Genomic DNA, 288,358 nt, shown 5'->3' on the forward strand with positions numbered 1-288,358 from the left:
GTCAACGGTCACTTGAGAAGCGTATACTTCAAAACTTGGCAAAGTTAGTCAGCGCCTCAAGCTGCTAGGATACCAAACTTACTCACCAAAAGCAATCTCCGCTATAACGGAATACTTCTCTGCTGCTTAAATGTGCGGGCATCAAAGAGGTCATTAACTTACAGTAATTAACTTACAGTACAGTAATACTTACAGTATTACAGTTTATTGATCGTTGAAGCTCTCCACTTTTCTTTTAACAAGCGAATACGGTCTTTTTGCTCTGAAAGTAAGCGACTTCAAAAAAAATTAAAACAGATGCGTATACCAGTTATGCATAGCCATTCAGCTTTAGTATCTCAGAATTACCTTGACTCTCTTAAAGGTAGATAAGTCTCTAAGGGCCTCTTCATATGATCCCGGTTGACCGGGCTGGCCCAGTTACCGAGATCTCGGCTCACTCCTATTTTCTTGTAAAATTTTGGATGTGTTCATATGAGAAGATGGGCCAGCCCGGTTACCGATATCTCGGTTTCTGCAACCGAGATCTCGACAACCGGGAAGAATATTTTCCCATATGAACGCTCCAGCCCGGTCGCCGGGACGCAACTTTTTTTGAGAAAATAGCTTCCCTTTCGTAATTTGGCGGTCCAAATGGTTTAATTTTGCCTTGTATCTATTTCCACTTCAGAAATATGCGAATTAGCTTTATTAATAAAGTTACATGGGTCAATAAAGCTACGATAGTTGCGAAAGATGCAACTTTATGTGTCGCCATTTTGCCTTCGTTTCTTGAATTTTATCCCCGTCAACCGGGCTAAAATTTTTCATATGAACAGAGGTCAAAATCCGTCCTGGTAACGGGCTCATGTGAAGAGGCCCTAAGACGGGCAATTATCTCGCAACTGCAATTGACTGTAACCACCTATCTATCCTTCCACACTCGACATTCGATGACTTCAATTTGTTGCCTGCTGCCACCCCACCCTCTTCCTCAACCAATACACTCTTTTTTTTTATAAGAATACAGTTTTTCCGACCCAGGCTGAATATTCTTATTTTTCTGCCGATTTTAGGCTGAAAATATTCTTATGAACATTCTTAGAAAATACCGTTTGACATTTCCATTTTAGCAAGTACATTGGGTAATCAATTACAAGTGTTTGGTGTCCAGATCTATATCGTGTTACATTGTACACAAATTTCATCGCTTTTCGTTGCAGCCAGCAAGATCAAGATGTCGCGTCAGATAACACTTGAAATAAAATAAAATAAATCAACTTTGTTTTACGAGGGTTGCACGTAACAGTCTTCGACTGACAAACCTGTGGCCCTCGGATTCCCGATCGAATTGGAATTTAGAAGTGTTGGTTTTTGTGGAGGGAGGAAAACCGGAGAACCCGGAGAAAAACCCTCGGAGCAAGGACGAGAACCAACAACAAACTCAACCCACATATGGTACCTGGCCGGAATCGAACCCGGACCACATTGGTGGGAGGCGAGCGCTCTCACCACTGCGCCATCCCTGCTCCCCCACGCCATCCCTGCTCCCCCCTTGGTCGTTTGGCTTTAAATAAAGCATTCCTCGCAGAGATACAATGATACAATGAAGGAAATGAAAACACCTGCATGATTTTGTGTTTACTAAAAATATAATAAATTGTATTGTATTTACAAATTTTCAACTCAAAATTATATTCTTTTCAAAATCTCAGCCTTGGGTTCATTCTTAAGATATTCTTAAAAAATCGCAAATTTCAGCCTCGACATTCTTAAAGACTAGATTCTTATAAAAAAAAGAGTGTAGGCAAAAACAAACTAAAATTGTTTTAAAATAAACCCGTGCAAAATTTGATCATGATAAATCATGACTCGTCATGACTCCTAGTCATGACGAGTCATGACAAAAATTAGCATTTTTTAAAATGGTAATGAGGTTGGCCTGTCATGACATGTCATGACAAGTCATGATAAGCAGTGTTTACTATTAAGGATGAGATGTCATGAACTGCTCAACACCTAAGTCATGACTTATCATGTTCTGTCATGACTAATCATGACTGCCAACTTGCAACTTCTAGTCATGACCTTAACATGTAGAACAGCTTGTCATGACATTAGATCATAAAGTTTGAATGTCATGACATCAACCCTGTCATGACAATGTGTCATGACAGCGGATTTAAGATGACTTAAGGTCAGCATTTTAACCAGAGAATTAATAAGGCTTTTACAGCACTGAACAACAATGAGAAACAAATTTCAATTTGCAATTCAAAACATTTTTATTTTTGATCATCTTGATTATGAATGACTGTTCAGATTACAGACTTAACAAATTCTTTTCTAGTAAAATTAAAAAAAAAATGGTCTAAAATACATTTATTTGCTATGAACAACACATTATTATTCTTTGAGAATTTAGAGAAATGAGAGCAAAAAGCTCTATTACACTAATTAAACATTATCAACATTTTTACTCCAATAATCTAAATGTCAAAGTTGAATAGACCAAGAGGGTGATTGAGAATTACATAACATTCAGGGCTCAAAATAATATCAGCCGGTCAACGAGCAATGTTTGGTCAAAGTTTGGTTTGCCAGTTAATTGACTGGTATTGTACAGTATAATAATGGATTTTAAAATGATCACTGCTGAACAGAAATATAAATAACATTTTTGACACCAGCTTATATTTAAACCATTTAAACTTCAATTCTAACGGGTTGATCTTAATTTAAGAAATTACAGCCAAAACAGTTGCAAACAAAGACGACATAATAAAAAGCAGAAATGAGTGGTAGCTTTCAAATATTATTTTCGATATTTTGACTGGTTACAAACAACATGTGGCAGAGTTAAATCTGTTTAAATTATTTTGAGCCCTGACATTTGTGCCAAAAAACAAGTTGGCCAGTTTTACAACATAATCCCATTGGGATCGGTACACATGCACTTATTTATAACTGTAACTTCAGTAAATGCATATTGGTGAACAATTTCTTGAAAATTTGTTTTTAAATTAATGGAAAGAGAAGTGTCCAATGCATGAAAAATTCTAATCTGATGTAACTTCTTAAGATAAAAAGCAAAAAAAAAGGCAAACAAAAAATAGTTCAATTCTTTTCCCTCCCTGGCATGTTTCTTAATATTTGGTTCATTTTGTAAACTACATCGGCACCTTGGCCAAACTTCTCTTTCACAGCATCTGAAAGAAGAGAATAAAATAATTATTGATAATGAACATGAACTTCACTGGCTATTTAATTAAGGTCATTCCCCAGTATTGCATAGAGCATCCATACTGTGCATTAAATTCCGAGCATAATTAGTGGGCACGCTTAAAAATGGTGGCTTTGCTACAGCTGTTTTGAATCAGGTAGTAACTTTTTTCTGTAAAGTAAATATAGACCAATTCTCAGGGTAGAATAAGAAATAATCGTCCGAAACATTAATTTAGCAAGTCATGGTGATCTCATAAGGATTAATTGGGTTTAAGTAAGGTGCTGTTGCTCCTAAACGAGCATGGGCACCCCTGTTATTATTTCAAAATTTAAGTTCCTATGACATAAACAATCAATAGGCAAAGTTTGACAAAAATCTCAGTGCAGGTTCTATTTCAGTGGAATGCTTTCACACAAAATAGTTACATTTGTGTACACTTAAATGTTAAACGTCATCGTTATTCATCCTCATAACTAAGTAAAAGTCAGGAAACAAATTCTGGATTACTTAGCTATGGTACAGGGATTGTTGCTAAATAGGTAAATAAGCAATCCTTACTTTTTAAGTGCATCATACGGTGTACAAAAAAGAAAACACCTTAAACTTTTATTTTAAATTGTGTTACAAAAAGGTAAATGTTATTTTATATGAAATTGCAGGTCATTTGGAATGTTTGCATTCAACGACGGATGTCCAGTCTTGCATCAAGTGATGATTTGAACTCTTCTGGATTTAATGAGAAAGTGCAGAAATTTATTCTCAAAATGGTGTCAAGTCACTCAAGGTGCAGTGTTACAAGTGTTATAACTCATGTTACTCCAAATATATTTTTATAATAATAATTATTGTTTCTTGGAAGGCATGGTTTAAAACTGATGGTCATAATTTATCGAGGGATACTGTACCTCTGAGGCTCACTTGAGTCTTATTGTAGCATTTAAAATAAGGGAAGGGACTGGTAACCGGCTTTTATTGAAACCTCGCATGACATACATGTATGTACCTGTCTTGGTCTGCCTTTTCTAACTGCTATCAACTAAATTATTCTTATAAACATTATTTTGTTTGAATAAAATTGTTTAGGTCTCCCAAAGTTACTGCTGTGACAGCTGATTGCAAACTTCATGGCCGACCATCTCAGATACAAGTATCTGGAGATTTACTTCGTCTTTTCCAGACAATAAGTGTGAGATGCATGGGGCAAAAGGCAGAGAAGTTTCTTAGAGCAAGTATTGGAGATGAGCTCTACACCAGCAGGAGTTACACAGCGATGGCAAAGAGGAATTGTTACACAGTTTTGTTCAACGATAAAGCTGGTGAAACACGTATTGGAGTGATTGAATATTTCATTACCTTGGCCAATCATGGTTATGCTCTTGTGTCAGTCCTTGCACCACTACCAAGGAACCCATTGCCTCCATTTGTTGGTCACTTGTCTGCCGTAGAACCACGGTAAGTGTTTACATTGAAAAGCAACATGTACATGACTCTTCATGAAGGAAAATAAAAAACATTTTTGGAAAGTAACATTTCCTTCTGGAACTTAAGGAATCTGGGTTTTTCCTTTTCAAAAAGGCTGGTTTAAAAGAATTTTAAGCAAACAACTACACTTAAGCAAATGCACACTTTGCACGGTGCTACTGCGTCTGCGGGATTGTCTACTGTCTCTAGTATTGTTGCCATAACTCGGTATTGCATTGCTAGGATGCGGTCAGAAGTTTCTAGAGCTTCATTTTTAAAGGCGTCTGTTGCTCTTCTGCGAGAGTCTTCGAATCTCTTCTTTGCACTTGAAAGCACTCTCTCAGCTGATTTATTCAGGTCGAGTTCCATGTTTCGAGCGAGAGAAAATGCTTCAGCACGAACTGCTTGTGTTGTTTCCGCGCCGCGCTCGCTTCTGGGCCTTGTTTTTTCAAACACTTCGTATAACAGCTCAATTCCTTCCTCAAAGAAGCTGATGCTTGCTAGCAAATCTTTCCTTGATAATCCATTTAACTTAGACTTGATATCGTCGATTTCACGCACGATCAATCCACGAAATTTTTGATCAGTTACATCGCCATCTTTCAGCTTTTCCGCTGCCTTATCTCTTCCTTTATTCACGAGCAAGCCAATGGTGGACTTAAACACCGCTGTTATAAACGAAGACATCGTAAAGAGGACAACAGAGATAGACGAACCTTTTACAAAAGAGTCAACTGGTCTCTTCGCTCACAACAAATGTTGTCATTCTTTGCATTCCATCACGTATTCCCACAGAACTGGAACCGGAACGTTTTATTTATGGCTTAGCAGAGGTCAGAGTTAAAAACTCTGTATTTCAATAAGTCATCTTGTATGATGTAAACAAACGCAGCCGACCAAGGCGAATCCTACGGCGTAGCAAGGGGGCTGGGGTGTCCGTTGTCAGAAAGTCAGAAGACCATACCGGTCACTGAACATAACACCAAAACACAAGTTAATTTCTACACAAACGCTCTCATTGTGAATATCGATATAATCTTAACGTGTACCAATACAAATACATTATTGTGTTACCAAGTCAGTCATTTTATTTCGAAGGCTTTTCCGGATTGGATAACTAACTCAAAATACTCTGCACAAACTGAAAAAAATCACGTTTACAAACAGTTTACTGAAAATAGCTTACTTAGCTTTATGAATTAAAAATAAACAAATTACAGCAACACATTACAGATAAGCTGTGACCCGCTTGTTTTCCTAACTTTTACAATCCGTTCGTCGCACTTTGTATGAAGTAATCTATACATATTCAGGGAACTTTATCGCACTTCATTTTTCTGACCGGCGACATCCCTTATAAAAAAATTACGTACTACTACTACCTTTATGGATAAGTATAAAAAATTCAAAATAAAAAAGTTTCTTACTTGACTAGCGTTCATGCATGCTTATAAATGTAGAAAGACGAATTTGAAAACATAAACGTATTTTGCTGCAAAAAAAATATCCAGAAAAAAACACTAGAGCAGCTCAAGCTCAAAAGCAAGCTCCTTTTTTGCTTCACATGCGAACAGAAAACCTGCGAAAACTACTCCCATGGATAGGATAAATTGGTATGCGTCGCGGGATAGGGTATGGTTTTTGGGGTGCTCAGTTCTTAAAAGGGGTGTGCTTTTTGCCTTTTCACAAATTGTTGACTTATCACAAATATAATATTTTGTTGTGCACTACGTAATCCTTTCGAAGAAAAATGAATTGTAATTGTTACCATACAGTACTTTCTCGAGTAAATATTTTATTCCTTTCCTTTTACGATAACAAATGTTCAGTTCTGACGCCAAAACTTATGTTTTTCACAAAACAAGTATTTTGTAGCTGTGGGAATCTCGAAGCACTATAGCAATGCCTCCCTCCATAGTCATTGTAATCCCTCGCAGGTATTCAATTCCGTCTTCATGGATTTGAGTGCTGCGCACAAACTCGCCATCTTTGGTGTACAATTCCAAATGCAGGCATTGTTTCCCTGGGTCTGCATAAGCGATGACGACATGTTCACTTGCTCGGTGAAATGCAATTTCAGGAAAGCGATAGGATCCGTGGCGTTTAAACTTGTTGAGATGGTCGCCGTCTTCATTAAAAATGTGAACAAAGGAATCGTCTTTATCCACGACCATAACACGACCATCATTAGCAGCAGTCATGTTGAAAGCAAACTTGAAGGTTTCTTCTCCAAAAGTACGAACAAACTGTCCATCAGTCTCGTACACATCAACCACATTAGCACCCCTCAGTACCAGTACTTTGCCACTGTCGGTGACTATCACTCTGTACCATTTCCACTCCCCTCCCTTCACAGGAAATTTGTGATGCAGATCACCTGTGTTGCTGAATTTGTAAACAGCAGCGGGCTCAGGTAGCACAGCACCACGCTTCTTGAATTCGACCAGCACGTAAATGTCGTCGTTCATGTCTGTTGCTACACCATGAATATATAACTTTGTGTCTACGTCGTCCTTAGGAAAACTAAAATGTTTAATGAATTTGCCACTGCTGTCAAACATCTTTACGTTACGATCCTGACGGTCTGCTACAATGAATTGCCCGCTGGAGTTTGTAGCGATACCCACTGGCTCCTTCAGCTTGTGCTCCACTGTACCCTCCTGACCAAATGACCACGTGACACAACAGTGCTCCATGCCCCGCTTATGCAGTACTCTTGCCAATCTTTGGTCACGCAATGGATCAACTTTGTCTTTTCCGGTATCAACAGCAGGCCAGATCCATGGATCCATGTCTTTACAGGCTGTTTGCGTGACATCGAAGATGACACGATTCACGTGACAGACACTGGCAATGATTTGCCTTCGCTCGGCCTTTCCGAACCAACGCTTAAATGCCTTGCTCTTCTCGAGGTGAACACCAAAACTATTCTGAACCGCTGACAAAGAGTTTAGTTCTTCAATACACACCCTACACGGTGCCACTGCGTCCGTAGGATTGTCTACCGTCTCTAGTATTGTCGCCATGACTCGATATTCCATTGCTTGAATGCGATCATACGTTTCTAAAGCTTCGTTATTAAAGGCTTCTGTTGCTTTTCTACGAGAATCTTCAAATCTCTTCTTTGCGTTGGAAAGCGCCCTCGCAGCTGACTCATCCAAGCCAGTAAGCTCGAGTTTGTTCACTCCTTCAGCGATAGCAAATGCCTCAGCACAAGCTGCTTGTGTTGTTTCCGCGCCACGCTCGCCTTTGGACCTTGCTTTATCAAACACTTCATATAGCAGCTCAATTCCTTCCTCAAAGAAACTGATGCTTGATAGCAAATCTTTCCTTGATAATCCATCCAACTTAGACTTGACATCGTCGATTTCACGCACGATCAATCCACGAAATTTTTGATCTGTTACATCGCCATCTTTCAGGCTGTCCGCTGCCTTATCTCTTCCCTTATTCACAAGCAAGCCAATGGTGGCTTTAAACACCGCTGTAACAATCATAGACATGGTAAAGAAGATAACAGAAATTGTTGCGTGTTTCGTACTGATCTAGCTGTGTTGAGACGTGCAAAATAGATCAGTATGCTATATTGAGGTCAGCATGGGTGGCATAAACAAATAATAAATCCGACTTGATTTGGACTGGACTCTTCAAATCTTGGACTAAAAGGCGTAAGCTCATCTCTTATTATTGTTTTGAGTTTTTAACGTTCACTAGAGGTAATAGTCAAGTTAAGACCAATATAATAAAAAATTTATCGGTTAGTAAGACATTTTAGAAGGGGTCGTGCCTTTGACTGATTTTCGGTATTTGTTATAGTATAAAGTCCAATTTTTTGCAGTTCAGTCCTTTCCAGTTCTAAATTTATACCACGTGTGTTACATGTCACCAAGACCGATCTGTGTTGACGTACATGACGTAAACAGGGCATATATATTCCCAAGGTAAAACGTGCACTTTCTAATGTCCCTCCTTTAAGATTAAAATCTTTTGTTAATTCTCGACATAGCTACCATTGTTAAGATTCTGTTAACGGGCCAGTGATCTTACTTGTAGTTTGTAACAACATAAGCCCATAATTGAGGTAAACAAAGCCAAAAGATTTGCATTGTGTTTAAATCCAAATATCGACTAATATTTCAGTATCTTTTATCCTATATGCATAGTAATAACATTTTTTTCTGTCTTTAGTGCTGACTTACGTCTTCAAGGGGTTAAGAACCACAATAGGTGCGGATACTTTTGTCTCAAGTACGAAAGAATAGCAAAATTGAAAGTAATAGTAGCAAAATACTTTCGATTAAAGATCTCTTGCCCGTCAATGTAATCTTTGCAGAAATATTGAACGTGCGAACAGGCAGCAAACACTGCGGACAATCACTTGAAACTAAGGTTTGCCGCTGATTTTAAAAATACATTTAACTATGCAAACAGACAAATCCTTAAAATCCATGAAAGAGTCGGTTGCAAAGTTGAAGCTGTCGTCTGTTTCCCTAGCCTTAACACCTCCCTCCATTTGCTTTAAACTATGCGATGCTATGGCCTGTAAGAGTGTAGACCACGGAAAAATATGGTCGATTTAGTTTATAAATTAATCATCTACCGGCAGATTAGACAAAACAATCAGCGCCAAGTCGCGCGCGCGTGACAGCTCAGGTGTTAACTTGGCCATAGGTTAGTCAAGACATGTCAGGTAAACCATGGAAGCCGTAGTCTCCTTCGCAGCCGTTAATAGGAATGTCACGCAACGCTCCCCCTTTTTGGGGGAGCGTTGATGACATCCCAAATAACGGCTGCGAAAGAGACTATGGAAGCGGCCCTGATTGTACGCCGTCATATTATATATTCTTTAATGAAAATAGTTTCCTGTACAGCGCATCTCCGTTGTAACGTTTAGTTGCCTTGGTATATCTCTTACTGGGGTCTTCAAATCATGGACAAAGTAACGATCCTTGAAAACTACAGAAGGGTTTCTGTGAAGGTGAAAACGCTGGTGCATTTTTGCATTGCGCAGCTTACAGAAATGTTAAAGATAGCGGCTGAAATAAACGGGCCCTCCCACTTTGAAAATGTTAACAAAACAGGCGGACACTTTTGACACTTTTGCTTGGTGGCAATGAACAAACTTAGCCATCAAATCTGTCAGATAAAATCTCAACAATAGGCTTTTGTATTCGAACGATACCAGTATTTATTTCAAACATACTGAGATTTACAGTTTGAATTGATCTGTTGAAAACACGGTTCGGAAATTCTCGCGGCCAATGACAACGGCGAAACGACTTTCTCACACGTGAGAAACCCGTTTTGTCCAATCAGAAAGCGGCTGTCAAAACGCATCAACATTTTCAATGAACGTGGTAGCTTTGTCGATGGCGCTAGCTTTTACAGAGCAGGAAAACAAAAACACTCGAGCAAAAACGCAGCGGGATGTGAAGCTGCTTTCTACATTTCTGCTGGAGAAAAACGAACAAAAAAAATTGAAGAAATCCAACCAGAAGAACTCAGCCGTTACCTTAGTGAATTCATTCTTAGTGTGAAAAGAAAAGATGGCCAAGACTATGAACCATCGAGCCTTCGAGGGTTGTTCTCAAGTTTTAATCGGTATTTAAGAGAACGCAAATACTCAGCGAGTATTATCGAAGACACTGTGTTTGATCAAGCAAGAAAATGTCTGGAAGCCCGCAGCAAACAACTGAAAAAAGAAGGCAAAGGGAACAAACCCAACGCAGCCAAAGCTTTGACTGATGTGGAGGAAAACATTCTTTTCGAAAAGAATTTATTAAAATGAACCAAATTGAAAAGCAATTTGAGATTCCCAGTAAATAATCTCACGAAATGTCTTTTTTCAACGATTTTGTTGTTACTATCATTTTGTAAATTAGGGTACTTTCATTTTGTGTGCTTGTACCGGGGTATTATAACAATAAAAAAAAAAACAGTTCAGCGTGGAAAAATCTCTGTATTTATAAAATAAACAAATTACAGCATGGAAAGTGCTTTGTACGGTGTTTACGCACTCGTTGTTTTGTATCAGAAATCGAACGAGTGAGCGGAGCTCACTCGTTCGATTTCTGATACGTCAACAACTCGTGCGTAAACACCGTACGCGCGCACTCTCCATGAAGTAATCTATATGTATGATACATCATGGCCTGGGACGGCTTCGTGAATCTGGTCAATCTGGCCACGAGAAGTATGAGCCTGTCTAACAAGAAAGTAAGAACAGATGGGAAAGTAAAAGAGAACGAATTTGGAGATGTAGAGATCTTAAAGAAACTGAAAGTAAGCGAACATGTAAACTATTCCCTCCACAGACTCAGTTTGTGCTGACTTTGCTAAGTAATAACTGCAAAGGAAGTACCAATTAAGCGAAAATCCCCATACAAAAGGCTTTCAGTTTTACACAAAAAACTTTATTTTATTCATTTTACTTACATTACAAAACAGCTAAGCTTCGACATGCGCTGAGTCGTCAAACCGACAAAATCTGAGAATCTCCCTGCCCGGTATTAACAAGAAAAAATGTTTTGCTGACCTAGCGTAACAGAGAGAAACCTCCTGTCCTGTAAAACGGGCCTTCCCAGCTAAAGTGACCCAGACGCATGATCATAACCTACGGGGGGGGAGGGACTGTCATATGAAAGTGACAGGAATGCTCGACGGGAAAATGTGAATTTTTTTTTTTTGAGATCTTGCTCCTGTATATTTCCAGTTTATTTTGAAACGAACTCTAAGCTTAAGCGTTTTCATAATATGTAATAGATGTCAAAATTTGAAATGGATCATCACAAGCAGTACTGAAGATGATTTCAGCCCCTAAAATGTACGATGGGCATCGACGACGAACATCCCTGTTGTCCCCGCCCTAGGATAGTAATAGGCAAGAAAAATATTCAAATAAAGCCTAAAGTTAAACCAAAATGCCGTAGGCTTAAAATAATTTTAAACTAGGTAACACCTTCTTGTTATAGGTTCTAGATCACTAGTAAAGCTTTCATTTAGCCTGGTGGTCATTCGTATTGTCAAGCCAGTCAAGGAATTTAATATGGACCTCAAGCACCCACGACGGCGACGGCAAGGAAAACGTCACAAAACAATATGTTTTAATAAGCAGTACAATGGCTCTGTTAGTGTGTAACACATTTTGGTACATTTAATTCTTTGCTGTTCTCTGGAAAACAACTAAGTCAACGAAACATATTCAAGGTTTACGGAGAACGTGAACACACGGTGATGATTTTTTTCCTCTTTCTGGACTTGAACGTTGCCTGCAATGTCAGTCGTCTTTCGCCCTCAGGCCATCATCGAGAGACGCCTGAAATCTGAGCACGATTATTCTGTCCTGTAAAATCACGTACTCTTGTGAAAATGGTAACCAAATTTTATTGGTTTTTAGTGTGCGCAAGATTGATTGAATTTTCCTTTTTGGTTTAAAACAGGAAATGAAATGGTTGTCAGATTACTTTGGTTGTTGGCGGCAAAGCTATTAATGCGGTGTGAGGAACAATGCTTTGCACGTTTCCTGAGGTTAGAGTGTTCAGATAAAAAATTTTCTCCAATTTCCATGTCAAGCTGGAGGAAAAAGTAACGTAGACCTTTCTAAATCAAATGATATGGTTATGTAGCAAGCCAAAATTATTAAAAGTAATACTATACACAATTTTGCCGAGGTTCACACTGTTAACCTCTAGTAATCATGGCATAATCATGAAATAGTTTATTGAACGTGTATATTTTTTAAGTGACGTTTCCGTTGTTGTTGGCGTGGTGGTTGCTACTATCCTGGTACCTACATACAAAAGACAATCGTACGCGTCCCTGCTGTGGTTCAACGCACTTCGACCACCACCATTTGATGTTTAACAAAGCTATATGTATTTAAATCCCAGGGTAGGGAGCTTAGGAATTAAAAATGTCTTAGCATTTTATAGAAACTTTCAAAGAACAGTTAAAATTCTACTTTGATATATCTTCTCGTGTTGTTATTATTTATAATTTTTTTTGCAAAATAAACTTACTAATTGTTGAAAATGGTGAAAACTTAATAAGCGTCCAGCCTCGAATAAACGACCACCTCGAATAAGCGCCCACTCAGCTCTCAAGGTCCAAAACTTAATAAGCGCCCAGTGCGTTTAAACGAATAAATACGGTATTAAAAGTTTTTACGTATGTCAGCGTACATGTTTGCCGCTGAAGCCGCTGGCAACAAACACTGATGATGGCTTAGTTGTCGACACCTGCCTCACAGACTGGGAAAAACTAGTTTTCAAATTTTTTTGGCCATCGACAGCTAAAAAAGTTCTCTTTTTGAAAAGGGAAACTGTGTTTGCTATCGGTAATCTTTTTTTTTTACCGTTTGTTATTAATTACTTGCTTCATAACACTGGTTTTCTATTCACTTACAACTAACTAGAAAATTGTCGACAACGAGCTTTCTCGCGGACTTAACACGTGGAAATATTAAACATACTAGCTAACTTAACTTACCTTATAAATTTCATACAATATTGAAATACGTATTATATGGAAAAATAACAAGATTAAAATAATAAAAGAGTACTAATGTAAAGATATTTAACTTGGAAGCCCTATATCGTCCACAAAAAATCATTATACACTTTTTATCATCCATGGCACGTTAAACAGCTAATACTAGAAGTTCTTGTATAGCTCAACGTTAACATGCCACATGAACAAAGTCAAGTAGTATTCTATTCAAAACAGTTAATTTTACACGCAAACTGCAACAAAAGAAGTTTGGCATTTTTACTTCGCTGACCTTCGCTGTTTATTTTGCATAATTACCTATAATCATGCAACCTAAATTTACGTTGCTTTTTTCCACCACAAATGCAAAGCTCTTTCAAAAACCAAAACTGATTGCATTATATCTATTCTAAACTAAAATAGATTAGCAAGTTAGACAGCCACAATTTGCAGGGATTTGGTTCTCGACACAGTACAACAGTTTTTTTTTTACAAAGCGACGTTCCTATCTATTTGAGCCTAAGATTACGTTAAGTAAATATAGGATCAATCCGAGTAAGTGCATTGTGCCTAGCATGCAATTCGCCACAACACCGTAATAACTGACAGTGATGACAATTAGAATCTCCTTCTGTACAAAGAAGCTTATCACATCAAGTGTCTTGCACCATCGCTGAACAATGGCATCAAAGCCTGCAGAGATTTATGCCTTTTCTCTTGATTTCCCCTTTTGTTTCTTTCTTTTTCTCAAGTGCATGTATATGCTAATAGAGGGATTAAGCTTGAAGTTATACGGCAAACGGCAAACGCAAGCTTGCCTTTCATTTTGCTACCTTTTTATCAAATTCTAAAAATTAATCCCTCATAAAAATAGGTAAAAAATTCCACATTCACAACAAACAAAAAACTTCTCATTTCCGCCTACGAACGCCAAACGGCAGACGACAGAAGTTGAATTTTTGCCGAATTGAATTGAATTACCAACCTTCTATTGAAACCTCGCGCTCTGTATGTTCATTTTGTAGTGTGAAGATGGTATAGAGTAATACCGAAAAATAACATCATAAGTTCCTTTTGTATTTGTTGTCTATATATCTACAATAGGCACAATGCACTTACTTGGAGTGACCTTTATTCTATATTACATTTAAGTGTTTGTTCCTTACAGCATGTCAGCCACTACAGGGAACTCGCAATCCACTAAACAGTCATACAACTCTCCCACACAAGTTATGTACCGTTGGTTTAGACTAAAAACCAGGGCGACGTCTAATGGGTTCACAACTCGTTTGTCAAGGAATCGGATCTCCGCTGTTGTCAGGCCCAGACCTTCTGCGACGGGCTTCCACTCATCTCCACCTAAAACACGAACAAAATCTTTTTTTTGTCTGTTTTTGCTTTGTTTACCAGTTAATAATAAACTCCTATTGTATCTCCAAGCCAAAATTTCATACAAGCATGTATACGGTCATATTTTTTGTCGTTTTATATTGTACAAAATATGTGTCTTTATCCCATGGCCATGCCTTGGTAAATACAACTAATGAGAAGGCTTGAAAGCCGTTGCAAGTTCAACAGTATTCCACGGACCGTAATATTCTGTACACTCTTTTTATAAGAACGCGTAAAATTTGGCTGAGCCTAAGGATGTTCTTATTTTAGCCAATAGATTTTCTTAAATTTTGGGGCAAATCTCAGCCTCAACGTTCTTATATAAGATGGTTCTTATAAAAAAAGAGTGTAGGTCCTATTCCTACTTTGGTTTCCCGGTGCTCGTCGGCGCTCGTCTTCGTGAAAGCGCGCTACAGGCATTTTCATTTAGCTAAGTTGAGATTTCACGAAAACAAGTTCAAGTAATATATCAAAAACGAGAGGCAGTGTTTCGTCGGGATATCTAAACACTGAGAAGAGAGTTGAAAATACGACGCGCAGTCGTGACTTAATTTTCCATTGTATAAGGTCTTTAGGCTCTTGCTAACGCCATAATACTATAACACTCGGATAAGTATACAGGAATACTTCACACTACAGGGGCGGATCTAGTGGGAGGGTGCAGGGGGTACTCTTTTAGATGACAGGAATTAACCAATCACAAACGGGCGCAGTAGCTCGGTTATTATATAAATAGCTTTAGATTGCAGAAGTTTGTCACGTACATGAAAAAAAAATGCCATGAACAAGTCTTTCAAATTCTTGTTCATGGAATTTTTTTTTTCATGTACGTGACAAACATCTTGCAATCTAAAGCTATTTATACGCACTCTCCCCTGAGATGACCTGCGGCTTTCTAATACAGGCGCGTAGGAGGGGGGGTTCGAGGGGTTCGAACGAACCCCCTTTGGAGGTCAATAATAGAGGACTGAAAACACAAACTGTTGATTTTCAGCTTTTAGCAAAAGTGGGGGAATGGAAAACAAACTTTGAGGTCTTTGAGTGTTGCAGCTTTTAAAGAAAACGCTAAAAGTATCGGGAAAGTATTAAATTGTTAGGAGAATGGGCTCTCCTCACTGGCACTCAATTTCGGGGGAACCAGGTGATACGTCCATATTTAGTGCATATTGACGCTTTGACGCTTCTTTTAGTACATTTTCCCACGCAGTCGTTCTTAGGGGCGATCGTGTTGATCGCCCCTAAGAAGGACTGCGTGGGAGGCTAGGGAGTGGGGCTTAAGCATTAACCCTAAGATGTAGTTTACTAAGCCGGTATGTATGTATGAATGTATCAAGTTAACAAAATGCCGGAAATTTTGTTGTTATGACTAAAAATACCTGTTATTTTGAACTCCATCGAGTTTGAAATATTGACGTGCACAATGCTGAAAATAGCATTTCCGGGCCTCTACATTTCAAATGATTCTGGGGGACATGCCCCCAGACCCCCATAGAGGCTCGCGCCTTCGGCGCTCGTATTTAATAACCCCCAAATAAATATTCCTGTCAATACGAACACCCTTCCAAAAACCTCAGCTACGCGCCTGTAATACAACTGGTATTCTTAAAAAAACTATGTGGTTTATTGGGCACCCTCTCCTAAGAAAAATCCTGGATCCGCCCCTGCACTACAAAGTTCAGTAAGATATCTTGATTCTTTGAAGTCTACACATTAACTCTTACCGCACAAATAGATCGTGAGGTCGTATCTCTGACGAAAAGGAATATTTTTAACATCGAGGGTTTCAGGCAACATTGGACCTTGGTGAAAAAAAAAATAGAAAATTAACAGCAGAATAAAAAAGACATATTTCGCTACATAACAACTAGCAAATCTGGATAAGGTAGCTAGCGTTTAGCGACAAGAAATATTCTTATACTCTTCACTGTTGATTGTATTCTCCGGAAGTCAATATTAAATTTCTAATATTACCCCCCCCCCCCCTCCCCCCACAATGTAAAAAGATACAGTTTAGATTCCGTTGTTCGATATTGTAAAAAATATATATATATATATATATAAAAGAAAATAAAGTTTCCCCAAACAAAACACTGCCACACATTTGTAGCGAAATCTCCATGGCGAGCCAAGTATTACACCGAAGAAGACATCATAAGAACACTGGCTCGGCTCAAAGTAACATACTTACTCACTTAGACCTCTTTACGCCGCGTGAAGTATAAGCACACACAGTACCTACTTGGTTAATATATATCGAAAAAAGAGAACCCTACCTGTTGTACCAGCAGGTACAATTTCCCTTAGTTTCTCAACAACATCACGTCTGTTTGCAGATTTAGCTTCCTTGCAAAGGCAGCGAATTTTCTGCTTTGTCTCTGGGTCTGGCTTTTCCAGTGATGCTTGTTCCAGGAGAAGACTTTCTTGCATTCGAGCCACGACATCATTTGCATTACACGTCTGCGAATGAAGGGACTCAAGCACTCCACTGGGGAGAACAACGCCGCCTATAGAAAAGATTTTACCATAAAAGAAAAGATTAGATTATTTTCAGTTACTTAATTTCGTAATTAGCATGCGTTATCTACATGCCCTATGTTTTCTTATATGGAGTCAGCGTAAAAAAAAATAGAAAAAACTGTTTGAGTTAACTATGGAAATAAAAGATGGTATACTTTTTCTAGCAGTTCGCGGGAAATTTGCCACATTTGAACCTGATTGTATGGCCTAGCTCCCACGAGTCTCCTGTAGTTTAGTTGGTCGGTTTATGACGATATGTTCAGCGCGCTGGGCGGTGAATATCGCATTTCAAGGGTACGTTACTCGTAACAAAGTGATGATGATGATGATGATGCTGATGATGATGATGATGATGATGAAATTAAATGAAAATTAAATTCCCTTCTGACCGGAGCTACTCGTTTCAAGATGATAAGCACAATTGTTCATAAGTCTCCGGACAAAGATACCAGATGATTGTTTTTTCTATGTGTTTCTTTAGTTCCGTTTAAATATTCACCAATATTCGCTTCGCCTTCTGCGAATACTTGTTAAATATACACCAACCATAAAGAAGAGTTTAAGAAAACAAAAACATTACTTTAACGTTTCAGATATTGCGTCATTGGCTTTTTATATATCTTATTAAGAAGAACACAATCATCGGTCGGCAACCCATCATCACGATACTAATTAGATACATTGTCAAGTTTACTTTTCGGGTCGTAAAATAAAACTCTCTGTTCGTACGAATAGACAGTGCAATTTTACGGGTGTTGACAAGTTCTTCATCCGTACGAAATGAAATTTCTCTTTTTCTAGTCGTATTAGGTCGACAATATTCGACATCCCTCACTGGAGTAAAACATTTCCGACTGTAGGTTTGTGTTGAACTAGCCCATAGAGGTCGGAGTAGAATGACCAAAAGATTAGTTATACGTAATCACCAACAACTGAAAAATGGTTTGAAGGAGACATAATACACAAGCTTACCTTCAATATAAGGCAAATGTCTTCCGCGACGTCCATGAACAGCTCTCTGTTTGAAAAGAAAAAGAAACGTCCATGTTATCATATTACCAGGTACGTTCTCTGAGCATACTTCTAATGAGGTAAAATCCAAAATCTGAAAAGTTACATCTTCCTTCAAGAGCTATTTTACAATAAGACTACAAGCCCAAGTTTTCCTTGAGCGAATAGTCAAAAAGTCGCAGGCGAGTTGACGCTTTCCGACTGTTATTCCTTACTGTTGAGAGTCAGTGCATCTAATGCTCTTTGCAACTATTTGAAAAGCACCTGCTTAGGGACGATTTACACTGTACAACTTCGTCACATGCGACAAGCTAACGACGTATTTTGTGACAAATCTTTACTGAGTAGGGGAGGAATGTCGAGTTTCTTTGGTCAAAATGGTGGACGAAATTGTCACTGTTGGCAAGCCACCTTCGGGTGACACAAAAGCATTAATAACTTTTAGTGAAGAGAAAACTGAAAAATTGATATCCCAGTGGAATGAAAAAAGTGCTTTTCAATCGCGGCGCAATCTGTCCTCCTCCGAAGCAGTTTCTTTTCCTACACTTTCTTCGTCTTTCTTTTCCTCTTTCTGCGCTTACAAATCATACAAACAATGACCGCGGCCGAAAATTGTCGGACATCAGCCATTTTGTTTGTTGTTTTCCACATTCCTCAGGAATGAAATTGTATGCCATTTTGGCATGTCGTAAGTGAAAATGTCGTGCGCTGTCGTGTGCTTGTAAATAGTCCTAAGTCATGACGTGGGTTCTTCGTAAGCTTGTCGCATGTGACAAAGTCGTACCGTGTAAATCAAAAATGTTAGTTACTAATATTAATTATATTAGCTATAAGCTACTCTAAATTCGAGAGAAAATAAAGTGTTATATTATTTAATCGGACCTAATGACACTTTAATACGACGTATCTGTATTTTACCTGTTCATCTACAGATTTGAACCAGTATCCAAAGATATTGACCCTGTAATTTTTAGCAACACCAGACTTGGTGCATGGGATGGGTTTTTGGCTATCGCACAGCTGAGACTCTGGACAGAAATGCAGGCATTCTTCTTTCTTGCAACCAAGTACATTATGAATTGGACAAAGATAGTTAAGGGACCCTTGTTCACAACAGACTGGACAGTAGACTGCCATCTCATACGCCATGTTCTTTAACCATGGAAACTCTTTGCGCATGCGTTCAAGAATCAGTCCCAGTTGTCGACACACGGTATGTGCGATCTCTACTGGAAATGCGTCATAACTGGATTCTGATGATACATTCATGCCTGCCATCCATGCCTGCTCAATTGGGGGTTTCTCAGCGGCACATTCTTTCTTGTGGACAACAGCCTCGATGAAAGAGGAATGGCAAAGGAGGATTAAAGAACAGTCTTCGGCAGGGTGGGTGTAGAACCTTGCAAACTTATGATGCAATGTAGGGGGTGACTTGCAATCCCATTTCTCGATGCACCACTGAAAGACCATCAGTACTAGGCGAGGGAACAAACCAAGAGGAACATGGCCAGAAATAAACCTCACGACAAGCGATGGCATCCCTGAAGATGCAATAAGCTCAGCGACATCCTGTTCTGGTTGTGACTTCAACATTGATGGTACTAGATAACTGGGACGCTCGCTCTTAGACGATGATGGCCAAGGACACAACAAGCAGAATTTTTCCATCATGAGAATAAGGCTGTCACGGGTTTCCCTGTCTTTATATAAGGCGCCCCATACATGCTTTAGCAGCTTCTCCTCCAAAAATCCCGTTCTCTCAAGCTTGAGCCATGCGTCTTGGAACTTTGGCTTTCTTACTTTTGATTCATACGGCGTAATAGTAATTATCTTCTTGAAAACATCTACCAACCACTGAGGATCCAAGATCACCAGTTGGTTTAACTGTGGAGTGTCATCAAAATGAATCAAAATTCTCTGGTCATGTAAGAAGTTCAATAATGCGAGAAACTGTTCGTCACTCGAAATTCCGCAAACGTCAAGTGCAATCTTTTTGGCATCGACAAGAGAAATCCACTTCTTGCCATCTTCTAGCAATGCTCTAATAGCCTTTTCATACTTTAGCCATTTAATTGGAATAACTTCTTTCATCTGCGGCAACTCCTTAGCAACATTAAGTACTTTCTCTCTCAGACGGACAACTCCTTGGCATTCCTGTTCACTTCCTGACTTTGTGTTGTCAACAACAGAGAAGTCGACTAAATGTTTTCCATAACATTTTGACTGTAATGAACCAAATATCTTACGAGCTAGCTCTTCAGGACGCGTGTCTTGATAAGGTTTGTCAGCGTGAGTGCAAACAAAGAACACTGGGGGTAACCTCTCTGGTAGGATGTCGTCATCAGATGCATCATCATCATCATCATCATCATCATCATCATCATCATCAGATGCAGATGCAGATGTCTTTTGAGGCTGTTCATCTTGTGCAACCAAACTTGAAACTGAGGACATCCAAAAATCGAGATAATCCATTTCACTCATTTTGCAGAAAACGTCTTCAACTTTCTCGAAGAACCCTTCCTTCTTTGGAGGACTGACTTTCTCGTCTGGATTTCGGCTTAAATTGTGCACCAAAAAGTAAATTGCTCTTGGTGTGAGGAACAGCGGATGAGTGGTGTAATAAACTGATTGGCCACCAAAATCCCACAAAACTGAGTAAATGTCTTCTCCATCTTCTTCATTGCCAAGAACTTGTTGCAACCTTTCAATCCATCCTGCTATCTCTTCTGGCACTTCACGCAACTCTGGCACATTTGGTACTTCTGGTACAGTAGGAGAAGTGTCACGGGGCTCATCGTGAAAGTCAGGAGAACTTTCTTTGTAATTTACAGTCGACGCATCACCATCATCCACAATCACTTTGTCGTACGTCACATGACTTGACGCGGGTTCTTTTCTTTCTTTCTTTCTTTCTTTCTTTTTTTCCTTCCTCAAGGTTACTTAAATATACTGCGCTGTGCGCTGCTCATATGAAATCGGCACTCGATCTGAATTTGCTTCTTCAGTCTTCTCCCCTAATTTCCAATCCTCCCTCGACACTTTGCAGTAGGAAGGATCCATCTCCATCATTTCAGTACGTTTTTCTTCTGGGTCAAACCGCTCTCCTTTCAGTGACCTCTTAAGACTGGTTTTTCCTGACTGACCTTGTCCAATCAACATTATTGGAACTCTCATTACTCTGGTTTCTCCCTCGGATAGGGCTTTCTGATAGGCTTGGATTGCCGAGGGTCCTCTTGCAAGAATCTCCCGAGGAGCTGCATTGGGGAATGAAAGTGAGTGAGGAATACATCAAGCTATCCCAAAATACATGTCAAGAATATTTATTTCTAGCCCAGAAAATCATCCTAACGTATTCTGAGAAACGTCGCAGGTAAGGTATCGCGATCGTTACTCGTTCTCGATCTTTCTCATCTTGCTCCTGTGTACTATCTACTTCCTTTGTCCTGTCTTTCATACATCCCTTAACGCGCTCTCTGTATTGTATCCGTGTGCCTCAAAAACATTTCCTATGTTCTTTGAATTCACATAGTGCTCGCCTTTTGTCTGCAAAGCCTTTGATTATTCTTTTCTTCATGTTTTCAGAATGGTTAAACCGTTCTTTAGTATTGATATTAGTATCAATCTTTTTGTAATGTACGGCACATTCGATGTATGCTTCCTTTCCGGGGTGGGGGGGACGGTGGGGGGGAGGGGGCCTTGCATGCCTTTGTGACCCGGGTAGAGGTCAATGGGTAGAGGCCTGACGAGCAGGATTACCTCGCCCTGAGGCTAAAGGGGTTTAGCATAGGGCTAACAACTCTATCCATAAAAAAATGACGCGGTGCAGTAAAAGCCGTCCGGAAGCTGTATTGCCGACTCCCCTTTTATCACCCAAGAGGATTAGCAAGATAGCCACCTGCTATCCAAGGATGTATATCGAGCACTCATCAGCTGGGAAGCAGTCAGTCCACGGATCGTTACGGCCAGATTTACCACCAAAAAGAAAAACATCAGTATTAACATTATAAACTGCACCTACGAATGACGCTGAGGATTGGTAGAAAGAGGAATTCTATGACCAACTACAGAGTGTAGCCAACAAACAAAATGATAAGGACATCACCATACACTTCGAAGGTCTAATGCAAAGTCAGGAGCTAACAACACAGGGTATGAGCAAGTCATAGGGTGGAAGTTGTGGAAAGATTATCCAGGCATGGGAGTGGAAGGATGAACGAAAACGGAAAACGGTTTGCACATAACAATCAGGTCATTCGGGGCAGTATTTTCGAACACAGGTGCATCCATAACGCAACATGGAGATCACCCGACCACGTGACAGAAAATCAGATCCGCCATGTGTGTATATGTAGAAGGATCAGGCGATCTTTACAGGATGCGAGAGTAAAAAGAAGAGCAGAAGCATCGTAAGACCATCTTTTGGTTTAAGCAACTCTCAAGCCTTAAGGTGGCTCCATAGGGTTTCTTGACCGCGCGAAGAATGGGTACGAAAGGGCGAGCTTGAAATGCCGGCAAATCAAAACAAACATGGCGGCTTTACGCGAGCGTGAAATTTTCGGCGAGAAAACGCGAGACTTGCTTCCTGCCAATGAAATAACACTTGTGCTTTCCTGTGTTGAGCAGATTAAAGAGTTTACAACACCCTAAAAAGGTTTTTACAACGTCCGCGGTGCTTCTGGCCGCTTTTGTGAAGTTCGTACGATCGAAAGCAAAAGACAAAATAAAAAATAGTCTCTGCGATTGTGAGATACTTCGAGCAGAATTTCAGAGATTCTGCTACATAAAGGATTAGGGTATGTCTCTAACTAGCCTTGGGGTTAACAGATATTCGCACAAAGACCGACAACAACGGGTAACGCTCGTCTTTACACATCAACTCGTATGGTTCGAAAGTTCGCGCATGCTCAAATAGCGATCTTGGACAATTTCTATTCTGATGACGTAATTGTTATTCGGGCGAAAATAGAAATTTTCCCCTTGTAATTACTAGAGTTTCCTTCGGTGAAATTCCTTAAAATTTGGCATAGATGTGATACCTTTTTAACTGCCCCTTTTGCCGTTTTTTTAAAAAAATTTGTAAGCCAGTTTTTTTGCTAAGTCAAAAAAAACACAAAATAACCAAAAACGCAAAAACGACCTGGACAACTCCTACTTTTTTTGTTTTTAAAAGTTACTTCTCATCAGATTCAATCCGTTGGGAGAATTTAAAAAATTTTCACCGAAGAAAATTAAAGAAATTTAAGATCAAAGCCATAAAAACACCAAAAAATAGGACTTTTTGAGTAGATGTAGCTCAAAAACAAAGGCCGTTATTTTCAAAAAGAATAATGCACAACATATTTTAGTCCTTGTTTTTAATATTTCGGCAGCTTTTATTTAACTAGTTTAAAAAATAACGCGAAAATGATCTCTTGATGGGTATCACTTGCGCGCGCGCCGTAATATCTTAAAACCCTATGGAGCCACCTTAAGCGCCAACTACTACCACTAGAAAGAGCTCTACAACACTACTAAGAAGCTCGCAGCGAGATACCAACTGACGGACAAGCCAATCAAAGAAAAGTGGGGAAAACATTGACATCAACAAAGGAACAGCTAAACAGAGGGGTGGAACATTTCAGTGAGTTCCTGAATAGACCTGCTACAGAAGATCCCCCAGATATACCACCAGCAGAGACAGAGCTACCCGTAAATTGTGAGATACTAACTTGCCAAGAGATTGGAAAAGCAATCCAGACATTGAAGAATGGTTAGGCCGCTGGGCCAGACGATGTCCCCGCCGAAGCCTTCAAAGTGGACTACAAATTCTCTAAATTCGAGAACAACGGGAAAGAGGAAGAGATTCCAAAGGACTGGAAAGAAGGACTTCTCATTAAACTACCAAAGAAATTAAAGGAGAGTTGACGGTCTGCAGTAACTACAGGGGAATCATACTCCTATCAATTCCAGGCAAAGTCCTAAACAGAATTATTTTAGAACGAATAAAATCAGCAGTTGACTATCGATTACGAGAAAAGCAAGCTGGCTTTAGACAGGAAAGGTCATGCACAGACCAGATTGCCACGTACCCTTCGCATTATAGTAGATCAATCCTCGGAGTGGAACTTGTCTCTTTACTTACTACTTACTTACTTACTACTTATCCTCATCGGGCCCATGAGGACTCTTGAGGCCGAGCTTGTCTCTTTAAATCAACTTTATTTATTGACTATGAAAAGGCCTTTGATAGTGCGGATAGAGAAACATTATGGAAGCTACTTAAACACTATGGCACACCTGAAAAGATCATAACGCTCATTTAGCAAACTTATGAGAAGTACACATGCAAAGACCAGCTTTCAGATTACTTCCATGTCAGGACTCGCGTTCGACAAGGATGCTTACTATCACCTTCATGTTTCTTCTTGTTATAAACTGGATTATGAGAATCACTACAGAGTGATCGAAAGATGAATGGAATTCCGTGGACCCCTTGTACGCGGCACCCAAGACGGAAATCGCCCAAACCAAAAAAATTCTGTTTGATGGTGTTCCTGAAACCTCCAGGGCTAGTCAATCAAAGAGGAACCATGGGCCAACTGAGGTGTTCATGTTTCAGGCCCTTGCGGTATAGTACTTTAATTGGTAACCTGCTAATGGCTGGGACTTCTAAATGATAATCCTGCATATGAAGAATGTTCCTTTAATTAACTGCAAAAAGAGTTCAGTAAAATTACAGAGATGCCTCGGGACTCGGTTACATTGCCTATAGCAGCTTTGCAATGGACCCCTCAGCCTTGCCTGCCAGTCAGCACACTTTTAGGCGCATGCCAGCAGCCTTCCGGAGTGAAGACAAAACCGAGCTTGGTGATTTAGAGATGAATGGGATAATCAAGAAGGAAACATCTCTAACAGCGTGGATACTTCACATGTCAGTGGTGGACAAACCTGGAAAAATTAATATTCGGCTAGACCGACCTACAGGAGCTAAACAAAGTCATTCGGGTCCCAAATCATGATATTAAATGCCTAGCCTCGAAGACCTGTTTCAAAAGCTATGCAAAGTTAAGCTGTTCAGCAAACTGGATGCCAAGGATGGCTTCTATCAAATCAGACTCGATAAAGCGAACAGTAAATGCCAACATTTTCGTCGCCTTTCAGTCAATATCATTACGCCAGAATGCCGTTTGGAATCATTCTGGCTCCTAAAGAGATTGAAACTAAAAGGTAATCGACAAGTAAAACCTAGCAGACTTAGAACGAGTTGAAGACTTCAGAGACAGCATCTTAGTCATGGATTTCGGTGACCCGGAAGAACAAGCAGTCAGAAATCAAGATGAGGACCTGATCAAATTACCAGAAAGAGCACGAAATGTCAATCTTCGCCTCAGCAGTAATAAGATGAAGCTCAAGGGGTTAGAACTAAGAACGCAAGATCATAGGTCACTCAGTAAGCAAGGGTGGCTTAAAACCAGACCCGAAGAAGGTCAAAGCTGTTGAAGATATTCCCCAAAGTACTTATCCTGCTTAGTCTTTCAATTACCTCTCAAAGTTCTTACCAAAACGCGCAGACGTGGTGCGACCCCTAAGAGATATGAGAACCAAAGATGCCAAGGTCACATGGGCGAAGGAGCATACCACAGTCTTCAATCGAGCGAAGAAACTACCGAAAAAAACTTCCTGACTAAATTGACCTCACATCTGAGAATTAGGCAGATTTACTTAATTCTAAGGAAATCGGTTTCCATCGTGTATATCGTGCCTTAATACCAGACGATCTTTATTTTGTTTTACTTGTTCTCGATGCTAGCCTCCTACCTAGGTTTGGAATATAACGAATCATTCATTTCTCTAAATCATTTTGATAAAAATATTATGATATGGACAAATCAATATTATGAATCTCTCTTAAAAAACATTATTTTTGCATAATTTAATGAAACCCATGCTTACCATAATTCAAAATGAATAAAGATCATGGCACCATGAATAATTTTCTGATAACATGCAAAACGTCGAATATTTGCCTTTTTCTTTAATGGTCACGTGATCATGGACGTGGCTCGATGACGTCATATTTGTTTTCTGGACTGAGCATGGGTCCAAAACTATACGTCAGTGGGCCATTAAAGTAGCGTGAAATTTTACAAAACGGAAAGTGCGAAGCCCTTGAGCTATAGAAAATTGCAGCAACAAAACTGCAGCTAGGAGAAATTATCAAATAAATAGCCTGATAACAAGAATTGCCCGATTAAAATATAACTGAATATAAAAATATCAAAGCACAGAAGCGAAGACGCGAAAAGTCCATTTGAAACTTGTCCATATCCAGGGTGACATCGAAGGAGTACGAGTTGCAGTCAACGAACTACTTCATTGCTCTTAACCATCACTGTGTTCTTTCTCGTCAGTCGAGTCTTCTTTATAATCATTTCTTGCAATTTAGAACTCTTAAAAATTGTGATTGAATGTAAAACGGAAAATTATCGTCTTGAAAATTTAGAAGTTGGACCACATCATCATCCACCATGTTTGTCGTGATCATGATACGACAAAACAATTCCTTTCTACTACCCCGCAAGACACAATAGGGAACCAAGAGACCTTTCGGGGGTGAGAAAGGGACACTGTCTCAGTCTAAAATTCTCAAAGGGCCAATTGTCTCACCTATCCCTCGACGGAGTTTACACCCTGCTTTACCCACCCCTACACGTGGTCTAACAAAGTATTCAAAGGATTTTCATCCTCTTTTTCATATTATATTTATATATTATATTTTCTTTTTTTCATATTGTGTCCGGCATGATAGAAATATTAACATCTGACGCCCTAAATTTTGATCAGGAAATAACATCTGATTTTACTTACTCGAAGTACCTTGCATGCCCTGTTTTATCCTGAATAGTTCTTCGCTCTATGGACTTCTCATTAAAAACCGGAATCCGACACTTTTGTAGCCTGTGTAGGCTAATACTTTTGATACCAAGAAGTCATTCCTCTGTTTTGGGCTTCATGGTTCATCGCATTATTTAAAAGGATCACGGATGACCGGGTCGGGACATAATTTTCCAATTTCTATTTTCTTATCAACGGGCTTTGTTTTTTTTTCCTTGAAAGAAGTAGGTTTTGACAAAATGGTGACGGATTTACTGCGTAACAAACACGTCGTTTCTTTGGTAAAATGAATTCGTATTGAAATTCACCTGATAGATTGATAAATATATATGATTTAAGGTGGCTCGATCGGATTTTTGAGTGACGATACCTTTCAACTTTGAGCAACTTGTACGCCACCGTAAACAATCCGACTGAAAATCGATCAGTACAGCTGTACTAAAGAAAGATGACAGTTTCGAATGACATAAGTTTTATCGAAATCGGAGTAACCATAGCAACATAATGACTTCACCACCCATTTTACACGAGACCGATTTTCTTGTAATTTAGGGATAATTTTGAAAAAAGGCTTCTAGATCTTGGACTTGACATAGTTTTCTCAACGTCTGCGAAATTTGAAGAATTTCTATGAGAGCGTTTTCGAGAAAATTTTAGATGAAGTTTTCAGGTGCTTAAATACAACAAAAACAAAGCAGTCTTAAAACATTCTTGAGAAAACGTTCACAAGGCCCGATCGAGTACATTTTGGCCTGAAGTGAATCTTGTACTATCTAATTACCTTGGAAGAAAATCTTAGAGAAATCGTTTCATTTGATTTCTTGAAACATCGGCTTGAATATGAACTGGTATGAAGTGTTATTTCGCTCTTTTATCGAAAAAGGGCCTTCGCTTACTAAAATGATCGCAAAATAAAAAGCACTCGATAGAATTTTTTTAAACTTGGCAGTCAAAAAGAAGAATAAGTATGTAATGAAATGTCTGATTTTCAAAATAATTGAAACATTTTAAGGCAGTTAATTTAAAGCCTTAATTCAGGTAAACATTGCGCTGTTTTTCACCTACATCGGATCGCTGCCTCATTATCTGTCTCCATTGTCTCACGGTGGCGTACAAGTTGGTCAAAGTTGAAAGGTATCGTCGCTCAAAAATCCGATCGAGCCACCTTAATATTATGCAAGCCACATTTGAACCGGTGGAATTTGACAAGTCTTGACACGAAACTACGTAAGTTGAGGCTTTCTTTTCAAACAAACAAAATACTTTTTCTTTGTTTTTCTGGCTTTTCAGATCTTGCAGTGTAAACAAAGATTTGACATTCAAAGTGAACTCCCGCGTCAGACTTTTATGACACAAGATGTATTCAGGACAAAAAATAAATTTACTAGCGCTGCAGTCAAGGAAAAAGTATGTTGAGACATTACATTCGTGATAGTTCAAATAAATTAACCACTTCATGTCCTTCGACGATAAAAGGATTTGATTTTGTTATTTCATGTTGAATTGTGACGGCAAATTCTGATGCAATAAAGCCGGTAAGTTTCTAGGAATTGTAATTAATCAAACCTTTACGTGCAAGAAACACATTCTCGCCGTCTGACTAAAAAGGTTTATAAGAACTTAAGCGGCGTTAGTTGTGGTGAGTAACAGGTCTGCTATGCAGTTAAAAAAAATGTTACAATAGCTTAATTTTTTTCGTATATCCGTCAGAGTAGAAATATATCCCAAAGAATTAGAACCTTCTTGTCATACACAGTACCATCTCTTTCAATTTTTTCTTTTCCTATTGGTGGAAAAAAGATACTTACCTTGAAACTTAATGCCAAATTTACTGAGAACGTTTAAAACTCTTTCATCACTCAAAGGGTCAACGTCCTCCTTTCCGATAGAAATGGGCGGCAGTTGGACCTCTAAACCCAGTATTTGCAAGACGTCGTATACACAGCGGTTTGTTGTACAGACAGCGACAATAACTCCTCTCCGTTCATTATTACCAAACCAAGCCCGAAGCCCTTTTGTTAACTCGACTCTAAAACACTGTTGAACTGCTAACAGAGAGTTTAGTTCTTCAATGCACACCCTACATGGTGCTACTGCGTCTTCGGGATTGTATAATGTCTCTAGTATTGTCGCCATGACTCGATATTGCTTTGCTAGGATGCGGTCAGATGTTTGTAGCGATTCATTTTTAAAGGCTTGCGTTGCTTTTCTACGAGAATCTCGGAATCTCTTCTTTGCGTTGGAAAGCACCCTCGCAGATGACTCGTCCAGGTCGGCGAGCTCCAGGTCTCTCATTCCATCCGCGAGAGAAAATGTTTTAGTACAAGCTGCTTGTGTAGTTACCGCGCCTTTTTCGCTTCTGGGCCTTGCCTTATCAAACACTTCATAGAGCAGCTCTATTCCTTCTTCAAAGAAGCTGATGCTTGCCAACAAATCTTTCCTTGCTAATCCATCCAACTTGGACTTGATATCGTCGATTTCACGCACGATCAATCCACGAAATTTTTCATCTGTTACATCGCCATCTTTCAGCTTCTCCGCTGCCTTATCTCTTCCTTTATTCACCAGCAAGCCAATGGTTACTTTAAACACGGCTGTTACAATCGAAGACATCTTAAAGAAGTCAACAGATATTGTTGCGTGTTCGTACAGAACTAGTAGCTATGACCACAGGCTTCCCAAGCTCAAAATTCGTCTTTTTGATGTGTTTTTGAGCCTTTCGGGCGGCCGACTCTACATACGTGGTGTATGCGACAGCTTGTGTATATAGAGAAATGTATGGGAAAATCACGGGTTCTCTAAAATCGGGTAAATAAATATATATTTTGAAATAAAGTTTACCTACCTCAAATGTGTTGCTTACTTGTGTCTTGTGCCGAATTTGGAGTCATTCCGACGCCATTTAGCGAAGTTATTCGAAGTCGTTGTCTCTCCTACTAAAAAGAAGGAAAGGCAGACCACTCCATCGATCGCTGGCCAGAGCTCACTCCACAAATCGCTCTCTCCTCAAAAGGAAAAGTCCCGAATCGCAATAAAACCAGCAGTTCCATAAAGCCCAATAAATTTCACTCCACATACGTGTGCTTCGGCGGTCGAAAGACTCATAAAGAACGAGAAATTTTACTTTAAATGCGCCTATTCGGCTTTCCAGATTTGCTTGTGATCGACCTCGCGTAGGAGAGACAACGACTTCGAATAACTTCGCTAAATGGCGTCGGAATGACTCCAAATTCGGCACAAGACACAAGTAAGCAACACATTTGAGGAAGGTAAACTTTATTTCAAAATATATATTTATTTACCCGATTTTAGAGAACCCGTGATTTTCCCATACATTTCTCTATATACACAAGCTGTCGCATACACCACGTATGTAGAGTCGGCCGCCCGAAAGGCTCAAAAACACATCAAAAAGACGAATTTTGAGCTTGGGAAGCCTGTGCTATGACTTGTGAATACGTGGGTCGCGATCATTGAAAAATATTTATGTAACATTGAGGTCAGCATGGGTGGCATAAAAAAACAACAGACTCGACATGGACTGGACTCTACAAATCTTGGATTAAAAGGCGCAAGCTCGTCTCTTAATTGTTGGTTGTTTTAATTACTAACATTAACTAGTCAAGTCAAGTTAGAGCCAAGATAATGACAAATTCATCAGCTCAGAAATAAATGAGTTCAGCTATTCATTTCGACTGACTGTATGGTTTAGCATCGTTTATTTAAATTTTTAGCGACACAGTCAAACCTGTATTGAGCGGCACCCTTGGGGAATGCTGCCCGCTTAATACAGGGTGAACATATAATCAGGTTCCCACAGAACACTAACAGCCTGATGCGCAATTTCTCAATATTCATAACCAGTTTCCTCTAAGCAAGTTGCAACTTTAAATTCAAATTTGCTCGAGCAAGTTCCTTGAAGTTTCAATAAGCTCCCGTTTCATTTTTTCCGTATAACAAATACCACCTCCCCAGAGGGAGAAATGATTGCTCTATGGTAAGCAGCAGTGCCGTCGGTATCAGAGTCAATGAAACCCAATGTCTTCTTCAAAAGCGCGTTGTGATATGCCTAAATGCCCGTTATATTACTTCCAGGAGGCCAAGTGTCAGTCGTCTCCACACTGCTTGCTATTTTTCTCGTTAGTACGTGTGATCACAAGTAGCCTTAATGCACTTTATATAACAATGCAACAGCCTGCCTCGAGAAGTGTTCCAAAACACAGCAAATGGCATTGGAGAGTGTAAAGATTTTAATTTTAGGGAATGGGTCTCCGGCCCATGTCACCACCCCCGGTTGTCCGCTCCTGTCTACCTTCAGTGCTAAGTTTCGGGGCCCCTTATTTCAAAAGTTGTTCCTACGGGTTTGAATAGACTGCAAGAAATCAACAACAGGTTGATTTTGGCAAAGTGTTTTTTTCGTTCCCTGCCTTATATTTTGAGTTTGTTGTGGAATGTAGTCCAACTTTTATGCAGTGCAGTCCTTTCCAATCCTATATTTACAGCGTGTCTGTTACACGTCACCAAGACCGATCTGTGCAGACATATGCAAATTGACCAGCAAAGTTCCAAGGTAAAACGTACACTCTCTGTTGTCCTTTCTTTCTTATGTAAATCTCAAAGTAGCTACAATTGTTAACGGGCCAGTGACCTTACTTGTAATTTGCAGACTGTCATGTAACAGGGGCACCCAACAGTCCGTTTCGGTGAATATCTGTTCGGAAGACCTATAATCACCTACGATTTTCGGATTAAAGTGTGATGAAAAATGGAGATTTCTTTAGCTTCAACTTTCGTGATATGGGAAAAGCGATGACTGTTGTTTTCGGAGAGAGAAAAATGTCGTTTTGGGAACGAAAAAAGGCCAGCTATGATTTTCGAGAAAGTATCAGCGGCTCGTAAATTCGGGTAACAATATTTCGTTCCCTAAAATTTTCTGAAGTTTGAAAGTTCAGCAAGCGTATCCGAAAAGATATGCTTTTCTTAGCGTTTAAAATTAAGGCTTTAAATAGCACGAAAAGGTCACTTACAACATAAAAACGGTGTTTCCACACCTATAGTAAATATTTCTCGTTGGGTGCCCCTGATGTAATAACAACATAAACCCATAACTGAGGTAAACAAAGCTGTGCTGCAATCAAAATATCAACTAATATACTGAAAGAATTGCAAAAAGTTGAATGTAATAGTAGCAAAATACTCTCGATTGAAAATGCAAATAAATGTAATCTGTGCAGATTCCTTGGTAGGCGGAAGGGTAATTAGGCCCGATAAAGTGTATTTCTGGAAATGTGCGCCTTGCGTTATCGGGTTATGGTTTTTCTCTCAAAACTTTTGATCTAAAAGTTTAACATAAGGTTTTTATGCCCAGTACACTTACAGTGTTAACAAAACATGTTTTTTGACGCATTGTGCATTTTTAACCAGTCTTTTCCATCACGTAACACAAAAACAACAGAGTTCGAGTGTTCAGTTACCTTGGCGTGTGTCATAATCGGAGCAACACCCCGACTTGCATTTGTTAGAAAGTAAACATAAGACGATCTGTAGGAGTTCAAAAAAATTAACTTCATTTCTACAAAGGCCGCCGAAGCCTTTAATTAGTAATTCGAACGGATATATATTGCGCACTTCGAATATACATTGTTTACAGTTCACAACGACCACACAAGTATGTCATTTGACAAAAGGATGAATAGGTTAACCACAAAATTTTACTTTTCTGCAGACAAAACTAAAAAAGGTTTTTCCTTAATAAAGTAAAACAAGAAAAAGACAGATAAAGTCAGTAAAAATGAGTAATAATAATAATAAATCTTTGGTTTTGGTGCGTCCTTCGATTGTTTAGAAACGTTGCGTGACATTATCTGCTAATCACGTGCTCTGTTATTTCAGCCAATACTGATTGGAGTAACGGAGCCACTTTCTATTTCTCTGTGTGGTTTCTTCCTTTTCTTGTTATCTTTTGGACAGCGAGACCACGCATTCACAAATGAATTGGTTTTCTTTTAGTTTATCCACTACAGGGTCTGGTCCTAAACTCAGCCAACACTTTAGCTGGTACTATCGCCGTTTCGTTGTTTTACAGCCCTGCTTTCTGATGGAGTGGAGCTTCGTTTACGATGATGACGATGATGATGACGATGACGATGGTGACGATGGTGATGACGTGACTTCCGGTTTCTCTCACTAGAAGAGTTCCTATCAATACTCCTACTGCGGCTGCGTTGTTGACGATCTGATTTATCATGGGGGGTACCCTGACGTTCACCCCCACCCTGCTCCTCACGGGAATCTCGTGCACTCCGTTTCACGTCTTGTTCGCGTTCACTGTCGGAGCTATCACTGTCTGTATGTGCTTTATCGTCTCCATGGTGACGCCTATTGTGCGTAATGGAATCTTTGTCACGCAAACTGTATTCCGTTTTGCTTCCAACAAGTCTATCTAAGGCATTTGATCTGCCCGTATGACTTATTTTCTCCTCTCTAGTTTCAGACGTGGATCTCGTATTATCTTCTTCATACTCGCGCGTTACATTTCGTGAACTACGTTCGCTTCTCCTTGCTCTTTGTTCTTCTTCGCGATCGCTCCGTTTTCTCTTGAAGTGTAACATATCTTCATTTTCTTCCTGACCTTCACTGTTTGCTTGATGTCCTCTTCGCTTCTGGTATCTCGTATTTCTGTCAATGTCACCGTTAGTTGCAGACTGAAACCTTTCAAGTTTTCGATCATATGATTGTGTTGTTCTTCGTTGATCTTCATCAGAGGAAGCACTTTTACGTTCTTCGCTTTCTCTTCCTTCTAAGGACCGCTTTGTCTTGGGTGATGGCTCGCTATCTTTGTCGCTACTTTCGCTTTTGTTTCGTTCCCAGTGCGTTTTAGTTCTGGTAAAACTCTCGCGTCTCATTTCATCCGGAAATGAATAATTTTGCCGTGTTGATGTTCTTTGTGATAATTCTTGCTCTACTTGGGCCTGCACTCTATCGATTGTTCGAGGAGACTCGGAGCGTCTTCGAGGCGACCTCGATCGCCTTTGTGGAGACTTCGATCTTCTTCCTTGAGCCTTTGAGCTCCTTTGTGGAGACTGCGGACGTCCTCGTAGAGACTTCGATCTACTTCGTGGAGAATTCGATCTTTTTCGTGGAGACTTCGACCTATTTCGTGGAGACTTCGATCTTCTTTGTGGAGACGTCGATCTTCTTTGTGGAGACTTCGATCTTCTTTGAGGAGACTTCGATCTTCTTTGCGGAGACTTCGAGCTTCTCTCTGGAGTCTTCAATCTTCTTCGTGGAGATTCCGAGCCTCTTCGTGGAGAATTCGATCTTTTTCGCGGAGATTTCGATCTCCTTTGTGGAGACGTCGATCTTCTTTGTGGAGACTTCGATCTTCTTTGTGGAGACTTCGATCTTCTTTGCGGAGACTTCGACCTTCTCTCTGGAGAATTCAATCTTCTTCGTGGAGATTCCAAGCCTCTTCGTGGAGAGTTAGAACTTCTTCGTGGAGACTGCAAACGTTTCTGTGGCGATGCCGAACGTTTTCGTGGAGAGCTGGAACGTTTTCTTTCAAAAGATGCGACTCTTCTGCGTGGAGATCTGGACCGGCCACGTGGGGACCTCGAACGCTCGCGCGGAGATCTCGCGCGTCGTGGTGGAGACCTTGAACGTCTTGGAAGAAAATGACGTCTTGGTGGAGTGAAACGCCTCGTGTTGTTACGAGATTCATTTGGAGGTGAGGACGGTGGAGGTGTACGATAGCGCTGAAAAAAGAAAAAACTATAATGAGGAATGTTATTAAGAAAAGGATAACCCTGTTAGGGTCCTAACGAACAGATTCGAGCTACAAAAAAAACTACTAGTAGTGCGAAGCCCAAAAGCGTGCACATTCTTCCGTGGAGAGGGATTACCGTAAAATTCCGGTCATAAGCCCTCCCGCTTATAAGCCCCCCCCCCCCGGGTTATAGGCCCATCTATCTGGCAACAAAAAAATACATCCGATTATAAGCCCTCCCGGATATAAGCCCCCCTCTACCGGATGACAGTACTGAACAGGGCTAAATATTGCGTTATTATGCGTTTTTAACTTAAAAACGTATTTCGATCAACACTCCCGTGGCTTGTTTCATGACGTTTTTTTTATTCCGCTTATAAGCCCTCCCGGATATAAGCCCATCCGTTTATAAGCCCACCCAAAACCCCTTACGAAGTTGTATAAGCCCAGGGCTTATAACCGGAATTTTACGGTGTCCAATTAGAATTTGAGGCTTGATTCCAGAAAACCATTTCAAGGTGACTTGTGACCTTGAGTTGGTTTCCTGGAAGCTATCTTTGAACTTTGATTGAATAGGCGAGTCTGCGTTTGAGCCTAGATTTCCAGCAGGTCGGAGCTTATCCCGGCTTCCGTAATATTAAGCGCTAGGAATATTTCTATTCCCCCTCCCCCCCCCCCCCCCGGATGGGATGCTTGTCCATTGCAGGCGCTAAATACTGATTAGGCCACCGTGGCTTTCATAACCTCGCAAGAAAATGCACATTAATTAGACGTGATAGTCCCACTCCAAGAGCATGTTTTTTTGTTTGTTTGTTTGGTTTTTTTGCCTGGAATCATTCTAAGAACCATGCCACATGACAAATGGTTAGTGCAGCAAGTTTGAATGAGACTTCTCAGGAATACGTACTGTACAAACAAAGCGAAACATAAAAGACAAAACTGTCATTTATACGTTGTTTACAAAGTCTGCACTCTGACTAGGGGCAAATCCACCCATCCGTCCCCAGAACCGCTTGTCCCTCTTAGCCGGCAGAACTTGATTTGATTGATTAGATCTTTAACAAAGGAAATTTAAATTTGGCAAATCAAATCAACCGTTTAAAAATATCTTTGTTGTAGGGGATTTTGCTGCGGTTGATGAAAAGCCTGTGTTATCTTGAAAAGAATAAAGATTTTTTTATTTTATTATTATTATTATTGAGTACAGGTGTATAATTGTTATTATTATTTGGATGGCTAGATTTTTCGGATGATCGCTAAATTACATAGCTGTGAAATCTTGCTCATAACATATCGAAAATTAGTAGCCGCTAACAATAGTAACCTTACGGTATACTGTGAGAGTAAAGTGTCTTTCCCATGAACACAACACAATGGCCAGTACCAGTACAGGATCTCAGTGCACATCCACTGATAATATATAATACTCACCATGTTCCCTCTGCCTCGCAGAATCCGACCAGATTTGGAAATCTACAAAATTGACAAAAAAAAAACTTGTAATTTGCAGTGGCACCTCCTCGCGGTGGCTCTTCGTAGACTGTTCCGGATCGAATTGGAATTTAGCAGTGTTGATTTTGTGCGGAGGGAGAAAAACCGGAGAACCGGGAGAAAAACCCTCGAAGCGAGGACGAGTACCAGCAACAAACTAATAAAAAATTTTATTATTATGCTCTTAAACTACTTGTCGTTACATTTTAACAAAATATTTTTATACAAATAAAATGGTTTTTTTTCAATGTGGTGTGATTCGGAAATGGTAACTGGTAACTTAAAAACACATAGCAAACTTTAATTTGCTATTATTGTATGTTTTGAGGAGTAGAGTGGGTACCTATTAATTTTTTTCCCTAATGACTTTTTATGTCAGAAGTTTATATCAAAATTGTTCACACTTTGTTTGTTCATCAGTGTACCTACCCTGGTCCTTCTTGAAGACTTTTCAGGCAAAGGTTTGCGTTCTTCAGCAGGAGACTTACTTGATCTGTTACAAAAGAGATTGTGAGAAAAAAATTCCTGTGAACCTTTGGCTATATCTCATCAGCTCTTAGCTTAATTCTAGCTTCTGTTGAACGGAGGGACTCAGAGTATTGCCACTAACCCCTCAATAGGATGTTAGTCTACAACAGGTTACCCACGCTAACCAGTGTTTCATCAGTATGAATAATCAGTAATCATTTTTAAGCCTGGGTATGCTGTGTAACAGAAAAGGAAAGGGGGTATTTCAAGCAAGAATTCTTGGTTGAGAGATGGGAAGGTTATCCAATACATATGTTGTGGTTTAAATTTATCTTTGGTTTAAAATTTTTCAAACCAGTTTTATTTTTATTTTTCATTGTCTCATATTCATTATCATAATCTAAAACAAAGGGAAGTAAAAATCAAACTGGTTTGCAAAAAATTAAACCAAGGAAAAAATTAAACCACAACACATACAAACAGCTACAATTGGTCAAAGTAGCATTTAATACCATCTGTATGTACAGTTGGTATGAATTATTAATTGACATCTTACTAGCAAGACTTGGAATACAGTGTACCCCAGTATTTCCACGTTCTAATCTGAGTTGCTAGTCAGAGAAACCATTATTTGGATGATGATTCATACAATTGGTTTGAATGGCAAATTCAGTAGATGACCTGTAAGAATATATCCACTATAAACAAAAACAAACTAAAAAATGGTGTAAAAAGTGTCATTTTGTGTACTGAGTTTACAAACACAAACGTTCCAGGCATAGCCCTTCTTCAGTGTGAAACCGTTTTCCACTATGTGTATGTGATCACATGTTAGATTTAAAAGGCCCTAGAGTGCGCCAAAGCCTGAGCGCGCGTGCCCAGATTAAATGAAATGAAAAACATTGTTCAGGCCCTGTGGCTGTATTATTTGTGTTTATAAACAGTACACAAAATGACACTTTTAACACCATTTTTAGTTTTTTTTGTTTACAGCTAATTCGAGAAAGGTTGTCGAAAAAAAAAGTACAACAGTGCACGCGACAAGACCGAAAGGTAGTATGGGTAGAAGTAGAAAGCTACTGCACGTGTTGAATACTAATAAGATGGCGGCATGCATTGACAAACGCGAATTTGCACGTTTTCTTTCTCTTCAGACGTGGAAACAAGACACTTTTAGTCACACTGAATTTTAGAAGAATTTTCAAAACTCAAAGACATGCGACAGTAAAAGTAAAGGTACAGAAAAAGGCCTCCTGAGAGGAAAAACAAAATCTTCACATGCAAAAATACAAACTTGTACATCTCCTTTAGGCCAATATACAAAATTCAAGTGAGTACCCAGACCACCTTTCGGTCTTGTTGCGTGCACTTTTGTGCTTTCTTCAGACAACCTTTCTCGAATTAGCTGTATAGAAGAGATTGGGGCGAGCAATGGCCGAGTAAGACGTCTTTTTGATCGGTCCGCCTTTCTGGCACTTAACTTCAAATTTGAACCTGGAGTCTATGGCCGCATATCTTAAAAAGACTTTAGACAAAAGAAGAAATAGAATCTCTTCGTCTGATGAATCGAGCACTTCACCAGAGGCGAAAAAGCCGAGGAGCGGAAACACAGATTTGAGCGAGCAGAGCGAGGAAGACGACCATGATGAAATCTTCGCGGCCCTAAGCATGGCAGAGGGACTGCAAGAAACACTTAAGGAAATCAACCAAAAGCTCAAAAAGCTAGACGACTTAGATAAAATACAAGAGGCTGTCAATGGCGTTCAGAAGTCCTTGCAAAATTTGGAGCTGAGAATAACGAGTCTCGAAAACTCTCAAGCGACTGCAAGCCGAGACATCGAAAACTTAAAGACGAGCACGAACGCCGCCGCTAAGAAGCATCTTGAGTTTACAGAGAGCCTTAAAAACCAGCAGAAAGAAACCAAACAGGCCTTTGCAAATCTACAGAAGGAGAATGAAGCTTTTCAAGCCAAGCTTACCGAGCTGGAAGATAAAAATTTGTATTTAGAGGCTTATTCAAGACGCGAAAATCTGAAATTTGAGAATATTGTAGAAGAATATGACGGCCGCGAGGAAACAGAATCAGTCCTTCGCGATTTCCTCGAAACAGAACTTGGCTTGGAAGATGCAAGCACTGTTGAGATACAGAGAGTGCACCGCCTGGGAAAGAAGAACGACGACAAGCCCAGACCGATCATAGCACGGTTTTTGAGATACAAGGACTGTGAGCGAATACTCTCTCGAGGCAATCGCTTAAGAGGAAGCGACTTCAAGATGTACCAAGACCTTCCTTACGAGATAGTCGCCAGAAGGAGGAAGCAAATGGATACTTTTAAGAAGGCAAGAAAGAACAACATCCCGGCTTCTTTCAGCAAGGCGCAACCAGATAAACTGTTTATCCGAGGAAAATTCTGGCCATCTGGTAAGATTCTGGAACTTTAAAACTGAAATGCTAATGACTATTTGTTGATGCTTTTTTTGTCTTGCATTGAGCAACTCTACTAAATCGCAGAAAGTAACAGCTAAATTTATTTCTACTTGCAATCGCCATCCCCGCCATCTAGGATTTGTTCTTTACTATTTTCTTTTTCTTACTTATTTAAAAACAGAAGGCGACCGTCTTTTTGCCATCCCTTAGTAGTTTTCATAACACCAATCGGACTATTCTATTTGCATGTTCCCAACCAAAAAATTGTTTTACTCGTTTGTAAGTGTTTGTTTGCCTATTCTTTTGGTCCTTTGTTTATTTAAATTCTATACATTTTATCTTGCCAAACATGTAACACCAACGTACGGTCATCTCATTGTGGGGGTAGCAAGGCGTGAAGGAATTTCCATGAAAAACATCCTAAATGAATCAATATGGCTTTGACAATAGCTTCTTTAAATGTCAGGGGGCTTAGAGATAATGTGAAACGAAGGGAGGTGTTTAATTGGCTACGAACAAAAAACTTTTCAATTTATATGCTACAAGAAGTTCATTGTACCGAAAACACTAATTCTATGTGGTCTGCTGAATGGGGGTACCAAACCATTTTTAGCACTTATGAGAGCAATAAAGCAGGAGTATGCATCCTTTTTAATAATAACTTTAATTTACAAATTCAAAAACAATACATCGACCCTTTAGGGCGCTTCATTGTTTGCGATATAAAAGCAAATGAAAAACTTTTAACGTTGGCTAACATCTACGCCCCGAACGACGATAACCCAGCGTTCTTTTCTGATTTTTTCGACCATCTTGCTGACTTCAAAAGCGAGGAAATTGTTATAGGAGGAGACTTTAACCTCGTCCTAGATCTAGAAAAGGACAAAAGCGGTGGTCTTCCAAAAACGCACCAAAACAGTGTAAAAATTATTCACGAATTTTCTGAGAATCTTGATTTAGTGGACGCATGGCGGTTATTGCACCCCGAAACCAATAGATACACTTGGAGGCAACGGCACCCTAAAGTTCAATGCAGGTTGGACTTTTTCTTGGTAAGCCAAAGTATTGCTAACTCGACAACTCACGCCGAAATATCTCCCGGATATAAATCAGATCACTCTATGATTACTTTAAAGATATCAATACATTCAAACCCTAGGGGACCGGGTTTCTGGAAGCTTAATACATCCTTTTTGACTGAAACGACTTATGTAAATCAAATAAAAGCAACTATTAAAGAAACACTTGACGAATATAGTGAAGATAACTCGGTCAGCCCTACACTTCTCTGGGAAATGGTTAAATTAAAAGTGCGTGAAAAATCTCTTTTATATGCCAAGACTAAAAAGAAACAAACAAAGGAACGGGAAATTGACCTAGAACAATCAATCGCCAAATTAGAGGAGGAAGCCGACAAAAGAAATTTAGATGACGCTCAAACTTCACACATCGAGGAAGAAATTGATAAACAAAAGCGTGAACTTGAGAAAATAATTGAAGAGCGCACTAAAGGTGCAATATTGAGATCAAAAACGAAGTGGTATAACGAAGGAGAGAAGAATACTAAATACTTTTTAAATCTAGAAAAACGACACTATAAACAAAGTGCAATAAGCCAAATCAAAATAAGCGAAAACCAATTCGTTACTTCAAACGAAGAAATTGGAAATGAGTGTGTATCTTTCTTTAAGAGTCTTTATGAATCCAGATGTATGGCAGATGAATTGCTTGATACATCTGTCTTCTTTGACGGTGAAAACGATACAATCCTTACCGATCATGAAAGGGAAGCGTGCGAAGGTCCAGTTACCAAAAAAGAGTGCCTAGATGCTCTTAAAACCATGGAATCAGAGAAAACCCCCGGTACGGATGGCTTGCCAGCCGAGTTTTACAAAATGTTTTGGAATGACATATCCACCACTCTTATCAATGCATTAAACTTTGCCTACGATACAGGTCAACTCTCAATCACCCAGAGAAGGGGAATTATTAAACTTATCCCAAAGAAGGACGCAGAGCCTTATCTAATCAAGAACTGGAGACCACTAACTCTACTAAATTGCGACTATAAACTAGCGGCTAAGGCAATTGCTAATCGTATAAAAAAGTACCTCCCGAACGTAATTAACAACGATCAGACAGGCTTTATTAAAGGCAGATTCATTGGTGAAAACATCCGACTAATCGACAGTATCATTCGCTATGCAAAAGAAAAAAATATACCAGGATTATTACTGTTTCTTGACTTTGAAAAAGCTTTTGATACAGTAGAATGGCCTTTCATCAGGAAAACTCTAGAATATTTCGGTTTCGGCACTGGTATGATAAAATGGTTAAACCTTTTCTACCAATCTTCTGAAAGCTGTGTTTTAAACAATGGCTGGGCGAGTGATTTTTTTCAAATTCAAAGAGGCGTTCGGCAGGGGTGCCCCCTTTCGCCTTATCTGTTCGTTTTATCAGCTGAAGTGTTAGCCAAAGCAATTCGCAAAAATAGAAATATTAAAGGAATCCTAGTAAAAAATAAAGAAATTAAGTTAAGTCAATACGCGGACGACACAACTTTAGTTCTAAATGGGTCAAGAGAATCTTTACTAAATTGTCTTCAAACTCTGGATGATTTCTACAAAGTCTCCGGTTTGAAACTAAACGACAAAAAAACGGAAGCTCTATGGATCGGATCAAAATGTGGTAGCTCTGAAATATCACTTCCTGGAAGAAACTTTAAGTGGCCAAAAAACAAAGTAAAAGCTCTTGGTGTTTGGCTTTCAATTGACGCGAAAGAAACCGCGGCTTTGAACTACAATGAAAAATTAGAAAAGGTAAGGACTGTCTTAAGCTGCTGGAAATATCGCAGACTCACACTAATGGGCAAAATAACAGTCCTGAAGAGTCTTGTTGCCTCTCAACTCGTTTATGTATTATCGCCTTTACCTTCAAATGAGAAAGTCATCAAAGAAGTAAACAAACTTTTCTTCTCATTCCTTTGGAATGGAAAACCAGATAGAATCAAACGAAATGTTATCATTAATGACTACCCAAGCGGAGGCCTCAGAATGATCGATATTGAAAGTTTTAGCAAATCCCTGAAAGCCTCGTGGGTTAAAAAATATTTAGATGAAGAAAATCATGGTAAATGGAAACTTTTTTTTGATGTGGAGCTAGACAAAAGTGGAGGTCCAATAGTCCTTAAGGGCAATCTCAACACGAAAGACATAAAGAAATTTCAAATTAAGGATACTTTTATCAAAGAAGTACTGACAATCTGGTCGGATGTTAATTTTGAAGATGAAATTAAATCTGAGAATCAGTTCCTTAACCAAAACTTATGGCACAATTCAGTGATCAGAATTGATGACCGTCCTGTCTTTTACCCTGAATGTTATCATAAAGGTATCACAAAGGTGAAACATTTGAAAGATGGCTCAAATAATTTCTTATCCTATTTTGAACTACAGACAAAATTCAGTCTTAAAATTTGTCCTCTCAGATACTATGGACTCATATCGGCCCTTAAACTGCTCTGGGACGCACACAAAAACAACCTTATTATGACAGACTCCGAATACGAAACCTTTTCGGAAACGTTAATAAAATCGCAACGAACAAGCCCACCAGTGTATCAGAAACTGATATCCAAAAAATCTACGCTTTCTTCCCAATCTCAACGGAAATGGTTTGAAGACTGTAACACAGAAGAAACAAAATGCATTAAATGGAGCGATGCCTATCAATTAGCCTTTAAATGTACCAAAAGCACAAAACTCATTGAGTTCCAATTCAAACTTTTACATAGGCGAAAATCAACTAATGAATTCTTAACAAAAATTGGAGTACAAGATGACCCAAACTGCTCTTTCTGCAAAGAAGAACCAGAAAAATTAAAGCATCTCTTCTGGTCGTGCTCCAAGGTGACCTCCTTTTGGAACTCCTTAACCGAACTGCTAAAATTATCTAAAATATTTCCAGAACACTACACAGTAAACATCTCTGTCGCCTTAGGATTGATACCGGACTGCTCAAAAAATCATCGCCAAATTAATTTCTGCTTTCTACTGGCCAGACACTTTATTTGGATTTGTAAAAATAAAACAAGACCTCCTAAAATAGAAAGTTTTCTACTTTATCTTAAATCGATTTATGTCGTTGAACAAAGAACAGATGACACAACCAACAAAAAGTGGGATTTGCTGGAAAGCCTTTTAAAGAAGAAATAAAATAAATGAATAAAAACTAATCTCTTTATCTTCACCCTCCCTAGTCGAATATACACAATATATTAGGCTCTAAGGTCCTCTGAACAGGTAATTCCTTCAACGCCCTTCAAGCCCCTCTCAATGACTGACAGAAACAGTTAAAATTTTTGAAAAAAATGTCGGTAAGATAAAAATGGCGCAATTTGATTTAGTTTTTATAAGTTACCATTTTTATTTTCATTATCTTTAATAAGCCAAAAGTAGTTGTAGTTTTTTTGCAAATGTATTAAAAGAGATAAATTGTATTGCGCTGTTATAAGTATAAATATTAAATTTTAAGAAATTGAGTATTGTATTGTAAGTAGTGTGTTGTAAGCAATTTAATTGTCATGTAGGTAGTGTAAGTAGTGTATTGTACTGTAAGTAGAGTAAGCTTTGTATAGTAAGTAATGCGTAAAGCCTTGTACAGTAAGTAATTAGTAGCGAACATGTCACTTTGTAAGAACGTTCTGTGTGTGTTTTGCAATAAAAAAAAAAAAATAATAAATAAAAAAAAATTAGCTGTATACATGTAGTACTATTTTTATAAAGTGTCACACATCAACTGGGAATTTTTCTTTCCCACATTTGTAAGAATATATCCAGTCTAAGTGCAGTTTAGAAAAATGTTTGACGATAAATTTGTTTGCTTCATACAAATGATGCAAAAGCTTGTGCAGAATGCAAGAAAGGCTTTATTTGTGATTAATCATTATTGTGTTTGTTAATCACAAGTATTTGAACAAACCTATTTTTTGCCTCTTCAAGTCTCTTCTTCTTGACAGGGGAAGGAGTGCGGCTTCTTCTCAACAGGAAGGAGTTATTAGGTACATCTGGGATCTCATCAGCAGCGACTGTACTAACAGGCTCAGGGCTCTTCTCTGGTTTATCATTATCTGAGCTGAAAAAAAATAACTTCTGTTGGCTTTACCTCAGTTAACTGGTTACAGTATCTACAACATGTATCTTAAAACAGAAAGATTCAGAAAATGGTAGACTCTGTATAAAATTTCGGCCATTGTTTATTATTATGGCCGGATGCAAAGTTAAAGCTCAAGGCACCTTAATAACAGTGTTTAACTTAGGAGCAATGTCAAAAATAGTCATTATTGCAATGTACAAAATGACCTTCAAATTGGAACAAACCATTAAATGACAGATTGCTAATTTTATTTGCACATGCATGTGTCTTGCCAAAGAACATAACACAATTAACCAGACCAGACCACTCAATCCAGAGCCCAGCATGCTAACAGTCAAACCACTGCAACACTGGACCCATTTGTAACTTGAATGTTCTCTTTCATTATAAAAGTAGTTTTGTCTTTACAGTGTGTATGTACTTAGTGTTTGTCTTTACAATATACTTAGGACCTGTCTTAGTGTCTGTTCCCTGACTGGAAGTTGCAAGGTAATGTTTGTAGTGTTTATCATTGGACATTGGCCGACCAAAATTTGCTTATGTCCGACAAAATCCCAAGTGTGGTCGGACATGATGTCCAGACTTATTTGTTTGTAAATCATTTTACGGCAACAATAAATAAAAATTTGTCTGACCACAATTTTGCTTTGACCGACCAAGATGGTGTCTTAGTAGGACACGTGTCTTTTCAAGTGAAAAAAATTATTTGCAGCCCTGCCCTTTTATTCCTAAAAGTTAAGGTAACTTGCCTTTCTTTGATTTCCTTGTTTTTCTTGTCCTTTGCCTTCTTCTTCGTTTTCTTCTTTCTTTTAGCGGAATCTTTCTTGCGCTTTTCTCTGTTTTTCTTCTTTGCTCTCTTCTTCTTCTGATCCTCATCTGAAGAAGACTCACTCTCTGACTGTGTATCAGACTCTGACTTGGAATCAGATTTTGCACTAGAGTCTGACTCTTGTTCTGTTTTTCGTTTTTTCTTTTCTGCTTTCTTTACTATAGCTGTAAAGTAGAAATAGAATGTTACGGGATAAGGTCTAAAAAGGGAAATAAGGAAATGTAACATTCTTTTTGTGATTCTGCCTGCTTAAAATCGGACAAGTAAGTTTTATGAACTGACAAAAACAGAGAACTTTTCCAAACTGACAAGTAATATAAAAAAAGGGCGACCAAAGTTTTCTTACACACCCAACAAAACCCTAGTTTATTCAATGGAGAATATTACAATGTGCTCCTGTGTTTTAACCTCATGGTTTTACTTTATCAAAACCACAATCACAGAAAACTGTTGAAACACTTTCAATACCAGCATAGCATGCAATAGTCATAAGCATAAAATTTATTATTGCACATTATGCATAAATTACACTTCACAGATATTGAAATATTGTGGGTTTAATTGTCAGTAATAAAATTTGCTATTAACAGCTCACAGGAATTTATGCAGGTCTCTTGCAACATAGGTTTTTGTACTTGATTGAGAAGAACGCAACGTGGCAAAAATACTGAATAAATAGTAAAAGAAAAAAAAAATCTTATTTGACAATGATTTTTAAAACAAAATGTGACAGCTGAAAACAGTTTTTTAGTAAAACGATAAATTATGCAGAGCTCTACATGTACATGGCAATAATACAACCCCAGTTTAACAAATTGCAAATAATGAACTGCACAACAAAAGTGGGGGGGGGGGGGATATTCAATTAAAAAACCTCACTGAAAAGTACCGGTAATATACACTGTACATTACATTAATGGAATTTTACTTTACATTTTACCTTTAGCCTTGGCTTTTGGTATAAGCTCTCCACAGTTGCTGATCCTCACATCTACTTGTGGTCGACTTTTGTCGTCAACTCTTTGATTCTCTATTTCTGATATCACCTCCTGGCCTTGTAGTACATGACCAAATATCACATGGATGCTAAGAGTTAATAAGAAGAGCCATACCATGAGAAGTAAAACAACAACCAGTTACACAAACTGTAAATTTTTTTGTTAAATAACCACTGCCAGGGATGTAGCTAAAAAAATGCTTAGCCAGCTAATCAACACACCTAGCTGGCTTTTCTGGTCTTAGCAGCTCTAGAAGTTTACATAAGTCTTTGTTCTCATGTGACATTTCAGACAGATTTAAGTTCTCTTTCAGCCGGTGAAATTAGCTGGCAGCCGGCCCTTAGCAACAACCCTGCACTACACCAAATTGTGGAAAAATTTGACAAGCACTGCACCACTTGTTCAAGTAAATGCATTCAATGTATAGTACACAACAAAAACAAGCTGAGGACAGCGCTTAGGTTTATAACAAATAGGTATTTTAATTTTACCTAACAATCTCTCAATAATTTAAATAAATTCCTTAAGTGCATCTATCAGGTCCCAGTTGCGCAAAAGGTGGATAACGCTATCCACCAAATAAATCATTGCAGCTTAGTGAAGCAATGTACAACACCTCCCTCGACCTGGAAGGAATTTGGGAAACAAAATTCTTGCAGAAAATGCAGTGTAGTCCTGTACAGTAGAATTACAGTACTGTAATATTATGGACTCCCAACACAAGCTTCCAGAGATTGTGAAAAATATTGACTCAGAGAAGCACTTTTGTTGGAATAACACATACCCATCAAGATGCGGGGTGGGCTGAGTTGTTCTGCAAAACAAGAAACACATTATTTATCAGCAGATATTGTAATGGTTCAAGCACATACCGGTATGCACTGCATGAAGCATGTAAAATCAGGCTGGCATTCAGTTAAACCTCACATGGGTGATCTGATCCAAATCCTAAGTAAGTATGTGGTCAATGAGGGGAGATGCCTGCTTCCAAGAGGTCAGACTACTGGGGTCTAAACTTTGAGTCATAGTCTGTACAGCTCTAGTCTTTTCAGAGGCTTAATACGTGATAATGCAGTGTTGTGGGCAAGACAACTTCAGTGACCTCCTTTGTCACCTCTACTGGATAGAACTATATTTTTATGGTTGTTTGAAGATTCTGAGAAAGCATTCACTTTGGTATCCCTTGCCAAGTTTACTCCCCAAACAACTAACTTTGTTTCCGACATCAGTTGGCAGCCTTTCAAGACAAAAAGTACCTGTATCCTCCAGTTGATGATTTTCCAACATGTATTAAACAAACATCTCTCTTACAAGTTCCTTCTACTACGTGCATGTGTCTAACTATGTACTGGTACTTACATAAAGAACTGTGATCCGTTGGTATTTGGTCCTCTATTGGCCATTGACAACAACATCGGCTTCTCATGCTTTAGTTCAAAACTCTCATCTGTATAAAAAAATATACCCTTCAATGAAAGCCATTTCTTTCTGTGGAAAGAAATTTTACTGCACCTTTTAAAAACATGTGAACTCTGGGACTGCTCAAGTTAACAGTTACATGTACGTTTTTTGTGCCATCAATCATCTACACTGCACAGTAAGCAGACCTCTTAGGAAACATAAGCTCAGTAATCAAACGATTTAAAAGGTTAGCTCTGTTGGTTGTAATTGGCAGATTTGTATCAATTTTGTTTGTTTCTGTTGTTCTGGGTTCGTTGGCTGTTGCCAAAATTATGATTAACAGCAACAAAAAGTTTAATTACTAGTTGGGTTTTAAACTTCACAGTGTGCATGTTATTAAAAGGCACAGTAGTAGCATCAACAATTGAAGGGTTCGGTGCAAAAAGGGCGGTAGTGATTTTGGCCAAAAAAAAAAACATCGACACAACGACTCCAAATTTCGCATGTAAGTTTGTTTACGTATGCAAAACATTGTACTGTATTTATTGTCCCTGGATTTTGCTCCGTTTTACAGGAATAACATATGCATGTTTCAAGTGGTGTTGTTAGAAGTTTCTTTGTTCCATTTGAACAAAGAAAGTACTAAAGATGCCGACTGAAAAAACCTAGTTTTTACATTGAGTTATTTCTCGGAAACAGAGCAAAAGCCGCGGAAAATAAATTCATTACAATGTTTCACTTATGTCAACAAACCCGCACGCGAATTTTGGAGTTCTTTTGGCAATGTTCATTTCAAGCTAAAATCATGCCACCCTTTTTGCACGGAGTCCTTCAATTATTGTAAAAACCTCAGTTTAAAAGGGTTTAATGCTAAAGTCAAGTGGCTCATCCAAAAAAAGGATGCTATGGTATACTCCACTCCAGGTAACCCCGAGTGTAGCCCTGGGTTCAAGTTTTGGATAGCATACATGTACAGTGTAGCTTACGTGTAAATAAAGCAAGTTGCTCACCATTAAATGTGCCTCCATAGATAGACTCTCCCCCTGTGCCATTACCTGTAATGAACACAGGAACAATCCTTAAATGTTGCCACTGTTTTATATTCTTTCAGTGATAATGCACATGTACAAGTAATCTGAAACTTGTGTAATAATTATTTTGTCAGTACTTGAATCCTCAACATGTCCTAAAGCATTAACAAGTCCTGTTTCAATAAATGACTTAGAATTCACAATGCCATTATTATGACTGCTATCATTTTTTACCTCCATGAATGATTTGCTTCTTAGGAAATATTATCACTCACAATGTACATGTACTGCATTTGCAGTCAGGTGAAGCACTTTATAGTGGCACATAATGATCAACTTGATAAGGGACCTTGAAACATTGTATGTACATGTACTGGTAACTCACACATAAACATGCACTTTTAAATACAGTATACAGTACATCTAAACAAAAGAATTTGACATTGAACCCAAACCTTTGGTGAAATCTCCTCCTTGAATCATAAAATCCTTGATAACACGGTGAATTAGTGATCCTTTGTAATGCAGTGCCTTGCCTGAAACCTTGCTAAGGCCCTTTTCTCCTGAACAAACAAAAAATAAAATATCTTCAGATGCTAACAGGCATGTATGCTAAGTACTAACGTAATGACTGCTCCCAAGGGCAACAATTTGAATTTTGTGTACAGTATTACTTTAAACAAAACTGTATTGTTTTGTCATCGCAGATTCAATTGTCTCACATTTGGTGCTGGATTCATGCAAATTTTATACAATTTTAATTCCAGGTTTTAAAGTTTCACAGCAAAACAAATTACTCCTACAAAGTCATTTGCTGTTGTGCAAATATTTCAAAATTTCATGGTTATTTTTCCTTACCTGTACAAAGGGATCTAAAGTTGTCACAAGTCTTAGGGCAGATATCAGCAAACAGCTCAAAAATAACCCTGCCAACTAAAGAAGAAAGAAATCTTTAAACATTAACAAACATCTATTGGCATACGTACAGTGTAATAATTTGTTTTTGACACTAGTTGAACAGTCCAGGTTTGAGCCCTGGCCTGGGTCATGGTGTTGTGTTAACAGACACTTTAGTCTCATAGTGCCTCTCTCCACTCAGGAATATAACTGGGTAAATGTGAATTACTGCGGTTTTCAGTGATATGCAAACACTGAAATTTGATCCTCAACCAACGGTTTACGCTTTTTGCTGCCATAAATCATCTTAGCGGACCTCTTGGGAAACAGAAGTTCACTTCAACCGGGTCAAAAGGTCGCGTCTCTCAGTTGTGATTGGTAGATTTTGATCCATTTTGTTTGTTTCTTTTTTCCATAGTTCGTTGTCTGCCTTGTTAATTATGATTGATGGTAGCAAAAAACACAATTCTTAGTTGGATTTTGAATTTCAGAGCTCGCATATCACTGAAAACTGCAATAATGTCGAGGGCAGGGGAAACCCTGCAAGCTATGGACTAGTCTCCCATAGAGGGGAGTAGAAATTCTCCCAGTCAGAGAGACCTCTGACTCCTAGTTATAATTTTCATGCAAAAGAAACACAGATTAGCTCTGGCTTCTTAGGGGCACACGGGACTAGTGTATACCTGCCAACTCTCACGCCTTAGGGGTGAGTCTCATGCCTGGGAGTTGAAAACTTCGATTTCACGCCAACTCACGCTTACGAACCAATTTCTCACGCCTAGTCGAAAAATGTGAGTTATTACAACCATAAGTGACACACTTTCCAGAAAAAAATTAATGTCAACTCAAACCAATGCAAGAGACAAAAACTCAGTGTAAAATGATTAAATAACGATACTATGTATTGGAAACAACGTCGTGTTTAGCAAAACACGTCCTGGGACTGGAACCGGGAAGTTGGCAGGTATACTAATGCAGACTAAGTATTTTAAGCATTTGTATTTATAGCTAACTTGGTAATCTGCAACTGCATGTATAAAATAATTTGTACGCACGGATCTTCCTTTCACACTAAACCTTGTAGTCTTACTTATACTAATGTTATAGAGGTTTACAAGCTAGCAGAATAAGAAATAGCTAAACAAAGATTTAGAAAATTAGCGTGAAAGCTTAAGATATCTGAAGGATTCTTTTAAACAGCTGCAATCCAAGCTTAATTAATTGTTTGACAGCGCGCACATGCAAACTTTGTGACGCTGGGAAATCTCAGCCAAAATCTAAGGTTTTAACCTAACTTCTTTGCTTTTGAAAAGAAATATATTATCGCAGAACAATCAAAGATGAGTTTTTAACCAAATACCGATACTTTACTTACCCGGAGAGCCATTTATTTCAACATCAAAAAAGCATCTGGGACGGTATGCTCCTTTCGTTTTGGGGACCGCCATCTTGAATTCTCCGCGCTTGAAAGGAAATATGGGATACTCCATTTTGAAAAGTGACCACTGACAAACTGCAGTCTCGTATGAACAAAATGGCGGCGGTGGCGGCGGTGTGAGCTCTGCTCATCTTCAGAAAAATATACGTCTACATCACCATATAGCACCATGTAAAACTTTAAGAAGACTTTTATAAGCAGAATACCATCAACCTCAATTCAAAAGAAGATGGCTCACGTAACTGTCGACTGGAACCCCCTTGGGAAGGTGTTTTATAGGTTAGTTTGTTATTCGAATCCCCTTCACTCGATATCTTATAAACTCTACATTTGTAAAACAGTTTTTATGTACAGTATTAATCAGCATTAGTGTGGAGTGATTACAAAAGACAGAGGCACTTTGGCCACCTTTAATATAAACATGTGTTGACAACGTACAACTCTTGAGAACACAACTCAAACGCAACACTTTATTCACAGCCGACTCGACAACCAACACACGGCCATGTTGGCTTTCTACACACTCTCTGGCGATACCGCTGACCCCTTACATTACTGGACAGAGGACCCCTGTCAACATCCTCCGTTTTTTTTTTTTTTTTTTTTTTTTTAACAAAAATATTAACGTGTTAATACGTTTTTGTATCATAAAGTCAACAGGTAACAAAACAATATAAACAAGCAGTGTCAAACAATAGTAAACACTGAGTACAAAAATCATTGCACTCTGTAGTCTCTTGACTCAAAGGTCCAGTCTCTTGGGTGGTCTAATTGTTCGGCCATAACGGGACGTTTGTACTGGACTCTCCATTGGTGACTCTGAACTAGGATTGGGCTCTGGGTTTTCTGCAGAATTTTCTCCAGTTAATCTGTCACCATCAACTGCCTCTGGTTGTTCTGGGGTTTGCAGGTTACATGGAACCGAAGGCTCGGCAGGCCTTAGGTGGGTTCTGTTTCATCTAACTAACCCGTCTGGCGTTTTGACGACATATGAACGTGGGGTAACTTCCTCTAAGACTTCACCACAACCCCAACGCTCCCCATGGTGACGGTCATTTGGTCTGGTGTACACAAGTTGTCCAGGTAAGAGAGAAGACAACTCTCTGCTTGCAGTTTTGTCATAGTGGGCTTTAGCTTTAGCTCGCCTGCCCAGATGTTCATCACGTACCAAAGCTACTGGTGGGACGGATTGGCTCAACAATGGCTCAGATATTGGCAAAGTGGACTTTGTTCGTCGACAGAGAAACCTCTGTGCGGGGGGAGTAGGTCATACCCTGGGGTGGAGTGTTCCTATGATCCAGGAGGCCAGTGAGAAGATCAGACTTTTTTAACATCTTTTTCGCTTCCTTGACCGCAGATTCAGCTTTACCAGTGGCTCTAGCATAATAGGGAGACCGGGTGATCAACTGGAAATCATATACCTTGGCAAAGTTCTCAAACTCTTGAGATGTATACTGTGGCCCATTGTCTGACAGAAATTTTTGTGGTACACCGTAGCGGGCAAAGTGTGCCTTAGTAACTGAGATAACATGAGAAGCAGTGATGTCTTCATTTAATAGATCCACTTCGAACCAGTCACTATAGTGATCTACTGTCACCGCATACCAACGCCCTCCATGCTTGAACAAGTCCTGCGAAATGAACTTCCATGGACCATGCGGAATTTCGTGTGACAACATGGGTTCTTTGGGAAGGGCTGAACTGTAGCTAGCACACAATGAACAATTTGCACTCTCTTGGAGAATTGAAGTCTACATCCCAGGCCAGTACATGACTTCTCGAGCACGGCGAATCATACTTTCACCACCCTGGTGGCCTTGGTGGGGTTTTTTCAGCATTGTAGACTGTAGCTTCAGGGGAATGATGATCTTGTGCGACTTGTACAAGACACCATTGTACAATGCCAACTCGTCCCGCAACGGATAGTAATTTCGAAGTGCCGTGGGGACCTGTGATTTGTCAGAAGGCCATCCATGTGCAACAAACTCTGATAGATCTGACAGGGTGGAATCCGCTTTTGTTTCCACTTTAACTTCCTCTAGTGTGCTATGATGCAAATCACGGGAGTCTAGTTCCAGGGCCTCAAGTTCGACCCGAAACATCTCTTGGGCATCCTCCACGTGGCAGTGAAACACCTCTTCTTGTGGTCCTGAAGCTGAAGGAAGGTTCAAGGCTGCTCTTGACAACGTATTAGCCAAGTACATGTATTTGCCTTTCTTATAAACTACTGTAAACTTGAAAGGTTGAAGCTGAAGCATCATGCGCTGGAGGCACCTGGGGGCTTTACTCAATGGTTTCTTAAATATTGTCTCCAACGGCTGGTGGTCAGAATGTACTATAACATCTTGTTTGCCATAAAGATACTGATAAAACTTTGTACACGCTACTTTGATGGCCAAACATTCCTTTTCAATAGGCGCATAGTTGACTTCAGTTGCTGACAGAGTAGAGCTTGTAAAAGCCACAGGCTGCCCATCTTGTAGTAGGGCTCCACCAAGCCCTGTATCACTGGCATCAACTTGTAACACACAAGGCTTTTTCACATCAAAAAATTTCAATGTTGTGGCTTTTGCAATTGCACTACATACGCGAGTGACAACACAGACAATATTCAGTTACGCCTAAACCAAGATCTAGAAAACGTTCACAACTGGCTGGGAGCAAACAAACTTACTCTAAATATGACTAAAACCGAGTTTATACTTATTGGATCTAGGCAGAGGCTTAGTAATCTTACAGGTTCCCCGAAAGTTGCAATAAACGATTTTCAAGTTAGCCAGGTCAAGTCTGCAAAATCACTTGGAGTGATCATCGACGACAGACTTGATTGGAGTAGTCATATCGAGAAACTAACAAAGAAAATTGCTTCTGGGATTGGGGCCTTAAAACGAGTAAGGCACCTGGTCCCTCAAGCAACCTTACACCTAATATACAGAGCTTTAATACAACCGCATTTCGACTACTGCAGTACTGTTTGGGGAAACTGTGGGATTACTTTGCAAAACAAGCTACAAAAGCTACAGAATAGAGCAGCCCGTGTCTTGACCTTCTCAAACTATGACGCGCACGCTGGTGATTTATTTGAAATTCTAGGATGGAAAAATCTAGCTCGCCAGCAGCAAATTCAAAGAGCCACGATGGTTTACAGGTCTCTGCACGGGTTGGCTCCAGACTACCTATCATCTAAATTTGAAAAACGAGAAACCGCGTACAACCTAAGGGACTCTGAAAACAAACTCAATGTTCCATTACCGCGCACTAACTATTACAAAAACAGCTTTACGTACAGTGGCGCCATCTTGTGGAACAGTCTTCCTATTAACGTAAGACAAGCAGAGTCCCTTGGGCAATGTAAAAAACTAATTGAACGAGTACTCTAGGGCACGGCATTCGTGGAAAGCAGCTTTTTATTTTTGTACATATATTTTTTATTTCCCCTCTTTCTTGTATATATATTATAATTAGATTGTTGTATTGTGAGCTGATGAATTTGACCGTGTTTTAAATAAAGATTATCCATCCATCCATCCATCCACTTTTTGCTACCTTGAAGGCTGTGTCATGTTGGGAGGCCCATGACCAGACTGCATCCACGTGTGTCAGCTCAGCAAGTGGCTTCACAATTTCGGCAAGATTTGGTGTGAAGCGAGACAAATAGTTGCACATTCCAAGGAACCGCTGAACCCCTTTTACATCTTGAGGTGGGGTCATGTCCTTTATTGCCCGGACTCGATCCGGATGCGGAGTTATCCCATCGCTGCTAAGGAGATGGCCCATCCATGTGACTTGCTTCACTTTGAATTGGAATTTCTTCGGGTTCAACTTGAGATTCACCTCGCGGCACCGCAACATTAAGTTCCACAAATTAATGTCATGGTCCTTCTCTGCCTCCTCAAGACTATCTCCCCTTCCAAAGACTAAGATATCATCAGCTTTGTTTACAACACCACTTAATCCTTCCAGAACTTCATGCTGCCTTCGCTGGTACTCCTCCGGCCCTAGACTAACACCAAACGGCATACGCAGCCACCGATACCGACCGATTGGAGTGTGCATGGTTGTCAAGAGTGAGGAACTTTCGTCTAGCTCAATGTTCGTGAACCCCTTGTACACATCCACACAGGAAAAAATTTTAGCATTGTTCAACTTTGGCAATAACTCATCAACTGTAGGGATGGGATATTTTGGGACTTCGATGGCCTTATTAATTGTCTGGCTGGGGTCAATACACACCCGTAGGCTTCCATCGGGTTTCTCTCTGTAAACACTGTTAGAGATCCATGCAGTTGGTTCAGTGCCTTTTTTCAGGATACCTTGCTTTTCAAGGTCACGTACTGCGTCAGCTGCTTTTGCTTCTTTTACCACTGGGCACCGATGGGGATGAGCTTGGACTGGAGCCACATTAGGGTTCATGCGGATGTGTAGGGGTGGACCTAAAGTTCCCAACCCTGTATGGACATCTTTGAATGTCTCTAACACAATGGCCTTGGTCAATTTTCCCCAAGGAACAGGCACACGGGACACACCCGCATCACTAGTCGTACTCACGGCTGGCTTGACTTGAGCTCCACTGGCTGCAGTACTGTGAACTGCACTAATCTCTGCACCCACAACTTTCACTGGAGACATAGCGTCAGGTGAATCAGCTTGGTTAAGCTCCTCTGTGGGGCTGCCATTCAGTGAGGTTGGCCTGACCTCTTTATCAGACACTCCACTGTCCTCCTCTTTTCCTTGCTGATGTCCTGATTCAAGTTGGCACACTTCTAAACTTTTGTCAGTCTCTTTGTGATTAGTCTGATGCAAAGGTGGAGAGTTTCCCCTGATCTCGATCAGGCCAAGCCTAATGCAATCCGATCCGCTCAAAAGGGGCGGTTGCGAACCCATGGCATCTTTACTTTACAGCTGAAATTGAAGAGTGTGAAACTTTCCTTGAGTCTCGCAGACTAACTGGATTTGCCCCACTGGCTTAATTACACCTCCACCATAGGTATGCAGGATGGCAGAAGAAGGTTTAATTAGGCTACCTATGTCACAGTCTGGTGGACACATGCTCGAGAGGTCATCCACTGCAAGTGTGTTTGTTGTTGAGGCTGTATCTAATTGCAAAGTTTTCCAAACAAAACAGTTTCCAGTTGCCGATAATTTGATTGCTGCGAAGAATTTTTTCCCTTTCTGCACTGATACAGTTCTCACTGAGTGGATGTCCACAGTAAACAAATGATGGGTTTCATGTTCACCAGCTGACACTGACTCCTCCATTGCATTCACATATTGAGGGTTGCTAATACATTTTCGGGCCACATGCCCCACTTTGCCACACTTTCTACAAACATACTTAAGAAGAATTGCACGACACTTCTCTTTTGGGTGACTGGGTATTGCTCCACAGTAGTGACAATCAGACTGCTTTGGGGAGAACCCTTTACTATGACTTCCACTTGGAGGCTGATGACTTTTTGACTTTGAGGGGGGCCCTTTTGCTGTCCAGTTGACCTGCTCCTGATCTCCACGGACTTGCCTCATAAGACGTCGAGCATCAGTTGAGGATTCATAATTCTTAGCTATTTCAACCACAGCACGAAACTCAACAATGTTACCTTCCTTGTCACGATGACCATTGGTGTTCAGCTTTCCTTGTAAGTTTTCGTCTACCAAACCAGCAATGAAACGGTCACGGCATGCCTGATCTTCAAAGTCTCCGTATTCACAATATTTAGCTCGTTCAACCACTCAGCACTCCCAGGCACTGATGGATTCTCCTTCAGACTGAAGCATGCGACCCATCTTCGTTCGCTCCGCTTGCACACTCACACTGCCTCCAAACCGCTTAATGAGGGCTTTAATAACTTTCACAGGGTCGTTTTGATCCTTAGCAGACAGTCCCAGCGTTTTGTTGTTGGGATTAATCAGTCTCTTCATCTTTGAAGGCAATGTTGCTCGTAATGTCGACATACAATGGCTCGGTTTCTTCCACTGTTTCTTGCCATCCTCGCTTTGATCGTCTTATTTACACCCGGCTTTCGCCTCAAACCATCCCATAACTGTACAATAATCCACATAATCTAAAACGAAACAGTCCAAGGCCTCTCTTTCATCTAGTCTTTCTTGCCATTGTGGAACAGGAAACCCTGCCGGTGCTGCCGCCATGAGGAAAACACACACGAACAGTTTTTGCGGGCACCAGGTTGACAAGAACATAAAATGGCGGGAATGTGGCGAACAACGCAACTTCGACTGTTCACTTTCAAACGCTTAATCACAGAACAACTTTACGTTACTTGACTTCAGGCGTGTGTTCGTCAACTTCTGACACCATGTTGACAACGTACAACTCTTGAGAACACAACTCAAACGCAACACTTTATTCACAGCCGACTCGACAACCAACACACGGCCATGTTGGCTTTCTACACACTCTCTGGCAATACCGCTGACCCCTTACATCACTGGACAGAGGACCCCTGTCAACACATGTCCTGCAACGCTCAGTAGAACGATACATGACACAATTAATATTTGCTATTTTAATATGATTTATGTTCCATTTTTCTGAGAAGAAAGCTGCAACCCGGGTTTAATTTGTATTTCATCTTTAATTAATCGATTTATCCATTTCCAACAAACCAACCAGGTAATCGATCAACCAAGTTATCTGAGGAGGGGTACTCCCTGCATGGCCTATATGGTGACATCAGGGCTTGAGACTAACTTTTTAACTCACTGGTTTACTCACAGGGGGCCCATACAAGCGGCCTGACTGTTTGTATGTTCGAAATATAAAGAAATGTTTAAGGATTTTAAAAGCGTCTTATTATCGTTAACTTATTTCGAGTAATGTCTATGTTTAAGTTCAAAATAAACGTAAACCTACCTCAACTGTAGTATTTTGTCGTTTCCGCGGCTCAAAATGGCGAATTTGGGCGATTTGGAGGGTTTTGCGTTGACTGTTGCTTCACGTAATAAGAAGAGAACAAGGGTGGAAAGCTCGATTTCGACCGCTCCAGCGCCAAGCCGATTTTCAGCCAGAAATTGGAATCGCCAGGCTTCCTGATCAAACACCAGGTAAACTGAAAGGTCGAAGCTTCTTCTCGGCGCTTTCAATCGAAAATCCATTCAAAATCCAAGCGCTAACCGCCGAATAATTTTCGAGAAATGCAGCTTTCGAAGCGATCAGAAACCGGGGACGTGATTTGGTGTTCCAGACACGCTGTTTCCTCCGGCATTGTTTACCATTATCCAATCAGCGCACAGCAAACAGCGTGACGGTTGCTCCTTGGAACACTAAATCACGTCCCCGGTTTCTGGTCGTTTCGAAAGCTGCATTTCTCAAAAATTATTCGGCGGTTAGCGCTTGGATTTTGAATGGATTTTCGATTGAAAGCGTTGAGAAGAAGCTTCAACCTTTCAGTTTACCTGGTGTTTGATCAGGAAGCCTGGCGATTCTGATTTCTGGCTGAAAATCGGCTTGGCGCTGGAGCGGTCGAAATCGAGCTTTCCACCCTTGTTCTCTTCTTATTACGTGAAGCAACAGTCAACGCAAAACCCTCCAAATTGCCCAAATTTGCCATTTTGAGCCGCAGAAACGACAAAATACAACAGTTGAGGTAGGTTTACGTTTATTTTGAACTTAAACATAGACATTACTCGAAATAAGTTAACGATAATAAGACGCTTTCAAAATTCTTATACATTTCTTTATATTTTGAACATACAAACAGTCACGCCGCTTGTATGGGCCCCCTGTGGTTTACTGGCTAGTGACATGTCAGATTTTACTAGCCAAAAGTAATTTTTCACTAGTCAGGTATATTGATTTCATACGGCCGCCTGGTTAGCTCAGTTGGTAGAGCGCCGGACTGCTGTGCGGGAGGTCGTGGGTTTGAACCCCAGACCGGACCAACACTCAGGGTCTTAAAATAACTGAGGAGAATGTGCTGCCTTTGTAATTACATCTGCAAATGGTTAGACATTCTAGTCTTCTCGGAAAAGGACGATAAACCGTAGGTCCCGTCTCCTGTATCTTCAGTCTTTTAACCCACACACTATTCGCAAAGAGTAGGGCACGAAGTTCCCGGTGTTGTGGTCTGGCCTTTGTGTAGTAAATTACAGTATGTGTACAGCGCATTTGAACATTACATATGAAAAATGCGCTATATAAATTGATTATCATTAAGATCAGTTGACTTGTCCAAGTTTTTCACTAGCCAAATGGCTAGTAGGAATGCTAAACCTGGTAGCCAAAACCTAAATTTTAGTAGCCTTTGGCTAGTTGGCTACCGTTAGTCTCGAGCCCTGGGCATACTGCAATGGGCCATTCCATTTTATATCCACCCCCCCCCCTCCCCTGTTGATAATTTTTCCTGAAAGGGTTTTGAAATTCATTCCTGAGGGGATAGCTCCATCAGCATTCTTTGATCTTTGAAATATTCCTTAAGGGGTTAGGGGAAAAGTTGGCTTTTTTCTGATGGGTTAAGAAAAATCTGTTTTTTTTCTGAGGGGGGGGGGGGGGCAATCACATGTGCACTTTTATCTGTTTTTTCATAGGGGGTAAATTTTGACTCACCTAGTCAAAGGGGGGGGGGTGAATATTAAATGGAATGGCCCTATGGAGGGTGTTATTGGCTCCTCTGCCATGCACAGGGTACAGCATTTTAAGTGAGTCTGCTTTAATCTGTATCTGGAACCCTGGCAGACAGGGCATGGCTCAAAGACTCGGGGCTCGAGACTAACGGTAGCCAACTAGCTAAAGGCTACTAAAATTTAGGTTTTGGCTACCAGGTTTAGCATTCTTACTAGCCATTTGGCTAGAGAAAAACTTGGAAAAGTCAACTGTTCTTGATAGAAATCAATATACCTGACTAATAAAAAATTACTTTTGGCTAGTAAAATCTGACATGTCACTAGCCAGTAAACCAGTGAGTTAAAAAGTTAGTCTCAAGCCCTAAAAACTGTCATCCGGTAGTAAGCAATCCAAATTCGGAGATGTTTATCGTGCATGGAACATCACGCACAGTAAGTGGCAATGGGCCTTTAAATGAATTACAATTATTATTGTCCTTTTTCATAACAGGGTCTTAAAATAGAGAGCACTACCCTACACAGGGCCAGGGTTTCAAACCTCCAGTGGTACTCCAGCCTAAGACCCAAAGATGGTACCCCACCATCCCCCCCCCCTCTTGGGAGAGGGCAATCCATTCCCAACAAGCCAACCATCCAATCCACCAACAAATTAATCAATTAGTCAATCAATTAACCAACCAATCATTCACTTTCCAACAAATCAACAGATCAATCAATCAACCTAAGCCAATCAATCAATCAATCATTCAATCAATTAATAAGTTGCTATATAACCTTTATTGTAAATTGACCAATACACTGTACCTGCCTTTGGAGTGTAAGGCGCAATAAAGATATACTGTAACTGTTACTGCAGTCAGTCAGTCAGCCAGCCAGTCAGTCAGTCCTCATCTACATGTATTAGAGGAATTGATTTTGTCGACATATGGTTCTATTGATCAATCAATCAATCAATCAACTGTACACCTGCCAACTCTTTAATCGCAAGTGCGAGCCTCGTGCCTGCTGCAAGTTGAAAACTTTGATCTCATACTGTAGATGTTCTGATTACAGACCAATTTCTAATGACTACACAATTATCCAACCAAATTATCCAAATTATTTTAGGAAGAAAATGTTCTATGACAAGATAGTGTTTGGGGAAACACATTCTGGAAATAGGACCAGGAAACTTCCAAAATCTTCAGAACATCTTTAGAAATCTCCAGATACATGTACATAAAATAAGGGGTAGTGAATGGTCCTTCAAAAAATGCATGTTGTGCAAAATTTTAGCCAAATTTTAGGGGTTTCGTCGTCGCAAAATAAATTTTTCTTTGATGCCTTCTCCAAGTCTCAATTTCTTTTGCAAGGCTATAAAGGTCTCCGGTTCGCAGAAAAGATATCAGTCTCCTTGTCTCGTAAAGTCTCGTATTTTCCATTAGACAACCCTGAAATAACCAGGTTGTCTTTCCTGGCAATCCTAAGATAAAAATCTCAGAAAAAAGCTGGCAGGTACATGTACCCGGTACACAACAAGCGCACAATCTATTTATTGTAGTTATAGGTCTGTAACGAGCCCTTTATCTCCTTAATATGCACAATGTAGGAAGATTGAGTTGTACAGCATGGCATGGCAAGAGGCTGTTGACCTTTCCAAGTTTATTGTAAGTGCAGCACCTTTTGGGGGTCCAATCGGTAAGTGAGATTACAGTTGAATCTCGATAACTCGAACCCTCAGTAATTTGAACCTCCCGCTAACTCAAACCTTTCTCAATTATCCTCCATGTCATTTTCTCACCAATTTTGCCTTTGAAAACTCGAAATCCCAATAACACAAACCTTTTTTGATTTCGCTTAAAGGCTCAAGTTATCAGGATTCAACTGTACATGTATAATGATTCTTATGTTAATGCTTGCTTGATAATTGTAAAAAAATAATGGATTTTGTTGAACCCAGAGTTAAGGCAACTTCGATAACTGTTAAAATATAACTGTTGCCCTTAAAGTAGTAGAAAGATACTAAAAATCACAGTGGGTGAAAACTGGATCCTCTCTTTTTGGTTTTGAAAGTATAAATTATACCTTTAGAGTTCTGGTGCCCTTCCTGAGTCTGCTCAGAAAAAAGGGTGCTGTCATTTTTACTAAGCAATGTAAAAGGAAAAGGTTTTTATTGAAAGCAGTAAACACTAGAAGGAGCAAGATATTTTGATACATTAATTCTAGCATGAATTTTTTGGAATGTCATGTAAAAATGGAATGTGGCTCAGTCTGTTTTTGTTTTTTGTTATTATTATTTCTTTCCCTCACTGGCAATTCCTTCAGAAATTTGTTTTTTCTTCTAGTGATAATAGAACATTAATGTGATACACATTGTATAATAACTTGCAGCACTAATACGAGAAGACAAACATTTCATGCGTGGCCAAGGATCATCAATTAACAAACCAATCATTCACATTTTCTCTTCTGCTGGAAAGGAACTTGCCTCTGTTAAGGTAAACTTTTGTGGACATGAGGATATTTAGAAACATGGGGCCAATGCACATGGTCTTACAACTACCATATTTACTCGAATAAGTGCCAGCCCTGAATAAGCACCACCCTCGAATAAGTGCCGCATTTGGGACATTGAGGTTAATAAGCGCCGCATCCCAAATAAGCTCTGAAGTGCCCCCCCCTACACTGAAGAATATCACACCAAATTTAATGTGCCATTACAGAACTGTGGATTCTTGTATACAGTCCTCTTTTTGTGTTGTGGCACAAAAGAGTACACCAAGTTTACCTACCTCCAGAATCAATTCCTAAAACTCTACATTGTGTATCTGTGACAAAACCTTGAACACAGAATTGCAGGTTTAGCCACTTCTGAAGACCATCCAAGTCAATAATGTTGACAACAACAGGCACTTCTCAAAGCTGTGAATCTAATAATTACCTTATTATAGGAAATTAACGCTTGTGTAAATTAAGGTATTTGAAATTAACGCGACTTAAATTAACTCGAATCAAAGGAAAATTACTTCCCAATAAAGGAAATGTATAATCTGAGACAGAAACGATGTTCGTGATACTAAACCCAAACGTATGGTTTAAGCGAAGGAATCTGACCGCTTCGAGCGTCCACCCTGATGAAATAATGCTTTTTCCTAGGAGATAAGAACGTCTGGACTGTATCGAAAAACTAGGGCCAAAATAATGGAAATTAAGGTCGCGGAAATAAACGCTCCACTAAATTAACAGCGCGGAGATTAACGTTAACAAAAATTAACGCGACTTAAATTAACACAAATTTTTTAAATTAAATTTTAAATTCGCTTTAATTTCATAAAGCGTTAATTGCCTATAATAAGGTATTATGCAGTATGATAATTCGCTATATTCCAGAACATGTGCAACAAACCCGACAAGAATAAAGTGTAATTATCAACAGCAAGTAAAATGGCTTGACCTCCACGGGAGAGCTGTAAATTAATTGCAGCCCCTGATAAAACTCTGAGACCACCCCAAGTTTAGGAGAGCAACCGCTGGCCGCGAGCATTGTCCTGAGTTTAACCTTCAGTTTAAAATTCAGTTAGCCTCATAAAAATACATGGAATAGAAACATTGTTGTTTCTGTTTTCAGTGGGATGGAGGTACTATTGTTCAGATGGGTTGGTCTGTTTCTGAAGATCTTTTGTGTGTAGCTGATGATGGCAGTGTTTTAGTTTATGACATTCATGGTGCAATCAAGAAAACCCTAACTATGGGTCAGGTCAGTGAGATCATTCATTTCTTTTTCTTTTGTTTTCATAATGATCACAACATCATGTCACAATGAATAATGTTCAAGACAAAACTGTTGGCTCATTTGCCATCAGCGGCGCATGAAAAATGATCACATTTTTATTAAAAAAAGAGGCTTCAGAAAACTACTTACAACTAAAACAAATCACCTTTGATTGTCACATACCGGTAATTTATAATTTTGCATTATTTTAAGATTCCTCTGTCAGATTGATTATGAACTTTGTAATAAAGTTTTCCTGTTTGAATACACAATTTGAAAAGGAACCTGTTAGCCCCATAAGATACATGTAAATACCCATGGGCCACCTCAATACAACTATCCGTCTTTACAACTAGTAATCACAATACTTTGATCATGTAGGATGCCAAGGAATCAAAAGTTATTGACTGCAAAATCTACAACTTTGCTGGAAGGACAGGCATAGCTGTCTTGACTGGAAGTTACCACTTCTATGTTGCCAACAATGTGGAAGAGGTCCGCAGTCGACGATTCTTTGATCCACCAGGTAATGGACTCAGTCATTATTCATTATTATTAGTCATTATTATCATTATTATTATCAGCTCTAAGATCGAGACATCTGAGTTTACAAAATTAAAAGGTGTTTAATTATTCACATGTTGAGATTATACTTTCAATTCACTTCAACTGTCTTGCAATTTACTGAAAATAAAACAGTGCAGGATGAAATAATTATATCGCTCAAAAGGAAATAATTAATAAAATTTTAATTAACTCAACTATCAAAACTGATTAGAGGTGTACTTTGTCTTACAAAAGCCATAGTGTACGTTTTCGCGTAAGAGGTCACACATGTGGAACCTCAGCAATATTACAACATCACCACAAAGGAAACAATAGTCTTTTAACACTTCAACATGAGTTGTCCTAATTTTTGTCATGCTAATTAATGGCCACAAGGGCTTGTGGGCACTTACAAGAAGTTAACTAGTGGACCCTAGAAAAATCAACACGATGTACCATTTGCATAGAGGATAATTTTAGAAAATGGAGTCTAACAAACCAACCATTCCATCAGCCATTGTGCATCCCACCAAAACCAATTCGTTAGCTTTGCCTGCACCAAATGGACCAGGTCATTTTCTTGCTAATTTTACCCTTGATAACTCGACCTGATGTGCCTCCCCCCCCCCTGAAGGTTGAAGTTATTTACTGTTCATTTGACATTGCTAACAAGCTTGTCATTGCCGATAGGGTTAGATGCTCCGCCCAGCAGTTGGGTGATTATGCCACATGACAGGGGTTCTTCACTGCTTGTGGCAATTGACAATCTGCTGTACCTTACTGACAAGAGTCAGTGTAACAAACAGGCAAGTAAACCTTTACACTGTCAATTATTTTAATTTTTTCAAATTTCATTTTGAGAAGTCATCAAAAGTATTCTTCAAGAGCTTCAGTTTGAATAGTCGCACATTAGGGCTGTGACCCACATACAAGTGGTACATGACAGTATAATGTTTTTCCTGTCCCTGAGGAAGACTTTTAGCCAGATGGGAGTCCAGGGCCCGGTTGCATAAAAATACTTAAGATTACGTGAGATTTTCTGCAGCCATTCCCTGTGCTCTGAGGGGTTTTCTCCCGTGCTTATGAGGATAAATCGGGAGAAAATGTACTAAAGAGCACTGGAAAAACCAAAACGCTTTGAAAACATTCACCGGAACTCAGAGAGCTGTTGCAGAAAATCACCCATAATCTTAAGTATTTTTATGCAACCGGGCCCAGGAGTCCAGTGGATGGCCACTCTTTAGAGAAAATTAATATGAATAACTGTTTTTTTTTAAACAAAATTGGAAATCTTTAGATACCTGCATGCTCCTCTGGCCCTCCTATGGGGACAAAGTCAGGCCTTATAAAAATTTTGGACTCCCACTTTTTAAATCCTGGCTAAAAGCTTATTAGCCTGCTGTCCTGAGGTAGTGAATTCCTAACAGTAATAATCGTCCAAAAGTAGAAAAATAGGAATATGTGTAGTTAAAACTGCATAATTAAAAATTATTATTAATTACATGTAATGGTTTCTTTCATCAAAACAGACTGTGACTTTCCAAGAAGGGGCAGTGACTTCCATTATAGAGATGGCAATATCTTACAATTACGAATACTTGGCAATGTTCACTGACACTGGTTTGCTATGGATTGGATCGGCAGATCTGCAGGTTTTATTGTTGTTGTCTTTAGAAATTGACTTACAAATGTATTACAAATTTGCAGATTACCGTAATGATTCGATTTAGCGCCCTCCTTCCAATAAGCGCCCCCTGTTCGAATGTGTTTTTGTAAATAAGCGCCCCTATTTCAATAAGCGCTCCCTATTGCGGATAAATGCCCCTACTGAAGTCATTGACGTCGAATAGATAAACGCATAAACATTTACCGTACCGTGCATGTATATATTTACTGCTTAAATGAACAATTCTTTTAAAAGTAGCTGAACTTTTAACAATTTGCTAATATTTATTAAAGTTTTGTTTTGAACATTTGGTTGTTTTTCGAAAAATTAAATAAGCACCCTGTCCCGAATAAGCGCCCTGTCTCGAATAAGCGCCCTCCCTTAAGGTGCCAAAAGTAAATAAGCGCCCCGGGCGCTAAATCGAATCATTACGGTAAGTTAGTTTTCAAGTTTGACAGCGAAATAAAGTTAATGGTAATATAAAGCTGCAATATAACCATAACTTTAGTATCTCTAAAGATGTAAAGACCATCCACTAATATTGCATCTGTATCCTGCTCTTATGATATTAGAACTTAAAAGGATACTGTTCAAATGTTCCTTAAAACTATGGGATCTTATTAGTTACTCAGAACAGCCTACCTAAAAAGAACAGTCATACATTCATTCAGCAGCAAAGATAATTATGTGCATTTTAAAGTTTGATTTCCCCATACAAAGCTCGAACTTATTACCGTAAAATTACGGTTATAAGCCCTGGGCTTATACAAATTCGTAAGGGGTTTTGTGTGGGCTTATAAACAGAGGGGCTTATAAATTATCCGGGAGGGCTTATAAGCAGAATAACAAAAAACGTTTGGAAACCAGCCACGGGAAATACGTTTTTAAGTTAAAAACGCATAATAAAGCAACATTTAGCCTTGTTCAGTACTGTCATCTGGCAGAGGGGGGCTTATATCCGGGGGGGGGGGGAAGGCTTATAACCGGGTGTATTTTTTTGTTCCCAAGTAGATGGGACTATAACCGGAGGGGCTTATAAGCGGGGGAGCTTATAACCAGAATTTAACGGTATTATAGAACTGTCCATGAAAATAAATAAAACTATTAGGATATGTGTATTGTGGTAGTTGACCTTATCAGCAGTTTGGTCACACACTTCTAATTTTCTTGTTTACTAAAATTGCATTGACTGACCAACTGACTAGCCAACCCACTCACCCAGCGATTTATTCATTCATTCATTTCTTCTCCTTACAGAAAGTCTACTGTGAGTTCAACACTGCCTGTCATTCAAGACCCAAGCAGCTAGCATGGTAAGCCTTATTCCATCTATTGTTTGAAGGGTGACTGACTGAAGCTACATGCTGTTGGGTTTTTGGGTAACTCTGTGATACATGGAGTAATTTATTGTATTGTACAAGTATACAAAAACAAGAAAAGATACTAATCAACTGAAAAGGTGAGAGAGGCTGGTTAGACTTCGGAAGATTGAGATGATCATTAATAATTTTAATGGCAAGCATTGAATAGATCAAAATGTGATCTCTATGTATCAAAGCTTCTGTTGTGAGGATTTCTCGCTTCTTCCACCTTATCAAATTTTTAACTCATTTCTGGCATCTTTCTAATTAAAAGGTTCCTATTAAGCTGATATTTACATTGTAACAATGTGGAAACTCTAACTCTTAAATTTGCGTTTTATTGTCACTACACAGGTGTGCAATGGGTGCAGTGATCTGTTACTGGGACGATTACTTAGATGTGGTTGGACCAACAAAAGACACCATAAGATATCCTTTGTTTTTATCATAAAATATACAGTGTTTTATTCATACCTACACTTCCATAAGGCATATGAGATATAGCAGAGAGGCATCTTTGCCATGGTAAGCATGTTTGGTTCTGTACTGAGTGTTCCAGGTGCTGGCCAGGGAAGTTCAAAGAACTTTACTCCCACAGTGCCGCTCTCCACCCAGGTCACACGCACTGGCAAATTGGTGGGGCGAACGAACAGAATGCTAGGGAGGGGACGGTAACCTACAATTGACAGGTTAGTATCCCATCCGGGGGGAGGGGTCAACCTAACAATGCCAGGGGATGGGAAGGTAACTCAAAATGGTCTGATTAGTATCCCATCCAGGGGGGTCTAGCAAAGCTCCTACAATTCCTGCCAAAATGGTTGAGACACTTTGCTAATTTTCACCAATATTATTTTGGAACTACAGCTCATTTTTGTCAATCCCCCCTCCCCTATTTCAATGTTGTCAATGTTGTCGTTTTATGGAAACAAAGCCTGGTGAATTGCAAACCCTATAAAACAACATTGAGTGGGAGCAGAGGGGAATAACATCATTTTAACAAGCTTGCCAGTCAAGACATTCGTTTGTCTCGACTGGTTTCATCCAGTATTGTAGTCATGGTGGTTTCATGACACAGAAATGAGTTCAAGCTCTAGTAGCACTAGGCACTTTGTAAGCATCAGTATTTTGTGTTACACTGTACATACATAGTGTTGTTGGATGTGGGATATTTTGTGTCAAAAGGTCAAGCGATTTTAGGGATTTATCCCTTTTTTAGCTGGGTTGGGACGTGTTAAATCATATCTTACTCCTCCCTTCCTGTCTCTTTTCCCTTGAGTACCCTGCCTGGGGGTTTGTTATGATGAGCGTGGTTCAAATTTATCAATCAATCTGTGCATTGCAAAGAATTCAATTCCTGGAAACTTGTATATGTTGTGGTTTAAATTTATCTTGTTTAAAAGATTTTTTTTTTTTTTTTTCAGGCTATGATAATGAATATGAGACAGTGAAAAATGGAAACCAAAGATAGATTTAAACCACGATATATACATTCATTTTAACCTCTGGTGGATGAATATAATTTTAAGAATTTTCCTTGACATACACAACATATCAGATGGACAGTACAGTTCACCTCGTTCAGGAGTTGGATGGAGTTAGAATCATCAGCAATGAGGCTCATGAGCTGCTACAGAGAGTGCCTGGTTAGTTGTATAGTGTGTGTGAGGTGTTCTTTTTAAATTTTGAAACAAATATCTCAAGAGATGCTTGTGGAAAAATACAAGGAAGTGAAAACAAATTCATAATTACTTTGCAACTCTCATCACTTTAATTTGTAACTAAACATACCTCCTATCTCTTTTGAGAAGCCAGTCTTTTTCCATGTTAACCTACTGTTCAAAAGCCTCAGATATAAATTCCCTTCCATGTAAGCTTTTAACTAGAATTATATTTATATAGATTTCTATTTATTCATGTCATAATCACAATTTTGTACATATACACTTTTTACCTTTTTAACCGTCTTTTATTTGTAATTTTTAAACCTTTTTCATTTCACAAGAGCGTTTTAACTAGCTATGCCTCCTAAGCTCTTCGTGTATAAGTAAATTATGTCTATGTCTCTATGTCTATGTCTATGTCTAAGACCATGTTAAATTTAAAATGAGCTACAGTCGAATCCCGATAACTCAATCCCTCAATAACTCGAACTTCCCGCTAACACAAACCTTTTTCGATTCCCCTTCAGGTCATTTTCATACTAATTTTACCCTTCATAACTCAAACCACCGATAATCCGAACCTGTTTCAATTTCCCTTGAAGATTCGAGTTTTCGGGATTCAACTGCACTTGTTTCACCTCTCAGTAATGTTCCATTCATTTTCCAGCGGCTGTTGAGCAAGTATTTAAGATTGGTTCAATGGAGCCTGGTGCCATGTTGTTTGATGCTTCCAAAGAATTTGAGGCAAGTACCTTATTAGAGGAAATTAACGCAAATAATCATAATTTTGCGTTAATTTAGGTCGCGTTATTTTTTGTGAGCATTATTTTCCAGGATATTTTTTAAGTAGAGCGTTAATTTTCAAGACCTTTTAAAATTATTACTGGGCACTGTCCCAACACATATAGAAATTAGGAAACAATATAAATAAAATAAAATAAATAAATGGGAATTTACAGTATGATCTTCCACTAGGTGGCTCTTCTTGATCCCACTGATTCCAGATTGAATTGGAATTTGGAAGTGTTAGTTTTTGTGAAGGGAGGAAAACCGGAGAATCCGGAGAAAAACCCTCGGAGCAAGGACGAGAACCAACAACAAACTCAACCCACATATGGTACCGGGCCAGAATCGAACCCAGGCCACATTGGTGGGAGGCAAGTGCTCTCACCACTGTGCCATCCCTGCTCCTTGCTCTCCTCTGTACATGTACACTATTTTTCAGTCTTTTACAATGTAAAAGCCATTAAGATATGTCATCTGCAATGCTTTAATAGTTCCTGGCCCCGGGTGGGGGATAGGCCGGTCATCCTCAATTTTTCCAGTTTATTCTTGCTTTCAGAAGAGCCTTACAGCAGCCAAAATATCTTTAGAGACATAAAAAATCGTGTTCATTTACTTCAATTTAAAAAATTGCCCCATCCTTCACATTAATTTCCTTTTTTTAAAAGAAATCCCCCTTTCAATGTGCGTTAATTTAAGTCACGTTAATTTCAAAGACCTTAATTTAGAGGAACGTTAACTTCCTTTAATAAGGTATACTTCTATTCCGTAAGACACCAAAAAGTTTTGATGTCCATTCATGATTGTGTTGTCCTTTGTTTTGTTTTTGTGTTCGTGTGTGTTGAGAGGTCAAATTTACAAAAAACAAAGAACCATAATCCCCCGGGGGGGGGGGGGTACTCCTTGGAATTTTTGGTGGGGGTGTGCCGCCCGCATCTCCAAATTCAGACCCAATTTCAGACCAAAAAATTGTCATTTTCCACCCCCCTTTTTCAGACCTGGACTCAAAATCCATACCCGTTTTCAGACCTGACCTTGAAATGAACGCTGAACGGAAGTCAACATAACAAGGATGAATAGGAATAATTTAGCTGAAATGATATATTTTATCCGGCTATTTCTCTTTGTCTCTCACCAGTTACTCGCTCCGGTTACTGGGAAGAAAAATAAGTTTATAAGCTTTCGTGAACGTTCCCCAGATAACCATATCCAATTTAAGACCAAAATTTTTCAAAATCTATACCCGTTTTCAGACCATAGCGGCTCAAAAACCATACCCTTTGGGGCGGCACATACCTATATACCTTACATAGGGGAGTATACCTTACATAGGGATTATGCCCCCCCGGGGCATAATCCCTTTCTTATCAAAATTATGCCTTCACACTTTACTCTACACGCCTGCCCTGTAGGTTGGAATACATAAATCCATGTCTGTAGCTCTCCTTCATTGTTGGGCAAGACAATTGCCACCCACTTCTTCCAGGGCCAGGTTGTTTGAAAGCCGATTAACTCTAACCCAGGATTAAAAGTTGATTGAGGGTCCAATGTCTTGTGTTTAAAAGTGTTTTACTGCTTATGTTTTGTTGAGATTAACATTAGCAGAAAATTAACTTCACTGAAAGTTTAAGTTATAACACTGAAATCAAAATATCTTTCTTCGTTAACAGAAAAAGAGCGCCCGAGCAGAGGAGTATATTCGAATGATCAAAGAACGTCTTCCTGAAGCAGTTCAACAGTGCATCCATGCTGCCGCTGGAGAACATGAGCCTGCAGTACAAAGAGGCCTTTTGAGGGTAAGTTAACACTCCAAGTTAGACCCCTTGATATTTACACACGTAGCGTAAAGGTCGGTTTTTTTTTTTTTTTTTTTTTCCTTTCTTTCCCCTTTTTTTTTATCCCTCTCTATCAACACCCACAGTTCCTGGAAAAGAGAGTGAGCAACTCATGAAAGCTCTTCAACCCTCATAGAACAAGCCCTGGGAAAAAAGGAGGTTGTTTTTAGCCATCAGCGCTTTTATAGCTTACCTATTACTGGGCATGAGGATGGCCTTAAGACCCCTTTTATACAAAAACTTCTTATTTAAAACGTTTTTCAGCACACTGCAGCTCTGTTAACATGATGTATAATTTGAATAGGAATTTTTCTTTTTGCTTTTCAGGCTGCTTCATTTGGTAAAAGTTTTTTAACTGACATGCCTCCGCAGGCGTTTGTGTCGATGTGCAGATCACTGCGAGTGTTAAACGCTGTGCGGGACTATATGGTCGGTATGCCTCTTACATATAACCAGTATCCTTTGAGATTTTAATATCATCTTTAAGTAATATTAACCCTGGTTTTATCCCCAAGTACCAGTACTTTCTATCTCAAAATGTATTACAGTCAACTCTCTCTTTAATGGACACTGTCGGGACCGGCTCCAGCTGTCCGTTCTAGAGAGGGTAGGGAGGGAGTTAAGTAACAGTAAAATGACTCAAAAACAACAGGGACGGGTCCAACACTAGGTGTCCATCTTATAAAGGTGTCCGTTTAGAGAGAGTTGACTGTAGTTGTAAACTGACTCTATGGACTATGTAAATCATTTTACAGTCTGGGGAAGTGAGTTTTTCAAGTTTATTTCAAGTAACTTTAAAGGTATATTGATGTCAATTATTCATATTTCCCCTTTTAGCTGACAAAACACAAAATGGCTTTATCAGATAATTTATGGCAGAAAAAGTGTTAACAGTTTGATGAAAATTTTTAAATTAGTTTCATGTCCATTGACTTAGAGTCTCATTTGCAGCCGTTATTTAGGTTGTCACGCAATGTTTCTCAGTCCCCAGTAGTTGTGGAAATCGTTGCGTGACAAACCCACCAGCGGCTCAGGTGAGACTAGTGACTCAAACTTTAAGTAAAGGCTGCTTCAAAAAAATGAAGTAATGTTTTTGGTTTTTATCGCAATTCCACTGAAGCCTATATTGGCTGAGTGTGTCTTTCATTTGTCCACTGTTTTGTAATTAAAATCCTTAATGATCTTCAGACTGGAAAAGCTTACGATGAAAACCCTAATCGACAGGTAAGTTTTGCGCTTTGCACCCGACGGCTCTTCTCTGTGGTAATTTTAGTTTTAGTGACATGCACGATGTTGCAGTGTCGAATTGCCCGTTATTTCGAGCTAAAACCCATTTCCCTTGGATTTGCCCTTCAGTCATTTACTATCGGCTATTTCGAGCTATTTTTTTTTATTACCCTGACGATTCGTACTAACGGGGTTCAACTGTTTTCGAAACGTCGCTTTTAAGAAGACATTTCTAACATCAAAAAGTCTCTTCAAGATGCAGATCTTATTATTATTATTATTATTATTATTATTATTATTATTATAAGAATTTGTATGCTGACAGAACCAATTAATTGTATCGTCGATTTCCTCTTGTAATAGGCTTTGATAACACTTTTTAGTGAATGTATTTTTTTAAAATTGAAAACCGACCACATGCTACCATATTTCAGAAATCAAATCATCATTATCTGCCCTTCTAGCGCCAGGCGATCCATAAGGCTTATGTATAATTTCACTTGTTCCAAACTATAATCTTGGTACACAACTTTGACCTTCTCCTACAGATATCTTTTTATTAAATATACAACTCTCTGTCTGGAGCGCATATTTTTTGGGGGGGGGGGGGTTTATCTGCTGTCAAAGGTCTCTTTACTTTTTTTGGAATTACAACAAACATCTTCTTTATACACTGTAACACAGGGTACTTTTAAGGAAACTCCATTTGGAGGGTGCATTTTTATTTGAGGAATTCACTATTACACGACTTCAAAAGTTATGTGTAAATTCATAAATTCTTTCGGATCACAAATGAGGACTTACATTTACCTATTTTTTTTTTCAAAAAAGAATATGAATTGCCGTAGGGTTACCTGCATGTTTGACTGTGAGCACTAGAAATATTTTTTTGTCGTGTTGTATCTTGAAGATGAAATTGCAAGAATACACTACCAGCTCGTTGTTTTGTTGTCTGTTTGTTGTTGTTTTGAGGTCGCACTTCTGATAGCAAGGTATAATGACAGCCTCGCTCAAGACCCTTTCAAATTTGCTTAGGGTAAGAAGGACCATAATGTTGATTTTTTGTTCTTTACAGGCTCGTTTTAAGACGTCACTATTGCCTGGCGATAAGAATGTGTGATTACCTAAAGATTCCCAAGGGGGAGGGTGCTAGTCGTATTCTGGGACACTGGGCCTGCTATAAAGTGAGTATGTTCAGCGTACACTGTGGAAGTTGTTACTGACAGTTCTTTTTACTCTTAAGTGTAAATTACAGATTTCTTTCTTTGGTTTTGCGTGGTTTGGTGTGTTCAAAAAACAGTGCTTGGTATAAGATATGCAAAATGACTTTCAAATCAGTTTTTTTCTTGTCTTTTCAATCATGATTGTGGTTTTGAAATGTTCAGGACATTCTTGTGTAACTTTACCTCTACAAGATCAAGAAAGCGAGGGGAATTAAGAAATGGTTTAAAGAGGTTGTTGTAATTAATGTTAAGCTATACGTATTCAAAGTACAAAATGTTGATATTTTCTTTGCAAAATTCCAGCGACTCTGTCTCTGTTTTGTTGCCAACCCCTTATAGAAATCAAAAACCACTGTTATAAGTCGTTTTAGATAAAACAACTGTTTTATTGCAAAGTTTCTCCGCGGCTCATTTTGAAGCTTGTAAAATGCTTCTATATTCTAATTAAAACAAGTCAATATTGTGTATTTTTGTTGAAGGTCCAACAGGCAAATGTTGATGACGAGGAAATAGCTCGTGCCATCAACTCTAAGCTCGGTGAGACTCCTGGGATATCATATTCAGAGATAGCTTCCAAAGCAGTGGATTGTGGGAGAACGCACCTAGCTATCAAGGTCAGTGGGTGTCATTACCAGTGATCAAAATGAAAGTTCTCCTTAAAATTTCTATGCAACGTCATATATTCAATTTATGAGAATAAGTGTGTTGATTGTGAAAAAGCCGTCTTAATATTTCAATAATTAATGACAATCTGTAGCTAGGTCATGAGGTTGAAGTTTTGGAAACCCGTCTTCTAAATCTCTTCTTTGATTAAGAAAAAAAAATCGAAATAGTAATTATAAATGAATGTAGTTGATCCATTTCTCTAAAGTATTCCATATAATATGAATAAACCGTGCCAAGAGACGTTGTTGAACGCGAGCGGAGAGTGGTTTTTAAAAAATAAGACTAAGACTGTGGTCGCACAAGAACAACAACAGTCTGCCATTATAACCCGCTAATTCAAACTCGGGTATTTTGAATTGCCCGTTATTTCGAGCTAAAACCCATTTCCCTTGGATTTGCCCTTCAGTCATTTACTATCGGCGTATATTTCGAGCTATTTTTTTTTATTACCCTGACGATTCGTACTAACGGGGTTCAACTGTTTTCGAAACGTCGCTTTTAAAAAGACATTTTTAACATCAAAAAGTCTCTTCAAGATGCAGATCTTTTTATTATAAGAATTTGTATGTTGACAGAACTAATTATTAGTATCGTCGATTTCTTCTTGTTAGGCTTTGATTATCACTTTTAAGTGAATGAATTTTTTTAAATTGAAAAAGCGACCAAATGCTACCATATTTCAGAAATCAAATTATATGGAAATTAGTTGGGCTAGGGTTTCTGCTCCCCCTGCCTGTCAGTGGGTATAAGGGTTTTTGTACTTGATAAATAGGCGGCCACGTTGAAAAACAACTTTAATCTCTTCTTACGCATTCGATTTTCGCGTGTTCATATTACGTCACATTGATCACGTGCCCCACCACACCTATTTAAAACGTCTCTTTTACTTCGGTAGCTTTTGGACTATGAAGCAAAGGCCGCTGACCAAGTACCACTGCTCATGCGCATGAAGAAAGATGACCTGGCACTGGAGAAGGCGATCATGAGCGGGGACACGGACCTAGGTAAACAGTGAACATGCGCACTGCGGGTCTGTACACTATCGAAAATTTAAGGTGGCTCTGAACTACTTCACTGGAAATTTTTTAGACTTTGCATGGGATAAACAATGTCGATGAACAAAACAAAACTGCACTTAACAGGCCCATGTTCACCCGTTTGGCTTTGTGGTCGTGTGTTATTGCTTTGACAAGTGACAATCTTGTTTCAAAACAACGAGAAACGACCGCAAAGGTTATACTGTTACTATGGTAACCTGTTAAGTCATAACGTTGACCTCAAGTTTGTTCACCAACGATTGGCATTCGTTTTATACCATTATTGTATCAACAACTAACAAAGTATGGTATTGTCGATACATCAAAGTATTTGGGCAGGAAACCGTAACCAGCCACCTTAACCTGTCGTGTTTTTTTAGTGTACATGGTTGTGATGCATCTAAAGGATAACCTGACCCTGGGAGAGTTCCTGATGGCCATACGTCACCGACCAGTTGCACTCAGCCTCTACATCAAGGTGAGTCTTGAGACAGGCCTAGTCAACGGTTTAAACATTTCTTTAAACGAGATGTCACAGTATCGCAGTATAAGTCATCAAAATTTGATGCCATGAGATATCACTCTATAACTTAAATTTGTGATTTAATTGTCGCGATTTTTGTGTAAAAAAGGCAGAAGTGCAGTCGTCCTCTGAACTCGTCAATCATTAAGAGGGTAAAGTTAAAATGGTCATGGAAGTGGAAGGAAATAGGTGCAAGGGAATGGAAAGAACGTTATGAAATCCCAATTTTTGAAACCACTGATGCCTACTTGGAAGTTGATGGATGAAAATGTTTGCCATCCAGCATATAAATATTTTCATTGTTTATTAGCATTTGATTTCTGGTGTTCATTTGTTTTCGTTCACTAAAACAAAGCGTAAAGCACCTACTACTCTATCTGTACTTGTTGACTTGTATTACATATATGCATTACGGACCTATTTTTCTTGCAGTATTGTAAGGAACAAGATCGCCGTACACTTGTTGACTTGTTTTACCAAGATGATCAGTTTTTAAACAGCGGCAACGCCTATGTACAGGACAGCTACAATGAGAAGGTCAGTCAGCTAATGTATCATCAACATAAATATTCTACCTACTAGTCTCTCTACATTCCGTCTTGATCACTGTTAGCTGAGTTTGCATATCAGAGCGGGTTTCAACTGACTGGAAAACTAAGACCAATCACAACAAACGAACGACACAATGACCTTGAAGTAGATACACGTGACCTGCGCCAAGCGCGAGAAAACGCACGTGACCCAAGCGTCGCTTTTAAAGTGCAAACCTGTTGAATTCTTGTAAATGAATTTCCTATTTAGAAAGATGAAAAGAATAAAAATTGTGGGAAGGTGCCAAAACTTTGAAAGGAACTGCATGTAATAGAGCCTTTGAAGGGGTGGGAGGGGGAGGATTTGAGCAGCTGACGAAACACACGCATAACTCCTTAAAAAAAAAACGTTCGACCAAAAATTCCAGAAGTTTCGGAACGGTTCCGAATGTTGACCACATTTCCTGAAAAGGCTTACAGAAATCCCGAAAGCTGTTTAATTTCCAGAATGCGAACCATTCGACCGAAAACCCCTGAAAATTCCGGGTTTTTAGTCCGGCGGCTTAGCTCGAAATTTTAGTTGAATTGTGCACTTTTTGATACAAGCATGAAACTTGGCACAATGAAAGTGGTCACCAACAGAAGTTTTTTCAGATATAGTGCCAAGTCCGAAAACCGCCGGTTTCCATGGAAACCGTAATTTATTAAAATTAATTATTAATTTGTTTGTTTATTGACTTTATTGGTCTCAAAATTTACCAAAATAATTTAAAAAAAAGAAAAGGACCAAAAAGGAATTGCACGAACGGAAAATAATGTTACCCATGCGAGGCGCAACCCTAAAAACTAGTAAGAATGGTGATAAAAATCTTAATTTTTTTTTTAAAATAATACAATAAATCTAATTTATTACTTATAGTTAAAAATTATGGTTAAAAATCTAATTGATTACTTATAGCTAAAGTTAGAAAACAAGTTGAATATAATATTAGGCACAAAAATTAAGAGCGGTGGCAAGGGCAGTTACGGAAGAGGAACCAGGTGCAGGGCATGTCAATATCATAGGTGGTGTCCAGTAAAGTTAAATAAGTGGCGCGCAGAAAATATTTGAATAAACTTAGGCTAGAAAATTTGTCGTGAGGGGCGAGATTACAGATAGTGTTCCAAGGTTTTACAATTCTATTGAAAAAAGAAGCTTGAAAAGTTGCGGTTTTACAGTAAGCAGGTTTAAGTACGAGGGTGGGGTTTATAGAGCGGGACCGCCATGCGTGACGAAAGTAACATATCGATCAATATTTAGGTCAGTGTATCCAGAAATACAGTTATAGAAAAATAAAAGATCTCTCAGTTTCCTGTCATATGTTAGTGGTAGCAAGCGAAGAGTCAGCAGTCGTTGTTTGTAGGACATCTCGCCGATTCTAGTTCTTAGTATCCAGCGAGTGGTGCGCCTCTGGACTCTTTCTAGGATCGTTCTCAAATTGACACTAGCAGGAGCAGCTGGTTTATAGACAAATACTATTATGTCAGGTAGTGATACCAAGTCGCACGTACAAAATATAGATGACTGTTCACAGCCCTATATTATCCTATTTTTCTTCTGTTAGCGAACGGTTCACCGATCGCGAGAGACCTGGACGCTAGCGCAAAACGAAAGACGCAAGGGAGCAGAGGGCGGGGAACGAAAAATCTTTTCCCATGCAATAATTTCCGACTAAATTATTGGTATAAAACAGATGGTAAAAAATAACAACTGTAAGCCTAATTTAAAGTATTCATATCTGTATTTATGAATAAAAATCTACAATAAAAGGTTTATAAAAGTACAGAAGAAGTACTTCGTGGGGGAGGGGCCTCTCGGCTGAAAACTTCATTGCTGTTTACTAGCTGAAAATGGGAAATTAGCGTTGGCACTATATCAAGAATTGATTAGTATGCGAATGCTTGTAATCCCGCAAAGTTTGGTGCTTGTATCAATAATCGCACAATTCAGGAGCTAAGCCGCCGGACTATTTCTTTTTTGGGAAATTTCGTCAAAAATTTCCATTTTCGATGCAGTCAACCGGAAAATTCTGTTCTGATGCGCCAAAAGATATTGTGCAGAAATTCTAAAAGGGAAAGCGCCCTAAGTGATCAATTTGCCCAAACTTAGCCATCCTTGTCGAGTCTCTTTTTTTTTTTGTAACGCTTCTTAAGCTATTCACAACAGTAATACGATTTGATCAGTGATCGTAGCAAGAACTTAAATAGTAAACATTGCTTCTTATTGCTTTTGTTTAGACGCTGGAGTCCAAGATAAAAACACTATCTAAAGCTCAAATGTCTTACCAACAAGGAAACTTCACTTTTTACGCCAAGGTAAGCACTGTTGCTTCACATTACTGTTGACTCTATAAAAAAAAGAAAACGCTTGTTTCTGTGTTATTGTTCTTGTTTTGATTCAAAGTTACTCAAATTGAAATGGCGTTCACGTTATGTTGTTATAACGTGTGTTATAATTAAACTCATAAGAACTTATAACAACATTGATTTCTGAACGCTCTTTATATTTCTTACATAATTTGAGCCTGAAAATGTTCTTGGTTTTTAAAAGTTAAAGAAAGATGAGATTGTTGTATATCACCCCAAAACGTATTCAAGTTGTGCATGAACATTTCGAGTATCATACGATGGCAGTATTAATCTCAGGCTAGATTTGCACAGACTTTGATTAAGTTTGTATAAATGTTTGTCATTTTCGCAATAAATAAAATCACAAAATTTGCCAAAATTTCAGTTAAAGGGACATGGTCATCGTTCACGTTTTGAAAAAAGTCCACCTTAACCCGAAATCAAAATCGTATGGAGAACCTTCAGAAATCTGCTTCAATCTTCAAAGTGTTTTTTTTTTTTCTAAATTTTCCCATTTAGTGAAACACTAAGAAGATTGAAGCAGATTTCTGAAGGTTTGGTTTGAAAAAAGTCCACAGTGGTCTTTTTTCAAAATGTGAAAACTAGTGTCCAGGTCAGCGCGTTAAGAACGTCCCTTTAAGGTTACAGTGAGTGTCCAGTGAGTTTGTGTCCAGATCTTCTCTATTTGCGAGAATATCTAAGCGCTAGATTAGCCAGGAATCGGGTAAGTGGTTGCATATGATTCCGGTTTCCGTAGTGTGAAGCAGCTAGAGATATTGCTACTCCCCCCTGGATGGGATGCTAGTCCATCACAGGGTTACCCCCAGCATGTTTGTCAGGTTAGCATAACAGTTGACTGGTTCCCATTTATACTTCTGTGCGAAGAGAGGCACTGTGAGAGAAATGTGTGTCCCAAGAGTGTAACACAATCATCCTGGCCAGGGAACGCAGCTGCCCGGATTCCTATGAGCGGAAGTGAGGCTAATATTTTCATGAATGCTCATCTTAAGTTACATTTTACAAAACGCTATTTATTCCTGAGTTATTGTGGCAATGTAATACTTGCCGATACTTGCCCTCGATAGTGCAAAATGAATGCGTGACCAAAGGTTGTCACGCTCTCTCCTGTCACTTGCAGGCAACAGAAGAACAGATCAAACTAATGGAATACCAGGTGAAACTGGAGGAGAAGTACAGAAAGTCATTTACGGATCTGTCATTAAGCGATACAATTTATCAGGTATGAAGAGCATAAAGTAGCAGGTATTTACCAGCTTAAGAAGGGGCACTATTTACCATTTACATAAGGGGACTATCTTGAATGGGTCTATCAATAAGGAACACTACAAGGGGTCTGTTTATAGGGGACACTACCTATAGGAGTCTTCAATGTAGCGGCACTATCTACAAGGAGCTGTCTATAAAGGGTCTATGAACGGAACCATCAGCCGTACAAAGCAAAAGAACGAAAGATATAGGACTTTGGGATGCAGAAAATGAATGCAGTTGTAGACCATTTGATTTTCAATTAATTGAACAAAGCGTAGAGGCAGCGTGCCGGCTTAGGGCGCTGAATTTAAAAACTGAAGGTCCCCGGTTCAAATACTAGTCGCGAGTTCTTCTAGTCGGCTGCTTTTTGTTAATAGCCTTGGAACTGGTCTGAAGAATTAATTATCTTGTTATAGTGCGTTCTTCTAGGAGATCAAAAAGTAGCTGAACAACTGAAGAAAGAATTTAAAGTTCCAGACAAAAGGTTGGTAATTTCTCTATTGTGTGCAAGTAAATCAGAGTCTGTGTACAAACAAACTTTCAAGTGAATTTGCTCTTTATCCCACCTATTTTACGTTATTTTAACCAAAACACTTAAGTTGCAATGACTGAATCGAAATTTTGGAACTTAAATTGTTAAATGACAAGTGGTATGGCTACAAATTTTCTACTTTCGCTACACTTGATGAGACCTGTTGACACACATTCAAAAGTTCAAAGTTTTATCAATGTGCGGGCAGCATTCATTACTTAATTGAAGAGCTAGTAGAACTATATCAATTTAAACTCACGAAAAACTGCACAAGTAACACTCGACTTCCGGGTAACTCCAAAAAAATAAATAATTAAATGTTGGTTTCACGGTACATGCTGGCAGGCGAAGAGTCCAAAACAAAAATGGTGACGTAAGAAAAATGTCATGCAAAATAGAGCTTTTGCTATCAGTTAAGCCTGCAAAGACCGGGATTAGAATTTCGAGCAAAAGTCAATAAGGCTGTGGTTGGCAAAATATCCACTGTGATTGGTCAGGCCGTGCTGCACCAATCAGAAACGGATAAAGCAACACAATGAACAGAAACCCTGCCTCACGGTTCAATATTCAACTGTATTTTATCCGTTTATTGTCAGGTTCTACTGGCTCAAAGTCAGGGCCTTGGCTGAAAGTCGCAACTGGTTGGAACTTGACAGATTTTCCAAAGCGCGCAAGTCCTTGATAGGATACGAGGTGACTTGTTGGTCATCTTAATATTAATTTCCTTGAAATCCGTTTTTTCTGGGGGAGTGGAGAAAAGGGCGTTACGCACGCTTCTCCGGTAGAGGGGCGCTGTGTGCAAGAGGAGAACACCGATAATTAACTTTAAGCGCTGCATAAAAATCATTGACCCTCACCCTTTTTGCGCCAGCCCTCCCCACCCTCTTTATGATGACTGGTGCCTGAAATCCACGCTTCTGTTAACACAAACGGTAGTGTGTACTAGATGCCTTCAGTCCAACCTCAACTCACACCACTATTACATGATTTTTAGGTAGTAAACAAAATCTCCGTTCAGGCCAATGCTGTCCACACTAGCCAAGGTTAGCATGAAGCAACAAGAAAAATATTTCCACCCCACCTCAGGCTCTTCCCGTCTCCCTAATTGTGATGCGTCTATCACAGATTTCCCTCCCTCCCTCCCTCCCTTCCACTTTCGGATTTCACCTCAGTATGCATTCGTTCTTGTGGATGGAAAGATGCCCGTGTCTTGGAGATAACGAATAGAGGAACCGACAAATAAAATTTAAAGTGCCATGGAATTTGGAGATAGGTGTCGGCTTTTTAATTGTAAGGAACTTTTTACCAAAGTCAAATGTCAAAATACTTTTTTAACCTTGAATTGTTTTTTCATTCAGCCATTTTTTGAAGCGTGCCTGGAATTCAACAATAGAATAGAAGCAGAGAAATATGTTCCACGAGTCCTGCCAGAGAATAAAGTGGCCTGCTTCATCAAAATTGGGTATGGTAAATTCTTTGTTGCATTCCCTTCTCTGTCTCACATCTTATCTGATTTATATAATCATACACAGTGAACAAATCAAGTTTTTACATGTTTTGTTATCTTGGAGCTGCCAGATCGAATAGTTTCCACTGTTAAAGAAACGATGTGAGACCAGCTTAAGGTGGCTCGACCCAGTTTTTTTCTAGCGATACCTATCATCTTTGAAACCCTCATACTTAAAGGGATTAATGTCAATGACATATCCACTATATCACATGGATTACACATAGACATAGACATAGAAAGACACCAGATCACGGTAATTAACGGCAGTCGATCCAGCCTACAGACAGTGAAATTTGGCGTACCACAAGGATCTGTCCTTGGTCCTCTACTTTTTGCATTGTTCTGCAACGATCTGCCAAATATAACCGATGGTAGTGAAGGAGAGCTTCACATGTATGCTGATGACACAACCATCTACGTCGCGGCCACAAGTCCGGACATGGTAGCCACCGTGCTAAATTACATCTTACGGAAATTATATCGCTGGTGTTGTCAAAATTTGCTGACGCCACACCCGGGAAAAACAGAATATATGCTGCTATACCGAGGATCATTTACTGGCCCTTTACAAAGCATTAAGCTTGGGGAAAATAACATCAGGCAAGTCACTTCAGCAAGGTGTCTAGGTGTCCAAATAGACAGTGCACTCAAATGGAACATTCATGTCAAAGAACTGTGTAAACGTTTCACCCAGAAACTGAACCTTTTAAGATCATTGTATTTTTTGCCAATTCCTGCGAGAGTAGACTTTTATTTTAAAGTAATTTTACCGTCTGTAATGTACGGTATGATAGTCTGGGGGTCGTGTGGCTCAACACTTTTTAGTGACTTAGAAAAAATCCATGTGCGTGCCGCCAAGATAATTTTCGGCTTAGACTGGTTCACCCCTTCAGAAGACGTACTGCGTCAAGCAAAGTGGATACCATTGAGGCAAATGTACATCCGCAGGGTACTTTGTTTTGTCTTCAAATGTGTATCTGGAGGTGCTCCGGTCCAATTACAACACTTGTGGACGGAGCAGAAGACTAATTACAATCTTAGAAGGAAAAATTGCTTGTCAGTACCAAGACCAAAGACTGACTTTCTCAAAAAGTCGATTACTTATGAAGGGGCCACATTATGGAATTCTTTGAATAACGAGGCCCGCCTTAAAGAATCGTTGGCAAGTTTCAAGGGTGCTTTGAAAGTATTAGGGATTTAGAGGTTGTGTATTTTTGTTTGTTTGGAATGCTTAGTTTGTAGTGATTAATTTGTTATTTAAGGGTTTAGTTAGCTTCAATAGTAATTTGTAAACACGACCACATCAGCTATGCTGCAAAACATTTATCGTGTATAAATAAAAGCTTTTATTATTATTATTTATTATTATTATTATTAGACTGAACTGCAATATGATATAAATTTTTGGGAGATCGAAATGAATATCACGTGACAATGACGTCACACAGGTTTTTGCTCTGAATCGAATTTTAGCCCGTAACCGCATTTTCTCTCAAGATCCTTCACGCTACGTATACCTTGGGTGTTTGCCTTCAGCTCTGCGGAGTTTCATCGAAATCTACAAGAGGAATTTTGAAATATCTTGGAATTTCTTTTTAGATGGTATAATTTATGCGTAAAATAAAGACAAGACTTCATATGAAGAAATTTGCTCCTTTTTTGATGTTTAATGAGAGTCTTTAGCCCTCATTCCTTTTAAAAATGTCCCATATCCGATATCCAAACGGTAAGAAGTAGGTAGACTTGCGCGATTTCAAAAAAAATTGAAATATATGAATCATAGTGAAGCTCAATGTTTAGCTCTATTTACCAATTTTACGCCTACTTTCGCAAAAAAGCGATTTTTTTTTAAAACTCGTCGATGAATTTTCTCTAAAATTTTTCAGGGTGGCAATTGATCAGTACACTACACAATCCCTGAATTTCATGCTCATTGAAAACTTCTAAGGTTGTCTAAATTAAACGCAAAATTGAGTAAATATTGAAGCGATTTCGTAGTTTTGAATAATTTTGTGCTCTGGGATTTCCTATTGTTTCGAGTTAAGCACAACATCGAATTCCTGTGCACCACGCGTCAAATGACTACGCTTGGCTACCTTCCGAAAGCTTTCCAACTCGAAACAATAGGAAATCCCAGAGCACAAAATTATTCAAAACTACGAGATCGCTTCAATATTTACTTAATTTTGCGTTTATTTTAGACAACCTTAGAAGTTTTCAATGAGCATGAAATTCAGGGATTGTGTAGTGTACTAATCAATTGCAACCCTGAAAAATTTTGGAGAAAATTCATCGACGAGGTTTGAAATAATCGCTTTTTTGCGAAAGTAGGCGGAAAATTGGTAAATAGAGCTAAACATTGAGCTTCACTATGATTCATATATTTCAATTTTTTTTGAAATCGCGCAAGTCTACCTACTTCTTACCGTTTGGATATCGGATATGGGACATTTTTAAAAGGAATGAGGGCTAAAGACTCTCATTAAACATCAAAAAAGGAGCAAATTTCTTTATATGAAGTCTTGTCTTTATTTTACGCATAAATTATACCATCTAAAAAGAAATTCCAAGATATTTCAAAATTCCTCTTGTAGATTTCGATGAAACTCCGCAGAGCTGAAGGCAAACACCCAAGGTATACGTAACATGAAGGATCTTGAGAGAAAATGCGGTTACGGGCTAAAATTCGATTCAGAGCAAAAACCTGTGTGACGTCATTGTCACGTGATATTCATTTCGATCTCCCAAAAATTTATATCATATTGCAGTTCAGTCTATGTGTAATCCATGTGATATAGTGGATATGTCATTGACATTAATCCCTTTAAGTATGAGGGTTTCAAAGATGATAGGTATCGCTAGAAAAAAACTGGGTCGAGCCACCTTAAAAGGACGTCTTTCTTAGCGCGGCCATTCCCATCCTTTTCAACAGTAACTTTGGAGATTCGAGTGGGAAAAAATTCATACTGATGACTTAGGGTGTCGTTTCTCTCATTGGCTGATACTTGCGCGCGAAAATCTGTATTAACCAATCAGAGACACCGTACAGATTTCTGACGAGCTGTGTCTCTAGTATGCCATGTGAAGGCTCTTGTGCTTGATGTGTTTCACACGAGGACTAAATGAATTCTGTACTTTCTACATTTATATTGCGTTGTGACGACTGGCTAGCAAACTTGTTCACTAACTCTGCTAATTCCTGGTTAATTTCTTGATTGATTCCCAGCAAATTTGAAGACGCAGCAGAAACAGCTTTCGCTCAGAAGAGCGAGGAAGGCCTGGATCTAGTTCTCGGAAAATGTGCCTCGTCGAATCGTCCGCTGGCCAACCGAATTCAGGAAATGAAGGCTCACTTACGCCAAAGACGATAACATACAAAACTTAAAATAATCGTCAAATTATATAAAAGCATAGAATACATTAAATTTCTTTCACATTTTGTGTATCGAAAATAGTCACAATACGTTATGGGAAGGGGGAGGGGTAGAGTAAATTTTTCGACCACCAAGGCTCATCGCAGAGATGATGGTGGGAATAAAATGATAGTGTATGTAACGCTTTGAAGAAATCTGACAAATATGTTGATCAGTCACTGGTACAAGCTACTTGGAGGAAAAACTCCGAGATTTGCTCACAGGAATCGAGCCTTGACACACTGATTGGTGTCAGGCTCTATTCCTGTTAAGACAACTCAGAAGATTTTTAGGGAAGCTTGTGTCAGTACAAGTTTTATTTCCTTTGATTTTAATCAGAGGTTTTTTTAAAAAAACCTCTCTATTGTTAATTTTGTCATGACATGATGTTTACTAAACGAGGAGTGTTTTTGAAAACCTCGCTATAAATCTAGCCAATCTTGTAGTCATCTTGAATGTGTAGTTTGTGTTTACTATAAAATGAGCTGAAAGTTCAACCGCATCTTGATCTAATGTAAAGACATTGAGAATAAATACTTTTTTATAAATCTTGCGTTTTTTCCTCTTAGTGAGATCCTGAAAGCGAGTTCAAAGTTTGATGTTCATAGTTTTAGATAAACGCACCCCCCTCACACACTATCCCCCCATTACCCGACACCCACTTCCAGGAAATGAAAACGCCCATTGTATTAAAAGAATGTAGAGAAAGGTATTTGTTAAACGTACATATCTAATAAACTCATCAAATATAATTCGTCTCTTCCGTTTACACTTTGTATTAGTCCATTCTACTTGCCCGGGAGTATTTTTCTATGAGCTCTACGCAGCGATTTCTTTTGATTTCTGTTCACGTCACGTTTATTCCTGTAGTTAGTTCCCATTTCCACTCGATTAGCGTTCGATCGCAACAGATGTGAAACAGCGAACACGTCAAAAACGATAACTTCCATACTACATCTTAGTAACCACAACTCGGCATCAACTTCAAGTTTTTTCCACCAAAATACTTGTTTTACAGGTTTGAGAAGTTAGCGACTCCGTAGTTCGTAACGGACCATATTTGTATTCTCGGTATTGGACTGGAGCTGGGGGGAATATCATTAAAACGAGTTTTCATGTCATTTGCATTTGAAAAGATTACCTGCATTAGCCTCCATTGCAAGCTAGTTCCAGTCCAATACCGAGTATACGAACATAGTCTAGTACTAAGCGATTGTTTAGTTTAAAATAAGCACAAAGACAAATTTATAAACAGCATTTATTGAAAACACTTCCGGGTTTAATAAATTATTTTCTTTTTATTGAATACATAACGTTATGTGAGATATTTCTGGACTGCAGTAACAAAGAAACGATAACCAAACGGGATTAACTTAGTAACATATAAATCCTTAGGGTATACAATTGGAAATAGGTTTACATTTTAACTCACGAATAGCATAATTATGAAGACAAAAATAACGTATAAAATATTTAACTGCCGAAGAGGAGCAGTGTCATCGAGTATATATTTTTTTGAAAAATCTTAATAAACCAGAAAACTTTCTCTAATAAAAATTGTATTAACGCTATCTAAATCATAGAAAGCAATTGAATTTGCAAAGAAAATCAAAATTTTCAACAAAAATTTACATTGTAAAAATTTTCAAGAGTCCGAGGCAAACGTCCCAAACTGCAATATAAAAACGAAGATCTAAAATTGTAGCCAAGTATTTTTCAAGCTTTTCAACGTAATCCAATTCCATTCTGGCCCTCGTTAGTCATTTATACTTTCGGCTACAATCCTGTTATTTGTAAACTACCGTTCTATTAATCAGACCATTATTTTCGGATTAAAAGCCTTCTTACGAGCTCAGAAACGTTTCCTGAGCTTCTCGAATTCATTATAACATTAGATGACTGTGCCCCATTTCAACGTTTTTCTAGAAAAATAAAATTCTACACAACAAAAACACAATACAAAAAAATCATGTATTATAGATATTTCGTCTTCTTAGACTACTATACAATAAACAATTAACAATCGTTTTTGCATCAATTGGTCACGTGACCTACTCCAACAAGAAAATAAACCGTTAAAACGTGCGCACAAGTTACTCAATACTTTGCGCTATTGTTGCACGAGTTTTATGTAAATGTTACAGATTTCGCAACGACAACGAGAAACGGAAAGAGCATTATTAGCTACAACACAATTTTAGGCCAACTCCCTTATAGAGACTCCTAATTTTTCGAACATCCCAATCTCCGTTTGTTTAATTGATATTTGATATTCCCATTTCTTAAAAAAGTACCAAAGGATAGGCAGGTCACGTGACCAAATGATGCAAAAAGAGACCTTTTTCTGGAGTTTTAAATCCTTTGTTAGTTGATAACTTATTCTATGGGATATAAAACCATTTATCGTCATATATACAACTACATATGGCGAAATTAAACGAGGAAATTATACTCCCTCCTTTAAAAAAACCTAACGCCTTTATCTACATAATAAATAAATAGTTGAATAAATATGAATAAGTTTCTTTAAAAGCGCAGTTTATATAACGCGTTAGGCGAAATGAAACGAATGACCAGATAATCTTTCGCGCAATTTGTTAACCCCTGTAGAAGGTACTAAGAAAAACAAAACAGTCTAAAGCGGTGTAAACAGGTATCACTTCCAGTGTCAGAATTTATAGCGTAATTACAAGTTACTGCACAAGAATATCTCTACAACAAAGAAAATCCCCCCACAAACCCACCAATATTGCGTGACACATTGCGTGATGTTGAGCCTTAAAACGATGACCTGCTGGCATGACGACGCATGCAAAACCTGGTATACTTTGGTCACACTCTAAGGTCTCTGCTCCTACGTGACACATTGCGTGACGTCGAAACTCAAATTGCAAAAATGCATCATGCTGGCGTGACGACGGTGTAACGAATTGACTCCCAGAAGCCAGACGTGTTGCACCGTCTAGACAGGTTTACTTTCTGTTAGTACCCCCTACAAATGTCAACGAAACACTATTTACAGCTCTAAACTATATTTACAATAACGTCGTTTAAGTTTAATAACAGCATAGCTAACAGAACAGGCGCCTTCTTCAGAATGTCTCTCTTTGTCTTCAAATCTTGGACAAGCAGTTTAAGTATTTACAGTGGAATGCTGGTTGGCTGATTTTTGTAACGATCTCTGAACAGCACCATGATGGATAGCTGTGGATACTTGCTTGTCCGCCTGCCCATAGCGCTACTGTCAGAAAAGGAGCGCTGTGACAAGTGTTCGTTCTCACCCCCCACCCCCACACCCCGGGGACTATACAGCTTCCGCGGAGCTTTCTTGTTTCCTAAATAACCGAAGCATCTTTAAAGGTGATGACGTCTTTTTTCGCGGATTTATGCTGTCTTTACTTGCCGTGCTTTGACTGCTTGACGTAGAAGGCGGCCCTCTGGTCGCAACCCCGTTTCCTCTTGGTATCGTTGAATACTTGCTACCGGTGGAGGTGTTATGAAGGCTGGTTTCTTCGGCTTTGGAAACATTGAACTGCTTTTGACGGCGTCTGTAGTAATACAGCGCCGCGCCGCATAAAATGATGGTAAACACACAGCCAATGACAGCAGCTCCGATCACGTGACCTATTCCAAGCTTTGATCCCTCAGAAGGCACCGGTCCCTGTCGCCTTCCTGATACACCTGAAAACAGGAATAGAAACAATCAAGTTTGACTTGTCTTCCTTGTTTTTCCTTCGCTTCAACCCACTTTTAAGGTCATTACCCTGAAATAGAACTGAACATAGATTTTCAATCAAACTTTGCCTACTGGTTTATTACTTTAAGGGAACTTAAATTTTGAAATAAAAAAGTGGGGTCCCCATATTCGTTTAGGAGCGGGAAGACCTTCTACATTCCACAAAATAATTCCTCTGCAAGTACTGGCAAAGTACACATTTTCAGTGATAATTTATTTTTCAAAAATAGGAATTGATCTGTTTGATCGTTACACCCAAAATATGAGGGGAAAAATGATAGGTCACCACACTCGTTTACGAAGGAAATGTTCCTCCACTGTCTTAAGAGGTTATTGTTATATTTCACCGAATTTGATGGCCATTACCTATGTCTGACTATGGCTTAAAATCCGTGAAACCGTCCCTTAAAAGTCAATGAGATTTCGGCCAATCAATTGACTTACCAGCAGATTGACAACTGCAAGTTTCATACTGCACAGTATTCGGACAATCTAAGACAGTGGGACACTCCCTGCGGCACTTGTGAATCCGGTACTTTACACCCAGATCACTCCCCTCGCTCAGATTTAGTTCGTGGTTACACTCGCACACAGACCACTCATCCCAGCTATCAACATCGACCGCACCTAGTCAAGAGAAACAACAGTCTTATTCAAGGGCCACGACTTGCTATTAACTAACTCATGATCGTCAACAAAATGTTTCAGTTGTTCTGTATATTTGACTTTATAGGTACCTGGATGATTCAAAACTTGGAACGACGAATTCATAACTTGCAAACGCGCAGAAAAAAGCTGGTACTGAAACATAGCTAAACATGAAAACAAGGGGTCTTCAAAGGTGAAAATTACGCTAATTCTCAAGCTCTCTTTTGTTAAATGTTAAATGGATGCATTAGAAAATTTTCTTTTCGCTTTCGAGATAACTAAGATGCTTTCATTAGTCAGAAATGGCCGGTCGGTCCGGTGGTTTTGAATGTTAAATGGGCCTTTTCAACAACATTTTCCAACAACTTAACTACAATAGTGTATAATAATTATTTATACCTTGACTGATTTAACAGGACAATTTGACAAACAACAGAATTTTGTTGAGTCGAATATACATGTCTAACCGGCTAATTCTGACTAATTGAAAGCGCCCCAAGTTGCAAGCAGAAAGGGACTGTAGATCTGCTGGAAAACAGAGGGACTGACTTTTTGCTGGTATTTCATGCCAACATGGCGGATAACTCAACTTACCTTTACATTTGTCGGACGTTGTTGGTTCACATTTTCTCTCTTGTATTCGTTCACCAACACAAGGCTCTACTTTACATTCCCTTCTTCTAATCTGAAATCCTTCCACAGAACACTGGCTCCAATCGCTCCATTTATCCCATTCTCCCTCTAAAACAAGAACAAAATAACATAACATTTTAAAACAAGATCTGTTCCTATAAGTAATGTAATTGATAAGTTTTCTCATTTATATTCCTCCTATTTTATTTATTTTCAACATTCATATATATTTTTGTCTTTTTTTATTTTTTTGCTCACTGTAATAGTCTGTTGTTTGTGTTTACCGACCTACACTTGCAGCCCGCCCTTTTTAACTCTATAATTATTTCATGAAGCCAGATCCCACTAATTTTTTCTTATGTAAAATATTAAGGAGTAAATAAAGTTTTGTTGTTTTGTTGTTGTTGTTGTCTGACTTGAACCACGACCCACAAACACGCTTGCTCCTATAGCGACTTAACTGTGCTGTAGCTCGAAAACAAAACACAGAGACAACTTTGACTTAAATGGAATGGATCTGAAAAAAATTGAGCTTGAAAAGATACCAGAATGCTATTAACAGCAATTTACAAAACGACTCCAGTTTTTCATGGTCTTAAAAATGACGCCATGAAACTTTTAATACTCAAGTGGAACCGCGGGAAAAGCGAGTGGTTTCACTGTTTCCGACAGTCATTTCGATGGTCTGTTTGAGTGTTATAGACCATAGAAAATTGTGGCTAGTCTGTTGTTTTTCAAAATATTGTCCAAACTTTACTATCGGATACGAGGGAAAACCAGTGCAAATCGCGCACGCGTGTCAAACCGACGAGTTCGTGAGAAATTTCGCTCCAAATACAATATCAGCACCACGAAATAAGTTAAAAAAAATACAAAGAATTAAGAAGTTACAAACCTCCGCAAAGATTAGGTTCTTTTTCACAATCAATTGTCTTGTTGGATATCTCCACAGATACGTCAGTTATTTTATGACCTGTCGCTTTACACAACACGTTAAACTGGACAGCCATGTTTACTGTTGGGTTCAAGACTCTTGTTGGATTTGTCCAAAGACGTTTTCCCTTCTCTGATAATCAAAAAGAAAAACAAAACAATGGTTACTGCCATGGCAACTAAAAGGCTGTTGTTGTTGTTGTTGTTGTTGTTGTAGTCCTACAAGCAGTCATATAATCATTTCCTAAGCACATTGTAACGGCAAAGAAACGACACAAACGCGGTTTTGGGGAGCTTTGTAATCGCTAGGAATTTATCTTGAAAAAGTTAACTAAACTATGAGACCACTGGCTTAGGTTCGGAGAGAAGTGATATTGAAAGGATTCTTGCGTCTGAGATTTCCGAGCTTATCTACAAAGGGGCAGGGAGGGAGGGTACCATCGGACTGAAACAGTATTCATGGTATGTCCTTACCTTCTAAACCCAAGCTGCAAGGCTCATACTGTACTGACTCCCCCACACATGGTCTCCCTCCTCTCTTAGGTACTGGGTGGGTACATGTTCGTGTCCGGTTTCTCACTCCGGCCCATGCCTCCGCTGAACACTCGCTCCAAGTCCCCCAAAAACTCCAGTTACCATGCTGCACCCCAAAAGTTTCCCATGCTTCTTTGCCCTCCCATCCTACACTCACATCAACTGCAAAGAAAAGAAGAAACCATTTTGTTACAACAAAAGTTAACACAACTAATACTATACTAAAACAATACTAAGATAAGCGCGGAATTCCGACTTTGAGGACCTAATCTGCGATTTTCGATGCCAACATTGCAAACAAACTTGATGACAATCTGAAACTGGTCAGGGAGGAGAGGTAGAGTATTTACTCACCCGTACAGTTTTGTAGTCGGAACTCATAACCACCCTCACAGGAGCTGTTTTGTCCGTTTGAACAGGGCCGCGCCTGACAACGGCAAAGATTACCATCACTCTGAACACAGCTTTGCCATGGAGACCACTCAGAAACTTCTTCTAAATAAAACAAAATTTCGCGACAAAAAGGAAACAGAATTAAAATAGCGAAAAATTATATACCTTCTTACATCCAGTGCTCGGGAAAATTGTTTTGTGAAGAAAGCGCAAATCAACTAAACAAGTCTTTTTCACCAAGATTTTACAATGAAGTCACTGTTGCATGTTGTCGTAGTCCCGAATGGCGTATTTTGAAAATTGTAGCCTTAATTTTTTCCCTAAAACCTTTCCACACTCTCAACAACCTTTGTTCCTTTTTGGCTTTCACTCAATATAATTGTCTTAAGATATTTCGCACAACATTAAACCTATAATCGTCTCATCGACCTTGTCTCGTATTTTAACTGAGTTGAAAGACTGATCAGTCAATAACTCACCTGTAAGCTCAGGACAAGTTGTCAAGTCTTGTCGCAATTTGCTTGGGTCTCTAAAAATGGAACATGAAACGGTTACTTTAACTACTTGTAATATAGCAGTTTTATAACGCATGAGCGCTCTAATTGGATGGATTAAGGGATGGACTGTTACATTTTTTTTTATGGGGAGGGGGGTGTTGAATAATACTGCAACTGCATTGACGGAACTAACCCGTGAGAGAGAATTGAAACACAGCGTCTTGTTTCTTTGTCCCATGCACAATAGGGATCAGCAGCAGATATACAAGAACTGAAATGAAACAATGCAAGAGTCACCGCATTAGTTCCAATACTATAAGTCCTATTTTAACGTAAGCAAACAATTATTAAAAAGTACAGCTGAAGGTTTTGTTTAGAGATGCGTGCCGACCAGATATCATTTTATGGCAACTGTTTAACCGGATTATTATACATTGTAGTCACTATCTGTCTTCTCATTGGCTAAGAGCCTACAGTTAATTCTGAGAATCAGCGCAACCTACAGATTAGTGAATAATCTGCTAGAGATTATTCACTAATCTGTAGGTTGGGCGCACAATGCATGATTTCCGAGAGGAATGTGGGACACATCTGACAGCGAAGGAAATTAATAGTTCATCGATTCGCTTCTTCAACCCAGCAAAACATTAACCTAAATTGAAAAATTGCTGGACAATATAATTTTCGGAAACACAAAATGACTGACAAAGATTGCGGAGGAACTATTCCACGAATACCTTGAGAGCAAAGCATTCAAAAGCAAGACGGCAAGTATGAATTAGTAGAACGGTTGTAGTCGCTTGTCCTTATTTTTTTCCAGAAAACAATGTATAATAAAACAATTATTAAATTCGGTTTTTGTGATATCCCGAATAATCAAGATCTCGGAAAATGTTATCAGCCTCAGCCTTCGGCTTCGGCTGATAACACTTACCTCGACCTTGATTATTCCGGATATCACAAAAAACCTCATCCAATAACTGTTTAAATGTGGCTATCGGCATGAAATAAACATAAGCGTTTTTGTTGTATTACCACATGCACAAGCTATTATCATTTGCTCTATCAAATGCTCCACACCTAATCACGCGTTTCGTGGGGCGTAACTTACCGAGGAATATTTATATTTTTTTGGACAAAAACTCGCAATAAAGAATCAGCATAAATTATTATTTCCATTATTTTGCCGGCACGGGGCAGAGGTCTTAAAGGACGAGTACATTGCGAAAATGTTTGTGGGACATCGACGTTAAGAATAAGGTAAAGAATAGGTGGCACACTGTCAAGATATCTGGATGTGATACAATTCTATCTTCTCGGAAGAAAGGAAACATTTCTTTTCAGTCGTTTCAATAACATATTTCTATTTCCGAAACATTTGTTTTCCGCGCTAGATTTGGAAACTAATATCTCCACAATAATTGTTCAATTGTTTGGCCATTGTTTTACACCATTCACTGACTCGTTCACTCATACATTGACACTCCAACTCACCTGTGATGTTCATGACTGCTGCACTGCTCTAAACTCAGCTTTGTAAGTGTTGTCCTTGAGCCCAAATAGAGAACATGCTGAAAATTGAACCAACATAACAATTTTACTTTGAAAACACTCAAAAATGTTTAGTAAGATTATCCTGTCATTAGAAACTAATCACAACACTAGACTTTTACAGCTTTCAATTTTAGCGGTGAAGGACAGTATAACAATTAGTATAATTTCAGAGGTGATTATAAGAATTGGGGCATTCTGATTGGTCAAGAAACTCGGCTTATGAGACTATAATCACCCCGCAATGAAATTTTCCTTCATTTGAAAGAAACCACTCCATGTCATGGATTTTTAAAACATTGGGAATTTTGCAAGTTGACTACCAAGGCTTTTGGACCGAAAATAGTTTCAAGAGATTGTTCTCACTTTGCCTTCGGCGAATAATTGTTATGATGTCGTGGAAGTTTAAAAGTTTCAGCACGGCAGCCGGAGAACCAACTATCAGCTGAAGGCGTCATCCCGTCACCAGAAATTGAATGTGCTCGGGGAGTTTCGTTCCCGACGTACCCTCATGCATTCCACCATCCCGAGTGTGATGGACTGTTTTCGGGGCGCCCGTGGGTGTTCGTGCCGTGTGCTGATTGGACAATGACAATCGGAAACTCTCGAGTGCTTCAACGAACATTTGCAAAATCGGCATTTGCCAGAAAGCTCGTAAAGTACTCATTGTGAAGTGCCAAAATACTGGAAATGCTACTGGAATTTGGCAGGAAACACAACAAACACTGTTGTCCAGATTAACTTGTCAACTTGATCTATGACATCTTCCGCTCTTAAACTCTATTCTTCCCATCATTTCAAAAAGTTAGTAAAAACATGCTCCAAAATTGACCAGAAAATCTTACCCGGGTCGTATCAATGGCCATTGCTTTGATGACTTCTCTCTTGTTAGACTATAAAAAGACAAACAAACTGTCACTTCTAAATTCAGGATTTATTTAAGTCTGACACCATGCTAGCAACTCATAAGTGCCGAAATCAGCCATAGCGTGCAATGAAACTACTGAAAGAGCTGCTATATATGGCATGTAATTTAAGGTTGACTCTTTTACATAAAAACAGGTCCTACATGAAATGGAATCTCTAAATAACGATTTCTAGGTAAAAGAAAAACCCAGTATTTCTCGTCAAAAGAGATATTGTAAACGGCCTCAGCATGACTGTTAACTACTTAAACAGGAGTAAGTAAATTTCTTATCTTACAGATGACACATTAAACTAACACTTACTGGAAAAATATCTAATTCAGTGAGAAGACATGGTTGATGTACACCAGCAGGTTTTGATATTTTAAGAACAGATCCTCTGTCTGCAAAATAAAGTGATATCTGTTTGTTACGTTGTGTTGTATGTGTTAAATAATGTGACACTCCTGTCTCACTGGGTAGGGCTGAATCGTTTCAAGTGGATGTTAAGGAGTCTCAATACGAATTTAATGGACTGACTGGGAACTCCTGTCTGTGTAACTGCGAACGCAATTGCGTTAATTTCTATTTCCTTTTTCACCTTGTCGTCTGATCGTACCGGGCAGTATTTATTATGTATACGTATAAAGAAAAAAGGTGGAAATTCTAAAAACGTGGTCATTGATCCCATTTTGATAAGAACTCGACTAAGCTTTTGTTAAAGCTAAAAGAAGTGGTTTTAATAATGAGATAGTAGCAAGGCAAGGTTCAATACTATTTTTCTTGTCCTGTCTTGACCAAACCGTTAATTTATTTTGGTATCCAATATCAACCCCCGAAAAAAAAAACGAATACTTCATCCCTTATTTTGATCGTAACACTGGGAACCCATTTTACACCTGCAGGGTAGAACAACAGTCCCCAGTCCAATGCAATTTAATGACGAAAACCAGTACAACTTGTATATGGAACCACGGATACCCTTCAACTCTCCCCATCAACAATCTGTCTTGAACTGTCCTATTCAAATTTACCAAGTTATATCAGCCTCGTTTACCTGTTGATGTGTATACAACTGTGTTCGCACCAACTTTATCCAAAGCAATAGCCGTCATCCTTCAAAAAAATATAACACATCACTGATTAGCATCTGTGTCAACTCTGCTGGATTGTCTACGAGCTTCCCTAATTCAGACCAAATCGTCTGGTCTCCAGTACGGATCCTTAAAACGTCCGGATTTGATGAAAAGAGATTTGGCGAAAAGAACGTATTTTCACACTTGCTTTGGCCGACCTTGACAGAGGGACGAATTTGGATAATTTAGAGCGTTTTTGTTCAGGTTAAATCAGCGGAGTTTTTTCACACTGTGTTAAGGTATCGATACTGAAGAGGTACTCTCATGAAAAATTGGCGATTAAGGAACTTTCCAAGAAAAGGAAACAACTTTCAGAGGTATTTTGGTGGCCTGGTTTAGCTGATAAAAATGTCCTGCACTCTTAAATAAAAACAGCGCTAGCCAACAAAATAAAGTACTATGAAAGGGTAATATTTTCAACATTCAAGCATTCAACACTGACCTGATGCCGTCCTTAATGAACCAAGCTCTTGCCACTTTCTTAGACTGAGAGTTAAAACTCGTGGGTTGTACTGGATCCTCCATCAAGGGATCATGCCTCAATTGTCGATACGCATTGTATGTCATTTTTCTTGTAGCCATCATTCCATCTGGAACTGCTACAGTGTTGGATGGATCAATGTACTTGGGATTCACTTTACACTATGAAAAGCAAAGATGACACCAAGTTTAAGGTGAGTTACTTAACCATGAGCAATATAAGGGTGGTAAAGTCACACCCATGCCTAACTGGTCCACACAGCTGGAGTTTATCCTGGATTCCAGTAACATGATGAGCAGTGCTGAGTGGCAGATGTAGGGGAGGGGCCCAGGCCCCCTCCTTATTTTTAGTAAAAGACTTTTTTTAAATGAATAGCCTCCGCTAAAATTGTTGGTGTACACAGGCAAACAATACTTACATCCTTGAAGTATTCCTGGTAATTGTTTGCTACTGTGACCCACTGTTTGGCTTGATTGTCAAACGACTTGAAAGAACTTTCGTCAAAAACATGATTGATGTCAGACAGATTGTACACACAAATAGCTGAAGATGGCGGCCCATTGCTGGAAAAAGAAAACAAATGAAATTTAAATGTGTAGTTCCATAAAATATCCATACCTCCCCCACGAAAGGGATTTTTTAAAAGAACCCCCCCCCCCACCCCCTCTGGAAAATTATTCCAGTTAAATTTCATACATTTCTTTAAAATTTTTGGTCTTTGAGACCTCCCACCCCCCAGGAAATTTCCAATCCCTTCTGCGGGGGGAGTATGGATATTTTCTGGAACTACACCGCATAATTAGACATTAATAAATTTCAAAAACAAATTAATTGAATGGTTAAATCACATTTCTTAGTAGTGAACAAGCAAGGAAAAGCAATTCTAGGCTAATTTGCATCAGCTGATTTCAAACATGTTAATGTCCGACTTAATTTTTAATTGACTCTTAGGATGTGGTGATGATGTCCATTCTTACAGCCAAACAGTATGTGGCATAATTATGTGGTTGAGTCCGTTGTTGAATGAAATCTTGATAAAAGTCCTGTGATTTCGTGTTTCTAGCCTGGTGCATGACTGGACTGGAAAAAAGCAGACAGCAGACGGATCAATTCTTCAACACTCACGGGTGAGAGATAAAAGAAGCATGAAACAAGTTGGTCTGTTTGTCCCACCAAACATCCTCTGTAAAAGGAAAATGAAAAAAGGCTTGTTAGAGCAGTTTTCACTTGAGTGTTAAAGCAAGGCGCCCAAAAGTGTGACCACTTTTAATTTATTCACATTCTTTCGTGCAGATTTAATCCAATCAAAAGCCCTGGATAGCTTGCAGTTGTTGACTTCTGATTGGATTAAATCTGCACGAAAGAATGTGAATAAATTAAAAGTGGTCACACTTTTGGGGGCCTTGCTGTAAAAATAATTAGTTATACTGCCAAAACAACTACTGAGAAAGCAGGTTTGCTTTGCACCAAAAATATACCGGTATTCTTCATAATAACTGCTCCCCAAAATGAAAAACTTTTTGGTTTGATCCCCCCTGTCCCTCTGAAAATTCCAGTTTGACTTCTTACTTTCCTTTCCAAACACCGTTTATGGGGTGGGTATGTATACCTGCCAACTTTTTCTGGGTCAAAGGCGTGAGATTTTTACCCTGAGAGTGCCAGAATTTCTGAAGACGAAACGACAATGTCCGAAGTATTTCGAAGACGTTCCGAACATATCCCGATCCCAGTGCATGGATGTTTTTTGCTAAACACGACCTCGTTCCCAATGCTTTTCTTGTCAAAACTCTGAGATTTCAGGGGAAAGTATCGTCATTTACTCATTTTACATGGAGTTTTCCTTTCTCACATTGGTTTGAGTTTACATTTTTTTGGAAAGTGTGTCGGTAATGGTTATTATAACTCACATTTTTCGACCAGGCATGAGAAATTGGTTCGAAAGCATGAGTTGGCGTGAGATCGAAGTTTTCAGCTCACAGGCGTGAGACTCACGCCCAAAGCGTGAGAGTTGGCAGGTATAGGTATGGATATTTTCTGAAACTGAACATTTGTTGTTGCATGTTAATTGCTTTTTTATAATTTTAGGTTCCAAAATAGTTGAAACCAACCAAGACAAGTTGGTTTTTTTCCTTAAGAGCTTGACAAGTAGCCTGTAAAGAACCTGTAACTTAGTTATAAAATATCAATAAAAAAACACTTACGAATTTCATTGAAATTTAAAGGAAAATCTCCTCCATCTGAGCAAGACAGTTTTGCCTTTTGAAAAGTGATGAAATTCTTTTTAAGAAAGTAATCACCACCATAGTCCCCCTGGAAACAAGACGAAAACAATTTCAGATTATAAAGAAATAAAAATGACATGTAAGTGACATGTAATGTCTCAAGCAAAGTATTTACTCGCAATAAATGAATTTTTTATCTTAAAGATCTTGAGGTTCATCTGTGGCCATGCACAACCTATCTTAGGATAAGTGTGATTTTTTTTAAAATTCAGTTTTGACTTTTACCATTCTTAGGTCAAACTGCACAAGGCACCCAAGGGGGTGGGGCGGGGGATTGGATTAATTTGGGTGGATGTTCTCTGCCCTCATACCTATATATAAGCACATTTTATCCCCCCCCCCCCCACAGAGCTGTGAACATTGAGCAGGCAGTGCAACCTGGGAAATGTTTGCTGCAGAATTCAGAGCCCAGCTGAGTGATTGATAGGGGCAGTCACTTAGTGAGAAACACTTACAAATATTATTACATTTTATTTGTTTGTACCTTACAAATTCTGGCCACCCTGGATATTTTCTGCTTCCCACAGCTAGAACATTCCCATGTCCGTTCACGGAAAAAGAAGTAAACATAATGCCCAATGATGAAACTTTTTACAAAGTGTACATCTAGTAGAAAGAGAAAGTGAAATTACAATGTTAACTCAGATCCACTGTTACTTAATTATGTAAAAAAAATAACTTTCCTAGTTAGCTGTTAATTGATTTGTTTTTACAATGTAATACCAAATGTTAATGCAACAGAATTTTAATCTATTAAATAATTGTAAATATTAATAAATTGATGTTCTGGTAAAAATTTTCAACTATGGAGACCAAGAGATTCTGTCTTTATCTGAGACTCCCAGATGATCCTAACATATGTGACAGTCATGGAATATTTTTGATTGACAGCTGTCAATCATACTAACCAGTGTAGAAGTCACTTTGATCCATCAAAGATGTAAAGACTTCACGAAGTTTGGGTTGTTTAAAACTTCTACTGTGGATCATTGATTTCCATGAATAAGGGTTTATTGTTCCTGTAAAGATTGTCCCATGTTCTGTGAAAAAAAAGAAAAGAAAAAATGATTTTCCTTGTTTACAAAATTATTGCAGTCAAGTAACAATAGGGAGGCGCTGTGGCCTAATGGTTAGCATGCTGGACTCTGGATCAAGCCGTCCGGGTTGAAGCCCTGGCCAGGCCACTAAGCATTGAGTTTTTGGGCAAGACACATTACTCTCATAGTACCTCTCTTCACCCAGGTGTGTACCGTCAAATTTACTGCTGGGGGGTAGTGGTGACTATTGGGGTTATTTTGCCTATTGCGATAGTATTGAGATAGTCGAATTGCTATTGCAATAGTATTGCGATAGTAGTGACACTATTGCGATACTATTGCGATAGTATTGTAATTAGTGAGTTTATAGCGTTGTAATCATTTCTTTCTCCAAGAGGGGGGTGGAGTTAATATTCGAGCCACCATTTTGAACGCAGATAAGGCCCTGGAGACGAGCGACGTCCGTGAAGTTTGCTTTTATGGCTTGTTATACAGTACAGATTCTGAAACAACGAACAGGAAGCCGAGAAACGACGGCAGAGAACAAGAGAGGCATTTTTAAATCAAGGAAAAAGTACTACAGGACACCATTTAAAAAACTATCGTAACTATCAATAAGTTGATGAAACAATCGCGATTGTTATCGAAAATTGAACTTGGGATCGATGCATCGCTATCGGAGCACTCCCAATCGCGATGCATCGATATTTCGATGTATCGTTACACCCCTACTGGGGGGTAACCTTGCAATGGACTAGCATCCCATTCAGGGGGGATTAGAAATACTCCTAGTCGCTTCACACATCTCAAACCGGGATAAGCTTCGACCTGATTGACTACTATGCTTAAACGCAGACTTAACCAAGTAACAGTGAATATTAAAATGTTCCAAAGCAGAGCCAAAGCTTATTACTGAGTTAACACAAACCTGTTATGATTGCTGTGTCATTCTGATCTGGACTGCTGGAATACTCAACATCAGCTGTGAATACCATTCCTTTGCTATCTTTGCCTGGGGCATCACTTAAATTCGTCCTCTGAGGATAACAAAAATTGTTACCGGTAATATATGAGTTATTGAATAGTAAGTTATTTGTAGAATAGGCGGTCTTACAGAGCTACAGTACTAGGACTTACAGCACTGCAACTAAACCTGTGTGGACAGATGCATTGTAAGATCATACTACAAAAGACATGTTAGGACCGTCACAAAGTGCGAAGCAGTGAAACGTGTGATTCATTCCGGTTAGCCTAAATAGCACTTCAGTTAGCCTACATGGCACTCCAGTTACTGTAGCGTAAATAGCACTCCAGTTAGCCTACAGTTAGCTTACAGTGGAGGTAGCTTGCAATTAGCCTTTTTATTTCGAGTAGAGATGTCTGCCTTGCATGCCTTGCTGCCTTGCTTCGCTGCTTCTGCTGAAAATAGCTCCTAGCCTTTGATTGGTTAAAAAATTCAATTGGCATCCCATCACTGATTCTAACTTTAAATTGATACATTTCTTTTTTCATAGAGGAATTCATTAACAATATCATAGACACTTAAACAGTCACATACATTTCTCCAAGCACAGCCAGCTGTCATTGGTGTTCCAGTCCAGCAGAGAAAAATCCTCTCATTAAACGGTAACATTATCTTGACATAATCATGGCATTGGTCATCCTGCAATCACATCACAGTACACTTAATTAATAACAACAAATTGGATAAATACTGTATTTTTAATGTGCTTTTGCATGTTTTCTGCTTCCCTTAATTTTGTAGCTCCTTGTGGTGAGTATAAGTCTACTTTTGTATGTTTTGGGACATATTAATTCTTTGCCCTGAAAGGAGGAACGGCATCTTTTTCCTGTTTTGCCTCTGTCTGTCTGACTGTCAGTGTCTCAGTCTGACTTACTCAGTGTGTCTGTCTGTCTGTCTGTCTGTCTGTCTGTTTGTCTGTCTGTCTGTCTGTCTGTCTGTTTGTCTAGTAGTTTTAATTTAAACTTCAGGTTGAGCTGTTAGGTTATGCATTCCCTAAAGAGAAATCTCTAGATTTTGATCTTGTGCAGGTTGATTAGATAATTACCCATATTTACCTGTTTTCTGTCACACGCACTACTGGTGGCTGGGTTTGTTAAATTCCAAGACTGAAAGAGAATGGGTAATGGTACCATAATTATACTATAGCTTTAAAAATGTATCAAATATGACCTAATATTCTTTGCCATGTGTAACAGATTTACCAGACAACAGGCCTTGGTACAATTGAAGACATTGTAGGGTACCATTAATTAAAAGCTCACCTTGAAGTCATGAATGTTCTCTAAATCCAATAGGAATGCATTATCTCTGCAACAAAAATATTAGAGCTTATTTTTAAAGAAATAAAAAAAAAAATTCAAATCTTAAGGAGCCTCCCTATAAAACATTTTTGAACCCCCACCCCCACCCCCACCCCCAAAGGATGGCTTTACACCCCTGTTCAAGGATGCATGTGACAATCAAAGTTTATAGAAGTTCTTTATGCAAGCCAGCACAATCTTACTGGTTGTTTTTAGACCCTTGTTGGTGGTCTAGACTTTCTGCATTGAAAGTGGTAGGCAAACAACTGATGAGCAAACCCAGTGGGATATCTTACACATCATCAAATAAATCATCATCTAACATTAAATTATAATAAAAAATAGATAATTAATTGATATAACCAGAAGAAAATTTAAAGACATATCCACTTAAATTATTACACTTATCCAGGGCTGCAATAACTTTTTCACATAATAAAAGGACATATGTACATAGGACACCATGTTGGTCGGACAAAACAAAATTGTGGTTGGGCTGATTTTTGTTCATCGTTGCTGTAGAATGATTTATTATTAAAAAATTGTGTCCAACCACACTTGGGATTTCGTCGAACATGAGCAAATTTTGGTCTGCCAATGTCTGATGACCGACTGTTATTTGCAGCCCTGTTAAGCGAAATGCCTTGACAATTAATCTTGAAACTGCTATTGTAAAATTCCAACTTACTTTGCTCCAACAAGAAGGTGATTGTTCTTTTCATCAACTGACAGCAAAGAAAAACTTCCACTTTCTATTTCTCTCGTGTTCAGTGTCTCTACATGGCTCTTGATTGCTGTACAAAAAATTACACATAAAAGGTGATATTCCTTTAACTCCACATGTACAATATCACATGTCCATATATCAATTGTCATCATCATCCGTCTTGTTACACCATTGAACGCTTAAGGCCTTGGTGTGTTTCCTTCTTCCCCCCCCCCCCCCAAGGTCAAAGGAAAATGTAAATTTTGAGGTCCTTTTTAGGGGGGGGGGGCGATTGAGGTTAACATTTTTAAAGGGAAACGCTGGGGTTTTTTTAAAGGGGTGGGGGTGGGAGGGGCTTTAAACCCAAAAAACTCTCCTTAGAGAGGAAGGGCCGGTCCATAGTCATTTTATACCGGTTCACATATTAACCGACATACAAATTTTCCTACTAGTCTCAATTTCTTACAGTACTGAAGGAAATAAGAAGACTAAAGAGAAGAAAGAAGACTGAGTTGGGAGAATGTTTTTCAAGATGATAGCTGAAGACAGTACAGTTGATGATGGGACATATAATTATATACTTATTCACTGACTAACATGAAAGTTGTCAGATTTTCAAACCAATTTTTTTAAATAGTGTGCTTGAATGGTTGATCAGTTTTTATCACCTCTTAACTCTAAAATTTATGGAATTTAGGTTAATCCTGTTCTTCACATCTCTTTGGTTAAAGTTTCAGAAGCTTTTTGTTTATGCAGCTGGTACAGCCCAAGTGTGGAGATAATTTTCAAACTCTTAGACATCTAAAATTAAAAATATTTAGTGACTTGATCTGAAAAGGGCATGCATAATCTATTTTCATCAGTTAAGCCGCTTATAGTTGAAGGAGTTCACAGTTCCTTTACCACAGCTGATGATTCTAACTGATACAATCCATGATAAATAATTTTGTTGCAACACTAAAGGGTAGATGTTATGTTCAATTTTATCCATGACATAAATAATTTTTATTTTCCTTTGTTTTTGGGTATGGTAATGTATGATGAGTTTAAAACAAAGGAAAATTGAAACAGAACAGCCCTACATGAAGCTAAAATATCTGACGACACTAGCAATCTTATAATTAAGACCATCTGCAACCCATGAGAAAATTAAACTGATCACCTAAGAGTTCCAATGAGCATTCCAAGCTAATTGGAAACACTCTGTTGTGATCATTAATTATTTGCCAACTGCAAGTTAAACTTGTCTAGAAGTTCCATTTTATGAGTTGACACATAATACAGGTCAGAATGTCACATTGGTGTAACTTTATTCTCAAAGTCTGCTCTAATTGCATTTGGAATCTTGAGATAACAAATTCCCAAACAATATGGCTTTTCAATCTGCCAAGATCAGTTTTCCTGCTGCAAGCTAAAAAGCAATAGGTGTGTTTATGAGTTACAAATTTCTCCTACGCTTAACGTCTGGAATACTGAAGCCTGGTTTTTATAATGTGATAGTGTTTCCATTTAAACAGGTTAAAACCAGTTCGGTATTAAAGTATTAGGAAGTATTATAAATAATGCCAAGCTTAATTAGTAGCTTGAGTGTTAATACATTTAAAGTTGAATATCTGGCAAGCCTTTTTAATATGCTCATCTAGCATCCAATTACTTGAGGCTGGCAATAAATTGAGGGGCAGCTTTTATATATTTTGTTGTTCCAGAACATATCTATACCCCCTCCCTCCATGAAGGTTTTTTGGTTTGAGCCCCTCCTCTGCCCCACCCCACCCCACCAGAAATTCCAGATTGGCTTCATACTTTCTTTAAAAAGTTTTAATTACTTTTTAAGACCCAAGATCCTGACCCAGTTCTGTGGGGTGCGCATGGAAATTTTCTGGAACCACACATTCAAGGAAATACCATGGCATGTTATATGACCAATGTTAAAGCCCAAACTGCAAATGACTTTAATGACTAGGCCCAATGGTGATCAAAACCTTATTATTTTCTCAGCTTAACATTTAAGGTGAAATCAATTAATGTTCTAGCACCTTCAATAAATTAGGCAACTATCCTTTCTCTAAACTTTGAATGGATTTTTTTGCCCTTAAGGACGTACAAACCAATTTTATCATTAACTAGACCATAAAATCAGACTGGGCGGAAATTGTTTTACATAATAAGAAATGAATGAATGGCGACAATGGCACACAATCAGGAATGGTCAGAAAATTGTGTGCTGCAGGCAAAATTGGTGAGTGGCTTAAAAGCACATCACGCATACATATGTATGTATAATTGGCACTTATTATGAAGTCCTGCTGTGGGGGTAAGGTACCGGTAGGTGGTTCTGGAAACACAAATTATATGATACCTTGGTGTTCATTTGGGATCTGTTACTTTTACCCTTTTAAAGAAAACTAGATTCATAATATAAATTTATTGTTTCTTAGATTTGCCCGATACTTCTCAAACTCATTACTAATCCATCAAGTTAAAAAAATCATAACTGAGAAGGAGGTTTAGATACGCGGTCTTAATTGGCGTTTACCCCATAGTTTTAGTTTCGATTGAGAAGGTATATCAAACACTCAAGACGGTGTTTCATCGGCTATCCAAACACCTCGAATTTTCGTCAAAAATACTCCACTATGCATCGTATTTTCAACTCTCTTCTCAGTGTTTGGATATCCCATTGAAACACTGTCTCTTGTGATAATTATTACTTGACCATCACATTACTGCAGATTGTCGAGGTTCAGTATAACATTCTTTTTGTGTTAATCCCACAAATTTGATGGTTCATCAAGACAAATTTATGTAATTTGCAGCTGATGGTTTTCTTCATTCTCATCACCTCTTTCCTTATAATGTATTGGCACTTTAAGGAGAACTTATACATTGGTCACTTTGGAAGTTGAACCCTATGGGAGTGGCACTACCCCTCCCCACTGAATCCTGACCCAGCCATCTACAAACATGCAGTTCTGTTTTCTGTCACAATTAAGACAATAGAAGTATTGAACCAAGAAACTACTCTGTATACCAAACGAGGACTATGCATATATTTAAATCGCCTACTTCTTTTAGTCAAAAGAAAAATCCGAAGTCAAATGAACTTCGGCTCGTACTCTATTTGTTAAAAGGAAAACGCGCTCCCCTTAGTTTCACGGCAATTTTCGTTAAGCCCCTTCTGTTTACTTTGCAATCTTGTAAATGAAATATTGATGAAAAGCTAATTGAAACCAGACCACTCTTTCAAGCTGTTTCGTCTTAAATTTCACGTTGCAAAAACTGCACTGGGAAATTCACGCAATTATTATTTTAAACGCTAAAACAAATACCAACCTTAATTATGCCGTATTAAAAAACATCACAAAGTGTGCACGAGCTAGCGAATTTTCATTCAATTCTAAACAAAGGATCTAAACCGCAAAATCTTATACAGAAAATTTGCATTTCAGTCTTGCACCTTGGCTGAATGACGTTTATTTGCATGCTGGTGTTTTAAATTACTTCGCAAGATTTCTATTGCAAATAAAAACAATCATTATGAAGAAATAAGTTTGTATATAGCTAGCGACTTCGTGCTGGATCAGAACTCATTATCGATACCTTATCATTTAGCGGTTTAAATAAATTCGATCAATATCAAATATATTCAGCTACTTCCCGAAGTAGATTTATCAACTAAAAACACTTAACGTCGCAAAATGTTGAAACGCCATATTGATTTTTTGTGTGAGTTAATTTTCCGGTTGTGTAGGTTTTTCGCGATTCTGGCATTTCATCGCAAAGCAATTTCTTTCTTCAATGGAAACTTTACAATCTGTCTCACTTGTGTTCAGTAATTTTTGGGATTCCCTCCAACTGCGAGGGTCTATTGATGGAATACAGAGTTAAGAGGGCACTACGTTTCCAAAACAAGCTAAAACAATGCACTTCAACCGTCTGCCTTTATTTGGATCTCTTGGAAAACAACTGATATTAAAAACAATGTTTCGCCAAAACATTAGGGAACCAACGGAGAGCTTTCTTACAAGAAAACAGAACCTTTCAACGAAGTAATCCTTACACGAGGCTAATTCTTACAATGGGTACATAAGTATACAAAGCGTACGGACATACGTATGCATGCATGATTTAAAGCATACCTTCAAATGAAGTCCTCGCACGCGAAACTGCATTCGATGATTCTTCGCTCCAAGCGGGAAACGTCGAGAAATAAATGAAAAATACCAAATATCGTCCGCTGAATGGAGTCATCTCTTGCAGTTCTGCAAAGCGATCAAACAATAGGTATTACAATCCTTGACAGCAGACGCGATGACTAGCTGGATGTGTGTCAGAGTAAGGTCAAATAAGCAGGCTTTAATTCCGCTTTTACGCACTAGACCGATGCAATCACCAAACTCAAGTTTCACAAAACAAACCAGGTTGTTTGTAGATAAAATGATTTGGCGCTAGCGTTGCGCATCGAGCGACAAGTCTCTACTTTAAAGTAGCGTTTACACCTGCGTTTACTGTAATACTACTAGCGAAATTTACCTTATGTACGCTGAAAGAGTCGTACAATCTTTAGACGAAAACTAACTCCATTGAAACCCAATATGCCTCCGTAACTTGCCCCCACACTACAATAGGTTCTTCATATATGGATTATCACGTTTTGTGCCAAAAGTTTCGCCTTTCTTGTTGAAATAAGCGCTAACACTGTCAAGATCGCAGCAGAGTTTCGGCTATTAAGTTAAGGAATGCTGAATTACTAAATACGCTAATAAACCCACCAAAACCATATAGGGACACAAATTGACAGAGGTACTTTTAAATTTGAATTAATGAATAGAACTTACCACGCACGGCGTATAAAAGCAGTGCTCAAAACCAATCGACAGTCTCGAGTTCCCACAAATTGAGTTTTCTCAACGATTGCTAAACGGTAATACGATGGGCTGTAGCGAGTTTAGTCAATAAAGCGAGTATAGACTTCTATAATGGAAGCCCATGCATCAATTTCGGCCCGTCACAGTTCCCGGAATATTGCTTCGGATGATCAAAACTTCTTCGACTCAATTTCAAATATTTATCATTTGGCTCCACTAGACGTTTGGTCTCCGTGGTTTCTCATTACGATTTCGTTCGCATATTGGTATGTTGACAAATGACAACACTCAAATTATCGCACTGTTCTATTGGACGACAAAATCAATACATGAGTGCCAAATGCATTTGCATTTTAAAACCAGTTTTGCCGCCCTTTCGGTGTGTAAAATGAATGGTGACAGTTATGCCCTGAAAAACACGCAATGGATCATAGAAAATTCGATTTCAACTTGACACATTTCAAAATAAGCCCGAGCGCAATTCGTAATTTTAAAATTAACACCGAAAAAAATCTTCAAACTTCGTACCTTTAGTTATTCCTTGCTCCCCACGTGAATAAATGTTGCTTAATAATTCGGGAAGAATTTACTCGGTACATACACACTGACGTATTAATTACAGGTTTCCGAAATAGCGCATGCTGTAATAAACAACGGGCGTCGATTCCATCTCACTTTGTGGGCTTCCCTCTTCCGGTACAGTTTAAACCACTTCCTCTCTATTTTTTGTTGCCAAGCAATCCATCAATCCGTCGCCGTTGGTAAGCTTTTTACGAATAACAAAGCATTAAACACTTACTTTTAATTTAATTTTAGTGACTATTGTACTTTTCTTCCGCGAGCGTTGAAATTTGTTCTGGTTGATATTCGTTGTTGCACGCGCAAACTATTATAGCAGTGATATAGGTAAGCCAGCGTACTTGATATTTTAATATTCAGTACAGATATTGTTGTGTCTGGTTCTAAGAAAGCTTTAATGGCTATATAAAGAAAAAACAGCTGTCTTTTTGTCAACTAAAATGCAAATTACGGTTATATTATATTTTCCTTTTCTCGTTAAACTCAAATTTGTCTGAGGTTCGATCGATCGTTTGAAGGCAATCAAGGGCAGGATAAAATAAAGAAATGAACTTATTCTGTGGTTGTATATAGGCAGCTAGCCCCGAAACAATTCCAAACTCTACAGATGGTATGAACAAACATACTCTCAAGCATATAATTTCTTTTTCTTTCTTCAACGACAAATAGACTACAAATAAAACGTAATGTAAACCTTGAGTCATGACCGCGTGGTCCGTATATTTTGAACCTGAGGGCGGACAAAAAACTGTTCTTCCGTCTCAAGTCGCGGTCCCTACGTGATCGGTTAACCAGAACCCAACGGGTAGCTTTTGTGAGTCAAATTAAAAGCAAAGACCGTGTAAATACTACATAATCCCTTTACATACCTAAGAATTCAGCATTAGAATCTTTTGTGTACCTCTTGCATGAAAGAAAACATGTCAATGAATGAAACGGTGAAAACCGGTGCCCGGTCTCCGCGCATTTTTGGACTACACGTTCAGTGATCGGTATTTTTATTCACAGTGTATTTGTTGACGTGCTGTACAAGACAGCCAAGCCAAGTGGCTTGTCTAAACCGTGTCATTTTGGCTTGTAGATAATGATCTTGTTACTTCGTTTGCTGATATCTGTGGATTAGGTGTCATCTCGGCCCACAAGTTCGATAAGACTCCCAGCTTGCCGGCGGTATGATCTCTTGCAAGACCTTTTCTATTTAGGTCACGTTTTTTCAAAAGACAGCTGGAGTTGCCTCGCTATGTGATATGTCGTTATATTTGTTTTGAATTTTAGTGCTTTAATAAAACATTCAGGAAAACCACCCACGAATCACTATTTTAAAAGCTATCTGGGTTCCATTCCCGGCTTTCCAACCAAAATTACACTTTTTTCTCAATAAAATTGCAAAGGCGTTTAATAGACTTTTCTCGACCAAACAATCATAAATTTTGACTCTTCTTTTAGTTCACAAAGCATGCCCTCTTCCTTTCTTTGAGATATTAATTCTTTCAGTCGTGCTAACAGAAAGGATGTACAGCGTTGATCGCAATTTTAAGCTAATTGTCAGAAGGGATTTTGGAGCAATGAGGTGAAAATTGTACTTTGCCACGCCCTGCCATTTATTTGTTCCGACTCTGTATCTTTTGTCTTTTCTTTCCGTTAATTATCTGGAACGATAACTAAACATTTATTTTACCACAGCTCTTGAGTGACTAGCATATGGAAGTAACGACCACAAGACTGAATCGCCAGCGCTCTTACATGACAGATATTCGCAGTGCCGCCGGAAAATGATGGAAGAACCCAACTTCCGGAACAGAAATTTGACACGATTCGTAGGAAATACGTGATTAGTTCGATACGTCTGGGAAACGGTTAAAATTTTTCAAAAGAAAATTAATTTTCATGTTCTTCGCCGTGATTAAAATTTAGAGAAAAAATCGTTGAAAATTCGAGACGATACTGATTTTTACAGCGCTGAAATTAAGTGCTTTAAATCCTGTGTGCACTTATGGGTCACAGTAAAATCAAGATCGATTACGTCAAATAGGCAAAACCGAAACCAGGGAAGGAATTGAAAGTAAGGAAGAACGTAAATAGGTACGTTGATAATCTGACGCTCTTGACATCACTCAAAACACTCCTACTAAACCATTTTGCTATAGCAAAAGAACGCAGAAAAAAATTAATAAGGCAAGCATATGCATTCGTAAAGGAACTCACATCCAGGCATATTTCGCAAATCAGGAACTACAAATTATACTATGTCACATGTCATCCAAAAAGCATCATCCCGCCGAAATGAATGAAACTAAAAAGTACTACTTTCCAATAAAGTGTAAAATTGAAGTAGTCCGAAAGATAAACGAATATTTAGATGGTGGGTAGTAGCCCCTTTGAATATAATCGTAATTAATATCGCTGCACCCTTTTTATAACGCACGACAAAACGCACTATTAAAATTTTATGCAGTATAGGTGAGTTGCGCAATATTTTAAATTCGCAAAAATATTGATAACAATTAATCCTGATCGATATGTAATGTAACGTAGAAAGAAAGAAAATATTCAGATCTCCGGAGTCATATGCTTTAGTTCTTCGTGTAAAGTGAAATGAATAAAAACGTTCCCTTTATATCAGATAAATTCGTTATCACGCTCGAAATGAGTCGAACAAAACCTACCGGCTGAGTTAAAAAATCTTCCGGTTGTTTTTCAGTGTGGGTCACTTAACCATAAAATACGACATAATCTCTATAAAAGCGTACCTCTCAGCTAAAGTAATGTTTCTTCTCGATCAAAATCCTGGAAGATCAAGATCGCCTGCTGAATGAATCCTTTTTACAAACTTATTCGACAAGCTCTACTGAGCATGAGTTTGTTGTGTCTAAAACATGACATGTTCCCTGTTCTATAAAGAGACCGTATTGCCCTGTTATCAATATCCATTGCAAACCTGTCAGTCACACTGCTCTGTACGTGACGCACGTGCCCATGTTCATTTCAATGCTCGGGTGACCTGGGCCAGAACCTTTCTATTGCAATGTTTGTGATCTGTTGGTGTGTGGTCGCCTTTTCAGTATTTTTTATTCAATTTAATTCTAGTGATCTAATTTATTGAAATACAGTAAACTCTTTCTAAGACAGACACCGTCGGGGCCGGCTCTAACTGTACGTTTGAGAAGAAGTGTCCGTCTTATAGGGCGTTTAGTAACAGTAAAATGACTGAAAAAGGGATAAGAGGGACAACACCAGGTGTCCGTCTTATAGAGGAGGTGACCGTCTTATAGAGGTGACCGTCTTATAGAGGTGTCCGTCAAGAGAGAGTTGACTGTGTTTTAAAGGGATCTACATCCAGTTAGAGTATTGGGTTGGAATCAACTCTGAACTAGCGGCGAAAGGGCATGCTTTTCCTCGCGAGCGTGATTTCAAGTGAATAACCCTTTTGAACCATTAAAAGCTTTTTTGTTTTTGAAAAGATAACACTTTTCGTCACCTTGAGAAATTCGTTTTTTAAATAAGCTTACAGACAGGATACACAACTTCCATTGTATGCGCATACGTACAGATCCGTCAACAGTACTTTGAGGGCAAACAAATCGGGAGAAAACTAATCATGTGTTCCTTGACACACCCTCGGCCTCTAAAAATTGTTTTTGCCTTTAGTGGATGTCTTTAGTTTCTTTTCAATCGGTTAGATAAAAGTGATTTGTTGTAGATTTTGTCAAGGCAGCGAGAAACAAAAATAAAAATATTTTGCTGTTGTTGTTTTTAAATATTTTCCAGATGGACAGGAATGAGTTCTGATAAGAATAAGCCACCGTAAAAATGAGGGAGAGGGGATTTGACCTACAAAAATTTGGAAGTATTTTGCGGTTAGGTCAGGAAAGAAGTAAATCTGTTTTTCTTTTGATAGTCTTCCTGTAGCAGAAAGACTATAGATCGATGACAACCAGTGACATTTGAAAAAATGTGGACAGAATAGCCCATCCTTTTCTCTAAAAAATATAAACCGCGCGTTATCAAAGGCGTGCAGATACAAATGCAGTTTGGACCAAAATTTAAGGTTGCTCAACTTTTCGTGTGTATAGAATACTTAAAAACAACGATTTATAAGCTAATCGTCTCAGGCGGTCTACCCTAATGCCGTCCCGGGTGCTACTTTTTTAATAAGCTGTTGGCGCATTTGCTTAGCCGAAAATGGCCTTGTCAAATTCAAGCGTACCATACAGACGAAAGAAAGCGGAATTAAAATAAGTTAGAAAACGTAAAAAGTGTTTCCGGAACATGACATGAAAACTGTTCTCGTGACACGAAGTATATATGAAACTGGCGAAAACTGAAATTCTAGGAAAAGCCGGAATTTTGGATACTGAGATGTTTTTGAATAATATTTATTTTGGTTCGCAGCCATGATATCTTTATTGGGGTGTTTCAGTTCTTTCTTACGCAAAGTTCTGGCTTCATTCCAACTGCAATTCCAAGAAGAGAGAGGAATTTTGTTTATATTTTATTTTTGGAAGCTGAGTTAAAGGAACATTTTATTTTTCCTCTCAGTTTAATCCTCAGCTCAGGGTGTTTTAGGTTCCACTTTAGCAAAGTAAACTGTACAAGTTGTGGTTTCATTCCATCTAAAGCCAAACCCAGTCGACGAATTTTCTAACCTCAGCGTCCTATACTGTGATCAGTATTGAAAAAGGACTCTACCATTCATGATGCCAAATAAAGAAGGTTTCTATTAAATATTTTGGCATAGCTTCTAACTAAAATCATGCTAACAACAGGACAATACCGCGACGAAATCAGTACAAGCAATAATATTTCCTAGATCGAAGTTCAAATCTTCTTATTTTTGCAGAGCCCACACACTGAAGCGATTGCCTTCGTTGCAGACGAACAAAACCCCGGAATAGTCCCACCGACTATACCGGGGTTTTGTTCGTCTGCAACGCAGGCCAGCGCCGGGCAGGCTAACAAGCGAATGATAATTAAATGTGTGAAAACCCTCCCAGTACCTATACGCCTTGTAGTGTCTTCCAAGTTGAAAAACCGATGTGAAAGGAGCTTGTGAATTTTAAATACAATATTTTAATCTGACTGGCTGACGCAATAGTCAAAGTACTTAAAATCCGCCGAAGGAAAAACAACTCCTTTGACAAGCAGCCAAGAAAAATTCAAAAAGTACTTCATTACTTACTTGTGAATCCCTCGTCTGTTTACACTGAGACACACCAATAAAAACCAACTTCTTACGAACCCCCTCACGGAACAAATAAAGGCGTTTCTGTCTTAACGTGGTTTATATGGAATGCAAAAAGGAAATTGAAAATAACAATCGTTCGTATCAAATGATTATTTCTCATAACCCATTACCAAAACCTCTGTGAATTCTAAGTTTCGGTATTGTCAATACTTGTTTATTGTTTACCTCACGAAATTTTTTTATATCAGTAAAAGAGAATTTACATTTTTATCATTCCTATATAATAAGTCTTAGCCTGACTTCCCTCGAAACGTAATATCGCAAAATATAGAAATTTATATACAGTAAACGAGAAAATATAGAATCGCACGTTTTATAACCAACAAAAATTCCGAGCTATAGGAAATTGGCGCATTTTAGTGGACATCCGTTTATGCTGGTATGTCGTGTATGTACTAATGATTTGTAACAAAGGAACTTAAGTTGTCAATCACACGTAATACCTTTAAAAGCCGTAAAAATCACAGTAAAGCTTGTTGACATGGTCGCTGGAAAATGTCTCGTGTATTGTCGTTTTTATTTACTGTAGCTTCAGAAAACACACCATGTCGCATCTCGCACTAATCATTGTTTTCTCAGTCAATTTTTGAGCAGATAATAAATCTTTCGTAGGGTTTCACCACAGGTATTCAGACTATTTATATTAAAACCCTTCTTCCGATCAGATTATTAGAAAGCACCATTTGTATTTACTTAAGTAACAAAAGCGGATGGCGAGCGAAGGTCTAAAGTCGGAGCAATCTTTGTTTGTGTTACTTTTAATACAATGTGACCAAAAATAGCTGATAACTTTAGCACACCCTCATGTATACATCTTTACTGTCCGCCCTTATTTGGTGCATAAAAGATTTTTGAGTCAGCTATAGGTCCTGTCCCTCCCTGTCTCCACCCCTACAAGTTTTATCCACTACTGACCTTCCTTTGGCGAAATATGCTTTTACCTCTTTTGTTTTTTGTTCATTTTTTCTCAAGTAGTACGCGGACTGTGATTGATCAATTGTGCGCTCCACACTCTACGACAGTTTTGGTTGAAATGTTCTTCTTTTTGCAAAGAGTGAGAGATAAAATGGACTTTTATTTGGTCGCTAAGGTATGAATCCTCGATTTATATATGGCCCGCTCGATAGAAAAATACCTCCTTCCGTATTCCAGAGAACGGACCTTGGATTTGATAAAAAAGAGGTGTGACTTGTATCTCTTGTTAAATCCGGGAGCAAAGATATCATTTAGCAGACAAATGAATGTTCGTCACGTTCAGATTATAAATTAATTATCCTAAACGTCCGAAAATTAGCTCTGGGCTTATAAATATTTACTCAAAGTCAGTCCCTTGGTTATAATTTCCGCCGGGGAGGGTCTTTGTACTGGTGGGAGGGGCTTATTGTCGGAGCAAAACTGTTCGGTTTTACTTTAAGGTTACTATTGTTAGCGGCTACTAATTTTAGCGAACAGTTAGCGAGTTGGGCGAAAATCGCTAAATTAAGTACTGGCTAAAATTTGTCTTGGTCAATTTAATACTCGTCAAATTTAAAGTATTCCCCTCCCACACCAAAGGAAAACAAAATCAACATAGTCGACTTGAAAAATTCTTTTCAGAATGGATGCCAGTAACTTTGTTTTGTGAGCCCGCGTTCCTTGCCCCACTCCATGCCTTTGAGAGGAGGATGACAACCGGACTTCCAAAACGGCTGCAAATCGCGCCTAACAAGAATACCACTTGGCAAAACTCTTAAAACGAAACGATGTGAAACTCAAAATAAGTGCTACATTCGAACGAGTTAAATGAACATTTCTGGTTTCTAAACGTACACTAATGATGCAAAATACAACACAAATAAAAATCTACAAAAGGGTGCTTTATTCTTGGAAAAGTTTCATCTTTCTCTAAGAGCTATAACTTAATACAGGGTTTATTTTTGGAAGGATTTCTGTGTCTGAGATTTTGCAAGGCTTCATTTTCGGATTTTATGGTGTCTTAAAAGCTCCACTCATTGCACGCCGTCAAGAACATATTGTTTGAATTTGGCGTCAAAAAAAAACTTCCGCCTTGAGTTTACTGCATTCAATCGGTTCCTCACTTTTTTGGCACAAAAAAACATACTACAGACTATGCCTGATTCATCAGATCCACTCTTGGAACTAGCAGTTGAAGGTCATGAGTTTATTTTCGGCTAAAGAAAAGGAACAACGAATCCAGGTGTACTTCCGCAAATTATGGATAGCAACAATGTTAGAGGCTGAAGCTTCACATGTTGTCTTAATTGATTCTAAGGGTCACCGCGATAAAATGTCTCAACTTTGGGGGCTGACCAGCATTGTTTTCACTCAGCCTGATGGCAATTAAACAGAGTATTGTTTATGCGGTTATGTCCCCTTACCCTAAGCACTCAATCACCGCGCCTTAAACTGAAACGTGCAGATAAAGAATTGCGGCATTTTTCCTCACTGAAAAAAGATTCTTCAGGCGAGGGATTTATTCTTTATTAGTTTCAAAAACCGATTAAAAATTCTTGAAGATAATCAAAAGAAAAACAGGCATCCATACAGAATCTTTGTACAAATGTACCTGACAAAGATAAGGCCGAACATTCAGCTTTACTCGCATTCAAGTGAAGTAAAAATTAACTTTTCCCAAGGCCGAATTATAACTGTCATATTCTTTGCAGTCGTATCCCGTATCACTTTATAAAAGGAAAAATACCACAGTTTCTAATCATCTGTCTTTCTTTTCTGATAAAGATCGCAGACGCCATACTGTCCGAGATCCCTCGCCTGCAGTGGCTCGTGTTTCTTTCACGTAGTATATACATTGTGAACATTTCTAAGTATAGGGGCTCAGAAATACGCCCGTTCTATTCCGTAAATTACTGAACAATTTTATGCCCTATACGCATTATATAATAGTTAGGCCTGGTTCACACTAGCGACATAACGACATGAACTTAAAACGACATATAAAAGAAAAGTTCAGTTCTTTCCTTATGTCGTTATGCTTAATATGTTATTATGTTCCAACTTTGTCATGTTATGTTGTTCACATTGGTGACACAAAACATCAATGGGAGGTGTTTTATTTTTGCATTTGCGTGACCTTGCTGTTATGTCGTTATGTCGCTAGGGTGAACCAGCCCTTACGGGAAAGCCTGTGTATGGGTACCCTGTGACGCAAGCCCGATGAAACCTGTGTGTATGGGTACCCTGTGACGCAAGCCTTATGAGACATTTTCGAGAGACTGGCGCACTGCACGCAGTGTGAAATGTACAAATACCAGATTAACTGTAAACACATTTGAGTTTTAATCATCTCCCTGCAAATTACACTGTATAACAGCAATAACGCCATTTTTCACATAAGAATATTATTATCATTATAAAACCCGGAATCAACTCTTGCGTGCAACTGATGTTCAATTAGTCTCAGATTATGTTAGGTAGTGTAAATGCAAGTCCATTTCCCGGAAAATAAATCGACGCCAATCGAGAAAATTAAGAGAAATCGTATCGAGTTCAAGAAATCTTTTACTCTGAAAAATTAGTAAACTTTGGCCTGTTTAAAAGTGTTTTTACAAATAATTTACAAAACTGATTGACTTCTTATTTCTCTCTACAGGGACACTGCGTTGTTAAGCAAAGAGGTGATGAGAAATTAGACAACTATCGCAATATTTCACCACTATCATGGCCAGTAAAGCATTGAAATGACAATTCAACGCGAAAATGGACTTGTCTTTGCACCTCTTAAGACTCTTACGTCTAATTATTATTAATTATTAATAGAATTAATTATCATAATTATTATAAAACCCATAATAACCATAACTTTTCACGCCAAGGTACAACCAAGACTTGCATATTTTATATATTCATATATATAAAAGAATACACCCTAAACAACATAATGCTGTACAAATCTTACAAAGCTATGCGCTTGCTGTAAGTACTGCTGCATTTTTAGAAAATACTTTGCACAATCGAGATATAAAAATAGCATTGTAAAAATAGAAACCTACTAAGATATCAGAAGAGAAGCTCTTATTTTATATGTTGCATTCTCGCATATTTTTTTTACAAGCATTTGTTTACTCAAGTGTACAATTGAGTTGAAAAAATAAATGTTTTGTACAAGGATATATATAAAGTTACGAAGACAATTTTTTTATCTATGTAACTGAAAAAGTCTTTTATATAGTGAAGATCCGTAATTTATACACGACTCTCAAAATATCAAGTCACGTCACGCAATCAATTGCGTGACAATAGCGTGACCAGTGACCACGTCTCGCGCAAAACGTTTATCTATACAACGAAAACTTCTATCTGAAACCCTGTTTACAACCAGAGTGTTTGATTCCTTGAAACAGAAGGAAATATATTAGCAATAACTTACTTTTAAAGCTATGGAGCAGAGGAACAATCGCGTCCTCTGTTCATTATTTTTTGTCCCAATAAAACAACGAAAACATATCAGAAGTAGAAATAAAATTGTACAAAGCTGAGAGTTGTCTGCGCAACATTACAAGCGATTTGTCAATACTATAAAATGCAATGGCTTCCTTGTGACATAAGAGTTGTAAAAGGGACTAATATCATTTGCATAAAATAGTACAGAATAAAAATAGAACCCGTATCAAAATTGATAAGATTTCAAAGAATACAAAAATATATCGCTTTGTAGTTAAAGTATGGAAAACAACGCAAAAATGCCGCCGGCTACCTCAGAATAGATAATAGAGCTATACAGTATAGCCGCTTTCTGACTAAGCTTTCTTTTGCCCTAACGTGTGACCAGTGTTAAGAAAGCTTATTGTAAAATTATCGAAAAGCTTGTTTTTTAGCCTTGCGGCAAGATTTTTGCGTCGTTTAGATCATCTGTTGTTTTAGTTAAGACTGTTGTTGTGCAAATGGGGCATTTGGGTCATCTGAGAAAAGTGCCCCGTTTACACGTCATGTAAGAAAGACTATTCTGTCCAATCAGCGTCACCTCTTGACAGTGTAAACAGCACTCCTCGCGTGGTTTCCGCCGCGCTGTGGGCTATTTGGCCTTTCATCAGGTTCATTTGGCCACGCACGGTATCCTCCCTGAGTGACTTCCATTCCAGTGTAACTGGACGTACTTTGCCTTTCGTCCGCGGGTGAGTTCGCTATTTCAAACCCAACAGCAGCAGGATTGTTGTCATCCCCCAACGACCGCCTGCGCCTGCGGATGGCGGCCCTTTGAGCAGCGGCTTTCTGCGCCTGTCCTGATATGTCAGACTGCTGACGAGAGAGATGCAAGTAGCGCTCACTGTGCATCTCTTCCAGCAGCTCAGCTATATGCTGTGCGTCTTTCTCAAGCTTGCGCTGTGTTTGTGAACCTCGAGCGTCCCTTGGTGGTATTCTAGTCTTGGAAGGAAGCAGTTCTTTTGCCGAGTCTTTGTGAGATAGCAGCTTGGATTTGGTGCCATATTCCCGACTCATCACTCGTGGCGGCACCTGTGTTTTATTCACAAACGGTTGCCCTTTTGATCTGTCATTGGTCGCTACATTCACGTTCAGCCTTGACCGCGGTGTAGTCCTATCAACACTGCTTTCAGTTCTCTCCGCACTGTACCGGAGTGGTGATGCCGATGAGTGTCTAGCTGGACTAGACTCCAGGCGAATGTTCCTCGAGGTCACCGTTCGACTTTCAGGTGGCCTTTGCACGGAACCTCGCTGTACCCCTCTCGCTCCCCCTCCTACCTGAACGGGCTGAGCAGCAGGAGTCTTCACTCCAGTTGGTTTGACATTGAACTCTCTGAGAGAAACCGGAGTTGTTGTCCGGACCGATCCAATTTTCTTCCGTGCAACTGGAGGCCCGTAATCTCTTCCTCTTACTTGGTTAGTCTTTGGTGTGAGGTCACTATCTTTTCCGTTACTCGAACTGCTCTCAAATCTTTGTCTCAAAGCGCCAACCTTTTTGTCAGGAGACTCGGATGTTCCTTCATTGGCAACTGCCCTGGCTGGGGATGGCGGTGGCGCCGCCGGCTGAGAACTTGGACGCCCTTCTGTAGAAGGTGCTACAAAGTATTTACTAGTGTTTATTTCTATTAAACTGTTCGATCGCAATTCCGTTTCAGGTTTCTCGTGTCGGGACACATCCCTGGGAGCAGCGGTTCCTGTGTTATACGACCCAGATACAGCCCCGTGCGTATCAGTTGATGGGCTCACTCCAACAATCTTGTAAACCCTACCGGGTTCATCGGATGACCGGCGTTGTGCCATTTCTTCGTTACTCAGCATCGGCCTTCTTTGCGGTTCACTTCTGACAGACGACCTGTCATCGTCGCTTTGCGCGTCACCTCCGTTTTTATTTCCAAACGTGTTACCAAGATCCAGTAAAATCCGTAGCTTTTCATCAAATGTCTTGGACATGCTTATGGCGCATTCATCACCTTCATCGCTCGACGTATCACTGCTCTCTTCAGAGCCCAAAGATCTCCTGGCCAAACGCACATCTTCCGCGCTTTCCCGTTTTGTTTTAATATCCAGACTAGCCGGTCTTCGAGGTGGTTCAAACTGCCTCAGTGTGCCAGACACCACACCTCTACCTTTCACAACAGCCACCACTGTCTCATTAGATCTTGGCACTGCTTCCTGATGAACTTCATTTGGTAGTGACATTGTCTTTACAGCGCTGTTCACCCGCGGTGTTTCGCTGTGATAGGGAAGAGGTAAACTGGACACTTTATCCGGTTGAGGTGTAACGTGAAGGGAATCTAGTGAAGGGTTCTTACTACTGTGTGCGCTGCTGCTGCGACTGGTACTACTGCTGCTTAGCTGCTCGGCATTCTCAAAGATTCCCTGGTCGGACATTTTCCGTTCACGAGTGGTATCACGTAGTACTTCATCGCTCCGTTCACCAGTCGGCGAAACCAACTCTCTGTCTCCTTCACTCTGTCGCCTTTTCTCCGCTGCTTTCTTTTGCAGGTTCAGTTTAAGTAACCTCCGGCGCGTCTCTTCACTGAAAGAAGCGAAGCTCGGCTTGGATGCATTGTCTGGATCACTAGGCGAGGTACTGGGTAGTTCATCTGGTGACTTCCTCGCTTCTGTGTCATGTGCCAGTGCGAAACTGACCTCCAAAGGAGCAAAAGGCGGCTCAGGGGTACTGGGACTAGTAGCTCTCTTCTGTGGATTAACACGTCGATACGACGGAGGAGGAGGGTGTGAGTAGGAATACGCCTTTAAGGATCCTGCTCCTTTGGGTCTAAATTCATTGTCTGATGGATCTAGCACCATTTGTACTGATGCCGAGGAGCCCTCTACACTCCTCTTGCCGCCAAGTCGCGATCTTTCTAACGTTGGTGAATTGGACCTTGACCCCTCCCCTGTGAGAATCTTCACCACAGGCGCTCTCTCGGTCGGCGGTGAGCCCTCGGATCCCTGAGAATCGGACAGCGGTCCATCAGAAGAGCTGCCCTGGCCCGAGTCGGACTTTGAACTCTTACCACTTCGGAACTTGGGGATGTGAAGAGAAATTCCGCTGGACTGAAAAATAAAAGATGTAAGATTTTAAATTGTATCCCTTGAAAATTAAGACTATTTTTATTTCTTGGTTACATATTTGGAACTTCACTAAACAGAAGATTTAATGCACGGGCATGATATATCTTTGTGTATTTCTTTGCCGTCCTCGGAAAACAACATGGAACGGCCACGTTTAACGTTATGGTGAGAACGTGAACCAAGACGGCAAATTCCTTAAGTTCTATTTGGAATTGAGCGCTGACATCAAGTAGCATATTCAAATAACGATAGTTCAGACACCGAAAGAAATTAAACTTAATTGATCTCAAAAATCACGAGATTCTTAAAATATAAATTAACTTTTTTATCGACGTTGTCCTCGGCTGCTTAACTGCTCGGCATTCTCAAAGATTCCCTGGTCGGACATTTTTTCGTTCACGAGTGGTATCACGTAGTACTTCATCGCTTCGTTCACCAGTCGGCGAAACCATCTCCCTGTCTCCTTATTAAAAAATTAACTCTTTTATCGACGTTGTCCTCGGCGTCTCCGTCGTTGTAGCTTAACCCCCCCCCCCCCCCCAGTCTACGTCAGCCTGTCACCATCAAGATTAGACAACAACAATTTTATATTCCAGGTGTTTTAAATGGCGCTTCTTGCTCAACGAACTGTCAGTAATCATAATTATAAACACATTAACTGCAGTTCTTACCTTAGGTTTGTATGACCCGTCTTCACCTAACACGAAAAAAAAAAGAAAGAAAAAGAAAAAAAAAAAAACAAACGATACATTAATTGCCTCCCACGCAGTAATTATTTTCAGTCGTCACACAATCTTTCCACACTTGGCTCGTTACACAATATTACCGCCGTAAAGAGGAAAGATTGTAACGAGCTAAACTAAGAGAGTAAAAGTTATAGTTTTTAATGTTAGACTGGTGGTTGTTGAAGTCACTCATCCCCTTGCTGATGAGTTTTTTTTTTTTTCTCATTACCATTTTGCTCAACTGAGATCTTGATAAAACTACAACTGTGACTTTTGCGGGGCCCAGTGAACACGCACCCCCCATTTGTAGAGCTTTCGTTGTTTAAAACAAGGCAATGCCGGAGATTTACTTACCGAAATTAACAGCGACCTGTCCAAGAGAGCTGAGCACGTTCTGAGAGAGAATATGTTCTTGAGGCAACTCTTGACCTGGTGGCAGCGCCTGCACCGAAAACACAAACAAACGCAATGAGTGTGCACCCTGCCTTGGTCTTTTTAAGGGGGAACAGGAGGGGACACGAGCGGTCCCTCAAAAAGTCGCAGTGCTCGCAAAATTAAGCTTTTGCTCGCAATGCTCGCATAATTTTAGTGGGTACCCTCGCACATTTTTACAAGTGCTCGCATGCTCAGTTTTTAGTGGGATAGCTTTCGAAAAGTGCTCGTTGCTCGCAAGGCTAGTTTTTGTCAATGTATGCTTGTGCTCGCAAAGAAAAACGCTGTGCTCGCATGCTCGCAAATGCTCGCAAAGACCATTTGATACCCCTGACAGGCTGTTTCACCTTTGTTTCGTTTGTTGTGTTTCGCCTTTCACCTTTTCACCTCTTCACCTTTTGAACTGAGCTTAACAATGCTGTCGTCTCAATATCCCATTGGGTCCTATTGTTCATGGTTTATGCTTTCCACAGGGTCAACGTTTCTTCAATAGCAAAGCGCGCGAGGTCTAAAAATAGATTGCATATTTTTGGACCCCTTGCGAGACTCAGACATTATAAGCGTGTTCTGAGAGAAACAGAGGGAATGTAAGCAGAGTTTTCGTTTCAGAAAAGTTTTTTAGCCGCTTCATTTTGATCAACATGAAGAATACTGAGATCGTCCGCCATTCCAGTTCCGGTTTGTTTGTCTGAGTCTTGACAACACTCGCGCGCTTTGATATTTGATGTATACTTCTGTCAACAGTGCATTAAAAAACAGTCCAAAGAGCATGCGCACCAGTAAATTAAGCTCTCTTCCCCCTCCCCCCCCCCCCCCCAAAAAAAAAAGGTATATATAATATTCCCAAAAGACACGACAACAAATGATGTTAACCATACCTTCACTGGACACTCGTCCCCTTCATTCTCCTCAAAAAACCAATCGCACTGAAAATAAAATTCACAGTTTAGAGCGGTTTTCACTTGAGTTTCGAAAGTAGTTGATTTTACTTTGGTTTTTCATTGCTACGCTCGTTGTTTGGCTCAAAAATTTCGCGCCACTTTCTCAGCCAATTAGACGTAAAACCAAAACCAATTATGAGTTAACTCGCGGTACGTTTCGTGCGCATCCTGACGACTTTATGAAATTACTTAGTTTTTTTATTGGTTTACTGAATTGTAAGTGTCCCTTGTAATTGGTCAGAAAAACGCGCAAAACAAATGTTCTCCCATATAACGCTGCACTATGTTAAGACATAGAAGGCTGAAGACTGGGCTGGGTATTCTTACCTCAGATATGAGCGTCTCCACTATTCGGCACTGGTCTGACATGTCCTTTACCATGGCCATCATGGAATCGTCCCCAGTCTTTATGATGGTTGGGCCAAACACGATGGCCAGGTTACGCACTTCCATCTAAAAAGAAAGTCACGAACAGTCTGGTTATTTTGAGAGACAAAAATTTGAATACAGACTTGAAGCTGCCATTGGACAGTTGGAAAGCTGACTTTTGAGTGTTAGTCAAGGTTTCTCTCCTGCAAACGACCAACAGTCAAAATGTCTGCTTTTCAATTCTACCAGTGATCTCAGTTCACCCCATCATCTCCATTACTTAGTGTTTAACTTGCCGACTGACACTGCTAAAAAATAAATTTAGAAACTAAGCTTCACACAGCGTCTTTGATCTGGTTTGATTATTTAACCGTAATTATTATAGATACACTGTAGCACATGTCATCAATAATAAACATAGAATTCTTCGGTTTAAATCTGAGGTGCCTCTAAGTCTCTCAAGAGTTCAGAAATTGATATTCAAGGAAATGCATCTATTCACACAGTTGAGTTAAGGAGGAGGGAGCAAAAAATATATTTTTTTATGAACAAAGCAGAAGTACATGTTAATATACAGATGCCCATACAGCATGGGCCAAAAAAATTATTCTGCAAACCACCGTCCCACATTTTAAAACAGTGAAAACCATTTCTACCGTGAACTGCAAACGATCACTTGATAATGAATACTTCCTTAGGATTGATAAAAGAATCAGTAAGGATGGTCGGTAATTGTGAAGAACAGCTCCCGCTAACCGATAAAACTCGAAGCAAATATATTAGCTATGAAAAGCGGGGAAAAAAAGGGGGGGGGCGCTGGTTCTGATCGGTCAACTGTCGGCCGACAGGTTACCAACAGACTACCGACAGGCCACCGACAGGTTACCGACAGTTTCCCAAAACAGACGTTTTACTGTTAAATTGAGCAGTAAACACAGAAGTAAACCCGACGCATTAAAACAGATAAGACTTATAAACATTACCTTGTTTTTGTCCATGTTGTCCGACACAAGCTTTAAGTGATTCACAAGTAGCTTGAGTGTTTCAAAGTTATGATCGGGTAATTCTTGCACCTACAGTAAAAAAGACTTCATTTCAGCATTTTGATGGTAGCTTTCTTAGTCCCTTTATTGAATGCTGCGAGTGCGATGCTACCAACATTGTTTGCCACTGCATATTGTGAGTATTATCTTGTAAATAGTGTTGTACTATATAGCCTGTAATATCCTGTAAGTAGTTTAATATTGTAAGTGTTTTCTTTTTGTTTTGCTTTGTTTCGTAAATGAATAAATTAAAAAAAATTATAAATTTAAAAAAAAAAAAACCTTGTTTGAAATGAAACGGCATACACATGGTATGTCTGCAAGTATACTGGCATACTATTCTTCAAAGTGTAACAAATTGTAGTGCAGTTCATAGCCCAATTCCCTGCTTGTCACCTTATTTGTATTTAAGGATCCTAAAATTTCCATCTTGTCACCTTTCTAGATGCACACATGCATGCAGCCAGTTCTCACACTTACCATAGATCTTATGGACCACATTCTGTCTGCTGCATCCTCTTTTTTATTTGATTCAATAAATCCATCGTACAAGTCTAAAAGAGAAAAAACAATTGCTATATTTAGATAGGAAGCCAAAACAGCTCTTGCTTGTTTTCAAGTTGTTTCACTCTCCAGGTCGAATTGGAATTTGGAGATGTTGGTTTTTCAGGAGGGAGGAAAACCGGAGAAAAACCCCTAGGAGCAGGGCAAGAACCAATAACAAACTCAACCCACATGATGCAAGTCTGAGAATCAAACTCGGGCTACATTGGTGGTAGGCAAGTGCTCTCACCACAGCTGTGAGAAAAAAAGTAACAAAAGCACAGCGAAACGTGATCAGCTTTTATGCTCGGTATGAAAAAAACAGGGTCAAACTAGCTACCATTCTAGTTCCCATAGCCCTTTCGTTTCTCTTTGCCGGCTTGGCACGAGAAAACGGAGGGCTCTGGGGACATAGGATTTTTGAATTAATTCGAATTTTTTTGATTGGCTGTTTGAAACAAAGTATTTCTAAACGGAAGTCGAAAACGTAACGACTCTCTCATACATTCTTTTGAAACGTCATGACTGCATACATGAAGACCGAAAGTCCTAGAATCTAGGACTGGAAATCCTGACTCCCAGAGCCCTTTGTTTCCTCGTGCCAAGGCCCAGCCGGCTAAGAGAAACAAAAGGGCTATGGGGACGAGAATGACTAGCTACTTCTAGACCATCCTCTTCCCCAGGGCCACGCGTATTTTTTAAAATGACATGACGTAGTGGCCCTGGTAACGGTAAAAAATATGATTTTTTTGATTGGCTGATAAAAACTGCATGCGTAATTAGGTAAAAATTTGAAACGCTTCTACGCAATTTTCGTTATACTTCCGGTCATCGAAACAATTGAAGATGTAGCGGGCAAGTTTTAAAATGTTAACGGAAAAAGACCGAATAACACTGGGAGTTTGTTGGAATAACGTATTCACGAAGCAGACCTTTGTTTATGAACAAATGACAAGTACATCTTTTGTAAGGTGTAACTCGGTTGTACTTTTTATTGCAATAAAAATATTGCAAACATTTGCACTATCAACTTAGCTTATACAAGACATACACACTAAATGGAGTTCATGAATACATGAAGACTTTGAAATTCAATGTGATATTTCTTACCGCCGCTTAATAGAATGATACTTCATCGCTCAGCCGCTTTTTTAGATCTGAATTTTCTACAATACCTCCGCATGGCCATAAATAAATTTCACAGTATCATCAACCGTCGGAATGTTATCAGCTGATGATATCCTCGACTCCGTGTTTAAACACTATGACTCCAATTGCTCTGGATTCTAACTTTTCTATCTGCCGTCTTCCTGTTCCTGTTCCATTCCTTGTTTCTTGATGTCCTCCGACAATTGTAGCAAGGATTGCTGTACAGCTCTTTCGAACGCCAAACTCAAATGTCGTACCTTCTTTCAAATTCGCTTTCTTCTCGTCTCAGTCAGCCCCAGCCTTCCCCTTTCTTTTACTGAGCAGGCGCAGACGAACATTTATGCAGTGGGCATGCGCTACCGGATGTCGTGGATTTTACGACATCCGGTAGTCAGTGTTACCAGAGCCCTTCGTTTCGCCGACCACGTGACCAAAAGAAACGGAAGGCTCTGGGAACGAGAATGCTTCTAGACAGAACACCGTACGCATGTGCACAGTTATTGGTTTTTGATTGGCTAAAACATGGAAAATTCATCGAAGGACGACAAAATTGTTAAAACATAGACAACTATTTTTCTTAGCAACAAAGGTGGGATATGTTTCACTACAAAAAAGGAAAAGAAACCAGTTAGCTTTTTTTATGAAAGTGGAAAAATATTAATGTACTGATGAGTACATTATTGTTATTTAATTACCTGCAGTAACAAGACCTTCTGGTAATTTGCGTAAGAACAGTTTCAAAAGACTGGTGATGTTATTCACATCATTCCATTTCTGCAAAATAAAACAATGTTAAACACCAGCAACTCTAACTTTAAGACCCTATTTACTTTTAAGCCATAACAAAATCTTGTTTTACCTTTCAGTATAAACTGATTTGACTAAAAATATGTGCGATAATAGCTCAAAATGACATTTTATTTGACCAAAACCATGCAGTCTGAAATCTACTTAGTGGGACAATTCAATTCCTTCATACATTTATAAAAAATTCTGATTTTTGTGTTTTGCTGCAGCCGCAATGGGTGCAAGCAAAACACATTGAGAGCTGAAGTTTGTGCCGTAAGGTGGTAAGTGCCGTAAGGTGTAAGTGCCGTAACAGAGGAGAAATCTGAACTACCGATGTCAATCAAATCCATGAACAAACAAAATCGAAACCAATGAACCGTAGCGCTGATCGCATTCGAAGTTACGGGCCAAAGTATTCGAACGCAAACCACGTTGGACACGTTGGAAAACAGAAAACCGATTTAAAAGTATATCGCATTGGGAAAGAAAACAAACTGTGGCGCGACCACTCCAGTTTTATGAGAAAATTATTCTGCAGTTTTCATCATTTACGAAAAGAGCGAAGACTTGGAACCTCGCCGAAGGTCATAAATATTTTCTCCAAAGGACCGGTTAGTGCACAGTTTGTAAACTTTCGCTTTGAAAATAAACTTACCCTCACCTTGTCTACACTGTCTACAGCATACTAGTACTGTATTAACTCTGAACTTCATATTTTAAAATAAAATGTATGAACGTGTAACTTGTCACGCAAAGACAGCTGGAAAGGAATATACCATGCTGGTAGGCTGCACCGCTAATTGTAGCTGTATTCGAGCTATATAAAAGACAGCTAGAAACGAATTAATACTAGTAACATCACAATGGGAAAGAAACTTATTCAGTGGTGCACACCGTCGAAAACAAAGAAATATTAAAGGAAGTTCTCATTCACCAGATTCACTGCATCAGATGCAACATTCGTCAGTTCGTGTTTAAATGCGTGGCGACCAGTTTGTTTACTAGTTATTAAAAAATAATACGGTCTTCATTTAATAAACAGTTCATCCTTAAATTTCAGCTTTTCTACGACTGACAGGTAGGTACTATAGTATAAGCCCCGCTAAAATAGCTGGAAAGGGAAAGTTTTTTGAAAAATGAATTTTTGACTGCCAGACGCGCTGGCGCCACATGTTTATTTTGTGAAGATTAATTAAACGCCGTGAAAAATAGAATTTGATGTCCAGCGAGCCACTGCATCTTCGGCTACGCAGTCCTCAGTGAATCCTCCAACTTCACAAATTTCTAAAACTTTAAGAAAACGAACTTTCGCAGAATCAAAAATTGGTCCTTATCGATCTTCCGATCTTGTTGTGAAGACACTGAAATTCGACGAGTGTTCATGCGTGAAGGGATGACTGACGAATGATAATAATTATTTGTAAACTTTCGCTTTCAAAATGAACTTTGCGTTACGTTCAACGCCGTCTTTCTGTTGTTGTACGCCGGTGCGCGTGCGATTATTTATAATTTCTGAATTTTGCATATTTAACTCAGGGTGACACAACAAGTTTGTTAAGAGTTAGTTGTTCCAGTGTTTAATTTGGGTGAAAGTGGTTAAAGAACCACTGTCTTGTCACTAATAAATATATCACATTGAGTTCTTATAAGGTCAATAGATTCTGTCTTTTTCGTTGTTGTTAAAACGCTACCATTGTGACAATGATTCCAAATACAACTAACGGTAACCAGTGAGATAACGCCACTAAAAGAATCACATTGAGTTCATTGAGATTTTTTTATAATGTTAAGAGTTACTGTTTTTTATCAAAGAGACAATCATGTCAGACATTACGTTAACTTACTAGTAATTAAATTATGTTTGCTGTCTTTGATTTCAACATAACATTGATCAGTAAAATTATCAGGATTGAATTAACACAAAGTGACTACAATATAGTGCAATTATTAACCTGCACACAAGTGACAGACAATAAAAGACGTTGGATTTCAATCTCGACTCACTTGTCTTTCATCAACATGTTCCCTAAGACTTTGCTCTAGCAGCAAAACACATGGACCCATTGGGGCCCTATTTTTTGATATGAAATTAATTTATTTTTGATATGAGACCAAAGAGCTCACGGTAACCCTGGTGTGAAAATTGCATTCAACTTTATCAAACCCAAAAGCTGTAGTTTTAAATTGTACAGCATCCACTGTAAATCCATTTTCTGCCGAAGAGTTTTAAGATCATGTGCAAAAATAAGAAAACTATGAATAACTTTCAAGAGACACTCAGAATGAAAGTAAAATTACCTCTTCCTCGAGACAAATATTTTCGATTCCTCTGTTGTTCAGCTCCTCTTGTAGAGCAGTAACAGCAGCAGAATTACCAGGAACTCTGTAAATATTAAACAATAACAAAAATGGACTAATGGCAGCATACAAAATAGTACATGACAGAAAAGGGAAGGAAAGAAGAGAACAAAGTGGACAAAACGTAAGCTAAAGGTTTCATTGGTGATACTGTAGTGCGAATGAAAAAATTGTTTAGTGTTAAGCCTGCAGTTAAATAGACGTAGAAGTGTTGATGAGGATTCAGTTGACTTGCCCAATATCCTGTTTTGTTTTGCTACCTTATTGTTACTAATTTTCGCGATTCTCGCGATTTTCAAAAAATCGCGAAATTAAAGACCCGCGAAAATTAATTCTAAACGATTTCTATTGTATTTTTTATGCTAATTACGTATTTTTGGCCAAATCGCGAAAATTAAGTCTCGCGAAATATTCCTGTTCCATTTTTGCAAAATTAAGTACCCGGGAAAATAAGTAACAATAAGGTACATGGAAAACACTTTACTCTCATTCTACAACCCGGTTGATACACTGCTTCTGATAAGTCACTGGGAGCTAAGCTAGAAATCCCCATTGGTGGGGGGCTCAAACCAAAAAACCCTCCATGGGGGTGGTATGGGTGTTTTCTAAAACATTTCATTATCCATTTGCTTGCATAACTGACCTGTAGACACCAACAGTCTCAATTCCTTTTCTCTCTACCACATCACAACAGTGTTCCACAATCAATGGGACAAACTGCAATGAACAGCATGCATAGCTTGGTAAGTACCAATGTTACTAAACACAGTAGCAAATGATGGCCAACATTTTTCAACCCAACCCTGCACTGATCCATACATTTTATTCTTATAACACATCCCTACACAGCCACCTTTTTATAACAGGCAGTTGGGACAGATTCCGCTCAAAGTTCGAGCAATAAGTGCTAAAATTTAGTAATAAAAACCTTCTCATAGCATGGTAACATTTTTTATTATATCTCTGAGATAGTACGCACGCTGTGATTGGTCAATTTTACGGGCCGTATTCTGCAGTACGGCCCGCGAAATTTGACTGAGAGTTCTCCTGATGCCGTACGCCTTTGCAAGTTGAAATGGCTCGCGAAGAAGATTTTCAAAACTTTCTACAACGTTCGCAGTCAGAGGAAAAAAGCGAGGAACAAAGACGAAGCAAAGAAGGTCTACCGAACTTTAAACTCAATTTTTGTGATCTGTTGGAAGGAGAAAACTTCCCTGATGTGGCGGACTTAGAGCAACCCGGGTAGGATTCAAGTCAAGAACTTGAAAGTTTCATCAGTGCCGAGAAATATGCAAACACGGTCAAGAAGACGAAAAGTGAATGGAAACGGTTCGACAATTATTGTCAAGAGCAGACTGATGGAACATTTCATGTAGAAACCGTACCTGCTGACGTCCTCGATAAGCTCCTCGGAAAGTTTTTCAACAAATACGTACGCAAACGCGATAGAGCTGAGTACGAGCCAGACAGCATTTCAAGCTTTCAACGTAGCATTCAACGCCGCCTTAAAGAGCTTAGTTTTTTTTAAGTAGTTGCTGTTCCTTCAAACTTTATACGTGTTTTCTCGTTCAGTATTTTCTACAAACACTGCCATAAGTTTTCGAAAGTTTGATAAGCTATAACGCATGTTGTCAATCGCGGCACTTTCGTCACCAAGCAAAGAACTTTAGAAGTTATTCCAAAGGAAATTAACTTGCACTGTATCTAGTTTCATCCTGTCACTGAAATTACTGTAAAACTAATTGCAGAAATAAAGTAGTAAAGGTTGGATTTAAATTATGTTTATACGCTTATCAATCGAGCTATTAAACGGCCGAATTGTTTACGACAAAGCCAATGAAATTCACTCGTCCTTTCGCCTTTGACGTACGTCAGTCAAACGAAGCCGCTTCCAGCACTCTTGACTTGAAATGTTTACTTTTCTCCAGAGTGAGAGATATAATAAATATCTTATTAACCTCGTTTTCTCGGTCCGTACTGTAAAATACGGATCCTCGTTTTTTCCCGTCGACTTATGGCCCGCGCGCTTCGCGCTTGGGCCATAAGTCGAAGGGAAAAACTCGGTCCGTATTTTACAGTACGGACCTCGAACTCGATTAATAAGAGGTATGTATACCAGTTAAAATATCTCACCGAATTACATTTCTCTAAGTCACCCCACAATTAAACTGGCAAGCATTCTTGAAAAAGAAAATGTGAAACCTCATCAAAAATGCTTAAAACGCATGCTCTTTTTTGTTTTAAACCGATGTGAATCTTGAGTTATAGTTAAAATATTGATAACTTTAAATTCAATTTTCTCTCGTGGGGTCAGCTTGACAGCTAAAGTTTGCACAAGTTCTTCTGTATTCAAAATGTTACCATGGTGTGATGTTTTTGGGGTAACTTGATTTTTGTCTTTCTTGCTTGAATGTTTAGTAAAAATCATCTTTATTCCGCTATGGGGTGGTAATAACTATATTATTGTAGAGAGGGGTTCAACTGTATGGCTGTCTCTTTCCTCTCACCTTGTTGTTTTTAGAAGCTGGGCACAGCTCCAATGGCACTCCAATAGAATGCCCTGCAATCCAACAAACCAAAGTTAGTAATGATTTGCTTGAACACACAAGGGCCACTAATACAAAATTCTCCCAACTAGTACTGTAAAAACGTATGAAGACCTCTAGAGAGAAATTCTACGTTGACAACAGAGCAAGAAGAGCACCTGGGTGATATGTTTCAATAAAACCATAGCAGCTGGTCTTATTTTTGTCCAGCAAAACAAGAAGCTAAAAATAATCCTAGAGCATCAAGATGTTAGCCTAGAAAGTTGAGCCCAGAAACTAATGTTGACTGCCAATTTGGTGAGAAGAAACAACATGAATATATTAACCGTGTTACTGCAAATTGTGGACGAAGTAGGCAGTTTGTCACTTAGAGCACATTACCTGAAGGATAGCTATTGGGGTGTTGAGGTTTCTTCCGCTTTTTGGAGGATTTATTGCTGTGGTTTTTGCCACTTTCACCTAAAAGAATTAATAAAGAAATACATTTTCTAAACCAAATTTAATGAGATTAGAAGATTTTCTTACTCTACAGTCATTTTAATTATTTGTTTAAAAAAATGGTCTTTACAAAAAAGGATGTACCATCACTGACTGTCTGAGACAACTACTGAAAAAACAGAGTTTTTTTTTCACAAAATTTGCAACAACAGATTCCTGCAAATTACATAAGGATTTATCACAGTTTTTACATGTACCATTGGGGAAAAGCAATATAGCCCTGCTCAATTGCTTTTGGGGGTGATTTACATGCAGGTGAAGTAGCTTTTCAAGGGGACACTTTTCATAGTCTCAGTCACATAGAGACCCTACATTTTTAAACTCCCATAAGTGGCCACCCCTCCTAAGGAGACATTATTGCTTCCAAGGTGGTTTGCCTACAGAAGGTTTGACTGTATCCACATTTTAGTGTTACCTTTTTGTCCAGTGGTGATGTTCTTGAACGACAAGCTTTTCTTGATGTTTGATATTCCAGGAATACCAGTTATCTTGGTGTTGATTGGAGGCGATAACTTGTGACTGGGTGTAGCAGTAGCTGACCTGCACGAGAAAACAATATCATTGGTTAAAGACTCTCTCCTGACGAACATATTGTATATAAATTCATGTACAAAAGAGGCCCATCTCACTGTTCCCAATTACATGTAGTTTGTAAAAGATAACACTACAGACACTTGCAACCTTACTCTTTACTTCAACTACCTCCTATAAACACCCTCCACAAACTTGCATTTGCATCACAGGAAACATTTTTTACTAAATCAATACAGTAAAATGCCTTGCGGACACCTCATTATCACGGACACCCTGTTATTACGGACTCGAGTGGAAGCTAGTCCTGGCGAATAAGATTTACTGAAAAATAACTAATTACACCCCATGTCATGAAGAGACTGAAACGTTTAAAACACACAGTTTAGACACAAAAAGAAATACATTTAACAGAAAGTGTTGGTTCTCACCCAGATGTCTCTTGTTCCACTGTTTTCATTCGTCTTATAATCAAACTTTGACTACTCACACCATTCTCCTGAAAGGAAAGACAATAACAAATCTTTTCACATCCTGTGCAACTAGCATCAAAGAAGCACTACAAATGATGAAATAGTCTGAAAATAATGTGTGCCATTTATGGAAATACAGTGATTTGTATGCACAAAATAAAAATGATTGTTGTTATTGTTATTGTTGTGTGTACAGGGGGTATTAACAGCTCCTTGAAAAGGTAGCCACCACATACAATGGTATTAATTTTGTTGACACATAATGCCATGTAATGTAACTTTTTTGTGGCAGTATATTATTGTACATGCACATACATTTCAGAGTTTTACAGTTTCTTTTCAATTTCCATTAGAAGAAAACAACATGAAGAAGGCTTAATGATCTTCTTGGTTAAGACAAACATAAAGAGCGCACTTACATCTTCATCTGGATTGTTATTGGCCTGGATGGCAGCAATCCACGACATCATGGAGTCATGATCCTCTGTCTAAAACATAATAGAAGTATATCATTGTTTTAGCAGTTTTGTTAAATTTTCTCAGGCCCTTTGAAAAATTTTGCATACTACAAAGTATCTTTCTGAACAGTGAGGTGTATACTACAATGAGGTACATGCATGCGAGTTAAAAGAAACTTGTGTTTATATCAAATTAGTATTTGGTAGCATTTGAACGACCTTAAACCCCTTTCAGCCTAACCTTGAAATATCAATTCCTGTTATTAATTACCATACATTTTTTTTATCTTTAAGCATCATTTCTGGGGATTTGGACAAAAATCATACAAAATTATCTTCTTGATTATATAATTAGGCTTGTAGTAGAATGCATTTTAGATTGTTCAAAAGATACCTGGAATAGAAACTCTGATCCATTAAATGTTGTCATTCTGAATACATTCTTCCTTTTAGTGTAATCATGAGCAATGTCGACAATGCTTGACTTGATGCTGATAGGCTGTTCATCTGAGCTATCCTCCTGGAAACAAATATGACCCCAGTCCATCAGAATTGACTTGTTACAATTAATTAATAGCAAAACTGGTCACACAAGTCAAAGTTAAGTCTGCGTTTGAGCCTAGTGGCCAATCAGACCAGAGCTTATCCTGTCAGTAGCATGAAGTGAATAGGAGTATTTCTACTCCCCTGGATGGGATGCTAGTCCGCCACAGGGTTATTCTCCCCCCAGCATCAAATTAACCGATACCCAATAAATTATACACCTGGGTGGAAAGAGGCACTGTCAGAGCAAAGTGTTTTGCTTAACAACTCAACACAATGACCCCACCCAGGGCTTGAACTTAGACTGCTTGATCCAGAGTCCAGCACACTTACCATTAGGCCACTGCACCTCCCACCCAACAATAATTATCAGACAGGACTTTCTTTGCATGCTGTGTACATTAGCACTTACTTGATGTGCAGAACCTTTGTCTTTATGCAAATAAAGAACATGGCCACGAAGAACAGCAAACACAGGCTTCCAAGACCGTGCACTTGAACGCTAAAAAAATATGACATCAATGTTATTTCCCGAACAGAGGGTGAACACTGGGTTGGGGTGGGGGGGGGGGGGGGGGGGGGGGGAGGAGGAGGAAAGATGCATTATTTTGCCTAAGAGTATTGACAAGGTTTGTAGGAGTATTCCCCTTGCCCACCCTAGACGGGATGCCATTATGTCTCCCCAGGATTTTGCTTCTAAGAGGGACATGGACACAAAAACAAACATTTCGGAGAAAGTAATACACTTTACTTTTTTGCTGTTATTTTTTGCTTTTATTGAGCAGCTTGTTTCACCTGAAAAAATCTTATCACAAAGTTTGGCATCAGGTTATGAGAAAAGAGTTAACTAAAGATGGATTCCACTGAAAGTTTGAGCAATGAGTGCAAAATTAAGTACCAAAAATTTGTTCATAGCACGACAACATTTTGTATACTGTTTAAAAGATCTTACCGAAATTCATTTAACTTAGTGACCCCGTAATTAAATTCTAAAGCATTGTCGTGAAAATTAAAATCAATCCTCTAAAAAATGTTGAAACGTGTGCCATTTTGTTTTGAACTGGCATGAAACGCCCGTTTTAACTGAAATAATTTACAGTAGATTTCAAATCCATTTTTCTCTAGCGGAGTCAACTTGAGTGCTAAGGTTTTGTCCAGTTTTTGTTAGCTGTACTTTAAGTGTTACCATGCTATGAGGTTTCTTTGGTATCTTTATTTTTGCCTATATTGCTCGAATGTTGGGTGGAAACCATCTTAAAAATAAAACTGTCTTAACCTGTCCTAACAGGTTTACTTATAAACTAGAAGTATATTACTCATACCTTGCCCCCATCCACCACAGCTACTTTTCTCCAAAGAAGACCTTCTTTGCAAACCTGAGACAAGAACAAGAGCCAATCAAATCACTTACTCTAATCATAAGGACTGCTTAACATGTTGAGAATTTCAGTACTTAAAACATTAAATTCAAAAAGGTTCACAGTACTGTAAACATACCAGGTTTTGGCTAGACTCATAAACTGGGGGGTGGGGTATATCCAATGGGGCTACAACAGTGTGATTGCAATACATTTTTCAGTAACTGGATTTGAATTAAGCTTTTAAGACGGAATCCACTAGGAAGTCGAGTAATATTTATTTACGGTAAGTTGGACAAAAATACCAGTGAGAATAATTTAAATTTAAATCCTATTGCATTATTTCCTACCCTTAATAAAAGTTTTAAGATGTAAGTAATTATCCGTGATAACACCAACAACAATTTCTTATCAGAGCCTGAGAAAATGAATTTCAAAGTTCACAAGCTATAGGCAAAATCTCACGTGAAGCCATTTTGTAAATTCGTCTTTAAGCGATTCAGTGGAACTTCGAAATTTGTTTTTGATGTTTGGTGTTGTTAGAAAAGATATCTTTTGATAAGATATTTGAAGCTGTAACAAAAATGCTTGCAATAAGGTGGAAATAATTTTGGTACATAATTTTGTCCAATAACTACTCGAAGTCCTGGAGTGTCAGCATAAGTAGAATTACTTTTAATATCCGGTGTAACATTGGAAGAAGGAGGGCTTATACCCACAGGGCTTATAATCAAATGTTTTTTTTCTCTACAGGTTGATGGTCCTGTAACTGGGGGAGGGGGTCTACAAGCAGAGTTTTATGGTATACTGGTACATAATCATGAACCAGACAACACTTACTTCTAACATGCCTGGAACTTGCTCACTCCTCTCTTTGATTTCCTGTAAAAACAACAACATCAGGCAATTTATCATTTTCTCATCAGTGATTGAGTTATGAGGCTTCTGACAATGCAATATCATCTTTGTACACAGCACAAACACAGCATAAAATTTTACCTCTTCCTCTTTTGTTGCCTCCAGGGATGCTTCATGTCTGGGTGATGAGGGAGATGAAGTCGCCATCACATATGAGATGCGTCTGTTTGTCCGCTGTACTGTAGTTTCAGTGGAAGACTTTTCTACAGTTGTGCCTGAAAATACCTGTAGGACACATGATGAGAAAATGGTAAAAAGAACTCTAAGTGTACACAAATAAATCATCCAATAACAACAGGCAAATGTTAGTCAAACTTTTCTTATCCCGAAAAGTGATTTTCAGGTGAGCGTCGAAAGTAATTAGCGTTTGCTCTGGTTTTGCATAACTATGCTAAGTGTTTCTGAGCCAGTCAGTAGTAAAACTAAAATCAATCGTGACTTGATCACACACGTTTTCCAGCGCTTCGCATCGACTACATGTATTTCCTTCCTATTTTGATTGGTTCACTGTTTTGTCTGCCTCCTTTGTGATTGGCCAAGGTAATAACTTTGGTTTTGGTTTTACGACACTCATACAAAAATCGCTCTAATGCAACCAAGAAAGTATTTCTACTCCTTCTACTTCATTCCAGGGTTAAATGTGCCAGTACCCATCATACACCTGGGTGGAGAGAGGCACTCTGTCTTCCGTACAAAACACAACCCAGTGATCCTGGCCTGGACTCAAATTCGAACCATTTGATCTCGAATCCAGTACGATAACCATTAGCCCACCCCACCTCCTACATACCGTAATGATTCGATTTAGTGCCCAGGGTGCTTATTTACTTTTGGCACCTCAAGGTAAAGTCTGTGTCCGAGCCATGAGGCTCATACAGCCGGAGCTTATCCCGGTTTCCGTAGCATTAAGCGACTAGGAGTATTGCTACTCCCCCCTGGATGGGATGCTAGTCCATTGCAGGGTTACCCCCCAGAAGTAAATTCGCCGGTACACATTTAATATACACCTGGGTGGAGAGAAGCACTGTGAGAGTAGAGTGTCTTGCCCAAGAACCCAACGCAGCGCCCTGGCCAGGCCTCGAACCCGGGCCGTTCGACTCGGAGTCGAGCGCGCTAACCATTAGGCCACCGCGCCTCCCAAATTATTCCAGACAGGGCAGCTTATTCAGGACAGGGCACGTATTTAGTTTTTTTGAGAAACAAACAAATGTTCGAAGCAAACCTTTTTTAAATATTACAATAACTCACAATAACAGAAACTGTAACAGTAACAAATTGTTCAAAGTTCAGTTTCTTTTAAAAGAATTGTTTATTTTAGCAGTAAAGAATTTAAATATCAGGGATCCATATTCCCAGTCGTCCGGTCGTCCGAGACGACTAAAAAATCGTATGGACGACCAAACGATTACATAAACTCGTCCGCTGGACGACTTAAGTTTGACTTAATGAAAAAAAAAAAAACAATTATTAATTATGAGTTACTTGCGTTCTGACCACTTGTCATCCATTCATAACTTTTCGAAAACAGAAAATAATTTGCAACTTTCTGTTGCGATAAAATCATAATTTTGGCCACCATCTTGGCTGATGCGGTATTTTCCATCAATGAAATCATTGCAGGCTCAATTTTCAAGCTGTCAACCGCTGATATTTTGTACTGCAGCTGCATCCGCGAAAACACGAGGCGATCGCATCAGCTGATGTTTTGATCAAAATTTGCCGATATCTTGATGTGGCACCGCCAGCAAAGAAGAAAAAGCAATGAGAAGAAGAAAAGAAGAGCAAAAGCGTTCTTTTCTTCCGTTGTGGCAGTCGAAGAGGCCCTGGCTTTCATTTGTGCCCCCATCATACGCTTCTGTCAACATCACAAGCCGCTTGGGGGCGTGATGTTTTGTGAAATTTGTAAGCCGGCAGCCAAGGTAGACAAGTAAAGAGTCTCATTAACAAATACTTGTGAATCAAACTTTATTATAACAGATTCGTTGTCTTGTATATTTCATGTATACACAGTGTTACATACCGGTACATGTGATAATAACAAAAAAGTCAACTTTTCATTTACTTGTTGTACGGTCGCCATTCTTCACTTTTGAACGGGCAAGTAAAATTTTGCCAGGGCAAGTATGTCATCTTGCATACTTGCCCGGCTGACGACTTGGAGAAAAAACGAATATGGATCCCTGAAATATGCATGTATGGTACCGTGAATGTTTATGAGTTTACAAGAATGGGGGCGCTTATTAGAATATGGGTGCTTATCGGAAAAGGGGCGCTTATTCGGAAAGGGGCGCTTAGTGGAAGGAGGGCACTTAATTGAATCATTACAGTACTGTAAAGTACAGACTGTAACACTACAGTATGCATACTATCTGAGAGATATAATAAACCATAATAATGTGACCTTGTCAATCAAAGGGTAATTATTGGACTGAACATACCTCATCCTCCTGTTCATTGGCAGGTATCTCCATTCCCTCATCTCCGTTGACATCTTCACAAAGCTCCATTCCAGATGAAACATGTACCATTACTGGCTGTAGCATGGTGGAAAATGCCTCAAACAATGATGATTTTCCAGACTTCTTGCCTTGAGGAGCAGTTGACCAGACTTTCTGGTCTGACGGAGATGAGGTCCCTCGAGAGGTCGCCATCAGGTATGACACACGCCGCGGCTTTGGACTGCCTTGTTTGTTTACTACAGAAGATTCTCCTTCAGATGTAGTGGGTCCAATTGTTGTTGTGAAAGTCATTTCATCAAAAGAGTGTTTGTTTGGGAACACAGACACTTGGCTAGAATATGCGCCTTGTTTCACATGGTCCTCGCTTTGACGTGGCACTTTTGCTGGATGTGGAGAGTCTGCATCTTTGTACATTTCAGCATTTGAATCTGAAGGCAGCCATCTTTCACTACCACCACTTTGTCTATGAGGCTGTTCTTCTTTGCTTTCCAACAGTGTCGTTCCCACAGTTGACGATTTTAATCCTCCCTGACGATCCTTGTTCATGTGGGAACCAATTATTCTAGATAGGTAAGATGTAGTGTCCTCATATGATGGTCGTGCTTTCTTGTAGCCTGGATCAGCAGCCACAGGCTGGCGAGAACCCATGTCTGGGCTGGTGTTCATGTACGTTGTTGAGGGACTATCTGAGGCTACAGTCCTAGGTGCCGACAGCATGAATGGTGGGATACTAACAGAACCATGATCCATATCATTTGATGCATATCCATCATTTAAGTTCATGGAATAGCCTTTACCCACATCAGATATATTACTACTGGTTCTGTTTCGCTCACCAAGCCCTTGCAGCTCTACTGCCGGAAGAGAATGAGAACGACTTTTTGTTCTGGAATCTTCCAATACTGTCAGTGTGTTACCCATTTTTGAACCTTTCTCAAAGCGAAGCGCAAGTGGTCTTCCCGTAGAATCAGTTGCAGCCATGAAATAAGATCCATCCATGCGAGAGGGGTTTATAGCACTACTTTCCAAAGTGCTTGAACTTCTCGACTTCAAATTGCTGTTATAATCCACACTCTCAGAGGTGATAACAAAACTCCTGTTTTCCATAGCAGTTCTGTCCACAGAGCCACGCCTTAGCGTAACAACTGGGGTGGAAGTATCATTGCCATGGGCTACTGAACTCTGAGATGCTTTGTCTGACAATTTTAAGTGATACGAGTTTGCAGGGTTTATAGTCACTGTGGACATAACTCTTGCTGGACTGTCTTGGCTTGAGCGTCTTCTAAACATGGGCTTAGGTTTGACTGGCGGAGGGGATTGGCTGATCTCATGGGAACTAACAGAAATGCTTGGAGGAATCGTGAGTGGGGGAGTAACCTAAATAAAATAGAAATAAAAAATACAGATCACTTGAGTGACAATGCAGAGTCATTTTTTTACCCCACCCCAAAGAGGTACCCACTGGTATATGTTGTGGTTTAATTTTATCTTTGGTTAAAATTTATCAAACTAGTTTGATTTTTATTTCCCTTTGTTTCAGATTATGATTATGGACATAAGACAATGAAAAATAAAAATCAAACTGGTTTGAAAAATTTTAAACAAAATAAAAAATGAACCACAACATATATTTGGGAATTGCAAAATTTCAGTGACTTTTTGCAAGTATAAGACTTTCTTAGCCTTGCAAAAGAAAATGGAACTGAACGATAGACTTTAGAATTAAATTTAGAGAGACTTAGAGATGAAAATTTGACTAAAACTTAGCTCCTGATGAAACCTTTTTGTGTTAATAAAGGTAAGTTAGAATATATTTTATAATCATTTCAGTGTACCTAATTAGAGTATAACAATCATGCACTTTCTCTACTCACCATTTGCAGGACACAGTCTTCTTTTGGAATGATACCTAACTCTAGCAGCTCTTGGCTAAAAGACAAAGGATTTTATAATCATTAGTTGGTGCCAATAAGTGAATACCAGCTAGTTTTTATTTTTCTAAATGCTAAAGCCAGGGTTCGTACACTTTTTAAAGCCAAAGATTCAAGGACTTTTCAAGGACTTTCAAGGACCCTTCTTGGAAATTTCAATTTCCTTTTTTTATTAAATTTACCTCAAACCAACAATTTCCAGTCTGTTGTGCCGTTGATGTGTTTGCTGAAGAACTAAAAAAATCGCTTATTTTGGCGGTCTTCTCATTTCTTGAAGCCTTTTGATGTTCAATAAAAAAATCAAGGACTTTCAAGGACCGAAAACCAATTTCAAGTACTTTCAAGGCCTTGAAATCGAACTCCTGAAATTCAAGGATTTCAAGACGCATACGAACCCTGTAAAGCAAATTAAAAGGAAGAAGTCAAAGATAGTTGGTCTGGATAAATAATCCGTCTGTTTGCCCTTATTTAACCACAGACAATTTATTAGACAAACTAAAAATTGCTTGCCTAATTAAGGTTGCCGTATACCTTTGTGGGTGTCTTTAGCCAAAAAAAAAATGCTTTAATAGAGTGCTAGTGATTCCTTCTTTTTACCTTGATTGAATAAGCTCAATTACTTGTGAATAGGACTTTCCCATTACTGGATTGCCATTAACAGAAACAATTTGGTCCCCTGAAAAGAGAAAAACAAAAAGAACTAAGGAATAATTTGTGGATAATGTGCCACAAGTCACGTTATTTAAAATTTCTTTTATTGTAATTACATTACATCGCTAACTAGATTACTCAACTTAATTACATTAATTACACAAATCACTTGACTTACAATACTATGATAAAAACACTTAATACATAACATTACATTATACATGAGGGCCACTGGTTTGTCAGTTTTTTACTGTTATGTGTTCACCCTCTATAAATAAAGTTGATTATTATTATTATTATTATTATTATTATTATTATTATTATTATTATTATTATTATTACAGAGGCACTATTTTTTGTTATATTATGTTGCCTTTTGTATTTATTTACAATTTTGTTGTACACTACGATACAACATCTGCAATAACAATAAGAAAATAACATACGTGTACGTCACTATCCCAAAGAGAAATAAACACTACTTGAAGGCCTAAGCGCAAGAAACGCACTTTGTGTTTTGGCCAAATTAAAAAAATGTCACAAACAACTCCAAATTTCGCATGCAAGTTCGTTTACGTGTGCTTAACATTGATCTGTATTCAAATTCGCTGAATCTAGCTTCGTTTTTTAGAAATTACGTATGCAAAGAACAAAGGCGTTTTGCAAAGCTTACGTTCTCCACCGTCAGCCAGCAGCATGAGTTTTTTGACACATCGCGTGCAAATCTTTCCTTCTAGCGTTATTTAACTGTCCGGGGAGGTTGAAAAACGTGTCAGAGCCATGATTTTAGTTCCTATCCACCATTTTGAGGATTCGCTTTAAGAAAAGGACTGGACTGAACACATTGTGACGCGATGTCACCTGATAGGCGTCACGTGAGAGGAAAGAGAAAAAAAAAATGGCCGTTTGTTCCTGAAAATCATTTGAAGCCTTTGGTTAGTTTTAGCGTAAGTGCTGCTGCCAGGTGGTTGAAGGACATCATTAAGTCTGAATACCCGTAAGTTTACAGCATCGCTCGAAGAACTGAGTGATGTTTCTGCCTTTGTTTTGTACAACAGCGCTGTTTAGCGCTTCGGAAAAAACGTTGCACAAACCGAGGTAGTTTTGAGCTTGGCGGCATAGAGAGTCTAAAACAAGAGGTTTCTTGCCGGGAACTTCGTCAACGCGAGTTTTGCAGGATCCGCTTGGGTGCTGCCGCGACAAAGTTGCCGAGAAGTGACCTGGTTTTAGACTTTAAAAAATTCTTTATATGTTCCCCAGGACACCTTCCCTTCGCAAAATATTTTCTGTGTCTCATTAAATATTCATCAATGAATCTATCGATTCGTGCGAACGAAAACCTCATAAGTTTATCTTGTTTTCGCGGGATTTTGTAGATGTGTGATGATGTAAGGAGTGGAGATAGAAGTGAGAGCAAGCCGGCGGCACTCAACTGAAAGCAAAACTAGTATAATGTGACAACACGAGCAAACGTATTCAATCAACAATCAGTCTTTATTTCACTTTCACCTCGGCAAATTCAGTACAGCTAACGGTAACGGTAACAGAGTAGAATAGTCTTGCCCGAAACAACAAAAACTAGATAACTGCAAACAGACTGCAGAAAAAGCTAGCTGCAAGCAAACTGGCGTGAAAGCTTACTGCATTAAAAGCGCGATCTATAAAAGGTTGAGGCTGACTCTGATCCTAAACTTAACTTGAAACGGCTTAACTCCCTAATCCCTTGGGGTTAGTGTTAAACTTTTTTTTTTTTTTTTTTGCGTTAGGGCTAGGCTTTTGCGTTAGGGCTAAGTCTGTAACCCTAATCTGAAACTCTAATCCCGACCCTACGGCCTTGGGGTTACCTTTTGCGTTAGGGCTAGGACTTTAACCCTAAAAATTTAGCTGACTTCATCGTCTTAAGAAACAAAAGGTTTCCTTTATTAATCGTTTGTAAAAGAAAAGTCAAAAGACGCCGCGCAAGCAAAAACCTTGTCTTTTTGCATGTGTTATTTTTCGAAAACGAAGGAAAGACCAGCAAAATTAAATACAGGGCAGTGTTGAGCACACGTAAACGAACTTGCGTGTGAAATTTGGAGTTGTTTGTGAGAATTTTCAATTTGGCCAAAACACAAAGTGCGTTTCTTGCGCTTACGCCTTGACTTATAGCTTGTTACACTCATTTAATTGCAATAATAACTGCTAGTAACTCACATTTCTTTCTTCGTGTATTACTGAGCACAAATGCACAAGAAAGTGGTAGGTATCAAGGTTTAATCTGTTTCCAACCAACATAAATCTGTTGAACCTGGCCGATTTACACGGTACAATTTTGTCGCATGCAACATGCTTGCAACATGCAACATGATTGCGACAGGCCAACAATTCAAACCTACAACTCACTTATGACTGTCATAGGTGTGTTGTCAGCTTGTTGCATGCGACAAAATCATACAACTTGTTAATCGGCCTTTACAATGACATAAAATAATTTGAACTCATTTAACGTAACTAATTCAAGTTCTTTTAAGTGACTATAAGAGTGTTATCTTGTGGCTGAATGTTTAACCTGAAAACCAATATAACCAACAACAGCTACACAGAGACATTATTTTTAGTGTGAGGTGTAAGGATATGATTTCATTTATCTGCAGGTGGCTTGCAATTTTCTTATACCCTTTACCAAAAATAGAAAAAGTATCCTTTGTTAGAATGTTACCTGTAGAGAGCCCCGCCCTGTCGGCAGGTCCACTGGGTGCCACTTGCCGCACAAACACAGTGTCCATGGGCTCTGCCTTTTGTCTTTCAAGATCGTCAACATGGTGGTCAAGACCATTGACACCTGGTCCTGGACCAGGCTAAAGTGAAAAAAAAAAACAAAAACAAATTATGACATATTTTATTGCAGCTACTGTATTGGTGATTCTCGCCAGTTGTTAAACAAGCTATAAAATGCAAATTTGAAAATGATACCACTTAACAATATTATTCTCAATTATATTATTCTCATTTATCGTGTATAAATAAAGCTATCATCATCATCATCATTATTATTATTATTTATGACCTTTAGCCTGGTTAACATGCACAACACAAATGCAAATACACGCACAAACACAAGCAATGTTCAAGTGTGTGAAGCTAAGGGTGCGTTCATTTGGGATCAATCCAGAATAAGAATAATTGGAATACTGCAAGTTAGAGTTCGTTTGGCTGCTCTTCCTATTCCAGAATACTTGGATTTTTATTCTGGCTATTCTGCTCCCATTCGCAGAAATATTTGCCGGAATATAACTCGGAATATGTTCTTATTCCAGAATATTCCCAAATGAACGTGCCCTAACCAGCATTTTTTGCAGGGTCATACTACGTAATGAATGCTATCCACTGGATAGTGATCTATCAATTATCCTGTGGATAGTGTTATTAAGTATATACTCAACCAGCGGATAGGGTTTTTGGCACGCGCTAATTGGCTACTGAAACTCTGGATATCCTTTGCTATTCACCTCCGAGCAACTCGCACGCGCAAAAACTGTTCTCATTAACGGAATAAACTAGTCAAAAGTCATCCTTTAGGGCTATATTATCTCACTGTTTGAGTATATTCGCGGCTCGGTAAATATCCACCACTAGCCACCTCCACTTTGATGAATAGTTGTTAACTATCCTTTGAACAACCTAGCCAGGTGTGTATTTGAATGTTAATTCCCCCACTGAGGTAAGAAGAAACAACTGGTACCCAGAGAGTAATTTAAACACATATCCCCCTTATACTAACCTCGCTTGTTTTCCTGATTAGCTCCGGAGGGTAAACAACAAAATGCCGCAAAGTGAATCCAAAGCCATTACTTTGACGCTGCAAACTAATTAACTTCGAAGGAGGAAGAAATCCTGGGCTATTTCCGATGTCTTTCTTTTGCTGCCAAGCCAGTTCACTTTCCTGGAAAGAAAATGAGTTATTTTACATGCATGTTTTGTTGTATTAATTCAACTGCAAGCAAAAATAAAAAGGAATGACAATCTTTACATGTGCATGCTCCATTGTGAACTTGCAAAAATCCATTCAAAACCATTCAAACCCCACAGTATTCAAGAGCATTTTTTGACAAGTCAGTCTAGTGTGAGAGGACGTGACCTCTTGAAAGTGTTGTTTATGCTAAAGTAATCCTACTCATCAGCAAGCTGAATAAAATAAATTATGTTGTTTGGTGATAAAATACATGTATACATAGTCTCACTTTTAAGATAACAAACCTAAATAACTATTTATGTGACCCATTAAAATTTTATTAGTGGGGCAAAAAAGTTTAATTAAACTCCTGCTTGCCATCCTACTGTACTTGACATATTACATTGTAAAAGAAAAGATCCAGAAAAAACTTCAAGAAAAAAGATAACCACGAAATTACAAAGACATGAAAGCTTGGTGAAAAACTCTCACACCCTCCTGCTTAGAGATCATGGAAAATTATCTGACATTGTTTCTTAATATGTTAATACAGTGTACTAGTATATAATTATTCTATGCCATTTTTCCCTACTTTTAAACTTTAAACTTTGAAATCTTCTAAACACATCAGTAAAATTAAGGGGCTACATCACAGGGATTTCGCAAATTTTTGGTCTAAACTGTTCTTAAATTAGTGGTAGGCAACTCAACCCATGTGCAACATTATCTTTAAAAATCTAAAGGAAGATGCATATATAACCTTAATTTGCAGATAGAAATCAACCTACGGCTACAAATATCAACTTTTTTTTGGAAGACGCTCAAAAACAACTCAAAAAGTTAAGTCTAAATTTTTCAAGTTGCAATTCATTTCCATCCTAGCCATCTGCAGCCCAAGACGCTTGTTAACATTTTCAATGCTCTAATAATTATAGCAATTTTTTAAAAGAAATGGACATTATTTTGAGGTTTTCTACGACACAAATGTAAATTTTGGTTGTTCAAATATCTGGTTAAATCCATGACAAAGCTCCTTTGAAAACCTGATCAATATACAAATGCCACACCGTCATTCTATATTAGGCTTTATATTCATTTTTGAAGTCCTTCAGCCCAATATAGAAAACCAAACGCATTCTTCCACTTGACCATCACAGTTATATTAAAGCGATAATATTACCTTAAAATCAAATTTCATTTGTAATTATTCAATTTACTGTAAACCATCCAATTTACTGTAAAGAATCCTCATCTTTGAGTTGTGGCCTTGCCTCATGATTGCGTCAACCCCAGCAAACCGATGTTACTTGTTTATTAAAATTTAAATAAATTTACATATCGTAACCTTGTGGATTGGGGATATATATTCATTACATAATAATAAACCTGTAGTTTGTAAATGAGATAACATACAATGTTTATGACCCCTAGCTAGGGCCCAAGGTTGAAAACTGATTAAACTATTAGCAATAACCTCAATAACCAATAACAGGCGGATGTGAGCAACATATAATACACTGTAAACTAAGTTTATTTTGACTGAACCTCTTTAAAAAAACATGTCAAACTCATTTGGGTTTGCTAAATAATGATTAACATTTAGTTTTTTGCACATAAGTTAAAGAAATGCACTGTTAATTAGAAAGCCTGAAAAGTCGACAAACATCGTTCATTAAAATCTACACAAATTAGATTGTACATGTGTATTTGATAACTGCATACCATTGACAAAAATAAAACCCTGAAATCTGGCCAAAATGTCTTGCAGAATAAGAGCCCATGAACGAAATAGAATACGTATAAGACATGGGCTAAAATAAGATCATCCTCAGGCTAAGCCAAATTTTTTTACGTGTTCTTAAAAAAAATTATAGCGTCTGCAATAATAATTTTACTTTCTATCATCTACACGTAGAACATCTTGGAAAAAGGTTTTACCTTCAATTTACTGATATACATTATTGTAGTTCTCGATATACATGTAAGTTTATGGCCAGTGAAATACATAATATGTGGCAGCTATAACTAAACATGTACTTTAAGTGTATGTTATTGCCACTTGTTATTTTATCAGATCCAACAGCAATAAAAACAAGACTAAACTACATAAGCACAAGGAAGGAGGACAGAGAGAAGCAGTGTGGTGTAGCCTTCGAGTGGAGATCAGAGGGGAGAAAAGGAACAGGAGAGTGATCAAGGATAAAAGACAAATAGCTGCGTGTCAGTGGGCAACTATCAGAGCTCTAGCAACAAATCAAAATGGATGGAAGGAGAATGTCAAAGCATTGTGTGCCTTAAGTATGGCATGGAGAAATATTGGATATGGGATGGTTATATTAAAATCACTTACAAGACCTTCACAATACTAGTTTTTAGTGTCTTCTCTTAGGCAGTAATTTTGTAATCATTCTTTTTCTTACTTGTGAGGGAATTTTTGATTTTTTTTTTTTTTTTTGAGCTCTGGTTTTTCCTATGGATACTGTATTACATGTAGACTACCATTAAAGTACAGTTACTTCCACAGTCCTTATATACTGAGTAGACGAGTAGGTTGTCTGATTTGATAAGTAGAGAGGTATACAGTACTTCAACCACTCAGATGCTTAATTATTCTTGTATAATTTGAGCTTAAAGAGGTCCACTGCAAATTCCTTCAAGTACCAGTAAATGTAAATATGTAAACTCAGATGTAATGTAAACTTCAAATAACAATAATAATAAACCATAAATTTATATGACAGTAGATAACTTGTACAAAAACAACTAAATGTACATTGTGCATTGACTATCTAAACTCTTCGTTTGCCAAGCTACAAATAATTTTAACACTTCTGTACTGAGATTTACTATATGCAGTAACCCAAGACAATCGAGAGACAATTTTGTTTTCTATTCTTCCCTGCTGTCTCGACAGTGCACTGATTTTGCTACAAGATTGATGTCCAAATCAATATCAAATTGAAACTGCATTTTTCATCACAGCACTTTGAAGCTTTGTCACACAGCAGCTGTTATGTAAAAATCCTAGTTTTGTTTAGCAATAAGCAAAGTTTTAAACAAATAATAATATAACCAAAGGTTAAAACCATGATTTTGAACAGAAAAAAAAAATGATCTACTACAAAAAAACTAGCATAGCATCATGAAGTAATCACGCCTAATATAATACTCATAATCTTACTTATAATCAACAAGGGTCGTAATTGATTTACATTCTGTACCAACAATTTGAAAAGACCTGTTAAAGTTCACTTATTTCCAATAAAAGCTTTTGCTGAGCCATGTTTAATGAACAGAATTTTAAACTGAAAAATTAAACACAATTGACCTTCAAATGAAAAGAAATGATTGTTTTTCCACTTGGGCACTCTTGCAAAATAAATCGTGCTTCTTCCAAATTACAATAAATTTTGACATCAAACAAAAGAAAAGCGATCGTGGATTGTGACGGTCGCCATGTTTAACAGCGTACACGTATGTGATCCTAAACGTTTCTTTCACATTCGAATCAGGCTAAACAAAACACAAAGACACCGGGTGATTGTGGAAAAAATCGACAAGATAAAGAATGAATCGAGATAGTTATCTTGCATGAACGCGGACGAAATATTACAAAGCGGACGGTAGTGAATTTTTATACTACAGAATCACAACATAAGCGTAAATAACTTAGTTAGAACCTATTGTGTCCTGAAATAACAACAAAGCAAGTTCTAAATATGAACGTGCCCGAATAGAACACAAACTGGTTGAGCAAATATGGTCGAATCCCAGACGTTCGATTTTATATAAAGCTTACAAATAAAACTATGCTATTCACACACACAAGAATGCTACTTCCCGTAAGACTGACACTTCACACAGTTAAAAGAGGATTACATAAAGGCGGTTTACTCATAAAAATAGCCACTATAAAGCTAAATCCTGCTTTGATGCGAATAGTTGGCCCGTCGATATTTCGCGTGAGAAAAATTGTCCACAATGTAGCGTTTACAAAGTATGGCATTTTGTGACATGAAACACAGTCAACGCAAACATAAACAAGTCTTCCAGTTTAATTTACGAATCGTGTAATAACAACGTTAGCTTCGGTTACCGTTCGTAAAAAAATACACAATGTGAAATAGAGTAACGACTGAAAGCAGCTAGGAACTGAGTGAAAACTTGCACGCGAGGGAAACATGATTCGCTATGGAATTTTCACAAACCCCCGCCGGAAAAATTTCAATGTTTAAGAAAAGCGATTGTCCGGTTGGATCAACAAAACCCATAACCTCTATTTAAAACAGAAGCATTGAGATAACTTACCTCCACGTTCCCTCTAATAGAAGCCATATGTTTCTGTACAAAGGCTAAATTTAACCCATGTTGAGGATCCAGCGAAGGAGAAATAAACTCCGAGCAGAATTATACAAGATGTGGGAGCAAAACCAAGCCGCAAGTCCCGCAGTCGTCGAAATAAATTACTGTAGTTGATAATTCGTAATTACTCGTTTATATTCCAATGTAACAAATGACTCGAAGCCCTTCTAAGATGATCAGCTATTCAGACTGGCGATGCCGTCCCGCTAACCAAATCACAGATCTTGGAAGGAGTAAAAATGGGTTTGACCTTGAGAAAGACTCCTATAATATTAGACTCATGCCGACTGTAAACGCGCTGTTCGAATCTTCGACGATAAACACCACACTTTGAGCTCGTAAATTCCAATTAATATAAACTGGAAAATGAAAGACGGATAGCTGGCTGTTCTAATGATGTAATGGGCGTCAACATATAATCATCCAGCAAACACATCCGGCAGTTTTAGCCGAGTTTTACGCAGCACATCCAAGCTTCCCGTGAAGGAGATGCCAAGTGACTCGCTCAAAACAACATTCCACAGAACGGATGCTCCATAATTCGACGTGAACTTCCACACTTGCAAATCGCCGATACAACCAGTAGCTGCAATGCAGCCGAGTATAACCGTCAATGGCTTGTAATTTGCTAAATCTGGCAGCAGTTTGCGGAGTAAAACCTCCAATTTCAACAACTAATCTCTCTCGGCCTCTTGCTTTGCCAGCGCCGAGCATAACCTGTCACGTGACCATAAATTCCGATCCTTCCTTCAGACTGACTTGGAAATGAGGCTGGAGTAATAAAAGATGGCGCGGATGTCAAATTTCATCAAATTTTGATTATTCCTTCCATTCTTTTAATCCACTTATTACGCGTTCCGCTTTTAAAAGGGACCGTGCCTCGCATTTTCGACACAAAGCCAACGGGCGTGAATTACTGGGTACTTTTCGTGACATTTGACGCTTAGTCAAATCAAAACATTGTTAGGAATATGACACCGCGACGTCATTCAAAATGTGGCTCACCGGAAGTGGGTTAAGATAAGATAAGCAATCAATTTCGAGGATAAAAATTTTTCTAATTGCCACCGCAAATAGCCTGCGATATATTTATTCATATTTTTAACAACTGAATAAGAAAATTATACATTTTACCCTTAACGTTTCATTATTTTTGTGTTCTAACTAGAAACCTGTGGACTTGTAAGGCAATTTCTCACTGATAAATACAATCTAAATCTTGTAAAATTACTTCCTGCTCTGTTTTGGGATCGCTCAAGAGTAGAGATTTATTGAGGATTTATATACGTCACGGGTGCGGTTGGAGCCACACCCCAGTGAGACACCACTTTTAGCTCTTATCAGCGCGCACAAAATTCTTGCTAAAAGATTAAAGGACCTGAAAATTAAAAAGCCTTTGAAAATTGAGGGGTCATTGAGTGTCATTGATCCACGCACAGGTTATATTTAGTGCAGTTAGGGACGCGTTTCATAACTTAGATCATATCACTTCTTAAATCTTTGTAGATCACTGGTCTGCTCACAAGACTGCAAGAAGTGAGAACTTCCCTTGTGGAAGATCCTGGTTCTACGTACGGGATGGAATTAACGGTCTCTAATATTCGATAACCTTCACCGTTCAAGTCACGGTTTGTCTGGTAGCCTGTTCCAGTGTTCGGTTACTTGGGGAGCGGCGCGGAATACGAAATGCACACGAAAAACGGCGAGCGATAAAATTTGCCAGGGGCTTGGGGCGAGGGAGCGAAAGATCCGTAAAAAAATACGGAATGACTGAGCTTTTGGTTAAAAAAAGGTCACATGCGTTCCTTCGACGCGTCTCTCCGACTAAATCCCGTCTTTTTTTTTATTTTCGCTCGCCGTTCTTTGCGCCGAACGCATGGAACAAGTTATGTGTCTGGTGACCTCCCCAACGAGTCGATATCGCGACTTATCTGGGTGCTCCTTATCCCCGTCCTAATGATTTTACATGCGCTTGGTTGACATTCCAAAATAAAAGTGACGGGGCAGCCCCTGTCAGAAATTATGAAAGGAACCTCCATCTAAAAAGACCACATCCTCTTTTTGTAGGTGTTACTCCAAGTTGCCATTTAAGGCAACTTCGTTCCCAGGGATTTTCCCTTGGTTTTTGAAGGGAAAAGCCCTGGAAATTGCATTTAAGGAAGAACATTTCCAGTACAAATCATTAAGTGATGACATAATTAGAGCAAAAAAGTATAATTTGTTAAAAGAGCACTGCCACGGCATAATTAGCAAATTTTAGCACTTTTTGGAGCATAAATTGATAAAATTTAGTAAATATGGTGTATTTTCTACAGAAATAAATTAAATGTAGGTAGTATCAGGAGCCATAATCGATTATGGCTCCTGGTAGTATGTTCTTGCAATGCGTGTTTTAGCTATACAAGTGTGATTGTTAAGTCGTTGGAGGCATTTTACAAACGGTTCAGAGATGCGAGCAGCTAATTTGGAGAGCTGACGGCCGAGACAAACTGCCAGAAAACACAAATAAATTTACAACAACAGTTAATTTGAAAAACATCATAATTTGGTGTCGTTATTGCGCGCCTCTGTGTACAGCATCTACGTCATTTTGTGAGCATAATTTCGGAAATCGGGAGCATAATTTGGGAATTCTGGCAGAATTTTGGCATAATTTGGCAAAATAACGAGCTCTGCCAGTAGCATAATATGCCACTTTTCGGAGCACAATCCGCCAAAGCCTATCTGAAGTGGTGGGTTTCTTGTCTGGTTTTGTTTCGTTACATTTCCGCGTTCAAGTCCAGTGGCGGATCTAGGGACCCCTCCTTACTTTTGGAAAAGGACTGTTTTTTTTAATGACTGCCACCGCTAAAAGTTGTTTGGGTGTACAAACACACAAAAGGGCTCCACCCTTATTTCAAGGTCTTGATCCGTCACTGAAGTTTTTCATTAAAAATAATTCAAGATGCTCTTTTTTGAATGGGCTCTCAGAAGAAACTTAGCTGGTGAACAATAAAACGACCTTGGGGGGATATAAAAAAACGAGCCGCTGAAAAAAAATTCCTCTGCCCCCCCCCCCCCCCCTGTAGCATACATAATGAATGCAGCCTAAATACTGTGCGTAAGTAAAATTAAGAATAAGCCTGGGGGTGGATGTGCAGTACTTGCCTGCTTGATCGAGAAAGAAAACAGCATCCGAACTTACTTAACTTTATTTATTTATTAACAGGTTTCCAGCATAACTAGTGTTGAAGGTATACATAAGCCGAGAGTCAAGCTCCTGGTGTTTGAACCCCGGGCTGTTTAATTATGTGATATACATTACTTACATTGTGCTTATTTAACATCTAATTTGTTACTTTACGCAAACTGAAAATACTTAAATTAAATCTTTTCCGAGTCACCTTCTTCGATTCCATCCAACCCTATTTTGAAATCTTTCTCCAATAGCTTCGCTTTTAATTTTACTTTTCTCCTGTCTCAGAAGCAAGTTATTTAAATTGTGCTTTCATTAGTAAACTTGACTGCACCTCAAATATGCAGTTAATTATCAAAACTCTCCTTTTAAAATGAACAATGTATATATTATGTTAAATGATAGTTTTGTATCATATTAAAATACAGTTTCGCAAAAATAAAAAAATGTGATTATATTTACATGGAAAGCTTATCACCCAAAAATGTTTCTTTATTGTTTATCTTTTCATCAAAAATTGTCATTAACGCGTAATAAAACTGGAATTAGAACTGTTGTGTACGCAATATACTTCACAATCAAGCATTTCAAGTAACTGTTGAATAAATGTCTAAAATACTGAAGAAATTTCCTAACCAATTTCCTAATTTTGTAGCCTGCAAACAGGCTCTATTCGGATGAACCGAGCAATTTAGCCAGCTCACTCGCTCGCCGACTCGTGACTCGTGGCTTCTCCGCTCGATCGCACGGTGCCCCCTACGAGAGCCTACTCCTCGCGAGCTATTAACCTAGTAAAGGAAAGGGAAAAGGTTAAGTCTGCGTTCGAGCGTGTTGCCCGTCAGGCCGGAGCTTATTCCGGTTTCAGTAGCATGGGAGTATTTCAACTCCCCCATGGGATTTTGGGTGTAGTTCTAGTCTATCGCGTTACCCCCAGCAGTAAATTCGCCGGTACCTATTTATACACCTGGGGTGGAGAGAGGCACTATGAGAGTAAAGCGTCTTGCCCAAGAACACAACACAGTGCCCTGATCAGGGCTCGAACCAGGAAAGCTCGATCCGGAGTCCAACGCACTAACCATTAGGCCACCATCCCTCCTATAGTCTAGTGCCGAAAGTGAATGTGTGTACATCAATGATTTACATAATTAGTTTGAAGTAATCGAGTTAGATAATCTAACCAAATCAGAACACAGATTGTGCTCACAAAGACAGCCAAGTTCAAGCCTATCACCAATCATAATGGTTCACCTAATGTACCACTCATTGGCACTGCTCCATTATTTCTATCCTAACATATTAAGTCTTTCACGCGTTTTGTTAAATTTGTAATTATTTGATCTTTTTTTGTCGCTAGATAGCCGTTACTGGTGTTTACTTTTTTAATTGTCTAATAATATTTACAATATGAACGTCCGATATGTCGTGATTTGAAACGTTTACTTAACAAAATGCTTAGAACCTAAAGAGGATATTTTATATAAAATAATCTTCAAATCCTGCCATCGTCAAAACGTTTTCTCGGGTCGGTAAAGACATCTGATTATTAAAACTAAAGAAAAAGGTCAATGGGGATATATGATTAATCTTAAAGCGCTCGATTAAAAAAACGGACAGCCAAAAATTGAGTTATCATGTATCAACAATCAGTCGATTAAATGAAAATATAACTACATGTCATATATCACGAAACAACACAAAAAAGAAAAATATTTATACTTATAGAAAGAACGACACTGTCGACGCTCAATTTGAAACCGTGGTCTTGAGTACTTCAGTTATCTTGTGACATGATGAGGGGAAAATAAAGTTCCTCGTGACCAGCGCCGTCCTGAAATGAGAAGAAACATAACAAAAACTTAAAAAAAGCTTTAGCCACAGTAAACAGTTCCTATACTTTCCGAATACAGTCAACTCTCTCTTAACGGACACCTCTATAAGACGGACACCTGGTTATGGTCCCTGTCATTTTTCAGTCATTTTACTGTAAGAAAACTCTCTGTAAGACGGACACCTCTCTAAGACGGACAACGGACACTTTGAAACCGCCAACGGACACGCACAAAAAGTTATTTTTTAGTAAATAATACTTCAAAACTTGTTATCGACATATAGCATAGTAGGTCAGCGCCTTTAGAATACCAAACTTACCAAAAACAATCCGCTAAAATGCATTACTTCCCTGCTTAAACTTGTAGATGGGCACCAAAGATTTAGTTTTCTACTTACAGTATTACCGTTTGTTATAACAAACAAGTCGAATTTCTGATATTATTTTTGTTCCACTTTTATTATAGGTTTTGCTTACGTAAGCGACTGAAAACAGACATGTACTATTCGTTGTGCATAGCCGTTTAGCTTTATCGTCTCAAAATTTATGGTGTCACGTTACCTCGACTCTCTATAAGACGGACACCTCTCTAAGACGGACAGTTGGAGCCAGTCCCGACGGTGTCCGTCTAAGAGAGAGTTGACTGTACTGTATATACGGGCAAGAATTTTAAACCATGGCAGGTCTATGAGAGGGGCCCGCACCCCCACCTTAATTTTAGGCCAAATAGAGGCCCGTAGGACCGAGAAAAATTATTTTCGAGAGCGCCCCCCCCCCCCTTATTCTAGGGTCTTTACGATCGGGCCCCCCACTTATCTGAAGTTTTGGACCCGCCACTGTAAAGTACCTTCTGAAATTATTTTTTCCAATCTGTTCGTGCCGTCGTTGAAAAGGATGACCGCTCGCGACTTGTCTTTCGTAGGCTGTGTTGTAATTTAAAATAACTCATAGGTCAAAATGATTTCAAACTAGTTTGATTTGTGTTTCCATTTGTTCCTAATTCATACCATAATCCTTAAACAAAGGAGAATACAAATCAAACTAGTTTGAAATCATTTTGACCTAAGACTCATTTTAAACTATAACAGTGCCTAAATGGATAGAGCGGAACTCTTATTACCCCTAAATTAGCCTGATGTTTCTTTCGAACGGATGGATGAAACAGAACGTTCGAATTTTGTACATAAATGCATTTCCGTTTTGTTACTTATTCCTTTTGGAAAAGAAATAACCAAATGGCAGAGAAACTTTGTGGAATTTAGCAAATCCGTCGACCTTAAAAATAATGCTCGGTATCCGTACTTTTTTTATAAAAAAAAATAATGATAAAAAACGGGAACCTGTTACAAACCCTAAGTTCAACTCCCATCCTGGAGGAAAAGGGTGTTGCCTTGTCTCACCCCTCACCCGCAGACTAATCCAGCATGGGTAAGCCTTCCGAGAGCACAAGGCTCTCACCGCACAACAAGACACAACTCTGGGCCCTTATATGACACTTAGGTTACGAAAGAGTTAGAAGAGCGTAGGTGTCATCGGTAGGGAAAGTCATAATAACTTACCTCAGAGGGAGGCTGTCTTTCTTAGCTGGCGGAAGATTCACTAGGGTATAGAAAATGAGTCATACATAGTGGTATAATTTTAATCACAAATCTTCTTATTGTTATCACAAACAAAAACAGCGGTCCGAATTATAATAACACTAAAACACATTCTCATATACCCTTGTCTCTGACCTTTTCTTTTTATCTTTCTTCTCTGAAGAACAAATAACCTCAACAACCAGGTAGTATCTAATTTAAAAATGTCTCCAGTGCCAATAATAGGAGAGGAATGCAATGTTGAAATGGCGTCCAGATAGTTTCCCTGTTTTACTTAAATCTCGAATTTTTTTGGACGTAAATTCCCGTTCAAATATAGTTCAGTTCTTCAGATATAAAAAATCCCCTTAAGAAGGAAAAATTCTTTTGAAGAATTGAACCCTATGTATGCATTTTTTACGGTTTTTAACATTTCTTTAGACGTCATAGAGAAGTGTTATACTCACCTGGTTTGGCCCAAGTTCAATGTGACGTCATCGCCAATCAGAACGAATGGAGCCCAGTACTTCGCGTCACTGAAGTTGTCAGATTCTCGCAGACATTTCATGGCCTGGTTAAGGGACCTGCTTGTACTTTGTCCTTCCAAAAGATGTTGGTAGAAATGTTTCATAAACATTTGCGTGGCCTCGTCGTCAATCGCCCACAGTGACACGACAACAGAACGAGCACCAGCTCCTAAAAAGGCTCGTGCAATACCAACCACACCCTCGGCTTTTATCTCCCCTCGCCCGCTGTGACAACAGCTTAGGACAACCAGTCGTGCTCGCAATTTCGCATTTAACACATCTTTCATCGTCAAAAGAAAGTCTCCCTCTTTAGGCTTCTTGGACAATCGCGTGGGATTAGGCGACAAAACAATTTCACCAGTTTTAGCACAACCATGTGCCGCAATGTGCACTAAAGCAGCCGAGTTTAGCCTGCTTAACACTTCGGCCTTTGTTGCTTCTTTTCCAGTGAGAGGGTCAGTCTGCAGAATTTCCCCGATCATTTCTACCTCCAATTTGGCACACGGTAGCGGATCGACCTTCTTTCCCCTGATACGAACATCTTCCACCCAGGGATCGCCAACAAGCAGCGCACCAGTCGTACTATGCTGCCCTTCCGTACACTCCGCCATTAGCTTCAAACTGGTTAGAGAAGGAATTAGCCGAATACTGAAAGTTTCAGAGAAGTACCTGGAATGTTTATCTTGAAGTGCGGCAAAAGGAGCAAAGTACAAAGGACCGTCAGGCACAATAGTCACTTCGCCAACTTGTATTAATTCTGAAATGGGACTGATGACCACGTCATATAATAATTTCAAAGCATTTTCGTAGGATTTCGATGATGCTGAATCTTTCTCTTCAGGCTTCTGATCAAGCGCCTTTTCCTCCGTTAATTCACGATCCAAGGAGCGATTCTCACACCTTGAACTTTCACGGACACCAATGTTCTGGTACACTTCTTCTATTAGCCCCTTTAAATCTTTATCGCTTTTCTTTTGTACAAAATTAAATTGCTTTCCTTTTTGAAGCACCCAGAAATTGATTGCGTCGCTGCCAATTGCTATAAATACTGTCTGGGATAAAATAAAATTCGATATATCAGAGATTTCTTCCATCTGCTTTCCTGACCCGGACTGGGTCAATTCTAAGCCATACTGTGATTTCATAAGATCCATTAGGGCTTGCCCGCGTCCCCGTTCAGCTGTAAAAAGAGCTTCGACGGTCTTGTGTTGTTCTAACTGAAGCATCCATAAAGATGTATAAATATCTTTATGATAATTTCGGAGGCTGATTTTCCAATCGTCTTTCCAATGAAGGAGATCTCTGATTTTATCTTGCAATCTTACACTTGACTTCCAAAACTCTTCAGCTTTATCCCAATCTCTCAGAGAGTAGTAAGCCAAGCCGATGTTAGTACACGCCGAAGCTTCCCCTGATATGTCTTCGACTTCTCTGGTAATACTAAGATGTTGTTTGTGGTACTTAAGGGCTTTTGTAAACTCACCGAGAGAGTTGTACGCAACACCAATGTTACCGAGAGCTTTACCAACTCCAGCTCTGTCTCCAAGGTCCTTGGAAATAGCAAGGCTCTTCTCGTGGTCCTCTATGGCTTGTCTGTATTTACCGAGAGAGTGATGCACAAGGCCAAGGTTACCATACCCCTTTCCTTCTCCTTCTCTGTCTCCTACGTCTTTTGCAATGCTAAGATGTAACAGGTGGTTTTCTTCAGCTTTTTCGAAATCACCGAGAGAATCGTAAGCAAGGCCAAGGTTACCATACGCTTTTCCCTCTCCAGCTTTGTCTCCAAGGTCAATGGCGATGTTGAGATGTTTTTGGTGGTACTTTGCAGCTTCTTGAAAGTTACCGAGAGAGTGATAAACAAGTCCAAGATTAGTATACGCAGCTCCTTCCCCAGCTTTGTCACCAAGGTCCTTGGAAATACTAAGGTGTTGCTGATGGCACTCTAAAGCATTGTTGAAATCACCAAGACAGTAATAAGCAATGCCAATGTTAGCATATGTCTTGCCTTGTTCAGCTCTGTTTCCAACTTCTTTGGAAATGCTAAGATGCTGCTTGTTGAACTCAAGGGCCTTATTGAAATCGCCCAGAGAGAGATAGCAAAGACCAATATTAGCATTTGCACGCCCTTCACCCTCTCTGTCTCCTAGTTCCTTGGAAATACTTAGATGAAGCTTATGGAACTCTGTGGCTTTATCGAATTCACTAAGGGAGTAATAAGCGAGGCCGAGGTCACTACAAGCCTTTCCTTCTCCAACTCTGTCTCCGAGGTCTTTGGCAATACTAAGATCTAGTTGGTGGTACTTTAGGGCTGTTTGGAAATCACCGATAGAGTAATAAGCAACTCCAAGGTTACCGCAGGCCTTTCCCTCTTGAGCTCTGTCTCTGACTTCTTTGGCAACACTTAGTTGAAGCTGGTGATACTCTAAGGCTTCTACGAACTGACAAAGGGAGATGTGAACAAGGCCAAGGTTACCAGCGGCATTTCCTTCTCCAACTCTGTCTCCAACTTCTCTAGCAATGTTGAGCTGTAGCTGGAGGTACTCTAGGGCTTCGGTGAACTGACGAAGAGAGTAATAAGCAACGCCAATATTACCATATGCACTTCCTTCGCCTGCTCTGTCTTTAGTGTCCTTGACGATAGTTAGGTGTAGCTTGTGGTACTCTAGGGCTTTTACGAGCTGACCAAGAGAGTAATAAGCATTGCCAAGGTTGCTATAGGCTATTCCTTCCTCAGCTACGTTGCCAACGTCTTTAAAAATGCTTAAATGCAGCTGGTAGTACTCTAGCGCTTTCTTGAAATCACGTAGACGAAGATATTTTGTGCCAAGCCGGCGATACACATGTCCTTTTGTAGCTCTGTCCCGTTCTTTGTGTATGGTTTCCTCACCAGGGCCTATCTGCAACTGTGAAAAACACGATTAAGCTTATCCAGATGTAGATTTCGATTTGATTTTAATTTTTAACTTTTCAGTGAGGTTTTCTGTTTATATTTTCTATCATCCAGTTTTACAAATGTAAAGCCGAGTAATCTCAAATTCTACAAAACAACCCGACCATAGTTAATTGATTTTTTTTATTATTTTTTATTGATTTCCACACATTTCTTTTCTCATCATTGTTACATCATTGTTACATCATAGTTAGACAATAGTTTTCCGGAATAAAGTAGTTGCTCCACGAAAAAGCGGCATATAAGTTTTGTTCTAAATCAAGTCACGGTGGTTTACGTCATACCACAGCAGAAAAGCCAGAGAACTAGAGAAGAATACTGCAAGCTAGGACGAGATACAACTTAAGCTCGACCAATATGTACGTACGTATTCTACTGAAACGAAAAATTTACATTTAGTACAACGTCTTACCTTGTCTTCCGCCGTTCCAGTTTCTGAATTGTTCTTTAACTTGTCTAGGCATGTGCCTTTTGCCTTTAGAGACACGTTCCTTAGTTCAATCAACGTCGCGTTTTCTCCGTCATTCTTTTCAAAGTTAAGTAATGTAACTTGATTTTGACCACTCATCTTGACTAAAAAATATGTTGCTCATGCAGTACACGTAATTGAGCTAATATCCTTCTACAATTTTTCGTACAGTGTAACGTTCCCGTGCTCTGAATAAAGTGAAAATAATTACATCTAAGCTGTAAAACAAAGGATACTGCTAATCCTTCATCACACCACGTGATGGCTTCTTCAAGCAAATTCAACTTCACACAGGCGCTTGCTCCTAATATTGTCATAAAGAAACAATCACTCGATACAGAGAATCGCCAGAACCTTACATGATTTAGTTGCTATGCTAATCCACAATTTGTTACTCTGTGCTTTCTATGAAATTAAATGCAAACTAACTTTACGAATGAACGCTGGGGACCGGATAGGATAAACAAAAATTTCTCATTAAGAAAAAGTGACTTATTTCACCTGTTTTTATTGCCTCAATGTAGGTTGGCTGTAGTTTTCGTGCGGCCTCCGCATTATTCAGGGCCTCGCGATAATTCCCTGCGAATGAAATTGAAATATTTAAACAATTTTAGTCTCACTCGTAGATACTTGTACTGTGTGAGTACAAAATGAGGAAAATTAAAACTAACAACATGCACACAAAAAAAGGTCAGTTCAACTTGGCAAAACGAATGGGGAGGCAAAATGTATTTTTCCCATGGGTCCCGACATAGCAAAGGCACTTGCATATTAATAGATCCATCGACAAATTATAGGGTAGACTGCTCATTTAGTGACAAAACAGGAAGAATTACTCTCATTACAGTCAATATCAATGGTTTAAAAATGTCATTCTTAATATTTACGCACCAAATAATCCATCCGAACAACTAGAATTATACAAGAGCTAATAATTGTATTATCGACAAATCAGTTGACAAACCTTGTTGTTGGAGGTGATGGAATGCACGCACAAAAAGACAAAAAAGGCGGAACACCATGGAAACCACACATTTCAGTCAGCTTCTTCTATGACAATGGAAATTTTTGAAATAGATATACAAAGAGTTCATCACCCCAATTTGAATATATATTCATATGTATCCAAAGCTTTAAACGTCATCTAGATTGGATTATTTAATTCAAAGAACTTGACAAAAATTTAAAGCATCGGAATACTAATCAATAGCACCAGATCATAAAACAGTTTTCGTTCATACCAACAATTCTCCAAGGGGACAGGATCTGAAGTTCAATAACACCTTACTGAAAGATGACAGTTATATTTTAAAATCCGCGATCATCCCCGAACGTGAGAAGATGCCGAAAGAGAAGGGAAATTAAAATGGAATCGTGACAACACCATCTCTGCTAAAAGAAAAGGAGAGCTGAAAACGGGAAGTACAAATCCCAAGCGACTGGAAGAGAGACATAAATGTAACAGCGACAGAAGAGAAAGAGAGACGACAACCAAAACAGAGCAACAAAACGAAGAAAAAGGGCGCGCGGGAGGGAGAGCGGCGACAAACAGAAAAGGAAAGGAACCGAACCACAGCGAAAAAGAAAGATGAAAGAGACCAGACCAAGAAGAGAACGGGGGAAACAGAAAAAGAAAGGAAAGGAAGGAGAAGAAGAAAATCTCCAGGGAAGACGGACACCGCGAGAAGAAGGAGACGAGCCAACAGCGAAAAGAACCAAGGAGACAGAAGACGACCGAGAAAGACACACCAAAGAAGAGCAAAGCGGAAAGAAGAGACAAAGCGACAACGGGAAAGGGGGGGGGAGAGGGAAGTATTGGAGAAAGTGGCCTGAAAGAGGGGTGCGTATAAGAGCGAATAAGCCGAGAATTTGAATTGAGTAGAAAAAGTAAAGAAGGCGGGAGTGGGAATACAATGTATGGGCAGAGGAAAAAAAATAGATGACTGGAAGGTTGGCCAATAGTATGAGCATTTACACTCAACGAAGTTCACATAAGTAGTAGTATGGAACAAAAGGAAAATAAGAAAAGACAGGAAGGGTGATATAAAGGGGTAGATAGTTGAAGATACAGATGAGTTAGATTCGTTTGCAAGTTAGTAAACTACCAAAAGGACAGGAAATTAAAGTCAGAAGCAGAATTTAGGCAGGACTTGAAAACGGACATTTAAAGTTCAAAGGAGAGTAATTTCAAAACGCTCCTAACAAGGGACGTATGGAAACAAAAGAAAGTTTTGGAGACAAGTCAACTAGAGGAAAATCAAAAAGAAAGAAAGGAAAAGATATGCTACTAAATAATAAGGACACCATTCTTCCTACCGGCCAACAAATGGAGAAAAATGATTCATATTGGGGGCACTTTTAAGTTGAAAGAGTAAAGAAAATAAATTGAAAGAATCCCTACAAGTCTACAGATCGTAGTCACTAAGAAGGAGTAACCGTTTTGGTATAAAGATGAAATTATTGGAAAGACATTGAGATACGTTCATTCACTGCCAATTTTCAAAAGTTTCAAAGGAGAGTATTAATGTTTAATAGCGTGAACAACTCCAGTCACCATCCATCTGTTAAGAAACGTTATTCGTATTTCTCCCGCCCTCACTTGAAAACAAAATTTAAGAAAACTATCCTTTATGCGTATTCTTTTGCCAACAAACTGCATAACAGACCAATTACTCTCTCCGATTATTTAATAAATTACACAACAAGTATAAAATAGAGAAGATAATTAAGTTTACCTTTTTTTAAATCTTAATTTTTAAGATGCCCTTCTCCTATCTTCCTTTTTTTTTTTTTCGCATTTTTTTCTAAACTTAATAGTGCACTAATTATTGTAATGTGATTTATTGTATTGTGTAATAGTGTATACCGATAATTGTAATGTATAATGTTCTGTAAAAACAAATGAAAGTATTGTATTATGTGTATAATAGCAATAAAAAAAAAATAAATAAAAAAAAAGGTCAGTTCTCACCTAAACAAAAATGGGCAGTCGCTCTGTTTGTCAACAGTTTTGCATTAAGATTCTCATTGTTACAGTTTACTTTGATGCCTTCACTGTAGCAGACAATGGCGTAGTTATACTCTCCCTTTCTGTACTCGTTATTTCCCTCGTCGTTGTAAATCTCAGCAACTGCTGACTTTGCTCTTACTAAAGAAAACAAAGAACAGTAAGAGAGTAAAGTTTCTTGCCCAAGAACACATCGCTTAACAACCCCGGCTAGGACTGGAACCTAAACCGCTCAATCCGGAGTCCAGCGCGCTAACCATTTGGCCACCGTGTCTCCCACTACAGTCAACTCCCGCCTTGCGGACACCTCGTTATTACGGACATCCCGTATTACGGACAGGAGTTCAAGTCCCGGCGAATAGAGCTGTTTTCAATTGGGTATTGTAAAACCAAAACCAAAGTTATTACTCCGGCCAATCACAAAAGACACAGACCAACCAGTCAGCCAATCAAAACTTGAAGCAAACACATGCAGCCGGCACGAAGCGCGGGAAAACATGCGTGAGCGAGTCGCGATTGGTTTCGGTTTTACTTCCGATTGGCTAAGAAAGTGGCGCGAGATTTTTAAACCAATCACTAAGCGTAGTAATGCAAAACCAAAGCAAACACAAATTACTTTAGACACTCAAGTGAAAACCGCTCTAAGAATTACTGAAAACATCTCCCGCTATAACGGACTTTCTCTATTACGGACACCAAGTTGTGGTCCCGAAGGTGTCCCTTATAGTGAGAGTTTACTGTAATTAGAAACAGAGATATTAAAGTATTTTTTCTTGTTTAAATAATGTTTTGAAAAGCTTATATTTTTTGAAAAGCAGCACTTGTTTTCCCAGATTGATATTGGCCTATTCCAGTTGCATATCATGATTTATTTTTCGTACCTGTAGATGATTCGTCTGAAGGATGTATGACGTCACTTGTATTTTCAGCCTTGGCTACCGAACTACTCGCCATCCGTGTTGAGAAATTTCAGAAACGTCTTGTTGGTTTGCTTTGCCTATTGTAAAGTAATTGACCGTTAGAAAAACGTACATTAATTCGCCATTTCGGGTTTGTCAGTCCCAATTCTAAGAAAAGTGAAACTTATTCGTTTATATGAGTATAAGAAAGAGTAGAAAGGCAAGCTCGAGGATAACAATTATTAAAGATGTAAAGTACAGTAAAAAACAGATATATACTTACCCTTTCGAAACGGGCTGAAATGGTTCTTATGTAATCGAGGTCTATTGAGAAAACAGGTTAAACAGGTCCTTAAACAAGTTCTAAATTACAGATTCCTAATATTTGTAAAAAACCGAATTAAAAAGTTGACACTGGCTAAAAATATTGTTTTTGGACGTTTCGGCCACTACTGTTGCCTTCTTCAGCAAGATAAAAATGCAAATGTTCAACGGCGTCCTGTTAAAATATGTAACAAATGTGTGATAAAAAAAAACTAAATGAACTTTCCGAGTGCAACAAAAGTCTCTAGAGCATTCTTAATGAGTCTATAAATTCTTAATGCTATTGTAAACGTTTGGTAGCGCTATGTGTTTGTTTATAGCGTTCCTATCTCGCACAGAATGCCAAGCTTCGAGAATTAGGCGTTGTTTCCACGCCGTTGACCTGTCAACAATTTCGACGCTCTCCAAATCTATTTGATATATGGTGTTTTGCCAACAAAGAGTTTTTGTCCAATGTTGCGATGGCCTTTGCGTGTTCTTTCATACGCGTTTTAAGCGCGCGTGATGTCTGACCAACATAAGCACAGTCACAATCGTTACACTTGATCTTATATACAATTCCTCTGGTATGCAAAAACCAATGACCATTGGATCTTCCACTTATGAACTATCTAAAAACCTCGCCAACATCTTGTCACCTCTTCAGAATAATAAATACACAGTTCAAAACAGTGCATCTTTCGTCGAAAAGATCCGCACCTTGTCAGTAGATCCCGATGAGATCCTAGTATCTTTTGACGTCGTGTCACTGTTTACTTGCATTCCGACCCACCTAGCAACCGAAGTGGTTAAAGAGAGACTGGATTCTGACCAATCACTACCGGAGAGAACCAACTTGTCCATCCAAAATATCATGGCACTTCTACAGTTCGTCCTCGACAACAATTTCTTTGTATTTCAAGGCAACCATTTCCAACAAATTTTCGGTTGTCCGATGGGATCCCCAGTGAGCGCCATCTTGGCCAATCTCGTCATGGAACATGTCGAAGAAAAGGCTCTCTCTTCGACCCCTAACCCTCCCAAATGGTGGTTTAGATACGTAGATGACAGCCACGTATGTGTAATAAGGGAACGCGTAGATGAATTCCACTCACATTGGAACATTCCTTCCACCGAGGAGGAAGTATCACGGGAAACTAAGCAAGTAGCGAAAGCCCATGTCACTAATAACTACCCTGCAAATTTTATTCACAATCTGCGCCAACCGAGTAGACAACAAGAAACAAATGATATCGATCATCGTGGTTTTGTTATCCTCCCTTACGCCAAAGGTTTTTCCGAAAGAATTGCAAACGTTCTTCGTGTCTTCAACATCAAGGTCGCCCATAAACCTATACCGTACTATCTCGAACATACTTAAAATAACCGGCACGCATACATGCATGCACAGGCGATGACGCTTTACAATGTTGATCCCAGAAATTGCAATTCTTGATTGCTTAACCACAAAACGAACTGAACATACAACGCAGATAATAAAAAAGCACAAATGAACTCACAGCAACAGAAAGGCCAGGAGATCCACACCAGTCGAACTGAAGAGTGTGACACGAGAAATGCAATCAAGTCAACCCGCGCAACAAGAATCACTACGTGAAGCAACAAGCACACAAACAACATAGATCAGCAAATCAGCAACTGGGAGACAGAATTCTGGCTCCGACAAAAGGAATACGGATACCGTCACTGATAATGGCGAGAAAACAAAGAGAAAAGATGGGAGGGAAGGAAAGAGGAAAACGAACCACACAACGAAACAGCACGCCAAAACAAACAGACAGAAGCCACCTCCGACTCAAGATACTGCCATCGGGGCCGAACGGAACGGCCACAGCAGACACAACCGGCCACGAGCACGCGATGCCGAGACGAAACACGACACGGAAAAGCAGCGAGCCACAATCCAGTACATCACCCGACCCCAAACCTCCGACAGAACACGCGGCGAGACCCAAGGACAAACCAGACAACAAGATGGCGACCGAGAACAAGGCAAGAAGTACCGGGCAACGCCCGCCACGGGCCACAACAATAGGCGTCACCGCCTAAAAACAAAAGACAGGATCGCAACATTGGACAAAAACTCTTTGTTGGCAAAACACCACATGCTTAACGACCATCAAATAGATTTGGAGAGCGTCGAAATTGTTGACAGGTCAACGGCGTGGAAACAACGCCTAATTCTTGAAGCTTGGCATTCTGTGCGAGATAGGAACGCTATAAACGAACACATAGCGCTACCAAACGTTTACAATAGCATTAAGAATTTATAGACTCATTAAGAATGCTCTAGAGACTTTTGTTGCACTCGGAAAGTTCATTTAGTTTTTTTATCACACATTCGTTACATATTTTAACAGGACGCCGTTGAACATTTGCATTTTTATCTTGCTGAAGAAGGCAACAGTAGTGGCTGAAACGTCCAAAAACAATATTTTTAGCCAGTGTCAACTTTTTAATTCGTTTCTTACAAATTTTTAACATGCCTGGCTACAAACCGAACATTTTTAGATTCCTAATATACCTTATTATAGGAAATTAACGCGTCATGAAATTAACGCGAATTTCAAAAATTCGCGTTAATTTAAGTCGCGTTAATTTTTGTTAACGTTAATTTCCGCACCGTTAATTTAGTGGAGCGTTAATTTCCGCGACCTTAATTTCCATTGTTTTGGCCTCATTTTCTCGTTACAGTCCAGACGTTCTTCAATCCAAGGAAAAAGCATTATTTTATCAGGGTGGAAATCTACCGCTATCATTGATACCTCAAAGAACGCTCAAAGTACGAAAAGTACCACGAACATTCTTTGCGTTTAAGATTATACGCCTACAAGTGTTGAAATAAACTTGTTCCTGTTGTGTACGTCGCGTTAATTTCCTTTATTTCAAAATGTAACCCCCTCTTTAGCGTTCATTTCCTTTATTAGGAAGTAATTTTTCCTTCTATTCGCGTTAATTTAAGTCGCGTTAATTTCAAACACCTTAATTAACACGAGCGTTAATTTCCTATAATAAGGTACACCATATAAACTATATTTTTTTGTTTTCAGGCTTAAGTGGTTCTTATGTATATGGTGCTTATCTGACTAAACTTTAGCCGGAAGGTTCTACATCCCGTAGGAGGTTTTTACTGTATAGCCTGTTTGCCCCTTTAATTGAAGCGGTAATGAAACAAAATAGCACTGCACTGTTCCTGCCATAAACGCATGACATAAATCGTTACGTTTAAGCCCTTACGAGGTCTTATGACCCCTTTATCGAGTGCCTGTCAGTTGGCCTTTGATATATACTTGTCATAATATGTAAATAATTGTATTAGCAATTCGCAGTTGCAATGACGCTACATATATTCAATTGAGGCCTTGAGTGATATCAACACTCAAAAGTTCAGCCATCGTGACAAATGAATAGATGCGTGCTTAGAATAATAATCAACGGCACCTTTATTTTGTTTTTTTTTGTTTGTTTTTTTCAATGTCTCTGCAATTATGTTTCGTTAAGCTCGAGTAGTTCTAGTTCACATTAGCGGTTAGCCTGGCGCCACACTTTTCACACTTCGTCGCTTTGAGTCGCTAGTGTGAACCTGATAGGGCATTGATAATTTTAGGGTACAGGCATGAAGTGGTTCTTGCCTTTATGTCGATCGCACGATGTGTACTTGGTCTTTTTTATCAAACTCGCGAAGGTTCAATTTCTCACAGAGTGTAATTGACTATTTTGTCTTGTTAGCTGAGAAAAAAGATAAAATTACGAATCTTGAATCGCATGACTCCACATCCCATATTATTTCAAGTCAGAAGCTGCAAACATAACTAACGTTGGTCACAAAAACGGCATAATCTGTAATCAAGCCAGTTCTAGGAAGTATAAAGCAGTGATGAATTTGACAAAAATTTGGGCTCAGGTGCTATCTCGTGGTGTGGGCAATCAAACGTTAAACTGGCTTAAAATTGAAAGAACTAGTGTGATGTATTTGAAAATTAAAAATCGTGGAATTGATACATTCGATAAACAATAATCCTGTGAGTTCGACATAGTGCTGCTAGCAATTAGTCCTTACTTGGGAACGTCTCTATTTCTTAGTGGCTTGAGCTCTCCAGTGGACTTTAAAGTTCTACAAATCCTCTAAGGTTAGGAGGCCATTTTATGACAGTGTATAAGTTTTGCTTCGTAGTTCGACGCAGTACTCGCAGTGTAACGTAACGAATCTAACAAATACGAAGAAATCATCGATGTTAATAAACATACCCGTTTTAGCAGTGTTCGAAGTGTTTTTTGCTAGCAAATATTATTCTTATATATGGAAGAGAAAAAGCAAATGCGATCGCTGATAGAATCGAAATTAGCGCTAGTTTTTCCGGGAACAGCAGTTCGGTTGATAGCAACAACGAGTGCAACTAAGCAAAGTCATAGAATTGCGGATATAATGACAATTTACTGACTTGAAACGCATCGAAACGAAGAATACAAAACCTTTTCGTGTAACCGCAAAAATCCAAGAGCTGGTCCAACAGAACAACAAATCCAACAGAACCTATCAACAGTTTGTTCTCGCCCGAGAGAGAGACACCCTTCTCATCTAATGTTAGAGATGGAAACAGTACAAAGCCACTCTATATCCCGCTCCACCAACCAGTATATTGGCATATAAAAATTAACATCTTTACCTGTTAAATGAGGTCGGAGTTAAGTCTTCCGAAAGTAGCAGCGAACACAATGTTCAGCAGCAACACAAATGCAAGAACTTAGCGACTTTCCTTTAGTCTCGAAAATAACATTTCAAGAATGCTATACATTTGTATTATTGTTATGCCTTACGGCACGCTTGATTTAGCAATTACCATGGTCTCTGATTCCTCGTCTTTTAGAACACACAGTGAACTCATTTCGAAGTTAAAATAAGAGTGAAGAAGAATATATTGCCAACGCAAAGCCATTTTGTAGCACTTCGCTACAGACATTAAGCTTTCGAGGTCTTAGGGAAGTGGTCATAACAAGTGTACTCGACGAGGACCCACCTTGTTTAGGGGTAGGGGGGCTATGCAGTATACCACCTGTCTGGTAAGCCAAATGGACAAAATTTATTGGCCTTAAAATTTGAGTTGAGATTTTCATATTAGGTGTGCATGAAGCTTGCCCTGCTGGAGAAATGGCACAAGGAGGTTTGAATCTTTTTCTTAGTTTCTACTCCTGATAGAGTGGGGGATATACAAACAAGACACCATCTTTTAAGGTGGGGAAAGGGGGGTACATGAAGAGACCACCCATCCTTTTGCAGAGTGGTAGGTCCTGTCTGAGTACAATAGTTTTGACCATTTCCCTTAGAGTGTTTACATCACGGTTGCAGGGATATGTCCCAGGGAGAAAATCACGTAATATTCACACCTGAAGGGACATGTAGCAGGGACGTGTTGTTAGGACTCACAGCATGTACACACACAAGAAAGTGTAGCGGGGGCATGTCCCCTCGTGTGTGCAGATAATTTTAAGCTCCGGCAACACGAGTTTTGCGGCAATTTTGTCACTGCGACATGTTGCATGGCGTTCAACTTGTTGAATTTCATTAACGAAACTTCATTTCGTTTCGCGGGGACAAAATTTTGCAGGGATGTGATGTAATGTCCCTTCGTGACAGAGGGGCGAAGCCTTTTGAAACGTGGGGGGGGGGCATCGTACTCCAAGTCAAGAACATACCCCCCAGCGGGGAGGCGCATCCCCCTACTCAAATTTCCCAAAATGTCTTTAACAGTGTCCGGAGTGTCCGTAATCGTCTAATCGATTTGTGGCAATGCATAACTAGGCAGTTCAGACTATCCTGCTTCATGGTCCTTTTGTGTTGCTCTTTAGACGTCGGAGGGCAGAAAATGTACACTCTGAAGTCACTCTTAAGAATGAGGTGCCCTGGGCTTGTGTTGCAAAGAAAAAAGATGCTTTAAAATACAGTCCTCGTGGCATTTTTTTAGCTTTTTTTGCACAGGATTCTTGTCACACGACCTTCACAAAACAAGAACCTTACTATGCACTCCAGGCATATTACTTAAAACTACTACAGCAGTACGTCCCTCCACAGTCACTGTTACTCCTGCGAAAGATGAAACCCATTTTGCTACGTGTTCTATGCTACGTACAAACTCGCCATCTTTGTTGTATATTTGTACATGTATGCAGTCTTTCTCAGCTTCCTTTCCAACGACAACAACATGCTCACTTGTCCTGTGAAATGCAACGTCAAGAGAGGTGTGATATCTTTCCACTTTTACTTTGATCTTGAAAAGTTTTTCACCCCGTTCACTAAACACGTTAGCGTACGAGTAACAAGTATCCACGACCAAAACACGGCCATCGCTAGCAACAGCGATACCCTCTGCGCGATTGAATCTTTCTTTTCCAAAACTGAGAACAAATTCTCCATCAGAGTCGTACACTTCAACCAATTCACTTCCGGTTCGTCTTCCCAGCACCAACACTCTGTTGTTGTCGTCAACTGCCAGATTCCATCCTCTAAACCCTTCCCTCAGATTAAACCTATGTTGCAAGGCAGCGGTTTCACAAGAAGCATACACACCATACATCTCTCCCCGCACACCCGGTTTTTCCAGTTTCACCAGTACATAGACTGTGTCTTTCCTGCCTATAGTTATATTTTGAATTTCTAAGCTCATATCTGTATCGAAAGGTTGAAGGGGAAAAGTATACAGGAACTTTCCACCGCTGTCAAACACCTTTAAATTGCAATCCTCATTATCTCCTACAATGAATTGTCCGTCGGTGTTTATTGCGATTCCTCGTGGCCTCTTAAGCGCATGCTCCTCTTCACCCTGGTGACCAAATGACCATGGTGCGACGCTGTGTTCTGTAGTTAGTCTTCCGTCACGCAATGGATCAATTTTGTCCTTTCCGTTATCAATGCAAGGCCATGTCAAGAGTTCTCTGCCTTTGCTGATCATTTGCGTGACATCGTAGATCACGCGATTTACGTGACAGACAGTATAAATGATTTCTCTACATTCGTCTGTACAATTATTTAGGCCTTTCTCCAGCGCGTCAGTAAAACTTTTCTTAACTTCAGGCAGGGAGTGTAGCTCTTCCAGACACAAGTTACATTCTGCTAGAGTGTCCTCGGGAAAGTCGACGTTCTCGAGTATTGTCGCCGCAACACGGACAGTCATTGCTTGAATGCGATCAAGCGTGCCCAGAGCTTCGTTATTAAAAGCATCTTTTGCATTCCTTCTAGATGCCTTAAAACTTTGTTTCGCCTCTAGAAGCGTCTTATGTTCTAATTCATTCAAATCAGTGAATTTCAACGCTGTCACACCCTCATCTATAGAACTTTCAGCGGCTGTCGATGAGCGATAGCCGATCTCTAAATTTTCCACTTTCGCTCCCACTATTCCCACCGAACGGACCTCGTATGACTCGTCACTATTAACGTTGTCTAGAATCTTGAAAAGATTTGCAATTCCTTCTTTGAAGCAGCTGATACTTGTCCTGAGGTCTGCTCTTGCTAATCCATCCAACTTTGACATTACATATTCGTCAATTTCACGAACGATCGACTTATAATCGCGAATATTCTCGTCTGCAATATCGCCTTCTTTCGGCCTAGCGGCTTCACCGACTCTATCTTTACTCGCAAGCAAGCCGATGGTGGCTTCAAACACGGCTGTAATAAGTGAAGACATGGCTATCAAGAAACTGTATTCCGTGAGCTTGGCGGAGTAACAGGGATTTTCACCTGCGTGATGTGTTGCAAAATAGAATTATAGAAAATTTATTTATATAGTCGCTTCATATCATGTCCCACGTGACGTCACGCAAACAAAAGGAAGCCAATACTTTCTTTTTGTCCCACAAATTATAACTTCTAATTATTCATCCGTGCTTTTTGTACCTGATTGTTCACATGGGAACAGCATATTTCGCGATCATATTGACAAATTGAAAACATACGAAGAAACAAAGGTATAAAACAACTTCAATGAAAAGTTTTGTAAACTAAGAATAAAGAGAAAAGAAAGCAGTATCTCGAAGTATCTCTGACTGATAAAAGAAATCTATGGGTTATCATATGTCCAGTGTTTTACGAGACTACAAATTAATTTTTGCTATTAACATATTGTTCATTTACCGGATCGAATCGTGAATAATGCTAGGGCTCGTTTTTCTCAAACTCCCTTTTATTCGTTCTTCGTTTGATTGATTCAAATTTGATCACTTGAAATTATGACAGGTAAACCAAGTACGACATAAGTAACTGAAAGTAAAGGCATACGTGTGGGTCGACTATAACAACTTTAAAATCGGATGTAATACAAAATGAAACAACAACAACAAACTTTCTCTAACATATTGTCGATATACTTGCAATTCTGTAAAGCGTTATCCCGTTTAAAACACGCTATTTTCCTTCTTTTGCGTCCAAGGTACAAACACAATGTTTCCGATAAGGGATTATTTTCTCTATAATCTTTGACTCTCCTACTCGCACCAATCCACGAACGAGAGCTAATATCTGATTGGCTGCTATGCCCAAAAATTGGCGGGAATCGCGTGCAATCGCGTGATCGTCTCTATCGCTAATAACAACAAACAAATGGCCTTAAAATAAACACTGTCAACGAAGTGCAAAACAGTGCTCTCTTGTAAAGCTTTAATTCACTACATTTTGAACATCGATTCCGCTAAAATTTATCAAGGATATTAGGGGATGATGGAATTACATCATGATTGTCCTTCTACTGACAGATGACCGTTGACTGTGATGTTACAAGCTCTTAAAAGTTTGACTGCAGATAATGCGATTTTGTGTCCAAATTTTTAGCTAGAACAGCGCACCGAATTAAAAGATTATAGTGATAAATCACCTCTTTTGTGGTATGACGAACGAAATTTTCGATTTCAAAAACTGCTAGAAGTTAATGGCTACTAAGAATGTAAAAATGTGAAATCTAAACTTTGAAACGTGCTATCTTCATTTTGAGAAGGACGTTTAAAAATTCGCTCTTGTCATAACACAATAGAGTACACCAATTTATGTTTCTCGCAAATCATTTCCTGAAATTCTATATCGGCGTAGAAAATTTGGACACAAAATTGCAGGTTTTGAAGCTTCTGAAGACCTTCCGAGTCAATGTTTCCAACTGATACTGTAGTGTGGACAAATAAATCGCACAATACAGGTGAACCCCAATTAAGCGGTCACCCCCTGTTAAGCGGCCCGTTATTTTAAACTCGCTCAGTTTTTTTTTTACTTTTCCTGGAAAGTCTTCTCAGTAGAAACGTTTCTCGGCTGGCTCTGTCGTTCCCTTAGCCCTTCCTTCTTGGAATAAAAAGGAGGGGTACTCATATATTCGTTTAGCAGCAGTAGGACAGGACAGGGCAGGGCAGGGCAGTACTGGACACAACAGGACACGAAAATATTCGGTTCAATTCTTTCTTTTATTTGTTAAAAAAATCTCTAAATATTGTGGTTATATTTGTCATAAAATTCGAAAATGAATAAAAATCATCCTCTGTAAACGAGAACTGTCTTCTTGTTCTTCTTGTTCTTCCTCTTTTTCATAGTTTTCAAGACACGTTGAGTAGCCGCTATGTGTCAGTGCCCATGTGGCCTCTAGAGACTGAAACCTCCTTATGCTCTGGATGTGTGGTTGCAAAGAGAAAAAAAGACTTAATTGGTTGCCTCTGCTGGTACCAGGCAATTCTGTTGATATGAGTGACACGGTTCCGTTCCACTGCCATCACAAACCCTCACGATTCAAGTCTAGCTACTTTTGATAACGCTCGGTTTTTATTTAGCCACAAATCAGTAGCTGTTGTAATCTTTTTGCACCCACTTTGGGTGTACTGATCTCGAAATTTAACATCTCTTTCAAATCGTCGCGGCCAAGATCAACGAGAATATCTCTCAGAATAATAAGAGGCTGGTTCATTGTTTCAAAAACATTAATGACGTGTTGAGTCGGAGACTCATGACAGTCTTTGCGGCTTTCCAAGAACTTTATGTCATCATTAGTAGCTCCCAGGTACTCGGCAAGTTCTCTCCAGTCGCTGGTAAACGGCGATTCAACGTCCAATAGTAACATTAACTTGTTTCTGACAGTTTCAGGAATCTTTGATTGTAGACTGCAGTGCTGCGGTGAGCCGTACATCAAACACAAACGGCCGTCTTTCTGTACAACGAAGGAAAGAAAAGGGAGAGACCATGTTTATTGTTAGAGATTCTTCAGGTAAAAATGTTTGTTCCAACCCTGGCTAGAGCGGAAAGAGAGTCTATCTTTTTGCCGCCGAGCCATTCGAAGCTTGCGACTTCGCGTCTTGCATCACGCTCGCTAGCTTTTACGGGCTCGAACCCCACGCGCACGGATCTCATCTCTTTATGGAAAGATTTCCGGCGAATTAGATGGAAAATCAGTGCGAAAGCACACGCACGTGTAATAGCTCGTAAGATCGCATTTTTTTTCCACTTGAAGGCGACGAAAGTGTGGGAAATTTTGCCCTGCAGTAAATGTTCCAGCGGACTTTTCACAACTCGCCAGATTCTACGTTTTGGAAAGTAGCGCCGATTTCTCATGTTTTAGTTTTTTAAATTGCCCCACGATGTTGCGTAATTTTCGTGGTCTAAACTTCATCAGCCATAATTCTCTCAGCTATTACTTGTTACTGTATAAAAACCAATCCGCCGACTTTCATTTATTTTATTTCCAAATACGCCGTGATTTTCAACGTAAATATTCTTTTTTTTTACCGCAATGAGTCGCGTTGTAGAATTAATCGGAGGGTTACAAAACAAATATAACTTTTCTGCTGGTATATTCGAAGATAATGCCCTTGGCTTGCCCTCAAAGCTTCGCTTCTCCGCCAAATGTTCTTTTTTCTTTGGATAATTTTTCAACTAACGGCATTATTCTGCAATAAACCAGCCGCCTAAAGGGGTTAATTTACTAACTGTAAAATAGAAAATGGGGCCAGGTAGTTCGCAAAAGTAAGTAGCAAATAAAAAAATATAGTTTTGATAACAAGAGTGAAGAATTGCTAACCTCCGTCATGATGATGTCAAATATTTTGAAATATTCTTCCCAATAAGCGTGAAGATTGTCCTTATCGTGGTCGTACAAGGCTGCAAAAAACGCACACACATACCCCAACCTGTTTAGTAACAGTTGATTTAGCATTTTTTTGCATATAGATGTTATTGAACTAGCGTGAGGTGCGTATTGGGGAAATATTGGTCGACTACTGTTTCTGCAAAGTTAGAAATGCTGGTCTTTGCCAGTTACTGCGAATTGAGTAACAGAGATGTTACAATATGTTTTTGATAAAAACCAACGCAAGACATCTCAGGCTACGTTTACACGGGACCGGATCGGACCAGATCGGCTATTGTTTACACGGAACCGTTTGGAACCGATCCAGGTGTTTACAAGAACAGCAGGTCCAGTTTTGGATCCGTTCCGGATCAGTTCTAGAACGGCCGGCCCAGTGTAAACGCAGATACGACAGGCTAATGTATTTTATTATAACAATTTTTTTTCATCTACCCACATTTTTTGGTTAGGAAGCCCGGCAAACATAAAAGGAGCAAACAAAGAGGCCAAGATTTAGGTTGGAAGGTCCACGATACTGTACATCTTTTGTTTTGCGCTCATACACTATGCATGAGTTACGTAATTGCAATGTTTTTATTGGTTAGTTGAATAAACACACGTAACCATGTATTTTGTTAGGTTTTGTACACCGTCAACCCCCCAAAAAGCGAACAAAAACATACATCAAAGAACTTTGCTGGGCTTCATAACCATTTACCTCTATTAACTATGTTTGAATAAAGAAGAAAAGCTAAGTAACGATCAAAATTAAAATACTTTCGAAAGTACAGTTTACGCAACATTTTCACAAAAGTAGACCAACTGGCCATCCATGTCCAACAAATCAGACCGAAACGTTAAAAAAAAAACAGAAAACCTTTTGAATATTGAAATTGTTTTAAGATCACGAACGATATCAACTTTGACATTTTTACATTTTAAGTTCTACGTGACATTTTACCAACTAATACAACACTTAGTTATTTTTAAAATAGTTAAAGAAAATGAAGAGTCAACAATGCGACGAAAAAGCCCAAAGCCAAATTTCATGAGCGCGCTTGAAATAATTCTAACGGAAAATGCATAGAGGATATTACATGGCCGCGCGGAGAAACAAAATTTCTCTTTGAGTGTTGAACACGAGAAGTAAAATTTCGTATCTCCAAGCGGCCATGTAATGTTCTGTTTATTATATGAACACCAATGACAGTGGCGTATCTAGCTCGTATTTTAAAAATGTACAATAGAGAGCAATTCAGGCTGAAGCACTTTCAAGATGGAATAGAAAGCAGTATGCATTAAAAATATCGCAACTATCCTTTCGCGATATGGTCAAGTCTCTTTCAAGTAGAATCTCGGAAGACTTCTAGAGTAGTCAAGTAATTGGTAGAATTTCCTTGGCTGCGTGGCACTTGTACTTTAAAACAAAAGGTAAAATAAAGTTCTTGTGTTCAAGTATAAAGTGCAAATAAGGGGGGTACATAGCAGTGCCTGGAAACGGTGCGAGTCTATGTCAATCAAGCCGTTGCTAAGAAAGACGTCAAACCAAGGTTTTGTTTTCTCGGAAAGATTTAAATATCAATGACTGCGTGCGTGTGAAAAGCGAATAGTCGCGGTGTTTGCGTTTGATGTTTTACGCCTAATGTCTCACGTCACTGAGAATGTTTTGGCGGCGTGGAATAACAACCGAAAAATTTGTAACGGTTGAAATTTAACAACCAAAAAATGGGAAATAATTTCAGAACCATTGGAGTTATTTTTAATTAGTATAATTCACAAGCCTTCTTTTGCCAGACTGGTCACCGTTATCACTGTTCACGGTTGTTTTGATATCCGGAAGACTTCAAAGGAGCAATCAAAATGCAAATAGCTATTGTGTTTTGTGCACGATCAAGACCAAATCATGCGAATTAAACAATGAATTTTGTCAAGCTATTCACTACACCCTTAGCAACCATTCGATAGCTACTGCGCAGTCTCGGTTGCCCGGCACCGGGATGATCACTTTTTGAGTCGTGTAACAAAGGAAGTTTCTTTCCCCCCCCCCCCCTGGTGTCAATTTAGCAATACACCGTCCCGTTTCTGTCTTAGCGCTTCATCAGGGGAAGAGAAGTTGCTGTTTCGTCCAGAAACGTGCTCGCACCCTGAAAAACAGATTTAAAGTTCTAAGCTGCGTGCGCGAAAGGAAAGCCCTGCAGGTTCTTGCTTGGTTGCCTATCGCCGTTATCGTAACATTCGCAACGTCATAGTACAGACCACTTCTCCATGCACACACTTTCGTTGCCGCAGCGGTTTCAAATGCTCCATTATAATCAAGGATGCTTTTTACCTGTCGCAGAGCATTTTAATGCAAATGGCCACACTATTCAAGATGCACGAGCCCGTTGTATCATGTTCTGCGACGGGAACAAAAAAGGAAAACGTCAGGAAATGCGACTCATCTTCAAATTGGGCACCAGTCAGCCGCGCTTAGAACTTTTAATCTGTTTTTCGTGGCGCAAGCAAGTTTCTCAACGAAACAGCAACTTGATTTTCACTGATAAAGGGCTTAGCTCGAAGCAGAACAATATATTGTTAAATTTGCACTTTATACTCGAGCACGAGAGCTTTATTTTACCAAACGATAGGTATGTGTCGTTAAGTCTTAAAGGGATTAAACCACGGGGATTTCACAGATTTTTAGTCTAAACTTTTCTGAAATTAGTGGTAGGCAACTTAACCCTAAATAAACATTATTTTATGAACGTCTAAGGGAATATATAACCTTAATTTGCGGATAGAAATCAAGCTACGGCTACGGAAACAACTTGAGGGGTGGCGAATGGTAAAATCCGAGACTCGCCGAGACGCCGAGACCCTTGTTTCAAAATCCGAGACCGAGACTTAAATGATTTAAGAAAATCCGAGCCCGAGACTCTGTGAGCCTCTGAGCAGTAAAAAACCGAGCCCGAGACTCTGTACAGTAAAAAATTTAGCCCGAGATTAGTATTTTTTTAGTGAGACGTAAAGAATTGGCGAAATGTACTCACAGTAAGACGCCAGCTGATAGTTATGGATTAACTTCGCAACCTTGTTACGACCTATCATTTACTATCCAAGGTCACACGCTCTGTCATACTATGCGAGCTTTTGCGTCACGACATCTTCCCGATTCCGGTCGGAAAGTATCAGTCTCTTGTAAAAGCTTTTTGAAGGTCGCCAGATCGATCTGATCCCTTGAATCTTGAAGGTTTTGGTCAGCTTTTTCCAACGTTTGAGAACTGGTTCATAGATAAATATGGACGAAGAAGGGGAGAAGGAAAAGCATCGGCAAAAAAGAAAACGTAAGTAGCGTAGTATGAGATAGTATAAAGCTTAAGAATAACGAGTAAGTGGTAGACTGTCCACAGCCTCTCGATTTTTCAACGCAAAAAACGTCCAGTTCTCTTGCCGTTCTCACTGCGCGCTCATCGATCGAGAAACACGAAAATAGAGGGCTGTGGACAGTCTAAGTAAGTGGTTACACTGGGTTACATGATCGCATGGTCTCCACGTGTTTTGGCATTGCCCTTGAATTTTACCAAAGCTTTGGCTAGCTTTAACAATCGATTATGCATAACTGCTTACTTGCGTGTTCTAGCTAAACAATTTGTAAATAGGTCAACGTTTCTTATATGCGCGCAATTCATTGTTTTTGCGACCACGTTGGAAATATAGCTAAATCTGGAAACATTCCAAGACTAATCCAGAGAACCAGGAGTTTTACCTAACATGTGTAACGGTATCCCATTCATGTGATGCATTAACCTATGAGAGTTTATCAGCTTTCATTAGCGTTTATTCCGTAATGATATTAGATTCACGCTGCACATACACTCTTGTTTTTTTTTCCTATTTGAATATTTTTTCCGGCCCAGGCTGTGTATTTCAAGTTTTTCCGCCGCTGTTAGGCTGAAAATACTCTTGTGTACATTCTTAAACTGGTTTAGCATATTACATCTCCGTTTATGTCGTATACTGTGCATATCGTCGTATTGCATCGTCCGTTCATCGAACTGTCATAAGCATCGGAGCATTTGGCTAGTAACGGTTTTTTACTCTCATTTTCAATTTTTCTCGTTTGGAGAAACAAAAAGCTTTACATGTATACGGCCCATTTTAAAACATATAATTATATGGTATTTGCAATTTTAACATAAAATTTATACTCTGTTCAAAATCTCAGGCTTTGGATCATTCTTAAAAATTTTCCAAATATTCATATCAAAGAAATTGTTATAGTATTGTTACGGAGAGTTTTATATGAAACGGGTCAGAGATTCTGCTATTTCAGTACAGCTTCTTGCACCCTGAATTGAATATCAGTCCATCGCATCTTTTTCAGTTCCTGTCCTATGCTGAATTTCCTTGAGAGTTCACCGCTACCGTGACTTATATATACTCCAGTGTAAGTAAGGCATAGGAGAGCAAGGTGTCTTAATCTTGAATGCAGTACAGCACAAGACTAACCACTCAAGGTACTACAGAGTTCGAAGAGCACGAAACATCGGATTAACAGGGTAAGACAAAACCTATTTATTTAAAGTTATATGGTTAGCTATAATTAGAGTAGCGATACGGATAAAGTTTCCAATTCTGAATCATGAGTAATCGGTGTAATCCGTACATTCCGTGTACATAATCTTTGACTGAATATACTGGCTGGTCACGCCATTATACTCGAAAGACCACGATCGTACACATATATAAATCGTATTCAAGCGAGTTCAATACGGGCGTCTGAAACTTAATGTAGAGTTCATTGGTATTGCCTGGGAACGAGAATGCCTTCTGACCAGAAGGATCGCGGCCTCTGGGCGACGAGAATGAGCGGACTTTCCTCATTAGCTCTCGTAGCTTTTCGTTAACAACGATTCGTTTTGTCCGAGATTCTGGCTGAAATAATATAAAATCCGAGACTCCGAGACCTTGCGGCCAAAAATTCGAGACTCCGAGACACAAAAAATTCCCCAAAAAACGAGACTCCGAGACTCATCACAAAATCGTCCGAGATTTCGAGATTTGACCGGAATTTTCCGAGACCCTGGATTTTCTGGGTACCATTCGCCACCCCTAACTTGAAAACGTTTGCCTAACTTTTTTCAAATTGCAATCCGTTTCCATCCGAGCCATCCACAGCCAAAGATGCTCGTTAACAATTTCAGTGCTCTAATATAGCAATTTGTCATTAAATTGGACTATTATTTTTAGGTTTCCTGGACGGTTTCCTGTGACACAAATATAAATTTTGGCTGTTCAAAAATCTGATAAAATCCGTGACAAAGTCCCTTTAAGGTCGCGGGGGATAGCTACGCATGAATAAATTCATAAAGCGAAATTTTGCTTGACCTGCATCTTTTAAAACGCTTATTTCTCGGCTCTTATGGGTGCGATTTAGCTCAAATTTTACAGAGACATAAAGAAATGATAAAAGATATGTATGTCGTCTTTTATTTGGTAGATTGCACTTAACGGCGACGTAATAGCCACGTTAGTGTCAAACTGGGAAGAACATGATTTCGGTGGCAGAGTTTGTGGAACGACTAGGAGACAGCACACTGTGATCTAGTCAAAAACTAATCAGTCAATATCTCTAGAGTGTCATAACAGAAGCGGATTTTTTAATTTAAAATTTGCCAGCAAGTTATGGCGGTTTAAATGCGCAAATTTTAATTTAATGCCTTCTACCTCTTTCTAAAAGCGCTCTTTTAAAATTCCGCCTCTGTTATGACACACTACAGTATCCATAGTTTACCTATCTGCAGTGACAAGTAATGAAGGTCTGTATCCGCGCTGTATTCTCTGCCACAAAATTGTCGGAAAAGTCCAAACTTTGAGATTTCCGAAGGTATCCCGAACAAAACACGATCAGTTTCAAAAGGAGAGATGTCATTATGGTAATTATATTCCACGCTTTTATGGTGAGAACAATGCGTTTTTATGAAGGACACGATTGTTTATGCCGAATATTATTGTGATTACTCTGAGTTGCAGAAACATTCAAATTTGAATAAAAATTAGCTCATAGACTTCCTACAATCTATATAATAAACGCATAACGCCAAGTGTTGTTTTAAACTGGTTAAAATATCAAAGAAACAGGAATTTATTTTTTCAGTTAAAAAAATCACGCGCACGCACCCATATTTTTATCCAGTCATGAATATCTCGTAAAGTTGTCGATGTCAGTCGTTGCACTTCGTGCATACGCTTTAAATAAATGCATAATGATGAGCCTTAGGTGTCCCCCGCGACCTTAAAGACACGTTATATATTTAGCAACCAATAACTAAAGTGAAAATTGCCGGCCCATTCTCGGTTATGAAATCCAAAACTAAGGTGCTGCCCCCAATCCCCCGAGCGGCCAGGTCTACGACTCTTCAGAAAGCTGGCTACGCCCCTGAATGAAATACCAAACCATTTCACTTTCCCTGCGAATAGCGCGATTTATTATGTAACCAAAATAACGGTGATCTTTTCCCCACATGTTATTCTCCGTGTGATAATATGATGTTTTCGCGCGAAAGCTTATCTGGTATTTCATTGGTGTTTATATAATAAATAATATTCTATTGCAGGTCTTACGAATCGTACTGAACTTAAAATATATAGAAATGGAACAATTTTGCACGTCAATAGATAATTAAGTGGCAGTTTCTCTTAAAGCGGTCCATCGCATTTCGGGTTCGGAAAAAAGTTTTCCCTCAAACTTTGCCCAGTTAACTATCTTAGGTTGTAAGTAAATGCAACGACTTTAGTTTCTGGAAATACGTTAAAATATATTTTTTAGAGCTCTCAACAGTGAAGGCTGCAAAACGCCTAATTTTGAGCTTGGCCAGAACGAGAAATTTCATAAGTTGACGAGCTCGCCGCTCAAAAACAACCAAACGCACCAAATTATTATTATTATTCCTAAGTTAAGTGGTCCTTCAAAGGTTGGAAACGCATGTTAATTTTGATACATTTTGATTTACGGGTCCGTGAAAATTTAAATATCAGCAACCGTTAGATCGCTTTTTGTAAACATGCAAAAGTATGGTGTCTTCGCCGGCCTTTATTTCACGAGTCCAGACCAGACCATTCTAAATTCCAACTGAATCCTACTAAACAGATGTTAGGAAGCATAGAAATATAAAAATACCTTGCACTTTTTATCTTCCTTTGCCACAGCGACTTCGAACATTTCGTGCTTATGCGAGTATTTCATACACATTATGCAAATGAGCTTACTTACTAAATCGAGAGTAGCCCATTGAGAACCTTGAGCAATGGGGGGGGGGGGGGGAATGAAGTAACACTCCATTTTTGACAACAGTCTCCGCAATGGGTTTCATATCAATAGCATGTGGTCTGCTAGGACGTCAACAATTAAATAGGAAGAGGACTATTCCCATAGTTGAGGTTTGATGGGAAGTAGAAATTTCAGTTAACAGTACAAAACTGCGAACGCATGGCATAGCTATGAAAAAGACTACGCAAAGACCTGAAAAACTCCCCGACAGTAGCTACTTTCAAAACAAAAATTAGAAAACTGAATCTATCGGACTATGTAGAAAACAATAGTAACTGCTGTAAGCTCTGTAGCGCTTAGAAGATATTGTAATTATTAGTTTTTAGTTAGGTATTTTAAATAATTTTAAGCTTAGTATTATTAATAGTTTTTTTAGGTATTTAATTTGGTGTCCCCAATTAGCCCATAAGGGCTAAACACGTGCACATAGACACTGAAATAAAGTTTAACTTACTTACTTAATGGAAAGTTCTTGTAATGTATGTTAAACCGTAAGTACCAACATTCGTGGTTTTGTTATGCGTCGTCTTATATAATGCAACACCACTTTTCGTATTCTAAATCGTAAGCTAATAATGTAATGTACATTCTTATTTATTTTTCTTGCTAACTTAATTCTCATTGGCTGAAAGGATATAGCTAATTTACACTGACATCGAATTGTAATGCGACAGGGGAGGGGAGGGGGATTACGAAACGCAGTAAGACACTACCTCTCTGGAACCTCTATTTTCATTCGCCCGCTGTAAACACTACCTCTATTGTTATTCAGGGCTAGGGGCATCGTTGTCACCTGTTATCTATTGTTTTAAGAACCAATGAATTAACTCCTTCCGAGAGGTAGTGTGCGACCCCAAAATTATTACTCCGCTCAACAGTTACGTTATTCGCTGTCGTCATCTAAGCGGACTCCTAATTAGAAAACAGTTAATCACTTCAGCTAATTTAACAGTAGACTGCTTACAGTCTGTTTGTCTCTCGAAATCACAAAGGAAGTGCGGGGCGAGGGTTTTAAAAGACGTGCGAGGAGGGATTGGGGCGATTGTAGGAATTGGGTACAGCCATCTAACAAAAAGCCTTCTCTCGGTTTGCTTGAGGTTACCTGCATGGGGCAATACTATATACATTTACTACATAAAGTGTAAAATTAACAGTTATATTATAGCAACAAGATCTTTTACAGTTTCAAACAGTTCAAATTCTAAAACAAGTGCTGACTTAAGTCCCAAGCTCGAGTTCTGACCTCGAGTCCTGGCTCGGTATTTAGTTTATCTCAACCTTAAATTAAAGTTGACAAACAATTTGTAAAGATATTAAACCACTAGTTAGTGGGTGCTCATGTACGCTATTTAATAAAAGTAAAACTTAAAAAAATAATAAAAAATAAGCCTCATCCCACACCCCCATGATTATGATAATGAAAATGGTTTGTTTTCCCGCTTCTGCTTGCAACTCCAACAATCTAGTTTTCACTGGATTTTAAGCGACGGAGTCACAAGCGCAAGCGGAAGAAAACAGAAACGTTTTGATTCTTCCGACTTGGATTCCGTCGAGTTTATGACTCTGCTGACGTTTCCGATTTTTGTTTTTCACTAGGTCGTAAGCGAAGGATCAGTGCAAAATGCACTTTTATCATGCAGTTGGTTGATAGTTTAATAATTAATATCAATTAACTAATGAATTAATCTTGTGATTGGGGTCGGCAGTGGGATCAACTGACAGTGTGCACTTGGTAACGCGCGAAGTATATCTACTTGACTAGTGGCTTTCGGAAAACGCTATGCTCTACTTGTGGTACTTCTTGTTTCGTTAATACAATGAACAGTTAATAGTAAACAGTGGGATAGTTCACGCTACTACTTCGTATTAGCACTTATTATTCCGATATAATTTGTAATTCTTTTGCTTCTTACTTTGTCTTTTGTGTTCAACGCAGTAATAGTAAGCACTATTATACACTAACTACCAGTTTTAATGGAAGTATGTATTACGTCCATGTCCATTAGATCGAATAATTAGTCACAATTTTACGATTGGCGTGGCCTAGTTGAGGGGCCCGAAGGTGTAAAATGGGAACTGGGATTTGGGCAAATTTTCACCGGGAAAATGGGATTTGAGTTACTGGGACTGGAACGACAAGCAAAACGACAATAGAACTGGGACCGGAATGTGAAAAATTTGGGAAAACAATAGGCTGAGGAACTGGTATTTGGGCAAAAATTGGGCTGGGAAATAGGATTTCACCCAAAAATACTGGTTGCTCTCGTAGTAAGGGAGTGGCCTTACATACGGGCCCTGTACGAAATGAATTGCCACGGACAGCTTACGGTATGTTTTGGTAACGTAGTCCGAGTTCTTAGGGTATTTTCTGCTAAGCCCTTAGAGAGAATAATTATTAGTAGTTTTTTTGACGCCGCGCCGCGTGTGTACACACAGTTCCTTGATGCTCTCTGTCACACCCCACGAAACGGGCTTAATGTTAATGCTTCAGAGAAGGGTAAGACCCTCATTAAAGCACAAAATCAACAAATTATTCCAATACTAACATCGACCAGGAAAGTGCGTAACACGGATGTAAATGGAATATAAACTTCGCTTGATTTACGTTAACTTCCAATTTTCTCAGTCGAAATATATAGTATCACCAAATTGCATTTCTCTATACAACTAGGGATTTTGTTAAAAAAAGTTGCAGTAAAAAATGTTGTATCATAATTAGAAACTCTCGCCCCAGTTAAGGTGATTCCTTAGTATTGCATTGCGCGTCCTTGCTGTGCATACAATGGCAGTTTTTTTCTGTAAAGGTGGATTTCCACTGACGCGTAAATATTTACGTACGTAAAACGTGCGTTAAAAAAGATATACGTGCGTAAACAAAAACGCGACAGTGGAAATCCACCTTAAGGCTTGGCCGGCAAAAGATATAAATCGTCGTTTTAATTTTGCGTAAACGAGCATGGTGACCTATATTTTTAATTGCATGATTTTGGTGTAAAAATTGTCCTCTTTGAATAAGAAAATTAAAATGAAATTGTTCAGAAGCTGAAAGGGTGCACAAAACCGTTACTCAATGACGCAAATTATGACCTGAAAACAACGACACAAGGAACGTTTTGATTCAATACTGTTTGGATATGTGTGATTTTTCCTCAAGTTAAATATAATTTGGAGAGCGTTTTCGGCACGTCTTGGTAACCGAAAACGGCTTGTGGACGAATGGCTAAAAACCAGAGGGAAGGGGAAAGCATTTTCCAATTTGTCAGCATTAGTATGAGTGAGTCTTTGGCCTGTGTAAAGGCACTTCGGTGGGGAATAGGGTTAAATCCACAATCATTTCACTTATTGTAAATTTGAGGGGAGAGGCGAGGACAGGAGTTGCGAATATGGGAGAAACACGGGTGTATATTTAACAATTATTCCATGAGCGCGCGTTGGCTACGAGATGGTAGATAGCCAAAGAGGCACGTAGCGCCGATTATAAATATCGCATATCCAAAAAGCACGAATGGAATAATTGTTTTATAAAAAACACTTAAAGAATTGAGACTCCCCGGTTGTTGTCGCTGACGCGTACACCTACCATGTTTGTTGTACATGGTCTATGAGCTAATATACTATGGCCTGTAAACCAATCAAAACTCAGGAATTGGCCTATACAAGGAGGCTCCACTCGAAAGGGATATCTTCTTCATAGAAATAGGAAAAAGTAAAATATTTTGTCTTTCAGGAAAAAGCATCGAAACATTTCAGTTGTCTTTTATACTCGATTTCAATTCCCATTTTTCAGCTTTGCATTTAACCGTATTTGACGATCGTCTGGGTGAAATTCGAGCGGACCAAACCATTTTATTTCATCTCTACTTTAATAAAAGCTATTTGTGGACGGGACGAAACAAAAATAATAATTTTTCGACTTTTCTGCGAAATTCAAAGATTGCTCGATGTTCACTCACATTGTTCTCTTGATAACTCCAAAACCATAATATAACCATCACATAAGAACTATTTCCATGCATGTATATAAATTTCATAACTTAGCAAGGAGGAGGCTGATAACGCTTTCCAGCATTTTCCAGCTCTTATACTTTGATGAGTCAGTACTACAAATATTTCACAGTTGCTGCAGCAATTCTAATATCAAACAAAAGTCAAACCATTGCTAGCCAAGTCGTGGTCGTTTTTATAACGTCACTGGTAACCATTAACAGAAGAATATGTTAAAAACATCCTTAATTTTCCCTTTAAGTGCTTATAATCCAAAAACGAGCTCTCATTTTTATGATGGAATAATTATAATTATGTTTAGATACAATTTTTGGCAAAGTTTTTTAAAAAATTCTGTATTGTGGGTTCAGAGCCACCTTAATTTTTTAAATATTTTTGGTGGCTCTTAATCCAAAATACAGAATTTTTCTTTAAACTTTGCCAAAAGATGTATCTTAATACGCTGATCATTATTCCATCAAAAAATAGGGGTCAACGAGCTGGTTTTTAAGTAATGTCAAGAAAATAATTATAACTTGTTCACCAGTGATTGGGCATTTGTTTAATACCAATACTGTTGCTTTAACTGAAAAGGGGTCGTAGTATTGATTCGTCTAAGTTGAGGTGCTGAAAAATGCAGGAAACTGTTTTTTAGCCTCCTTAAGGGTGTTTTTAACAGGTTATACCGTTGCTACAGTAACTAGTAATGCCAAGAAAATAATCACAATTTGTTTATCAATGATTGGGCATCTGTTTGATGTCATTATTGTTTGGTTAAGTGAAAGAGATTGGTAGTATTGATCCGTCAAAGTTGAGGCGCAGAAAAGGGCAGGAAACTTAATTTTGTTAACAACTTGTGCTTTTCATACATGTATCAAGTAATAAATACTGGATCTGCTGCAATGCTATATTTATCAACAAATAAAGTCAAGGGTTTGTTAATCTTATACAACCAGAAATAATGCTTAGCAAATTTAGCAAACTGAGTTTAAAGATGTTGTTTTCTCTCAACGCAAATAATTTCCAATAATTAACATGCATTACTAATGCTTTGTTTTCAATAGCAACACAAGCACAAGTCATTTGTGCCAATAATAAGAAGGATCTGTTCTCTCGGCAAACATGGCAGCAGAAACTCTTTGGTATTGGGTGTTGTTGTCTTCTCTACTTCTGTGATGAAGAAAGCGAAAGCGACTACAAAAATGAGGAAACGAAAAATTTGGGGTTTCAGATATTTTTAAAGAAGTCATCTCCATTTCTTTAGCTACTTGAGCCCACGCTTGTGCCTTTTTGTTTTTGTCTTTTAATTCCTTACACTCTATGGAACTACAGCGGAAAACTTTAATCAAAATAAACCGTGGCCTCTTCCATTTTTTTTAAATGCTCAGACGTGGGGGAATCTGGAACAAGTGCTTTAGTGGGGAGACCCTAAACTACAAAATGGTTGCTATGGATGACTTCTAACCGTCATATCTTGGGCTCCCTTAGAATCCTAAGTTTAGTTTTTGGCCATGTTTGTTCTATTGGAGGTTGCCTTCATTTCTGGTAGTCATGACCATTATTTTATTTGGTAAGTCGCGTGACCAGAACACAAAACCCCCCAAAACTCACACAGCTTACAATTTTCTCTGTTTAAATCAACACCACAGGTAAAGTACATTTTGAAGCAGAACCTGTAGCATGGATTCGTTAAGATTTGCGTCACTGAAAAAGTTTTGACGTCATTAAGTTTTTGTGACATCATAACTTTTAAAATAATGTAAATTTCAACAAATCCGTGTAATCACTTTTGCATCTGAATGCTGTCCACCCTTTGGTTTTTGTTTCATCGGGAAAGGTGTAAGCTGTCTGAGTTTTAGGATGTTTGTGTTCTGGTCACGACTTACCAAATACGGCCATGACCATCAAAAGTGTAGGTAACCTCTAATAAAACAAACATGACGTCAATAAAATAACAATGATTGGGCATTTACTTGATAACATTATTGTACATGTAGCAGTAACTAATAAAAAAATTGTTGTACTGACCCATCAAAGTATGAGCTGGAGGGGACCCAGTATTCATTTTGGAGCAGGAAGACCTTGAATATAACCCATAATTTCTCACAATATCAGCTTTTGGAAACATTATTATTTAACAGTTCACTTCACATTTCGTGAGAGCAGACAAAAATAGGGAGGAAGCAAAAAGCAAAATACAACAGATGTACCACATTGACTTCAAGGAACAATTTCATAATTTTTTCATAATTGAGGCATGCAGTTTCAAATGCCAGTGATTTAACTTGTTCCTAGCATGCAGTGGTCTCGAGGTCACATTTATATTATCACGAATACTGGCTAAGTTCACATTTCCGTTGATTATTTATTTTTCTAAAATAGAATTTTTTTATATTCATTTTATAAAAAAGTTGATTGCAAGACGCAGAAAACGAGAAAAAATGATAGGTCCCAGTTCTCGTTTATGAGAAAACAACGATTGATCTTTCTTGCGAGCCAAGCCGTATAGAAAAAGCCGCCATTTTCTAAATGTGTGCTTGCTAATCACATGTAAAATTATGCACAGTTCAGGGTGCGTAATGCAATACTAATGAATGACTTTAAGTAGGATCTCCCTTAAAAGATATGTATAACATTGCAGTTTAGATTTACCCATGGTACAAATAGGTATTTTCCATTGTTCTGGTGTATAGTAATATATGATAATGGGTATAAAACAAAGTAAAATACCATATTGTACCAAGGGTTAAATTGAACCACAACATATATATATTTCTCAAGAAGAATGAGCTAATGCACAACTTTACTATCAGTGGTAATCTAATTTATGATCTTACAGACCATTTGCCTAACTTTCTTATTGTCAGTAAATTATCTTCTTTGCAAGAAAATATTAAGAAATTCAGAAGAGATTATTCAAAGCTTGATGAGCAATTAACTCATCTCATCAAAATCACTAAAAGAATTTATTACAATGACTATTTTTCAATACATTTGAATAATGGTAAGAGAATCTGGAAGGGGATAAAACAAATTATCCGATCACCCTCACAGGAAAGACAGGCGATAAATAAAATTATTTTAAATGATATTGAATGAACAGACCAAACATCAATTGCAAATGCTTTTAACAATTATTTTGCCAAAATTGGCAGTCATCTGGCAAGTAGTATTCCCAGTGCTGACAAGTCTGCCTACCGTAATGATTCGATTTAGCGCCCGGGGCGCTTATTTACTTTTGGCACCTCAAGGGAGGGCGCTTATTGGAGACAGGGCGCTTATTCGGGACAGGGCGCTTATTTAATTTTTTTAAGAAACAGCCAAATGTTCAAAACAAAACTGAAATAAATATTAAAAAACTAACAATAACAGAAACGTTAACAGTAACAAAATTGTGGAAAGTTCAGTTACTTTTAAAAAAATTGTTCATTTTAGCAGTAAATATATACATGAACGGTACAGTGAATGTTTATGAGTTTACTTTTCGACGTCGATGACTTCAGTAGGGGCAGTTATATATCCACAATTGGGGCGCTTATTAGATTAGGGGCCCTTATAAGAATGAGGGCGCTTATAAGAATGGGGGGGGGCGCTAATTGGAATAGGGGCGCTTATTGACAAAAACACATTCGAAGGGGGGCGCTTATTCGGAAGGGGGCGCTTATTTGAAGGAGGGCGCTAAATCGAATCATTACGGTATGAGTGGATGTCATCTTCTCCTCGAGATAGCTTTTTCCTGTCCCCCATTACTCCAGAGGAAATAGAAACTGAAATATCAAACCTAAAGATTGGTAAAGCAACAGGTCCACCTAGTATACCTGTTTCAATTTTAAAAATTCTTAAAGGTGTTCTGTCAGAGCCCTTACAAATAATCTTTAATGCCTCATTCCTAACTGGCATTGTTCCTGAGAGGTTCAAAATAGCTAGAGTTATACCAGTATTTAAAAAGGGATCACAGGTTAGCCTAAATAACTATCGTCCTATTTCTCTATTAACTATTTTTAATAAACTGTTAGAGAAATTTGTATTTAATAGACTATCCAATTATCTTGAAAAGAGGCACCTTATTTACAGCAAGCAATTTGGCTTTCGTTCCCATCATTCAACTGTCCATGCAGTATTACCTAGTATAATTGACAAAGTGCAAAAGGCAATTGAAGACCGCGAGTATTCCTGTGGAATATTCTTGGACTTCAGTAAAGCATTTGATACTGTTAACCATGAGATACTTATTACAACTAGAGCTCTATGGTATCCGTGGCATTGTTTAAGATTGGTTCACTTCATATCTGAGTAATAGAAATCAATTTGTATCTCTTGGTAACACTCAGTCTGATAAGGTAAATATCTCCTGTTGTGTTCCTCAGGGGTCTGTACTGGGACCCTTGCTTTTCTTAATTTATATTAATGATTTTCATAACTGCTCAAAACAATTAGATTTCCATCTGTTTGCTGATGATGCAAACTTATTTTTTAGGCATAAAAAAATTGATATACTAGAAAGCAATCTCAACAATGAACTCAGTAAAGTTCATTCCTGGTTATGTGGAAACAAGCTTTCCTTAAATATTGAGAAGTCAAATTTTGTTTTGTTCCACCCAATCCAAAAAAAACTACCTAAGTCAGTTTCCTTATCAATCAATAATAAATCATTGACTCAAGAAATTTCCATTAGATACTGTACCTAGGAATTTATATTGACTCGAATCTTAACTGGAAAAGTCAAATTAATTTCATTGCAAAAAAGATTAAACAAAGTATAGGAATTCTTTCTAAACTTCGCTATTATCTTAACAGTAAAACCTTGCTGGACCTTTATTATGCTCTTGTTTATCCATTTTTAACATATTGTTTAATAGCTTGGGGTAATACTTATCAAACTTCTTTGCAACCTCTTTTTGTATTACAAAAAAAGCCATTAGAATTACAACTTTCTCTAGCTTTTCTGAACATACAAGTCCACTTTTCAAAGATTTAAATGTTATCAAATTATTTGATGAAGTAACTTTTCACATTGCTGTTTTTATGTACAAATTTAAAAACCAACTTCTCCCTTCTAATTTTGATGTTTTTTTCACTTCGGCAAAAGAAACTCATTGTTACAATACAAGATTTTCCTCTAGAATGACTTATGCTTTACCCAAAACCAGAACAAATTATGGAATCTTTAATATTAGATATCAGGGCGCTAAAATCTGGAATGCTATCAGTGATGACATTAAGCTTCTGTCACTTAAACAATTTAAGAAAAAATATAAATTAAGCATTATTGCAAGCTATTAACTGAACCTTTCATATTTATAACTCTAGATTTAACTCTGCTAGTTAACCTGTCCGTATACTTCATTTTCCATCTTTTTTACATTAATTTTTCTTTAAGCCTACTTAGTTTTGTTTTTGTGTGTTTGTGTGTTGTATAGTTTGCTATGTAAATGTTAAGTATACCTGACCTTTTTATAAATTATTGTAATAAAAACTAAGTATGGCTGCCCAATCTTGTTAGCCAATCGTGGTTATTCTGGGCAGCCATGCACTTTACTTTATTTCTTTTATTATTGTATTGTTAATTTAATTGAATGTAAAGGGTTCAAAATAAAGTTGTTGTTGTTAGAATACCACTGTAGACATGCTGTATGTCAATGTAAAAAGTACTTGACAGTGCAAAAAAATAATGACGACCTACATGTTCATGTAAACACAACAAACTGCAAATAAATAAAATAACTACTGTGCACTGTCTTGAAATGCCCTGATTTAACAGTGCCTATTAATTTTTTCTTTTAGCAACATCATCAAAACTATTTATTTGCCACAAAAGTAATTATTTACAATTTGCACAGTTCATGTAGAGTGAGGAAATTCGAGAAGCCACCAGGCTTATAGGAGAGGCCACTTGGGTTATCATAAAAATATGATAATAACAATAATAAATTATAATAGTTATAATATAATAATGTCTTATAATTCTTATATGAGAAGATAAAATACATTGATAGATAGATAGATAGATAGATAGATACTTTATTAGCGTGAAATAATCTTAGCTTTACGGCTAGTTTACAGTTATTTCACGAAATTAAAAAACTAAAATCTAAATTAATTAAAATATATACAATATAAAAATGCTAGCTACTATAGATAATATAATTAACATGATTATACATATAAACATATACATATAAACCTTTTCCGCATTCCACTTCAGGCATACAAACAATAGTGCCAAAATGAGGTTGGGTTGGACATTTTCATGCACCTCTCGTATTTTTGTCCACCCTAACCTAGACTCGGTGCCATTGTTCGTTGGAATTTTGAGAAAGTCTATTGATATACATGTATATCTAAAGTTACATTGATTAACTATTAAAAGTTATAAATTACTGGTATTAACTGTAAGTTATAAAATGAGTAAAATAACAGACATTACAAATAGTTTTAATTTTCTGTGTGTACATGAATATTAAGTTGTAACCTTCCTTTACAACAGCAAACAGTATATGTACATGTATGCACTGTCACATCTAAACATTTACAAATGTAAGTGTATAAGCTGTAAGAGGTATTCAACACAGCATTTACAATGTACAGTAAGTGGTACACACAATTGTTTATGTTTTTTCTTTTTCTTTTCTTATTTTTTTTTTTTGTGGTAGCCACAATTACTGTTGGACAAGTAGTTTACATTTATGAAGACATTGATAGTAAGTATTATAAAAAATGTGACATTACTTAATTCTGGAGGACAACAGTCAATCACAGAGGAAGGCGACGAAGACATACCAAGGCATGGAAGAGATTCAACTGTTAGAGAAAACAAAGAAATTTTGTTACCAATGAAATAACCATTTAATATGATAGTTCCATATACCTTATTGTTATTTATTTTCGCGGGAACTTAATTTCGCGAAAATGGAACGGGGATATTTCGCGAGACTTAATTTTTGCGATTTGGCCAAAACTACGTAATTAGCATAAAAAATACAATAGAAATCGTTTAAAATTAATTTTCGCTGGTCTTTAATTTTGCGATTTTTTAAAAATCGCGAAGATTAAGTCCCGCGAAAAAAAAGTAACAATAAGGTATTTTAAAAGTCTAAACCTTGTAACATTAACATCATGTAAAGATAGTAATTATTTTTAATGTCAAACCACAAACAAAAAGATTTTAAATAAACTTCCTCAAGTCATTATAAGAACTTATTGAACTTGTAAGTGAAATTTTGACTCATTTTAATGTTACATGTAACATGAATAACATGTATACATGTACATGTAGCAATACAGTCTGTTACATGTAGATCTCTCATTAATAGACAGGCACATTTAAAATGAGACTGAGTGTATTATGGAAGGTTAAAAACTAAATAAATGTAGTGTTTTTGTTTGTTTGTTTGTCTGTGAAGTTAGATCGATTTTGTGTTACCCCAAAGGTCTTTATCAGTGGCCTAAGGCCACTTGCCCATTAGGCACGTGATAGATATAATCCACTAGGCCCAGACTACTGGACAGGACTTTCTTTGCATAAAGTATGCGAACACATATCCACTAGCTTCAACCTGAAAATCATCTGGTCTTGAAATTGCAGAAGGGCATGTACATGTACAATGTAAGACCAAAGTAGAAGTCATGTTATTACTAATGTGAGTATAACAGGCCCTTAGAGGATGTTACTTCCTTGATTGCACCTTTAGTACCTTGGCAGTGATTTCCACAGATAGAGGAGCAGAGAAACAAACTTGAAGGGCAAAGAACAAATTATGAAGGCCAGAAGGTTGTGTGATCAAGATATGTTAACGTATCTCCTGGGCTCAAATTACAATGAAATCACCCGACTTGATCAGGACCACACTGTCTGCGGTTCATGTACATGTAAAACAGTAGCAAGCTTATCCTTCAGAGAGTGCCATTGAGTTTAATTTTTTTTTAGGAGAGAGACTTGCATAATTTCTGAGTAGTACACTCTAATTTAATTACTTTTGCAATTTTATTTTATCTTCCTTCATTGTAATTTGTAGAAAAGCATTTGTTAAGAATTAAAATCCGTTTTAAATACAATAGCTACAGTATGGCGACTGTAAAGAATTTACATATACATGTAACTGTAAATGTGAAATTATGTGTACAAGATTCTGTCTAGACTGTATTTATTCTGCTGGTTTAGGCTCGATATCTCGAGAATAAAAGTTCTCTCTTACTCTACCAACTGAGGATAATCCAATTACAAGGATTCTAAAGGATGAACATCGAATACAGAATTTCAAAATGGCTTCTCAAAGAAAAGCAATATTCAACATGTCTCAAAAACAATCAAAACACTCGGTCTCATAACAATGACATCATCACACACAATCATGTTAAAATTCGTGTATAGTAAAATCAAGGCTAACAGCTTCAGATCTATTATCGCAGCTTTACCCAGGAGATTCTTCACCATTATAAACCTGCCAAAAAATGTGTTAAATTATGCCAATTTTTTTTTAAAAAAAAACATAAAAGGTAAAGATGAAACAGTAGTAATTTTAGTTGAATTGTGAACTTTTTGATACAAGCATGAAACTTGGCACAATGAAAGTGGTCACCAACAGAAGTTTTTTCAGATATAGTGCCAAGTCTGAAAACCACCGGTTACCATGGAAACCGTAATTTATTAAAATCAATGAAATTTCATGAAATATTTGTTTGTCTATCAACTTTATTTATCTCAAAATTTACAAAAATAATTAAAAAAAAAAGAAAAGGACCAAAAAGGAATTGCGCGAAAGGGAAAATAATGTTACCCATGCGAGGCGCAACCCTAAGAATGGCGATAAAAATCTTAAATGTTTTAAAAAAATACAATAAATCTAATTAATTACTTATAGTTAAAAATTATGGTTAAAAATCTAATTGATTACTTATAGCTATAGTTAGAAAACAAGATGCAGATAATATAAGGCACCAAAACTTGAGAGCGGTGGCAAGGGCAGTTACGGAAGAGGAACTAGGTGCAAGGCATGTCAATATTACAGGTAGTGTCCAGTAAAGTAAAATAAGTGGTGCGCAGAAAATAAACTAAAGGCTAGAAAATTTGTTACGAGGGGCGAGATTACAGATAGTGTTCCAAGGTTTTACAATTCTATTGAAAAAAGAGGCTTGAAAAGTTGCGGTTTTACAGTAAGCAGGTTTAAGTACGAGGGTGGGGTTCTTAGAGCGGGACCAGCCATGTTTGACAAAAGTAACATATCGATCAATATTTAGGTAAGTGTATCCAGAAATACAGTTATAGAAAAATAATAGATCTCTCAGTTCCCTGTCATATGTTTGTGGTAGCAAGCGAAGAGTCAGCAGTCGTTGTTTGTAGGACATCTCGCCGATTCTTGTTCTTAGTATCCAGCGAGTGGCGCGCCTCTGGACTCTTTCTAGGATCGTTCTCAAATTGACACTAGCAGGAGCAGTTGGTTTACAGACAAATACTATTGTGTCAGGTAGTGATACCAAATCGCGCCTACAACATTTAGAATCAAATGCTGTAATTTAGACTGTTCACAGCCCTATATTTCCCTATTTTTCTTCTGTTAGCGAACGGTTCACCGATCGCGAGAGACCTGGACACTAGCGCAAAACGAAATCCGCAAGGGAGCAGAGGGCAGGGAACGAAAAAATCTTTTCCCATGCAATAATTTCCAACTAAATTATTGGTATAAAACAGATGTTAAAAAATAACAATTGTAAGCCTAATTTAAAGCATTCATATCAGTATTTATGAATAAAAATCTACAATAAAAGGTTTATAAAAGTACAGAAGAAGTACTTCGTGGGGGAGGGGCCTCTCGGCTGAAAATTTCATTGCTGTTTACTAGCTGAAAATGGGAAATTGGCGTTGGCACTATATCAAGAATTGATTAGTATGCCAATGCTTGTAATCTTGCAAAGTTTGGTGCTTGTATCAAAAATCGCACAATTCAGGAGCTAAGCCGCCGGACTACAGTGGTGGCTGATAAGCTGGTAAAGTGCACTGTGTCATTAAGGACAATTATGCATTTTCAAGTTTTAAGTGTCTTTAAATATCTATTTGTCGCATTTTCCAGGCATAACTAATCGATGATCAATGACATCAATTGGTAATCAATGAGTAATCGATGGGTAATCAGTTGATTAGTCATTGATTATTGGCGATGATCAATGAGTAATCGATGACTAATCGAAGCCGAAAAATTTTGTGGCCTATCGATTACCGGTACTCATCGATGACATCGATTACTCATTGATGTAATTGATTACCTATTGATGTTATTGTTAACTCATCGATGAACCATCGCTTACTCATTGACTATTATGCTGTGCACAAAAGACACATTTCTTGCTTTCTTGTACCATTTTTTTCGTTTGTGATTTTTTATCTGTGTAAGACATATTTTTCTTTGTAACTGGCGTTTCTGCTGACGAAATTACGCCTTCATAAAAGGTCAAATATAAACCTTCTGGCATGTCGAGACGTGAAGTGCTTATCACAAAACAGATGATTCTTAATTGTGCAATATGTCTGATATTTCACTTTACCCAACTCTTTATTCACTAACAAAACAACTTAACACGAACTAACTCGTCTGAAAATGAAACTAACAAGTTCGCTGATAAGAATCGACTACGTGGTTATAGATTTTGCTCCGTTGATGTTTGTCGGGATGTTTGTCAGCAAAGTAAAACTACTTCGGGGGAAACAGCCGGCATAAGCAGTTGCATTACGCACCGAAATGAGACGATATCGATGAGTAATGAATGAAATCAATGACTAATCAATGCAATCAATGACTAATCGATGCAATCGATGACTAATCGATAACCAAAAATTTTGTGGCCTATCGATTAGTCATCGATTACTCATTGATCATCGGCAATAATCAATGACTAATCAACTCATTACCTATCGATTGCCTATTGATTACTCGTTGATTTCATTGATGCCATTGATGTCATCGATTAGTTATGCCTGGCATTTTACATGTAATACGTGTACAATGTATTTGTTATATGATAACTTACAGTCAGTAATATCGCTAAACAAAAAGTTTAACAAACAGCTCAAAACAGCACCATGAACTGACTTGTTCTGGTTTTCTGGAGAAAATGAACATGTTTCTATTTGGAATTGGACATTGTCTTTTCATAATAAGCCAGACCATAATTCTATAAAAAATGAATGGACCTTTTTAAGGGATTAGCTAAATTCTCATTAGGTAAATTTATTTTATTTTTACGTAATAATAATAATAATAACAGTAATAATAATAATAATTAATACATGTATTTACATGGCACAAATTAGCATGTAATTATGATCAAATGCCTCACAAATGAAATTGAAGTACCGGTAATACTAAAAATGACTGATTTAAAAATTGTCTTCACTGTATTTACAATTATGTACATTTGACTAAAAAAGAGATTAATTAATTAAAAAGCTTAAAAAAGGACATTAATAGATAATGTACAATTAAAGCAGCTGTATTGCTGGGGGTTTTTTCACGCCAGTGACGCTACTGTCATGCACAGCAAAATAATAAATTCAAATCTATTGAATCAAAAAAATCTTGAATATTACAGGCTGTAGAAAATTACTAGATAGTCTACTTGTCTAAGTCTCAGGTCTGTACGGTATTCTGTACTCGAAATATCCGTCAAAATGTTCCACATAAATTTCGAGAGCACAGTATGGAAATGTCATGATGGTGCCTGTGGAGGGGCACCAAGATGGCGGCTAGAAATCAATGAAAACATCTGGCACTCACATCTGCTATAAAAAGAAGTCAGTTCACCCTAATGAACAAATAAATATTCACATTAACACTTCTCGCAAAAACTGAACTGTTTAGGTTGTTAACAATAACAGGATGAGGCATTTTTTTAAGCATGTGTGACAGCTTTCTGGCGGCCATCTAGATGCTGCCATCTGTGTGCTGTTAAAGACGGCAGATCCAGTCGCGCTGAAAACCTTCAGCCACCTAATAGCCAGTGAAGGATAAGAACTCAGGGGTCATGCGATTCTGGATTGTAGAATATTGATGACGTCACATGAAAACCAAGAATGCTTGCTGTGAGAGTTGCTCACATACAGTACATGTGTAGCGTAATGGTTGCTCGGCACATACATGTCTTTTGGTCAAACACAACTTACATGTACATGTAATCGACTTTTTCTCAGGTTCAGAATTAAAAGGAATGCTTCTAAAACCCACTATTATTGAGTCATTTTTCTTAATGTACAAGACAGAACACTAAACTTTGCATCTGTGACCGGGAAGTCAAGTTCTTCTTGCCTATGAGTTGTTTGGCTAAACGGCCTGTTCGCTTACGTCTCATATCGATGTACTGTAAGTTTAATATATCAACTGTAATAAATATTATTGTAATAAGGTCTACCAGTCCGCAGCTTTAGTGTACTACACTACAGAGTGAAACTGACTATCTTTCGATAAAAAACAAACATTGACTACGTCATTAGCTAGACTTGCCACAAGTCGACTCTTTTGGTCAAACACAACTTACATGTACATGTAATCGACTTTTTCTCAAGTTCAGGATTACATAGCCTGAATTTCAGACATCCCTCTGTGCTCGCCTGCTTGCCAGAAGGAACGTCTGAACACATTTGGGCTTAATGCCGTCCGGTGACGTCACTACCCGAAAACCGGGTAGTGATTTTGATTGGTTGATTTAAAAATTATTTGCATAATTATGTGAAATTATGACTGAATTTTACCGCGCGAGGATTGTAATTTGAAAAAGTTTGGAAAGAGTTCGAAAGAGTTCACCTTCCCAGAAATGAATTGATTAGTCATTTACCTTGAGTTTATTACTTTATTAGTTTACCTACGGATGAAGAATACTAATGGAAATCGGTAGGTTTTAATTTGGCGGCATTCGTCGCTTCGACATGCAGTGCAGTGTTTTGCCAAATTTATATGTAATCTTGTTTTGTCAACAAAGCCGCTCGACGCTTATGTCCTGCAGCCTCGATGAGCCAGTGATTTCTGAACTCAGTGCCCACGGTCAAGTAGGATATTTTTGTATTGAATTCCGTTTCTTGATGCCTCTGAAACCGTCGAAATTGATTTATTTATTTAAGTACTCACGAGTGTGTTGTATTTGTCCGTTGCGTAACATATTACATTTTGATCGCTAGATAAAGCAAATCAGTTTAGATTAAATCGCTTCCGTAAAAGAATATAGCCTGCAGTCGATTAAAATATCATTCATTTGTCTCAAGTTTTTAATAGTTTACTATTAAAACAATTTTATACCCTGTAATCCTTTATTTAAGCGATTTTTCTTTCACAATTTCATGGCCTCGACAGAAACTTTTCCGCATGAATTAACACCAAAGCGTAGTGACGTCACCGGACGGCATTAGGCCCGAATGTGTTCAGACGTTCCTTCTGGCAAGCAGGCGAGCACAGAGGGATGTCTGAAATTCAGGCTAAGGATTACAAGGAATGCTTCTAAAACCCACTATTATTGAGTCATTTTCCTAATGTACAAGGCAGAACACAAACTAAACTTTGCATTTGTGACCGGAAAGTCAAGTTCTTCTTGCCTATGAGTTGTTTGGCTAAACGGCCTGTTCGCTTACGTCTCATATCGATGTACTGTAAGTTTAATATATCAACTGTAATAAATATTATTGTAATAAGGTCTACCAGTCCGCAGCTTTAGTGTACTACACTACAGAGTGAAACTGACTATCTTTCGATAAAAAACAAACATTGACTACGCCATTAGCTAGACTTGCCACAAGTCGACTCTTTTGATCAAACACAACTTACATGTACATGTAATCGACTTTTTCTCAAGTTCAGGATTAAAAGGAATGCTTCTAAAACCCACTATTATTGAGTCATTTTTCTTAATGTACAAGGCAGAACACAAACTAAACTTTGCATCTGTGACCGGGAAGTCAAGTTCTTCTTGCCTATGAGTTGTTTGGCTAAACGGCCTTTTCGCTTACGTCTCATATCGATGTACTGTAAGTTTAATATATCAACTGTAATAAATATTATTGTAATAAGGTCTACCAGTCCGCAGCTTTAGTGTACTACACTACAGAGTGAAACTGACTATCTTTCGATAAAAAACAAACATTGACTACGCCATTAGCTAGACTTGCCACAAGTCGACTCTTTTGGTCAAACACAACTTACATGTACATGTAATCGACTTTTTCTCAAGTTCAGGATTAAAAGGAATGCTTCTAAAACCCACTATTATTGAGTCATTTTTCTTAATGTACAAGGCAGAACATAAAACTTTGCATCTGTGACCGGGAAGTCAAGTTCTTCTTGCCTATGAGTTGTTTGGCTAAACGGCCTTTTCGCTTACGTCTCATATCGATGTACTGTAAGTTTAATATATCAACTGTAATAAATATTATTGTAATAAGGTCTACCAGTCCGCAGCTTTAGTGTACTACACTACAGAGTGAAACTGACTATCTTTCGTTAAAAAACAAACATTGACTACGCCATTAGCTAGACTTGCCACAAGTCGACTCTTTTGAGCGACGAAGTCGCGATAGCGAGCGACAGCGACAGCGAGCGGAGAGCGACAGCGAACGTTAGCGAAAGGACCGCAATTCATCTGTCCAAGACAAACATTTAAAACTGCCAAATAGAAACGAGGAACGTAGAATATTGAGCTTTTCCTGAATACAAATATAGACACCTTGGCTAGATGAAATACGCGTTTCTTCCCTTTTCTTTCCAACTAATAAACCTTTTTCGCATCCGCCATTTTTGTCTACTTACAATTGCACAATTACCACTTATTTGATGTCTTTTGCTGCTTATTTTTTCACTCTCCTGCAACAAAATTATCCAAGGAAATAAAATTACTCACTTTGAATCTTCCTGCGCTGAAAGCGTCTTCTTGAAGCAAAGAACAAATCACTTAAACAACAAGATAAACCCGCCATTGAACAACACTGCCAAAAATGACTTGCTGCTTCGAAGTCTACTTCTTCACAAATGGCGCCTTACACAGACAAGCCAATCACCGAATGCGAAGAATGACACGTGACAAAATGATGATTACTGATTGGTGGATTAGTGGAATACCAGTGCTGTGCAGTGTAGCCACCCCTTCAGTAATTTCCCGGAGTCCAGTAGTTTTCCGAATGGTTTTGTGGTCATTTGTCGGCGACATTTTCGGGACTCTGTAAAGTGCGGATACGGACGGCGGATGCGGACGGCGGACGGCGGACGACGGACGGCGGATGGCAAAAAAAAAAATTCAATAAATAAAATAAAATTCAAAAAAATAAAAAATAATTAAAATTATTTTTTCTCAAAGGGTTCTTCTGATTGATTCACAGCGCGGGCAAGGTTCTCCTATCTCTTCCCACAGGCCACGGTAACGCTTTCGTGAGTTTCATTTCGCGGCGAGACGAACGAACCCATGACAGTTTTTCTCTCCAAAATCGATGTAGTTGCTCACAAACCGATTTTTGAAAGGGAAAATAAGCTGTGGAATTGAAGGCCTTGAAGTTCTCCAAAAGGCGAGTATTCATTCTCCATATTGACAAAGTGAAGTTATAGTTTTATGACCGTGGTTTGTCAATCGTTGTTTGTGTATTCGCACTGATTTCACGCCATTGCGGTTAACTGCAAGTCGGCGCTTTACAGACTCGATTTATCCTTTCAAACGCCTTGCTTCTCTGCTACTTTTCTCCAAACTCGAATACTACTTATCGCCATTCAAGAAAATGAGATGCTTTATTTAAAAACAGTCAAATTAATTCTCGGAATATTGTGCCTTGTGCAGGCGACCGAAGTTCATAAGCTTATTTCAGCTTCATTCAAGTTTCCCTTTAATTTTGCAAACTATTTATCAAAACAAAATACTGTGGAAATCAACATTGACGTTTTTGACTCGTTAAATACAAATCCCAGCCTGCAAATAAATATATATACTACCATTTTCATTTTTGGAGCGACCGTGAAAGGCAAACTTTTTTTGCGTTTTCTCACGTGTAAAACATTCAAGTTTGTCTAGACAAACTGTCGCGTTTTACAAGTAAACCATTCAACGTGGGTGTCGGTAAAACGCCGACTCGGGTCGGGGCCGGGGCCGAGGTTGGGGTCAATATTTTATTTATTTTTTTTTTTTTAATTGACTGATTCACTGAAAAATTCACAAAAAAAAATATAAAGTTTATATTAGCGTGTGGGTCATTTCGAGTCGAAAAAAAGAGCATTTTCTTCACAAATTCGGCACAAATCTTGATCCTTATAAGATCAAGAGTATAAAAGAAGAAATTTGTGGTCTAACAGGCGACAGCTTGGCGGATAGAATTCTCTGCCGACTTCTTTCTGAGCGCTATCTCCTCGCCAACACAGCATAAACTTTTGTCTAGTTTTCTAGTTCAAGTTTGTCTAGACAAACTTGAATGTTTTACACGTGAGAAAACGCAAAAAAAGTTTGCCTTTCACGGTCGCTCCAAAAATGAAAATGGTAGTATATATATTTATTTGCAGGCTGGGATTTGTATTTAACGAGTCAAAAACGTCAATGTTGATTTCCACAGTATTTTGTTTTGATAAATAGTTTGCAAAGGGAAACTTGAATGAAGCTGAAATAAGCTTATGTACTTCGGTCGCCTGCACAAGGCACAATATTCCGAGAATTAATTTGACTGTTTTTAAATAAAGCATCTCATTTTCTTGAATGGCGATAAGTAGTATTCGAGTTTGGAGAAAAGTAGCAGAGAAGCAAGGCGTTTGAAAGGATAAATCGAGTCTGTAAAGCGCCGACTTGCAGTTAACCGCAATGGCGTGAAATCAGTGCGAATACACAAACAACGATTGACAAACCACGGTCATAAAACTATAACTTCACTTTGTCAATATGGAGAATGAATACTCGCCTTTTGGAGAACTTCAAGGCCTTCAATTCCACTGCTTATTTTCCCTTTCAAAAATCGGTTTGTGAGCAACTACATCGATTTTGGAGAGCAAAACTGTCATGGGTTCGTTCGTCTCGCCGCGAAATGAAACTCACGAAAGCGTTACCGTGGCCTGTGGGAAGAGATAGGAGAACCTTGCCCGCGCTGTGAACCAATCAGAAGAACCCTTTGAGAAAAAATATTTTTAATTATTTTTTATTTTTTTTATTTTATTTTTTGAATTTTTTTTTTGCCATCCGCCGTCCGCCGTCCGTCGTCCGCCATCCGCCGTCCGCATCCTCACTTTACAGAGTCCCGACATTTTCTGAGAATCATATGCGTGGATTCCGAGAATTTAGATCAAAAACATGCCAGCCCGCCGCCACATTGGATTTGGGGTTGTCCTAAAACCCGGAATGCCGGAAACCTGGAAAACCGGAATGCCAGAAATCCGGATAAGAAAGTCCGGAATCCTAAAACCCGGAATGACCTTTTTTGTGTACGTCTTTTCAAGATAAATACGTGGAAATATGTTAATTTTTTGGGGAAATTGGAAGTTTGTTACGAGTTTCCAATTACGTTGCAAGTTAGCGAATCAAATTGTCAATTTCGATACCTGAAGTTCCTAACTTCGGCCCGATTTAGCTAGCTGAGGAGAAACAAAACATGTTTGTGCAGGAGCCCATTACTAGTAATGGGCTCCTGGTCATGGCGATATCCAAACTCAGTGATTTTAAAGGATACAAGTTTCAGCGGGGATATTCCAGCAATTCTTGCGGCTCAAGTTGCAAAACACTTATTTGAACAAATAGTCGACGTCAATAAAAACATTACATTGTTTTTAACTTGTGCAGATTAAAACCTTCTGTAGTTATGTTTTCAACAAGGGCTTTGCTACGCTTAATCGTTGGGAAAAAGCCATAAAAATAAAAATATAAAAGGCTCACAAACTTTAAATCAATGTTTAGCGAGCCGCAAACATGCATGTTGGCGTGACAAATTAGTCGTCCCTGTCGTTTCGCTTCCGCTTCGATTAAAATCAACTTTATGTAAAGATGGGTAAGTTTAGATTATACCTCGCAAAAAGCGTAAAAAATATATTTTTGTACAAAAACGGAAAATTTGACCAAATATCTGCCTGCATAAAATTCATTTATCGGCAAATTACTTGCGTGATCGCTAGTGCGAAACGTTGTCTGACACTTCAACTGAATTATTGCTTCCATCATCAAGCGACGAATATCGACGGTGTTTGATTGATACCCATTTTCGAAAGGACGCGTTCATGCTTAGATGCAATAGACGGTATGTGAATTTATAACCCACTCATTATTTTTTGCGCGCGCTCATTGGACAAAACACATCACGTGGTACAAATTCGGACGACGGGTATCAGCGAATATACCCAGTCCGATTTGATATCTGTCGCCCGATTTTGTAGGCAAGCACAAAACAAACAAATGAAGACATCTTATTTAATTTTAACTTTTGATGAAATCACGGAGTTAAAAAGTCACGTAAACCATCAACTTACATTTGTTCCAACCACAGTTACGCCGGGTTTATTACGTAGGTTTTTCCCTATAAATTTACTGGCGATAAAGCGCGTTGTAGAAATTAGTCGGAGGGTTATAAAATAAATAAACCCCTTTCTGGCTCGCTGGTATATTGAAGGATAATGCCCTTGGCTGAAAGATTGTCCTCAAAATTTCACAGTTGCCCTCGAAGCTTCGCTTCTCGGCCAACTGTTCATTTTTCGACAATCTTTCAGCCTTGGGCATTATCCTCCAATATACCAGCCGCCTGAAGGGGTTTATTTACTAAGTAATGCTTCCACTCACTATCAGTCAGAACATTGATCAGAAGGTTGTTATTGCTTGTTCGTCAAACAAATATTGTGCAACTTGAGCCACAAGAATCACTGGAATATTCCCGCCGCAACTTGTTTCTTTGTTCCTTTAAAATCATTGAGTTCAGATATCGCCATGACTTTGAAACAATATGTTTTGTTTCTCCTCGGGCCGAAGTTGGGAACCGGAACTTTGTATAGAAATTGACAATTTGAGTCGCTAACTCGCAACGTAATTGAAAACTCGTAACAAACTTCCAATTTCCCAAAAAATAACATATTTCCACGTATTTATCTTGAAAAGACGTACACAAAAAAGGTCATTCCGGGTTTTAGGATTCCGGGCTTTCTTATCCGGATTTCCGGCATTCCGGTTTTCCGGGTTTCCAGCATTCCGGGTTTTAGGACAACCCCAAATCCAATGTATCGTCCAGGAGTCGCTTCAGAGCAAGATTTTCAATGCTTGATTCATTTGTCCGAAGTGACATGTTTTCAGATAAAACCGTTAACGTTTTAAAAGTAAAACTTTGCGCTAAATTCGTCACGCTTCATGGATGAACGCAAATGACAGTAAGAACATTCAAGAACGTTTCACAAAATTATTTGCCGTCACATTTTACATTTCGAGCATTAACGGTGCCTATAAAAAAATTTCTTTGTTTACTGACGTTTTCTTAAATGTGTTTTAAAAATAACGCGTTGGTTTTACACCGTAACTAGCGAGGTGATATGGATATCCACATAAATTAAGTGCGGCGCTTATTCGAGGGCGGCGATTATTTGAGGGCGGCAGTTATTTAAAATTTGGCCGCCGAAAAGAATCTTATATTTTACAGTAATTGAACTGAATAGCATCTTTTGGTTGCCAGTATTCGTCTCTTGCTGAAGAGAGAAGTGGCGCTAAGTGCCCTGGCAAAGTTCGCGGCCTTCACAGCATTTATGGAACTACGTATTGTAAGAATGGTGGATAGAAAAACTAATGGGTGAGCGGAAAAAACAATCACTTTGAACTGCAAAACATCGCTTTGGCTGGAAAGACATGTCAAAGTATGTTTTAGAGTTGCTTTGTAGGACTTGTAGTGATTTTTAAGGTAAACGGAATTCATCAAATAAGCACCGCATCGGGACTGCGGCGCTTATCCGGGGACGGCGCTTGTTAACTTTTTTGGCCCAAATGCGACGCTTATTCGAGGGCGGCGCTTATTCGAGTAAATACGGTACATGGATTATAATTTTGCAAATATGCAATCCAAGTTAGCACCGTATTAAAAACTACTTCTACTATAAACCGGCTCTTTTATTTTCTCAGAAGATCACTTATAAAAAATAAATTAGTGTTTACTGCTTTACACCCCCCCCCCCCTCGTGCTCACCATCTTACATAATGTTCGCCAACAATAGTCAGGTCGTGTGTTTTCTCAACGTTTTATTTCTACAAAATAATGTCCAAAAAGAATACAAACTGAATGAAACACACTAGTTGGCGTCGAGCCAAGTGGCCCTACAGGCCGGAGCTTATCCCCGTTTTGCGACTACAATCCCAGACAAAGATAGTTTTTATAGTTGGGACACCTTTAATAACGTGACAATTCGTTACAAATGATGTGAAATAAAGACCCCCCTTCCTCCCCTTTACAATGTTGCGAAATAGGCAGCAATTAGGCTCGATTTCCAGCCGCTTTTGGGACTGCCTCGAGAAGGCGGCGAAAATCGAGCTTAGGCAGCAATGGGAGGCATTGTTTTTTCAGGTTATACAACAATGAAAAGGAAGAGAGGGAAATTTGTAGATATTTTCATGTTTCAAGTTGTTGTTGTCTGGGATTATAGCAGTATTCCTAGGAGTATTGTCATGGCTCAAACCCGGAGGCAGCTCGATACGGAGTCCAGCGCGCTAACCATTAAGCTACCGCGTCTACCATTTATGTTTCTTAAGACAAATACAAAATTTCTATTGATTTTACCCATGTTAACACTTAAATATTACATACAGTGGAAACCTGAGAATACGAAACTCTTTTCCCAACTAAATACAACATTTGTTATTCGATGGTTAGTGTTGTAAAGGGTAAAGATTCAACAACGACAGGTAATTATTTAAAAAAAAAAAAAATTGGTTGGAAATGTAAAAATAAAAATTGAAAAAAAAAAAATAATAATGATAATAATAACAGCAACGGTACATTGGACAATACATCCACAGAGTGGGAATATAACTATTAGTAAAATATGTACACAAAAATATGTAAATAAAAGATTGGTTAAAAATTGAGAATGTTTACGGAATGATTACGGAGAAATTAAGTATATTTGTAGCAAGCAATGCCCTTCAGCAAAGATATCTATAAATTGCTTAACATACTACTCTCACCCGGACGATCATACTTTACGACCTACTGATACTCCTGGGTTCAAACCATTTACTATATAATATATTTTGATACATCTAATAGGCGCCCTGCCTGAGTCCCAATATACCCAGACAATATCAAAAAGATGATTTGTATTTTCACCACAAAACAGGCTGAAAATATGGATAACTATTTTTTTCAGTAAGTCTTAATGATGACTTGGCTTAGATTCTCTCGAAAGGGTAATAATAATAGCAATAATAATAACTTTATTCATATCGCTGGTTTGCAACTGACGTCACGGTGGCCATGCTGGTGTACAAGAAGAAAGCGTTTCCCTCCGCTGGGAGCTGAACTCCTTTATCATACAAATTCTGCCAAAAAAATAATTGTTTTGTCCACCGGCTGCAAGCCAAGAATAGCGCCATTCCTGAATGCTCATGGCGCTTTTTAAATAATATGAAAAAACAATAAGATCGGTAGTTGCGGTTAAAAAATGTTTACAATATGACAACAAATCAGTTTCAGCTTTATCATATGCAAGGTAGTTTCGGCTTTTGAATACCCTACCGTTCAAAGGAGTTTCGCTTTCCATTTGTAGAACGATAATTTTCTTCAATTTCGCCTGTTTCTTAACTTAAAACATAGAAATTTAGTCAAATCACACTTATTGCGAAAAACGCAGATTTCCTCGCGAACACACCATTACATGACTATACAGAAAATCTTTTATAAAACGATTACTTTACTTTCCCCTTCCAAGCCAGTGAGTAGGGCGATTCGTCCTTCATTGGTCACAGCAATCTTTGGTGCAATGCATTTCTTCTCTTCTCTTCCACGCCTGTCTTCACCTTGATGAATAATGTCTACACACTTGCCGTCTTTGGTGTATATTGAGATTTTTACGATTCCATCTGACATGTTTGTAATGACCAGGTGTTTGCTCAGGGAGTGGAACGCTATGGCTTCAAGTCCTTCGGTTGGAACCCCTTCGAACATTTGGCGTTTTCCCTGTGTCGTGAGCTCGTCCACACTGCCATCGCTGTTCAATACTATTAAATTGCCATGGTCAGTTAGGGCAATATCTATTGGTTCTTTGGACTGTTTGGGTTCTTTAAGGTCGACTGTGGGTAATTTTGATTCTGTGGGTTCCTTTGGTTCTTTGGGCTTTGTTAGCTCGTTCGGTTCCTTCAGTTCAAAGTTGTCAACATGCTGCCAATCCTTGTACACTTCTACCACAGACGTTTTTAAAACGACTCCCTCCCTGACCACAATAATTTCGTTGTTGTCATTTACGATTGGTGAGCAGCGTACAATTCCTTCCTTGAGGCGAAACTTGTTGGTCAGGTTTCTCAGTGCGTCGAACACGTACACTTCATACCGATATTTGTCGATCTTGATCAGTATGAACAAATTATCTTCGTTGTCAGAAGTTACACTTAAGACGTCTTCATCGGCCAGACGGCGACAGAGGGGATGAAACGAGCGAAGAAACATGCCATTTCCATCGAACTCTTTAATGTTTGAATCACCTTGGTCTGCTATAATGAAATGTCCTTGTTTGTTCATAGCAACATTTCTCGCTGACTTAAGCGTTGGTTCTTGCGCCTGACCAAATGACAATGTTATGCAGTTCTGACTCATGTTTGGCTTACGAAGAATTTCAGCCACTCTTGCATCGCGCAAAGGATCAACCTTTTCTCCTCCGACGTCAATACAAGGCCAAATCCAGGATTTTTCGACTTTTCTGGTCATAGTCTGTGTAACATCATAAATGACGGAATTTATGTGGTAAACGCCAAGAAAACACTTCGCTTGGTCCCCACTGAAAGGAGACTTATTGCTCTTTCCTGTTACTGCACGTTGAAACGTCTTTTTGACCCCTTCCATTTCATGTAAATCGTTTAGCCAATTTCTACACTCTGGCAATGCGATCGAAGGATCTTTTATATTCTCCAGTATTACGGCCATGACGCCAATATTCGCCGCAAGAACCCGATCAAACATTTTAAGGCCTTTATTACTAAACGCGTCTGTTGCTTTCTTACGGGAATCTTCGAACCTCTTTTTGGCTTCTTTAAGTTTCTGCTTGGCTGATTCATCCAGTTCGGATAGCTTCAAGAGCTTTATATTCTCAGTCGCAGTAGCAAGATCTGGATCCGCAAAAAATTCGGATGTTTGGAGGCTACCCCTCTTCTCTTCTGCTGTTGAATTGTCCTTGCTTAACACATCATTAAGGTACTCCAGGCCTGTTTTAAAATGCTTTATACTCGCCAGAAGGTCTCCATGTGCTTGCTTTTGAAGCATCGACTTGACTTTGTCGAGTTCAGTCAAGATTAAATCGCGAATAAATTTATTCTCTACATCACCATTTTCAAAGTGTTTTGCTGCCCAAAGTCGCCCCTTCTCATAACCTAAACCAATGACATGTTTAAACACAACCAGTGATAACGAAATTGCCAATTCAGCCATCACTTGTTTAAACTACTGAACTCTATTAATACTTTCGATTATAAAACACGGAATGCTTGATTAGTCGAATGCCGTTGAGCAGAAATGAAAGTGTCGAATATTTCAAACGGATGTAATTACACCAAAGAAGAAAATTGATTGACAGAGTATTATGCAATTGACGGATAAGTAGCTTTAGTGACCCAATACTTATAAACATCAGTTAGACAGCATGAAATGAATTGGTGCGGAACCATTCAAAGCAAAAAGAACATTGCTGAATAATACTAAGCACAGCGATTGATTGATGGACTACCTGACTCTAAATTTAGACAGAGAGAAAGACAAATCGGTTCAAATATCCTACTACGTGATCGTTACCTATAGGTACAGTTTTGCAGTTCTGTCAATTCTAATTTCTTGAGAAATTGAAACTAACGATCATGACTAATACACCACACGAGTACTACGAGTAACATACGGGTAACATACGAGTAACACACGGAACATACGGGTACATACAGGTAACATACGAGTAACATACGGATACATACAAATAACATACCTGCATACCAGTTCCTATTTTATTTCAATTTATTTTATCTTATTTTTCATTTTTATTTTATGCTCCCACAGTGACCCCCACCCCCTTTCCCTCGACAAGGTTGCGCGACGAGCCCTAAGGACAAGACGTATTGCTGGATTTCACTGTCACGCAAGGAAAAAGTACGATACAAAACCATTTACTAGTAAAAAGTCAAAAATTTAAAATGTTATAAGATCACTAGCTCATCTTTACAATCTTACCCGTAACTTACGAGTAACATAAGGACACATACGGGTGCATACCAGTTCCAATTTCACTTCACCCTATTTTATTTTTCAATTTTTTTTTGTCCAACATAAGTAAACCAAACAAAACATATGAGTACTTACGGGTACATACAGGTAGCATACGAGTAACAAATCTATAATCGAAAAAATCAAATAATGGTCATGCAGATGTAACGCGTTTCTCCATCACTCTCCCCGCCAAAAAAGATTGCGTGGCGAGCCCAAAGGACAAAGAGCATTGCTGGTTTTCACTGTCGCGCCATGATAAAGTAAAAACAGATCCGGGGGCCGTGTTTGGTCTGTAACTTTTTATATTTTTACTTAAGTCGGCTTGGGGAGGACGGGGGACGGGGGGAGCATAAAATAAAAATGAAAAATAAGATAAAATAAAGTGAAATGAAATAGGAACTGGTATGCACCCGTATGTGTTCGTATGTTACTCGTATGTATCCGCGTGTTACTCGTATGTTACTCGTAGTACTCGTGTGGTGTATTAGTCATGATCGGAACTAACAGCTTTTATAACAAAGCTAGCAGAGCCGTCCAATCAAGTTTTACATCTTTGCTTTACCTACTCAGAGCAGGAGGGCATTTTGCGTGCGCATGCGTGCAACCGCTGTACAAAGACCGCGTGATCTTGGGAATAAAAATGGTGCGGAAGATTCAAACTTTGTTTTTGTACTGTTTAGCGTCACATAATTTAATATAGACGTAAATTTCGCTAAGAAAAAGTGTTTTGTGTGTGGCAAGGCTCTTATAAAGCAGATTTTCTGGCCTGCTTCGGGATCGTTGTTGCAAATAATGGGAAATATGTGGGACAGGTATGAGAGCTTTCACCGACAATAATCAAACAGGCCGTAAAAAGAGGAAAACATTTATCCGTGTGCTGGAGTGTGATATATTAGGATCAAAACTTCACATCAAATCAATTGCTGTAATACAGGCAGAGTGCGAGCAATATTATAGCTTGTCGGGAGATTTTTTGCCTAAAGGGACGGCCACCAAAGAAAAGGGTTTTCCCTGAGGGGAACGACATGTTTGGGTGTTTTGCAAATGATAATGCAGCTTACTGATGACTCCAAAGCAAAGCCAACTTGCCCTCGACTGGCAAACAGGGTTTCCTGGAACAAGAACTGCAGTTCTTTAAAACATATTTAGGCGACACAGAAGTAAAACAGTCGTTATAACAGAATGAACGTCAAACTTAAAGAAATAAACGTTGAATGAAAAATTGAAAATAACATTGTTTATAGTTAAAAATTATTTCTTAAGACATTTTATACAGCAGTTATTAGAACGTTTCTGAAAAATATATATATCGCTTGTTCGTTTCATGCTATTTTTTGACTGGTGATCAAGGCTAGACTTTGATAAAGGAGCCAAAAATGTACTAATTAACATAGTAAAATGTAAACAAATAGTCTACCACCAAAGAATTACCATAACACTTTAAAATTAAGACCGATCGCAGTAATTATTTTCTTGTTCAACAGAATAATTGTGGTATCATCGAAATGTGAAGTTATTTTGACCAATGCTCACGTTTAAGGAAATAATCACAAACGATAGTTTCTCTGTTAGGATAAATCAGCGAGAACGTACGTTAAAGAAAGCTAAAAATTACCACAATTGACCATTTTTTAACGCTACCTTCGCAGCATTAGACGATAGTTTAAGTACTTCAGGCTCCATATATCATCGGTAGACGCTGGAGATCAAGGCTAGATTTTGAGATTTTTGCATTGTGAGAACGATTAAATTGTAGTTTTGTGACAAATCTGAACAAAATCATGACCACTCGCTTAAACCCGGGATATTTGATTATAACATTGTATAGTTAAAACTGCTGTTTTATACTTTAGTACTAAGTAGCCGTAGCGCTTTGTCCGTTTAGATCTCCCAGCTATTAAAAACATGGGCAAGGTATTTAGGTTCTCGACATTCGGTCGCCATTTTATCCACGTGCAATGTTTAATACACCTAGCCAAAGTCGATCAGATAAACAGCACGCCGACACCAAACTTTGCTTGTTGTTGTCAGAAGATAAAGCAAGGACTCTTAGTATTGTATACAGCAAGTAAAACTTAAAATACGTTTCATTTTGAGCTAGAAATTAGGCCATAAATAGTGGAAAATATGTAAACAATCGATAGCAGAACTTCTCTGTCGTGCGCACTAGTCCATATCGACGCATGCGCACGCAAAATGCCCTCCTGCCCGCTAAAAGAAGTGAAAGCGAGTTTTGCCACAGAACTCAAGAAAGGGTTTTCCTATTTCTTCAACAAGGAAGAACGCAGACTAATAATTTCCTCAGTTTGTCGAATAAATCGCGCCATCTACGACGTCACGTCAATCGTCGGTAAAGGCGGCGAGTTGCTGGTGTTCCCTTTAATTGATAATGGCACAGAACTGGTCAATCCACTGCACGACTCGAGAGTGGCTGAAATTTTGGCCAAACAAGACATGGAACATTATTCTGTTACGCCGTTGTCACTTGGTGAAACGGATCGAAATGACAACAAACTGAAGATACCTCAGGGCGCCGCTGTTAATTCACAAGGATACATTATTGTCGGAGACGAATGGGATCGTAATGTTAAAGTGTTTGACTGCACCGGCAAGTACCAGTACTCTCTCCTTTGCATTCTGAGTGCCTCCAGCGACTCCAGCGCAGTCTTAAGTATCGGTGATGTGGCAACTGATAGTAATGACAATGTGTATGTCCTGGTAGAACTGCAGAAATCGGGGTCGACATGCTACCGGGTGTATGTGTTCGACAAACAAGCCGAGTGCCGTTTCTTTTCATTAAGGGAACAAGCAGGAGACGTTTTACGACTGACAGTGAACAAAGAAAGTGAAGTTCTTGTATTGGCAGACAGATCTCACCAGAGCATCAAAGGTATCGTAGAGGTTTACAACACTGATGGGCACTTCGAGCGAAGCTTTGGAGAAGAACATTTAAAGTGTGCACAAGACATAAGTGTTGCAAGCGATGGCCGTGTAATAGTACTAGACAGAGGCGATGATAACGAATTGTCGATTCACGTGTTTCATTCAGATGGAAAACACTCATTCCAGTTCAAAGTGGATGAACCATCCATGACTAAACTGAGGCCCTCTGCAGCATGCTATCAAGTTCTTAATCACATGGTCATAGCTGTACCTTGTAAGAGTTCTGGAGATAAAGATAAGCACTTCGTAAGAATTCTGGCATATGCCTTGCATGATAACAAGCACACATTTGTTCGCAGCATTGAACGTCAGACAGGTGGACTCGTTTCTACTCGAGGAATTACAGTCACCGTACAAGGACACATTGCTGTAGGTTTACTTGACAAGAGTGAAGGCAACAGCAGAGTGATTGTTATGTAGGACATTTAGACTCGCATAAGACTGATGCATACCTCTTTATTATTGTTATATTTCACACAGCAGAAACGTTTTCTAAAAAAGCATGGTATTTTTTGGCTCCAAGAAATTATACAAGAAGCATGCTTCTGATTATACCTGTAGATCGTTTTTTAGAAAGTGGTTAATTATGCCGTGCTCAATTAAGTGACCGGTCATATTTAGTGATTTAGACAATTTTGAAACGAAAGAAGTATTGCATTTGTGTATCGGACCACAAGAGACTTGAAGACAATATTTAGAGCATTCTGTTAATTGCAGCAACCTTAGGATGACCACATTTAACTTTCAATTTAAATAACTTGCAATAATCGAATGTAAAAGGACCACATTTTCTATTTATGGCACACAGAAAACTAGATCGAGGGAACGCGATATCGATTAAGTGGATTTTCATAGCACGTCTTCACCTTAGCATGACTGCTGGTTACTGACAATCCAAAAAACATTTCCCTTTGTTTTATGCAGCAAGAACATTCTTTTGATTTAGACAGGGCACAAACAGGACTTGGCTGACCGTAACCAAGATTAACTTCAATCTTCACTGTCATTAGTTTTTCGAAGTTTTTTTTTATTGTATCCCCCTAGAAATCTTCCACTGCACTGCACAACTATTCCGTGTCGAGTCATTACTAACAGTACTAGTGGTTGTTTGAGTCTACAAAACAGCTTGTTGTAGCTTTTGCCTAGTTGACTACATTTTAGCATGATCTGCTCTTAGCTGCTCTTACTTACATTTGCCACATCTAACGCTTCAAGTAGGATCTTGTTGCACAAATAAACCAATCACTTATTTCTTATAAATTAAAATGGGATGTAAAGAACTTGCGTAATCCAAAGAAAAACACTGGCATTTTCTTATCTTCGATTTGGCCTGTTGTTTTGATACAATTGGCTAATAAAGCTTGTAAATTTACAAAGCTTTGTTTACGTTAGCTGCTATATATATTAGAGCCATTATACAATTTGTAACGTAAGTGAGTTAATTCACTCCCGGGTTTTAATGTGGAGGAGTATGTTGAATTAAAACCTTCACTAGTATTTCATTCTTTGAGCTATATGGTGGTAAACCCAGAACATTTTCATCTAATAATTAGTTAAAATTAAAATGATATGATCCGTTTTCAAAGTGATCTGTTCATTAGTTCAGCTAGTCCGAAGCGAGGTTAAGTGCAATACTTACGGTATGTCAAATTTCTAGATGAAAGTTTTACGAGCAGCTTTTTACGTTTCATTAGGTACATTACAGATTTTAAGACAGGTTTTATGAACAGATGTGTCCTATTATGAAGTAGTAAGAGTGATTGCATTTCCGTTTTGTAGAGTTTTCATTTAGTTGTACAATACTTGTCTAGTAGTGCTTTTATTGATAATAAATTTCAGAAAAAAATGAGAGTTCTTCGTGAATGACTTACCTTTTTTTAGTTCCATTATACATTTCCACTTTTCAGTTATTTATAAAAGTGCATATTCTCGAATATTCCTTATTAGGCATTCGTTAAAACCAACAAAACGGAACCAACAAAGTAGCAAGCCTTGAGCTCTAAGTGCGATATTCAGCCGTTCTCTCAGTAGAGCAGCAGTGACTTCTAAGAATAAGCACTGTATAAGGGATCATCCTGTATTAGGTTTGTATAGTGAGAGGGAATCGTGTTAAAAAGAGCAGAGCACATAGCGTAGAAATAACAGCAACCCCTTCTACAGGAGATAACTAACGTGCCATGTCATGCTTGATTCACCTTTAAAGCATCAAGAGGTTGTCAGCTTACGACGGGTAATTCTCACCTCGTGAAAGCACGAGAAAAAAATAAAATAGTATATCCCTTCCACCGTCTATTTTTTTAAGACAATTAGTATTTGACTCGATTATAGCAATCTACCTCGTTAATAAACCGCTCAACTGCTGTTGTTTACTCTCCCATGTAATTAGACCTTTGATGTGAAAAGTTGCAAAATGCTGCGTCAGCCGGCAAAACCAGCCTCTTAGGCCCGGTTCAGACGCCGATCTTTTCATGAGCCGAACTTAATTCATTGAATTAAGTACATGAAAAGGTCGGCGTCTGAATCAAATTAGAATGGCTATTTCAATTTGGAACGGCTCACCCGTTCTTCCCGCCTGGCTTGGCCGAGAATTTTGCCTGTGGAACGCCTTTGGAACGACTTTGATTCAGACGCCGTACTTTTTATGTGCCGATCCTAATTCATAAATTATTATAATGTATTTGACTGGTTTTATTGGAACTGTATTAGAAACGGCCTCGGAACGGCCAAAAAGAACGGCGTCTGAATCAAGATGCGTACTTTTGTCAATTTGGGTCGGTCCAAATTCGAATTGAGTTCGGCTCATGAAAAGTACGGCGTCTGAACCGGGCCTTAGACTTTTTTGTGAGGCATTGGACTTTTAATTTGCAAAAAAGCCATTAGCGGAATTTGCATTGGAAGATGGGCTGCTAATGATGGGCGTGTTATGGTATCGAACAAACTACATCCAGATATTCAAGTGTTTAGCGGACAAGGCGACCTTGTTTCCAGTTTTATCGTGGATGGATCTTACTACAATCGCAAGCGCTATCCTAAAATCGCATTTCATCAGGCAAGTAGTGAGCATCTTGTTGTAGTTGGTATTGAAAAGAAAATGCTCAAAAAGTGAGAGTTTGTACGAAGAATCCAATACGGCGATGAAAGGATTGATAACATTACAGGAATTACAGTGACTACAGAGGGACGCTTTGCTGTTGCCGTTCGTCAGGTAGATCCAGAGGGTCATGGCCATTTCAAAGTAGTTGTTGTGTAAAAATAGCAAACATTGCCACTTTTTGTTTCGTAATTACTTTTTTTGTGAAGCATTTCGGAGTTCGGCAAAACCATGTTGCTACTTTATAGGATAGGTGTTCAGAAAATGACTTTCATCCAAAACACAGCATTCTGGTATGTTTTTTGCATTTCAAACATCCTTGTTACTCCAGGTCGCTCAGCTCCCTCGCCTATAATCAAACATTTCTGGAAGAACTGTACATTGGTGCTTATTATCAACAGTGAAGCATGGGCCAACATTTATTTTTGTTTTTTTTATTATTCTAGTTGTAGTGTTCAATTTTGTCACTATTCAAGGTCAAGCTAGCCATTATTAAGCTTTTAGGACGGATTGCGTTAAGGAAAACTGAGGCCTACTTCCACAGAAAGCCTTGGTCTGAAATCACAATTTAAGGTTTTGGAAAACATATTTTATCGCGATTATTTTGATAATTAAGAAGAAGTAAAGACAGAAACTCCCATTTAAGACACCTTTATTTCAATTCTCCCTAAAGTAATATTATAACATACGTAAAATCATGAATACCCTTCTCCAACCATTTTTACCTTGTTAAAAAGTTTGTATCGACTGATATTTAGCGAGGGTCGAAATTCGGTGACAACTTTAAAAGTGGATAGAATCTGACCGCAGCAATTGCAGTTGTTTTAGCACAACCGAGCGGCTGTTTTATTAGAGAAAAAATACAAGAATAAAGCCCAAAAAACAAAAAATAACAACAAACAAATAGAATCCCATCCTTTGTACTTGATATTAAATGATATCAATAAGTCCTAATAAAAACTGCCTCTTTGAAACATCAGAAAACTTAAACTATTCGTTAGTAAAACCAAGCCGAAAAAATTTTAACTTATTCCTCTTGTGGCCTCTGAAATATTCCACACAAAAATTTGATTATACAGCAAACCCCAAACTTCCCTCCCTCCACCATTTTTTCTTCTTCAAGTTAACTGTTGTGCAACGTTGACTTGTTTTATCTGCAACATCTCCAGGTCACCAGAAAGCCTTTAGCTAGCTGGCACTCTAGTCTGTTTTAGCCCTAAAGAGAAGCATACAAACACAGTTTTAATTATATAACAACGAAAAAACTCGTCTATTTACACAACAAATTCACCATCGCAACTAAAAGTACAAGTAAGAGTGGCTCGAGTACCATGAGTGACCACCTTGTTGAACTCGAAGGTTCATGGGTGCTTTTTGAAGTCGTGTATAACTGTTAGAACTTAAAATCTACGCCTCTAGTTGTTATGTATTGGAAATTCAATCGTGCTGATTTAATTCCTGTTAGTAAGTTTGCAGCTCGCCATTAAATTGAGGAAATTACCCACAATGAGACTTACATAAGCTCAATATTTAACGTTGCTTCATCTCAAGAGACTCTCGTATCATTCTCTTGGTTATTTTTTTAGCACTTTTAAGATTTTTCCCGGCGTTGCGCAAAGAACAAAAAAAACGGTCGGAACAAGCAAGAGCTGTTGATCGCGCGAGCAAAAAAAATTTACATTTTGATAAAGGCAACAAATGAGAGTTTTCGTCTTTTATTCCTCTCGGTGTTTTTTTTTTTAAGAAATAGAAAAACAATTGACTTCTACTCTGTTTCGTTTCTGCAACTACATAGAAACACGAAAAATTATTTCTATTTACCTCTCTTTACCCCGCTGGTGTAATAAATTTTTTGACTGTAAAGTCCGCCACATTAAAAATGAGGTCAGCGCGGCGCAATATATAGAATGTGTATAGAATGTGTATGAGTTTTCAGGGATTCCAATCAAATAATCAATCAATCAATCAATCAATCAATCAACTTTATAGTTTTAAGTCATATAACTTTCACAAAATTGAATGTCTGTGCTATTCATGAACAATAACAACTACAATGACGACAGTAACATCAACAACAACAGCAACAACACTAAAAAACATGAGGTAATACATCTAATGAAAGATTGTATGTCTGATTGCAATCAAGTGGCACAGGGAACTCCATACAAATTAAGAAATCAAAGTAATATATTTCAAGACATACAGGGTGCGAAGTGTTCAAAGGTGTGATGGTGTCCATTCATTACTTACTTGATATAAACAAAGTTTACTCTGGGTCTCACTCCCACACCAAATCCCTGATTGTCAACTTTACAGGCCTTTTTACCATCTTTACCGTAGTTGCCGGACTTGGGAGGTTGCCCATCTCTAGTTCTCATACACATAACTCGACGCTTTTTACCCTTTCCCTGTAACACGAAAGTATTCTTTTAGCATCAAGAAGAATAAAATAAAATAATTTAAAAATTTGACACCCTATTTAATAACTGTGGAAAGTACAACCTATACTCTTCAAAATGAACGCTACTACAATTTAAATAATCGAACATCACTTTCTCTTACAGTTTACTGTTCACCTGAGCGAACTCTTCTAGATCTCTATTCTTCTCTAACAATTGTCACAGTTGATTTCCAGCCAAAAAAGAGGTCCGGCGTCTAACATTCTAAGGGCCTCTTCACATGAGCCCGGTTTACGGGATGTCTCGGTTACCAAGACGGATTTTGACGTCTGTTAGGAATTTTAGCCCGGTTGACGGGGAAATCAGAAACGAGACGAAATGGCGACACATAAAGTTGCATCCGCGACTATCGTGCTATCGACCCTTTTACTTTACTTTTAAAGCTAATTCGCATATTTCTAACGTGGAAATAGATACGAGGCAAAATAATGCCATTTTGACCGCCCAGTTACGAAAGGGAAGCATTTCCAAAAAATGCGCGTCCCGGCGACCGGGCTGGAGTGTCAAGGGAAAATTTTCTCGGTAACCGGGCGGCCCGCCTTCCATATGAACACATCGAATTCTACAAAGAAAATAGGAGTGAGCCGAGACCGGTAACTGGGCCAGCCCGGTCAACCGGGATCATATGAAGAGGCCCTAAGGGCCCGATTATATGGCGAATTTCAGCCCGGTTTGCCGGGATGGAATTTTGTTGCTATTACATGGAGAATTTCAGCCCGGGCTGAATACTTTTAAAATTGAATAGTAATCGTGGCCGCCATTTTCTTTTGTTGAAAACCACCACTGCGCATCCGCAAGCTCACTTTCAGCCCGGGCTGAAATTGAAAACGCGATTACATGAGGTTTTTCAGCCGGTTTGTCCGGGCCGAGATTTCCAGCCCGGTTTCAATAACCGGGCTGGAAATTTCAGCCCGGGCTGTAATTTGGCCCGGGATGAAACTTTCTTCATGTAATCGCAGACGTGTTTTTTAAGAAGATTTGTTTTGGAAGCCGGGCTGAAACTTCAGTCCAGGCTGAAATTCGCCATGTAATCAGGCCCTTACAGTTGGCGTCAAAGATTCTTGGTCGAGAGCACCAGAGTCCTGGGTAGGGACCCAGTAGTATAAGTGGGTGTCGGAGAAGTTGTTTGGTAAACCACCAGCACTAAAGGAGGGTTACCTGTATTTGACTAGCATCCTACTCTCAGGTGGATACAGTGAAGGGTGGCGATACTTTAGGTGGTTCACGAATTTATTTACGATTGGCATCGTGTGTTAACTCACTGAGCACCGGTTTGATGCTTATTAAAAACATAATTTATTATTCCTGCAGCCGGTAACTTGACAGAGGTAATCACTGGACTTATGGACATTGAGATAGAAAAATACGCCTTTTTTTTGTATCGTGTAACGAGTAACGGGGGGGTGCATGACATGACCGTTACACCACTGCTAAAATAATAAGGCCCATATCTTATATGTTTTTTGGGAAAAAGTTTAGGTGCAGGAAAGTTTACTAATAGTATAATCTATATAAGGAAAAGAATAAGAAGAAAGATTTAAGTCTTAATAACACGATTAATTACCTTTATTGCAATACCAATAACATCAAGGTCCAGTTTTTTTTCTTCTGCTGCTTTTCGACACAATTCGAAAGTTGCTTTGAACCCTTTATCCTCGTCGCCTATCGGAGGGGGACTCATCTTCTTGACGAGCGCGGCATAAAATGACTTAACAAAAACCTTCTTCTTCTTTTTTAGATCCCTGTAACATCCCTTAGGTTCCCATTGCACTAGAAGACGAAAATGAGAGACAAAAGAAAAACGTATTGGCAACTGTAGTTTATTGTATATCTCTTGCATGTGTAATATACGTACACCGGCGGACTTTTTTACCTCTATAGGGTTATTTTCCTAAGCCAGTGCTCAACAATACAGAAATTGAACAAGGCGTACATGGCTTTTTCCTATATAAATCTGATTTATGGACCAGAAGCAATCTGAAACAAGCAAAATTTTGCTTGAGAAGCGATCGTGGGTATTTTTGCTTAAATGATTTGTTTCCTCGCGAACAGCAAAAATCCTGCTTTTGTTGTTTACTGGTTGTCACGTCTACATGTCGTTATGTTAGCTCTTAAAGGACAGTGTCTTCCATTTTTTTTACCTACTCAGGGTGGGTCGTAGGCGGTGTGGCTCGGTTGCAAGGTGGGTTCGAAAATGTTAGATTTTTGAGTGTGACACTCAAAAGGAAAGATTTAAGTTTATTATTTCTAGACCCTGCTTCTTATTTTTGACTTTTTACAATATCTACTGGCAATCTTCTGATTTGTTTAAAATCCTTGATGGTTGCTTTAAATTCGATGACGTTGTTTTCTTGCGATATGACGTCATTATTGCCACGTGAAAAAAATAACTTGGGATGCTCTACATACCGTACACGTTTTAATACCATAGCGTTTAATTCAAACCTGACCTAACATTTTATTGTGCGAGCAGACTCCTCGCTCAGGGACCCGAACCGGAGTTGGAGGTCAAAGAATAACAGGAAAATAAAATGACTTTACAAAAGGCCATTCACGGGTTAGCACCTATTTATGTTAGGGATTTAAAATCTTTTAACTCTTTGTCTCGTTACTCATTACAATCTAGAAATGAATTCTTATTAGAATACCCTAAACAACGTACAAAAAAACATTGGGGGATACGGCGTTTTGCGCCGCTGTCCCTTAACTAAGGAACATTTTGCCAAATAATAGAAACAGCAGAGCTATTGACATTTTTAAGGTTTTATTGGACAATTTTTTTTAGAGGGCTTTTTATAATTTTTGAATTTATTGTTTTTATACACTGTTAATTTCCTTCAGAAGCTTCTGTTTCCTTATATCATAGTTTTATTCATTAGGATCTTGTCTAAACGTGCACTGGCCAGCAAGTTTCAATGATAGTTGTTAAAGTTACAGATGACTGAGGCGTGTCTTCTCACATGCACCAGTTTTAAAAGCGAACTTAAATCATGGAATGAGCTTATATTAGTGTCGGAATTTTTAAGATGTTTCACCACATCTCACAATAACAACAGTGTTATAAATTACAGTATAACCCCGATATAACGATCCTCGATATAACGATATTCCCGATATAACGATGAATATTCTATGTCCCGGCAAAAGTTACAGTAAAATGTATGGGACGGAACCCCGATATAACGATCTTCGATATAACGATATTCCCGATATAACAATGAGAATTTAGCAGACCGAACGTAAATTGCTCCCGATATAACGATATTATTAGCACACCGTCACATTTTATTTGCAAAGCATCGAATATAATGCAATAACATTACGGTAATCGAGTCATCTCTAACGTTTCTAAAAACAGCTTTGTACGATGATATACGAAAATGATACTTTGTTCTAAGCCTTCTTATCAAAACTATTCTCTTTATCTTCCTCTAATATGCAGTAAAAATTACTTGTCAGGTTTACCCCGAAAGTTTCGATATAACGATTCTTCGATATAACGATATTATTTTACTGCTCCCTTGGCATATCGTTATATCAGGGTTCCACTGTAATATGGTATCACAACACCAAAAACCAAATAACAATGTCACAAAATACATTCGCTAATCACCTGGTCCACCTTCACAAGTTTTTCCATCTCCCGTGAATCCAGGTTTGCACTCACAGGTGTAGGAGCCCACGGTATTGGTGCAGTCAGCGTTTATGTCACACAGGCCTGGTTCCGCAGCACACTCGTCCACATCTGGGAACCAATGAATCAACCATTATTAAGTGTCTTCTATTTACAACGCATTTTATCATAGTCAGTCACACAAATAGTAATAACAACAACAACTACAAAATAAGGGTAATGGAAAAATACAGTATATAATTAGAAGTTAAAAATACGGCTGTATCTGACCTAAAAATGTTAAAACCGCTTTCCGACCGGTCAAAACACCTGGTGATGTGTTCAGAAAACCTAACGCTCACAGGAGAATCAAGTAACAGGAATTGTGTATAAAGTTAAGTGCTAATCGTGCTCCTTTGTATATATTGGCGAAAGCAAAAGATCTTGGAACTCTCGGGGGGCAGAGCACAAACCTGGCACTCGAGGCAATAATTAGTCTGCTATTAAACAGCACGCGGATGCCATTTATCTAAAATTATGTGGAAATACTAGAATGTGGCGTGAACAGCCGGCACAAACGCTTACTTTTGGAATCTTTGCATTCCACTATAAACACCGAAGCTGTTAATGAACGCCATAGACTAGTCGGTATTTGGGTAAAGTCATTCTCAGATAAATCAAGGAGCATTTTTAAATAAAAGTTGGTAACAGGAGTTTTCTGAAGTAATTTGACGTGCTGAAAACAAAAATGATTGTTACCAACCTTTATTTTCCTATCTTCAGACTGAAAATGACGTCACAAAAATGGCATCGAATATGACATCATCGCAATTTATGTGTGCAAATCGAACAATGTTAACGCAAATTCCTGCAGAAACACTGATAATAAATGATCTAAATTCTTTGTAGAAGGTGATGTGTGGAAATTTATTGACAACAACGTCAACAGGTTAAGGTATGACTGAATACTAAACCTTTGGGATGAGATTGTCCGTTATTTAAACATGATTTTAAAAACAAGCACCGTACTTTAATTTCTTCTACGATATTTTTAAAAAAACACAGCAAATGTCAATAAGTTTAAGACAAACATATCAATGACTATTTCCTGATAGCGAAACTTCCAAGGAATATGTTTGTATTTTATAAAGCCGTGCTTTATTATAGACACAACCAAAAATGTATAACAGTAAAGGTATACATTCATGTGTTTATTTAACTTTTAAAGCCAACAGTACGTAAGTTACGTTTCATTCAGCATTTTAAATTTTGTAGCTATGTGCGAAGATAAAAAACAAACAAACTTTCTGTAGCCTTCGCGAAATAAATTAGCAGGAACTAGACGGGAGGCAACTTTTTGGTATTTAAAGGTGCAAATATAGCGCAATTACTGCTTACTGAACCTATCTTCTTCTACAAATTTAACATTGCGATGACGTCATTTTATATGCCAATTATGTGATGTCATTTTGAAACTGAAGATCGCAAAATTAACTTTGGTAACAAACTTTTTCGTTTCCAGCAGGTCAATTTACTTTAGAAAATTCCTGTTACCAACTTTTACTAAGAAAATGCCTCATAACTTTCATATTTTATGAAAACCGTCTAGTCTACCCACATATGTCCAGGATTGAACGCAAGTATTGTTTAATGAGTTTTGACTATGTTTGATTATGTTACTTTACATTTTCATATTACTTCATATTTGACAGATTTTGGTGTGTTTTGGTGAACGTTTATTACTGAGGACACTTTGCGATGTCTGTCATAAGGAGCGTGCATCTCATTTGCGTTCAATCCTGGACATATCTGAGTCTACCAGCCCTTTCCGAAAGCGTATTTGCCACTTATTGTCTTCTTTAGGGACCGTGGAAAGTTCAAAAACTTTTAAATTTATTCATTTTTTAGTCGTTTTACCCCGATTAATTAAGGCAACAGAAAGGTCCCGAAAATTAAGTTCATACTTTTCAGCATTTTTAGGTCAAATACAGCCGTATTTTTAACTTTAAACATGATCACTGACCGCCCAAACAGCAGTCATTAATTACCTTCACAATTTATTCCGTTCCCCGTAAATCCAGGTTTGCACTCACAGGTGTAGAGGCCCACGGTATTAGTGCAAGTAGCGTTTACGTGACACCGGTCTGGATCCGCACACTCATTCACGTCTGGGGATCAATGAATCCAGCATAAGTAACTGTCTTCTATTTACAACACATTTTATCATAGTAAATCACAAATTTGTAGCTTTAATCAACCTAAAAGAGATAGACTTTGACATCGAAAGAGGACTTTTAGGATGTTAGATTTTGTTAGTTAAAATATATTGAATATTGCATAATCAATTATTACTACCTTTAATATTCTTATTGTTGTTTGTCATGTTGAACTCGTGGCAGATTTTAGAGAAACATTTTGGTAGATTATATTTCAAGAAAAATTGAGACTTTATGATCTTTTCTTTCTCTCTAATAGTTGTTAAGGTACAAATTTTCAGTGAAGCATGATTATTGAATAAAGTTTATTATATCTAATAGTAGTAGTAGTAGTAGCAGTAGCAGTAGCGGTAGTGGTAGTGCGGTAGTGGTAGTGGTAGTGGTAGGGTAGTGGTAGTGGTAGGTAGTGGTAGTGGTAGTGGTAGTAGTGGTAGTGGTAGTGGTAGTGGTGGTGGTAGTGGTAGTAGTGGTAGTAGTAGTGGTAGTGGTGGTAGTGGTAGTGGTAGTGGTAGTGGTAGTGATGGTGGTGGTGGTAGTGGTGGTAGTGGTGGTGGTAGTGGTTGGTAGTGGTAGTGGTATGGTGGTAGTGGTGGTGGTGGTAGTGGTGGTAGTATGCCTGGGGGGTGGGGTGGGGGTGGTGGGGGGGGGAGAGGGGGGGGGGGGGGGGGGGGGGGGTAGTGGTGGTGGTGGTGGTAGTGGTAGTGGTAGTGGTACTAGAAGTAGTGGTACTAGAAGTAGTAACAGTAATAACAGCAACGACTACAAAATAAGAACAATTGGAAGAAATACAGTCAGTAATTACCTGCACAAGTTTTTTTTCCATCCCCTGTGAATCCTGGTTTGCACTTACAGATGTAGGAGCCCACGGTAGGAGAACAGACAGCGTTTATGTGACACGGGCTTGGGTCCGCAGCACACTCATTTACCTCTACGTCTGGGAATCAATCAATCAGCCAACTGTCACTTTTTGTGATTACTGGCTTGATAATCTCAGTAAGCGTAAATGCCATCACCTCTTAGTTAGTAAGTCCGTGCTTTTTTGTAGACTGTTCACAGCCTCTGTATTTTTAAACGCGAATGAAGGCGCGCGAGAGAAAACAGCGAACGAAGCGAGCGCGAGTGCTTTCCCCACGTTCAACAATTCAGGAAAAAATACGGAAATAGATGGCTGTGAACAGTCTTTATTTTTTGTGTTGTTCTGGGACTTACAACTTCCCAGGAAATAAGTCTGCGAATTTTGTGTCTACAACTTCGCCAATTCCCTTGGACCTTTGTCTTTAAGCATGGGGGGGGGGGCAAGGAGACGTCACATAAGGTTTTTAATAATTAGAGTTCAAAAAGGCAGGTATGTGACCTCATGGTGTGTAATTATGTTGTAAATTTTACGATATTGTCTTTGACACTTTTTTGGTTTGATAAAGCTTCCTTTGAAAACATTTTTATGCAATAGAAAATATCGTTAAGCCTTAGATGTTTTATTGATAAATAACCGATCATCAGTTGATATACTTCTTGAATCTTTTTTACCAGATGATAAATAAATAACACTTGCGTTAGTTTAGTTGAGTTGTTTTTATGTTAATGCTTGCTTTGCACTGCTATGTCCAGCTTATCACTCTAAGTAGAGATATTCAGTTTTGTAACGGAAAGTAAATGAAGAAGCGTTCTCAGGTCAGAAATGGAAAGGTCTGGATTATAAATGTGTCACCTCAAAGACCTTTTTTATGTAAATGTGGCTTAGTTTTCTTGAAAAGTTAGCATACACCAGCAAAGTAATCGAAAACAATTCACATACCAGCAGGTTTTTCACAGATGTACATCTTCCAGCTGGTGCAACTGTCATCATACCATTTGCCAACTGGATCACTTTTTCCTTTTACTGCAACACAGGCACCATTACTACCACTGTAATTAGGTTCTCCCGTTGCCCAGTTTTTATAGGAACCGAGTGAGGAGCCATCTGCCCAACTCCCTCCGGCTGATGAAGAGTGCAATCCAGTCCACCTGTCAGACTTGTACTATGAAGAGAATATGCTCCTGAATGCGTATTAAGTTATCAGACCACATTTAATAAAATCAGTGACCAGTAGAGATTCTGACTACACTAATACGAGACATTTAATGTGAAGAGTTTTTTGAGGATACGTCAGTCAGTCATCTGACGCAAATGTATCCTAAAGTACAGTCATCTGATGCAAAATGCATCCTGATTACAATCTTTAATCTACAGCAAAAAACAACAGTTCGTTCTAAGAGTATAAGGTGTGTGCTACGCCAGATACGAAAAACCACTAAAAACCACCGTTTAGAAGTGGCCAAAAATAAGTGGAAACGTATTCCTCATCTAATGCAGCAGCACGAGACCCCGAGGAAAGGGCACTAAATAATCTACAGTATTTTTCAATATACTTGTTACAAAAGCTGAACAAACAACACTTTAAAGAAAAAAGAAAAGCAAGCGAAGACGAGGACTGACGACGTAGAATGACCTAAATCTCCCGCCAAAACCTATATATACCTAGACATCCCATAACAACCCGCGAACCTCTCAATCGTGCCGTCAGAAAGTAATTTCTGTCTAATTCATTCATTCAAACGTCAGAAATTACATTTTGTTAATGGTCAAAGTCAAATACTGTAGTTGATTCTCTCAACAGAAGCCACTGTGGGGTAAAGTGGGCGTTGTGGAGATACCTCTATGGATAGCAGCTGTAAAATGGTTTCAATAAATAGATTGAGCTACACGCTGACGGTACAACAAATATAACGCTGACATTGAAAATTGTAAAAGGTAAACTTTTGTATATATAAACAACAACGGAATTATCGAAAAAGCGTTTAACAGAAGAGCCCTGTCCTTTATATTGTTTCTAATAGTGGTTAATCTTGTAACGGCGAAGTATATCCAGACCTGCAATTATCCAAAATTTAGACGTGGGGAACGCAACAGCAATTGAACAAATTAAGAATTTATTTATAGCGGGTATCGTGTGTCTAAGGACCTCTCTAAAGTGTTTGACCGAAGAGCCTTGCCCTTTTTATCGTATTCTAATAGTGAGTGAACTGGTAACGGCGAAGTATAAATGTAAAGGTGCAATAATTTGGCATTGTGAGTAAGAAACATCATGTAAGGTAAACATTTTTTAAACTAACAACTGCTGGAGAAAAGGGTTAGAGTCCCTTTTGAAACACCAAAAAACACTTTTCCTCAATATATTTTTTCGATAATTTTGACTATATCGAAGTGATAGTGATGGTGTATGTGCTGTGCAGTTTGTTTGTAGCTGACTAAAACGTCCTTTTAATGGTTCTATTTTTAAGGCTTCTTAGTTTCTTGTTTGCTTATCATTGCATTTTATTTCATTACGCCTCATAAAGTGATAGAATCCAAGTAATATGATTAATACAAACAAGGTAAGGTTACCGGAATTAAATTTATTTTCCGTGTGATGAACGCCTGCTCTCCGTAACTACTTATTTTCACCAAGTTCCATCCTTTGCTTTGACAATATGCCCTAGCTCTGTGCCATGACGCCATAACTTTAGGGCGAAACCAATAACATGAATTGCCATATAAATCCCAGTGATTATCAGGACAGGCTGAAAAGATCATTAAAAAGAATACCATCATTTATACTCTTTATATCTTGGAGGAATGTCTTTTTTAAGCAAGGAATCGGCCACAAAAACATACTTAATCCAGCGAGGCTTATCTCCACAAGTCCTACCACGAAGAGTAGAGCAAAAATGAGCTTCATTGTGAAGTTTCTGTAAATATAAAAACAAGCACATTTGCGTACTTTTACGTATCATTCGAATGTGATCCTTAACAAAAAAAACAAAAACAAAATAGTTCAATAACTAAATATTTCAAGATTAATTATTTTCAAGTCGCAATAACTAAACAAAATTTATTTTATTTCTTTCGAGTTCTTGTGAAACCCACTTCACGCCCACGGTTGGGTGAAGTAAAAGAGAAGGATAAGATTCATGTTCGATGATGGTCCAATCGTTTAAATCTTGTGATCTTTCTGAATGGTAAAAATATTCTTAACTCTTAAAAGTGAACCACCTGATAAGAAACTGAAAGGCTGGACAATTGTAAACCTTCACATTTAAACTGGAATGCTACCTTTGTCTTGCAAATTACGCCTTTTAGCAAGTTACAACAGAACGTGATAAAATGCAATTTGAACAATACGGTTTCCAAGTCGGTTTCCATTTACTGCAAAAATTCGAAGGAATAAATATAAATCGCATATTTTTACAAAAGGAATCAAACAAAAGGCACTCGAGAACCTAAATCAAGGTGTAAATAGCATCCTTTTGTGTGTGCGGTTGTGTGAATTCATTTAGATTATATTTCATTGCAATGACATATACACGCATTTATTTTTTCCATATCCAAATGTTTTCTGCCTTTTTCATGTTTTCATACAAGCATAACTCTAATACATGGTTTACTGAAAGAGAAGGTAATGAATAAAAATGGCCAGGCAATATCTAGAATTCAAATGCTTCTGTAAGGCACATTTATTTTATAATTATCTTAGTTAAACTATGAACAACTTCACGCCGTTTGCTTACTTTTACGTCCAGCAAGTATTTCAATAAAGGAGCAGAATTTAAAGAACTTCATCATGTTTGTTAGATGAACTGAAAAACTTAAGATAAATTTCTACTTCATATATATTTTACCGTTCCCCTCCCCATTATTCTGTAACAAAGTCCTGACTCACGTTAGTGAACCCCACTTTACTTTTTTCCATTTCTTGTAATAATGATTTACACATGTGGGGCGAGTATCTAAGAAACTCGACCTCGTTCCCTGCTAACGTGGAACCAATAAAAATTTCAACAACCTGAAGTGTTGAGCATGTCAACTCTACTATGGAGCGATTTTTATACCTAATCGTACCTTTTTGGTACGCTTCGGAAGCATATCAGGCGAGTTTGGTCGAGACATGGTTCGTATTTTGGCGAGACGCAGTCGAGCCAAAATATCCATGGCGAGACCAAACGAGCCTGATATGCTACCGAAGCGTACCAAAAAGGTACGATTAGGTATTTACCGTACCCAAATTCAGCCAAAAATCCGGTTATATTTATCGCTCTGTTGAAGCCATGCTTGCAAGGTACGTACTTGTGTTGACTGACCTTGGTCTTCAAATCTTTTACCAAGTTCCTCTTCTGCCTTTTTCCCCACTCGTTTGTTTAGAGTTTAATTTTGTAAATTTTCTAAATCAAAATTAAGCGAAGAATTGGAAATTCTGACTCCAATTTTTCAGTCTGAATGTCTCAGTACTCGTCGGCAAAAAACATCGCGCAGTTGGCGAGCGCGCTCAAGTTTAGTTTTGGCGGGAAAGTTTTTCTCTTTTTACGACCGCTAAACACCGCTAAATATAAATTACGAAGTTCTGTTTTATTGGTAAAACCTCTTTTTAATTCATCGTACAGTAACACTACTTAACTCCAAAGTGACCGTGTTATGGTGGCATATCAGGTCAGTTACTTGATACCGTAGGATATCAGGACAGTAGATCGCGCTTCTGATTGGCTACTTGCGAATTTGGGTACGGTAAACATTAATATCACGTACGTAGTGTCAAACGTAATGTAGTTGAGTAGTTTGAGAATGTTCCAAGCTTAGACCCATTACTAAAAAGCATTATTTATTTATTAATTTTTGATTTTTTACTTTAAAGTGACAACGCTTCTCTGCTATTGTATACTTAATTTAACACTTCAAGCGATTTGTCGCCCTTCCTTAGATTTTCGCTTTTGTTTTGCTAAGATGTACCTACAAGATGTACCTCCGCCCACTCTTAGCTTATACACGGTTTAAATGTTAATTGAATGATTCCATGGGGCGCACTTGTTAAAGAAGAACTCTAAATCCAAGAATGCGGTATTTGAAATTGAACTATAAAGGCAATTCAGGGTAAATATTATTCGTGATTTCTTAGCACCCTTTTTGTATCTATAATAACGCTGTTGGTACGTACAGCGATACAAAGATAATGCAAACAATCAAAGTATTCGTTGTTTCAAAACATAAATTGTAATTGCTCTTCGGCCTTCCAAACAATTTTGGGTAAAGTTGGTTTAATTACTTGTGGGTGTTTTTATTGCAAACGATAACTACCTCTAAGAGGTCTTCTGTGAACAAAAAATACCGTACATCAAGTGCTTACGGAATTCAGCGTTCTGTCGGTAGGCACAAGGAGTGTTGGCTACTTTGTCTTTTCTTCTAGCAAGTGACAATGAAAAGTGATTATATTTAATTTGAACCTCAATACTTCTAAGTCAATGTCTACTTTCTCTAAGGATTCAAAGGGATAAAGTTAAATGTAATTGTTCGTAAAAAGAATAAAAAACAAAGAGGCACAAGTTAACCTTAAGGTGTTTTTTACGAAAGCACAGAGGTTGAGAGTGGCGAGAAAAAAATGTTATGTTGTGGAGTGAAAATCAAGACGAGAACTGTTCCAGCTTGCAACTTAAAAAGTTCCAAAAGCATCGAAAAAGCAGTATATAGATTTTTTTTATCTTTGATTTTGATCTTTTTTATCTTATTCTACGAGAACGAAAGTAACTCCGTCGCGATACGAAGTAGGGATAAAGGATCCATTCACGATTATTTTTTTACTAATTAATTTTACTTTCCTTTACTTCCATTTGGTAAGTTTTGCAGTTCGAACGACTTATCGACAGTGGAAGAAAATAAATATCAGGAATTAAAAGTGCTGGTAGATTCAGATTTTATAGTGGTTCTCAGTGTACACATCAATGCAATTTTCGCGCCTCTTAGTACGGGTTTACTGCCAGTATCTCGTTGATATTTCAAGCACTGCAAAATCTGTCTGCTCATCTTATAAATCTATGTTTTGCGTTGTTTTGTAATTTTTTGGATGGTTTTGAGGCATTTTTGGAGGAAAAGATTTTCTCAAAGGAGCTGTAAGAAATATTGAAGATTTAACATAATTTTAAAATACAAATAGGAACCAAAAAATACGCAGATGGGCACCAAACAGTCCCCTGACAACCTGGAGTGCTCTTGCGTGGGGGTCAACTGTCTGGGTTGTTTCAAAAACAATTTTTTTTCTTCTTTCCTTTCTTTAAATCTCCTAAAGTGTCACTCAAATTCACATTTACCCGCGCTTTACTTTATAGAACAAAATTTGTGCGATTTCTCCAGAGTTTTTGTCGTTAGCATACTACGATGCTGAAACGTACTAACAACGGTAATAAAAAAGATTTATAATTACCCCATAGAGGGTATCGAGTTCTTGTCAATTCCAACCGAAATAGAAGTGATAAAAATCGTAAAAAGATTATCTTTCCTTTTGCCAAAGTAAGGGAGACGCAAGTTTTTACCTATGTTTTGTCCACTGGATAAAGGACTGAGTGGCTGGACGTTTCAAATGCTTCGGATTTATGTGGCAACGCTACTTTGTAATAAGTTTCTTTTAAATACGAAAATGAGTATTTCAATTTATCATTGGCCTCCAAAACAATTGATATAGGCAGGCTTGTACTTTATACGTTAAAAAATTATCAATGCTTTTAAGAGATTTATAATCACCCCAATAAAGAGTATCGAGTTCTTGTCAATTCCAGCCGAATAAGAAGTGCTCAAAATCGAAAAAAAAAATCTTACCTTTTGCCAAGCTAAGGGAGCTGCGAATGTTTACCGATGTTTTGTCCACTGGATTAAGGACTGAATGGCTGGACGTTTTAAGCGCTTCAGATTTATGTGGCAACGCTACTTTGTCTTGCGAAATTCCCCTTAGGAGGTGACAATACAAAGACGTGATAAAATACAATTCGGACTTTGCGTTGCCAAGTCAATTTCTATTTACTGCAAAGATTCAAAAGAATAAATCTGAATGTAATTGTTTGTATAAGAAAATATCAGCTCAAAATGAGCACATTATGCGATGATCTTTCATTTGCTTAAAATGTATATCCGCAGTACAAATATATGAATTTCATATATTCATTTCATATCTACTCCATCCACGGGTATATTACGAACTCACAAGTGATCAGCTCCCAGTTGGCTTGATAGCTCAGTTAGTTAGAGCGCTGCACTTGTATCGCAGAGGTCATGGGTTCGATTCCCGTTCAAACCTGAATTTTCTTCAGGCTTGCTTTTCTCAACTGCTCAAGTTGAGTGCATTACTGCGATGATCTTTCATTTGCTTAAAATGTATATCCGCAGTACAAATATATAAATTTCATGTCTAGTCATGTCACGTCTAGTTTATACCCAAAATAAAAAAAAGATACTTTTAGTTGGGAGAATAAGGTGATTAATTTTTCTGAAGAAATATCTTATGAAAAATTCTAAAAAATACCGTTTTAGAGCTTCTAAATTTTAAAAATTTTTAGGACCGTGCCCCCAGACCCTCCTACAGGCTCGCGTCTTTGGTGATCGCATATGTTGCCTCGCTTGTGCCAGAAGTCTAAATACGACCCTAATTCGTGCCGGCTCAATATAAGAATCGGTCTATTCGTTTTACTCTTGCGCTATTTCTTTACACGTTTAAAGATTGTCTAAACTCTTGCCAGGATAAGAGATTTTTAAATTTTCTGTTCTGTACTGTACACCACATAACTGAATGAAATGGTTGGACAATTTTAGAATCTACAGATTCATATGAAAACGTTACTTTGTCTTCGCAAATATTTCTTTTAGCAAGTGAGAAAAAGACTTCAATTCTCAGGAGACTTCAATGTTGCCAAGTCAATGTCTGCCCACTCTAACGATTCAAAAGAATAAATTTAAATGTAACAGCTCGTAAAAATGAATAAGACAAGGGAGATTCAAGTTTACCTAAACCAGCCAAAAAAAGTACACAAACTCCTTTACTTTGTATGGTGTCTTCATTTCATTTTGGTTAATAAAACAAATCAACATTTTCGTGTATTCAAATAAAGTACCCGCTCTCATTTTTTAAATTAAAGGAGCTATGCACCTTTTGATTTTAAGTCATTTTTCTGATTTCTATTGAAATTGAGAGAATCCTCAAAATAATAGTTTTCTAACGTAGAATAGTACCAACAGAGTAATAAGAAATCGAAAATAATCGAAGATGGTCTTGACTGGCGAAGATAAAAATGGATTAGAATGGAAAAAAATGCCATTTTTTTCAAGTTGTGTTTTCCGTGACGTGCGTAGCCCCTTTAAACAAATAGAGATTTAAGTTCTGACTTAGCCAACATAAAATAATGTACACAAACTCTTTTACTTCTATGGTGTCTTCATTTCATTTCGGTAATTAGATAAATCAACATTTTCACGTATTAAAATAAAGCATTCGCTATCATTCTTCAATCTGATCTAAAGCCGTTTTCAGCAGCTTTGGTTTTGAAATTAGGTCATTTCTAAGGCCAAGTAAAAAAATGTTCCTCGTCCCCGCCAGCTTCATTTTTTGGGGCCGCTTCTCTTTTTTTAATATCTCCTTTAAGGCGGGAGTACACATCAATGCCATTTTTGCGCCGTTTAACACGGGTTTTTTTACTGCCAGTATCTCGTTGGTATTTCAAGAAATGCAAAATCTGGCTGGTCATCTCATAAACTCTATGTTCTGTGGTGTTTTACATCAAGGCCTCGGTCTGAGATTCCCCTGTAATGATCTCACTCTCGGTTAATAAGTAGTATTTCTTCCCCTTCTTGAAACTTCTTGAAATTTCAATTAAATTCATATTTACCCCCGCCTTAATTTTAAATTGGTATAAACACCAATGTTCCGTTCAACTTAATTTGTAGAAAAAAATTATCAATGCAGTTAAAAGCCTAAAAATTGGAATAACAAGCAATTGCAATGAAATACAGCCAGGCAAATGCATGACATAAAAATGCTTGAATGCGGCTTCAAAATATGTTTGCATTTTTCCTCGTGAAGAGACTAAACAGATATGTTTTCAAATTTCTTTTATCTATGGTTAATATTGACAGAAAGAGCCTAATTTTTATACAATGATATTTTTCCGATTAGCTAACGATTTACATCAGCCTTCTCTTCCTTTTGCCAAAGTAAGGGAGACGCAAGTTTTTACCTATGTTTTGTCCACTAGATAAAGGACTGAGTGGCTGGACGTTTCAAATGCTTCGGATTTATGTGGCAACGCTACTTTGTAAAAGTTTCTTTTAAATACGAAAATGAGTATTTCAATTTATCATTGGCCTCCAAAACAATTGATATAGGCAGGCTTGTACTTTATACGTTAAAAAATTATCAATGCTTTTGAGAGATTTATAATCACAACAATAAAGGGTATCGAGTTCTTGTCAATTCCAGCCGAATAAGAAGTGCTCAAAATCGAAAAAAAGAATTATCTTACCTTTTGCCAAGCTAAGGGAGCTGCAAATGTTTACCGATGTTTTGTCCACTGGATTAAGGACTGAATGGCTGGAGTCTTAAGTGCTTCAGAGTTATGTGGCAACGCTACTTTGGCTTGCGAGATTTCTCTTAGGAAGTGACAATACAACGTGATAAAATACAATTCGGACTTCGCGTTGCCAAGTAAATTTCTATTTACTGCAAAGATTCAAAGGAATAAATCTGAATGTAATTGTTTCTAAAAAAAAAAATAACAGAAATAAAACGAAGGTTAAATAAACCTGACTTAAGGTTTTGTGTATCGCTTGTGTGTTTTTTGTTGTCCATATAAAGATAAACCATTTATGAGAATAAAAACATGTACACTCGTTCCTTTTTACACTTGTTGAATCTAATACGTGGTTTAAGCCTAGAGTTTGGAATAACAAGCAATTGTAATGAAATATCCAGGCAAATCCTTGACAACAAAATGCTTAAATTTAAGTATATTTTACTATATTGTGAATAGACTCCTCACATTTTCAATTTTCTATATTTATGGTTAATATTGAAAAAGGCCTTATTTTTATACAATGACATCTTTCCGATTAGCTAGCGTTATACATCAGCTTTCTCTTACTTCATGTATGGTTTATTTTTTTTATTTAATGCCGTTTTGGGGGACGATAGTATATCCACATGGCATGTTAAGAGCCAATATTAATTAAAGTCACAAGTTGTGTTATTTCATTAATACCATTTTCGCCTACATATTTCGGCCGCAGCTACGTGCCACGATACAATGGTAATTCAAACAATAAAAGTGTTTGCAATTAGGAAATGTTATCACCAATATAGGATGGACTCAGTAAGGCTACTTTTGGGCGTATTAATTGTGAACAATCGATTTCTTGTGAAATCCAACTTCATGCACGGCCGTAGCTAGCAAGAGCAAGACGAGGCAAGTGTCTAGCTAGTTTATACCCAAAATAAAAAAACAAGATACGTTTAGTTGGAAGAATAATTCCTAGTTGAAGGGGATTAAATATTCTGAAGAAATAGCTCATGAAAAATGCTGAAAATAGCGTTTTGGAGCTTCTAGATTTTAAAATTTTCTAGGACCAGACCCCCTACAGGCTCGGGCCTTTGGTGATCGCATATGTTGCCTCGCTTGTGCCAAAAGTCTAAATACGACCCTAATTCATGTCGGCTAATTATAAATAAGAAGTGTTCTATTCGTTTTACTCTTGCGCTATTCCTTTACACGTTGAAAGATTGTCTAAACTCTTGCCGGGATAAGTCATTTTTTAATTATTCTGTTCTGTACTGTACACCGCATAATGAATGGAATGGTTGGACAATTTTAAAATCTTCAGATTCATGAAAACGTTACTATGTCTTCGTAAATATTCCTTTTAGCAAGTAAAAAATAGGCTTCAATTCTAAGGGGACTTTAAGGTTGCCAAGTTAATGTCTGCCCACTCTAACGATTCAAAGGAATAAATTTAAATGTAACAGCTCGTAAAAATGAATAAGACAAAGGAGATTGAAGTTTACCTAAACCAGCCAGAAAATGTACACAAACTTCTTGACTGGTATGATGTCCCTCATTTCATTTTGGATAATAAAACAAATCAACATTTTCATGTATTGAAATGTAGCATCCGCTCTGATCCGCTCTGCGTATTTTAAGTCATTTTTCTGATTTCTATTGAAATTGAGAGAATCCTCAAAATAATAGTTTTCTAACGTAGAAAAGCAACAACAGAGTAATAAGAAACCGAAAATAATCGAACATGGTCTTGACTGGCGAAGATTATAACGGATTAGAAATGAAAAAAAATGCCATTTTTTTTAAGTTGTGTTTTCCGTGCCGTGCGTAGCCCCTTTAAACAAATAGAGATTTAAGTTCAACTTAGCCGACATAAAATAATGTACACAAACTCTTTTACTTCTATGGTGTCTTCATTTCATTTCGGTAATTAGACAAATCAACATTTTCATGTATTAAAATAAAGCATTCGCTCCCATTCTTCAATCTGATCTAAAGCCGTTTTGGTTTTGAAATTAGGTCCTTCCTAAGGCCAAGTAAAAAAAATGTCCCTCGTCCCCGCCAGCTTCATTTTTGGGGGCCGCTTCTCTTTTTTTTAATATTTGTTATGTTATTGGGAAAGTTGGAACGAACAAAAACCAACAGGCGTTAATCCTCAATAAAGTGCAAAGAAAATTTTGTAAGACATGGCTTTTGTCTGCGTTTTAATACAAAATCAAGTAAAAATTTGGAGTTTATGGAACAACAGCAAATGCTCACAGCGCAGAAGATTGTTTTGAAGTAACCTGAGATCATGCCCTGAATGAAAAACACTCAGCAATAAAAACAAACTCGCAGCAAAAGAAAATTAACTCGTTTAATTTTGTAGCGATTTTCTCCAGTGCCAACTTTTAAAACAATTAATTATATTTTGAATGTTCCAAGATTACATTGCCTTAAAACTAACAACGTTCTGCTTCTGAATAAATAATAAAATAATAGCCTCTCAAGCTGTAATTCTAATCAATGTAGGATGGATATAAATGTTCCCCTTATCCTAAATTTTTTTGGCTTATAAAACTCACTTCATCTATACAGTGTAATATGAAAGTGCTTTTAAATTTTACACTATGTAAGTTTTGCCACGAAGCGAAATGTACCTTCAATGATAAGGCAAAACCAATACAAATCAGGATTTTTAACACTCAGTTGAAAATAGATCTTACAATTCCTGTATTGACCAGGCTTTTTCCGGCTTAGGCGGGGGTAAGCGTGAACTTGAGTGACATTTTAGGAGGTTTAAAGACAACAATTTTAAGGAGAAAGAAAATTGTTATTGAAACACCACCAAACAGTTGACCCCCACGCAAGAGCACTCCAAGTTGCCAGGGGACTATTTAGGTGTCCATCTACTAATTTTTAACTTAAAATTCTGATTTTAAAATCACACTAAATCTTCAATATTTCTTATCTTTCCAAATTTTACTATTCCTTTGAGAAAAACAATCTCCTCCCCAAAATCCTCAAAATTCACCAAAAAAATTCTTAAAACACCACAAAACATAGATTTGTGAAATGAGCATAGAGTTTAAGTATTGCTTGAAAAACCCAAATTAAACGATGAAAAAACGGCTTTCCGGTGAAACCCCGCCTTAACATAGCTGGATAATGGTTTCTTTTTGATGTGTATGGTTTTGCTTTCTTTCGCGCGGAAGAGAAATTCAGGACGGCAGCCGTAGATGGACAAAACGACCGAGGGTAGTCCCATAACCACCCAAAAATTAACTTGGCCAATATCAATCTTGACCTCAGACTGGTAAATAACTCATGTATATTAGAAATGGACCATTTTATTTTTGGGGTGGGTGTGCGGGATGGAAGACTGTTTGGGGAATTTGTAATTGCGCCTGGTTGCGAATAAAAGCTAAGTCTATCTTTCCTGAAAAAAAAAAGTTACAGAGAGATTCTCAACCTGGAGTCTGGGGTCCCAGGAGTTTGTCAGCGGAGTTGTGCGACAATCAATATCTACGTTGTATATACCATATCCATAAAGATGGCGGACGAGTTGTGTTCTTGTGCTCTCGTCCGCCTAGGTTTTATTTTAGGCATCTGTATTACAAACGCTTTTGGATTTATAAGGTAAAAGGGTCATGTGATTTTTCTATTTATCCCAATTTTTTGTCACTGTGTTTTTTTTTCTCACAGATTGGAGCCAGAGAAGCCGTTATTAAACCAGGTTTGAGAGATTTTTAATATAAGCTTACGTTGTAGTAATTTAATAACGAAATAACTAAAATAAGTATGTTGTTTTAATAAAGTCTTACCTCGAAGCACTTACAAAAAGTTTCTGTGCAACAATCAACAGTCCACACATTCTGCCAAACTGCAACAGAAATGTCCGCCTGACAGGCCATTGGCATTCCATAATTTATATCCAGTTCTTCTTTTTATTAATTTTGACGAGATTTTCCAAAGGTGATTCGAATTTATTTCTGAGGAGGTTTCTCTGTCGACATCTTTTGACCTCTAAATAGTTCTGAGGGGTTAGGATGAAGTAAAGAAATAGCAGGTTATTCTGACGGATGCGTAAAGTTGGCACTTGAAAATCTTTTTTTCTAAGGGAGGGGATATTTCATTATCAGAGGTTGTTGGTCCAAAAATGAATTGCCCTAACCACAGTGCAATTTATTTCTTAACTGCAATGCAACTTTTTGCCTATTAAACAGCTGGGTTTTGCCATGGGGAAATGCAAATGGAGCCATGATTTAATGCACCTATCAGTGTTATGCAGCTATCAATGGTTTACCCCAGGATGGAGGGGGCGGGCAACCCCACAAGGGGAATTTGACATTTCAGGTTTTCAAATTGTCAATTTCCCCACCCTTGGGTCTCCATTGAGAGTCAAATTCCCACCCTAGGCCAGGTCCTCTGCACTTTCCAAGATGGGACTGAGTAAAACTTTTGACCAAGAGGACTGTTGTGGAGGTCTAAATCCCTACCCAGGTAGAGCTCTGCTAAGTCAAATTCCCGTGGGTTGCCCCCCTCCCCATCCTGGGGCAAACCATTGATAGGTGCATTAAGCTGGAGAAGGTGGGGTGGGGGAGGCCAGTCATAGCCAGAAAATGTGAACTTAGCTGAGATTCTCTGTTCAAATGCACAACCGCAGATTTAAATGTATCCCAATGTACCTAAACTTTTAAATTAAGTGAAAAAAAAAAAAACACTGCAGATTTAGTTTATTTGGTTCCCTTTACCCCCAATATGCATTTAATTATACTGTCCTTATGCCATCAGGCTCTTCACAGTGGAAAAACAGCTGTATATCACTTAGTGCAATTGGAGCCTGGTAGAAGTTATGAGTTACGAGTATCATATCATTCAACTGTAAGTTTCCTAAAATAACCAATGAATATTTGGTGTCCTCATTTTGTCGTTCTATTGCTCGGAAAGCCATAAGTGGGATTTTGGTTTGCAACGGTTGATCATTGAAATAAAAATCACTTGTATGGCTTTCTGAAGCACTACAAAGACAAAATAAGGATGCCAGGTAAGATTTTAAGCTTTATTGTGGCTTTTTAAAGGAAAAAGGAGATATTAATTTTTTCAACTTTTTTTCAAATGCTCACAGTACCCTCAATTTTAAATCCATACAAAGTCTTATAGTATGGTTTGGTTACCTGTGAGGAAACTGGAAAAAGCTCTGGCCTGATAGGCCTAAACGCAGACTTTACCTACGTGTTAATTAGCCCTATGTTTAAATCAATAACTATCATTTGATGGCAATGGACTGTAGATATGTGTTTTATGCCATTTTTTTAATAAGTTTACTTTCCAATTACTGCTTGTTTATTTCAAGTCAACAAGGTCAATGGTTGCCAACATACCAACCAAGGTCTGTGATTTAAATTTTCTTTAGATTCACAACCAAAACTTTGAGACAGGCAAAGTCCAGGCCAGGCCAAAGTTCTCAGCTGATCCATGATCTGCCATATTTTTCAAAATATTTCGTAATCCATATAATTTATCACAATATTCCTCAAATTATCTATGTGCGTTTTAAGGCCAAATTTGTCAACTGATAAAAGATGTCTGTGTAGCTAAACAAGTGAAGTTTTCTAACAGTCATGCAGCCACTTGGTAATACAGTCAGCTCTCTCTTAACGGACACCTCTATAAGACGGACACCTCCATAAGACGGACACCTGGTGATGGTCCCTGCCCTTTTATCAGTCATTTTACTGTAACCAAACTCCCTATAAGACGGACACCTCTCTAAGACGGACAACGGACACTTTGAAATCATTAACGGACACTTGAGAAGTGTTTTTATCATGTTTTATTAGTGAAAATACTTCCAAACTTTGCAAAGTTAGTCAGTGCCCTAAGGATACGTGTATACCAAGCTTACTACCCACAAACAATGACGCTTTAAAGGATTAATTCTTTGCTTACGTATATGAACACTAAAGAGGTCGTTCTCTACTTACAGTGTTACAGTTTGTAGAAGCTCTCAATTTTTTCTTTAAAAAGCAAATATGGTCCTTTTATTATTTTAGTCTTGTTGCAGTTAGCAAAGGCTTGTTGCATTGTGCAAAGGTTTAGCTTTATTATCTCAGAATTACTGGTGTCATGTTACCTCGACTCTCTACAGAGCGGACACCTCTTTAAGACGGACAGCTGCGGCCGGTCCTGAAGGTGTCCGTCTTAGAGAGAGTTGACTGTAGACTTAAACCCCCAAACCTCCAATGAACTCTTTAATAACATTAGTTTTTATTGTTTTCAAAAGACACCAACAGATTTCTATATACAGATGATACCACAAGAGGCCTTAGTTAAAGGAAAACAGAGGAAACTCCTCAACATTGATAAACTGGTGTTCAGTAATCACTTAACAGTATGGTGAACTTTTTTATTTAATTATTTATTTTTTTATTCAATTATTTAGCAATACATAAATCATAGCTGTAACTGTGTTGTGTGGTATTATTTGAACTGGGCAACTTGGAAAAAGGTTAACCAATAAATGGATGGCAATCTTTTCCATAATAAGATCAATGGCATTTGAGGCATCCAGAGAATAGATGTACAGCAAAATTTGGCACCAATTGCAAGATGGAAAGCAAATTAAGATCTAGCTGTTTTACTTTTGACTCCCCTCTGCTGTATGCACTCAACAGATCCCACCTTTGGCAGAAAATTGTGGCATTCATAGCTATTATTTTTTCCTGAAACAATTTAGCTTGAAAACTAATTTGTTGACTGCTGAACCTCGGAAACTGCTAAAACCCACTCAAAATGTAGGATCAAAACAAACCAATCAACTTATTACAAAATTTCCTGAGAAGTCTGCTAAAACTAAAACCAAAGATAACCTTTTTCACTGCTGTTAATCATAATTATGCCAACAAACCTTGAGGGGTTGTCACAAAGTGCCAGGCACGAGGCATACAATCCATTCCATTTGGCCTAAATAGCACTTCTGTTAGCTAAATGGCACTCTGGTTAGCCTAAAAAGCCTTTTTTATTTGGATTAGGGATTTGTGCCTCACATGCCTCGCTGCATTGCCTCGCATGCCTGGCTGCCTCACAAATTTGTAAGACTCAACCTTATGAGAAAGAAACCGGCAGATGCAACTTTTGAACCAATTGAAGTGAACTTCTGTTCTCTAAGAAAATCACTTTGATGATTGATGGTAGCGAAAAACATTACCATTGATCAGCATGATTTATTAAACTTAAAATATATGGTGGATCACTTATAATCCTTTTAATCCCTGCGTGGCACTGACTTATTAAGCCTCAACAAAGGCCCTTCATGGTAGACAGATCAGGACAAATACTCGCAACTTAGACTCAGACGATTCAGACTTGTTCTCAACAGTTTCCTTTGAATTGCAGGAGCAATACGCAAACGTTACAGCTATCAGGACAGGCATTCCTTATGATCCTGCAAGTTTAGCTGAGCCTGTTGTTTACAACATAGGTATGTTTACACCTGATATAATTTTTTCAACAAACCATGTAATTGATAAAGATGAAATGTTTATAATTTTGTCACAATCATGGGACAAAGAAAAAATATGAGTCACTGACAGAAATTGAACCCATGACCTCCCAGATACTGGTTGGGTGCTCTAACCACTGAGCCACGGGAGACTGATGGTAAGCTAGACCATTTACTAGGTTCATATAATTGTGACATATGTCCTGCATACTGCTAGGATCAGCAATTTCAAAAGCATCATAGATGTAGTTATTATTGTCCATTTTGGAGACAGCTTTTTTTTCCAACAGACACTCAACATACCGGTAGTTATTGGACTGAGAACAGGCTGAGTACCAATCAAGTGTATGCAACGTTTTCAAAGGCATCATATATATGTCTTAATACTCAGCTGACACTTGACTCAGAGGCTGTGTAAAGAACATACAATTCTAAGGTTTTATACTGTCTGATCAACTGAAGAAATCAGCTGGCTGATTATTTTTCTATGCAAAAAAGTTCCTTGCTATTTCACTTTCAGCAAGACTGCTGAATTTTTGCCTTATACTTTCTAATTTAATTTAAGTCTAATTTATTGTTTCTAATTACAATGCATTTGTTTGTTTTTCAGTTCTAGAAAGGCTGCTGTTAGGCATTCCATGGCATTCCTGGCGACTTGTTGTTCTAGTATTAGTAATAACATATTTTACAGTTAAATGTTTTGTTCCTTTCACCCTTTCTTTTATTGGACAAAGTTTAAAACTTCTTGAAAAGAAGTAATAACAATGCAATTCCTGCAGTGGACTAGCATTCTATCTAGGGGTAGTAAAAATACTTCTAGATATTTAGTATTAGTATAATTACCACACAAGTGAATAGTGCTTTTTGTGCGCGGTGATTGGTGAACTCGGAGGTGATTAGCAAAGTACTATCCACCTCCAAGCAGCATAAGAGAGACCCGCCTTCGCGGGTCGCTTTGTTTACTGAAAATGATGTTTTGATCTGCTTGTTATTCAACTTGTGTGGTTTATACTAAAACAATTATTCACCTTAGTGTCGGTGAATGTGGTGGATATTTATCTTGCCGCTTTTGCGGCTCAGTAAATATCCACCACTAATAACCTCTACTTAGGTGAATAATTGTTAACTATAGAAAACTGATTATGCCCTGGCTGTAGGGGTGACATGCACAAGCTTTATTTGTATGATGCAATTAAGGCACTGCGTAACTCTGATCAGATAAGATAGTTCAAGTGGTTGCTCAAAATAAATTATCCACTCTTTGCAGACTGTTTATGCTCAAAATATTGCCCTCTTTTTTTGGATCATCAAGTAAAAAAATGCATTTTATACATTGAAAGAAGAAATAAATATTAATTTGAGCCTCCAATATATTCTTTAGAAAGCCTGCCAATGAGGCAGATCAAAGGGTCAACATGATGCAGAATGACCCAGTTGCCTTGTTTGGGTTTGTATGTCTAACTTCAACTCTCATGGATGACACAGACAACAGTTTTTAAAATTCCTTGACTTTTCTCTGCAGGGCTCTAAAAAAACTTAAATTCCAATTTGCCCATAGGGCAAGTAACTCTCAAACTTATTAATAATTCATAAAATTAAGTTAACTGATGGTTTGCCAGGGCCCTCGCCCGTCGGGCAAGTGAGCATGAAAAGTCACTTGCCCGGCAGGAAAATCTACTTGTCCCGGACGACCGGACGGGGTACTTGGTGAGCCCTGCTCTGATAGAAAAATGCCCTGACCAATTAAGGTCATTGCCCTGTATTGCATTGCGCATCGTTACTGCACAGAATTTTACGTGTTATTAGCGTACGCGAGCGCATGCACATAAACAAAATGGCGGCTTTTTTCTATGCGGCTTATGAGAAGTAAATTGTCGCTTTCTCGTAAACGAGTATGGTGAACTATCAATTTTTTCTCATATTTTGGGTGTAGCGATAAGATTCTTTTTGTAAAATGAAAACAGATCAATTCCTGTGTTTGAAAAATAAATTATTGCTAAAAAAGTGTACTTTGCCAGTACTCGCAGAGGAATTATAATAAAGGAATTATATGGAATATAATTCCTACTTAGCATGCAAGCACTTGTAAATTTATGCGAGCATCCACTAAAATTTTGCGAGCATTTCAAGCAGAACCCTAATTTTGCGAACACTGCAAAATTTTGATAGACCATTCATGATCCCTACTGCCATTTGTCTTAAGACTCTGGTTGTTCAAAGGATAGTTTACACTATTCACCAAATTTTCCAACCTCGTCCCCAGGGCAGGCGAAGAGTTTTCAAAATGGCGGCTCCTCGCAAGATCTTCTCGCGACAAGCCACCATTTTAAAAACTCGTCACCGAGAAGGCCCTGGGGACGAGGTTGCACATTTGCTTTGTTATGTTGCCTTTTATCCACTGAGTACCACTTTTTCTGATGAATAGCAAGTGCTGTCCACCCTCTAAACAGACATACGTCCATTTGTTGGTATTTATTCGGAGCATTCATTGCAGTGTATAATTATATAAACCTCACAAACAATATTGTTTATCCACAGAATTTTTAATAAAATACTTTGTACATGATTATTTACAATTTTGTTACTGCAAATAGCAGGTTTTTTCTCTTATTGCTTACAGATCTTACTAAATTAACATAACACCTTACCAAGCTAAAGGAATATTGATTTTCTCAAGAGTACTATTATCAAGTCAGATCAGTAAATTGTTCTTGGCATCTTATAAAGAGTAAATAGTCCATTTTCTAAAAGAAAGGATTTGCAATGTAAATAACTCTGTGTTTTTCAATTGTTTCAATGTCTCTTTCTAGCTGTTTCATTTCTGCCTCCATGCGTTCTTTCCGCGCCTTCTTTGGAGCAGTATCTGTGACCACAGAAAGTCCTTGGTACTGATGATGAAGCTCTTCCCAATTCTGTTTCAATCCATCAAGTATTCCTTGTCTGTGGAGCAAAAAAAATGTATAGTTTAGGCCACGCAAAGAAACGCTCATATTATTGGGGCTGAACTTGAAGCGAAACTTTTGGTTTTTATCACTTGAATCTTCCATAACTTGAACCTCCCACTTAAACCTTTTTTCATTCCCCTCCAGATTATTTTCTTACTAATTTTAACCTTCATTACTTGACTTTTCTTCAATAACCCATGGTTCAAGTTACTGGGATTCAACTGTGTCTCCCTCCCACACATTGTACATGGGTACCACCAAACCACAAAGGACTTGTATCCATGGCCATCAAGGAAAGAGTAGCAATATTCTTAGTTGCGTTGTGCTGTAGAAACTGAAATAAGCACTGGAGGTTTGGAAACTTTTGATCTGAATGCAGGGTTTTTATAATTTTTATTTTGAACATAACCAAAAAAGAAACTTTAGAACTTACCTCTCATCTTCTGTCAAGCCCTTCATAGCTCCCTGTCTAAATCTTTCCTGAACATAAGCATCGTATTCCATCTGTGCCCTTTCGACTTCAGCCTTCCTTCTCTCCAGGTAAGCAGGTGTTTTACCGTAATCTTTCTTGTTCACAAATTTTGGCGTCAACCCTGAAGGCTCGAGAGGATGTGTGGCACCGCCTCTTGTGTCGGCAAACTTCTTCTCTGGTTTCTTTGGCACAGACATGATATTCTCAACAGCATTTGTTGTGATATGATTCTTGGTTGAATGTAATCCCATTAATGGTTTCTCTGTGTGTTTTGGAACTGGAGGACGCCTTTTCTCATGATCTGGATACTTGAAATCGGTTTCTAACAAACAGGAGAGTAAACATTTTTAGCTTTTTTCTGCTTGTTAATTCAAATTATGTGAAAATGCTTATTCTACAGTAATTATTTACTGCATCATAACTAATAAAACTATTTACACACTACAGAAGTTTTATTTACACATATCATGAAAAAAAAATCAGTACATGGCCTAAGTAAGTTTCTTGGTTTGTTAAGAAAATCAAATTAGGCCCATATTAAAGCAGATATTGGGGAAACAAAGGAGACACTGGGAAAGCAAATCCGAATATACAATTAAAAATGGCAGACAACAAGAAAGATAATTTGTGGAAAAAAAATCGTGCTCAGGATTTATAAGTTAATAACGAAAAGTGGGAAATTATTTTGCATATAGCGAGCAAGTCAGAAAACAAGCTCAATCTTCTTTTCTGAGCAGAAAGAGTAAAAAAAAACCTCTGTTTCGCAAGGAAACAAATATAAGCTTAAGCTTATTGAAAGCTTGCACCAAGAGTAAATTTGCAATTAAAAAGATCTTCGCTTACTTTCTGGTAGCTTAAACTCCTTCGAATGTTTTGCCAAGAAATCCTTCGGTTCAGTAGCAGCAACTTTCGGTGGCCCCTGTAAAGACAAAAATAAAAGTTAGTCCACGAGCAGTTAAAACATTTTCGATTGCTTGTTGCATTAAACAAAGCTATTAAAGGTTATTGCTCAACAACAAGTTTATAGTAAGCTCAACCTACCATGGTTTTCGAACCTTGCTTCTTTGTCGTGTGCTCCTGTTTTACATTTGTAGCAAAATTAGAGCGGTACCTGTTGGTTAAAGCATACGTGAAAGGAGTTTTAAGTTTGCGAAACTCTGAATTATTAAGAAAATCACAAAACAACCAAATTCAAGTTGTTGTCAGGGACTCGCGGGAAATTAAGGACCGCGTCGAACCGAACAAAACTTACATCACTGGCTTTGGTGGCCTTTCCTGAATCTTTGGAATCAAATTATATATACTCTCTTGTTGGAGATTTCTGCTCCTCGAAGATACTTGCATAGCCATGGCTGATTTCTCAGTAAAGCGAACTCAAAACTGCACTTCTTTCTCTCCTCAGTAATGGCTGCCTTTCTTATAAAACACACGGGTGTTGACTTCCTGTTGCTAGGCAATAATTGTGATCACGTGGTCTGGTTACGTGTTTGGATTGAAGCTGCCAAGGCAACAAAGTCGTTCCCAGTTTTCTAGCTGGAGCTATGCCCGATGTGGAATGGTGATTTGTGTAATAATGGGTTTCTGATGTTTCTGATTAAATGTAAAGTTTAACGCTGGAAAGTTCAATGTAAAATACTAAACGTTTCGGCAGTGCTGCCTTCATCAGTAGTAGTAGTAAAAAAAAAAAATTGAATTTTTTTTTGATTTTTTTACTACTACTACTACTGATGAAGGCAGCACTGCCGAAACGTTTAGTATTTTACATTGAACTTTCCAGCGTTAAACTTTACATTTAATTCAATGTGTTTATTTAAATTAACGCTGCGCAGGACATTTTCGATTTGTGTAACTCTCCAAGCTCCAAGTAACCTGCGATTGCGATCACCTGACTCGTCCCCAGTCGTCTTTTGAGTCCCTCTTGAGTGATTGAGTCATCCTTCGCGTCTTGCAATTTTCGCATAAGAGGCGACTGGGGACGAGTCAGCTGCGATCAGGCGTTTTTTTCCCTTGCAAAGATGAGAGGGAAAAAGAACGCCTGATACATTTATTTAACCGACCGCCAACCGCCCCCAAATTTAAATAAACTAAGGTGTCGTAGAACTGTCAAACCACTCTTTGTAGATGGCGGCAAATTCGGGACTCGGATTTCCGCGAGGCGTAAAAAACGTCTGCAGAATAATTATACATGTACTAGCCTGTGAGAGCAGACGCATTTCCATGCGTCTGCTCTCGCAGGCTAGACGTAACGCGTATTTTTGCGAATTGTTTTGGTCATCAGTCTTCAGTGACTGATATTTGCAGGGCTGGACAGGGTATAAACTCTCTATAACCTAAGCCGGACACCTCTCGAACGGGCTAACGGCTGTTGTCTCTCTCTGGTCGCCTGCACGAGAGTTTGAAATTCAGGCTAAGACCCGGTTAATCTCCGTGTTTGCGTTTCACCCCAAGCTTCGTTTTCCAATTGCAAATGTAAAAGTTTTACATCAGTAAATTCCCAAAGCAGCACGTGCAGTAACTGACTGGCCTTTTCTTTTCTCACGCGGTTTTTGTCTTGTGACGTCATGACGTAGTCATGACGACACAAGATAATACTACAGGGGACAAGGTGCATTCCATGCGTATTTGCTTTCTGAGGCCGCGGAATTTTCCCGCCATGTCAATATTTTTCCCGCCATGTCAAAATTTTCGTTTTTTTTAGTAAATGCCGAAAAATGCGATCATCAGATTTAAACAAAACAGATGCAGACTTCTCAACCTCAAAGCACTGGAAATCTAGAGATTGAGGTAAAAAAATCTGGAGATTTCAGTAAAAACCGGGAGATTGATCAACTGACGGACAAAAATAACTAAAAGAGTCCTAAAACCAGGCGCTAATCAAATGACTTGTTACTCTGTTTTTTCGTGAGATTTCTGTTTCTCGTCGTGAGATTGAAGTGAAAACCGTGAGTCTCAGGACAAAATCGTGAGACTTGAGAGGTCTGCAGATGCTGTTTACACTGACAGTTGCGTTTATTTTTAAGCTTTTTGTTTGTTTTTCTTAGTGATAAAAGCAATCACACGAGATTCCCACCATTCTAGTCATATTAGTCAATCTGATAATAGCTACCGTTTCGTGAGAACAATGTGTTTTATGATTTTGGTACAGCAATATATATATAGGGGAAAAGCATGTCTTAAACAGGATTGCGCCTTACAGAACTGTAGGTATGTCGACCGACAATATGTCAGGAAAACCTTTTTTTGCCGTTTCCATTTTTGATTAGATCCGATTTCAAAGATGTAATAGACCGTAGTAGTCGAACCACATGTGTGCCTTTACTTCAGTTGACTAGCTAGCTTAGGCAAGTTAGAATTTGTGCTGATTAAACTAGTTCAAAACAACTGATCCCGTGGACATTATTTTCCTTGTGTGTCTTCAATTTGAGTATTACTCGAAGACACACGCGAAAGGTCAACCATGAAACTTTGCTTGGTAGTGTGCGTGAGTTTATTGAAACGTGAGGCTGAAACGTTCTTATCAGTCACAGACACAAAACAACAAAGGAAAATCTGTGACTTTGTTGACCTTTTTAAGATATTTAAGAATTATCTGTGACAGATAAATGCTTATGAATCTGTGTGTCTGTATTCTTTTTGTGCTGTTATCGGAGTCCTATAACTGTTCAACGGCTACATGCTGGAGTGTACTTTGAATTTAAGTCAAGCCTACTTTCGGCTGCTTGGAAAAATCGCTTTTGATAAGGTGTCGGAAACAAGTCGCGTGACAATAATAAGTACAAACATTATCCGCCTGACAGAAATAGCAACGATCAATTAGTATGAATCAAAATGGACGCTTAATTACCGTGATTGTGATCGGAATGGATACTATTAAGGCATCGATTTCAAAACTTTAAGCACGTAATCTTTACAATAATTAAAGATAGAAACTTCACGGACAGTTACTCAGAGTTTAACGCACGAAGCGATCATCAGACTGTGTCGTTAGATGCGGTGAAATACAATTTAAACTACGTTCATGGAGGACGGTTGGAACGATCCTGTCTCTGATTGGCCGTGTAGTACTTGTTTTCGTGCCTGCACTTGGTAACAAGCTCAGATCTTTTGTTCAAGGTGTATCTGTCAGCTGATAGTATGCAGAGCTTCTCCGTCAGACACAAATTGCAGCGTGACGGGTTTCCCCTGTAAGCGCTTGCTCTCGTGACAATGGACCACTTGATCGAAAATTCGGTGTTGTTGTCTTTTAGGTCCCAAATCTTATATATATATTTTTTAGTTGGATTTTAAGCCTTTCGCGTGAGAACCTTTTGTAGTTGGAATAAACCTTTGTTTTTATCTTTAGCTGTGAAATCGTGAAGTTCAGCGCAAGCATTCACGACAAAGGTTTCTGAATTGACAAGTGAATCAAGAGTTTCGTATATCGTGTTTTTTTATCATACAAAACGGTCAATCCCTTACAGTCTTGCTCTACGTCTACGCCGAATCTGTTCCACTGAAAACTTTTTTGAACATCGCGTTAAAGAACTTCAGCAATATCTAGTTAAAAGAGGCTACAAACAACGCTTTATTTCAGAGCAAATCGACAGAGCACGCCTGGTATCACGGGCAGAGTCTTTGCAAGAACACACTCGCGAAACTCGATCTGATAGAGTTCCTTTAGTAATCACATACAATCCAGCACTTCGTAACATTCAGAAAATACTTCACAACAAACAACCTCTTCTTAACTCCTCTTCCAACTGTAAAAAAATCTTCAAAGAAACACCCGTGGTATCTTACCGGCGCTCTCCCAACCTTCGAGATTTACTCGTCCGAGCGAAACTTAAAGGCCCTAACCAATGCAGTCAGCCGCCACCCGGCATCTTCCGCTGTAACTCAAATCATCGATGCCTCACTTGCCCCCACATCGAAGATGGCAAAACAACATATACCTTCAGCAGTACTAACGAAGTCAGACAGATTAAACATCACATAACATGCAACTCAACTAACCTTGTATATATGATACAATGTAAAAGATGTAATAAACAATATGTAGGAGAAACAAAACGAACTCTTCGGGAACGTTTCACTGAGCACAGGCAGGCCAGCAATAATCCAAGGCACAAGAAAGCAGCCACTGCAGTCCCTACTCATTTCAACATGCCAGGGCACTGCACATCAGACATGTCTCTAGTTCCTCTTGAATTGCTACCCACTAAAAGTACTTCTCGTCGCAAAGCAAGAGAAGCATATCTCATAGACCGAGGCAAAACTCTTGAACCTAATGGCCTCAATAGACGCTCTGAACAGTGATATGTTATATCTTTAGATCGTTATATGAAAGTTAGCTTTAGTTTATTATTATTTTTTATTTTTATTTATTTTTTATTTTTATTTTTTTCATCTTTTATATATTATTAGTGCGTGTATTTTCTTTATACGTATATATTACACCCTCGACGCTGTATTTTATGCTTTTTCCTTATATGGCTATCGTGTTACGTATTATCCACTTATATACTTTTATTTAAATTTTAGGAGCCGTTAAGTTTTATCTCACTCCAGCTCTGGCCCTGTAGAAGACTAGTTGACTAGTCGAAATATCGGCCAAATAAATTGTCCAACACAAGTGTCGTCGTACTAGCCGTGCATTTAAAATTACTGTGTTTTGAATGTCACAACTTTTATCGAGCGACAAAAGTAGCTTTAGTTTAAGTTTAAATTTTAGGGGTGAGGAGTCTAAATGTTTCTTTATGTTAGATGCACGCTTTTTAATTTTCGATATCTTTACAAGCAATAAATAGACGTGAAAAGCGGTCTATTTTCAAATAAATTAAACTCTGAAAAGAGTCACAAGACACTAAGCCCAGAGGGCTTTTGATTTTTTCTTCTTCTTCTTCTTCTTCTTTTTCTCTTCAGCACCGCGAAAAAAAGGAGAACTCCTCATCGCAGGTTAATTAAAAACAACATAAAAAATTACAAAGAACAACCAAATAAAACTGTTTTCACTTCTTTATTTTTAGTTATTAGTGAAAAACTAGAGTTCAACAGTTCACATGAAGTTTACCTTAGTATTCATGGTCCATTGCTGAAGGACAAACTTTTATTCTGACCCTTGCTGTTCTAACAATGATCACTATCGAGTTTCATCTTACATTGTCAGTGCAAGGACGGTGTATAGTACATGAGAAAAAGTGGTTTCATCGCCATCTGGGTGGACCCTGATAGTATAATAAGGACAAGCGAGGATCACCAAAGGAAATTAGCTTGATTTATAATAGAAATCTCCCAACTAATACCATAAGCAATATGTGGAAACTAGTATTGAGAACTAATACCATAAGCAATATGTGGAAACTAGTATTGAGAAACTAGTATTGAGAATCTATGCTCAGGAAGAACGCAAAAGACTTGAAAAACACTAGATACGAGAATTAACATTTACTGTCCTGCTATGTACAAAATAGTCGAGGCTTGGCACGCTTTCTACATTAGTTAAAAACTTAAATTAATAAGCGTAAGAGCTGCTGGTTTTGGTACTGTTCTGTATGGTTTCTTGTCCTCATCGCAAGTGAATCAGTATCAGGTCACAGGAAATACGACAGTTCTGATCGAGAGAAATGGTTCTTTTCGTCACTGGGTGCTGTCGGGTAAGCTGCAACTAACGCATCCTGAAACAAGACAAACAATAGTGATCAGAAGGTAATTTCTCAATGATAAATTAGTACACCGCCAGACAGGCAGGTTGTGAGATTAAAAGGCCTGACCAGACCATCAAAGGCAAACGTAATATAGGGTCAATAGAAGTACACGGAGGTAATCGAGAGCAAAAAGGAGAGACAAAGAAGTCAACTTCTTTAACATTGCCCTGTTTTGCAGAGAGCTATATTCTAGGCAAGGGAGAAGTGGGAAAGACACAGGGGCGGGGAGGCTTATGAAAGAGTTGGCTATAGGGGTTTTGCTCTCTTGCGGTAAACAGGTGTGTATCAATTCTGTAACGACGTAAGGCAAATTACCATAGCGACTTCTGAATTTAAACTTGCAAGTATTAAGAAGATTAAAAGTTCGTGATAGTTTTACCTGAGAACCAATATACAAGCTGTTGTAAATCTTCCAGTAGACGTCTCGAACTTTTCGTGCCGGGTGAAACATTCCCTGAAAAAGAAGAAAGTACAAACGGATCAGAGACTTGATAAAGCTTGACCAAGGTTATTTATATCGTGCAAATTCAACATACGTTTTCACATGCGCGTTACAAACATTATTAATATAAACTAACAACAGTACACTAATGAAATTAATATGCGTATCGATTTGCTTGGGGCTTTGTTGGTATCAAAGTTCACAGTGAAGGCTGGAAGGTGGATGTCACTGATCAAATAGATATAGACAGCTTACCTGTAGACAGTAATGGAGTACTTTAGACGGTCCTAAAGCTACTCTCATTCCCTCAATAGACTCCACAACAGCGTTAACAACATGAGGCGAAGTCTCAAAGATGTTAGGCCACACATAGTTCATGAGGTGAGTAAGGGCATCTTCACATCCAAACCCTGACACGCCCAGGGCCATGTGTTTTATTGCTGCACAAGCTGTCTGTCGATGAACCAAGTCCCTGGAGAGGACATAAAACATGGTAAGGTTTAGTGTCCATTCTGAGCTGTACAGATAAAACGATTTTATCTGTGATTTGTACGAGTTTCTACTTCTCTTATGTTATGTCTCTTGTGTCTTACAAATAAACAACTACCAGTTGATCAGAATAGCGATATCAAAACGTTGTGTTTATGTTTTTTAGGAGGTTTTACGTCTCGTCCACATTAAAACCATGCAAAACATCGATCCCCTTAAATCGCGTAGTGGAAACTTAATCATTTGAGGTGGACTGTTTAAAATGGAGAGATAGGAGATTTTTCAAACGCGTATTCCATTTCTGATTTTTAAGCTAACTGTAACATATAATTGCCTCGTGTAATACACAGAGGTCTCATTCTCTAACCTGTCCATAAGGGCATCCTCTAACAAAGGCGTGACAGCGTAGATGTAATCTTTGCCCATTTCTCCAATGTATTCAAACAAGAACGAGAGAGACTTTAGTACACCATTTTGCACATTCAGCTCTGGCACACGGTACTCATTCATGAGGGCAGGGAGAACAGTAAATGGCGAGCATGTTTCGGCGACAATGGCGATTGCCACCGTGGTACACACTCTGTTTTGACGCTCCTGTACTTTAAGGTTGTTTAGCAGTGTGGCGAGTACATCCTGGGGACTGAACAAAAGTTAAACCATGTCAGAACAAAATAACTTATTGAGGATTCAACAGGAAAACTAATAAGTGGTCGGAAAACTACAACTAATAGAGCAGTATATTATGCAGTCAGTATTTCTTTAAACCGAAAGAAAGAAAAAAAACCTTGCGATAATTTAATTATATACTACAATCACTTAGTGGCAGAGTTGATCTAGTCTGTCTTTGTAGCAAGAGTAATTTTGGTGATGCCAAATGCAAGCGGTGGGAGATGCGGAGACCTAATGGTCAGCACACTTAAATTTGGATTAAGCGGTCCAGGTTCGAGCCCTTGCTGGGGTCTGTCATTGTGTTTTTTTTTTTTTTTTTTTTTTTTTTTGGGGGGGGGGGGTGGAGATGCTTATATAGTGCCTCTCTCCACCCAGGTGTTGGGGGACTAGCATACCATCCAGGAGGGAGTACAGATAATTGCTTGTCGCTTAATGCTACTCAAACAGATTGCATAACTTACCCAATAGCCTTGGCAATGTAACCAAATGTGTTGACAGTAGCTCTTCTGATAGCTTTCTTGTGAGCCTTCAGCAGTTCCAGCAGCTCAAAGCAAATTCTCATCCATTCACGAGCTCCAACGTGTTCCGCTCCTCTGTCTGCGATCCTGCCTACAAGGTCAATGCAGTTCTCCTGTACCTTCTCGTGTCTGAAAAACAAGCAAGCAGCTTAGCATTAGCTTGAGGATGTGGGCATTTTACTTGTCCAATAATCACTGACACAAAGTGGAGGAATGGTGGCCTAGAGGTTGGCATACTGGACTCTGGATCAAGCAGTCCGTGGCCAGGTTTGATGCCTTGTGTTCGTAGATAAGACACAACTTTTTTGTGGCTCCTTCTATCCAAGAGTATCAACATAAGTACTGACAAATATAATGTTCGGGGTAACCCTTCAATGGACTACATTCCATCCAGGGAGAGTAGAAGTACCCCTAGTCGCTTAACACTATGGAAACTGGGATAAACTCCAGCCTGATGAGCCACCAGGCGAAAATGCACACTTAACGGAATAACCCTACCTCAAAACCTGATTCAGAAAATTAACATAATCAAGATTTTCACAATGAACAATTAGTGATAACAGAAGGCTACCAAGAATATGGACTTGTACAGTACATGTCTTAAATTTATAAGAGAAGCACCCCACCTGTTCTTTAGAATGGGTGTTAGTCTTGGAAGCAAATCTTTGATGGGTGGAGTCATTTTGTTCATTCCAATAACATTGACGATTGCCTGCAAACAAAACAGCAATAAAGATCATTAGTACACCACGAAATTAACCAAGTTCCCTGACAGTATTCCTCCCACATGAACTGAAATTCAACAAATATTTTTCAGCTTTTCACGTAATATAACCTGTTCTGAGTGTCTGACGGTGTTTCTTCACATTTCCGAGTTTTAGAAATATTTTCTCGGTCAAAATAGAAACTAATAAGCAAAAATGGAGAATCACAAAACCTTTGTTGACTTATGTAGCTGTTTTAATTTAAACAGTTATTTACTACTTCTCGTTCAACTAACCTTGAGGGCTCCAAGGATACTGCCAAGTACTTCAGGGTACTCTTCTCCCAGGTACTCATACAACACTACACCCAAGTGACCCATCAGCTTCTCCTGTGACAATAACAATAATTTCAACAGTAAGTAACCAGCTGGACATTTGACATTCAATAGATGCTCATTACCATTACTTATACTTCCTTACAAATTACAGCTTCAATGCCAGCTTAAATTTGTGCATTGTCAGCATAGTTATAATAACGGTCAGTGATAATAACACCTAACACCTTTCAAGATCACGCCGCTACCCTATTTAACAAACTCCCAACGAACCTTAAAAACACTGTGGACCATAATGCATTTTGCAGGGAAGCAAAGCGCTTCCTTTTGAAGAAAACTAAATTAACAGATTGATCTCCTGTAGCTTTTTATTTTTATTTTTCTCTTAGATGTATATAGTATAGTAATTTTTTAAACGCATAAATGTATATAGTATAATATAGCATAGTAGTACACAGTAATTTAATGATAATTATAGAATTTTAATTGTAAATATCATTTTATTTGTTAGGTTAGGGTTAAGTTAATTGGTAAATGTAGAGCTACTCTGTAGAAATGTTACCAATAAACCGTTATTATTATTATTATTATTATTATTATTATTATTATTATTATTATTATTATTATTATTATAATGATAGGCCTAATGGTTAGTGCAGTGTACTCCGGATCAAGTGATATGGATTTGAGCCCTGGCTAGGGTACTCTGTCGAGTTCTTGCACAAGACATTTAACTCTCAAGGTGCCTTTCTTCAAGTGAAAAAAATGGGTACCGACAAATTTAATGCTGGGATAAACTTTGCAAGGACTAGCATTCCATCTATGGGAGAATGAAATTCTCCTGGACACTTCATGCAATAGAGACCAGGTAAGCTCCAGCCTAATGGGCCATTACAGTATGTTGGAACACGGCCTAAACGTTTACCCAGGGGTTTTCAAATGTTTTGAAGTAGTTGGCAACTGGAAGAGTAGGCAGCTTTGATGCAAAGCATGTTTTTTGAGAGCTGATTGCTACAACTAGAGTAACGAGAGTCATATAGTCAAATTGCAGATGGAATTCTGGCGGTCACTGGCTTGTTTTGAAAACCCTGTGTAATTCGCCATGCAGTAAATAATTATAAGGAAACCAGTTTCTCACCTCTCCACAAGTCATCATGACCTGTGCAATCCTAGATATGAGATCAGCAGCCTGTTGTCTGACCTTTGCTGACTTGTTGTTCAATCTCCACAGGATAGTACCACAGATCTGTGGCAAATATGGCTTGACACGCTTACCCAGTGCATTGACAACTGTACCAAAACCATTCAACATTACAATGTCCTGTGAAAAACAAAAAGTTAAAATAACAGAGTCAGTTTTTGTGGACTGCAATTATGAGGGCACTAACAACACAAGGTTTCAAAAAGCATTTTTCAACAAAAGAACACAATTCAGTTTAACTTTTAGAACCCTGTAATTGGGAGTTTAACTTTTTTTTACCAGTAAGTACCTAACCCATTATAGTGAGCTTAGTTCCTCTTACCCAAGGGTACTTTGTTATGGGAAAGGGGCTTCATTTGCCTGGGGGTACCCTTAGCTCCTTTTACCAGGGGGTAACCAAGTGATGCACTATTATCACTCTTGGGTATTATTGAACTGGTGTTCACTAGCTCTAGACAGACACCGTCTTTGAATTCTATTTTTTATTGTGATTCTGGTAATGCCGCCATTTCACAAAAAAAGTTACACCTTGTACTTTGACCTGGGCCATACAAGGCTCACCAAATGGCGGCTCAATATGATTGCAAAAACGTTATGAACTGCCACAGTTAGAGGTTGGGTAGTAACAGTTGTGCCCCAGTGGATAAGGACAACATTTACCTCTTGTGTCTGTTCCTGGAAGGCATACAAGATACCATCAATAAGCTGTTCCTCCAGACGGGAATCCACATCAGATGAACCAAGGTTCCCCATGGTCTATGACACAAAATAATTATAATTAGCAATAGCCAGATTTTGAACAAGACAAACAATCAAACAAACAAAACAGCAATATTACAGATATAAAAGAGGTGCTCTTATTTACTTTGCCATGATTGCATGAGCTAAACAAATATATCTTGATGATAGGAAGCTGATAGCTGGGTGCAATGGTAGAGCAATGGAATTCCTTTGAAAATTCTACAAAATGAGGAGTTACAGGTGTAGTCCCACATCTTACAGTAACTGTGATTTTGCACAAATACCAGATAAAATTTCTTCTTGCACCTCATAACAAAGTGTACTATTGTTACAACTGTAGTCGTAGAACTTACTTTTTCAATTGTTTCCATGACCATTTTTCTGTACTGTTCATTTTCATCTTTCAGATCATCCACTATTCTGTTGATAATCTCTGATGCTCCCACTTTGTTTGCCAATTCCACTGTTGTATCAACAAGCTGTCAAATTTGTAAAATGCATGTATTTAGTATGACATTTGCAACCTTCAAAAGTGAACTATAAAGAAAGCAGGGGAATTGGAATTCGCCAGTTGTTAGACTGGGACTTGAGTAAAATACAGGGGGAAAAAAATAACTTAAAAATCAAAGGTGTTCTTTGCAGCAACAGAAAGTAATCTTCCTGTTTTCACATAAAAAACAAAACTAGTAAGATCTCTTATTTATAGGGACCTTCAGATCCAAGTACGACTATGAGATTGAGTACAAGTAGATTTTTCAAACGCAGTGCTTATTCCTTTGACTGTCACATTTCACAACAAAATCATGGAGATAGCCGGGTGGGGGCTCTGGATTGATATTTGAAAGTCACGCTTGATCTCACACTCTGATCTGAAGGTCCCAATTGTGTCATGCCCAGTGTCATTAAACAATGTGTTTATAATGCCAAAGGAAGACAAATTTCAAGCATGCGATGAACCCTACTTACCTGTCTGTAATTTCTTCTATCTAGTGCCATCCTGTGCTGCCAGAAATGCTTGAAGAAATCTGGTAAAATTTCATCTTTGATGTACTGAGGCTCCACACCATCTGTTCCACAACACTGCTTCACTACCTGAAAACCAAACAAGTCACAGTTTTATTACAACAAAATTTGCAATGCCTTGTACAAGTTATTACAAAAATGTTTTGGACACTAGTACAGAATTTTTTAGAATTTAGTGTGTAGCATATATAAGCAAGGATGAAATATACTGGCTTATTTAGCAAAATATTTTAGAAAGATGCAGCGACCTAAAAATACATCATGAGAAGCCTTTACTTTGATAAAAGTAAGAGCCCCAGTGAGTTTTCCAGTGGTCAGATTTGGACCAAAAAGTTTATTACCAGTAATTCAGCGGTTCAAGGGGCTTGTAACCATCTTAAACGTAGCATAAAACATTCAGCAACAAATAAACAATCCACTGATAAAAGTTATGTTCCTTTAAACATTGTTATTTCAACAACTAATCAACTTGTCTTGAACAGGCTAAGAGAGCCAGTTTTGAGGAATTACACCAGCTACATGTAATATCTAGAATCATCATGTTACCTTCAACACAATCTTCTTCATTTCTTCGTCAGGACTCTGAAACTCACGAATCAAGATCAACATCACTTCCCTTGTGTAGTAGTTGGCATACTCTGCATCCATGAGTGGAATGAGGTAACCAATGGCCTTGAGAAAGGCAGCAAGACCCTGGAATAAAATGATTGGTTTTAGCATTCAACAATCTCAGCATTTTAACAATCTCTACCACTCAAGCCAAAAGATATTTTTATGGTAACTAAATGTTTGTATTGGTGCATGCGATTGTATTGGAAGTGGGGATAAAAAAGGACTAACAAGTATAGGTTGGCCTCAATGACAATTATTTGCCAGCCTTAGCCTTTTAACAGGAAAATAAACATAATGCTTAATCTCTCTACTATGAAATAAAGAACAAACTGAAGAAGTCTCTAACTTATTTCTAGAAATCTCAGTGGAACAAACAAGAGGAAAGCAGCAATGCTGAGAGCTGTGAATGTTGGATTACCCAAATAATTGTTTACACAAGCCACTCGGTTTTGAAGGGGAAAAGGAGATTGTGTGCAGTCTAGGTAAAAAGAAGTTTGATTGCTGGATATTTACCTTTCCTCTGTGCTGTCTGATACCCTTCCACAGGGGCTTCAGGACACTGTCAAATGACTCAATACCATAAGGTGTAGCAGCTTCAGCAAGAGCAGCCAAGGCAAGAGCAGTGATGGTTCGAACCTTCTGCTGTTCATCAACCAAGCCTAACAAGACAGCAAACAAATGTGTCAGTCATGTCCAGACTGATTCACTTATCTGCAATAACAATGTAACACTTAACCCTGGAAATTATTCATCACAGTTCCTATGTTGTGGGTTAAACTTGATTATAATAAAATGTTTTAAACCAGTTTGATTTTGTCTTTTATTTTGTCTACTATTTCTGATTATTTTGTCCCAGAACACAAGCTTTAAAGCGCTAATGTAAATGATTTCGGCAGAGGTAACTCAATATCACCACTTTATGAGTGTAGAGAGTTGGAAAAAACATTCATGAACATGGTAGAAATATTGAAAAGAGCTACAACAGAGGAAAATTAAATCCTTAGAAAATTAAGGCAACTTGGATTTTCCATTTCTCTCACTGCTATAGTTTGCTTCTATTTACTGATCTATCTTACCATGTTCAATAATCTCCACCAAGTTCCTCAAATGAGGCAGGATAGCACATCCCATCAAAATAGCTATCTGCTGAACGATTTTGATTCCAGTGTGACGCGCTTGCCAAGACTTCTTACTGCGGCATACAGCCTTTAAGAAAGGCAGAAGGGAAGGAATACCAAGAGCAGAAGCTACAACAGCAAAGGCTCTGCAATGAATAAATAAAAACAGTGAGTTTTCTGAACAGTACGGAAAACATTCAAATTAAGCTTGCAACTCGCAAGCTTAATTTTCACTGGTATTACAAGTGTGTTTACCTTGCTGTAGTGTTACGGACGTACTCATCGATGTTGTCAATGTCAGGCCTCATGGTTGAGATCATTGTTGCCAAACCAGCAGCCTAAATAAGGATAGAAATAAAAAATTATGTCCTCTATCCAGCAAAGCAAACAAAACATATCTTTATCTTTAGCTATATGGCTTTCTGGTCAGCTGAGCTTGGGAAAGAAACAGAAATGAGGCTCTCTCACACTGAAGTGGGGGCTGGGCCATGGTTAGGATGTCAAGGGTCATGCCAGTCCCTGTGACTCAATTTCTGTTCCTTGCAATACGAGCAACAGCTATTTTCGCCCATCCAGCCCTTTGCCAGTCTGCGTCTTGCACGCTCTAGGTAGTCTTGATTCTCAATCTCTTGTCTACATGCTTAGGATTTGCTTATTATTGGTAGTGTCACATTCATTGGTCATTGTTTAAGTCACTTTTGGGTTTGTTAAATTAGTGCTGTTGCCTTGTGTGGCATTTAGTGTTTAGAATTGCTTTTTTCCTTGTCATTTTCATGCAATGATGTCTTTGATGATGATTTCTGTTTAATTAAAAAAAATGGCCTTGTCAAAATAACTACTGAGACTAACAAAGTATACCACTGAGACTTACAAAGTTGACCAGTCTTGATTTTAAACAACACTTAATTGGGTTCATGAGAACTTAGAAAATGATTACCAAAAAATAGCCACAAAAAAGCATTCCTACATAAATATATATATATGGAGATCAGTAAAGAGAACTCTGACGTGCTACAAACCTTGGCCAAATTGGAAATAATTTCACGTCCTTCAACTCTTGCATAGTAATCTTCATCAATCAACAGCGGCTCAATAACCACAAGGATCTAAAGGGAAGGACACACTGTTTAATCCCTGAGTGAGACATAAATTGACAATGCAGGATAAAAATGCGAAGACAAGAAAACTAACAACTTACCTTGTGAACAAATGGTCTAACAAGATCATCTAGCTTGTACAAGATTCTGTCAATTACTTTAACCAACAAGTGACGTTCCTAAAGAAAGAAAATTTATACTTGTTAGCGAGAGAGGAATTAACCACTGTATCAATCAACTTCATAGAAGGATTGCTTTTGTTGAATTGTAACGAGAAAAAAAATATAAGGCTTGAAAATACTTTTCAGTTTATTAATTATAATACTTATTGAGGACAAAAGTATTAAGCCATAAATTTAACACTTGCTGTCATAGTTTGTTTGAATAATTTTAAACACTGCAGTGTATTTACATGTATCAGAATGTTAATATCAGTGACATGGCATGTGATGTGAAGCAATAACTTCTGACAACAGTCAAATTATAAACAAAGCCTTTAAACAGCAAGAGATTACTTGGCTGCTGCAACCCTCCAAGTTTATTTTTTACTTAGTTGCCATTTGGCCATCAACTGCTCAACTTTGGTCGCCAGTGAAAAATTTTAGTTGCTAAATTAAGCTCATGCTTTCAGCCCTTTTTCTCAAATTAAGTTGACAGGCTGGCGACTTTGGTTCCAATTAAGTTGCCAGTCCCAAAATTTTAGTCACCATGCCAACTAAAATGGTCTCAAGCTTCTATTAAAAAGCTGCATCACGGATTTCAAGATTTGAAGGGAGTACGACTTCATTGATAAACATGAGGACACAGTTGAGATCTCAAGACAAACTGTGGTCAGTACAAGCCAACAACCTTGCAACTCAACACTCGACAAGCTTTGATCATTGGGCAGCTTACCTGATCTTCAAGTGTTGGCGACATGAGTAGAGGAAGGATTTGATTAAACAGTGGACCTGCTCCAAACTCGCGTGCTTTGTCTGTGATCTGACGCAGGGCAGCCTTCCTCATGGGCGGGGTGCCATTTTTGATCTTCAAAAGAAGTTTCATGATCTTTCTTTCCTTTAACTCCTCTGGGCTTAAAGTGCTCTCGTCAACATCCACCTGTGAATACAGACAAATAAAATTATCGTTAATGGTACTGCACAGATATCAAACCTGTAAAGTGCTTCTGACAGGCACAGTTGCCTATTGAACACAAGGGTCCAGGTTCATCTCTGCTCATCATCCTTGTGTTTTGTCTCCAATACAATGGGATTAGCCATAATCTCAGTTGCTTAATAATACAGCAGCCAACTGTTCATGTCTCCAATTGCATTTCAAGTTTGAGGTACACCGAAATAAAGAAATATGCCGAGAAAAAATGGAAAGAGTTACAGGCAACTCTAAACAACACATAAACAACAAACATGAACAGATGATGAAACACAAGGAACTACCAGATCATGTCAAAAGTGTAAATGCAAGATCAAATTTATCTTACACTTACTCACTGAAACATACACCCACACAAAAGCGACAACTTAAACAGATCAAAGATTGCTCAAAAATTTGTTCAGCAGTCTTCCCACTTACCAATAACTTGTCAAAGTACTGTACATCATCAGGCTTCAAATACGGCAAATTACCAGGAGGTTGATCTTCAACTAGTTTGGCTGATCTGTCTTCTTGCTGCATCAAACAAGGAAAGAAAAAGTGACACCTGTCATTAATACTTCATTCAAGGCCATTTATTAGAAAAAAAAACAGGGTTTTCTACAGATACAAATTGATTTCGAACCTACCGACAAATACAGTTTCATAATTAATGTGAACAATCACAGAGAATGTGAGTATGCCATACCTGGATGAAGAAGCCACTGCCTCCTATGGGAGTTGGTGTAGCCGTCAGCTTGCGCGTAGGAGTTCTGATGGGCTGATAACCAGGTGGTGGCTCAAGAATCTGCAAAATAACATAGAAGTCAAGTTTACAAACATTTCAATTTATTGCAGTAGAAGCAATAACCGTGTAGTTCATAAAGATTGTATTATTCAAATATTTTGCCAAAGAGCTGCCACTGACGAGCCCAAGTTCTACCATCTTAAATCTGATGCATAGCAGGGTAAAATCTCATCCATTCCTAGGGCACACAGGTGTGCAGAATACTACAATGGGATTTCTAAAAGATGCCATTTCAGCTAAGGTTGATGCATTGCAACTTAGAAGCAGAAAGTGCTGCGACAATGTCAGCTAAAAGGGATCTGGTGAACTTACACTTAGCTACAGATCAGAGTCGAGAAAAGGAGTGTTTTAGCTCTCTTAATTTATTCTGTAGACAATAACTTAACAGATGTGGTGTCCTATGGTAGACACTTTGCCACATGATGTTTGCATGACATTTACCAAGATAACTAGAAATGTATGTGCAAGACAAAGACCTTGTATCCTTCTTTTGGAAAGAATGAATCCAGTTCATCATCAGAAAGGTATCTGTTCCTTTCATCAATTTCCCTCTCCCAGCGATATGCCTGCATCTGCTCCGGTGTCATGGCCATCTGTCCTGGTGTGGGTGTCTGCATCTGCATAGCGGCAGGCCCAGCGGGGGTCACTCCACTGGTGCCAATCATAGGAGTTGTACCACCCATTTGACTGGCAGGAGTCTCATCCCATCTGGATCGTCGCTTGCTGCCTGGAGTGGGTGTGGCTCCTGGTGTCTCAGCACCAGTGCGGTCTGTTCTGGGCGTCTCTGCCCAGCCTGGAGTGGCATGACCTGGCGTCTCACCTTTTAAGAAAAGAACAGTCAGTTATTTATTATGGGATATATGGGATATATAGTTAAACCCTCCTAAGTCAGGTTGTATTAGTGAGTTTGACACCGTGTTCTGTGTTCACTGAACACTGTGTTTTCTGTGTTGTGTGTGTGTACCATCCTAAACTTGTATTGATATATTTTTAAGTCTGGTTGCCTGCCCTTTTTAATTTTCTAGTTATTTCAGGCAGTCAGAACCCTTTTTCTATCTTTATTTATTACTAATTTTGTACTTGTAAATATATCCATAAGACCAAAGGGGAAATAAAGCTGTTGTTGTTAGATATCTGTGCTCGGCAGAGTCTGTCCTCAGAGAGACAGCTCGTGCCAGGGAAATGATGGATATGATCATCTCAAGACAATAATGACGAAAAACCAACTGTTCCCAAGGCTAATGACACAAACTTATACAAAGCAGTAAGGACAGTTATTGTTACAAACTGTAACAGATTATTTCAAACACAACAGCAATTTTTTCAAATGGTAAGGTTGTGAAACAAATAGAAATTAAAAAAAACAAACCTCTCTCTGTCTTTGGAGTCTCATCCCAGCGATTCCTCCTTGTTGATGAAATACCTAACAATACAAACCTTTACCATTAGACAAACACAAATATGACCTGAAAAAATGACTTCACACTTACTTCAAAGGCTTATGAAATAACTTTTTTTGTCATCAAGTACTTGAAAACTCTGAGAGCAATAAATTTCAAACACCAAAAGTCCACTTTTGTTCTGGACTGAGAAAGATTGTGTTTCTGATGAAAAGGTGAAGCAAAAGGAGACAGCCTGATGATAGCGTTTTCTTTAAACAGGGCTATAAAATTTGAGGATTTACTAGACCATTGATTAAGTGATGTTTCATAACTAAGGGAACCTTTTATTGCTCAGACAGGAAATTCAATTCAATGACATTCCTCCATTTATGAATGTCTTGAACTCAACAACACGTTAACATGACCAAGTAGTAGCAAAATACAGCAACTAAGTGACCTCACCTGGTGTTGTATTGCCGCCAGGTGTAGCACTGGGCGTGGCATGTCCAGGGGTCACATGGCTGGGTGTGGACTCCCATATCCTTGTACTTGGGGTTGCCCCTGGCGTCTCAGAGCCAGGTCTGTGGGGAGTGACTCCAGGAGTCTCTGAACCTTTTGGACGCCCGGGTGTCTCATCCCATCGACTGGCAGAAGGTGTTGCCATCTGTGTTCAATAAGGAAAAACAACACAAATTAATAACTCAAATAGCACTTGACCCACACAGTGCCCATGGTCCAACAACTTGTTACTGTTTTGTTTGACATACTGGACAGTCAGTTGACCCATTTAATATTTCTGAGCATGTTGATAAAATCACTAACAAATACCCTAATGTTTTAGACACTTTTATCCCAAAATATATAGTATAAAGTATAAAAAAAAAAAAAAAAACAAAGAAAAATGTAAAAGGTTTCACACAATCGTAGAAGTGCTCGATGCAAATACATGCAGAGCGGAATACAATAATTAAAGATAGAAACTTCACGGACAGTTACTCAGAGTTTCATGCACGAAGCGCGTAAAAAACTTTGGCAATCAAGTGCTTATTACATACTGCCCAGAATTCAGCTGCTTATGTCCAGTCTCTTGAACACGTTTCTAAAAAGCAGTAAATCCCTGTGAAAGAATTTGTTTCCTACCTCAGCCTGATCCCAACTAGAAGACTTCTTCTTTGCTGGTGTTTCATCCCCAGAGGCCTGCTGGTCCCATCGCCGGCGCTTTCTCTCTAAAAAAAAAAAACAAACAAACAACAATTTAACAACCTCAGCTTTGGGAAGATAATCACTTCAAACACTTACACTCGGACACATCTCCCAACTCTTTGGTAAAACACAAACTGAAATAGACATCGTCAGTAGTGATTTGTCTTTCATGTCACTTTCTTTTCCCAATCAAGGAAGAAATGCTCATTAAAGATAATACATGTAGTTTTAGAATAAGTTTATTACAAAAACAATTGCTGAATTCTAAAGATTTGTTAACATCAGGTTTTTCCTACATGAGCAAGACTTTACCTAAGAGATAGGCAATGACAATAAATAACAAACTTATATTCATCAATAATTGTTGAATTGGGGGTATGGTCTTTACGATGTACAAAATTCTTAAACAACATGGGACAACAGCTAAAGAGAACAATTTTGAGTTCAAGATTGATGAAAGCATTAACACACCAGGTTTTGAGGCTGCCGCAGGTTGAGCCTTTTGTAATTCCCCAGATGCTGCTTGATCCCTGAGATGACGGAAAATTTCCGCCTACAAATGAAGCATACAAACATACCATTAGTTTGTTAAATGACTCATCCCTAAGCTGTCTCTTAGTGAAAATCTCAAAGGGGATGGCTGTGGATGGAAATGAGTGATGGGCGAGGTATTCTCTCCTTATTCCTCTCTTCATCTGATTGCCTTTTGTATTTGTAAAATACTTGGAATGTCTACTGTTTGTTAGTATGATTTTGGGTTTGTAATAATAATAATAATAATAATAATAATAATAAAGACTTTATTTAACGAGGGTAACATAATTTACTGGTGGCCCAGTAGTTTGGCATCTACAAAGAATCACGTTTGATGATGATGATGATGATGATGATAACAATGGCGGTTTATTAACAATGTATCAATTTACATGGCTCTTCACCTGTTAACTAACTAAAAAAGTAACTAAAACATATCAAAATGACAAATAATCATTTATGATATATGCTGTTTCAAAAACATCAAAAAATCTCGATGATTTGGTAAGTGCAGAATGCAATATGGAACAATTGAAAGTATGATGTTTTATATATGTTCGTGTTTATTTGCTTTACTTTACTTTCGGAAAAACTGTTCACAGGCTACTTGTATTCTTTCCTAGGTGTTCCTTACGTTAATCTTTGCAAACGTAACACGACACTTTCGTTCGTTTGTAACAAAATACTTTTGTTTTCCTTGAAAATGCCGTAACATGAAACTCTTGTTTTTTGTTTGTTTTACGGCGACATCGATGACATTTGTTTAATTTAATTAAGTTACGGTTTAAACTGCACGAAAGACGATTCTCAAAACTAAAGAACAAATCTAATCAAAAAACATCTTTTTCGAAAGGGTTTTTAAAACGCAGTACAGCTAGGATATTTGTTTCCTGGTTATCAGGTGTTCACGCCGAAAATCCCGGTGCAAGTTTTTGCATACCTAATTACGATTTACGAAAGCGCTGTGAACACGTCACACGCTCACTCAAGCATGAAGCCGAGAAGCACGTAGTGTGAAGATTTCTTTCAAGAAATGTCGGAACCGTCACGAAAGCATGTTCAAACACTAAAGCGGCAGAGGTTTTACAAAATAAAACGGAGGTTAGTTCAACCGATGGAGAACAAATAAAAGGAAAGGAAGTGACGGATGTAACATGATATTGTTGTTTTTTTCTCGCAGATCGCTGTGATGCCTTTTAAGTCTAATTAAATTAACGCCACGGATTCTACAGGAATTCAACCGCATTGAAAAGCACACCACGTTAGGCTTTAATACAAAATTTCTAAACACGTCACTGTTATTTTAATTTTCGATAGCTTGAATTTCAGTTTGTTATTGAAACAGCAAACGAGATACTTTTGTTTTTGTCAAAAACATGTAACATACTTTTGTTTTTGTCAAAAACGGATGTAACATGATGTTTATGGTAACGTGATTTATTTTCTGCAAAGAAGGCGACATTGATTATAACACAGATGTTATCAGGTTATCAATTAATTATGAGATGCTAGATCACCTTTTCTAAGAAAACAGCATTGCCATATCAAGAAATATTTCACATGATCTGCTATGACGCCTTACTGTCTAATTCAATTAATTTGTGGTTTTAACTTGGGGCCACGGAGTCTACACGAATCCTTCTGCAGAAGAAAAACGCAATGTTCGTGATGAAGACTGATCTGCGCATGCGTTTAGCACAAAGTATTTTTTCCAGAAAGAATTGTACCACAAGGAGAGCATAGTGCTTTCTGAAACAAATATATACCTTGAGTTCTTCAATTGTAAGTATCGTAATGGACTCCCCGATTTACCAAGGGCACACGGTCAGGTGCTCTCCATCCCCTCCCCCCTTTACAGAAATAATTAATTAATTGATATTAATTAATTAATTGGTGATTAAAAGTTTACACCGCGTTAGCGGTTTAGTGGCTTAGTGGTTTAGTGGTTTAGTGGTTTAGTGGTTTAGGGGTTTAGCAAACGCCAACCCACCAAACCATCACAATAGTGCATTCTGCACTAAAAACAACAGCTCACAAACTTCAAAGATCGATCTGAAATATGTACAGGTAGTAACAGTCTGATGACCTGGGATTAGGAATGTTAAAAATGATAGGTATGAAATAAATACATTTCCAGCAAACAAAAAAGGGTAAATCAATATTTTTTTTCTATGTATTGTATATTATGTTTTGGTTTAAATTTATTTTTGGTTAAAAAGTGTTCCAAATCGGTTTGATTTTTATTTCCCTTAAGAATTAAGAATTGCCGGTTACGTTGGCTTGGTCATGTCCTAAGGATGCCCAATGTCAGGATACACATAGTTGCCATTAGATGCACTTCAACTATGGGGAGGAAAAGAAGCAGGCCAAAAACCACCTGGCAGAGAACAGTGATGAAAGAGCCAGAGGAGATGGGTCTTACTTGGGGCAAAGGGCAGGCCACAGCTTATCCGATTTAATGCCTCCCTCAAATAAAAGCAGCATTTATGATTGGAACAATGTTTTGAAAAGATATTGAAAATGACTTTTCAGACAAGCACTAATACATATTTCTGTTTTTAAGCTTCCAATGTTCAGTTACCATACTATTGTTTGCAAAAAATTAAATAGAAATCATTAGTAGTCATTTACTTTTCTTTTCTGCTAAGACAAACCTGATCTTTTTGAAGATCCTGTTCTTGCATAATGTCCTTATAGGTCCGCACATTTTTTAATAAAGATGGATCAGGTGTTTTACCACCTAGAAAAATAAAAATAGAAAAAAACAAAGACCATATTAGCTCTTTGCAAATTCTCTAACAACACTACATGATAACATTGTATTACTCTAGACCTCTTCAGCTACCCATGTAAGTTGCCCATTTCAGATCATGTGATCTTTTCCAGAGAATCGTTCCTTTGTCTATCTGGAAATTATTCATTCATTTCCATGTGAATTGCTTGAATTAAGAAAAAAGGGTATTCTCAAGGGTAATACCACGTGATCTGAAATGGGACAACAAACATACAAAGCTAAAGAGGTCTATTGCAGCTTAGTAAAACAAAATCAAGAAAATCACGTTTAAAAGTTCTAATAATGTCATAGGCAAGTCTAGATTCAATATAATACAATTTTCTAAAAAAAAATTGCACCCTCTTTACAAATTGCTTGCCAGTCCCTAAGTCTTTACAGAAGCAGTTCAGTTGTAACTGCTTTTTACAAGAGCTTTCAGGACCAGCAAGCTTCTCTTTTAATACTAAGCTGCTAGTTGTAAAAGACAAATCACAAATATACAAAACACAGTAACACATGTACAGTTAATTTATTGTCTGGAAAGGTGGCTGCGGCAAGGTAACACCAACCCAGTGGCTAGTCTTGTGATGAGTTGTACCACTCACTGGCGTCGTATCCTGGCATGGAGTTAGTTGATAAAACCAAGCTCTTCTCCTAATATAAATAATTCTTCAGAGGTCAGTAATCGACCACTGTGTAGTATGAGTACTGGATTTTGTAATCTCTATTACTTTACAGTATTTTACTTCCTTTTCCTACAAAACTGAGAACTTAGTTCTTTTTTTAGGAAATAAAGATCTTTTTTGCTGTTTGCATGTAAATCCTCAAATGTGTGAATGCACAAATTATTGTAGTTTCATTTTAACCCTTTCAGCCTCAGAAAAAGGCAAGATACTCTTCATCAGTTTCAGACACAAAACCAAGATGATCCTTAGAATCAATTTGACAGTCATATAAGACAATTGAAATTCAATGTAAACCACCTTTTAAGTGGATAAATTACAGGAAAAGAAAACATAAACGATCTGAGGATGGAAGGGCTTCCTAAGAAAGTGGATGCATGTGTGAAATAAAACAAAAAAACTCCAAATTGCATTTGGAATAGCCAACTAGTCTTCTGAATGTCTTCTGTTTAAATTGAACTACCAGTAGTACTGTAAATGATTCAAATCTCTCTCACTTTACTCCAATGAAAGCAAAAGATGGCATATTTGAAACCTTGGAGTAATTGAATACTTAGTTTAGAAACCTTTTTGTACTATATTTTGTTTCAATGTTTGTATACAAAAGGCTTTCATCTCAGCCAGCCATAGATACAACCAATACTCAGACTTGATTGGAAATATTTGTAAACAACCAACAATTAGTCATTTACTCCTGAATTTATTTTGCGCAGATGATGAGCGAAGTTTCCAGTACTCACCGCTGAATGGAAAAAAGGGGTTCAGGAGTAAGTATATTGAAGTCAACAGTTCTTTAATACTATACTCATGTATTATGCGGAGCAGCTTTTGAATGACTGCTGCAGAACCAAGCCAAGAGTTTCAGTCACAAAGCACTCAAGTAGTGCATTGATCAATGATAAAAAGAGAGTAAAATCTTACAACAAGTAACAAGCATGGGAGCTTGAGCCAATTCTCAACTTTACCGGTTTGGTTCTGCACTCAGTTAGCTGAGAAAGTACCAGGAGGATGTTTGTTCTGACAGATTGATCAATTGCACAAGTGTTTTAAACAAAAAACACAGCAGATCAACAAACATAATTGCGTGGTCAATCAAAAACTGCTCCAAAAGCCAGCCCAACAATACATCAAAGACAAGGAAGCCTTTTGCCAGAAACCAATTGAATTTTGAATTATTTTAGCAAAACGTTATTGTTTTAGATAATAGTAAATGGTAAATGCCAGTTGACTGGTATGAGTAGCAATGTTATGACTAATATTGGTAAGAAATGGTGGCCACATCAAACAATAGAAGATGGTAGCATCACAAAATATGCAAGAAATTAATGTTGGTAACAAGGTTGGTCATCACTGACACATAAAGTGGTTTATGTTGGTAACCCCAACTTGCTAGTGTTGCAAGGAATAATTGACTTGTTATACTGATTCTTGGCAAAAAGATTTCTTGCCTTGTGTTGTTGAACCAAAAAAATTAGTTAATAAACACCACAATGTATTAGATTACAAGTGAAAAACACAAAAGGTTTTGAAGCAAGTATTGTAAAATGAAAATGTTTGCCATTGGTTGATTTCCAGTTTATGAATAAGGCAGGTACAATACAAATTTTCCTGATACATTATGGCAAACCTTGCCACATAATAAGATCAGACAATTTCAGAGCTAATAGAAAACATGTTTGAATTGTAAAATCTGGCTCATACAGGATTGCACAGACTCGAGTACAGAACATCTTGGCAATATAGTCAAACTTACTGGAACAAAGATTGTTGTAAAAAAAATCTGCTTTCCCTTGCTAACTTGTAATTTTTTCCTGTGCCTAACCATTGATCTCAACAAAATAATTTAAATGGACATCTTTGTTGACTACTTAATCAATAGCACATTTGCACGATGTTGTCATTTGACTACAACTACTAGAATTCATTTCGCTTTTCTTTTGTTATTTAAATTTTGAATCCGCAGTGGGGTTTGACAAACAATTGCTCTAATTAGAATGATAAAAAGAAAAAGCGAAGGATTCTGGTAGTTGTAGTCAAATGATGTCATCATGCAAATCGCCTATTACAGTGAAAAACACATATACATGTGTAATTTAAGATATTAAGGTGTAACTACAAAAAATTAATTACAATAAAAGATAATGTGACAGGAGAAAAACAAAAAAAAAATTCATCTGACACCTACCATCTGCAAATGGATCATGTCTGGGAGGTGAAATGACCATATTTCTTCTTCTTGCCCTGTATTCATCTTCACGGTCAGCAATTGTTGGCTGTTTGTGTTGTGCAAATGGATCCACCTAAAAAAGGCAGTGGAAGAAATTGAAGTAATTAAAATATTTTACACTAATACTTTGCATAATCTAGTACGAAACAAACTGCAAAATCCATTCATGAGCAGCCAGCAATTAATATTTTTTTATTAATGATGCAAAGTTACTAGTCAGAATGATGTGTTTCTATTACTTCTAGTGTATATTCCGTTGCCCTATTATACATAATCTGGGATGTAGCTAAGAGCCAGCTCTCTGCTAATTTCACTGATAGAAAGAAAGCTTTTCACTGGCTGAAATTTCACAAGAAAACAAAGATTTTGGGTAATTGTGAAAGTGTAGAGACCAGAAGAGCTGGCTGGACTCAGCTATTTGTTAGCTGCATCCCTACATAATTTTAGTTTTTTATGTATAAAGAGCCTGAACAGGTGATTACTTTGACCAAAGATCAAGTCAAATAGCTTTGACCAATAACCTAGTATTTTTTCTCTCCACCACCTTCCTGAAAGGTTTTGGAAGTAAATGTGATGTATACTTACATGCTCTGCAGACTTTGCTATGTCATTCAAAAGTGCAGTCGGAGCTGTGTAACTGTTTCTTGATGGATGCATAATGGTGGTGGAATAGTCATCTTCATCCTGTCACAATGAAATAATCCAGAGTGTTATAATATATATACACCAGCGTGGTGTATGTGTAAATGTGCATAGTACAAAATGGTTCAAATGGTTAAAGTAAACCAGTCTAGTCTAAGTGTTTGTGATCGTTCTCATTTTGTTGCCAAAGCAATACAGAAATTTCACTTCAACCCTCCAAGTTTATTCTTTTCCTTAGTGGCCATTTGGCAACCAACTGCTCAAGTTTGGTCGCCAGTGAAAAAAATTAGTCACTACATTAAGCTCACGCTTTCAATCCTTGTTCTCAATTTTAGTCCCAGGCTGGCGACTTCAGATCTAATTTAGTCGCCAGCTCCAAAATTTTAGTCGCCATGGCAACTAAAATGGTCTTAACTTGGAGGGTTGCACTTGAAGTGAAAGAGTGATGTTTGTTTTAAGCAAATAAAATGTGCTTCTTCTTAATCTTGAAAAAACAACATTTGTTACAGCTTTCAGATTGCTATACACCTTTTTCATCCACTCAGTTTCCCTTCAGGGATTTGCTGGTTAGTAAAAATTAATTGATTAATATGTTGTATAGGTCAAAGAGTTGCATAGGACAGGTATAATATTCCAGACCAACTAAGAATTTGGTGTTACACCAAGACAGTTCCCTACATGTTGTATATGATTTTTAGAGGGAAAAGATCTTGACTCACCTCCTCTTGCTCATTTGGAGCAATATCAGCAGAATAGCCCTCAAACCTGAAATGTATTGAACATCAGTAAAAGAGAAATCATCCTTCTCAAATAAATTATTTTATTATGTATTAATCTATATATCATAACCATAACTTTGGCCATGATACAATTGTTTATCTTCATTTATACTATTCCATGTTTAAACAACAACAAAATGAGGGTTGATATGTATCGTTGAGTACTTCTGATATTTTGCTGGTTTCAAAATTTGTCAAGTCCATCTAAAGTTCTAGTCAGGCAAATTGAAATGTACTGCACTTTAAACACTACAGCTAAATATAATTGGCAAAAATTGCAAAATTTGCTGTGACATTTATTAACTTAATTGTCCTTCTGTGCTTAACTGGCCACAGTTACAAGGCCTTCCAAGGGGGATACTGATGTCGCTTTGTCGCTCGTTTCCAACGCACCTGTCGCCTATTTGGTGAGGAAAATGTTGTCGCTGTCACAAATAAACACCCTTTCAGTGCTATTTTCTGTCAGCTGCCGGTGCTGTGGAACATGATTGTCGCCTGTTGCCAAAACCCCTTGGAAGGCCTCAGTTAAAGTAGCTGTACATTAATCTTTTCGTTGACACGGCATTTAAAGTCTTTTTAGCATCCAATTGCATTTTAATTTCCACAGTATACAATGTTTTTACGTGTTTATGCAGTGCTAAACCAACACAATGTAAAAAAAAATCAAGAAAAACGGAGCGATTTTACAATACCAGGCCACTTATTTACATATCTCTGAACGCTTTAAGAACGAAGCATAGTAGAAACAAAAGGAACCATTCAAATTCAATGAGATGCAAATTAGTGGCCCGGTATTCTACAGTTTAGCCTACAATTGGACTAGATATTTTAACATTCTTACCTATCGCCACCCGAGCCATAAATGTCGGTATCATATCTTCCTTCGCCAACGGCAGCTAATCCAACCTGAAGTAGACATGGCAAAAAGATGTCAATTACTTTAGCTTCTGATCAATACAATTTCCATGATCTAGTCTGACACTACACGTTACTTCCATTAATGAGATTTTCGCAGCTACCTAAACTTAAAACACGGAATACACAAACCAAATTATAAGAACTTTACTTCAAAATCTTCCTGTACAATCGTGAAACAGAGAAACGTGTTCCTTGGTGTAAAACAAAACGGAAATCAAAGTTGTAATGTAAAGTGAGATCATTCACGCTTACTTTTTCACCGACGTCAACCTTGGGCAAATTAGATCTCTGGGCTTGTAATTGTTGAATTTGCTTCTCTATATCTAAAGGGAGAAGAGTATCGTTTATTAAAGGATTCATTCAAACACTAAAATGGATGTGTTATAAAAGATAAAGGAGACATTATTACCTTCATATGTTGTCCGCGGGGCTTTCGCTAACGCGGCCATCTTGTTTTACGTCCAGACGACGGAATTACCCACAATTCAGCGAAAGTCAGAAAGAGAGAAATGCCCGGATGAGGGAGATGTTACGTGACTCATACACAACAATACAACGAACGAACTTTTGTGCGCCCGCAAGCCGCAGCTTCATGGAAGATTGGAAGTTGTATCTGCGGGAATTTTTCCAGATTTTTAAAAGATTTCGCATGATAGTGGCAAAGTAGAAGGGAGAAAAGGAATAGGCAGTAAATGGAGCACTATACAAAAGCCAGCAGCCACGCTGCCGAGAGCGAAGGGAAGAAAGAAGCATGTGACATTCATGTGAAGAGTGGTAGCAAGATTAGAAACATCCTAGCACAAGCCTTTAGACTGCTGCAGGTAATTATAATAGCTTGAAAATTTAAGATTATTTTTTAATGTTATCACTCTTTTTTTTTGAAAAGCAACAGTTTGTGTTTTCGGTTTTCCATTATTGACCTCCAAAGGGGGTTCGTTCGAACCCCTCGAACCCCCCCTCCTACGCGCCTGTGAATGGGGTGCCAACTTGGTGTCCTCCCCCCAACCCCTCCTGAGTAATAAATACCGGTATGTGCAAATGGCTCTTTAAAAGACAAACACGTGCTCTCCTTGTGCACTTGACTCCTGTTATTTGTGATATCAACGACGTGACGTTTTTAATTTCCCATGTACATTCGATTTAACTTTTTCCCACGAACCGTGTCAATTTGCAGAAAAAATATAGACAAATGTATGGTAGACTGTCCACAGCCTCTCGATTTTTCAACGCAAAAAAAGCAAACAAAGCGAGCGCGAGCACACGGGGGAGGGGGGCGGGATGCGAGCGAAGCAAGCCAAAGAAAAATAGAGAGGCTGTAGACATCTTTGAATAAAAGTGGAAGTATTAGACTCCTCCCCGTGTCATCGCCTTGTAATTTACAACTCCGCCTCTTGACCTTTCAATTTAATCAAACCAATAAAATTTGAGCGGTAGAGTGCTTGTTTAATTGACTACAAGTGTCAGTTTACAAAACAACTACACGTTTGGTGACAAAAACACGCGAGTTTTCAAAAAACCTGCAAAAAGAGACAGAAAGCCGAAATCAGGCGGTCCCTCCGATTTTTGCAGAATATGCGGGTGCTCATTCGCGATTCACTTGGGGAACTTCGGCAAGACTTCGTACATCTCTACGCTGTGAACAGTCTAAATGTATGGGGAATTAAAAAACATAACTGAACGCTTTCTAGCCCAGATACATCCTTCAAACTTGGCGAATAAAAACTTTTACCTAGTATCTAACTTTGCAATTCATAAGTTGTCCAGAATTCAAGTTTTGTAAAAGATATTTGCCGTTGGATTCCCATCCATGTACAAACACTATAATTTCTAACCACGTTGCCTACCTGTCAAGATGGCATCCAAAACCGTGATGAGGCTCATATTATAATGTAAATATCTGACCAGGGCTAAACAAGACTGAAGTGAAAATGTTTCTAATCACCAGAAATGACTGAATTTCTCTCTGAGAATTGGGGAGGAGGGATAGGGGAAAGGGTATTGTGTGAAATACATTATGCATGTCACTGCTAAAGAACCAAAAAAACATTGAAAACATATAAAGTTGTGAAGACAGAGCTTTATTGACCTACGTACATGTCACTGAATGTCAATGGGCTTTTTGTATTTACTTGCTTTAACCACTGAGCTACAATCTATAGGGACGCTTGTGATGAGCTAGGCCACATTTCAGATACATTGATTTCATGTGAAATCAGACGACGGTCGAATAGTATCCCATGATGCATTTCATTTCATCTTATATTTTCACTGCGTATGTGACGTAATCAGTATTATTCAGCTCTCGCGAAGTGAGAAGAAGCGTTCCCCATGTCGTGTTTCCGAACTAGTTTTGATTCAAAAGCTGCTGCTTTTAAGGAAAATTGACTTATTTTACATTCACCTCGTTGCAAAGGAGAATTTCAGCGTCACATTGAAGGGATTTACCTGTGTTTGCTAGTATGCAGAGAAATACATGTTAGTTTTATTGAACAAATGGACGAACGTCGAAGAGCTCTCGTTCCTGTGACAGTCAAAAATTCGGCTATAGAAGAGCTATTTGCTGGAGTAAGAAGTCCTGTACTGATCCGAATCGGTTTTGTTGCACTTCTTCTTACATCTCTATCGATCTCTAGTTCGCTTCGCAGCGGGCTTGTTCGGCGTTGTTCCGCTTGAGGCATAATCTGTGAATCCATATTTGAGCTGAAAAGGTCGCAGTAAGACAAGCCATTATTACAGTTATTTCTCACCAGTTGTAAGCATTTTACTAATTTAAAGAGTACAGTTAAAAAATTACCTTCGAAATTAGTCATTTTGAATGTAAATATAAATGGCAATGATGACAAAGCGCTCACGAAAGAGCCCAGCGATTGTTGTCTGAAACAGACATCACACATGCTTCGCAACATGTGGCGCTGGTTTTCGATCGAAATTTCAGCCATCTTTGATCGCTGAAAAAGTCATTAAGATGCGGGTACTTCTTGGTACTTCTTTGCAAGTACAATAATACGGCCTTCATTATGCTCGCGTGAGACCCATATTTAGTAGATACCAGCTTATTATCCAAAGAATTGTGAATATTTATGACCTGGTCGCGGGTCAGTGAACATTTTGTGAAGGAAAGCTAATCAAAATAATTAAAATAAAGGACATTTTTAACAAACCACGTTCATAGGACAATTGCAAATCAATGAAAGTATGACAAACAACAAAATAATACAATTTTCTTGCTTTTGACTAAAACAAAAATACGAAATGTGCTGTAGAGAAAGTGGCGTTATTTTTGGTGGAATCCGCCATAACTTCGATTTTGTGTGAGGTGCGCGGAAAATTGCATCATGGGATACTATTCGACCGTCATCTGATGTGAAACATACATGTATATCTACTTTTATACCATGCCATAGAAAATACAGCCAATCAGAATACAGGATAGCCGTTGTATATTCGAGGGTATTCAACCCAACCTTCCCATTGTGCGCTGCGATTGTATTCTCGTCGAAATTTAGTGAGCGTATTTTCTATGGCATGGTATAAAATAGTTACACAACACTTTCTCGTGGTATACTATGGAATATCCCACTTGTCACTTGTATTTTCTTGGTATACACACTCGCCTAAAGGCTCGTGTGCATACCGAGAAAATACAAGTGACTCGTGGGATATGTTTTCTTTATTCCCCAAGAACAAAACGGCAGAGAAAATTGTGCTAACTGGCTCAGGACCTACTGTGACCAAAACTGTCACATGTGCTGAGATCATCAAAAGAAAAACTAAGGTAAGGCATAGGACGTAAATATGCCAGAAAGAGACGATTAAACTATAGAGGAGAATCAAAATAGAGACTTAAGGTGGATTTCCAGGCGTGAATTTAACTGGCTTTTCTTGCAGAAAACAAAACAGAGAAAAGATATTGACATCTTGCGTATTTTCTCTATTTTATTTTTCGCACATAAAGGCAGTTAACATTAATAAAATTACACAACAGTGGAAATCCACCTTTAAGTGTACATGTTATATCTGTTTTTATTCCTTATTTTTTTGTTTGTTTGTCAGTGTGAAATGTTTTGCAGTACCCCTACATCTCATCCCCAGAGCCACTTGTCCCTCTTAGCTGGCAAAGTGGTAACTTGCATGCCTTTAGGACCAGTAGAGGCTGTTTTACCTTCAGCAGGTTCAACCACCCTTGACAGGTCTAGGGTGAGGGGCCAGACAAAAATAGACACCCTGGTCCTCCAGGTTGGGGGTTTGGCATGGGGCTGACAAGTGTACCCAACAAAAAAAGAATTGTTACAGAAACCTATGGCCTTGTGTGCCCAAGGGCATGATGAGGATTGAGTGTAAATGAGCCCTAAAGCTCCACTGAGGAATATAAATGGGTACAGATGAACTGCTAGGACAATTTGATAAAATGCTAGAGGACCACCTGTGATGGACTAGCATTCAATCCAAGGGAGATGGCAATACCCTAGTCACTTCATGCTATAGAAACTGGATTTTAGCACCACATGCACTGAAAATCCATCTGGCTTCTCTGATTTGTTGGACTAGGACAAATTTTAACTTTAAACCAGAAGGAGGGATTAGTTTATACTCACACAAGTGATCTGAGATAATATGATAATAATATCAACTTAAGCTAAAAATATTGTTTTTCATTCTCAAGGTTGATTTCAACCTACTTATAAATTTTTGTTGCTGTAGGGTTTACATCAATTGAACAAGTTGTTCTACACAAAGTAAGTTTAAGATTTGTGATCAAAGTATTTATCTTTTGTGCAAAATATTTTTACTTTTATAAATACATAACAAGACACACCTCTCTTGGAGGTAATGATGATGATGATGATGATGATGATGATGGTAGTAAAATGAAACAAATAATTATCTTCAATGAACATAACCTGGTTGAAAATCCGAACTGGCAGGATGCAGAACCAGTTGGATATTTACAAATAGCCCAGGAGTTGAACTGCCGAGAACAACACCAGCTGGTAGTAAGAACAGCATTCGAACCCAATCCTCTGGATTTCAAGTCCAGCACTTTAACCACTTGGCTACATTGCCCAAAGCTCCAAGTTAAGACCATTTAAGTCACCATGGCGACTAAAATTTTGGAGCTGGCAACTAAATTAGAACCGAAGTTGCCAGCCTGGCGACTAATTGAGAAGAAGTATTGAAAGCGTGAGCTTAAATTATTTTTTCACAGCCAGCCAAACTTGAGCAGTCAATGGCCACATGGCCACTAAGAAAAAAAATAAACTTGGAGGGTTGTTTCCTCCTTGTGTTGCCTCCCAGCACAGTCCTGAATTCCCTCAATTTCTTGAACCTTCTTGAAACTCAACCCTGGATTTGCTCCACTAGGTTGAGTTTTCTCAAAACAATTCCTGTTTATTAAACACCAATGTATGATTTTTGATTAACACATGTCTGGAACTGATTGTCGTGTTTCTGTGTTAATCCTGTTTAGAATTCAAGATACATGGGAACCAAAAGAAGAATCTCTAGATAAGTGAGTATTTGCAACTAGTGGTTTATTTTGGATTTAAGCCAATTACTGAGTGGTATTAATTTGCTTCCACAGGCTTCAAGTGACAAGAAAGGTTCCATCAATAAGTATTACTCTGTCGAAAGTTCCACTAGATGCAGCTCAACCAGGGTAAGCCAGCTAAGATTGTCCACCATTTTAATCCACAATCAGGCTAGGGTCAAATAGATCTCCTATAAACTGCAGCTCTTAACAAATTGTCTTGTTTGTTAATATTTAACCTTGTTTATGGTGAAACGCTCAAGTATATTTCACCCTGAAAATAGTGAAGGTTTTTCAAAATTACAACCACAGATGCTTAACTCAGTTATGATTGTCCTCCTTTAAAAGTTTAAGAGGCATTTTTACTCGAATAATGCTGCCCCCGAATAAGCGCTGCATTTGGGCCAAAAAGTTAATAAGCGCCGCCCCCGAATAAGCGCTACAGTCCCGATGCACGCGGTGCTTATTCAAGGAATCCTGTTTAACTAAAAACAGCACTACAAAGTAACTCTAAAACAAACTTGGACATTTATTTCCATCATAAGGGATGTTTTGCAGTTGAAAATGATTGTTTTACTGCTCACCCATTAGTTTTCTATCCAACGTTCGTAGTCAAACTTGGACATTTATTTCCATCATAAGGGATGTTTTGCAGTTGAAAATGATTGTTTTACTGCTCACCCATTAGTTTTCTATCAAACGTTCCTTTTGTGATGTACATTTGTGGTGCCAAGTTTCAAGAACACTGTTTCAATAGTTTTAGAGATATTGTTTATTCAGTATTTTACCATTTTTAGAGTCAAATCTTGTGACGTCATCACTGATCTAATTTGCATAATATCTCTGAAACGAAAAAAGATATTTCGAAAAGAAAAACGCCATTCTTCTGTATTTCGAAAGGCCTTTCAAATAAGCAGAAAATATTTTTCATGTCATATACACTTTAAACAAGCGCCACCCTCGAATAAGCGCCACACTTGAGGCACAAAAAATTTAATAAGCGCTGCAGCGCTAAATTCGAGTAAATACGGTAGTAGCTATTTTGCTCTTTCATGTTTTACCATGAATGAGTACATTAAAAATAACTGACCACAAATTTTCAATTTATTTTTTATTTTTAGGTACCAAGCTCCTGGGAAATCTAAAAGTCCTGTACAGTTTGGTGATGATGATTGGGATTTAGCTTGGGAAGAAACTCAAGGTGATTCTACTTCTAAAGCCGCTCAGAAAAAGCACTCAGAGAAAAGTGGGAAAGCAAAACCAAAATCAAAAGTAACTGTAAATAAAGGAAATGCAGAAAGCAAAACAGAAAGTCTTGAGAAGCCAAGTGAAGTTGATGGCAGTCACAAAGACCAATTAGAGAAGGGTGCAAATGGAGAAGATATAAAAGGTAACATTTGTAAGAGCCGAGAGAGACACCCAGACAGTGGACCCTTAGGAGGTGAAAAGAGCCAAGCAGGGTCCTTGGAAATTGGGGAATTAGACAGTGAACAGGGACACCTAGTAGGTGGTATCTTGGAAAGTGAAAAGACTGGTGATGGATATTTAGAACGCAGTACCTTGGAGAGTAATAAGAGCCTTGGTGGACCTTCTGTGGGTGGGGCTGAGGAAAGTGGACTGGGACATTCAAATGGATCACAGTGGACTGATGGTGCACAAAAAAGACCTAGCAATGACAGTTGCCTTAAGCCTAAACTACCCCAGACAAAGAGGCAAAAGCCTGCTAAATAGTCCTAGGGTTGTTGAATTACTATTTACTATACAAAATAAATTACCATAGTACAGTAGAATCCCGATTTCTTGAACCCTTGATTTCTCAAAATTCCCATTGCTTGAACCGATTTTCGTTTCCGTTGGAAAGTACTTCTCTGTAATTTCATCCCCGATTTCTCGAATCTTTTGGTTTCTCAAAACAATTTTCGTTTCCCCTGGAGGTTCAAGAAACCAGAATTCGACTGTACTGTAAGAAAGGACAACTCAAGGCCTTCCAGTACATAATTAAGTCACCTTTAACACCATCAGGAGGCGCACACAACACAACAGCAAGGATAAGGAGAACAGAATTGTGACTGCCAGTTAACAACATGCACATTACATGTCTGATTGTGTGATGTGCATTATAAAGTATCAGAAAACAAATAAAACTGTTTTAATTTGTGATAGAGCACAACTTTTGTGATCTTCCATTTCCTCAGGGTTAATAAACAATTCTATGATTCTGTGATGATTGGTCAACAGCTGCTATTGTACAGGTCAACCACATGGAACTTATATAAAAACAATTCACAAATGCTAACAAACTTGTCATCATTATTGATACTTAAGTCCCAAATGGTAGCTTCAGAAATAACCCAGTTTTTACTGGTATAGCTAGACTGCCAACAGCCTCTCTATTTTTCAACACAAAAAGGCAAGAGAATCGAATCGAGGCGAAGCATGAGCAGGAAGCACAGGGGAGGGAGTGGGAGTGGGAGCGAGCAAAAGAAAAATAGATTTCCCTCCCTGCCCCCCACCCCTTGCACCTTCCATTTTGCACCGGTGTCTAGTTCTCTTGCTGCTCTTTCCCCATGCTCATCACTCAAAATGCAAAAAGTAGAGGGCTGTAACCAGTTTTTACTGGTCATAGCCTGATAGCAGGCTCACATTTGACAATCTACTCACAAGTAGCGAAGCCCCTAGAATGAGTCAAGCTGGCAAGAAAAATTCTGTCCTGGGGCAGAGGCATGAAGAAATCTTTTCATGTCTCGTTGGCTCACTTCACTTGCTGACTTGTTCCGTTACTAATCTTCTGTTTAGGAAAGCAGTGCTTATTAGAATAGGGGCACTTAAAAGAATTGGGGCGCTTATAAGAATGGGGGCGCTTATTGGAATAGGGGCGCTTATTGACAAAAACACATTCAAAGGAGGGCGCTTATTTGGAAGGGGGCACTTATTGGAAGGAGGGCGCTAAATCAAATCATTACAGTATATGTCTTCTGTGCAACTGTACCCAAATAGCCTGCAAACACATAAATTACATATTATTATTTTCCCCAGCTGTTTCATGCAAGCAAAACTCTGTCTGTGCTTCCAAGCTATTACCCACTAGTCAACAAAACAAGATGTATGATAGGCAAAATGTTTGACACTTTATTACAAATCCACTTACCTTATGTGCTAATAACATTAAATTTAGAAACTGCTTTAAGGCACTCAGATGCCTTGCACTTATAATCTGACATCAGCAGATGTTTGTTTTACAAGATAACTGCAGCTGAGAACATGATAAAAGAAATGAACAACAGGTTTATTATAAATCATTCATGAATATTTATGAACGAAGAACTAAGTTGTTATAAAATTATAATATTTTATGAAATTTGATGTGGTAATGAGCGCTCTGCATACCCAGTATTTATTCATAAGGCTAGATGTGAACATGGCTGTCACATATAAATTATTTAAAATGTTTTAGAAACGTTCTCTGGTTAAAAATTTAAAAATATAAGCTTTCGGCTGCCAAACTGCAGCCTTTAACAAATGATAAAAATGGCGCGAATGAATAAATATATAGGGTAAAAATGTGTGAAAAAATTACAGAATAAAAATGCGTAAAAAGGTGACAAGAAAAATAGTGAGAATATGGGTAGCCCGGTTAGTCCTGTTGTAGCTAACCTCTGCATGGAGGTAATTGAAGATTCAGCTCTGATTAATTCCACGGTACCACCCAAAATTTGGAAAAGATATGTGGACGACAGCTTTGTCATCATCAAGAGAGACGCCATTTCAGCCTTCCACGACACTTTGAATTCCATCGACCCCAAGATCTCCTTTACCATCGAAACTGAAAGCAATGGCCAAATCGCCTTCCTGGACACCCTCGTCAACAGAAAAAATGGCAAAATTACCATCGAAGTATACAGAAAACCTACACACACAGACAGGTATTTAGACTTTAACTCGCATCATGAGAAGAAACACAAAATCAGCACAGCTTCCACTCTTCTGAACCGCGCGTGTAACCTCCCAAGCACCGCAGACGCAAAATCGAGTGAAGTCAAACATATCTCTGATGCCTTAAAAGCGAATGGCTACCCCCAATCAATTATCTCTAACATCTTAAAGAAAAAACGCACTACAGAAACAATTCCCTCTCCGGAGGAACTTGTTGGTTTGTTTTTTAAGTGGGTCGAGCCATCAGAATCATTTAACTTGGCTTGTCTGCCCTATATCAATGGCCTCACCGAACCGCTTAAAAGATTGCTTCAAAACAATGGAATTCGTGTCGTCACCAGACCCCACAGAACCCTTCACCAAGAGTTTCCTTCACCAAAATTCAGACCTCCCAGCCACCTTCAAACAAATGTGGTCTACAAGATTCCTTGTAATGACTGTAATTGGAGTTACATTGGAGAAACCGGCAGATGTCTACAGACGCGAAGAAAAGAACACATCAGAAACGTCAAACATTGTAACAAAGGATCGAACATTGCAAACCATGCATGGATGAATGACCATCAAATTGATTTCAAAAATGCAAGAGTCATTGACAAAGGAGACTATCGCATGCGAAAAACTCTTGAGTCATGGCACACTGCCATGACAACTGAAGCGGACAACAATGCTAGGTCATTACCTCCACAATATTCTATTCTTTTAAAATAGTTCTCTTTTATTATCATATTCTCACTATTTTTCTTGTCACCTTTTTACGCATTTTTATTCTGTAATTTTTTCACACATTTTTACCCTATATATTTATTCATTCGCGCCATTTTTATCATTCGTTAAAGGCTGCAGTTTGGCAGCCGAAAGCTTATATTTTTAAATTTTTAACCAGAGAACGTTTCTAAAACATTTTACTTAATTATGAATCCTGGTTACTCTTCCATTTTCAATATAAATTATTGTTACCTTGAATAAATTATTGTTACCTTGAGTTTAAAAAGAATAGACCATATTTGTATTTTCAGTAATGGACTGGAACTAGCTTGCAATGGAGGCTGATGCAGGGGAATATCATCAAACTCTGCATTTTAATTGGTTAACAGGCAATGGTATATGAGCTCATATTATACCATTGACCACAAGTATGGTAGCCAATACACGTCAACAAAACAGCTGGGGAGCTAAAATATTGCAATTCTTTGGGCGTTTTTAATAAAACAATTATTCCACACGTGCTTGTTGGATATGAGATCGTTATAGCCAACTCGGCGTTACGCACCTTGTTGGCTATCTACTATCTCATATCCAACGCACGCTCGTGGAATAATTGTTAAAAATAGCTTCATGTCATTTGCATTTGAAAAGAGTCCCACATTAGCCTCCATTGCAAGCTAGTTCCAGTCCAATACCAGAAATACGAATGTGGTCCATTGAAAATGCACATTTCTTGATGATAAACTACCAGTAAGCCTTGTTTACCTCACTCCACGAGTCTCAGTGTCAACCCCAGAGTCAGCAGTTTTTGCTGGGCAAAATTAAAAACTCTGGGAAACTCCACTTAAAATAGCGAAAAATATGGCTATGTTTGATTCAATTCAAAGCACATGAGCTTCATAGTCCAAAACAATGGATTCCCTTTGGGACAAACCATATTGTTTAACTATTTTCAACATTGTTGTTTACAAATCTAATTCCCCCAAAAGTTTTAAAAGTTGCCCCAATTTAATATTTGTCATGTAGACTTAGGAAAAACAAAAAGTACATTGAACAGTGCACTTAAGTCCCATATGCATAAAAAATTGTTCGGCCTATTTTTTGGAGCACATAGTGAAAGGTTCTTATTGTTTTAGCAGAAAACTAATCAGAAAAGATTATTTTTGCCAACATTCTCAGGGACGGCGGAGCATTTTTTCAACTGGGGGGGGGCTGACTATTAACTTGAAGTGGGGGGGCTTAAAAGACTCTTCTCTTAGTAAGTCTTTATTTTTCGGAAATTCTGGGGGGGCTGAAGCCCCCCAGCCCCCCCGGCTCTGCCGTCCATGATTCTTAGCAGCACTCTCACTGTCACATGGATCGGGAATGCAGGGAATGAATTCACTTGAGAGGACATATGTCCTACTAAGACACCATCTTTGTCAGACAAAACAAAATAATTATTGTGGTCAGACAGGTTTTCATTCATTATTGCTGTAAAATGATTTACAATCAAAAAAAATTATCCCGACATCATGTCCGACCACACTTGGGATTTTGTCGGACATGTGAAAAATTTGGCCGGCCAATGTCTGATGACCGACTGTTATTTTCAGCCCTGTTCTATATACTAGAACTTTGTCTGGCTAAACTTAAGGAACTTTTCCAAGTTTACATCAAGCAACATTAGTGCACAAACAGTCCACCTTTACATTACATCACAAATATTATTACAGAGCTGTATAAGTAACAATACTTTAAGTATTTTTTCTTATTTTCCTGATGTAAAAAATTCCTTTCAGAATGAAAAATAAAAAAATATGGTAATGACTAGTTATGGAAGATTAGGATGGAGTACAAAAAAAAAAACTTAAAAACGATTGGCCAATTGATGATCAGGTCCACATTAAGTTTCTCATTAATCAACTATATACTCAAAGTTCTTATGACAAGGTAACGAGTTAACAATTCAGATCTGTAGTATAAAAATCA

General features: G+C 38.4%; 17 protein-coding genes, 2 long non-coding RNA genes, 1 other non-coding gene and 1 pseudogene across 28 annotated transcripts in view; 7 read left to right on the forward strand and 14 right to left on the reverse strand.

Annotated features, from left to right (window-relative positions):
* The first annotated feature begins 3,868 nt into the window (after window positions 1-3,868).
* Window positions 3,869-4,661, forward strand: LOC144659229 (uncharacterized). Its single transcript, XM_078519661.1, has 4 exons — window positions 3,869-3,989; window positions 4,065-4,106; window positions 4,153-4,200; window positions 4,289-4,661. Exons 1-4 carry the CDS (start codon window positions 3,895-3,897, stop codon window positions 4,659-4,661), a joined length of 558 nt encoding a protein of 185 aa, XP_078375787.1. The 5' UTR covers window positions 3,869-3,894.
* A 1,020-nt stretch (window positions 4,662-5,681) lies between these two features.
* On the reverse strand, window positions 5,682-8,296 carry LOC144660831 (uncharacterized). The gene has a single exon (XM_078521557.1). The coding sequence runs from the start codon at window positions 8,167-8,169 to the stop codon at window positions 6,520-6,522; it is 1,650 nt and encodes a 549-aa protein (XP_078377683.1). The 5' UTR covers window positions 8,170-8,296; the 3' UTR covers window positions 5,682-6,519.
* A 2,832-nt stretch (window positions 8,297-11,128) lies between these two features.
* Window positions 11,129-21,511, reverse strand: LOC144660280 (uncharacterized; annotated as a pseudogene). The gene is made up of 5 exons (XR_013572073.1): window positions 18,992-21,511; window positions 18,035-18,080; window positions 16,819-17,049; window positions 16,267-16,344; window positions 11,129-14,512 (listed from the first exon to the last, which is right to left on the reverse strand). The product of XR_013572073.1 is annotated as an uncharacterized LOC144660280 (transcript).
* A 10,486-nt stretch (window positions 21,512-31,997) lies between these two features.
* LOC144661739 (uncharacterized) lies at window positions 31,998-65,049 on the reverse strand. Its single transcript, XM_078522560.1, has 13 exons — window positions 65,029-65,049; window positions 50,788-50,875; window positions 49,374-49,448; window positions 48,971-49,078; window positions 48,495-48,539; window positions 47,443-47,530; window positions 46,868-46,897; window positions 46,026-46,171; window positions 45,006-45,249; window positions 44,083-44,235; window positions 36,636-36,699; window positions 36,147-36,188; window positions 31,998-34,704 (listed from the first exon to the last, which is right to left on the reverse strand). The coding sequence occupies exons 1-13, from the start codon at window positions 65,032-65,034 to the stop codon at window positions 33,001-33,003; spliced, it is 2,793 nt and encodes a 930-aa protein (XP_078378686.1). The 5' UTR covers window positions 65,035-65,049; the 3' UTR covers window positions 31,998-33,000.
* LOC144661742 (vacuolar protein sorting-associated protein 16 homolog) lies at window positions 50,946-85,682 on the forward strand. Of its 2 annotated transcripts, XM_078522566.1 has the most exons (26): window positions 50,946-51,129; window positions 61,019-61,107; window positions 61,801-61,907; window positions 63,038-63,166; window positions 63,563-63,707; window positions 64,418-64,533; window positions 65,257-65,379; window positions 66,651-66,706; window positions 67,109-67,183; window positions 68,303-68,397; window positions 69,083-69,159; window positions 70,869-70,994; window positions 71,361-71,488; window positions 72,222-72,257; window positions 73,336-73,444; window positions 73,963-74,097; window positions 75,045-75,153; window positions 75,567-75,664; window positions 76,142-76,246; window positions 78,517-78,594; window positions 79,766-79,867; window positions 80,313-80,380; window positions 81,025-81,121; window positions 81,787-81,890; window positions 85,165-85,319; window positions 85,364-85,682. In XM_078522566.1, the coding sequence occupies exons 1-25, from the start codon at window positions 51,080-51,082 to the stop codon at window positions 85,307-85,309; spliced, it is 2,502 nt and encodes an 833-aa protein (XP_078378692.1). In that variant the 5' UTR covers window positions 50,946-51,079; the 3' UTR covers window positions 85,310-85,319; window positions 85,364-85,682. The 2 variants fall into 2 exon arrangements, with proteins under 2 accessions (XP_078378692.1, XP_078378691.1); XM_078522565.1 differs by having other exon boundaries at window positions 85,165-85,682.
* A 1,226-nt stretch (window positions 85,683-86,908) lies between these two features.
* LOC144661592 (semaphorin-5A-like) lies at window positions 86,909-111,475 on the reverse strand. Of its 5 annotated transcripts, none has more exons than XM_078522396.1 (25): window positions 111,346-111,475; window positions 107,288-107,410; window positions 103,131-103,236; window positions 102,404-102,449; window positions 102,197-102,247; window positions 101,676-101,780; window positions 101,046-101,154; window positions 99,989-100,120; window positions 99,565-99,686; window positions 99,000-99,108; window positions 97,924-97,981; window positions 97,217-97,361; window positions 96,760-96,959; window positions 96,239-96,297; window positions 95,506-95,585; window positions 95,122-95,169; window positions 94,220-94,296; window positions 92,919-92,996; window positions 92,708-92,757; window positions 92,190-92,330; window positions 91,776-91,997; window positions 91,264-91,434; window positions 90,330-90,476; window positions 89,532-89,714; window positions 86,909-89,032 (listed from the first exon to the last, which is right to left on the reverse strand). In XM_078522396.1, the coding sequence occupies exons 2-25, from the start codon at window positions 107,397-107,399 to the stop codon at window positions 88,656-88,658; spliced, it is 2,928 nt and encodes a 975-aa protein (XP_078378522.1). In that variant the 5' UTR covers window positions 107,400-107,410; window positions 111,346-111,475; the 3' UTR covers window positions 86,909-88,655. The 5 variants fall into 5 exon arrangements, with proteins under 5 accessions (XP_078378522.1, XP_078378521.1, XP_078378524.1 ...); XM_078522395.1 differs by lacking the exon at window positions 111,346-111,475 and adding an exon at window positions 109,465-109,554; XM_078522398.1 differs by lacking the exon at window positions 111,346-111,475 and adding an exon at window positions 108,545-108,639.
* A 5,638-nt stretch (window positions 111,476-117,113) lies between these two features.
* Window positions 117,114-151,202, reverse strand: LOC144661734 (rho GTPase-activating protein 21-B-like). The gene is made up of 26 exons (XM_078522554.1): window positions 150,316-151,202; window positions 145,837-145,998; window positions 144,775-144,913; window positions 142,023-142,101; window positions 141,369-141,423; window positions 139,474-140,871; window positions 137,117-137,260; window positions 136,958-136,999; window positions 136,082-136,135; window positions 135,172-135,261; window positions 134,611-134,736; window positions 134,178-134,246; window positions 133,717-133,784; window positions 133,170-133,294; window positions 132,638-132,715; window positions 132,218-132,270; window positions 130,354-130,427; window positions 129,651-129,735; window positions 127,259-127,337; window positions 125,352-125,425; window positions 124,812-124,901; window positions 123,787-123,912; window positions 123,397-123,444; window positions 122,441-122,528; window positions 122,033-122,058; window positions 117,114-121,343 (listed from the first exon to the last, which is right to left on the reverse strand). Exons 1-26 carry the CDS (start codon window positions 150,340-150,342, stop codon window positions 118,818-118,820), a joined length of 5,925 nt encoding a protein of 1,974 aa, XP_078378680.1. The 5' UTR covers window positions 150,343-151,202; the 3' UTR covers window positions 117,114-118,817.
* A 2,338-nt stretch (window positions 151,203-153,540) lies between these two features.
* Window positions 153,541-169,878, reverse strand: LOC144661737 (uncharacterized). The gene is made up of 10 exons (XM_078522557.1): window positions 169,793-169,878; window positions 165,085-165,125; window positions 164,784-164,899; window positions 163,867-164,043; window positions 161,397-161,474; window positions 161,132-161,199; window positions 160,839-160,952; window positions 157,417-160,379; window positions 156,932-156,971; window positions 153,541-155,372 (listed from the first exon to the last, which is right to left on the reverse strand). Exons 3-9 carry the CDS (start codon window positions 164,854-164,856, stop codon window positions 156,953-156,955), a joined length of 3,492 nt encoding a protein of 1,163 aa, XP_078378683.1. The 5' UTR covers window positions 164,857-164,899; window positions 165,085-165,125; window positions 169,793-169,878; the 3' UTR covers window positions 153,541-155,372; window positions 156,932-156,952.
* LOC144659230 (uncharacterized) lies at window positions 165,706-166,485 on the forward strand. The gene has a single exon (XM_078519662.1). It carries the CDS (start codon window positions 165,706-165,708, stop codon window positions 166,483-166,485), a length of 780 nt encoding a protein of 259 aa, XP_078375788.1.
* A 4,736-nt stretch (window positions 169,879-174,614) lies between the features above and the next one.
* On the reverse strand, window positions 174,615-176,298 carry LOC144659570 (UNC5C-like protein). Its single transcript, XM_078520037.1, has 2 exons — window positions 176,165-176,298; window positions 174,615-175,297 (listed from the first exon to the last, which is right to left on the reverse strand). Exons 1-2 carry the CDS (start codon window positions 176,171-176,173, stop codon window positions 174,920-174,922), a joined length of 387 nt encoding a protein of 128 aa, XP_078376163.1. The 5' UTR covers window positions 176,174-176,298; the 3' UTR covers window positions 174,615-174,919.
* A 17,626-nt stretch (window positions 176,299-193,924) lies between these two features.
* LOC144661355 (uncharacterized) lies at window positions 193,925-202,502 on the reverse strand. The gene is made up of 2 exons (XR_013572263.1): window positions 202,377-202,502; window positions 193,925-194,306 (listed from the first exon to the last, which is right to left on the reverse strand). It is a non-coding gene; the product is annotated as an uncharacterized LOC144661355 (long non-coding RNA).
* Window positions 202,503-208,858: 6,356 nt separating this feature from the next.
* Window positions 208,859-211,174, reverse strand: LOC144660912 (uncharacterized). Its single transcript, XM_078521635.1, has one exon. It carries the CDS (start codon window positions 211,087-211,089, stop codon window positions 209,347-209,349), a length of 1,743 nt encoding a protein of 580 aa, XP_078377761.1. The 5' UTR covers window positions 211,090-211,174; the 3' UTR covers window positions 208,859-209,346.
* A 2,933-nt stretch (window positions 211,175-214,107) lies between these two features.
* Window positions 214,108-217,015, forward strand: LOC144659231 (uncharacterized). Its single transcript, XM_078519663.1, has one exon. The coding sequence runs from the start codon at window positions 214,108-214,110 to the stop codon at window positions 215,272-215,274; it is 1,167 nt and encodes a 388-aa protein (XP_078375789.1). The 3' UTR covers window positions 215,275-217,015.
* A 2,108-nt stretch (window positions 217,016-219,123) lies between these two features.
* Window positions 219,124-222,167, reverse strand: LOC144661168 (uncharacterized). The gene is made up of 3 exons (XR_013572224.1): window positions 221,969-222,167; window positions 220,196-220,353; window positions 219,124-219,161 (listed from the first exon to the last, which is right to left on the reverse strand). It is a non-coding gene; the product is annotated as an uncharacterized LOC144661168 (long non-coding RNA).
* Window positions 222,168-226,937: 4,770 nt separating this feature from the next.
* On the reverse strand, window positions 226,938-229,991 carry LOC144659232 (lithostathine-1-like). Its single transcript, XM_078519664.1, has 4 exons — window positions 229,928-229,991; window positions 229,658-229,833; window positions 228,029-228,251; window positions 226,938-227,167 (listed from the first exon to the last, which is right to left on the reverse strand). The coding sequence occupies exons 1-4, from the start codon at window positions 229,989-229,991 to the stop codon at window positions 227,025-227,027; spliced, it is 606 nt and encodes a 201-aa protein (XP_078375790.1). The 3' UTR covers window positions 226,938-227,024.
* A 4,300-nt stretch (window positions 229,992-234,291) lies between these two features.
* On the forward strand, window positions 234,292-234,365 carry Trnat-ugu (transfer RNA threonine (anticodon UGU)). The gene has a single exon. It is a non-coding gene; the product is annotated as a tRNA-Thr (tRNA).
* A 5,775-nt stretch (window positions 234,366-240,140) lies between these two features.
* LOC144661763 (uncharacterized) lies at window positions 240,141-245,359 on the forward strand. Its single transcript, XM_078522593.1, has 6 exons — window positions 240,141-240,228; window positions 240,295-240,325; window positions 241,384-241,473; window positions 242,876-242,983; window positions 243,988-244,072; window positions 244,704-245,359. Exons 1-6 carry the CDS (start codon window positions 240,143-240,145, stop codon window positions 244,850-244,852), a joined length of 549 nt encoding a protein of 182 aa, XP_078378719.1. The 5' UTR covers window positions 240,141-240,142; the 3' UTR covers window positions 244,853-245,359.
* Window positions 245,360-246,617: 1,258 nt separating this feature from the next.
* LOC144661759 (enkurin-like) lies at window positions 246,618-248,948 on the reverse strand. The gene is made up of 5 exons (XM_078522590.1): window positions 248,763-248,948; window positions 248,552-248,621; window positions 248,354-248,429; window positions 247,472-247,832; window positions 246,618-247,033 (listed from the first exon to the last, which is right to left on the reverse strand). Exons 1-5 carry the CDS (start codon window positions 248,858-248,860, stop codon window positions 246,838-246,840), a joined length of 801 nt encoding a protein of 266 aa, XP_078378716.1. The 5' UTR covers window positions 248,861-248,948; the 3' UTR covers window positions 246,618-246,837.
* A 5,075-nt stretch (window positions 248,949-254,023) lies between these two features.
* LOC144661736 (splicing factor 3B subunit 1-like) lies at window positions 254,024-276,699 on the reverse strand. Of its 2 annotated transcripts, XM_078522555.1 has the most exons (32): window positions 276,629-276,699; window positions 276,472-276,542; window positions 276,143-276,207; window positions 275,242-275,287; window positions 274,466-274,564; window positions 273,839-273,953; window positions 270,852-270,937; window positions 268,135-268,216; window positions 267,601-267,686; window positions 266,923-267,124; window positions 266,448-266,501; window positions 265,555-265,898; window positions 264,980-265,078; window positions 264,712-264,807; window positions 264,037-264,240; window positions 263,244-263,321; window positions 263,065-263,151; window positions 262,301-262,383; window positions 262,004-262,191; window positions 261,441-261,586; window positions 260,862-261,008; window positions 260,259-260,384; window positions 259,646-259,771; window positions 259,212-259,307; window positions 258,489-258,671; window positions 257,312-257,404; window positions 256,938-257,023; window positions 256,255-256,440; window positions 255,492-255,764; window positions 254,891-255,107; window positions 254,573-254,647; window positions 254,024-254,163 (listed from the first exon to the last, which is right to left on the reverse strand). In XM_078522555.1, the coding sequence occupies exons 1-32, from the start codon at window positions 276,666-276,668 to the stop codon at window positions 254,080-254,082; spliced, it is 3,963 nt and encodes a 1,320-aa protein (XP_078378681.1). In that variant the 5' UTR covers window positions 276,669-276,699; the 3' UTR covers window positions 254,024-254,079. The 2 variants fall into 2 exon arrangements, with proteins under 2 accessions (XP_078378681.1, XP_078378682.1); XM_078522556.1 differs by lacking the exons at window positions 273,839-273,953; window positions 274,466-274,564; window positions 275,242-275,287; ... (1 more) ...; window positions 276,472-276,542; window positions 276,629-276,699 and adding an exon at window positions 271,540-273,758.
* A 114-nt stretch (window positions 276,700-276,813) lies between these two features.
* Window positions 276,814-284,460, forward strand: LOC144661756 (uncharacterized). 2 transcript variants are annotated; one of them, XM_078522587.1, is made up of 6 exons: window positions 276,814-277,040; window positions 279,902-279,994; window positions 280,921-280,955; window positions 281,687-281,728; window positions 281,801-281,875; window positions 282,868-284,459. In XM_078522587.1, exons 1-6 carry the CDS (start codon window positions 276,912-276,914, stop codon window positions 283,475-283,477), a joined length of 984 nt encoding a protein of 327 aa, XP_078378713.1. In that variant the 5' UTR covers window positions 276,814-276,911; the 3' UTR covers window positions 283,478-284,459. The 2 variants fall into 2 exon arrangements, with proteins under 2 accessions (XP_078378713.1, XP_078378714.1); XM_078522588.1 differs by lacking the exon at window positions 281,687-281,728 and having other exon boundaries at window positions 282,868-284,460.
* Window positions 284,461-287,766: 3,306 nt separating this feature from the next.
* The window catches only part of LOC144661765 (uncharacterized), a 3,318-nt gene continuing 2,726 nt past the window's right edge, over window positions 287,767-288,358 (reverse strand). The window contains exon 3 of the mRNA XM_078522596.1: window positions 287,767-288,358. This exon is cut by the window's right edge and continues 223 nt beyond it. The gene's annotated coding sequence lies outside the window, so the exon portion shown is untranslated.

This window comes from Oculina patagonica, chromosome 7 (genome assembly GCF_052425735.1).
Source record: "Oculina patagonica isolate OP01 chromosome 7, crgOcupat, whole genome shotgun sequence".
Lineage (NCBI taxonomy): Eukaryota > Metazoa > Cnidaria > Anthozoa > Scleractinia > Oculinidae > Oculina > Oculina patagonica.

What these genes read in the sequence shown, in the direction of transcription:
- LOC144659229 (XM_078519661.1), top strand. Translation starts at nt 3,895, where the DNA reads ATGTCCAGTCTTGCATCAAGTGATGATTTGAACTCTTCTGGATTTAAT. An exon ending in ATAATTTATCGAGGGATACT is followed by an intron (nt 4,107 to 4,152) that starts GTACCTCTGAGG and finishes ATTTAAAATAAG; the next exon opens with GGAAGGGACTGGTAACCGGC. An exon ending in AAACCTCGCATGACATACAT is followed by an intron (nt 4,201 to 4,288) that starts GTATGTACCTGT and finishes AAAATTGTTTAG; the next exon opens with GTCTCCCAAAGTTACTGCTG.
- LOC144660831 (XM_078521557.1), bottom strand. Translation starts at nt 8,169, where the DNA reads ATGTCTATGATTGTTACAGCGGTGTTTAAAGCCACCATTGGCTTGCTT.
- LOC144661742 (XM_078522565.1), top strand. Translation starts at nt 51,080, where the DNA reads ATGGCTCACGTAACTGTCGACTGGAACCCCCTTGGGAAGGTGTTTTAT. An exon ending in GACACTGGGCCTGCTATAAA is followed by an intron (nt 73,445 to 73,962) that starts GTGAGTATGTTC and finishes TTTTTGTTGAAG; the next exon opens with GTCCAACAGGCAAATGTTGA. An exon ending in TAAGCGATACAATTTATCAG is followed by an intron (nt 79,868 to 80,312) that starts GTATGAAGAGCA and finishes ATCTTGTTATAG; the next exon opens with TGCGTTCTTCTAGGAGATCA.
- LOC144661739 (XM_078522560.1), bottom strand. An exon ending in TGAAATAAATGGCTCTCCGG is followed by an intron (nt 49,449 to 50,787) that starts GTAAGTAAAGTA and finishes TTTCTTCTTTAG; the next exon opens with TTGGCAGGGTTATTTTTGAG. An exon ending in AGTCTTCAAGAAGGACCAGG is followed by an intron (nt 36,189 to 36,635) that starts GTAGGTACACTG and finishes TCAATTTTGTAG; the next exon opens with ATTTCCAAATCTGGTCGGAT.
- LOC144661592 (XM_078522396.1), bottom strand. Translation starts at nt 107,399, where the DNA reads ATGACTCCATTCAGCGGACGATATTTGGTATTTTTCATTTATTTCTCG. An exon ending in TGGCCATTGATACGACCCGG is followed by an intron (nt 94,297 to 95,121) that starts GTAAGATTTTCT and finishes TTCAATTTTCAG; the next exon opens with CATGTTCTCTATTTGGGCTC. An exon ending in AACGTCCGACAAATGTAAAG is followed by an intron (nt 89,715 to 90,329) that starts GTAAGTTGAGTT and finishes TCTCTTGACTAG; the next exon opens with GTGCGGTCGATGTTGATAGC.
- LOC144661734 (XM_078522554.1), bottom strand. Translation starts at nt 150,342, where the DNA reads ATGGCTTCTATTAGAGGGAACGTGGAG. An exon ending in AAGACTGTGTCCTGCAAATG is followed by an intron (nt 140,872 to 141,368) that starts GTGAGTAGAGAA and finishes TATTTTATTTAG; the next exon opens with GTTACTCCCCCACTCACGAT. An exon ending in CTGTGGTGGATGGGGGCAAG is followed by an intron (nt 135,262 to 136,081) that starts GTATGAGTAATA and finishes ATATTTTTTTAG; the next exon opens with CGTTCAAGTGCACGGTCTTG.
- LOC144661737 (XM_078522557.1), bottom strand. Translation starts at nt 164,856, where the DNA reads ATGGCGAGTAGTTCGGTAGCCAAGGCTGAAAATACAAGTGACGTCATA. An exon ending in GACTGCCCATTTTTGTTTAG is followed by an intron (nt 161,475 to 163,866) that starts GTGAGAACTGAC and finishes TTTCATTCGCAG; the next exon opens with GGAATTATCGCGAGGCCCTG. An exon ending in CATTGAGGCAATAAAAACAG is followed by an intron (nt 161,200 to 161,396) that starts GTGAAATAAGTC and finishes TGACAATATTAG; the next exon opens with GAGCAAGCGCCTGTGTGAAG.
- LOC144659230 (XM_078519662.1), top strand. Translation starts at nt 165,706, where the DNA reads ATGACCATTGGATCTTCCACTTATGAACTATCTAAAAACCTCGCCAAC.
- LOC144660912 (XM_078521635.1), bottom strand. Translation starts at nt 211,089, where the DNA reads ATGGCTGAATTGGCAATTTCGTTATCACTGGTTGTGTTTAAACATGTC.
- LOC144659231 (XM_078519663.1), top strand. Translation starts at nt 214,108, where the DNA reads ATGCCCTCCTGCCCGCTAAAAGAAGTGAAAGCGAGTTTTGCCACAGAA.
- LOC144659232 (XM_078519664.1), bottom strand. Translation starts at nt 229,991, where the DNA reads ATGAAGCTCATTTTTGCTCTACTCTTCGTGGTAGGACTTGTGGAGATA. An exon ending in GGAAAATAAATTTAATTCCG is followed by an intron (nt 228,252 to 229,657) that starts GTAACCTTACCT and finishes TTCTCTTCATAG; the next exon opens with TACAAGTCTGACAGGTGGAC. An exon ending in CATCTGTGAAAAACCTGCTG is followed by an intron (nt 227,168 to 228,028) that starts GTATGTGAATTG and finishes ATTGATTCCCAG; the next exon opens with ACGTAGAGGTAAATGAGTGT.
- LOC144661763 (XM_078522593.1), top strand. Translation starts at nt 240,143, where the DNA reads ATGGCGGACGAGTTGTGTTCTTGTGCTCTCGTCCGCCTAGGTTTTATT. An exon ending in AGAAGCCGTTATTAAACCAG is followed by an intron (nt 240,326 to 241,383) that starts GTTTGAGAGATT and finishes TTATGCCATCAG; the next exon opens with GCTCTTCACAGTGGAAAAAC. An exon ending in TGTTCAGTAATCACTTAACA is followed by an intron (nt 242,984 to 243,987) that starts GTATGGTGAACT and finishes TTTGAATTGCAG; the next exon opens with GAGCAATACGCAAACGTTAC.
- LOC144661759 (XM_078522590.1), bottom strand. Translation starts at nt 248,860, where the DNA reads ATGGCTATGCAAGTATCTTCGAGGAGCAGAAATCTCCAACAAGAGAGT. An exon ending in AGGCCACCAAAGCCAGTGAT is followed by an intron (nt 248,622 to 248,762) that starts GTAAGTTTTGTT and finishes TTTAACCAACAG; the next exon opens with GTACCGCTCTAATTTTGCTA. An exon ending in AGCAAGGTTCGAAAACCATG is followed by an intron (nt 248,430 to 248,551) that starts GTAGGTTGAGCT and finishes TTGTCTTTACAG; the next exon opens with GGGCCACCGAAAGTTGCTGC.
- LOC144661736 (XM_078522555.1), bottom strand. Translation starts at nt 276,668, where the DNA reads ATGGCCGCGTTAGCGAAAGCCCCGCGGACAACATATGAAG. An exon ending in CTCCAAATGAGCAAGAGGAG is followed by an intron (nt 274,565 to 275,241) that starts GTGAGTCAAGAT and finishes TCATTGTGACAG; the next exon opens with GATGAAGATGACTATTCCAC. An exon ending in GAGGATGCCCTTATGGACAG is followed by an intron (nt 255,108 to 255,491) that starts GTTAGAGAATGA and finishes TGTCCTCTCCAG; the next exon opens with GGACTTGGTTCATCGACAGA.
- LOC144661756 (XM_078522587.1), top strand. Translation starts at nt 276,912, where the DNA reads ATGGAGCACTATACAAAAGCCAGCAGCCACGCTGCCGAGAGCGAAGGG. An exon ending in AAGCCTTTAGACTGCTGCAG is followed by an intron (nt 277,041 to 279,901) that starts GTAATTATAATA and finishes TTATTCCCCAAG; the next exon opens with AACAAAACGGCAGAGAAAAT. An exon ending in AACAAGTTGTTCTACACAAA is followed by an intron (nt 280,956 to 281,686) that starts GTAAGTTTAAGA and finishes AATCCTGTTTAG; the next exon opens with AATTCAAGATACATGGGAAC.